Source organism: Rhinatrema bivittatum, chromosome 8 (genome assembly GCF_901001135.1).
Source record: "Rhinatrema bivittatum chromosome 8, aRhiBiv1.1, whole genome shotgun sequence".
In the NCBI taxonomy this organism is placed as follows: Eukaryota; Metazoa; Chordata; class Amphibia; order Gymnophiona; family Rhinatrematidae; genus Rhinatrema; species Rhinatrema bivittatum.
In genome coordinates, this window is record NC_042622.1 from 120,251,710 (window position 1) to 120,540,067 (window position 288,358).

At 43.7% G+C, this 288,358-nt stretch overlaps 1 protein-coding gene across 1 annotated transcript; it reads left to right on the top strand.

Moving 5' to 3' along the window:
* Positions 1 to 10,370: 10,370 nt before the first annotated feature.
* PTGS1 (prostaglandin-endoperoxide synthase 1) lies at positions 10,371 to 195,159 on the top strand. Its single transcript, XM_029613756.1, has 11 exons — positions 10,371 to 10,502; positions 10,596 to 10,664; positions 77,284 to 77,400; positions 77,602 to 77,742; positions 116,033 to 116,176; positions 137,522 to 137,703; positions 146,346 to 146,429; positions 150,204 to 150,450; positions 152,690 to 152,976; positions 192,441 to 192,588; positions 194,586 to 195,159. The coding sequence occupies exons 1-11, from the start codon at positions 10,466 to 10,468 to the stop codon at positions 194,942 to 194,944; spliced, it is 1,815 nt and encodes a 604-aa protein (XP_029469616.1). The 5' UTR covers positions 10,371 to 10,465; the 3' UTR covers positions 194,945 to 195,159.
* Positions 195,160 to 288,358: the final 93,199 nt, after the last annotated feature.

Sequence of the window (288,358 nt, forward strand, 5' to 3'; positions counted from 1 at the left end):
GAAGACCTTGTGAGACTGTAAAATTGGGCATCCAAACGGCAGATGAAATTTAATGTGGATAAGTGCAAGGTGATGCATATAGGGAAAAATAACCCATGCTATAGTTACACAATGTTAGGTTCCATATTAGGAGCTACCACCCAAGAAAGAGATCTAGGCGACATAGTGGATAAAACATTGAAATCGTTGGTTCAGTGTGCTGCAGCAGTCAAAAAAGCAAACAGAATGTTGGGAATTATTAGAAAGGGAGTGGTGAATAAAATGGAAAATGACATAATGCCTCTGTATCTCTCCATGGTGAGACCGCATCTTGAATACTGAGTACAATTCTGGTCGCCACATCTCAAAAGGATATAGTTGCGATGGAGAAGGTACAGAGAAGTACAACCAAAATGATAAAGGGGATGGAACAGCTCCCCTATGAGGAAAGACTAAAGAGGTTAGGACTGTTCAGCTTGGAGAAGAGATGGCTGAGAGGGGATATGATAGAGGTGTTTAAAATCATCAGAGGTCTAGAACAGGTAAATTTGAATCAGTTATTTACTCTTTTGGATAATAGAAGGACTAGGGGGCACTCCATGAAATTAGCATGTGGCACATTTAAAACTAATCGGAGAAAGTTCTTTTTCACTTAACGCACAATTAAATTCTGGAATTTGTTGCCAGGGGATGTGGTTAGTGCAGTTTGTGTAGCTGGATTTAAAAAAAGGATTGGATAAGTTCTTGGAGGAGAAGTCCATTCTCTGCTATTAATCAAGTTGACTTAGAAAATAGCCACTGCTATTACTAGCATCAGTAGCATGGGATAGACTTAATTTCTGGGTATTTGCCAGGTTCTTATGGCCTGGATTGGCCACCGTTGGAAATAGGATGCTGGGCTTGATGGACCCTTGGTCTGACCCAGTATGACATGTTCTTATTTCTTATGTTCTTATGACAAACACTGAGGACCAGGACAAGACAGGACAGCAGGCAGGGCAAAGACAGAAAGAGAAAGGGAGGCAAGGAAACAAGACAGGGCAGACAAGGCAACAAGGCAAGGCAGACAAAGAAGCAAAACGCACTGCAAGGTTGCAGGAGAACCTGTTGCTAAAGCATCGGTGAACAGGTTGGCTGAGGTTTAAATGTCCAGGCACTTATGATGTCATCTTCCAGTGCTGAGCTGTGTTTCCCACTGTGAAGCCTATAGTGATGCTAAGTACACCTGTGGGAGTGGCGGCATCCATACCATAAAGGTTAAAGCATGAAGCCGGGGGAGGGAGCCAGTGGCATCCTGCAGTTAGTGCGGCCAGTCGTGCGGTCATCCTGTGGCCGGTCAGTCCTTACACTCAATGTAATATTATAGCTCTGTCTTTTCCTAGGTAGAATTTTTGCTGTTGAATTCTGGGAGTTAGTACTATTGTAATATGGTGGGGTTGACACACAGTCTCTGAGTATCATTTTTGAAGGGTTTTCTGTTACTTCACAAAGTATCTTGCAGTGGAAGGGGTTTGTGTTGCTGTTACTGAGGTGATACCAGAATTTGAAAATTCTGTTTTTTATGGTGAGTTGTAAAAGGGAAACATCCAAGGTCTGTTGCAGGGTAAATTTCTATGGATGCAAAGCATGTTACAGAACGGGAGGTGCAGGGTTCCTTCATGCATAGACTCCAGACTTCATTCTCATATCTGTATTGAAGAAATGGTTTCATGAGAAGATCAAATGTGATCGGGCTATGCCAGTCGCTAACATTATCCTTATGTGATTTTGCTATCTAGGGGGAGTGGAAGGGGTTTTGATATTTTGTATTCCTCCCATTGTTTTAACCCCACTTTTTGGGATATAAAGACCCATGTAGCATGCCCAGTGCTTCAGTGGGTTGGAGAGAGGAAGTGAGATAGAGGAAGAGTGAGGAGTTTGAAACCTTCCCTGGGTTTCAATAGAGAGCGGACTGGAGAGCTAAAGATTTCCACAAGATCTGAAAGCCAAGGGGGTTGGAGAGCTGGAGATTCCCCCAGAGATTTAACAGAAGGCAATTCAAGCATTTGGTGAAGAGGTTATTATGTTTGAAGGCTCACAGGACTGCCCCATGAGCTGCCACACTCGCCCCCTCTGCTGACCGACACTGCCGGAGGCCTCCTGTGGTGGCAGAACAATGCCACCACAGGAGGCCTCCTGTGGTGGCAGAACAATGCCACCGCCGCTGCTGACGCTGCCAGGCCAGCGCCTTCCCTTAGGCACCTCCTGTGATGACAAACCCTACGGGCTATTTAAGCAAGGGCCCTGCATCATTTCACCTCAGCAACAGGTCACCTGCCTTGCGATACGTGTTGCTTGTGTGCTCTTGGCTCCTGCCTTGTGCAGTCTTGCTTTCCAGCTTGCCTTGTCCTGTTCACCTTGCCCAGTGTCTTCAGTGTGTCTTCATCCAGCCTTGGCTTGACTCTCCAGATATTGACCTCCAGCTTGGACCTGACCATGATTGCCTACTGCCTGGACCTGACCCCTTTGCCTGGACCCAACCACTCTGGCTAGCCTCCTTCCTCAACCTTGGCTTGTTTGCGAGACTGCTAGTTTATTGCCTGCCTTACCCCTGGTGTGCCTGTGGACTCTAGTACTCTTCACTGTCCTAAGGACTCGCCTAGGTCCTGCCGGCCACCAGAGGTCAAAGGCTCCTCAACCTGGGGGGGAGGCAGCTGTATAGGTGAAACTCCAGACTGGCCTGCTACTTGGCTGTTCTCCAGCTGCCGGTCTAAGCTTCAGGCGCTGGCGAACAAGGGCTCACATACCCGCTACACTTCACGGAGGTTTTGAGGAAGAAATCTGAGAACACTTTTTGGATTTTGACTGACCAGTGCCTGAGGGAAGGGTATACCCCCAGTATCCCAAAAGGACTGGAATCAGAGATCTTTTTGCCCATTTGCCAGTTAACAGATTACTCCTGGGGGAATTCTGCACAGAACAATTAAAATTCTGCACACAAAAACTTAAAATTCTGCAAATTTTATATTGGTCTAAATAACACAATTTACATGACAGTCTTTAAGTAGTTACATTTAAATGAATACAGAAACAAGTTATTACTTAAAGATGCAGAATTTTAAATATTTTGAGCAGAATTTCCATAGAAATTCACTGTAAGAGTGTCCCTTCCACTCACTCTCCCTACTCCCCTGGCCACTTTGCCCTCTCAGGTCCCCATCTCCTCTACCTGCCAGTATCTCTCCTCTCCACCTCTAGGCTCAACCCCTTCCTCTCTATTGCCACTCCCAGAGTTTGATCCCATTCTCAGTACTGCCCTCACACAGGCTTCCTCTGTCTTTCCCTCTCTCTAGTGCACATACACACACCCTCATTCAGGCTCCCTCACTCTCTCGCACACACACATCCCCTCATAGAAGGCCCTCTCTCTTGCATACACACCCGCACAAGCTCCCTTTCTCTCTCACACATACATCCTCTCACACAGGCTACCTATGTCTCTTTCTCACGCACCCCTTCACACAGGCTCTGTCTCACATATACACAATCCTTTCACACAGGCTAGCACCCCTCACATACACATGATCCCCTTTTTAATCACACCTGCTCACAATCTCTCACACACATACACACTCCTTCACAATCTCCTCATATAGGCTCCCTCTCTCTGGCACCCACACTCAAGCACCCCCCCACTCTCTATCACACCCCCCCCTGCTTACCATCCCTAGTCTCTCTCACACCCCTGCTCTCTTTCTCTCACCCCCTCCCCCTGCTCTTTCTCTCTCTCTGACACCCCCTGCCCTCCTCTCTCTCCCCTTCCCTTCCCTTCCTCTCCTCCACACTCCCTCCTCTCCCCTCTCTCACACACCCTCATGCTCACCCCCTGTTTTCACCCCCCTGAGCTCTCTCACCCCTCCCCCTGCTCTCGCTCACATCCCTCCCCCTACTCTCCCTTAGGGGTGTGCATTCGGATTGACCGCATTAGTAAAACGCAACTCATATTTTTTTTTTACTTAAAAATTGATTCAACATAAACGATCGGATTTCCCACATATCGAACATATCTATGTTCGATATGTGGGAAATCGCGATTGTTGAGCCAAAATAAAAATATAAACCCCCTCACCCTCCTTAATCCCCCCCCCCCGACTTACCACAACTCCCTGGTGATGGAGCGAGGAGTGAGGACGCCATTTCTGCAATCCTTGGCGAGAAGCATGTGACGTCGGCGGCACGTCGAGTGACGCCGGCGTCACGTGATTCCCGGCTCGTTCGCGCCGGACGGCTCGTTCGGCCCAAAAGAACTTTTGGCCAGCTTGGGGGGGTCAGGAGGCCCCCCCAAGCTGGCCAAAAGTTCTTTTTGGGCCGAACGAGCCGTCCGGCGCGAACGAGCCGGGAATCACGTGGCGCCGCGTCACTCAGACGCGACGTCACATGATTCCCGGCAAGTTCGCGCCGGACGGCTCGTTCGGCCCAAAAGAACTTTTGGCCAGCTTGAGGGGGTCAGGAGGCCCCCCCAAGCTGGCCAAAAGTTCTTTTTGGGCCGAACGAGCCGTCCGGCGCGAACTCGCCGGGAATCACGTGACGCCGGCGTCACTCGACGTGCCGCCGACGTCACATGCTTCTCGCCAAGGATTGCAGAAATGACGTCCTCCACTCCTCGCTCGATCACCAGGGAGTTGTGGTAAGTCTGGGGGGGGGGATTAAGGAGGGTGAGGGGGTTTAATTTTTTTTTTGCACATATGTACATATACCCAACTCATTGGATTTTTTTTATGTCCATATTGGCCGCAAGTGGGACCCCCTTTCGGACATAAAAAATATGAACATAAAATTTTGCTCTGCACATCCCTACTCTCCCTCACCCTCCCTCCCCCTCCTCTCTCACACACACACACACACACACACACACCTCTCTACACACATTCACTCTCACCGGGGCCTTCTTATACGGTGTGAGCGGAATACAAGTCTCTTGGGTTATTTGCTCAAAAGGTATTTCCTTCTCTTTATCCAATCTGTAGTCCTGTGGGAATTCTGCACTACTACGGAGCACAGAATTTGCGCAGAATTCCCCCGTGCAGAATTGCCAAAGGGCACGCCGTGTCTTTCATCTTTGCCATGAACGGTGCACGCACTGTTCACTGCCCGCTGGGGGTCTCCTCTTCCATTTTCTGCGCAGAATTTGGCAATTCTGCATGGGGGGAATTCTGCGCAAATTCTGCGCTCCGTAGTAGTGCAGAATTCCCACAGGACTACAGATTGGATAAAGAGAAGGAAATGCCTTTTGAGCCAATAACCCAAGAGACTTGTATTTTTTAAGAGTTTGGATTACAGTTGAATTGTTGACTTTTTGCAACCTTGTTTAGCATTTTTGCTTGGGGATATTTTTCTTCTTTCAGCCCAGTTCAAGCCAGAACTGGGATTATACTTTAGTTATCTCACATTAACAGATGAGGATATTTTCAGTCAAGATGAAAGTGCAATAAGAGGAAGAGAAGTGAGCAGAAGGATGGACACAGAAACTACTTACTTTTTATTGATCACTTATTTTTGTAATCTTGACCTAGATCCCCTTCTTTAAGTTACAGTATAGATCCTTAATTTTATTTGAACACCAGCATTAGACTCCAAAGTTATCTTTGAGTGATCCCTGTGTAGACTTAATAAGGCAATGAATGGACCTTTTTGTGATTCCTGTTTTCTCCCTATTGTGTTGATTTTGGCTTCTCTACTCTTATTCTTCACTATTTGGCACCTCCTGGAACTATTTGATCTAGAGTGTGACGTGGTCACTGAGATTGTGATTGACAATGCTGGGGGCCAAGAAAAGAAATCTTCCACCCCGTCCAGACCTGAACCCAGACCCGTAGCACCCCTAGTTGAGGATAAAGCACCAAAATGGGGGACCTACTACACATATAATTTTAATTGTAGTTTTACTGGGAAGATGAAACTGACTGGATTTTTTTTTTAAATTGCACAGAAGCCCCTTGGGAGTTTTTCGTATTTTGCCTTTTATAGTCAATTTAAAGACAGGGGACCGTGCTGTGGGGATGGGTGTGATTTGTGGAAATGACACTTTAGCATGCCCCCTTCCATAGTTAGCTTGCTCCCCCTCCCATTGCCACCCCCCCCAAATAATTATGCTTCTAACAAGCCAGATTTTCAGGAGACCCATAATGAATATGCACGAGATAGATGTGCATCATCCCTCATGCATATTCACTAGGGGAATCCTGAAAACAGAATCTGCTGGTGGCCCTAGAGGGCTGGGAGTGAATACAATTGGTCTACATAATTTCTTAGTTGGCTGGGTGGAAAGACCACAGATCTGTCGAGTTCATTCTCCTTCTGAGTGTCTAATGTGTCTGTCTGGATGGTAATGCAAGGGAAGCCCAAAAAATACTGTGCATATTTAACCAGAATATCAAATATGATTAAAAAAATAAATATAATAAAAGTGTGCACACTTGTACAGTGCAATTTCTCTTTGAAAATTGATGAAAAATATGCACATTAAAAGCACCCCATGTTCTTTGCACCTGGTATGTTGTTCTGGCAGAGAAGAGGGGGTAAATTAACATGCGTACTTTTGAAAATGTCAAATAAGAACATAAGAAATTGCCATGCTGGGTCAGACCAAGGGTCCATCAAGCTCAGTATCCTGTTTCCAACAGAGGCCAAACCAAGCCACAAGAACCTGGCAACTACCCAAACACTAAGAAGATCCCATGCTACTGATGCAATTAATAGCAGTGACCATTCCCTAAGTAAACTTGATTAATAGCAGTTAATGGACTTCTCCTCCAAGAACTTATCCAAACCTTTTTTGAACCCAGCTACACTAACTGCTCTAATTTTCAAAAGCCCCGGCAGTGCGCCTAAAGCCCCGGGTCACGTGTAAGTCCCGGGGCTTGAAAAAATGGGTGGGGCGGTCCAGGGCGGGGGCGTGGCCAGAGGCCTCTGCGGGGACGCTGGGCCGGGAGATCGCGCATCGGCAGTTGGCCAGCGCGCGCAAGTTAGGCAGGCATAACTTCTATAACAAAGGTACGGGGGTGGGGGGGTTCTTTAGGGATTGGGGGTGGGACAGGTAGGGGAAGGGGGGAAGGAAATTTCCCTCCGAGGCCTCTCTGATTTTGGAGCGGCCTCGGAGGGAACGGGGAAAGCCAGCTGGTCTCCCTGAGGCTCGGCACATGCAAGTTGCACTAGTGTGCACCCCCTTGTGCACGCCGACCCCTGATTTTATAACATGCGCGCGACTGCATATTTTCTCTCATGCATATTCTTGTGGCTATCCTGATAACCCTCTGGCTGGTGGGCCCCCAGGACAGGATTGGGGACCACTGCTTTAGAACACCAACTGTGGCTGTATGTCAGTCCTTTTTACAAGGTGCCAGGCTGGGGACTGAGAGCATCTGCAGGTTGCTCTGAGACGGTTTCCCAAGCAGGACAACACAGGAGAGCTAGCCCCATCTACTGATGGGTCTGGTCCATCCTTTTCAGTGAGAGAATCCACTCCCCAGGTCCATTATAACATCTGTTTCGCCCAAACCATTAAGAACTCAAATACCCCTGAAATTGGGACATACCCCCTAACCTGGGGGATACAAGTGTTTCATAGATGTGTATAGAATAACTTTTAAATCCGCATCACAAAAAAATGAGGTAGAAGGGAATGGTGTATCTAGTGTTCATCATTCACAGTATCTGATGCAGCATGCTTATCGCCTATTTTAGCTAAAGTATCATAAAAGTGCTGGCTCTGATGGAAGGAGCTGCAAAGATAATGGGCTTTTTCTTTTTAAAAGCACTGGTGGTAATGTTGCTTAACACAAATAAACTGCTAATGATGAGATCATATTTCCCGAACCACACACATACGCAGATTGAAACATTTACCATGTCGTAGGAGGCAGCGTTGATGTAACAGATGTGACATTTTTAATAGGGCTGGAACCCTCTTACCCCCCCCCCCCCCGAAAACTGAAAAGAGCAAAGGAAGTGCATGCAAAGAGTCGGGAAAACTTGGGGACCCAAGCTCCAGTTCCACCAGGCCCCCTTAACATCCTTTGGGATTGTAAACTCTTTATGCCAGGCACCTTGCAAAATGATTTATCTTGTTTAGCACTGCGTCCAACATTGTGTCTGTCTAATTCAACTACTTTTGGGGGAATATTCTGAAGGATCTACATTCGGGAGTTAGGAGACTAGTCCCAACATTTGGAAAATTTTGTCCCACTGAGCCGCTGATAGTGTAGCCTTTTTTCACTGGTGCATGCATTGTGTTTAGCTGCACAAAATGTAGATATTCCAGGGATGGGGAAGGGGAGAGGGGTAATGTGTGTGGCTTGGTCAGGGATTTGGGGGGAGATAAAAATTAGCTAGCTATATCCATGCATGGCTATAGTAGACTTAAGTCTAGCCAGCAATTTTATAGTCAGCTAAATTTAGGTCACATTGGAACCGCAACCAGCTAGCTACATTGTTTATTTAAATTAGGGCCCACGCTAATAAGGAGGTGCTAGGGTCTTCACATACGGCTTCACATACGGGTCTTCTAAACTATTTGTATATAAGTTGTAATCCCCCAGTTCTTTGTTAACTTTCTCCAAGTTCATCCCCCCTGTTCTATGTAAGACATTATAAGCTATGTGTTATATTGTCATTGTAATTGTTGAAATGTGAACCGAAGTGATTAGTAACATTGTTACTTGAACTGCGGTATATAAAACTGTTAAATAAAATAAATAAAATAAATTGTGGTTGCAAGGTTGTCTAAATCTATCTAGCTGTCTTGTTATTGAGCAGTGTTCTGAAAACTGAACTCTTAAGTCACTTTATGTTTCTTTGTTGGTGTTAGTGCTTGATGTGTTTGCTGGTTGTTAGAGTCTGGAAAACAGACAATAAGGAATTTTAATTTTGAACAGAGACATTTTGTTTTGGACCTACGGATGGGAACGTAAGCTAACTAAACCTTGTAAAAAATGTACCGTTAGTCCTATAAAAAAGGAGCACTTTATTTATTTAAAATGTTTATAGTCTGCTTATAATAATAAAATCATGCTAAGTGGATTACTTTATATTATTTTTAGCTTGTTAACCTTTATTTCTGTGTATTCTGGTGGAGGAGCATGGCAGCCACCCTATTTTATGTTAATAGTACTCTGGGGCAGGGGTGGGTGTGTAGGTGTGGGGGAGTAACAAGCTGGTTAAGATTCATTCCCAATGTACAGTAGAAAGAGGTTTCTCTAAGTCACAGCTGACCTGTCTCAATAGAACTCAGTTCCAGTCATAAGCTAGAAAAAGATCCCAACCCACCCCATGAGTTGGTTCACCAAGGTCCCAGGCCACCACTGACTTGGGTCAAATGCTCATTTCTGATCTGACTTATCAAACCAGGACATGGACAATTTGATATTAGTGCATTTGATGGTTTCCTGACATCCAATTGTTTTTCGATTGCTGTTTATTCCTGTGATTCCTGCAGCGATTAGGGCAACGATTCCGCTGGTGAATAATCTGAAAATGTGTGCATATCGCAGAAAATATGTGCAGGTACTCACAAACTAAAATTTTAAAATTTCTTACATCCTTAGACTGAACTGACTCCACAGACACATGTCAGATGTAATGCATATATAACATCCTGAAAACACTGAAAATGTACTAATTTCAGACGGCATAATTTTACCACCTTACAGAAACCCGTAACACTTTTGAACAATATTGTGGAGTGACCTATTGAAATACAAGATATAAAAACTGTTGAGAAAACAAATTCTGGCACTCCTATGCTCTCTGTGGAAACATTGCACTTCTTTCATTTTTCTTAGGCAGGGAAGGTTTCTTGCAGAATAGGAAAAGATCTATTTCTCCTTCTTTTCTTTTCTCTTTGTGCTAGCAAGTGATGCATTTGAACATTAGTGTTAATTAGACCAATGGAGTTGTTGTCTAACAGGCTTATGGATCTCACTAGTTGCCCAGTTTAATAAATAAAAGTTACATTGCCTTTAAGTCCATTGTGCTAGATTGGCTGCTATTCCCTCCTTCACCCAGGAAGGAAGAGCTCACCTTCCTTTCTCCCTTGGGGGGGCAGGAGGTCTATGACACAAAGCAGATGACTAAATTCTTTCACCGTAGCCAGGAGGGGTAGGTAGGGAAGATAAGACAGAGGGGCGAGCTGACTATCGGTGCATTCCTCCAGACTCTTGCATGTCTATACTAGTAGCATAAATAGCACCAGGTAGGCTTGATTACATGCCTGAGAGGAGGTGGCTCGTGGTTTTTTTTTTTTTTTGTTTTGTTTAATTTTTCCCACTGAGAAGGTAACGCTTAGAAGGCACAAACCTACTGACTGCTCATATAGCAGTGAAGAGTTAGAGAAGCAGGGGGAGGGGACAGTGGGAAGGAGGAGGAGCAGACGTGCGCTTTCTTGAAGCCTGACTGCTGCTGACAGCCCGGAGTGAGAGAGGGCAGAGAAGTACCAGGTGCACTTTTCTGAATGCCTGGCCCGGAGCTCAGCTCTTTCATGATGACCGGTAAGCGGATTCTCTGCAAGGCTGCCTCTCAGCCTGGCTTGTCTAGTGTCTCTCCCCTTACCTTCCAAGTGACCCTTATTCAATGCATTTCAGGGGCATCTTCCTCTCTTCTGGTGCTGCTGCTGCTGAACACGTTACTCCTAGCGGAAAGTTCTGCTGCAGGTAAACTTATTTTATTCCAGCTCGCTTGTCTGCATTTCCAGTACAGGTTGGTTGCATCCTGCGCGAAGGTATGCTCTGCATTCAGTTTCATCAGGAAGTCTCTGCACTATTGCCCCAGTTTATTCTGTCCTTTGGGCTTCGATGGCAGGTGATCCTTTTTGGAGATGGGTCCCTTTTCAGATCATGAGGAGCACGGTCTGGGTATTTCTGGATGTAGTCCAATTGTTGCTGTTGCTTTTTTTTTTTTTTTTTAAAGCGATTCATTTAGGAAAATAAGTTCCAATGGAACTGAGGCTTGCGTTATTGTTATTAACTTTATTAAATACAGAGTAAAATTAAAAAGAAAAGAAATTGAGGCGGGATGGCAAACCAAAAGCTTGCCTGAAAAGTCCCAGAATCGCACCCTGTCCTCGGGGCTGCTTTACTTGCAAACCATCTCCGCTTCTCTCACTTGGCATCCGTTTCGTTTTAACAGCATTGCATTCTTGAGTAAGCTCCAGCGGTGTGTGAATCTGTATTCCTACAGAGGTTTGCATTTATAGTTTCCTCCCATCTAGAAATCACCTCTCTTTATTTCTAATGGAAGGAAACTGTAAATGGAAAGGTTCCATAAAACCCGATCTAGAGGCATTTCCTAAGCCTTGCGTAACTTCTGTTTTTTTTTTTTTTTTGCCTGCAACTAAGCTCTGGCTGTACAACAGTAGCTTGCTTAGTGGATTGCTTGGTAAAAGATTAGAATATAACTTTAATGTGGACTTCCATCTTCTGGTGCAGAATGGGATACTGTATCTCACTGGTGTGGTAAAGTACAGAGAAAGTCCTAAGAGCTGCGTTTTCTCACCAGCAGCTCACTTTATCTAGACCAATCAAATAAAAGATCCGTTGCCTTTAGCTCATCTACAGACCGATGCAATACCCGGTGCTCAGACTAGTGCACAGGTTAACCACGGTTGGATGCGCGTTTTGGACACGCGTCCATAACCCCTGGTACAATAAGGGGTTCAGTGCATCCAAAATGCGTGTCCAAACCAGGGCATAGCTAATAGGGCTCATCACATGTAAATGCCATGTTAATGAGGCTATTAGCTAGTACCCCCAATGTAAAAAATAACTGTGCGCCCGACGCTCACATTTTCATCTTCAAAAATTAACACCAGCCCCGGAGCTGGCGTTAAATTTTGAGGAGCCCCAAAAGTTGAACAGAAAAACAGAAAACAGCTTTTCTGTGGTTCCTCAGAGGAACCACAGAATGTAGCAACGTGAAAGCAGCAAAAAAAAAAAAAAAGTCTTGATGGGGACCAGGTTTTGAGCATCCGTTTTCCTAATCCGTAGCTGTGCACGGTTTTCTAATCCCATGCACAGCCACTTCTCCTGGGTGCCTGATGCTGAGGAGATGCTAGGGATGCACAATTTCCCCTAGCACCTCCTTTTTAACGCAGCGGCTCCTTATCCTACTGCATTGCGTACCTGGGAGAGGTGGATGGGTGAGCATTAGGAAAGCGGACGTTCAATCATGAGCGCTTGTTTTTTCTTGTGCGGATATTGCATTGGCCTGCTAGTTACCAGTTGGCATAGTGGGAATGAAAGGAGGTGTGTCTGTCAAATAAAACCACCCCTGCAGTACCTGAGGATACAGAGCGTCTCTCTCTCTCTCTCCTGAGCAGTGATTCTTGGTTTAGCCTTTGGGATCACCCTGTCTCTCTGCTCTAGTTTTCAGAATATGCATGAAATATATTTATGCATGTCAGTCTTCGCAAATATTGATTCATATGCATATTCATTACAGATGGCCTAAAAACCTGACGGGTTAGGGTGTTCTGGAGGACTGGGTTGAGAAGTTCTACTCCAAAGCACTGTCCTTCATGTGCGGATAACTGCATACAATCCTGTATTCTCAATGCATGCGATAGATCAAATCTATCACGCGCATATTAATTGTGGATATCCTGAAAACCTGACTGGTCCTGAGGACTGGGTTGAAAAGCATTGGTCTAGAGCCATCCAGCTAGAGAGAGGACGCATCCAAATCCTGGGCTCTGTGCTGGGCTTCCATGGTGCCGTATCTACGGGTGTAATAAGAATTATGAGTAATGCAGTGAGCAGATGTGAAATGAAGTTACAGAGCTGCCAAACACATGGGCAATGCCAAGGTCTTGTTTTTATATGATGCCTTTTGTCCCCTCGAGAGGCCTTCCATTTTTTATTGCACATCGTGTATGGCTTTGGGCAAGTTCAGTATTTGCATTTCTCATTTTATGATGTTTCCCATCTATTGCACACGTTTTCTACCTGATAAAGCAGAATTTATCAGATCATGGTATGACAGTGTCACCTGTAAGGCTCAATGTGTTTATGACCCAAACAGCAGTGGCAAGATTGCATCAGGCATCCAAGCAGGCCTTGGGGTAACCTGCACAGAGCAGCGGTTACGACCCTAATGGCAGCGTTCATAGTTAAAACCAAAACTGCAATGTGCATGGGGAGGCTGGACAGATTGGACAATGGTTTCATTTGTCTTGGTAGCTGTGTGAATTATTAGAAAACTTAGTAATAAGATACAGAAAGGGACTGCAACTTTGGTCTTCAGGTAGGTGACAAGGCCTGAAATGGTAGAGGCTAATTCTGCACATGCTTGGGACTGATATGGAAAGGAATTAAAAGTTCAGGTAAAAGATATGGTTGGCGGAGAGGGGAGGGCTGGGGGGAGGAGGTAGAGAGCTTCTGTTGAGTTGAGTATTGGAATTTATTTGCATATCGACTCAAAGTGGAAGAATCTAGGCAGACTGGATTGGCCACATTGGAATTTTTCTGCCGTTTTTTTACTATGTTATGTTATATAATGAAATATGGGGCTCTTCATAGGCCTTGTCCATTCTAACAATCTACTGTCATTATACTAGCTTAGGAACTGGGACCATGAATGACCACAGCGGATGTTTCATGGGCCTCAGTGTCAAACTATCATATTTGGCAATGGCTTGTGAAGCCCCCATCCTGTTCTGGTTCTGGGCACAAGGGGAGGACCACAGATCATACAAGGCCACATGACCATCTCAGGATTCTTGCACAGGGTGAAAAACCCCCACAGTTTCAAGGCCCTTAGGGGTTTGTCTCTCAGGGGCTCTTCTGCACACCAGTCAGTCACACCAAATATTACTTTTCACTCACAGCTTTTTGTTCAAGATTAAGTCTTTACTCAAACTGGTGGCAAAACACAAGTAAAAAAATCAGCACACACAGGATAGTGCGCCAGTACTGTAACGAAATTCCACAGCACAAAAGTCACTCTCTTTCCACCTCTCCTTCAAACAGGTCAGCTCTTTTGGGAAGTTACCCTCCTCCACCCTGGGCCCTCCCAGTACCTGTTTGGTAGACATAACCTGTTTCCCTGTTATCCTTTTCTCTTCCTTTCACTCTCCTGTGACTCTTGGGCTGATTTTTAGCAGAATAAAGTGTTGACTCTGGTGAACTTTCCCAGGCAGGTTACCCTTTCTCCTGGCACCTCTGGTCCACCAGATTCTGCTAGAACTTCTTCTCTTTCTCTCTCCTCTGAACTCCTGGGAGCTTCCAGCATGCACCTCTTTCCCTCCACACCACTTCTCTGGGACCTCTCTGGGGAGACAGGTCCTATGGAGACCCTCAATGGAAAAGGGCTTCTAGACACCATTAAGGACTCCAAATCCTCCAATCAGCTTCAAAACTCTCCTCCTACTCACATGTGAGCAGTGGTCTTTATACCACTCCTTTACTCTTCCTAATGTGGAGTGGTCCTCCACAACACAAAACCCTCCTCTATATTTACAGAACTGACACCGACAAAGCCAAGCATGAATTCTATGGAAGAAAAATTCACCAGCACCAGCACAACCCCAGAGCACTATTTGAATTCGTCGCCAAACTGACACAACCCAGCCACCTCACCCCTTCTTCAGACAACAATGCAAAGAGCTGCGATGAACTCGCCCGTTTCTTCTCTGAGAAAATCACCAATCTCATTTCTCCCATCCCTCACACAAAAGAAAAATCAACATCTCCATCCTGCGAAGCATCAACTACCTGGACCAACTTTGAGCCCATTGCCTCAACCGAAGTAAATAAGTTCATCCAGAAAATCAATCCAGCCTCACACCCCATCGACACAATCCCAGTCAAGACTCTCAAACTCATCCCCGACACCATCGCCAAACCCATCGCAGACATAATCAATACTTCGCTTGAACAAGGCATCTTCCCAGAAGCACTGAAATGCGCCATAATTAAACCCATCCTCAAAAAGCCACATCTCAACCCATCTGACCCCTCCAACTACAGACCAATCTCCAATCTCTCCTTCATATCCAAGATCATCGAGAAACATGTGAACCTCCAACTATCCGTATACCTAGAAAATCAAAACATCCTGTACCACAACCAACACGAATTCAGAAAATCCCTAAGCACCGAGACCCTCCTCCTATCGCTCACAGACACAGCACTAAGAGGAATCGATGCCGGTGACTCTTATCTCCTCATCCTCCTGGACATCTCTGCCGCCTTTGACACTGTAAACCATGACTTACTCATAAAGCGACTGGTGGAGATCGGCCTAAGAGAAAACACCCTCAACTGGTTTCAATCATACCTATCCAACCAATCCTACAAAGTCCACCTCAACAACTCCGAATCAGACCAATACCCACTCCCCCACGGAGTTCCACAAGGATCGTTCCTTTCATCAACCCTGTTTAATATATACATGCTCCCACTCTGTAAGCTCCTCTCCAGCCTGAACCTCACCTTCTACATCTACGCAGATGATGTCCAGATTCTCCTCCCCATCAAAGAAAGTTTAACCAACACCATCACTCTCTGGCACACACTCGCCACCCAAATAAAGACTCTCCTCTCGCAGATATCTCTCACCCTCAACGACAAAAAAACTGAAATACTATACTTATCAAACAAATCCTCCACCAAAACCAACAAAGACCTCTCCTCTCCCCTACTAAACACCTCCATCGCCAATGAGGTCAGAGATCTCGGCATCACCCTCGACTCAGACCTCAATATGAAAAGACACATCAGCATGACAATCAAAGAGGGCTTCTACAAGCTACAAGTCCTCAAAAAGCTCAAACCACTTCTTTTCCACTATGATTACCGCTCCGTGCTACAATCCCTCATACTATAGAAGTTGGACTATTGTAACTCCCTCCTCCTTGGACTTCCTGCCTCCACCTTAAAACCACTCCAGCTGCTTCAGAACGCAGCAGCCAGATCTCTCACAAACAGCAACCGTTCCTCACACATCACCCCCATACTAAAAGAACTCCACTGGCTCCCCATATCACACCGATCACAATACAAAATCCTCACCATACTTCACAAAACCATCAACAACCTTAAAATCAAATGGTCCAACAACCCTCCCCAACCACACCACAGCCAGAAAAACCTACGATCTCAGAACACAGGCCTACTTATCATTCCCCACATAAAACTAGCACACCTCACCTCTACCAGATAACGCACCTTCTCTGTAGCTGCTCTCACCCTCTGGAACAAGCTCCCTTCTCAACTCAGACTAGAACCCTCCATTCACACATTTAAAAAGAAATTGAAAACATGGCTATTCTTCAATGCCTACCATGACACAACCTAACCCTCCCCCTCCTCCTTCTCTCCTCCCTGCAACCCTATCTCAGCCTCACAGACCCGCCATTTCATTCATTTTACCTCCGGCATCCAATATCCCTTTCAAATGCTTCTCGCCCCACATGTACTCCCCACAACGCCTACACCACCCTTTTTAAAACTCGCTATCTAAACTTACATTACTTAATATGTATTAGTACCAGTCAAAGTTATTGTTAAACAATTTTCTTAAATGACCTTTGTTTATGTTTCTCAATCTCAGTTAATGTTAAAATGTAAAATAGTATGATACCCGTCATACTGTTCCAGTTGTTGTAAAGTGAACCGATGTGATGCACTCCAATGAATGTCGGTATATAAAAGCAAATAAATAAATAAATAAATAAATAAACACGCTGAAACTAATCTGTCATCACCAACAGGCAGAGTCTGGTGAGACGTCTGAGGGCACTCAGACCAACTGAAGCCACATTCTACATGCTTGTAAAGGGCAGGGACACTTCCCTCAAGCTAAAAGGGCTGCCCCTTTACACTTGATTTTGGGATCATATCTATAGGGAGAGATCTGATGTAGAGAGGCAGCAGGATCTGGCACACCCAACCCAACGCCCTCTTCCTGCTACAGTCCCATGCAATAGGGCTATTTTTAGGCCTATTCAGTATGACTGCTGCATGAGCAATAGTCAATGGGTAAAGCACGCTACCCGCCAATTTTAATGCCTTTTAGCACATCAACCCCTTAGAGAGGGACAGAAGGTGATATCTTAATTGCTTATTGGAGGCTAGGAGCTTCTATGAGGGAGACCTTAGAAAAATTGTTACATTTATGGCACAAAAATTAAGATGCCCCCCCCTTGAAGAGGGACAGTTAATGCTATATGCAGAAGCTGTACCTTGATCAAGATCAAAGTACCTGACAAAAATACAAAGCTCCCTTAAGTCTGAGAAGATGATGTATGGATACCATGAGATGTTACAGAACTATTCACATCATAGACATTGAGCACATTGGTTACCATGGGCAACCAGCTGAAAGTGGACCTCTGCGGTCATGAGACTTGCATATAGTCAGTGGGATGCTGGCACAGGACTATTTCCTGCACCTACAGAAAGATCTGCCAGTGGTAAATGATTAGTTCCACATCTAAGTTAAAAAAAAAGTCTGGGATAATTTGTTATATGGTGATTTATTTGCCCATTAAAATAATTTTCTCATGTGTATCAAAGTATATCATTGTCCTTATAGCTACCCAGCCATGACACATGCACCATAATACAGAGCCTCGTGTGCTGGCAACCATTCCTTCCCCGCATCCTTTAAAGTATCCCAGCTTACTAAAAGCTAATTTTTCTCAAAGTCAAAACATATGGTCCTTACTAAACCTGTCTGTGCTATATAGCAAATCCTTCAATGGGATTTCTTCGGTCTATTTTGCAGAGCTGTGGTATTAACTACATCACTGTAAGAAAGCCTTTACTGCTATTTCCTTTCCTGCAAGGAAACAAAGACTGAGATTAAAAATCATTGTCATCAAGAACATGCTGTAAGAATTTTACTGAACGTTCTCTGTGGGTTATGATTTATTTATTTATTTATTTAAAACCTTTTCTATACCATCGTCAAGATAAGTACCATCTCAATGGTTTACAGTAAGGCACATAAATTATTGTTGATAAATGTATGGAATCGTGTGGTCTAAACCAGGTGCCATAAAGGTTCGGTTACATAAAATTACAATAAATTCTATTTGGTGAATGTGATAAATCTTGTCCTTTTATACCTGTAACATTTTTATATACAAGTATAGTTTTATAACTGTATCTATCCATTAGTGGTGAGATAAAATAAAAAAATACGCACAAATGGGTTAAGTGCTGTGTGTGGCTGTTCTACTGTCCGCACCCTACGCCTTTTCTATTCTCCATTCTTTTTGTGATAAGCTTGTTTAAAGAGCCAGGTTTTTAAACTTTTAAAAAAGGTTTTGATGTCTCTTTGTAGTCTGATCTCTAGAGGCATGGTGTTCCATAGTATTGGACCTGCTAATGATAGTGCCCTTTCTCTCACTTGGGTTAGTCTAGCTGTTTTGACGGAAGGGATAGTTAGGAGTGCTTTGTTGGCTGATCTCAGGTTTCTATGAGGGTCATGTACACGTAGTGCTGTGTTCAGCCATTCTGCTTTTTCGTTGTGTATTAATTTGTGTATAGTGCATAGTGTTTTGTACTGTATTCTGTGCTCAATGGGTAACCAGTGTAATTCAGCTAGGGTTTCGGTAAGAGCATAAGACTTGCCATACTGGGTCAGACCAAATGTCCATCAAGCCCAGTATCCTGTTTACAACAGTGACCAATCCAGGTCACAGGTACCTGGCAGGATCCCAAGGGGTAGATAGATTCCAAGCTTCTTATCTCAGGGATAAGCAGTGGATTTCTGCAACTCTACCTTAATACTGGTTAATGGATTTTTTCTCCAGGACCTTGTCCAAACCTTTATTAAATGCTGTTACACTAATAGCTTTCACCACATCCTCTGGCAATGAATTCCAGAGCTTAATGATGCGTTGAGTAAAAAACTAATTTTTTATTAGTTTTAAATGTATTACCTAATAACTTCTTTGTGTGTTCCCTGGGTTTGTACTTTTTGAAAGAGTAAACAACTGATTAAGGTTTACTCGTTCCATTCCACTCATCTTTTTATAGACCTCTATCATATCTCCCCTCAGCTGTCTCTTCTCTAAGCTGAAGATTCCTAACTTCTTTAGCTTTTCTTCATAGGAGAATTATTCCATCCCCTTTATCATTTCGTCGCTGTTCTCTATACCTTCTGCTATTGGACAAAAATAATTATTCAAAGATAATGATTTACATACGCGTAGATTTTCAGGGGTTTAAGCGCGAGGCTGGGCCTTGCGTGCGCCGGGCAAATTTTCAAAGAGGCCCAGCCACGCGCATAAACCCTGGTACATGCACAAATGCTGGGCCTCATCAAAGGGCCGGGCTGGGTCAGCCCCATGATCGCTGTCCGAAAGACTCTCACGCCAGCAGCCGGCCGGCACACGCAACTTACTTCAGGTCCCCAGGCTGAAGTAAGTTATAAAACAAACAACAAAAAAAAAAAGATAGGTAGGGTTGACGGGGTGGGGAGGAGAGGGGAAGAGGGAGGGAGTTTAGGTAGGGGGGGTAGGAAAGTTCCCTGGGGAAGGCCCGAATGCATCGCTGCGCGGAGTTTGCATTAATTTTCCCCCTTGTGTGCGCCGCCCGCACATATGCGTGCGGATTATAAAATCCGGCGCATCCATATGTGTGCACTGGGAAGCATGCAGACATGGATGTTCTTGAGCACATTATAAAATCTACCCCATAATTCTTGTGCAAGCTTTATGTTAATCAAGTAAAAGTATCACAAACTGTTTCCTCCAGGTGTAAAAGAGTGTCAAGAATTCTGCACTTTGAAAGTTCACTCAGAGAGGGTAAATGGCAGGGACAAATCCAGCTTTTTCTGCACCCATAGGCAGATATACAGAATTACACCCCCACCCCCCTCCCCTTTCACTTACCAGTATCTATGACACAGCAAAGGCACAGCTGACCTTACAGCAAAGCACTCCTCTCCTTTCCTACCCAGTATCCCTCTCATTCTCTTCCCTCACCCCATGCCCAGCAATCCTTCCTTTTCTCTTTCCCTCCCTTCCTTCTCCTCTTCCCCCTTTCACTCTGTGCCCTGAATCCTCCTATTTCTCCCCCCACTCCTTGCCCTGCATCCTCCTGACCAATTGTCCTAGGTCTTCCTCTTTCTCCCTCCCTTCATCTTGCATCCCTCCTTTCACGCTCACCCATCTCCTGCTGAGAAACAGGAGTCCCCTCTCCCTCTCCCACCCCTGCCCAGCAGCAGGGAATCCCCTCTCTTCCGCCACTCTGCTCAGCCCCCTCTCTCTTTTTGCATCCCCTCAATATACTGCATAGCAGCAGTCTCTTATCTGGCTCCCCTCTTTACTACAGCAAAGGCAGCCCCCTCCCCGCTCCCTCTTACTGCCTTTCCTCCCTCCTATACTCCTCGGGCTGCAATGCTGTACAATACATCATTTTTCAGTGTCAGCAGCAATAGTTGAAGAAACACAGGGCCAGTCAGGCAATCCCCACCTTTCTCCTGCACAAGATTATTCATTATAGTGTCCTGAAAGCGTGAGTGGCTGGGGGTCCCCCAGAACAGATTTGGGAACCTCTTCCCTAAGTCCTTCAGCCTTGCACACACCGGTAGCCCCTGTCACATGGAAGGGGATAAAGGCCACCGGCGCCATTTTAGTTAGTGGCAGCTGATGGCCAGGGAGCAGCAGATCGCTCCCGTGCCCTCACCACTGGACCACCAGGGGTTTTCATGAGTCTTGGGGGGAGGGGGTCAGGAGGATGGAGGGGTTATTTTATTTAAATGTGGAGGGGTGCAGGTGATGGGGGAGCGGCGGCATGTGGTCCCCACCCCTGGAGGTAGAAGTTGGGGGGGGGGGGGGTGGCGCAAGGCAGAAGGTGCCTAGGGTGCCTAATCCCCTTGCACCTGCCCTGTCTCCCTGGCATGCATTAGATGTGTGGTGGGATGGGACACTAATGCAGGTCCCGAGGCTCCCACCAAACATTAACATGGCAGGGAAATGAGAAAAAAACATGGCCTAAAAGGGAGGTTGAGCTGGCGTCATTACTGACCCCTTTTTCAACCTGAGGCTGCTGGTTGACTTGGCCCCGACTTCCTGAAATGAAAAATAAAGTTGACAGTAAGCATGTGGCAGCAGCATCGCCCCCCCCCCCCCCCCCCCCCCCATCCTTGATAGTCATAGCCCCTCTCCCTAGACCTCCTGATAGCCAAGATTAACATGGATGGGCTGTAGGCTCGTTTTCGGGAGCTTTTTTCCCCCATTAATTTCGATGCATGGATTGCTCGATTTGCTTAATTTGTGAGAAAAAATGAATCAAGCAATAAAAAAAAAAAGAAAAGAAAAGAAAAAAATCAAAAACAGGGGCTCCCACCCACCTAGAAAAATGCAAGAGCCAGGATCCCCCCGGGCCCTCACTTACCCAATCCAGAGAAGATCTGCTGGTGAGGCCCAGGCTGATGCCTTGGCCGAACCCAGGCCCTATGCTGGGACCTGGCCTGGAGGCCGTGTCTCGATGATGGGGCCTTGGACTATGCTGGAGCCCAGGTCTGATACCATGACCCGACCTGGAGGACAAGTCCTAATGCCTGGGCCTTGGCCAGATGCCGCAACCCAGCCTAGAAGGCGGGTCCCAACGCTGGGGCCTTGGCCTAGGCTGGAACACAGACCTAAGCCTGATGCCGCGACCCGGCCTGAAGATTGGGTTCCAGTGCTGGGGCCTTGGTCTAATGCCATGCAATTGCCATACATAAAATGACTCCGTCCAGTGGGGTGAATGTGCCAGATTTAATGAACTTCAGCACAACCCCAGCAGACAGCAATAGAGGGGAGTTGAGCGAGGCATGGGCCTGACCCGAGGCAGGGGCCTAGGCATCAGGATCTGGCCTCTGGCCGGGTTGCAGCATCAGACCTGGGTCCGAGCTGGGTTGCAGCATTGGGCCTAGGTCTGGGCTGAGGCCCCGGCATCAGGACCAGGCCTCCGAGCTGACTCACGGTCTCAGGCTAGGCTTAGGCCCCAGTATTGAGACCCGACCTGTGGGCTGGGTTATGGCATCAGGCCTGCGTCCATGCTGAGGCTCCAGTATTGGGATCTGACCTCCAGGTTGGGTCGCTTCATCAGGCCTGGATCTGGGCTGCAGCCTAGGGCAAGGCCCAGGCACAAGGACCTGCCCTCCATGCCGGGTTGCAACATGAGACCTGGCACTGGGCTCTGGCCTAGGCCCAGACTTTGGGACCCAAGACCCAGCCTTGCCATTGGATCAGGTAAGAGACTTTGGCATCATGCTTGGGCCTAGGCCGTAGCCCCTACTTGGAGCATTGGCCCTAAGATGAGGCTCCAGCTTCGGGCCTAGGCCAAGGTTCCAGTGTCTTGCTAGGGTGTAGGCTACAGCCCCTACTTTGGACCTTGGTCTATGTTTTAGGTGAGGCCCCAGCTTTGGGCCTAGACTTATGCCCGATGCATTAATTTCAAACAAATGCAACGAATAAGGTTCGTTTCATTCGGGAGGCTCCCGATTCATTTTAGGGCCCCCGAATGAAATGAATTGCCCTTATTCATCATGTTTTCAAATTAATTTGAAACAAATGCACACCCCTAGTATAGAGGACGAGACACAACCAGATGGACATTCCCATTTCTAAGCTAAGTCTCTTGCCCAGAGAACAGCAGGGAAACTGTGGTTATTTTCTTGAGAATTTGGGGAATATGTTTAGGAAGTTGCAGGTTGTTAGACTTTGAATCAATGTATTAGAAACCACTGCAGAATGCTAGCTTTTATATAGCACAACTCCTGACAAAGCTAGAAAGTGAGAGCTCTAAAAGCAAAAGAGATAACATAAGGAGAGGATTGTTTGCGCTACTTTAAGTTTAAAGTTATTGGCTAGAACATAGTTTGGGAGAGATAAGCTCAATATTAGGAGGCAGCCGGAAGGCTGAGCAATATACACCCAGACATATTAGGCTGAAGCTACTTTAAGTGGTGCTGGGATAGTTTCCATGTGTGGTAATTGGTGCATTTGTTGTTAGAAACCCTTAATGTTTGGAATTCTGAAATCATAAGAACATAAGAACATGCCATACTGGGTCAGATCAAGGGTCCATCAAGCCCAGCATCCTATTTCCAACAGTGGCCAATCCAGGCCATAAGAACCTGGCAAGTACCCCAAAACTAAGTCTATTCCATGTTACCGTTTCTAGTAATAGCAGTGGCTATTTTCTAAGTCAACTTAATTAATAGCAGGTAATGGACTTCTCCTCCAAGAACCTATCCAATCCTTTTATAAACACAGCTATACTAACTGCACTAACCACATCCTCTGGCAACAAATTCCAGAGTTTAATTGTGTGTTGAGTGAAAAAGAACTTTTTCCGATTAGTTTTAAATGTGCCACATTCTAACTTCATGGAGTATCCCCTAGTCTTTCTATTATCCGAAAGAGTAAATAACTGATTCACATTTACCCATTCTAGACCTCTCATGATTTTAAACACCTCTATCATATCCCCCCTTAGCCGTCTCTTCTCCAAGCTGAAAAGTCCTAATTTCTTTAGTCTTTCTTCATAGGGGAGCTGTTCCATTCCCCTTATCATTTTGGTCACCCTTCTCTGTACCTTCTCCATCGCAATTATATCTTTTTTGAGATGCAGCGACCAGAATTATACACAGTATTAAAGGTGCGGTCTCACCATGGAGCGATACAGAGGCATTATGACATTTTCCGTTTTATTCACCATTCCCGTTCTAATAATTCCCAACATTCTGTTTGCTTTTTTGACTGCCGCAGCACACTGAACCGTCGATTTCAATGTGTTATCCACTATGACGCCTAGATCTCTTTCTTGGGTAGTAGCACCTAATATGGAACCTAACGTTGTGTAACTATAGCATGGGTTATTTTTCCCTATATGCATCACCTTGCACTTATCCACATTAAATTTCATCTGCCATTTTGATGCCCAATTTTCCAGTCTCACAAGGTCTTCCTGCAATTTATCACAATCTGCTTGTGATTTAACTACTCTGAAGAATTTTGTATCATCTGTAAATTTGATTATCTCACTCATCGTATTTCTTTCCAGATCATTTATAAATATATTGAAAAGTAAGAGTCCCAATACAGATCCCTGAGGCAGTCCACTGCCCACTCACTTCCACTGAGAAAATTGTCCATTTAATCCTACTCTCTGTTTCCTGTCTTTTAGGCAGTTTGTAATCCACGAAAGGACATCGCCACCTATCCCATGACTTTTTACTTTTCCTAGAAGCCTCTCATGAGGAACTTTGTCAAACGCCTTCTGAAAATCCAAGTACACTACATCTACCGGTTCACCTTTATCTACATGTTTATTAACTCCTTCAAAAAAGTGAAGCAGATTTGTGAGGCAAGACTTGCCTTGGGTAAAGCCATGCTGACTTTGTTCCATTAAACCATGTCTTTCTATATGTTCTGTGATTTTGATGTTTAGAACACTTTCCACTATTTTTCCTGGCACTGAAGTCAGGCTAACTGGTCTGTAGTTTCCCGGATCGCCCCTGGAGCCATTTTTAAATATTGGGGTTACATTAGCTATCCTCCAGTCTTCAGGTACAATGGATGATTTAATGATAGGTTACAAATTTTTACTAATAGGTCTGAAATTTCATTTTTGAGTTCCTTCAGAACTCTGGGGTGTATACCATCCGGTCCAGGTGATTTACTACTGTTCAGTTTGTCAATCAGGTCTATCACATCTTCTAGGTTCACCGTGATTTGATTCAGTCCATCTGAATCATTACCCATGAAAACCTTCTCCAGTACGGGTACCTTCCCAACATCCTCTTCAGTAAACACAGAAGCAAAGAAATCATTTAATCTTTCCGCGATGGCCTTATCTTCTCTAAGTGCCCCTTTAACCCCTCGATCATCTAACAGTCCAACTGACTCCCTCACAGGCTTTCTCCTTTGGATATATTGAAAAAAGGTTTTACTGTGAGTTTTTGCCTCTACGGCCAACTTCTTTTCAAATTCTCTCTTAGCCTGTCTTATCAATGTCTTACATTTAACTTGCCAACGCTTATGCTTTATCCTATTTTCTTCTGTTGGATCCTTCTTCCAATTTTTGAAGATCTTTTGGCTAAAATAGCTTCTTTCACTTCCCCTTTTAACCATATAGTGAAAGGTTAGTACTTTGGAACTATGCTTGATCAGTTCTGTCCTTAAATGCTTTTGGGGAAAGTTTTGGTGTTTAGAAAAAAACCTAACATTTAAGTTTGAAATATTCCCAGTCATTAATTGTTGGTAACTTGTGCTGCAAGCTGTAAGGGTTACTCTAGCCATGAAAAGGATTCCATGCCAGGATTACTTGGAAACTCTGGCATGGAATCCTTTTCATCTATGTATACCAGCCCAGGATTAGTAAGACTAGGAGTTGTATTTTTCTCCTTATGTGTGAAACTGGTTGGAAACTCAGAGGCTGAACTGTATTAAGCCTTGCTAAATACCTGTTTCAAACTGTTACTGCTTTGGTGGGATGTTAGCTGTTAATGAATAAAAAGAATTTAGGGAATTGAATTGTGGCTTGTTTTAGAGTCACTATCAAAGAGTGGAACGTGCAAGGGTTTTGGGGAAACAGATGCAGAACATCACAAGAGTTGCCACAAAGAGATGGGAGTCCAGTGCCAGATTTTTGTTTTGAGTTAAAAGGGGGAGGGGAGATCCCCATATGGTTGTCAAAGACCATGAGCAGAAACTATTAGAATTCACTCTTTTGCATAGAGCCTTGCTTACTGATTGAGATTGGTGGGGCTAAACTCATGCCACTAAGGCAGGGCTTCCCAAAACTGTCATGGGGACCCCACAGCCAGTCGAGTTTTTCAGGATATCCACAATGAATATGCATGAGATACATTTGCATACCTTGGAGATTCAGTATATGCAAATTTATCTCATGCATATTCATTGTGGGTATCCTGAAAACCCGACTGGCTGTGGGGTCCCCAGGTCAGGTTTGGGAAACCCTGCACTAAGGATTACCCACTTGCTAGGGATAAGACCCATTTTCCTTACTGTGAGAGGTTTTAAAGCTTATGAGCAGTGAAGCTTCTGGCAATAGAAAATCAACTGATGTACAGAGAACACTCCACCACCTTAAAGTCCTAAAGACCCATATCTTGAAACTGCTCACTCTAACTGTAGAAATCTGCCCCACAGAAACCCTGAGACTGTGTCCAATGTCACACTACTCTGAGCTGTTCCACTGCTCCCTTACAGCAGAACATCCCTTCTACGCAGAGAGAAAGGCAGTGTGCTGTAATGAGGCTGCTGTCATGTGTGCAGGTCTGGAAAACAGGACACATTTGGAATGTTTTTTCCTTTTTTTTCACTGATGGTCAGAATGGAAAAATTGGAAATTTTAGAAGAATTTAGAAATTTTGCATCACAGTTCTTGACTCTTGGTCTCATTCTTTATCAGACACTATTTTTTGTTTGCACTACCACAGAGGGAAGGGGGGCAAAAGAAACTCTATTGGCTATCTGTCATTTTATTTCATAAGAACATAAGAACATGCCATACTGGGTCAGACCAAGGGTCCATCAAGCCCAGCATCCTGTTTCCAACAGTGGCCAATCCAGGCTATAAGTATCTGGCAAGTACCCAAAAACTAAGTCTATCCCATGCTACTGATGCTATAGCAGAGACTATTTTCTAAGTCAACTTGATTAATAGCAGGTAATGGACTTCTCCAAGAATTTATCTAAACCTTTTTTAAACCCAGCTACACTAACTGCACTAACCATATCCCCTGGCAACAAATTCCAGAGTTTAATTGTGCGTTGAGTGAAAAAGAACTTTCTCCGATTAGTTTTAAATGCGCTACATGCTAACCTTCCCTGATGTTTGTACTAGTGTGACTTTCTGTGACCTTAAGCATTTTTACAAGGAAAATGCTGGTAGGGGGATTGCATTGGAAGCAACTGAAATGCATTAGCCACCAGACACTGGAGACTCTTGGTATGCCTCTTCCCTGATCCATGACTATTTTCTCTTCTATCATACAGCTGTAAGCATCTAATAACCCTGTACCACAGTGCAGTGATAGGGGAGTTAGAAATAAATTCTTAAAATAAATAGATAAAAAACAAGCTGTTCCATTTCATGTAATTTGAAAACAATAGGAAAGAAATTCAAACAAAATTTCATTTTAATGTCCTTAGCATTTCATTTTATAAGAGAGGAGACAGGCTCAGGCTGCTGATGGAGTCCAAGTAAGAAAAATATTTACTTTAGTTTAAATGTAAAAATCCAAGCCAGTATTGTGAAAATCAGAAACAGCATAAAAAATGTAAGAGTAAAAAAAACCAAAACAAACAAGTTTCCTTGTCTATTTTGTTCCTCTTGTTCTTCTTCCTTCTGCACCACCATCCATTCTTACCAATCCCTCCCCTTGAAGGAGCATCCAATGGGCAAAAATATAGAAAAACCTCCAAGATCAACATAGTTCTCAAGAGCCAAACAAACGTCAGATCTCAACCAAACCCAGCAAACCCTCCTGGAATGGTCAAAAATCCCAATCTTCTCTTCGCCCTTACTTTTAGCTTGGGCAGAAGATCAATGACCTAGCCCTTCTGAATAGCGGGGGGATGTCTTTCCTTCCAGAATGTTAAAAAAAAATCCAGCAAAATTCTGCAGTAAAATCCTTTTCTCTTCCTTCTGATCAGAAATCTTCAGGGTTGGGGCTATGACCATCAGTAAAACTCCTACTCCTTCCTACAACTCCTCTCCACTACTCACGCACACTGAGCATGCTCCAGAGGTATAAATATGCCCCAGAAGCCTCCCAAAAAAAGGTGGAGCCAAAGCTAGGGAAGGATTTCAAAAAGACCAAAACTACTCCCACTGCCCATAATGGAAATTTGGGGGACATCTTTAGTGAGAGTCAAGGCCGGGTCACATTTATAAAGTACGTGTTTATGCTGTTCCGAAAATACATGAATGTGTCCTTGGACTCACCAGTTGCCAATACCTCCTTCAGCTCACCCAGTCCTTCTTTAGTTCACCGAGACCCTCTAGCACTTCACTCTGAACCTCCATGAGCCCTTTCAGACTGCCCTTCCAGAAACATCAGACAAAAGACCAGTCTCATTGCAATTCTTCACAGAAAGGTTGATGATGTATGGAATGCCCTTCTGGAAGAGGTGATGGTGATGGAATTCAAAAGGACATGGGATAAACACAGATTATCCCTAGTGGTTAAAGGTTAGAAGCTCCAGGTGTAACATTTCTTCATGGGGTAATCTGCATTGAGCGGCAGTTATTACCCTAAACTGGAGGTTCCCAAACCTATTCTGGAGGATCTCAACTAGGGATGTGAATCGTTTTAGGACGATTAAAATTATCGTCCGATAATTTTAATATCGTCTTAAACCGTTATGGAACACAATACAATACAGATTCTAACGATTTATCGTTATAAATCGTTAGAATCGTGAGCCGGCACACTAAAACCCCCTAAAACCCACCCCCGACCCTTTAAATTAAATCCCCCACCCTCCCGAACCCCCCCCAAATAACTTAAATAACCTGCGGGTCCAGCGGCGGTCCGGAACGGCAGCGGTCCGGAACGGGCTCCTGCTCCTGCATCTTGTCGTCTTCGGCCGGCGCCATTTTCCAAAATGGCGCCGAAAAATGGCGGCGGCCATAGACGAAAAAGATTGGACGGCAGGAGGTCCTTCCGGACCCCCGCTGGACTTTTGGCAAGTCTCGTGGGGGTCAGGAGGCCCCCCACAAGCTGGCCAAAAGTTCCTGGAGGTCCAGTGGGGGTCAGGGAGCGATTTCCCGCCGCGAATCGTTTTCGTACGGAAAATGGCGCCGGCAGGAGATCGACTGCAGGAGGTCGTTCAGCGAGGGTTCCGGCGCCTCGCTGAACGACCTCCTGCAGTCGATCTCCTGCCGGCGCCATTTTCCGTACGAAAACGATTCGCGGCGGGAAATCGCTCCCTGACCCCCGCTGGACCTCCAGGAACTTTTGGCCAGCTTGTGGGGGGCCTCCTGACCCTCACGAGACTTGCCAAAAGTCCAGCGGGGGTCCGGAAGGACCTCCTGCCGTCCAATCTTTTTCGTCTATGGCCGCCGCCATTTTTCGGCGCCATTTTGGAAAATGGCGCCGGCCGAAGACGACAAGATGCAGGAGCAGGAGCCCGTTCCGGACCGCTGCCGTTCTGGACCGCCGCTGGACCCGCAGGTTATTTAAGTTATTTGGGGGGGGGTTCGGGAGGGTGGGGGATTTAATTTAAAGGGTCGGGGGTGGGTTTTAGGGGGTTTTAATGTGCCGGTTTTTCGATTTTTCGATTTTTCGATTTTTTAACGATTTTTCACGATTTTTCACGATATTTTACCCCCCCAAACGGCAACAATACGATTCCCTCCCCCTCCCAGCCGAAATCGATCGTTAAGACGATCGAGGACACGATTCACATCCCTAATCTCAACCAGTCAGGTTTCATGATATCCACAGTGAATATGCATGAGATAAAATTTGCATGTATATCATGCAAATAGCATGAAAACCTGACTGACTGGGAGGTCCTCCAGGACAGTTTTGGGAACCAGTGCCCTAAATAATTTGCTGGGCAGATTGAATGGATCATTTGGGTCTTTTTCTGCCATCATTTACTAAGTAACTATGAAAATTCACTCAGAGAAAGGAAGTGCTCATTAAGGGGTAGATTTTAAAAGGAGCACGCACGTGTTCATGTGTGAACGGTTCCCAGCGTGCACACAAGGATGCGCCGATTTTATAAAATTCATGTGCCAGCGCACATGTTATAAAATCCATTGGCCATGTGCACATGTGCGCTGGATTTTAAAATTTGCACGTGCATGTGTGAGCGGCGCATGCAGAGGGGGTGAATTTTAGTAAATTACACACGGCGACGCAGTTCTTTCCCCGTCCGTTCCAATTAACGAGATCCAATTAAGAAGCAGACTGGGAGGGAACTTCCCTACCCCCCTGCCTAACCTTCCTTCCCTTCCCCCTCTTCACCCCGACCCCCTAACCCCTACCTAGCTACCCAAAATTTTTTTTATTTTTCTACTTACTGCTCCTCCCAAGCAGAAGTAGTTTCCGTGCGCCGGCCAGCTAATGGCTGCTGTCCCGGCTGGCCTCCATCCCGCCCCACCCAGACCCTGCCCCTGGCCCGTCCTTTTTCGTGGTCTGGCACTTGTGTGCATATCAGGACTTATGCGCATGGTCGTGCCCTTGTGAAAATGTGCGCAGCGCCTACAGAGCCTGGCCCAGCGCGTAAGTCCCAATTTTTACGTGTGCGGCCCTTTGAAAATTCACCCTTAACTGTAATAGAAAAACAAATTTTAATTGAAATGACTGAAAAAAGAGAAAATGAAACAAAATATTTTTTATCTGCGCCTCCCTTTATCAAGCAGCAGAACATAAAGCCCACTTTTGTCATCCCCTTGCTTTTCACCTTCTCAGCTTTGCCCAACTAGAATCTAAACACCCACAGGCACATTAGGTGGGAGAGGCCAACATTCACCTCATACTGACTGGTCACAGGTCATTTTCCTTCTGCAACTGCTTGCAGGGTTATTCGGATCCACTGGATGGACCTGAACCCTATTCTTCATAAAACCTGTTCAGGGTCTTTACCCTATCAATACAATTTTTCCATGTGACTTCATTTTACTGCATCCTGGAACACAGCTGCCATGCCAGTAATAAAAGGCTAGCGAGCAAGTCACTGGTGAATTTATTTTTTAGGATATTCTAATATCACCCATAATTTGTTTGCTTATCTTTAGTTCTCTGTATCATGGGAGCAATTTTCAAAGCCATTTACATTGTAAATAATGTAGAAGCTAGACCACTTACTGGTAGGATATTGCTCCTTTTCCAAGTTAATTTTTGATGTTTTTTCCTTTTGCGCAGGTGAACATAGAAGTTCCCATACTTGCAGACTTTGCATCTAGGCAGGAAGTTTGAAAATTTCCCCCTTAAGCCCAGAGCTCTAGTCCTGGAGGAAACTGATTCTTTCGGTGAATGCGATACCTTTCAATAGATCAACAAAAGAATAATCCCAAGATTTTGAACAACATGAGCTTTTAAGACCACATAGGCCCCTTCTTCTGATGTACTATTATTTGAACTAGTTCAGTGATGACATTACATTGAAACATGTAAGGATGTGCATTCGTTTTGAAACCACATGAAAAGCGCAACAAAGCAGGCAGTTAATTCATGTAATGAACACCCCCCCCCAAATAATGCCAATAAAATTCATATTTGTTTTCTTTTTCATTTTAGTTTGTGCTAGCATGAAAAATGAAATGAATTAAATGAAAAATAAAACAAAAAACAAACAAATAAAATCCTATAAGGGACCCCCCCACCAAGATGAAACAGGAAAAAAAGCAGCATGTGCCCCTCTACTAACATAGTAATACAGTACATAATGACAGATAAAAACCAATTGGCCTGTCCAGTTGTTCTGGTTTTCCCTGCTAAGGATGTATCCCAGCTGCCAACTGTAGAACTTGCAGGATATCATAGGATATCACTGCTTATTAAAGTCTGTGTTTCCTGACTTTCCATCCCAGGTAGATGAGCATAGAAGTTCCAATATGTAATCCAATGCTTAGACACCTCATATTTTGCCAATATCAGGGGATACACGTGATACTAGCAAGTTATTACATGATCTCAACTGTATCCATTAAGGAGGCAATTTTTAAATTCTCCTTTATTGTTTTCAGTCCTGGGCTTGAAGCACATTTTGAAAGGGAAACTCCCTGCAGACTTTCCCTTTGAAAATGTGAGACCAGCTAGTACCACAGGTAATTCAGTACCCATGGATTCTCTATCTGCATGAAATCCTCACTTATCTGCCAGTTCTGCCCTTGCTCCAGTCCCTTTGCTGCCTGGGTAAATATACCCATGCTGAGAAAGAGCAGGGGTACTTTTACCTGCAGAGGTGATAGTCCTTGTCCAGGGGCCTATGGACTATGGCTCTCTCCAGAGCATTCTGACAGGCCATTGCAATAAGACACATGCAAAAAACAGGCACTCATATTGAGTGCCGGTTTTCCTAATGTGCACGCATCTACATCCCCTGGGGCAGATTTTCAAAGGGGTATGCACGTACCCCCCGAAAACCTGCCCCAAGCTCCCCCTGTGCGCGCCGAGCCTATGTTGAATAGGCTCAATGGGCTGGCCCCAACCAACTTGATGGTGTTTTTACAAGAAAAGATGAAGGGGATCTCTGCTTACCTCCAAAATAATGTTGCTTTATAAGTCCCATGCCTCTTCCCATTTTTTGCACAATTGTCTATGTACAAAAAAACCACACATTCCTATATTACCCTTAAGGATGCTAGCTGGCTCCTGTCCTAGCTTCCTTCCATAAGCTGAATGGGGCTGTCCTGCTGTTTTTAGGGGGAAGCAGAACTAGAAGATCATAGATGCCATGTGATACAGCCAGGTCAACCTATTGGGGGAATAATGGAGCCGGCATTCACTTTGCTGAAAATGATTTTCAAAGGAACAGCTGAGGATTGTGCAACAGACAAACTTGCAGGCCACAGACCCTTCAAGACCAAAATTTTAAAAGTCATTTTTGTAAGAAACCCTTTCTGGATGAGGAAAGGAATACTTTAATGAGGCTATGCTGGAATGAGTAATCACTTTGCCCACTTGTAAGCTACCTTGTATACTGGTGGGGATGAATAAAGGTAAACTATAGTAATAGAGCTATTAATAATTTGTTTAATGATGTATGTTCTAAGATGGAATAATGTCTCTGATTAGGCAAATAAATGTAAAGGGGCAAATTGTCAAAGGCACGGGAGCCTATAGACTGAAATTTGCACTAAACACTTTTTACCATGTGCATTGTTAAAAATTATTGGGGTAATTTCATAATAGCCCGCAACAATTTTAAATCAGATCTGCACATAATTTACACTCGTTTTCAAAGAGAAATTACATGCATGGGGAGGGAGGTAATTTTCAAAAGGATTTATGCTTGTAAAAGTAGCATATATCGTAGCAATTTTCAAAAGCCCACTTACATGCATAAAGTACATTTCCATGCATAAAAGCCAGTTTTAAGCACGTCAGTCCTTTGAAAATTACCTCCATACTTTCCCTTTGAAAATCAGCCCACTAAAACTTATGTCACACCTACTAATTTGTGTACAGAATATTTAGGAACAAAATATATGCACCTACCTTCAAAAATTGCAAAAGCATGCCTGGAATTGCAAACCCCCTCCCCAGTTCTTTCCCCTTTAACACTTCTGCTCACTGCAGTTAAGGTTATGCGCTTACAGGCTATATACACTTTAACTTATCTGCATATCAGGCAGGCAGAGTATGCACAAACAAATACCCTCAGTCATATGCACAAGGAATTCGCTCAATAACATTCAAAAGTATAGCCTCTCAGCACTTTAGTCTCCTGATCACTGCTATAGCAGGTGGAAGCTACACAAACTAGTGCCCACACCATAAACTGAGCAAGCTTATTCCTGGTTTCCTCATTGCTCCTCCTGATTGGGGTGGCCCTGTCTACACGTGTTAGTGTTAATTACTCTCTCCAAATATTTGGAATTAAAGATGTTATACTTTATTTTGTTAGCTTATCACTACAAATATTGCTTAGGTTAACAATTGTAGTTTGTTCAGGAGCCTTTATTATACATACAGAGTTGCCAACCGGCTCCGGATGTTCAGGTCGGGTGATCCAGTCCTGGTTTTACTCCCCCTGCATACAAGTACCTATAGCCTTGCTTTTCTTAGGGAATGCAATAGGGAAATCAGAATAAGTCCCAGCATGCAACTGGGTAAAACCAGGACTGGATCACCTGTCCTGAAAATCTGGAGAGGGTTGGCCCACCTTATGTACAAATAGTTATGGAACCTAAGGAGTTCTGTAGCTAACTACAGTGTGGATAAGGTAGACATCCTTGCGCTTTATGCTTCCTGTGCTATGTGGTGTTTGCTGTTTCTTGTTTGGAAGCAACTTGAACTCAGGAGCTAAACGGTAAACAGATTTTATTCTGGATGGGTCTCCTGGAATCAAGACCTTTTAAGAAGTGGTAAAGGAGAGCGATAATGTTGGTATAGGGTTTATTTAAAACCACACATTGGGGAAATAGGTGGGTTTGGATATATTCATCAGGCCTGGCGATAAGAGGAGTGCAATTGACTTCTTTCAAAGTGGAACTTAAAGAGCTGTTCAGGGGGGAAAGTATGGTTGGTTTTACTGATTTAGATTTCAAAAAGTCTTTTGACATCAGGATACACAGAAAATGAAGTCACAAGACTGCTATTTACACATAGGTAGCTGAATGGGGTGGTGGTGGTGAAAAGGGGGAGGGGTTGAGTGATAGCATTCAGTAATCATGAACTTAGCTTCTCAGCAAAATTATTAGTCTTACTGAAGAAAGACCTCAGTCCTTTGAATTCAGTATTCTTCAGAGCACTCAGAAATGGGTAATTAATATTCTACATTTGCAGTGATCCAGACATGTGGATTTAGTAAACATTGATGTGGTCAGGCAAGTAAAAGGAATTCTTTCCCAAATCCAAGAAGGCAAAAGCCGGCCCCTGAATCTGGCAGGTCATTGTTTCTCAGGGAGATGTGAATTGAAGCCGGAAAATAAAACATGTTGCAAGTTATTTGCACATCTGTGAGCTTGGCCTAGCTCTGGAGGCCTGTTCTCTGTAAATGTTGGTTAACTGGAGTATCTATGGTGCAAACAGAGAAAAATTGTACAGAAATTTAGAAAGCTCAGCTTAGTCTTTCTAAAGCCTCATTTTTTCTGTTTGCTTCCTTGGCGCGAGAACAGGAAAACAAACCTTGGTTTCAATTTTCTCTTATCACTATAAGAGATCCAGTATCAGAGGGGTGCCAAGGGTCTCTGGTGCTCAGAGGCCAAAGCATTTCTGTTGCCTCTGCTGTGTCTGCCTCCCCCCGCCCCCCCGCCTCCTCCTTGTAGAAATGCTTAAGGTCACAGAGAGTCCCACTAATACAAACACCAGAGGAAGAAATGAACGTTGTGAACAGCCTATGCGGCAAAAGCTTTCCCATCTGCAGAAAGGCCGTCAATAGCATTTCCTTTGCTCCTTCCTTCTGTGGTATTGCAAGCAGACAAAAACAGCCTCTGATATAGAGTGAGACCAAGAGTCATGGACTGGGATGTAAAATTTCTAAAGTTTTCCAAAATTTCCAGTTTTTCCACATCTGACCATCAGGGCAATAAAAAGGAAAAACCATCTCAAATGTGTCCTGTTTTCCAGACTTGCACACATCACAGCAGCCTCATGACAGCACCTTGCCTGCCTCTCTATTCGAGGGGATGTATTGATATAGGGGAGCAGTGAAGCCACACAGTAGAACTGCTCAGGGTAACGACAGGTTTCTCAGAAGAGATGAGGATGATATTCGGCATGGATAAATATGCTAAAGCAACTTTCTGACAAGGAAAATTAAGCAATACTGAAAACCTGAAGACTCTAACATAAAAACGTGAGCAGGAAGGCTTATACAGATATCTAGGAATGGATGAAGGTACCCAAAATCAGCACAAGTTACCAAGAGAAAAGACCACTAAAGAATATAATAGGAGAATGAAACCGATTTTTAAAAGCATCTTAAACATGAAATAAGTAGTTAGAGCTGCGGTCTATGACTCAGGGAAGCCAGGGTTCAAATCCTGTTGCTGCTCCTTGTGACCTTGGACATGTTACTTCACCCTTCATTGCTACAAGTACAGATTTTTAGATTGTGAGACCTCTGGGGACAGAAAAATATCTACAGTACCTGAATGTAAGCTGTTTTGAAATGCCTGAAAGGCAGAATATAAATAAATAAATAGATAAAATATTTTAGAAATCAACTAGCAATTCCCACACTCTCCTATAGTTTTGGGAATAATAGACTGGTCCGATAAGATCTTAAACACTTGCATGTAAAAACAAGAAAACGTCTCCATGCCCATCAAGAAATCTTTAAGGATTAGACGGTAACTTTCAAAGCGACGCGCTGGCGCACATATGTGCGCGTTCGTCGGCCCATGCCCAGGGACGCTGCTGTTTTATAACATATCTGCGTATATGTGCGCATGTTATAAAATAACCTGACCAGAAGCACGTGTGCTCAATTTTAAGTGGATGCGCACATATGTCGCTTCTACTACATAAGTGGAGGAATTTTAAAAAGCACGCATGTCAACGCCATTGCCAGTGTTCCCAGTTTGTCAAGTTAAGGGATAGGACTTCCAACCCCCCCTAGTTTATTAGCCTCCCTTCCCCCCTGTTAGCCCCAACCTTTAAAACCCTGCTGATCAGTCTAAATTATTTTACTTTATAATTTACACGACATCCAGAGCGGAAGTAAAATTACACGGCAGTGCAACACACTTGGTTGACTAAAATCCTCCATTCATTCATAGGAAAAAAAAATGGGATAAATAACGTAGGTGATAACATTACAAGCCTCCTTGCACCGCAGGGTTGCCATCTTCCAATAATATATACAAGATGACATAATTTATCAAGGACGTTTGCAATTTAATAAATTAAGGGGGGTCATTCATCAAATTGCGTTATGACCCTAACACCCACAATAAATATCGCATCGCAAAATCTATATACAAATTTATTCAAGTGGGAGGAGTTTGGGCAGAGTAATTGGAAATGAGGGCTGTTTAACGCTGCATGCGATAACAAAATGCCTGCGATAGCTGTGTGTTATGGCCGAAACGGGATTTATCACAAATCGCGTTTGGTGAGGGGAGAGCAAGAAAGAGAGGGCTAGATTTTAAAAGCCCTGCGCACATAAATCCTGCTGGATTTACGCGCGCAGGGCACTCGCGTGCTGGCGCGCCTATTTTGCATAGGCCATCGGCGCGCGCAAAGCACCGGGACACGCATAAGTCCCGGGGCTTCATAAAAGGGGTGGGAGGGAGCGTGGCCGGGTCGTGGCCGGGGTGAGGGGGTGGTCCAGGGTGGGTCCGGGGGCATGGCAACGGTTCGGGGCGGGCCGGGAGGGCGGTCCAGAGTCCCCTGGCACTGCGGCCTGTGCTGGGGGATGCCGAGGCAGCGCGCGCAAGTTACGCCTGCTTCAAGCAGGCGTAACTTGCACAACAAAGGTGGGGGGGATTTAGGTAGGGCTGGGGGATGGGGTAGATAGGGGAAGGGAGGGGAAGGTGAGGGGACGTGGAAGGAAAGTTCCCTCCGAGGCCGCTCCGATTTCGGAGCGGCCTTGGAGGGAACGGAGGCAGGCTGCGTGGCTCGGCGCGTGCAGGTTGCCGATTTTGAGCAGCCTTGCGCGTGCCGACCCCGCGCGTATCTTATAAAATCCGGCGTACTTTAGTTCGCGCCGGTTACTCGCCGGTTGCACGAACAAAAGTACGCGCACGAGTAGTTATTTAAGATCTACCTCAGAGAGCACGCCTCTGTGGAGGCCCACTGATTTTTGAACTCTTTATATCACTGTAAGAGGGGGCATTTTGAACTCAGGGTGAGGTTTGTGGGGTGAGTTGAGGTTTAGGTTCAATTTTACATGTACAATCACACGTACGAACAGCACAGTTACCATCAGTGAAGATTTAATGTGATGTATGACTGGGCACGTTAAACTGCCTTTCAAAACCCAACTCACCCCGAGTTACTAGTGCCCCCTCTTACAGTTAACTTTTTGTTGAACCTTTACAGAGGCTGTCTCTCTTTCTTTCTCTTTCTCTCTCTCTCTCTCGCATTACCAGGAAAATTACCCTAAATCATGCCCATTTTTTTTTTAATTGCTGGTGTTAATTTTGCAATATTTATCGCAAAATGATGAATCTAGGCCTAATTTTGTAAAAGTTAAAAAAAAAAATTTTTTTTCAAAAAAATTCCTTGAAATGGCAAATCAACATCAGAGTTTGAACAGATTTGCAAAGTCCGCAGCTCTTAGAATTGGTGTGAATTCCTGTGAATTGGTAAATTCATTGCAAATCTGCATCAGAGCTACTGAATTTTCCCCAGATCCATTGGGAACAATTGTGACAAACTTTCCCAGTGAATCTGGGGAAAAAAATTGAACATTTTGTAGAACTCAAACCAGGCCTGGAATTCCTCAGGGTTCCACTTGGACCTTCAATTTTCTTCCCGTCTCTAGGTATTTCAGCACTTATGGTATCCTAATTGTAACACACAAGATGACAGCAGACAAAGACCAATCAACTCATCTAGACATAGATGACTATCATAACAGCACAAAATAAGGATGTACGAAAAGGTTTAGGAAAGGCTTTGTTGAAAGAAATTAGATTTTAGCAGAAATTTAAAGGAGGCTAGACAGGAGGCATTCAAATAGCCCTGTTCACTAACAATGTGGTGTGCATTATTTGGAACAGGCCCCATTAGTCATAATAGGGCGCATTCACTAATAATGCTCACAGTGAATCATTAGCATGCACCGCAAGCTAGTGAATAGGGCTTCTAATGTTGGAAAGAAAGTTATTCTGAACAAAAGAGGCAAGAAATGAGAAGTCTTGAAAATGGTAAGATGCCTGTCTGGTGCAAGGAAGAAGAAAGTTAAGAAGTGCAGAAGGAGAGAGGTGGAATAATGTGAGATAAGAAATGAAAGGTATGGTGGGGCTGAGTCACCGAAGCATTCAAAGGTAGTTAAGAGACATTTGTTGAAGGTTTATATAGATGTTTTATAACAAGTAGAGGTTCCCACAAACAAGGCCGGTGCTAGCTGTTTTGCTGCCCTATGTGAACAATTAGTGTACCCCCTCCCTCCCCTGTTCATTCAATCTCTGTCCCAGGCCTGCCAATAAAAGCCCAGCTTCCTCCAGCGATCTAATCTTTACAAACTGATACCACCCTACTCCCCAGGTCTTCACTCCCTCCCCCAGAACCTATGACCTTTGCAAGGGTATTAGGTGCCCTAGGCGACCCTTATAGCCCTGCAGAACACCCCACAGCTCTCTCCACACACACACATAAGAATAATGCATTTATGACAGATTTTACATGAAAATGAACAAAGTATCATCTTCTGAAGTAAAATTATCACTTATATTATATTTACATGCATTGCTGTGGTGCCAACCAGAAAACTCTGTAAAAGAGACACTTGGATCCCATATAATATTACACCCATTGTAATGTCTGTAGGGTGTGGGCTTGACCCTCAGAAAGCCATCAGTAAACTGATTTACAATTACAATATAATAAACATCCCATAACAAAACAGCACTAACTGCTAGCAGTCAAATAGTAACAATCCTACCTATGAAAATAGGTAGGGCCTGCAAATATACCAGGCCCTAAAACGCTGATACGCCTCCTATTAGGAAAACAGAAGGAACCAGGCTGCTATAGGTCCCTACGCAGTAACTATTCACTAGCAGAATATCTCACTTCATTTACACATGCAGAATGCAGACAGACCATCACCAAATACAGTATAGAGTAACCATAAAATATAAATAGAAACATGCAGGCAAAACTGAACTAGAAACCACAACAAGCCAGACTCCCTAGGCAGTGCGACAATGGAAAAACAGAACATCACCATTCCTCAAACAAACAATAAAAACAAGAAATGTAATAAATATATTAATCATAATAGTAAAAACATACTAATAAAAAATTTCAAAATAGCTGATGAATAGAAAATCCAATAATTAAAAACGAATACAATTTTTTTGAAATTTCCCAAACACAAAATATTTCTAACACCCCAAAATTAAAACTAATATGGATAAAAAAAAAATCACTCTTTCCATACTGTGGGAGCTTTTGATTTCTGGTCACCATGAGATTGTTATGAATTAGTGAGAGTGGGGTATACAGAATTTCCCTCCTTTCTCTCTATATATACATATATTATTTATTTTTCTTTTTTCAATTTGGTTTAATTTTTATTATTTCAGTTGCTTTTAATTGTCCTGCATGTATGGTTGTTTTATTTTGAATATGATCTGTACGTATATTTTTTTCGGTTTTTTAATCATTGTAATCCGCTTAGCATGTTATTTCGATATAAGTGGAATGTAAATACTTTAAATAAATAAATAAGACACATATAATCTATATAACATACACAACATGCTCTCTCTCTCTTATAAACACACACACACACACACACACACACACACACACACAAACATACTCCCTCTCTCACACACATGCTCCATAACATATACACATGCTCCCTCACTAACACACACACACACACACACACTCGCGCCTTCTCTCACACACATGCTGACACACACACTTGGGCCTCTCTAGCTCCAGCAGCCCTGGGCCCTCCTCTTCACTTTGACTATAGGAGGATTGAGAACTGGCCGCTGGTGGGATGAGGAATGTTGGGCAGCCTGCAGCTGGCCTCTTCGATTCGTCATGCTGGCCGCCAGTAAAATGAGGCTCTCTGGATGGCCAGCAGCCTCCTCTTAACTGACGCCACAGTGAGTTGGGATCTCCTGGGTGGCCCCAAGGCCTCCGCTGAACCGGCCATCAGTGAGTTGGGGTTTGCCGCAGCTCCGTAGCCCCCTTTTAACTTTGGCCACAGTGGCCCCCAGGCTGCCGCCTCTTCTGAGCTGCCACCCTGTGCAAGTGCATAGCTTGTACAGTCAGTTGTACCAGCCCTGTTCACAAAGAACTGGCTTGGAAGTTCTTTCAGGTCAGGCAAGTGGTGTCGCAGATAACTTTTTTTTTTCTTTCTGCTTCATTTTTCTGGTCTCCGATTGCATTTCTTGGCACCAGATGTTAGCAATATGCATGGTTTTTTTTGGCTCTTCTCCTCCCCTTTAATTTTCTTGCAGCAGAAGCACCAAACATAGGCTGCCAGGACATCCAGGCCGCTTGTGTTATGAGCGCGCGCGGGCGCGGTCGTCTCGAGCTGGTGGTGAGCCCTTGGGCCACGGCGAAAGCTAGGGAGGAGCCCCAGCCACACCGTGGGAGGTGAGCTGGGCAGGCATGGTGAGCCAGGCAGGTACAGAAGCAGGCACCGAGTCTGACCCTCAGCCGGACCTGCACTCCCATGGCAACCAACACTGGAAGTTGATTGATGAACGGTCCTCCAACTGTTCCCGGCCCTTTCGGACCTGCCGCTGGGTACGGCAATGGGCAGCAGGCCGGACAGAGGCGAGGGCAGACAGAGTCCTTTACATAGAAGACGTCAGACGGGGGCTGAAGCAGACATCTAAGACAGGCTGAAGCAAGACGTTGAAGAGGAGGGCTGGAAGGAAACATGGCACTGTCCAACAGGGCGCCCTACTCAGCCCACCCGTGGGACTGAGTCGCGGACCACCCCGTCCCAGACACGCCCTACATAGCCCAGGAAGGCTGGTCGCGGACCACACTGAGGAAAGGAGGGTGCAGGGAAGACAAAGCGGAAGATCCAGGCGAACAGGAACTCCGATGCTGGGATACTGACATCCGAAGCCCTTTCAGCTGGCAGGCAGGGAAGCTCAAGAGCCCGTGGGACGAATCCCTCCTGTTGGCCACTCCAGGGCCCAACAGGACAGAAGGCTCAGGAACCAGACAGGACGTAGGGCAGAAGCGAGCGGAACTGGATCAGGACATCAGGAACACATCAGGTAGTGGATATCCAGACCAAGACAGGACAAGGAGCCATCAATACATGGAGGACCTGGATCAGCAAGGTTACAGACGACTGTAGAGCCCGATCTGGAGGCCAGTTGCAAAAGAAAAGGAAGTCCTTATATACTGGAGGTAGAAGGCAACTCCCTGGGAGGAGCTTGACAGGACCGCCCACCGCTGGCCCTATAAATAAGGAGGAGAGCTGCGGGCCGGCCCCTAGGAGAAGGGCATCGCCAAACAGGAAGTCCAAACGCTGGCAAGCAAGCCATAGGCACAGCTAGGCCTCTCAGGCCCTGGAGCGTCCCGGATGGAACACAGGCGAGGCCCTGGCTTCGGAGCAGCCTCCGGAGGAAGGTGAGAGACCACCTGTAGCGCAGCAACAGGGGGGATCGCAACAGCTTGCATGGTACCATATATAATACTATTTAAATCGTCCTTTGAATTACTTTCAGTGGACCTGCTCAGGAATTCTTTTTTGGTTGTTCCTGACAGCAGAAGGCTGCAGCAAACAAATCAATGAACTATAGAGTAGGATTTTTAAGAAGCTGTAATTGTAGAGTGCTATGGATTTCTGTTTTACTTAAAAGTGATGTGTGTGTGTATGTGAGTCTCTCTCTTTTTTTTTCTCTCTCTCTCTATAAACAAGTTCACAATCTTTTCTGAACGTATGATTACTAAACATTATTTTGCAAAGTGAAAGATGGGGTGTGAAAATAATATGCTATTAAGGACTCTGTTCGGCTACCAGCTTTTGACTTTTCTGTGGGTCTCTTCATTTATGTTCCTCCTGAAGAAGCCGCTTGGCGAAACATTGCTTTATGGGGGACCAAACTATGTTGTAGTTATCTGCAACTCATATACTGGCCGATACAGTAAAATGCGGGGAAGAGCCGGCGCTCCGAGGCAAGCGCCCACTCTCCCGACGCGCGCCCAGGCCACTCTCCGGGGCGCACGATTTTGTATTCAAATGAGGGCCCGTGATAATAAGGAGGCGCTAGGCACTAGCGCGTCCCAAGCGTCTCCTTTTTGGCAGAAGCGGCGGCTGTCAGGGGGTTGGATTGCAGACGCTTAATTTTACCGGAGTCGGTTGTTGAACCCGCTGACAGCCACAGATTCGGAAAACGGACGCCGGCAAAATTGAGCGTCCTTCTTCCAACCCGGAAGCCGCGGGCTGATGTTTTTATTTTTTTATTTTTGGGCATCCGACTTAATATTGCTATGATATTAAGTCGGAGGGTGTACAGAAAAGCAGTTTTTTCTGCTTTTCTGTACACTTTCCTGGTGCTGGCCGAAATTAACTTCTGCCTTTGGGCAGGCGTTAATTTCTGAGGGTAAAATGTGCGGCTTGGCTGCACATTTTGCTTTCTGTATGGCGCGGGAATAACTAATAGGCTCATCAACATGCATTTGCATGTTGTGGGCGCTATTAGTTTTTGGGGGGTTGGACATGCGTTTTCCTCATGCTATTACACCGTACTGTATAAGGGGTAATAATAGCCCGTTGAAAATACGCGTCCAGACGGGGGCTAACAGTGCGCTCGGCCGAGCGCACCATTCTGTATTGGCCTCATACATAATTGTGCTAGAGTAATTCAATTTATATACTAGTGTTGGTTACACTTATATAAACTTCCGGATCCTCCATAAATCTCTCACAATCATTCATAAAAATATCCACCATCAAACCCCGCTTGATCTGTCTCATCCTCTCAGACTGCACTCGACAGCCAGGCCTTTAAGGGATGCTTACAAGGGATCTTTACACGTTCCTACAATCAAATTAGTGCACCACGCAAACATCAGAGACCGGTCATTCTCTACTGCAGGCCCCTCCATGTGGAACGCCATGCCTCCGGACCTCAGACTGGAGACTTGTCTAACAACTTTTAAAAAGAAACTAAAGACATGGCTGTTCAGCCAAGCCTTCCCCACTACAAACTCCATTCCCTGATCTAGAATTGTACACCACACATCTCTGTAAACAAAATTTTCCAAATTCTCATGCATAATATCCATTAAAGAGAGGTTGGCTCCTAGCCCCCTCCACTGTATATAGTATTTATTCTATTTTATTGCACTTTATATATTTATTGCTCCGTTCACCCCTTCTTTATTTTCCTACTCCAAGTTAAGGCTTCCTTGTTATAATGTAACTGTATGCTCTGTATCTCTTGTTGATTGGTTAATTGTATATTCTACTTAGTTCATTGTAAACCGAATTGATTTGATTTGTATCAAGAAATTCGGTATATAAAAGCCTTAATAAATAAATAAATAAAATATATCCTAATGATTTTCTCAATGCTTATGAACTAATGTTGGTTTTGACACCGTGACTTCCCAATGAAAATGGTGTTTTGGATCCATATTGGAACTATTCCTTTTTCCTCATATACTTTTTGATGTGAAAATGATTTGCATGTTTGCATTTTTTTTTTTAGTGCAGTTTGCTAATTCTGATATCTTGTGTGGCTGGTGTAGAGGAAAGAGAATGTACTATCTTCTGTTTCTTGATTTCCAGACGATATACTTATCATATAAAGTAAGTCGATACTTAATGGAAATGATACTCAGAAAAACGTCTTATCTTGCCTAAAAAATATCAGATCTCCTGGGAAGTTCTTTCACAAAAATGTTGCAATCAGCAAATGATATGCAATTTTCTCTGCTTTTGCATAATAAAAACACAGTAACATAGGAGGCTGTAACTAAACTGCCTGCATTGGTACAAACTCAGCAGATAAGTTTTTACCTACAGGGTTTGCTCTAATAATCACAACAAAAACTACATGCATATTTTTTGCTTTGCTTTTTGCTGCGAGAAATGATACCTGCAAAGAGATGCTCTTGCTTTTTTCTGCGGCCAAAAACAATGTTGCAGCTTTGATTATATTGCTGCCTCCCCCACCCTAACCCTGGCCCCTCGTAATGCCTCCGTTGTATGTGGGTAAAAAATACGCTGCTTTACCTGCTGAAATGGCTTTGATTGTTGCCCTCTCAGTAACATAGTAAACGATGGCAGAGGAAGAGAAATTGGCCCATCCAGTCTGCCTGGTTGAGATTCTCTCTCTCTCTCTGGTTTTCCCATCTCTTTGGATCCTCCTTTATCAGGTCAGTACCTCTAACGAGTGTCTCCAGGACACTTTAAAAGAACATCTGAAACTCATGTTTGTTAGGGAAAACAAATAAAATAAATGCCATTTTTGCAAAATGCTTATTGGTAAAGCTTTCATCATCTTTTCAGTCTTAGAGTAGACAGAAGTCACCCTTTCTGTTACTGTCCTGTCTTACTTCAATGGTGCGTTATTTTGCAACACAAATATTGCCTTTAGTTCCTTGTTTTTTGTCTTCATTACATGCCACATATGTTCTTATAGTACTAAGTACTGTTAGGACAAGCAGTAATGTGATGTATTTGGTACACAGGGGAGGGCATTGTATACTAAAAGGCAAATTTTAAAAACCCTATGCACATCAAAGCCAGGAGATATGCACAGAAGTCAGGCAAGTGCTACGTGCATATCTCCCAGTAGGCGCGCACAATTTATTTTTGCAATAAAGGGGCGGGGCATGGTTATGGTCGGGGCAGGGCAAGGGCGTTCCTAGATTTCTCAATGAGTATTTACGCGCACAAGCATGTGCTGGGAGTCCCCTGCTACGTAACTTTGCTTCTGCTATGGATGGCGTGTAAGTTCTGAAAGAAAAAAAATAAATAAATAAAGAGGTTAGCAGTGTTTTAAGGGCTGGGCACGAAGTGGAGAAACTGGTAATCGAGTCGGTTCACGTCTACTAAAATCCTCCCCCACTTACGCGGTAGAGGTGGCGTTTGCCACGGTCATGCACGCAGCCATGTAGAATAAAATACAACAATAAAATTTAGAGAAACTAGCACAAGAATACATAATAAAAACCATTTTAAAAAATGAGACTACAGCGCCATTAGGTCCGTCCCTGCATCTCCAGTCAGTGCTCAAGGTTTCCTCCTCAGTGAGATTAGGCAAGCATAAATTGAAAAGGCGGCATGCAAACCTTCCCTGTAACTTTAGCGTGCTAAGGTGTTTGTAACACCCTTTCTTTAGGGCTTTCCCTGAAGACAGTCAAGTACAGCAGAGCACTAATGCTCTCATTGCAGTCCCTGAATAAGGATTCCTTCATTAAGGGACAGCAGAGCTGTTAGGCTCAAGGGGATCAGTTCTCATAAGTACATTTTCAAAGGAGTTATATGAGTAAAATTAGCATATACGGGCTTAAGTAGCTTGTATTCATGTGCATGCTGTTTTATAAACATCAAAAGTACATGCATATATTCATTTTGTCGCAAATTTTCTTGTAGAAAAAAGAGGCAGTTTGGGGGCGTGACCAAGAGATATGCGAGGAAGATGCTGTTTTATAAGAGAGATTCATGAAAGTGGATTGAAGGAGTAGACTAATGATTAGTGTTGTGTTTTGCGGCCGTGGCGCCCCACGACCGCGTCCCCCTACCTGATTCACAGCACCATGGGAGCCCTGGAGGAGGGCTCCGACCCGGGGCCCCGCTGCCCGTTGCAGGGGAAGCCGTCCTGCTTCCTCTCAGTGGCATCTCTCCTCCACGGAGGAAATCCAAGATGGCCGCCACCAAGCTTCAGCACTAGGCCACGCCCCCTCCACAGAATTAAAGGGACCCATCCCTTTAATGATCTCACCTGTTCTCTATCAGCCAGGGAAGAGGAAGTATAAAAGGCAGCTTCCTCTGCTCATCCAGTGACTTGGCAACGTCTCCTGTGAGCTTTGTCCAGTCTGCTTGCTTCAGTGAGTTCTTCGAGCTTGGCTTCTGCTTTGTCTTCCTGGTTCCTGACTTCTGATTGGCTTACGGTGATTTTCTGGTTCCTGACTTCGGATTGGCAAGCGGCGATTCTCTGGTGCACGACTTCGGACTGGTGAGCGACGACCCTCTGGCACTCGACCTAGGACTCCTCCAAGACTCCGTCACCAAAGGCCCACCTAAGTCCCAGCGGCCCGGGTCCCTACGGGCTCCTCCTGGGGGGACCGCGGGCTTCCAGGGTGAAGCTCCAGTTGGCTTTTGCACCGTTGCTCTGACCTTCCTAGGTCCACCTAAGTCCCAGAGGTCGGGACCCTATGGGCTCCTCCCGGGGGGACTGCAGACCACCAGTGGTGAAGACACAGCGCCTCTTCTCGTCTCTTCATCGCCTCCATATTCGCCTCAGCCTCCAGTGCCAAGGGTCAGCTGGTCCCGCCTCTTGTTCTGCCTCGCCACCCGGCGTGAGAGCGTACGGGACTTCCGCAAGGTATTCCATCCTCACGTCGGCCCAAGGGTCCACAAACCTGAGCATAACAATTAGACTAGTGGGCTGAGAACCAGGGAAAGCAGCCCAAATGTCTCCGCACCAAAGAGTTTTTAACGCCCCCCCCAGTCTTGTTAAACCCCCCCCCCCACACCCACACCAAGGCTGCCTATCCAGCTGGAATTGATGCCCAAAATAAACAAAAAATTACAGTTAAAATCGTGTGGCAACGCCTGCCCCCTACTCAAACTCCTCCACCATTTTCTGGAAATAACCCCACTGCCCCCAACAAAGCCCCCCTGATAAAGAGACCCCCAATGTCTCCACAACCTCTCCCCTGGATCCCCCTTTCCAAAAAAAATCTGTCGTGGTCTAAGGTAGGCCCCATTCCCATCCTCCACCACCTCCCTTACCATAAAAAAAACCTGGTGCTTTAGTGTCCCCCCCATCCCTCAGGCTGCCAACCCCACCCCCACCCCCATCCCTGTAAGATTTCACATTGGTGGGCTAGTGGGGGCCCGGAGTGTCCCCTAGCTTCAGGCCTGGTCAATGCCATTTTTCAAAATGGCGCAGATTAGTCTTTGCCCCTACCATGTGACACTGGTTGGTAAAGACCCTGCCACATGGTAGGGGTAAAGGCTGGTCAGCACCATTTTGAAAAATGGCATTGAATGGGCCCAGAGCCCATCCTCGCTCCAGGTGCTCACTAGCACACTAACATGAAATTTAACAGGTAGGGTGGAGGTCTGAGGAGAGGGGGTGGGAGCCTGGGGGAGCCGTGGACAACCAAGTACTTTTTTTATGGCAAGGGAGGGGTTGGGGGAGGTGGATGGGGATGGGACCTATCCTAGACTACCAGGGATTATTTTTGGAATGTGGGGTCTGGGGAAGGGGGGTTGTGGGGGCACAGAGGGGGGTCTTACTAATTGGGAGAGTGGCTTTCTTGGGGGCAGGGGGTATTTCAAGTAGGGGGCAGAGCATCGCAGTGTGATTTTCATTAATGTTTGGTTTATTTTGGGGGTTGGGGCTGCCTGGACAGGCAGCCTAGGGAAGTGTGAAGGGGTGGGGGTGGGAGGGGGGTCTAACAAGATCCCAGGGGAAGGTATCGTTTTTTTGGAGGCTTATACCTTTAACAGGTATCCTGGGGACAAATAACTACACCTCCTAGAAATGCGATAAAATAACATGGCTGAATTTTTTTCAAAGATAGCTGCATTATTTTATTACCATAAAATTGCCTATGTATTAACTGCTTTGCATGCTTTAGGACATTTTAAGCATGCAAATCTGCTAAATTATATAGGTGGAGGAAATGTTTGGGAATATCGCACGATACCACATGATAGTGTTGTGATAACGCAATGTCGTTTGATAAACAGCGTTTAATGTACGTAAAACACTTTATCACATGTTATTGCCTTATTGTGGCTTAATAAATCTAATTGTAAGATTGTAAACCCTCTGGGGATAGGGAAAGTCCTACAGTACTCAAATATAATCTGCTCTGAAGTGCTGAAAGGCAGATTTAAAATAAATAAATTAGGCAACTTATTCATGCAATTTTACACTTGCTAGTTAACTAGTGCAATTGATAGCAGACTTGTCTGTTTACTGTTTTTGGGCGGGAGATCTGGGTGAACTGGGGGAGTTCAGGGTAAAGTACTAGGAGAGTCTTGATGAACTGGAAAGAGATTGGATGAAATGGCAGAGGTATCGGTAAACTAATGATTTCAAGCTTGTGTGCATACTGGGCCGGATTTTAAAAAGGTTACGTGCGTAAATCCGGAGGATTTACATGCGTAACCGGCCTTACGCACTCCTGGCCTATTTTAAAAAGGCCCGGCAAATCGCATAAAGCCCCGGGACGCGTGTAATTCCCGGGGCTTTACTAAAGGGGCGGTCTGGGTGCGGGGCGGGGATGGGGCCAGAGGTCTCTGACAGAGCGGCCATTGCCGCTGTGTGGGAGGATCGCGTGCTGGCAAGCTGCTGGCGCACGCAACTTGCGCATGCCCAGAGGCAGGTGCAAAAGGTAAGACAAGAGTCGGTGGGGGTTAGAGTAGGGCTAGGGGGGGAAAGGTTAGGGGAAGGGGTGGAAAGGTTAGGTTAGGGGGAGGGAACAGAGGAAGGCAGCGTGGCTCGGTGCGCGCAATGGGGGTAATTTTCAAAAGGAGTTACATGCGTAAATGTATCTACTATTGTAGCAATTTTCAAAAGCCATTTACTCAAGTAAAGTGCACTTATGTGAGTAAATCCTATAGACAAGTCAATGGCATAAATTGTAGCAATTTTCAAAAACCCACTTACTCAAGTAAAGTGAATTTACTCCAGTAAACCTGGTTTTTACTCGAGTAAATGCTTTTTAAAATCAGGCCCAATGTGCACAATTGTGCACCCCCTTGTGCACGCCGACCTTGGATTTTATAATATGCGAGCGCCTGTGCACATGTTATAAAATTGGGCTTACATGTGCACACGCTGGGTAGCATGCGTACATGTAGGCCGCGTGCACTTCTTTTAAAATCTACCCCATTTTATTTTAAAATCTATCTACTTCCATATATAAATCAGGGTTTTGCATGTTATTTTTTTTTGTGTGTATAATGTACATGGGTATGTTTATAAAACAGAGAAAGCACGTGTTTTCATCGCATTGCAAAATATTTGCTTGTTCTAAAATGTGTGTGTATGTTACAGGGTGGTTATACATGTATATTTTCTAATTTGCGCAGACTGATATGTGCAGATTATAAAATGCTATAATAGATCTCAATGTGCTCTTATATGTGCATTAATGGGGTTTCGTGGAATTGTTTAAAAGTTATCCTTCCAGTCTCTCCATACACCAAATGTTTTGCTCCAAAACAAAAATAAGACTTCACTGAAGGCAAAAATGGAATTCAGTGATACAAAATGGAAAAAAAACAAAGAAGTACAGATACAATCCCTTAAGCTTCTTAGGTAAAATTTGAAGGAAATCGAGACCTCCTCTTCTTCCCAAAGGGCTCTGTTTTACTTGGAAACCTGTCTCATATGTCAAAAATTTGAACAATAGAAATACCTGGTTTATTTATTTATTTATTTATTCAAAATGTATAAACCACCTATCAACATTACTAAGTGGTTTCCATAAAAACATACATAAAATTTTTATCAGAACATCCAATACAACAAATAAAACATGAATTAGACAATAAAACAGTAAAAAGCACAGTAAATGACATTGTTAATGGAACAAAATTAAATGATGACATAAAAAGAAAAAACAAAATATAAACAGAATAAAACCTGTTGTTCTAGTCCCCAGCCAAATTATCAAGCCAAAACTTGCTGAAACAAAAATGCTTTTACCACCTTTCTGAATTTTGGTAGCATACTTTCAGCTTTGAGACATGGAAATAAAGAAGTCCACATTGTTGGACCTTGTACATAGAACAACCGCTCCCATGATTTGTCCAAACAATTACTTTAAGAGATGGGATCTACAACAGCATTTAGGAAGCCGATCTTAATGATCTGGTTGGCTGATATTGCTTCATTACTGAAGTAACACTGTGTGGCACAAGACCATTGATTCCTTTAAAAATTAACATGATTACTTTGAATTTTACTTGCCATATTACTGGTAATCAATGACATTTTTTCAAAATGGGAGTTATGTACTTGTGAGCTGGTGTGCTTACAATGATTCTCGCAACTGAATTTTGAACATATTGTAATGCCCGCATAGTATTTTGAGGTAGGCCTAAGTACAATGCATTGCAATAATCAACCTACAACATAACCAATAAATGTACTACTGTTTTCAAATCTGTTTCATTCAACAAAGGACCCAAATGCCTTAGCATTTGTAGTTTAAATTAGGAGCTACTTATCACTTGTTTAATTTGTGGACGAAGGGAAAGGTTTGTATCCATGATACGTAGATTTTGTATCTCATTTGAGATAGCAATTCTATTTTCATTACCTGTCAGAGAGTTTGGAATACTAGATATATAAATAATTTCTGTCTTAGTCATGTTAATGACCAGTCCATTATTAGTCAGGCAGGGTTTTAATTTGGAAAGGCAAAATGAGATTTTATTTAGGACATCCTCATATTATCCTTTATGGTAGGGATGTGCATTTAAGGCCTGATTTTAAAAAGCATTTACTCAAATAAATTCACTTTACTGGAGTAAGTGGACTTTTGAAAATTGCTACAATAGATGCCATTGAATTGTCCATAGGATTTATCCATGTAAATGCACTTTACTCAAATAAATGGCTTTTGAAAATTGCTACAATAGTAGTTGCATTTATGTGCGTAACTACTTTTGAAAATTACCCCCTCATTTTGTTTTGTTTTGCTACTTTATGCGCATTAAGGGGTAGATTTTTAAAAAATGCACGTTCGCGTACTTTTGTTGGCGCACCAGTCGCAAACAAAAGTACGCTGGATTTTAGTAGATACGCGCGTAGCCGCTAAAATCCAGGATCGGCGCGCGCAAGGCTGCTAATTTTGGGCAGCTGGTGTGTGCCGAGCCGCGCAGCCTGCCTCTGTTCCCTCCGAGGCCGCTCCGAAATCGGAGCGGCCTCGGAGGGAACTCTCTTTTGCCCTCCCCTCACCTTCCCCTCCCTTCCTCTACCTAACCCACCCCCCCGGCCCTATCTAAACCCCCCCCTACCTTTGTCCACGGATTTACACCTCCCGGAGGGAAACGTAAATCCACGCGCGCCAGCAGGCTGCTGGCGCGCCGAGACGCAACCCGAGGGCGGTTCCGGAGGGCGCGGCCACGCCCCCCGGGCCCGCCCCCGAAACGGCGCGTCCCGCCCCCAAAATGCCGCGTCGATCGGCCCCGCCCCGACACGCCCCCGACAAAAAACCCCGGGACTTACGCGAGTCCCGGGGCTCTGCGCGCGCCGGCAGGCCTATGGAAAATAGGCGCGCCGGCGCGCAAGGCCCTGCTCGCGTAAATCTGGGCGGATTTATGCGAGCAGGGCTTTTAAAATCTGCCCCTAAATTTGTTCATGTAAAAATCTTATTTAGAGGGGTAATTTTCAAAAGGAGTTAAATGCATAAATGTAACTACTATTGTAGCAATTTTCAAAAGCTATTTATTTGACTAAAGTGCACTTATACGAGCAAATCCTATGGACAATTCAATGGCAGATATTGTAGTAATTTTCAAAAGCCCACTTACTCAAGTAAAGTGCATTTACATGTGTAAAACACAGTTTTACTCAAGTAAATGCTTTTTAAAATCAGGCCCTAGGTGCATAAAATAGATTTTATGCACATATACAAATTTGTGCATACATAAACACATTTTATGCAGAAACAAAATGAAATTAAAAAAAAAGAAAAAAGAGAAAATTAAATTAAACAGTTTTTCCCATGCATACCTCTACTGGTCAGTGATGTCCACCTTCTGGAGAAACATTCCTTCTAGAGCACTGATGATAACTGCTAGGGATGTGCAATCATATTTCCCAAATTAGGCAATTTCAACGAAAATCCTAATTCGGAATGTTTCTGGAAAACCAAAAAATGATTGAATTTTTTCTGAAATTTCAGAAAAAAATTTATTTTCGGATTAGTGCGCGCTAACTCCCGATAGTGCACACCAATGGGGAGTTAGCGCCACTAACTCCTGTTAGTGCGCACTACCGCGAAAATTGGGGTCCCCGACAAAAAAAACCCCAACCCGCGGGAAAAACAAAATTCCTGCGGGGTGCCCCGAAACAAAGCCCGACACAATAAAGCAACCCGAAGCACATCTCTAATAACTGCATTCCTCCTGGAACCTACTCCAACTGACTGGGAGGGTAATTTTCATAGGGCTTTGTGAGGCTCTGTTGCCAGCTTCACCTCCAGCCTGCAGGTGGTATTGTGAGCTGATTAGACCTTCTATCTAATCCTCCTAGCTCTGTGCCACTCACTTCCCCATAGTGGCCATCTTGTTTCCTGAATAAGCTTTTTGTCAGTCATTTGGCAGAGCTTGGTCCTACTTCCTGGTCTTTCTACTCTAGCTTTGTCCTTGTTATCTGAATCCACATGACTTCTTTGTCTTTTGGATTCAGATAACAGATAATGCCTTCAGCATTCTTGCTTATCCTCTTTCGTGTTCCTGGTTTACTGGGGCGCTTCAGCCTCCCACTCTGTTCCAGGCTTCTAGCTCCTTGTTTATATTGGGGGCTACCCACTTTCCTCATGCCTTGCTGACCACCAGCATCTGAGGGCTCAGTCCGAAGGTAAGGTAGTTGACAAAGGCAGAAAACATTCAGCTTCTCTATTTTCATTGTCATCTACCTGATTGTCCTTTTCCAGATGTTAGGCCGCTTGTCCCTGGGGAAATGCACAGACAACTGATGTCACAGACATCTGCTGTGAGGATCCATTGCCAAATTCACCTCCAGCCAGTAGGTGGACTGTCTCTTTAGTCTTCCCAGCTTTTTGCCCTTCACTTCCTACCCAGCAGCCATCTTGTTTCTTGCCTGGTCGTGTATTTATACACAAGCTTTTTTTCAGTTAAGTTGCCAGAGCTTCATGGTTCTGCTGTGGTTACCTGCCCTCAGAAAACTGTATTGCTTCCTGCCTTGCCTTCTTGACCTCTTTCATGTTCCTAGCTTCCTGGTGTGTGCCAGTCTTTTGTTCTGTTCCTGTCTTCTAGCTCCATGCCTTGAATTGGGGGCTACCCCAATACCTTTGCCTTGATGGCCACCAGCACTTGTGGGCTGAACCCTAGGGAAGGTAGTTGGTGCAGGCAGAAGATGCTTAACTTCTCAGTCCTCAATGTTATCTAGATAGATTTGCCTCTCCAGAAGTCCCATATTTCTGGGGCAATCCACCAACAACTGCTGTTATATCAGGCTTTGGCCAATATGGACCTCACTGAGCTAGCCGTGAGTTTGGCAGCCCAGTATAAACTCCTTGGAGACTGAACAAATACTTGGCAAGACTTCAGGAGCAAGCCAATGAGCTTGCCTGGAACCTACAATCTGGGGCCTTATGACTGTGATCACAGAAAATGAATCCCCACCATATCTCTTCCAGTTGTGAAGCATTCACTTAAAGATCCCTGGATAGAGACCCCCCTGTGCTTTGCTAGAGATCCAAAATCCTATCAAGAGTTTTTGAAACAGCATTATATAGTCTTTATTCTGTGGGCTTCCCATTTTCCTGATTACAAGTCAAGAGTGGCATACATAATTTCTCTGCTAATTGGGGAGGCTGTGTCCTGGGCTTCCCCATTCTGGGAAAAACTGGACTCCTTGATTCAACTATGATGCTTTAGTCTCAGCATTTAAATACATTTTGATAACCCAGGCTGCTTGATTTCAGCCTCCTCTCTGCATGAAACAAGGGGCCTGTACTGTTGGCCTTTATGCTCTGGAATTCCATACATATTAGAGATGGGCTGAAATAATGAGGCCCTTGTTGTGGCCTTCAGGAATGGATTAGTGGATCAGATCAAGGACAAGCTGACCTATCTGGAGTTGTCTTTGGAATTGGATGACTTGATTGTCTTGTGTCTGCACCTGGTTGCCCATATCTGAGAATGAAAATTAGAACTCCAGCCTTCCAATATAAGCCCTATACCCCATGCAGTCCTTTGAGCCAGCCTTACTTCACCAGCCAAGGAGCTTCTCGATACAATTAATCTAATAACCATGAGGCTTCAGCTTCTTAAGATATCATCATCTTTTCACATCTCCTTGTTGAAGCTGGCTACACCAGATCGCTTTAATAGGCAAGGAATGCGTGTGAATCTGGATCTGGTTGCTGGCCAGCCTGGATTCAAGATTGAGGAAATTCTGGATTCCAGGGTGTCTAGTAAGCAAGCACAGTACCTGGTCCATTGGAAGGGGTATGACCCTGAAGAAAGATCTTGCATTGATGCATCTGCCCTCCAATTGTTTTGTCTTCTGAAGAAATTTATGGCAAAGAAACACAAGAGGCCATCTGGAAGAGGTACGTGAAAAAGGGGATACTGTGAGGCTCCATTGCTGAATCACCCTCTAGACTTCAGATGACACTTGAACTATCTATTCAATCCTCCTAGCTCTGTGCACTTTATTTTCCCTAGAAAACAAACCGGTAACCGATCCAAGGTGGCTGTCAGCAATGAACACAAGTGGATGGATTGGTGTAAAACAGGATTTTATTGAAGTTTGCCCGACTGGCTGAGTTTCGCTCAAAGAGCTGCCTCAGGGGCTCGTATAAACAAATAAAATGACACACATACATATAAAATTGAAACAACAAATAAAATGTGCGTATGCATATGTAATTATATAAACAATAATAAATAATAAAACGCACGATAAAACAATCAAAATTAAATAAATCTTACTATCAATGCGTAGGTGCTAGGCTTTAATATCAATAAACGTACCCTCTGTCAAAAGAGTATAATATATTGTATCCATACTACCATCATATATAATCATACATATGTGTGTACTGATTACATTGGACATACACTTGAAATGAAACTGTAAACGCAAATAGTGGATTTTAGGCATGACTACATTTAGATTTGTATTACATATATCATATACACTTGTGGATATCCATACATACACAAGCAGGCTGGGATCAATCCCCTTTTTTTAGATTTACAGAGGTTATTATCAGATACAGTCCAGAGTTTCCATACTTAATCAGAATCATTTTGGTTACAAACGTTTTTTATAACTCATCACTTTTTTTATTTGTGTCTTTCTTTTTCTCCCTTCCCCCCTCTTCCCCCCTTCCCCTCCCCCTCCTCCCTTCCCCCCTTTTCCTTTCCCTTCCCCCTCCCCCCGTTTTTCGCTTACCCCTTCTTTCTTCATTTCTTCTCGTTTTCTTCCCTTTTCCCCTCCCCCCACACCCCCTTCTCCCTTTTTTCCTCCCCTCTTCTTCCCCCTTTCTTCACCCCTATCCCCCCTTCTCCCTTCTTCTCCTTCTTCCCCCTCCCCTCCTTTTTTCCCTCTCTACCCCCCTCCCCTTTTTATCTCTCCTTCTCTCCTTCCTTCCCTTTTCTCCTTTCCTTCCCCCCTTCCTTTTTTCCCCCTTTTTATTCAATAAGAATTACATATACTATAAAAAATATATAACGTTGTCTCATTCTTTTTAATACAACTATCGACAAGATAGATAAATAAATAATAAAACTTTTTCATTGAGATAACACTTTTTATTAAGTTGCATCTTATAAATTAAATATATACAATTCTAAGCGCAGTAGCTTATGGTCCCTTATGCATATGTATTTTGCATCGTATCGTGAGATCTGGAGCATGAAATTGGGGTATAAAACGACTTGTTAGGTTGCCTGATTCACCTTTGCGTTAACCAATGTTGAGCGGCGAGTGGGTGAGTGCTTCTCTTTGGACCAAATTTCTTAATATATACTTTTATTGGCATATTCATTTAAGAAAACGAGTACAGATAGACAGAATTATGTTGTGACTGCTCCGTTATGAGTACACATAGCCAAAGTTCCTTAGAACGTAGTTTCTTGTTAGACGCCGACATTTGGCGGCAAAATTTGCTATGCCGGCAAATAAGTGAAACAAGTATTTTGCTGTTTTAAAAGATTACCCACTCAAATTATTTATATTCCGTTATAACTTTACAATATAATACATTATATTCTCAATTATTAAGATTGCTCCAAAATATACGGTTATATGAAAGATATATAATAACTATATATTTCATGTACACTGCATTAATTTAGGCGCTAGAATTATTCATATTAGAAAAGAGATACATTTTATTTCTATTATAGCCAATTATTTGATATATGCTCGCACATTATGTAACTGTATTGTTATAAACATGTTCTTATTATTATATTTTTTTGAAGGAATGCAATACCCATACTTTTGAAGCCTTGCTTTTAAAAGTATTCGATCTGAATACCTTTTTAAAAAAATCTGCTGTGTAACTCTTCTTTGACTCTGCTACGTGATATTTTTTGAGATGTTTTAAGCCAATTCGAGTGGCTTGTAAGGTATCTAATTTATTTTCACTTATATTTTAAAATCAGTGATCCTAGATCCATCCACACACTGTGTTCATTGATATTTCGTACCTCTCCCGGCACACCTTTTTCATAATTCAGTATACAATTTTATTATTTCATTATTACATTTTTTGTTTTTGTTTATAATTTTATTTTTCACTTTTTCGTCCTCTGTATGTTTTATGTTTTATTTTTATTTTTTTGTTTTCCATTCATTATTTTCAACATTGTCTATATATGCACACTATGGGGTAGATTTTCAAATAGCGCGATTTGGCATACTTTTGTTGGCGCATCAGGCGCCAACAAAAGTACGCTGGATTTTAGTAGATATGCGCGTAGCCGCTAAAATCCGGGATCGGCGTGCGCAAGGCTATTGATTCCGTATAGCCGGCGCACGCAGAGCTGCGCAGCCTACCTCCGTTCCCTCCGAGGCCGCTCCGAAATCAGAACGGCCTCGGAGGGAACTTTCTTTTGCCCTCCCCTCACCTTCCCCTCCCTTCCCCTACCTAACCCGCCCGCCCGGCCCTGTCTAAACCCCCCCTTACCTTTGTCGGGGGATTTACGCCTCCCTGAGGGAGACGTAAATCCCCGCGCGCCAGCAGGCCGCTAGCGCGCCGGGACGCGACCTGGGGGCGGGTCCGGAGGGCGCGGCCACACCCCCGGTCCACCCTGGGCCTTAACTACGCCCCTGGGCCTGCCCCCGAAACGTTCCCGACACGCCCCGAAAATGCCGCGCGGATCGGGCCTGCCCTCCGACACGCCCCCGACACGCCCCCTCTGAAAACCCCGGGACTTACGCGTGCCGGTAGGCCTATGTAAAATAGGCGCACCGGCGCGCAGGGCCCTGCTCGCCTAAATCCGCCCGGATTTAGGCGGATTAAGGCGAGCAGAGCTCTTAAAATCCGCCCCTATTTGCGTTTACAGTTTCATTTCAAGTGTATGTCCAATGTAATCAGTACACACATATGTATGATTATATATGATGGTAGTATGGATACAATATATTATACTGTTTTGACAGAGGGTACATTTATTGATATTAAAGCCTATCATATACGCATTGATAGTAAGATTTATGTAATTTTGATTGTTTTATCGTGCGTTTTATTATTTAAGAACATAAGAACATAAGAAAATGCCATACTGGATCAGACCAAGGGTCCATCAAGCCCAGCATCCTGTTTCCAACAGTGGCAAATCCAGGCCATAAGAACCTGGCAAGTACCCAAAAACGAAGTCTATTCCATGTAACCATTGCTAATGGCAATGGCTATTCTCTAATGGGCGGATTTTAAAAGCCTTGCTCGCGTAAATCCGGGCGGATTTACGCGAACAGGGCCTTGCGCGCCAGTGCGCCTATTTTCCATAGGCCGCCGGCACGCGCAGAGCCCCGGGACGCGTGTAGGTCCCAGGGTTTTTGGAAGGGGGCGTGTCGGGGGCGGGACCCGATGACGCTGCATTTCAGGGATGGGGCGCGGCATTTCGGGGGCGGGCCGGGGCGTGGCGCCGGCCCGGGGCATGGTCCAGGCCCCCGGACCAGCCCCCGGGTCGGAGGACGGCGCCCCAGTAGTCCGCTGGCGCGCGAAGATTTACGTCTGCTTCTCGCAGGCGTAAATCTACGGACAAAGGTAAGGGGGAGGGTTAGATAGGGCCGGGGGGGGGGGTGCAGTTTCAAATGATCAGCATTTGCAAAACATTAGACTTCCAATATATACATAAGAGCCTTCAAAAATCAGAGTGCAGAAGTATTTGACTTCCCAAACATTTCTCTTTTTCTTTAAAAAAAACGAGTGGCCTTATGATTTTGAATTTCCAAACATGAGAATACTTCTAAATTTGGATACACTAAAGTTTTTTCAGCTTCCAAGATTGGACCGAACCCCTTGTAAAGGACATCTGATTTTTATGCTCAGATGTCACTTAGATATCGTATAGACAAAAAGTTGTTGGTTGAGAACTGATCCCTGGATCCATTTTCCATATTCTCCATTCCACTTGATGCAAAAACACTGTAGAGTTTCTTTATATTTTTTTATTATGTTGATACTTGTAGCTTATAGTTAATTTTGTGATGTGAACTGCTTTGATTTTGTGAAAGAAACCGGCGGTATATCCTATTAAACATAGTGCAGAGTTGATTTGGGTTGGAGGAAATTACATCATCGGGATGAATGGCTGTTTGAGGCTGGGTTCCTCTGCTAGGCTACTCAATCTAAGCTTGATCCTGGGCATCTGCGATTAATTAACAGCGGTTTTGGCTTGATAAAGCATCGTGGACCTTAATGATGTTGCTGAGAAAAAAAATCAATTGACATACACAAATTTTCTTATTCAAAATCATCTGTAGATCATGAGGCCTCAGTGGTGGTAATGGCGGCCGGAGACGGCCCTTGGGAGGAGGTGGGACCTGAGCCCATGCAAGGGCAGACCAGTTCAGATTTACCCAACCGGGAAGAATTTCGTGGCTGGTTTCGGGACTTGAGAGAAGATATTAAAACTCACCAAAAGGAAATAGCCCTAATAACTGAGCTGAAAGAGAAATTTCAGACCTGGGGTGCAGAATTGACGAATCGGATGTTCATATTGATACACACGTGGAGGAACTGTGGCGCCTCAGGAAGGAGCAGGAAGCCGCGAAGGCGGAGAGCGAGCGGTTTGCTGAAATATTAGAAGATATGGAAAACTGCTCACATAGGTGCAACTTGCGGTTCTGCAACATACCTGAAACTCTGGAATTTATGAACTGTGCCGAGATGGTGATAAAACTATGTCAAGAATTATTTTTACCCCAAAATGGCTCCAATGGAAATTCTTCTCCCAAAATGTAGATTGAGAGGGTGCACCGCTTGCTAGGCTCCAGAGTTGCTAATAAACCTCACGACATAATTACATGCTTCCATTCATATGCAACCAAACAGCAGAATTTATTAAATGCCCTCAAAAAGATTATGTGGAGCTAGGAGAGCCACGATCTTTCAGTATTTGCAGATATTTCCTCCATCATGTTAAAGAAAAGACAGGAGCTACGGGAGATAATAATGGGCTTATTGCATAATGCTATACTGACCCAGGGGGGAGATATGTTATCCTGATTGTCACATTGGGGAGGGGGCAGGATTTATACTCTTTCATAAGAATGCCCCATACTCTCACCAGGAGTCTTTTTTTGTTACTCTTGGTGAGGTTTTGATGGACAAAACGGAAGGGATAATGATTATTGGGGGGGGGATTTTAATATTACGTTAAATCCGGTCCTAGATAATTCCATCTGCCGCAGCAGTGCCCTTCGCACAGCAAGAGATGCTTTAAAAACTATGATTTCACAGGGGAACTTAATAGACATGTTTTTGTCCAGGTATCCTAAATCACGGAATTTTACATTCTTTTCTCAAACACATCAGTCATATTGCTGCTTGGAGTTCTTTTTGATTGACAAAAGTGCTATCTGTTATGAATTCGGGCCACGGTCAGCCACTAACAGCTTCCCTCTCACCTCGCGGTGGGTCCTCCCGCCAGTGGCCTGCTCCATTCCGTGGTCGGCCGCATTGGGGCTTTCTCTTGGCATCCTCACCACGAAGAGGACGCCGGCTGCTCTCCCTGCCTGGCTCCGCTCCTTAGACGCATGCGCGCGTCTCTCTCCAGGATTTAAAGGGGCCGTGGTGGGAAACCTCGGCCCGGCCACTAAAGACTCATCATCAGCTGGGGACTATATAAGGAAGTCCCAGCTCACCTCTGCTTTGCCTTGCAATGGGTTTCGCTCTCTGGAGTTGTCTAGTTGCTGTTCCTGCTTGTTCCTGTTCCAGCATGTTCCTGATCCCTGGTCCTGCTTGTTCCTGCTCCAGTTTGTTCCTGATTCCCGCTCCTTTCCAGCCTGATCCTGTCTCCAGTTCCGTCTTTGCCTAGTCCTGTTCTTGCTCCCCTTGGCTCATCTTCCTGGCTCCTGACTTCGGTATGTCCTCTGGTAATCTGCTTCGCTGCCTGTCTCGACCCCTGGCTTGTCTCTGGTTTTTGCTGTCTCCCGCATGCCCTGATTGTTGGTCCATCTCCACGTTTTGCTCCGTTGCTGGTTGCCTTGACTTGGACAACCCTTTGGACTCTCTCTCCAGGAGACCCCACCTAAGTCTAAGTGGCCCGGGTTCCCAAGGGCTCGTCCCGGGGGGACCTCGGGCTTCCAGTGGTGAAGTTCCTGCTGGTCTCCTGGCTTCAGTCTGTTTCCAGGCTCACGACTTCTGGAGTTCTCCTCAGACTCTTGTCCCCAAGTGACCACTCCTAAGTCCAAGCGGCTCGGATCCCCAAGGGCTCCTCCTGGGGGGATCTCGAGCTTCCAGTGGTGAAGTTCCTGTTGGTCACCTGGGTTTGATCCGCCTCCCGGCTTCTACTTCCACTGTGGGCCTTCCCTCAGTGCAGCTTCATCATCTTCTAGCAGGCTCAAGGGCCCACGTTCATAAAACTATCAATAGGATCTTTCAGACAGGTATAGAATCAATGACCTGGTCAGACCATGCTTTGGTATGGTTTACCATGACTTTGCTAAATTATGATCAGGGCCAGCGATAGTGGCATCTGAATGACTCCCTACTAGAGGATTCAGAGTTTGTCCTTAAGTTAGAGAGTGTTATACATGATTATCTGGAACTTAATAGCTCTGATATTTCCCCGCCAGTGCTTTGGGACTGTTTGAAGGCTGTGGTATGAGGTCATCTAATTTCTAGAGCTACCTTCATTAAACACAAAAATCTAAAGGAGCAAGAGCAACTTTTACGTAAGATAAGCCATTTAGAACTGGAGCATAAATGCTCCCTCTCTGCCTCTGTCTATCAAAAATTGTTATCTCTGCGGCAGCAATTCGATAGGCTAGATACAGAAGTTATCACCCACTCTTTATTGCTAACACGGCAAAAATACTTTGAGGGGGGCAATAAGGTGGGCAAACTGCTTGCATAAAAGCTATGCAAATGGATAGTGCAGAATAATGTGGTTAAAATTAAGGATCCAGACGGAAATATATTAAGTGATAATAAGGATATTAGACAGAGGTTTCTACAGTTCTATTCAGTTCCATATAGAGTAGATTCAGACATTAGTTTAAAAGATATCTATAATTATTTAGGTCAGATAGTTTTGCCAGAACTGATGGAATCACAGAGGGAAATGTTAGATAAAGAGATCATGGAAACAAAGGTGGCAGTTGCTATAAAATCCTTTAAATTGGGGAAATTTCCTGGACTGGATGGCTTTACAACTTATTTCTATCAAAGAATTAGCAGTGTCTTGATCCCATGTTTAACTCCTTATATTCTCAGTGCCCTTTATCAACTAATTCAAATATAGTGGGGATAACTATCTTAGCAAAACCGGGTCGTGATCCAACAGTATGCGGCTCTTATCGGCCTATATCCCTACTTAATTTGGATTTAAAAATCTTAGCGTAGATTTTGGCTACTTATTTAAATTGTTTCATAGCCAAACTCATTCATCCTGACCAAGCAGGCTTCATACCAGGATGAATGGTGGCTGATAATGCCCATAAGATTGTTGATATCATGTGATTAGTGACATCACGGAAAATTCCCTCCTTATTCCTAACGCTAGATGCAGAAAAAGCCTTTGATTTAGTCCATTGGACCTTTCTTTTTCAAGTCCTGAATAAGATGCAGTTTGGGTTGTTTTTTTTTTTTTAAATGTTGGATCAAACAACTATATACTAAACCCAAAGCTTGTATAAAGGTTAATGGAGGCTATTCAGAAATGTTTGAAGTTTGTAGAGGTATGAGACAGGGCTGTCCTTAATCGCCCCTTCTATTTTCCATATTCTTGGAACCTTTTGCTGCCAGGATTTGAGCAAATGGGGCAATCAATGGCATCACCCTGGGAGATTTCTCATTAAAACTCTCGTTATTTGCGGATGATGTCCTATTTACTTTAACCAACCCGCTAGAATCGCTACCAGCCACAGTGAAAGAGCTGGAAACTTTCAGCTCAATCGCAGGGTTTCGAATCAACTGGGATAAATCCAAAATTCTAAATATTACTGTGTCAAGTGATGACGTATGGAAACTACAGCGAACCTTACCGTTCAAATGGGCCCATACCAAATTTAAATATTTAGGGGTGCATATCTGTAGCCGGGAAGATTTATTTAGTATTAACTATATGCTTTTAATGGTGAAAATTTATAAGGAGATGGAAGAATGGAATAGATACCATATTTCTTGGCTAGGAAGAATTGCAGCTATTAAGATGAATGTGCTGCCACGAATTACCTATTTTTTCCATATGTTACCGATATGAGTGCCTACTGAAATTTTGAAGAAGTAGCAAATAAAACGAATGAGATTTATTTGGGGGAATAAACATCCTTGAGTTGCCAGGCAGGTTTTATTTCTGCCCAAATTTTGGGGCGGCCTGGGAGTACCTAACCTGGCTTGGTATCTAGCAGCAGCGAATTTAAGGGTCAAAGTAGATTGGCATCACACTGAGAATGTTAAATCCTGGGTAGTCTTGACATGGGCTTTGGTGGTGTCATTACTTCTCCCTATACTAATATGGCAACCAAAATGGTCTAGGGAATTACCCGATTTTCTATCTCCCTCACTATCGCTGGCTATTTCACTGTGGGACAAGTGGCATCTTTCCTTAGTGGGCATTAGGGAGTATCATTATAGCACCTCATTATGCCATGATGCTCAATTCATACCAGGGATGACTAATCCTGCTTTCAGACAGAGGTGGAATTGTGGGACCTCAGGTTGGGAACATGTATGGAACCATTCAGGGCTTCTCAGTTTTCCATCTTTGCAAACTAAATACAACCAATCAGAATGGTTTTGCCCTATTTACAATTGCACCATTTTGCAATGCAGGCTAGGCTCCAGGATCACTTGTCACAAGGTGTTTCATATTTGGAATCACTTTATAGACATGCTGGCCAAGTTAGGGGGATTCTCGCAAAAATATATACATACCTAAACAGGCTAAACCAGCATTTATTTTTAACTATTTATGCAATGTTGAATTTTATCGCCTTTTGTTGTTGCTCTCCCAGTTTTCCGTTAACCTCTTTCTGTCTGTTCTCCTCTAGTTTTCCCTCCCTACCCCAGTTTTCCCCCTCCTGTTCGATGTAATTTCTATCTTTTGTTTGATGTAAACCGATATGATGTTTCACACGAATATCGGTATAGAAAAACTGTTAAATAAAATAAAATAAATCTATTAAAGGATGGGAGCGTGATTTGAAGGAGGAATATACGACTGATCAATGGCTGGCTATTTTTTTTTTTACTCCATGAGCAAGAAACTGATTTCTGCACAGCTTATTGAAAATGGCTATAAAGCATTATACCGTTGGCATATGACTCCACAGAGTCTTAGTAAGATAAACCCTGCTTATGATGAAGTGTGTTGAAAGGGCTGTAACAGCAAGGGCTCTTATTTTGTTCATCTCTGGTGGGAATGTCCATATCTAAGAACCTTTTGGGAGGAGATGGTGACGTGAATAGAGCAATTGCTTCAGAGTAAAATTATATTGAAAGCTGAGAATGCATTGTTAAATGTTCCTATTGCCCAGAGAGGGAAATATGAACAACTTTAGGTAAGATATGTCTGTGTTGCTGCTAAATGTGATATCGCCTTGAGATGGAAGGAAGTTAAGGTTCACCACATCATAGAAACTCAACACAGAGTTGAGCAGTTTTATATTCTAAATAGAATATCTGCTGTTCAGCATAAATGTTTACAAAGGTTTGATTGAGTTTGGTCTCCGTATGAAAGATGGAAGTGATTCATGACAAAGATTAACTAATATACATGCATGGGTGATAGCATTTAAAAGCATCAAATAAGTCTTGATTTCATGTACTTTTTTGTGCTTTCTTGTTTTTACAGAGTCTTCGCTGTTTAAGCATAAGGGAAGAGGAGGGTGAGGGGCTGGAGAATGGGGTTAAGGATGTTAACTCAGGGGTAGATTTTTTAAAAAAGCGCGTTCGCGTACTTTTGTTCGCGCACCAGGCGCAAACAAAAGTACGCTGGATTTTATAAGATATGTGCGTAGCCGCGCGTATCTTATAAAATCCTGGATCGGCGCGCGCAAGGCTGCCGATTTTGGGCAGCCGGCGCGCGCTGAGCTGTGCAGCCTGTCTCCGTTCCCTCCGAGGCCGCTCTGAAATCGGAGCGGCCTCGGAGGGAACTTTCTTTCGCCCTCCCCTCACCTTCCCCTCCCTTCCCCTACCTAACCCACCCCCCCGGCCCTATCTAACCCCCCCCCCTACCTTTCTCCACGGATTTACGCCTCCCGGAGGGAGACGTAAATCCACGCGCGCCAGCGGGCTGCTGGCGTGCTGAGACCCGACCCAGGGGCAGTTCTGGAGGGTGCGGCCACGCCCCCGGAACGCCCCGGGCCGAAACCACGCCCACGGGTCGCCCCCGAAACGCCGTTTCCCACCCCCAAAACGCCGCGTTGTTCAGCCCCGCCCCAGACACGCCCCCGACACGCCCCCGACACGCCCCCGACACGCCCCCAAAAAACCCTGGGACTTACGCGCGTCCCGGGGCTCTGCGCGCGCCAGCGGCCTATGCAAAATAGGCGTGCCGGCGCGCGAGGCCCTGCTCGCGTAAATCCGGGCGGATTTACGCGAGCAGGGCTTTTAAAATCCGCCCGTATATATTTTTGTTTGGTTTGATGTATCCTGTTAAAGTTCTATTTAAAGGTCAATAAAATACAAGTTCAAAAAAAACAAAAACAACAGTGGTGAGTTCTAATAGCTGTACTGGCCTTAGAGAAAACAGGATTCTTTGTAGGTTTCTTATTTATCCACATTTTATATCATTTTAACAGTACAAGCTCAAAGTAGCATAACCTACATATTATTTAAAGAGGCTGTTTTATAGAAGCTTTATTATTATGCCACTTTAAAATTCAATATCAAGAAAAGTACTGTTACTATAGCTATATTTACCAGGAAATATATTTTTAATTGATTTATCCATTATAAAATACTGTGATGTGTGGCCAATCAGACTGAGCATATTTTGTTAATTTCAGTTCTCTGTTTTTTGGTGCATGGGCATCACAAAAAAAAAAAAATTGATTATCTTTTGAAGAGATTTTGATTTCTTTACAATAGAAATACATTCATGATTTTTCCAAGCTTTTTAGTTTAGCTTGGCAGCATATAGTTAACAATTAGTCACTCTGAAGGAAAACAACAATCATCTGCAAATCTGCATTATCCTAAAACATTAAACAAGCTTAAGCAATGAAAACATTGCTGGCTCTGACCTTGTACCTCAGTAAATATACAAGAAAATTAAGAGAGATGGAACTGAAACATTTTATAAGCAAAGCATTTCATTGCAAGTGTTTACAACAAGGATGAGCAAAGAAGTTTAAGATAGTCCAATTCTTATTTGTAGAAAACAGCAATATAGTGCTATTTGGTAGGGTTGTGCAAAGAGCCTTTATAATTTGGTGGGACCCGAATTTCGGGTTAGTGTGCACTAAGGGGTAGATTTTTAAAAACGGCGCGTTCGCGTACTTTTGTTCGCGCTCCAGTCGCAAACAAAAGTACGCTGGATTTTAGTAGATACGCACGTAGCCGCGTGTATCTGCTAAAATCCAGGATCGGCGCGCACAAGGCTGCCGATTTTGGGCAGCCGGTGCGCGCCGAGCCGGCAGCCTGCCTCCGTTCCCTCCGAGGCCGCTCCGAAATCGGAGCGGCCTTGGAGGGAACTCTCTTTCGCCCTCCCCTCACCTTCCCCTCCCTTCCTCTACCTAACCCACCCCCCTGGCCCTATCTAAACCCCTCCCCTACCTTTGTCCGCGGATTTACGCCTCCCGGAGGGAGAAGTAAATCCGCGTGTGCCAGCGGGCCGCTGGCGCGCCGAGACGCAACCCGGGGGTGGTTCCGGAGGGCGCGGCCACGCCCCCGGACCGCCCCGGGCTGAAACCACGCCCCCGGGCCCGCCCCTGAAACGCCGCTTCCCGCCCCCAAAACGCCGCGTCGATCAGCCCCGGCCCCTGACACGCCCCGACACGCCCCCGACAAAAAACCCCGGGACTTACGCGAGTCCTGGGGCTCTGCGTGCGCCGGCAGGCCTATGGAAAATAGGCGCGCCGGCGTGCAAGGCCCTGCTCGCGTAAATCCGCCCGGATTTACGCGAGCAGGGCTTTTAAAATCCGCCCCTAACATTCTAACATTAGTGCGCCCTAACGGGAGTTAGTGCGCATTAACCTGAAACCGAATTTTTCTCAAAATTTCAGGAAAAATTTGTTCAGTTTTCGGGGTTCCAGACCAGACAAAAATTCGTCCTGAATGATAGCACAGCCCTAATATTTAGTGCATGCTAGTGAAAAATAGTGCATTAAAAAACAAAATGAAACAAAAAATACAAAAATCAAAACAAAATGAAAAATCCCACCAATGAAATGAAAATGAATGAAATGAAATCAATTCCTACACAACCTTAGTGCTATGATCCAAAGTATTATGGGCAGGTTAGACAATTAAAGGTGAATTTTAAAAGCCTGGAGTGTGCCAAAAATCGGGAGATGTGCACACAAGTCAGGCTTGCGTATGACCTCCAAATTTTAAGCCTTCCAGATGCATGCATATGTCCTGCTGCGCACACATCTCACTTGATTTCAAAACAGGAGGTGTGGTATGGGCTTGGTCTGGGCGGGGCATTGGCCTTTTGGGGTGTGGCCAAAAGATGCCTGTGTAAATTCTTATGAGCCTGGGTGAGCATTTAGGTCCAGTGCTGCATAACTTTATTTCTGCTATGGAGGAGGTGTAACTTAAAAAAAATAAAAGAAATTAGCTATTTCTGCCAGGTTTAAAGGGTCTGGGGTAACTATGGGGCGTACAGGCTGTCAAACCAGGGGGATTTTAAGGACCTATGAGGAAGAAGTGCAAAACTAAGACAAGAGCTCACCCTACCGAGATTCTTACCACAGTGGAAGGTTCATTGGACATTTGAATATTGTCCTCAAATTGCTGAGAATGGCCTGGTTTAGGGGAGAAATTGTGAGAGGGTGGAATGGCATCCCCAGCGAATAATAGTATCTCCCTCAGCTCTCAGGTGCCGTGTGCGATCCTCTGCCTGTGCCAGAAAGGTTCATGTATCTGCGGGAACAGGATCTGGCACCACAGCCCAAGGTTTGTGAGCTTGTTAGGGTGGGAGATATGCTCCCAGACAATGCCCTGAAGCAGCAGATTGAAGATCCAGAGTTGCTGCCAGTGACATGCACTCTCTCTGATGAATCAACCACAGTTACAGAGTGAGCAGGAAGAACAGGTGGCTGTGGAAGTTCCATCAAAGTTAGGATTCTGACCCTGGTTCTACCACCGAGGTCAGGGAGGCTCAAACCCCCTAGCAGACGTCAGTTACACTGGAGGGCCAAGCTGCATCTTTATCAAGAGTGGAGGGAATGCTGGTAGGTTCTGTGAACCAGCTATGTACTTTTTAATTCCAGGCAGCTTCTAAGTTTCAAGAACAAGAGACTTAAGTTGGGCTTGCACATCGCCCAGCTAAGTGTATTTTCCTCAAAGTAATCCTCTTTGTCTGGTCTGGAATGGAGGAATAGCCTAGTGTTTAAAGCAGCAGGCTACAAACCAGGGAAACCGAATTCAAATCCCACTGCCTCTCCTTGTGAGCTTGGGCAAGTCAATTTACCCTCTCTTGCCTCAGGTACAAACAGATTATGAGCCCTCTGTGGACAGAGAAATACCTACAGTACCTGAATATAAACTGCCTTGAAGTGCCCAAAAGTGGAATATAAATGTAATAAATAAATAAATGGTCTTAAGACTGGACTGGTTAAAGAAAAACATTTCTTAGAGGTAGAATCTCTGGTTGCGAAACTTTCCTAAATTGAAATTGATTTCACCATATGAAATGTTTAAGAAATATTTCCTTGAGATACTGAAAATGCCATCTCAGCAAATACCACCTGTGAATAAATTGTATTTTCTTCTAGTGTCCAAATGTGTTCCAGCGCTTAAGGAAGGGGGAAGTTGAACTATTGGTTTCAGTGGAGAGTTTGGATATTACTGGCATGCTTGAAACATTACAGGTGGAAGTCCTTTGATTGTAGTGTTTGCCTTGGAAATGGATCATGATTTGGTCTTCAAGCTCTACTTTAATAATTGTTCTACATTGTTCTACGGACAAAAAGTGAATGTGTTTCCTGACTTGTCTAAGATAACATAAGAGACGAGGAAGAAGTTTAGTTGCTTAAGAACCAGGTTTTAGGGCTTGGTGCTACTTTTTTTTTCTAAAATTTCCTTGCAATTGTGTTATTTCCTGTCAAGGTAATAATATTTATTTTATGACATCTCACAATTAGTAAATTAAGGTAAAAGTATAGTTTATAGGTCTTCAATTGCTCTATGTTTATTATTTATAGCATGGATATTATTTTGTCTCAGGTTTATTTATATATTTAGGAGAGAATTCCCTTAAAATTTTATTTTCCTAAATGGTGATCCAATTGGGTTCTTGCTAAATAGGGGACTAGTATTTCCCTATTTCAACATATATAAACAACATATATAAACATATATAAACAGTTCCAAATTGTTAAATGTTATTCTGTTACTATGGGCCTCATTTTCTAAAGTATCGCAGGCCTGCGATACTTTAGGAAATGAGGGGTGGGGGCCGAAACAGGGGGCGGGCCTGCGCTAGCCGGCAGCGATCGCACCGTCGCGGTGCAATCGCTGCTGTTTTCGCACCCAATAGCGCCACCATAGAAGGTGTAGCTATTGGGCGCGAACTCGGACGCGAAAAGGGCCTTACCTTTTCGTCGTCCATGGTGTTTTCGTGGAGTCGGCCCCGGTGATGCCCCGACTCCTCCTCTTCCGGGGCCGACTCCGCCCCCATTTTGGTATCGCATGCGATAAGGGACATTTTGTGTGTGAAACGTCCCTTATCACATGCGATCCGTTTAGAAAATGAGGCCCTATGTAAAGAATAATAAGACATCGTTGTCATATTATTCCATGAGTTACTCTGTATACCAATGTGATATGCCATATCGAATGTCGGTATATAAAAATAAATAAATAAATAAATAAATAGTATCATGGTAGCCTAGAATATTTTTCCTTGGTTGTTTTTGTTTGTTTGTCTTGTTCATTATTCTGGTGAGGCTATTTGTGATTTTTCTTCAATGCATGTATTTATTTATTCATTCAATCAGCATTGATATACTGCTTATCAAAATTTCTAGGTGGTTTCCATGTTTATAGCCATAAAATCGGTATTAAAACGTAACAAAAAATTAAAAAGCATACATGTCAAACATTATAATTAAAGCTTTGCAGAATACAATTCAAAATATGATATTATCGTAATTCAAAAATGTCTATCAATAAAATAAAAAAACACCCAACTTTCTGTCCATCCTTAGGTCCTACTTTTATATTTGGTACCTAATTTGCAGTCACAGACAGATATTGCTTGTCTATTTTGGAGTAAGTTTTCAGTAGGCACCTGGAGAGGTTCGTGCTTACTTTTAAACACATATAAAACAATACAATTGTCAAATGTAAAATGCCCACATGCCTTGTTTTGAAAATTAGGTTGTTACATGCACCCTTACATGTTTGAAAATGATTGCATAAGTTAGGCCAGTTAACAACCAAAAATCCACTTTCCCAGATAAAGCTGACTGACATTGTACAGGTTCCCCCCCTCATTGGTGAAGGGGGCAGGTTGCATTTTGTTTGGGTTTTTATTTTAATGTATGCTATGCTTACAATAGCTTGCACTAAGGGCCTCATTTTCCATTATCGCATTGGTAACAACATTAGTTGTTGCCCAGGTAGAGTGTCCATCAAGCTAGGTGGAGAGAACGTTGCCCAAACCACTTCTTGGAGTGAGCGTCCTCACTCCGACGGCCAGCAAATCTGCACTAGAGCCCACTGTTCTGTCCGTAGGTCTCATGTGGAATGCGAAAGTGGCCCCCAACCCCCGACGCTCATACCTAATCCCCACCCCGAGTTAGTAGGTGGCCCTCCCATAGGGGTTAAAATATCTGTCTAGGGCATAGGCACTATAGTAAGTCTCTCTCTCTCTCTCTCTCTCTCTCTCTCTCTCTCTCTCTCTCTCTCTCTCTCTCTCTCTCTCTCTCTCTCTCTCTCTCTCTCTCTCTCTCTCTCTCTCTCCCCTTTGCAAATGAGGCCCTAAAACCATCACAAATAGGACAAAAAGAATACTCTTCCCCCCCCTGTATTTTACCCCATCTGTGGTCAAAAAATGGGTAGGAACAATCCCCAGTCACTGGTGCCAGAATCTAAATTGGCACTGGCTAACCTGCAGCCAGCAACAGTTTGAAATATGGCATTGGCAGGGCAGGAGTGACTGAGGATCAGTCCTACCCCTTTTTTGACCACAGATGGGGTATGATGATCGGGCGGGAGGGTTGCGGGGGGCTCTGACTGACTTTCCTTTGGGATTTCATGGTGGTGGCAGGGTTGACCTTTTTGAAACAAAAGAAAAAAATGAACATTTCATTTATTTTTCTTTTATTTCATTTTAAAAATGAAAGAAAATGAAGGCACATCCCTAATGACTTAGGAAGGTTAATTCTAATTTTAGCCTCATAGAAGGTACCTAAGTCTTTAAAAATATACTTAGAATAAATAAAACATTCAGCCCGTTAATATCATATGGGTAACATATTCTATAGTACTGCTCATGAAATGGTTGAGAACAATTAAGCATTGTGATTTATTTCAGCATTGTGTGACTATGTGTCAACCTAATATCATGCACAATCAGTATATCATCAGGCACTAACCAATGGCAAGGTGGGTCTAACAGTGATGGATAACATTACAATGTGCATGGAAAGAGCTGGTTTACCATATGATATTCAATGGATTAATCTTTAATATTTTTAAAATTTTCAGACAATCCTGAATGTTTTTTTTTTTAATCTACACATTACAAAATATTGTGGGGTGTGAATTTAAGGAATTTCTGTCCACATCTTGGTGCATTATTCAAACCGCTCTGTCTTTGGCCTTGTGCCGCACAATGCAGCCAGAACATGCATCATAATCTTATAATGTACACCCAGCTGTAATGTGTCATGGTCGATGTTCATTACACACCTCTTGCCAGAATTGGCACCTTCAGGGCATGTACTGTATCTGCTTTGGCTTGTTTTCGCTTTCTTTCCCTATTAGCTGCATCAGAGATTAAAGAAGGATTGGACATGGTTTTGGTGACTATGAATTCAATTTTTAACATGGCACTGAGATGCCGCTCGTACTGATCTTCAATTTCAAAATAAACACTGCGAAATCCTAAGGAAATTTTATGGGAACCAAAATTTAAATGTGGAAAATGGGGCAATTGTTTCGCTTATTTTAAGTATTCAGTTGAATAGAATGGATTCAGAAGCTTCTGGTACATTATAGTAATTTTTAGGGATTTATTTTATTTATTTATTTATTTAAATTCTTTTACTATACCGATACTCAAGACGCGGTCTTATCGTACCAGTTTACAATAGAACAGGGGAAACCAATTAACAACTATGTAGAAGGTAAAAGTTACATCAAACAGGGAGCGAAAAACTTGGGAGCTGGAGGACAGGAAAGATATTTTAAAACTATGGAGAGATATTTTAAAACGATATCAACTGAAGATTGCTAAAATAGTCATTGAAAAACCAAGAAAACCAAAGACAGCGATACAAAATCAGCTAGATTAAACTCGGCTATGGGTTAATCTTGGGTAATTATTCACAATTATTCATAAATCTTGTGGACGGGGGAAGCATGAGGGTAAGCGGGGGGGGGGGGGGTAGGAGGGCTGGGATGGGGGTAGGGGGAGAAGGGAGGCAGTCAAGGGTGAGAGACAATGTGTTTGATAAAGTGTTCCTTCAACCGTAAGCTTGAGTGAACAGCCAGGTTTTCAGTTTCTTTCTGAGGGAGAGATGGCAATGTTCCTGGCGTATATCCGGGGGAAGCGAATTCCAATGGAGCGGGCCCGCTGTTGAAAGTGCTCGCTTATGAATGGAGTTGTGGACCGAGGATTTGTTAGGGGGGGCCTTGAGAGAACCTTTGTAGGTGGATCTGATCAGTCTTGCGGAAGTATGTAGTTTGAGAGGGATGGAGAGTTGGAGTGTGGATTGCTGGTATACAGATTTGTGGATGATGGTGAGAGTCTTGAATAGTATTCTGTAATGGATGGGTAGCCAATGAAGGATTTTTAGGATAGGTGTGATGTGGTCCTTACGACATGTGTTTGTAAGGATCCTGGCTGCCGCATTTTGCAGCATCTGTAGAGGTTTAGTAGAGGAGGCGGGAAGACAGAGTAGTAGAGCGTTGCAATAGTCAATCTTTGAAAACAGTATGGCTTGCAGCACTGAACGGAAATCCTGGAAATGTAAGAGTGGTCTTAGCTTCTTCAGGACCTGTAGCTTGAAGAAGCATTCTTTAGTAGTAGTGTTAATGAACTTTTTGAAATTCATTCTAGAGTCCAGGGTGGCCCCAAGGTCTCTAACCTGGCTAGCTAGCGGAATAATTGTATTATTGGCGGAGGGGTTGTCATCGTTAGGGGAGATAATCCTGTCATTTTGAAAAGACAGGGAAACCACAACACTATATTTAATAAACCCACTGGGCAAGGAAAAGCCAAATATAAAAAAATGATCTCACTCACAGGCATTCTATGTTTTAAGCAACTGTCTTATTAAATAGAGAAGACCTCATATGACAAGCATCGGGACTGCTCAAATTGGTCTCATGACTTATTTCCTTTCGTACTTGCTTAAGTTGTTATAATCATTGGTCTGTGATGGAGTCTGTCAACACTTAGCTCCTGCATATGATATTATTTTTAAGAATTTTGTTATGCAATTTAAAAATAACTCTTAAAACAAGAACCAATACATAACTCTGGTCCTCTGGGAGTGAACTGAATTCAAGCTGCTAGATCTCTAATAGTAATGTTCGTTGGGGATATCCCAATCTTTGTGCTTCCCCTGAATAAGGAATTATCCTTTAGCAACATCAAACTCGACACTACAGTGTTTCAAAATGTTCAGTTTTCTTTAGAGGTAACTTTAAAACAAAATTCAAATGAAGATTACAAAAAATGTATAACGAGCACTGCTCTTGTCCCATGTCACCATCTAGAGTGAAATAATGACAGTGGTTATGCTCTGTGTCATTTCCCATCTGAAACAACACAAAAGGCCACCAAATGCTGTTTTATTTTATTTCTGTCATTTTGGCATGCTCAAAAACTATTTAGCATGTGCTAAAACAGAAACAAAAGAAAACAAAAAAATAAGTAAATAAATAAATAGAAAACAAAACAAAAAAAAACCTAAAGGTTTTCTTCCCATACACACCCTTAGTAATTTTGTATTTACCATATGGAATATGAAGTTGCCCTGTGTGATATTGTATTGACCTGACGTCTAAGAAAGCAAGGATGGTCCAAAGAAACAAACATTGAATGAAGAACGTTAAAATATAATGAACCACTTTGAAAATGCTTATGTCCACCGGGTCCCACAGAGAACTTAAGGATGCCGTGACCAGCGCTTAACAACCGGAAGTCTTCATTCGATGTCAGTGCTGTTGTGAGTTTGACAGATTTTAAGGAGGATTGAATATTGGCAACCACCGGTCTAACAATGAAGTTGTGTTTAGTCTGAGAAAAACTTTACTAAGGAGACAGCCTTTAAAATTGTATTGACCATCATAGCCCCTGAAGCAGCTCGACATAGGAGCGAAACTCGGCCTGAGTCGGGCTTTTTATGACGTTTTGTGCTAATAAAGAATCCTTGATGTTTTACCGATCTTCTGCTTCTGGTCGCGACTAAGAAAGCAAGGGACAAGCATAAAGGACCACTGCCCAAGTTCATCACACTGGAGGCTGAATCAGCCAAAAAGAGAACTTACATGTGTGCCTGAGAGAAAGGGAGTGTTGTGATCTTCCTGCACACAGTGCCCTATCCCTGATACCGGGAGTGTTGTGATCTTCCTGCACGCAGTGCCCTATCCCTGATACTGGGAGTGTTGTGATCTTCCTGCATGCAGTGCCCTATCCCTGATACTGGGAGTGTTGTGATCTTCCTGCACGCAGTGCCCTATCCCAGTTACCGGGGATGTTGTGATCTTCCTGCACGTAGTGCCCTATCCCGGTTACCGGGGGTGTTGTGATCTTCCTGCACGCAGTGCCCTATCCCTGATACCGGGGGTGTTGTGATCTTCCTGCACGCAGTGCCCTATCCCTGATACCGGGGGTGTTGTGATCTTCCTGCACACAGTGCTCTATCCCTGATACCAGGGGTGTTGTGATCTTCCTGCACTCAGTGCCATATCCTTGATACCGGGAGTGTTGTGATCTTCCTGCACACAGTGCCCTATACCTGATACCGGGAGTGTTGTGATCTTCCTGCATGCAGTGCCCTATCCCTGATGCCAGGGGTGTTGTGATATTCCTGCACTCAGTGCCCTATCCCTGATACCAGGAGTGTTGTGATCTTCCTGCATGCAGTGCCGTATCCCTGATACCGGGAGTGTTGTGACCTTCCTGCACGCAGTGCCCTATCCCTGATACCGGGAGTGTTGTGATCTTCCTGCATGCAGTGCCGTATCCCTGATACTGGGAATGTTGTGATCTTACTGCATGCAGTGCCCTATCCCTGATACCGGACGTGTTGTGATCTTCTTGCACGCAGTGCCCTATCCCGGTTACCGGGGGTGTTGTGATCTTCCTGCACACATCCTGGTATCAGGGATAGGGCACTGTATGCAGGAAGATCACAACACGCCGGTATCAGGGATAGGACACTGCGTGCAGGAAGATCACAACATCCCCGGTAACCGGGATAGGGCACTGTGTGCAGGAAGATCACAACACCCCCGGTAACCGGGATAGGGCACTGAGTGCAGGAAGATCGCAACACCCCCGGTATCAGGGATAGGGCACTGCGTGCAGGAAGATCACAACACTCCCGGTATCAGGGATAGGGCACAAGTTCTAGTCACATTGACTGATCACATTACTTTTTTTGTCAAGCTACCGACCGTTTCCATTTCCCATCCCCCATATATTGTCAGTGGGAACCTTGGTAACATGAAAAAATAAGAGGGCAGCCAATAGGAATACATATTCATTCCTAAACTGACTTTAACTGACCTGAAAAGTGTCAAATTGTATCATTTTCTGACAAAAAAAAAAACGATTTTTCACGATAAATCGGGGGAATTTCTATTGTATCGCACTCTTTACCGATTAATGACGATTTAAACCTTATCGGAAAGATAATCTAAATAGTTGAAAAATGATTCACATCCCTAGTAAATAGACCTTAGAATGCTGCGGCCAGAGCACTCACAAACAGCAAGAAATCAGACCACATTACACCCATCCTCAAAGACCTACACTGGCTTCGAATCCCTCAGCGAATACAGTACAAAACTCTAACCATCATCCATAAAATCATCCACAACAACCAAACCAATTGGCTGCCCACCCCCCTTCTCCTCCATACTCCCACACAGAATCTTCTCTCCTCAAACTCTCGCCTCTTACAAACTCCGCCCCCTAAAGCCACTCATTGGATATCAACAAAGGTTCGGACATTTTCCTATGCCAGCCCCATCCTATGGAACAAACTCCCCACAGAACTAAGAACAGATCCATCCACCCAATCTTTCAAGAAAAATCTTAAAACATGGTTATTCCGCAAAGTCTTTCCAACATCACACATGATCCAACCCGAAACTAAACCCTAACTATGCACTCAGAGCAACCCCCCTCCCCTCCACCACAGCAATATTTTCACCCCTATTACACCAATGCTAACTGCTCTCATTATATTACTATTTATGTTGTCTATTTATGCTGTCTACTTACACTGACTATTTAACTATTTATGCTATTTATCTATGCTACCCATCCCTATTACCCTCCCTGTTACAAAATATACATAATGATTATTGTTACCCTGTTACTCTGATATTTACTACTATTTATGCAATATATTCCGTTTGCTATACCATTACTATTTATGCTATCCTTTGGCTCTGTTATACTACAATTATTTATGCTATTTTTATGGCACTGTCTTTTTTACCCATGTTGCTACTATAACTTCCAATGACACTTCTCTAATCATCTACTGTACTTGCCATATCTATCTATTTCTAATCATCTACTGTACTTGCCATAAATTATTTGTAAACCGATGTGATATGTAAATCGAACACCGGTATATAAAAACAAACACAAACAAACAAATAAATAAATAAATAAATAGGCCTATTTATAGAGGCCCCATAGAAATGGCAGATAGGGACCATAGGGACCACGTAGTCTGCCCAATTTTCATCCTGTTGCATGCCATACATCCCAGTTAATCTCAGGCTCTCTTTCACTTCTTAGTGGCTAGGGACCCTCCATGGTTATCTCATCTTTTCTTTCTTTATGTATTGTAGTGGACCCTTGCTGCTATTTCCCATGTCAGCATCGAGGAGTATGTGTACGATTCGGCATGGACAGATATGAATGTGATTGCACTCGAACTGGTTATTATGGCCCCAACTGCACTATCCGTGAGTAGTACTGTAGGATGTATTTTCTTCTTTTTCCACTTGAAGACGCTTTAGAATCATATACAGATATTAATTTTCTTCTGTTTCTATTTTGCAGTATTATTGCATTTCTGAGTAAGCAGATTTTTTTTTTTAGTGTAGATTTTATTTTATTTTGCAGGGACTGAATGAAATCTAATGAAAGGTCTTTGTTTGTTGCAGCTGAATTTTGGACGCGATTTCGGGAAACATTGCGGCCTACTCCTGGTTTCTATCACTACATTTTGACTCACTTCAAGTGGTTGTGGGACATCATTAACAACACTTTTCTCAGAGATATGCTCATGAAAATTGTGTTGACAGGTACAAATACTCATAAAATTGTTTCTTAAATCTGAGCTAACATAGGTGGAGGGCATCTTGCTGGAGGCAGTTGGAAGGAGAGGTGGAATGGTAGCAATGACCTCTTGAGGTCTCACTCCACACTGTTTTTCCATGATTTTGAATACCGTGTTGGGGTTGAGATAATTCTAAATCTATGGCCATACACCAAGTGTTACTTGATTGGAGAAAGGTTGATTTGGTCAATCTAAAATATACAACCATTTTTCAGTCTAGGGACAAAAGTGAAACAGCAAATGGGAAACAAAGAAGAAAGTGAAAACTGTGCTTATGCATAGATGTTCTTGCACTTTTCAACTTTGACCCTGTTGAAAATAACCTCATATTTCTCGGATGGAGGTAATTTTCAATAGAGTACATGCCAGGTTCATGGTCTATCTTCCAATCCTCCAAATTTGAACCTGACTGGTAAATTGCTGTGGAAGTTATTGTGCCTACAGATTGCCACTTTCAACCTGGTTGGAAAAACACTAAAAATGGCACAGGCATGGCCGGCGCCATCTTTAAAAATGGCGCCGGCCATCCAGTGCTCCTACCATGTGACAGGGGCCGGCCAATGGCACGGATACCCTGTCACATGGTAAGGGCAAAGGGCCATCGGCGCCATTTTTATTAGTGGCAGCCGATGGCCCGAGAGCGGGAGATCGCTCCCGGCGCCCCCACTGGACCACCAGGTAATTTTAAAACGTTTTTGGGGGGGGTCGGGAGGGTGGGGGAGGCTAAGGGGTCAGTTTTAAAGGGTCGGGGTGGGTTTTTTTTTATTGGGCCATCGGCGCCATTTTTATTAGTGGCAGCCGATGGCCCAAGAGCGGGCGATCGGTCCCGGGGCTTCCACTGGACCACTAGGTGATTTTAAAACATTTTGGGGGGGTTTGGAAGGGTGGGGGAAGATAAGGGATTAGTTTTAAAGGGTCGGGGTGGGTTTAGGGGTTGTTTTGGTGTGCCGGTTTTCCCGCCCTCCCCCCAAATAACTCCCATTAGTGGACACAAACCCGATTAACGATTTTTCACGATAAATCAGGGGAATTTCTATTGTATCGCACTCTTTAACGATTTTTGACGATTTAAAAAATATTGGACGATATTTTAAATCATCAAAAAACGATTCACATCCCTAATAGTTACTCAAAACAGCAACCACTTCTGGCCAAGGAAGCAGAATGCAGCTTTATCCGTGGCTAATAAGTAACCACCAAGTTAATGTTGACGTCTCCCTCCAAGGGACCAATAGCACTGCAGGTCTGTGAGACTGAAGTGAAAACCTGGAACTAAATTAACAGTTTATTTTTAGTTTCGTTTTTATTTAACAGGATAGAGAAATGGTTGGGGGGTGGGGGGTGAAAGCATAGTCTCTTCTCAGAAGAATGTCACAAGGCATGGCATTAGATTTTCATTGTTTGTTTCCCTAAATTATTCCTAAATTTTTACTTGTTTTGTACATGCAGTCGTTTCTTCAGGTCACCATAGGGCCTCCTTCTGTGACTTATGCTTTGTAAAAAGGTTTTCATCATCGATAAATCCAGGAACAGAAATATTACAAAAGATAAGATTGAGCAATTCATACTCCACTGCCAGCAGTATGCTAAACTGGTCTAGTCACAGCAAAGAATCAGACTCTAAACGTAGGCAATAATTACTTTTCTTGTTCTTAGATACATGCAATTTTAAGAACTGGCTCTGAAAAAGTGAGAGGAAATGGAGGCATTTATTTTTTTTATCTTTTAAAGAAATCAATATTCTAGCAATTTGAGCACACTCCTATATTTAGAGCATAACTTACAGCGAAGGAAGCATGCAGTGAACAGAGATTTTCCAACTTGTCTCGATTTTTTGGAAAGGATGATCCAGTCCTGGTTTGGTTTTATCCCACTTCCTGTATGGATTTGTACATCTGCTGTTCCTATTGATTTCCCTAAAAAAAGCAAAATTGACCCCTAGGATTTTCAGTGATTTTAACCTATTTTTGCAGTTTTATGATGTCTGGCTTTGGCATTTTCAGATTGTTACTTCCTTGTTAATGCTTTGCCACAGACTGAGGGGCATAGGTGACTGCATAAGTTGATGATGCACCTATAAATTTGCTGCTGCCATGTGACTCAAAGGAAAGTTAGTTCTTACCTGTTAATTTTCATTCCTATAGTACCACAGATCAGTCCAGACCGTGGGTTGAGCCTCCTTTCCAGCAGATGGAGACAGACCAAAACTGAAAGGGTATCCTATATCATGACAGAGCCTACCCTGCAGCCCTTCAGTAAAGCCATTGTCATAGCAGATAAGAATAAAGATAACCAGTAAAAGATCAAGCAAGTAACAAGCAAACTTATGCAAGAAATGAGAACTCACAAAACCTAACAATTGCAAACATTGAATGGACTCTGTACATGATCACTCTTGCATATCCATTGTCATCAAAACAGATGCTTCCGGTACCTTTAAGGATAATCACAGATGAAAAACATTCAGTAACCTGCAAAAAGAGCTTCGAGTGGACGGCAGAAAATACAGGGAAGGGTGTCTGGACTGATCCGTGGTACTACAGGAATGAAAATTAACAGTTAAGAACTAATTTTCCTTTCCCTCTACGTACCCGGATCAGTCCAGACCGTGTGATGTACCAAAGCTTCACTGCAGAGGGTGGGACCGAGACAATCCCACTCAAAGCACCTGCTGACCGAAGGAACCAAACACTGGCGCCTGTACAACAAGGCGGAAATGTCGAGCAAAGGTATGCAGGGATTTCCACGTAGCAGCCCTGCGTATTTCCCATGGAGAGACCGATTGACTCTCCGCCCAAGAAGTAGCCTGAGAATGCAAAGAATGAGCTTTTAGGCCCTCCTGAACTGCCCGGCCTTGGCAGATATAGGCCAACGAAATCGCCTCCTTCAACCACCGAGCGATAGTAGTCTTAGAAGCCTGGCTGCCCCTATTTGGACCACTCCACAGGACAAAAAGATGATCTGAGACCCGCAGTAAAACGCGTTTTATATCAAGGCGGTGAAGATCGCCCCCAACTGTACTCACGATATCCTCCGGAGAGAACGCGGGAAGCTCCACAGACTGATTGACATGAAAAGGAGAAACAATCTTCGGCAAGAAGGAGGGTACAGTCTTGAGAGAAACTCCAGAATCAGAAAACAGCAAGAAGGGCTCCTGACAGGACAACGCTTGAATCTCCGACACCCATCTGGCAGAGCAGATAGAAACCGGGAAAACTGTCTTGAGCGTCAGGTTCTTAAGGGTAGCCCAACAGAGAGGTTCGAAAGGAGCCTCACAGAGAGCCCGAAGGACTAAATTAAGATTCCATGAAGGACAAGTGGACTGGATGGGCGGCTTCAAATGCTTGGCGCCATTAAGGAAATGGACAACATCCGGGTGAGACGCTACTGCGTGACCATCAACGTTATCTAAGAGAAAGCCAAAAGCGGACACTTGGATGTGCAATGAGCTGAATGAGAGACCCTTGGAGAGGCCCTTCTAGAGGAAGGAAATAATCACCGAAACCGGAGCTAAACGAGCCGAAACACCCGATTCTGCACATATATTTTCAAAAACTTTCCAAACACGGACATAAGAACATAAGAAAATGCCATACTGGGTCAGACCAAGGGTCCATCAAGCCCAGCATCCTGTTTCCAACAGTGCCCAATCCAGGCCATAAGAACCTGGCAAGTACCCAAAATCTAAGTCCATACCATGTTACCATTGCTAATGGCAGTGGCTATTCTCTAAGTGAACTTAATAGCAGGTAATGGACTTCTCCTCCAAGAACTTATCCAATCCTTTTTTAAACACAGCTATACTAACTGCACTAAGCCAGAGAAGTAGATGGTAGGGATGTGAATCGTTTTAGGACGATTAAAATTATTGTCCGATAATTTTAATATCGTCTTAAACCGTTATGGAACACAATACAATAGAGATTCTAACGATTTATCGTTATAAATCATTAGAATCGTGAGCCGGCACACTAAAACCCCCTAAAACCCACCCCCGACCCTTTAAATTAAATCCCCCACCCTCCCGAACCCCCCCCAAATGACTTAAATAACCTGCGGGTCCAGCGGCGGTCCGGAACGGCAGCGGTCCGGAACGGGCTCCTGCTACTGAATCTTGTTGTCTTCGGCCGGCGCCATTTTCCAAAATGGCGCCGAAAAATGGCGGCGGCCATAGACGAACACGATTGGACGGCAGGAGGTCCTTCCGGACCCCCGCTGGACTTTTGGCAAGTCTTGTGGGGGTCAGGAGCCCCCCCCCAAGCTGGCCAAAAGTTCCTGGAGGTCCAGCGGGGGTCAGGGAGCGATTTCCCGCCGCGAATCGTTTTCGTACGGAAAATGGCGCCGGCAGGAGATCGACTGCAGGAGGTCGTTCAGCGAGGGTTCCGGCGCCTCGCTGAACGACCTCCTGCAGTCGATCTCCTGCCGGCGCCATTTTCCGTACGAAAACGATTCGCGGCAGGAAATCGCTCCCTGACCCCCGCTGGACCTCCAGGAACTTTTGGCCAGCTTGTGGGGGGCCTCCTGACCCCCACAAGACTTGCCAAAAGTCCAGCGGGGGTCCGGAAGGACCTCCTGCCGTCCAATCGTGTTCGTCTATGGCCGCCGCCATTTTTCGGCGCCATTTTGGAAAATGGCGCCGGCCGAAGACAACAAGATTCAGTAGCAGGAGCCCGTTCCGGACCGCTGCCGTTCCGGACCGCCGCTGGACCCGCAGGTTATTTAAGTCATTTGGGGGGGGGGTTCGGGAGGGTGGGGGATTTAATTTAAAGGGTCGGGGGTGGGTTTTAGGGGGTTTTAATGTGCCAGTTTTGCGATTTTACGTTTTTTCGATTTTTTACGATTTTTCACGATTTTTCACGATATTTTACCCCCCCAAACGGCAACAATACGATTCCCTCCCCCTCCCAGCCGAAATCGATCGTTAAGACGATTGAGGATACGATTCACATCTCTAGTAGATGGCTTACGAGCTCGAAGAAGGGTGGAGATAACTTCCTCTTTATATCCCTTTTTTCTCAGTCTTCTCCATTCAAAAGCCAGGCCGCTAGACAGATGCGATCCGCCTGGTCGAAAATTATGGGACCCTGCCGAAGTAGGCGAGGGAAATGGCTGAGACGAAGAGGACCGTCCGTTGCCAGGTTTACCAGATCTGCGAACCACGGTGTGTGGGGCCATTCAGGTGCCATGAGTATGACCGGTCCCCTGTGAAGTTCTATTCTTCGGAGAACTTTCCTACTAGAGGCCATGGAGGAAACATGTACAGAAGGATGTCGTGGGGCCAGGGAAGGACAAGAGCATCCACTCCCTCCGAACAGTGATCCCTCCAGCGGCTGAAGAACCTGGGAGCTTTGGCATTGCTCAAGGTTGCCATCAGGTCCAAGTGAGGAGGACCCCACCTGCTGATGATCAGAGCTATCGCTCTGTCCGATAACTCCCACTCGCCAGGATCGAGACGCTGATGACTCAAGAAATCGGCTTGCACATTCTCCTTGCCCGCTATATGGGAGGCTGCTAGGCGCTCCAGATGACGCTCTGCCCAGGCAAAGATTCGGCTGGCTTCTAGGGCCACCAGGCGACTCCGGGTGCCTCCCTGTCGATTGATATAATCCACCGTGGTGGAGTTGTCCAAGAGAACTCGCACCGCCTTGCGGCGAATCAGAGGGAGAAAAAACGTGAGAGCCAGACGGACCACTCGGGCCTCCAGGCGATTGATGTGCCAGCGGGATTGGGCTGGAGATCAATTTCCCTGCATGGCCTGTGACTCGCAGACTGCTCCCCACCCAGAGAGACTGGCATCTGTCATGACTACAATCCACTGCGTAGTCTGAAGGGACATGCCCCTTAGGAGGTGCGTTAGCAAGAGCCACCATTGTATGTCAGCGATGGTAGAGTCTGAGAGTGGGAGAACCGTCCGGAACTGCTCTGACACTGGCTTCCAGTGGGATAGTAAAGCTTTCTGTAATAGTTGCATATGCGCAAAAGCCCAGGGGACCAGGTTGATAGTGGAAGCCATGGTTCCCAGGACCTGAAGGTAGTCCCATGCCATGGGAAGCGGAAGCGAGAGAAGGCTGCGTACTTGGTCCTTAAGCTTGAGCGCCTGAGCGTCTGGTAGGAACTCCCTGCTGACCCGAGTATCGAAGCACGCCCCCAGAAATTCCAAGACCTGGGGGGGCTGCAAATTGCTTTTGGGAAAATTGACTATCCACCCAAGAGAGGTGAGGAGGGCAAGGACCCGGTCGACTGCCGGCCCGCAGAGAGTCTCCAACTTGGCCCGCACAAGCCAGTCGTCCAGGTAAGGATGGACCAGGACACCTTCTTGTCGGAGTGCAGCCGCCACAACCACCATGACCTTGTGAAAGTGCATGGCGCGGTGGTTAGGCTGAAGGGCAGAGCCCTGAACTGAAAATGCTGGCCCAGAATGTTGAATTCGAACAGCCGCTATGACCTCCCTCAGGGTCTCTATCCGAAAATGTGGTACCCTGAGGGCCCGGTTGACTCATTTGAGGTCCAAGATCAGACAGAAGGAACTGTCCTTTTTCGGCACAATGAAGTAGATGGAATACTGGCCGGCACCTTATTCCTCCACCGGGACTGGAACTATAGCTCCCAGCTCCTGGAGCCTGGCAAGAGTCTGGCATACGGAAGCCCGCTTTCGGTGTCCGTAAGGAGAGGCTATGTACAGATCCGGCAGGTCTCGAGCAAACTCTAAAGCGTAACTTTTCTCTATTCTGTCGAGGACCCACTGGTCCGATGTAATTTTTGCCCATTCCTCTAAGAACAAGGAGAGACAACCACCTAAGTTTGGAATGGAGGAATGGGCCGGTCGGATCTCATTGAGAGGCGGGCCTTGCGGTGGAATGCTGTGGGTTACCATCTCGGAAGGCACGGCATCCTCGAAAGGAATGAGACCTGGACTGGGATCTGGAGGAATTTCCTCAAGAGAAAGCACCTCGTGCCCAATTATTATACCTTCGCTGGCCCCTGAAGCAGGAACGTGTAGGGAAAAAAGACCTTGACTGTTTCGGGCGGTCCTCCGGCAGCTTATGGACCTTGTTCTCACCCAAGGACTTAATAAGCTGTTCTAGCTCCTCGCCAAAAAGCAACTTACCCTTGAAAGGAAGTGTGCCCAACTGAGACTAGGAGGAAGAATCTGCCGACTAATTGCGCAGCCAGAGGAGACGTCTGGCCGACACCGCAGAACCATCACTTTGGCCTGAACACAGAGTAAATCGTAAAGAGCATCCACCCCATACACTACAGTGCCTTCCAACCGTTCAGCCTGCTCCGCCTCTGCAGACGGGAGGTCTTGGATGCTGAGCAATTGTTGAACCCACCTAAGGCTTGCCCGCTGCATGAGACTGCTGCATATCGTCGCTCAAACTCCTAAGGCCAGGACTTCGAAAATACGCTTCAGATAGAATTCAAGCTTGTGGTTCTGCACGTCCTTCAACGCTGTGGCTCCCACTACTGGAATAGAGGTGTGCTTGGTTACTGCAGACACAGAAGAATCCACCTTAGGGATTTTAAGTATCTCTAGGCAATCCTCAGGGAGGGGATAGAGCTTGTCCATAGCTCTCCCTACTTGGATCCCCGTTTCAGGAGCTTCCCATTCTCAGAGGAGCAGCAGCTTGTGCATAGGATGGAAGGGGAAAGTATGTGGAGGAGCCCTGAGTCCCACCAGGACCGTGTCCACGTGAGCTGACATCGCGGCCGTGACGGTATCTTCTGGAGGGATCTCAATCCCCAGCTCCTGAAGTATGAAGGGAATGAGTGGTTCCAGCTCTTCCCTCTGAAATAAGCAGTGCACTTGTGGATCATCCCCCTCCAGAGGGGGGCAGGTCCCGCCAAATCTGCATCCGGATCCTGATCTGGTGTCACCGGTGGAGCAGGAGGATCCGGGGGTGGGGGGACCCCCGGTACCACGTGAACCCGGACAGACTCCTGTGCATCCGGCGCAGCTGGAACAAGCGGAGAGGGCATGCGGGGGATCTTAGTGGGGGGAGGACCTGGCAGGACTTCCTCCTCCTCCTATAGACTGGCCAAATAAGATTTGTGCATTAAAAGCACAAATTCCGAAGAAAAACGTGGCCTGGATTTCCTGGGGGGGGAGGGGAGGAGGGGGTCAGGGTCCTCATCCTGGGTCTGCGCGGGGCTCAAATCAGGAGGAGAAAATGAAATCGGGAGCTGCAGAAATCCCCAAGATGTCCGCCGTTCCTGCGGTTTGCCGACTCGGGAATGGCCTGGCCACGGGATCAGAGGACTTCCCCGGGTCTTAGATTTTGTCACTGCCGGGGAGGGACCTTCCCCACCCAGCAGGCACCACGAGCAGAGGCCTTCGCGGGAGAGCCGCAAAGCAGGCTCCCCGCAGGCCAGGCACTGATTAGAATGCGGCATGACTGCAAAGAAAAAAAGCCGCGAGGAGAGCTAAAAGTAGCTGAGCTGTCCGGTGCTGAGGAACAGGTGCAGGAGAACGAACCCTGCTCGCTCCTAGCCTAAATATCAAACGCTGCCAAAACAGTCAGCACTGAAGCTGAAAGTGCCCCAAAATCAGTATTCCTTATTATTAATATTATTATTATTATTATTTTTTAAATGCAGGGGAATGAGCTTCCCTGCTGGCCCAGCCAGGGAATTAAGCGTCCCGGGAGATAGTGAGGCAGAAAGCAGCTAGATAGGGGGAGTGTCTGGACCACCAGTATCACCCCAAAAAGGTACACCGGAGAAAGAGCCTAGGCCGCTTAACAAACAAGGGGTGAAAACCCCCCTAGGCCCCCAAGAGCAAGGAGACAGGCACTGTCTCCTGAGTGAAAAACAGTGGGTTTTTTTTTTTTTATAACAACTTAACAATTTTGAAATACTTGCTTGATCTGACAGGGATAAGGAAAAAGAGCCTAACAGGGCAAAGGCTAAGAAGATAAGCCAGGGAACCGCAGGGTGAGCTGTCACATCTGCTGGAGACAGACAAATACTGAAGGGCTGCAGGGTAGGCTCTGTCCTGATATAGGATATCCTATCAGCTTTGGTCTGTCTCCATCTGCTGGACAGGAGGCTCAACCCATGGTCTGGACTGATCCGGGTACGTACAGAGAACAACAAATTAAGTGCACCTAATTATTTAGATCAGAGGGATAATACGTTTCACAGTTTATGTCCCTCTGTGCACTAATGTGCATTAACATTCTTATAGCAATGAAGTTATAGAGAAAATAAATGGCACCAGGGCAGGATGGGAAAAAGGCTAGTGTGCTAGCTCTGTATTATGAGGTCATAGTGTTAGCCTTTTTGGCAATTCCACCCATACAAAAAAGGCCATCTAGATGTCGATTGCTCTCGGGCATTCGCAACACAAGAACAAGCCTGCACAGACCCCTGCTGCTCCACCAATGCAACAACAAGGCTATCCAGAGCTCCTAGCACTGGAAGCCTTCAGGTCCCCTCAAGATCTCCCTGACCCATTATATTATATATAAGGAGAAGAGTTGCTTACCTCCTGTTGCCTTACTCAGTACTGTCAAAAGCATGCCAGCTCCCTGCCAACTCATAATTTGCCCACATTCATGTCAAAGTGTGAAGCTGGGATGATCTGACACCATTTTTGACAGTAATGGGCAAGACAGCAGGAGATAATCACCCTTCCTACTGCCAGGGAGGAGAGGGGAGTGATTCAGGAAGGCCTGGACATTGGGAAGGTTTGAAGGATGGATGGCATTGTTACAGACATCTCAAGTTTGGATTGTGAATTTCAGCGAGATGAGCAGGGCAGAGTTGGGAAGAGAAGCCAAAGGCATGATGTATGAACATAACACCACTCCAGGCCAAAAATGGCAAAAAACATTTAAAAATGAATTTGCTAAACACTGCAGGGCATAGAGTTAACATAAGGAAGCACTGCCACCCATCTAGTTTCAGTTATTACACCTAGAATCAGACCTTTGCTGGGCTAAGTGGTATTCTGGCAGTCATCCATCTCACTCGTCCGTTCTGATATACCTGCCAATAACTTTAAAAACTAAGTTAAAAGGTAAATATAAAACAAACTAAAACTACCCGAAATCACATAATTGAAACAATTTTTTTTTAAGTTTGTCACCTCACCCCAAGTCAACCAAACAGTTTGACCAATTCTGGTTTCAGCCCCCATTGCATGCATTGAGATATAATTCTGATTTTCTTAGGAAAGTCATTTTGAAAATCAGAACTGCCATTCTACCCATGCAATGGGGGTAACTTGATCAGCCTGTTTTATTGATGTGTGTGGGGGGCGGGGGGGGGGGAGTTGGCAACCCTATCTCATCTGCCTGTCTCTCTTTACCTCCTAGTTGGACAGCGTAGCCTGTACATCTTCTCCCAGTCCTAGTTTGCTTTTGCCTCCCTCCTTCTTCCCTCATGATCTACTCAGCTTTTTAAATTGCAAGCTTTTTTTTTTACATGGACTTATCAATCCTGAATACTTCCATCATTGTAAGGAACTACTACATACATTCAGTAGTGCTATAAAAATGATAGTTATTATTAATCGATCCCTCTCTCTCACCTTACCCTCTGCTTAGTTTCTTAGATTGTAAGCTGTTTTGGACAGAGAAACTCTCCCTTCAGCCATTGCCCCATCATCTCTCCTTCTCTGTCCCCCATGCTCTTCCCACATTGCCTAGCATCTCCCTCTTTCTACCCTACTCAGCATTCCCCTTCTCTCATTTCCCTCACCCCCAAACTGGCTGATCTTTAATACTTGCTAGTCCTGAGTCTACATACCAGCGGTGGTTCTTAGATTGGCCGAGTGCTCCCTTAGTCCCTCACTCAGCACAGATGAACACAGGGTCCTCCAGCAGCAGTGGTATCAGCAGACACTTCCGGAGCTCCCAGCATCTGCATGTGGCATTGACTTCCGCTTCCCTCCCACACACACCTGCGTGTGACCTTGAGATTCTGTTTGGGGGGGGGGGGGGTGAAGAGGTGGCCGCACTCTCTCCCTCTCTCTCTCTCTCACACACACACACGCACACACACACACACACACAAACACACACACACACACAGAGCACTCTCTCACCAAATCCAACAACAGTGTACTATCCCCAAGCCTGACTCCAGCATTATTCCCCGTTCCTGATACCATGCTTCTCCCTATCACTGGGCATCTCGCTCAGGTGAGAACAGCCCTCTGCTTCCTGCTCCAGCTCCTCTCCTTCCAGGCAGTGTGCAGAGAATGGGAGGGGAAGGGATGATATTGAAGTTCGTAGAGACGAATTCACATAACTTTATTGGCATGTCATATATGTTGTGCTTCCTGGCCGCGTACGCTCTGCGGATGGGCCTGCTCACCTCTCCTGGCTATCCATGAGCTCAGGTCTCTCTTCCACTGCCGGTCCCGACCGTCCCCGTCTGTCCCCGTCACTCTCCTCGGCCCGCTCCGACTCCAGCAACATCGCAAGCCTCACAGCGGAGCTCCCGCTGGGGCTCCGCGTCCAGTGTCTCCTCGGCCCTGCCTCTAGGCATGTGTGCGGCCGACCTCCTTCAATTTAAAAGGCCAAGTGCGTGAAACCCGGCCGGGTTGCTCAATGATGACATCATCCCTGCCTAGTATATAAGCGAGGCCCTGTCTCCCAGGACCTCGCCTTGGCAATCGGGTCTATTACTTGGTGATAGCAAGTTTGCCTTCCTGCGTATCCTGTGTCTCCTGTTCCAGTCTCTCTGTTCCAGCATCTCCTGTGTCTCCAGTTCCAGCGTCTCCTGTCTCTCCAGTCCCAGTATCTCCTGCGTCTTCCATTCCAGCGTCTCCTGTGTCTCTAGTCCCAGTATCTCCTGTGTCTTCCATTCCAGTGTCTCCTGTGTCTCCAGTCCCAGTATCTCCTGTGTCTCCGTTCCAGTGTCTCCTGCTCCTTCATCTCTCCATCCCTGGTAGTACCCTTCGGACTGATCTCACAGTACTGACCTTTGCTTGTTCTTGACTACTCTTTGATCGCTGCCTGCCCTGACCTCTGCCTGGAACACTGACTACTCTCGTCTGCCGCCTGGAACCCGATCTCCAGCTTGACCTGGCTACGTCCAGACTGACCTCTGCTACTGACCCTGCCTGGCTGACCGTCCATACCAAGACTCTGGCCTTAATCCTCGCTTTACACTCAGACACTCTATTCTGGTCTCCTGTGACCTCTGGTCTTCCTTGTCTGAGCACCGATTGCTCATCCTTATTCGTGGTGGGCATGTCTCTGAACTTTCTCTCTAGGAGACCCTGCAAGGCCCACCTAAGACCAGGTGGCCCGGGTAACCAAGGGCTCAACCTGAGGGAACCCTGTGTTGCTATTGGTGAAGCTCCAGCTAGCCTCTGTCTCCTCCTGTACTCCGTCTCCTGGTGGCAGGTACTCTCCAGGTCCGACCAGAGGGCTGTACCAATCCTGCACCAGACCAAGGGTCCACTCCCAGTGCAACAATATATAAATATATATAGTGGCTAAAACAAAGGAAAAACAATTACAGAATAGTGATAAAAACTAGAGATGTGAATCGGAACCAGAATCGGTTTGGTTCCGGTTCCGATTCAAATCGTGCATTTTTTTTCGTCCGGCCCGATCGGTTTTTTTTTTATCAGCTGCGCCCGATCCGATAAACAAAAAACCCACCCCGACCCTTTAAAACCGCTCCCTTAGCCTCCACCACCCTCCCGACCCCCCCCCCCCCAAAAACATTTTAAAATTACCTGGTGGTCCAGTGGGCCCCGGGAGCGATCTCCCGCTCTCGGGCCGTCGGCTGCCACTAATAAAAATGGCGTGGGCCATCCAGTGGACGGCCGACACCATCTTTAAAAATGGCAAGGGCCATCAAGTGGACGGCCGGTGCCATCTTTAAAAATGGCGCCGGCTGTCCAGTGCTCCTACCATGTGACAGGGGCCGGCCAATGGCACGGTTACCCTGTCACATGGTAAGGGCAAAGGGCCATCGGCGCCATTTTTATTAGTGGCAGCCGACGGCCCGAGAGTGGGAGATCGCTCCCGGGGCCTACTGGACCACCAGGTAATTTTAAAATGTTTTGGGGGGGGGGGGGGTCGGGAGGGTGGTGGAGGCTAAGGGAGTGGTTTTAAAGGGTCGGGGTGGATTTTTAGGTTGTGTCCTAACTCCCGTTAGTGTGCACTAACCTGATTAATGATTTTTTCACTATAAATCAGTAGAATTTCTATTGTATCGCACTCTTTAACGATTACTGACGATTTAAAAAATATCAGATGATATTTTAAATCATCAAAAAACGATTCAAATCCCTAATAATAACAGTAAGAATAAAATTACAGAGAGGACAAGAACAAGTCTCAGGTTCTGTACTGGTTTGTATCACATAAAAATATAACAAGTGCAATGCTGAATCAGACCAAGGTCCATCAAACCCAGCAATCTGTCTCTTATCAGTGGCCAATCCCAAAATGATTCAGTTTCTTGCTGCTACTTCCTAGCGACACTTGGTGGGTTTCCCAAAGTCACCTGGTTAATCAAACTGTTTATGGATATTTCTTCCAGGGTCCCTGGTCAGATCAAGGCTCTGGGAGGATACAAGTGGTTGCAGGATACAACATACTTTGCTGCTATAGCTCCTGTTTGTTCCTCTTCTTTTTCCCAGAACAGAGCAGAGTCACCTCTGCTCCCTAATCCTGCCCCTACTGATGTTCCTCCCCTTCCCAATCAGCCTGCAGAGGGGCAGGCATCCTGAGATTTCCCAGGTGCCTCTAGAGGTGACCAACATTCCCAATACCCAAGAACCATGGTCACAGGTCAGGAGGGGAAGGGAATAGCTGTGGGAAAATGTCAAGGGCAGAAGCCGAGAGCTCGCCAACTTCTCCTCCCAAAGTCTTCCCTCCTCTCCCCTGCCCCTGCTCAGCTGCAATTCAAAGAGCCTCATTTTCTCCAGCCCTGAACTGCATACAGATCTTTGATTGGTGGTGCATAGCATACATTGTTTTTAAGTTGCTGGTGCCTGTTTATCACTGTGCACTAAGGACCCTATGCCCAACAAGGTGCTAGAAGTCCTTTTGCTCATTCAAAGGTTTTTCCTATTAGGTATAAAATTAGAGAAGCCCTTTTATATAAGTGGCCTGTGCATTAGATTTCTATACATTGGAGACCTAGGTATGCAAATCTATTTCATGCATATTAATTGTGGCAGTCCTGAAAATCTGACAGGCTAGGTGTGCCTCCAGGAGAGAGTTGGAAAACTGTTTTAACAACAAATGTTCACGCAGCAGCTTGTTGCCATTAGAGAATACATCACAAACATTTCTAAAAGTTGCAAGAATCTGCAGTGATGATAGATAGATAATGACATTGCAAACACTGGTTATATCAGAGGACTCATAGGAGATCCTGCAAGTAAGATGTAGTTATTGAGAAACATCCTGAAAGAATGATAAACATTTATCAACAGATAAACTATTATAACAAACTCCCAACTACTGGGGAAGGGGTCGGTGAGAGGTAGCTGCACACATGGTAGCTTGAGCAATTTTCTAATGCCATTGCGGAGGGACATGATTAAGGGACATGCCATACATTAAAATGCATTGAATTGGATGTTTGTTTTGTAGGAAAAAGAAATAAAGTTATTGTTTTAACCAAGACAAGAGACTCCTCTTCCAAATGCAGTACTATCGGCCACCATAGGTAAGACTGGAGATAAAACTGAGAGGAGGAGTCTGGGAACTACGGGCTGGTTAGTCTGACTTCAGTTGTGAGCAAATTAATGGAATTGCTACTAAAATGAGAATAGTGTAGTTTCTGGCATGGTTTTATCAGAGGTAGGTATTGTCAGACATATCTAATCAATTGGACTGGGTGACCGAAGAGTTGGAGCAGAGTAAAGCACTCACTTGGTTTTCAGTAAGGGCTTTGACACAGTTCCAGATCGGCTACTTATAAACAAACTGAGCATCCTAGGTATGGACCCTAAAATGACTGACTGGGTTAGAAACTGCTTGAGTGGGAGGCGGCAAAGAATTGTTGTAAAAGGAGTTTATTCTGAGGAAAGAGGGTTACCAATGATATGTTCAGGGACAGATCGGCCCGGGGGATTTTTTTCAAAACCAGCCCTGACTTTCCCTGCAGCACGTGTCAACAGCTCCCAAAAGCACGTCAAGTTAACTCTGGAACCTGGCAGAACTGAGTCAAAATAAACTTCATCTTTCCTAAATAACTAAGAAGTTGAGCACATTCTAGACCAGGGGTGAATAGAGCTGCAGCCCTCATTCCATCCATGCAAATTGGTTGGGCCCCCTACACATTTGCTTATCTCTCTTATAGAGATATATCCTGAACCAATTGCAAGTAATGATACTGCCAGCCAGTGTCAAACACACAGACATACACTCAGTCACAAACAGATTCTTAGATTGCAGAAAATGTATTGGCACATACACATTGACTCAAAGACATACACTTTCTCTAAGTCACAGACACAGACACAGCCACTGCAGAGAGTGTGTGTCTATTAGGGATGTGAATCGTTTTTGAACGATTAAAATTATCATCAGATAATTTTAAAATCGTCCAAAATCGTTAGAGTGCACGATACAATACAAATGCCCCCGATTTATCGTCAGGGGCATTTGTATTGTATCGTTAAATAGGGCGCGAGAAAACCGGCACACCAAAAAAACCCTAAAACCCACCCCGAACCTTTAAAAGAAATCCCCCACCCTCCCGAACCCCCCCAAAATGTTTTAAATTACCTGGGGTCCAGTGGGGGCGTCCCGATGCGATCTCCCTCTCTCTCGGGCCACGGCTGCGTTGAGAAATGGCACCGGTGGCCCTTTGCCCTTATCATGTGACAGGGCAAAGGTAGCGCCGGCGCCATTTTGGTTCCTGGCTCCCGACGTCACGCGTGCAGGAGATCGCCCCCGGACCCCCGCTGGACCCCCAGGGACTTTTGGCCAGCTTGGGGGGGGCCTCCTGACCCCCACAAGACTTGCCAAAAGTCCAGCGGGGGTCCGGGAGCGACCTCCTGCACGCGGGCCGTATTGCCAATCTTCAAAATGGTGCCGGCGCTACCTTTGCCCTGTCACATTTTAAGGGCAAAGGGCCACCGGCGCCATTTCTCAACGCAGCCGTGGCCCGAGAGCGGGAGATCGCGTCGGAACCCCCCCACTGGACCCCAGGTAATTTAAATCATTTTGGGGAGGTTCGGGAGGGTGGGGGATTTCTTTTAAAGGTTCGGGGTGGGTTTTAGGGTTTTTTTGGTGTGCCGGTTTTCCCGCCCTCCCCCGATTTACGATTTTTAACGATTAAAAAAAAACAAAAAAAAAACACGACGATAAGATTTCCCTCCCCCCCCAGCCAAAATCGATCGTTAAGACGATCGATCACACGATTCACACCTCTAGTGTCTATGTCTGTGTCAGAGAAAAAGATACCACACACCTACTCTCTCTCACAGAGAAAATTTGTATGGGTGTGGATTTCTCTCTCAATCTCTCTGACACAGACAAACAAACATGCTCTTTGACATGTTACTGTTATGCTGCCGCTTATGTGCTCACACAGTGATTGCCCCCATCTCAGCAACGTTCTTGCTTGCTGCCAGCCCTTCCCCATTCTGTAGCTGCCCCCTCCCTTTCCCAATCTCATTCTCTAGGAGACTCCCTGGTTCCACAGCCAGCTGCTTCTCTCAGAGCTCAGTGCAGTCACCTCAGACAGAAGCCTCCCCAGCACTGCACAGGTTCTTTCTCCTGGCTTGCCCCCTTCCTTCTTGAGTCTATAGCTTGTTTTCACTTCACAACCCTCCCACCACTCTAATGCATTCCCATTGATTGCAGGCTACATAGTCTGCTGCTTTTATGGGTCCTCAGGCTCTGCTCTGCCTACCGACTCCAGGGGAGGGGAGGACTAGAAGTGACCAATACTGTTCCCTGGGCTTATAAAAAAAGAAAATTAAGCGCTGGCCAAGATTGAGGAGAGCCACTAACCCAAAGTAGCACAGGTCCAGATGGAATCCTGCTTTTTCTTATGGAGCCAGGGCTGGTGCAAGGCTATTAGGTGTCATAGGTGAGCCTTGCAGCCTTGCACACACTCCTGGCCCCACCCTTCCCACAAATAATTAAAAAATATGCATTTATAGTAACATATTTTACATGAAAGAACATTCAGTGTTCTAAGGTAAAAATATCTCTTACAACATGTATATTATTTAGAGATGTGAATCGGAACTGGTATCAGTTCGGATTCCGGTTCCGATTCACATCGTGAAATTTTTATCTTGCAGTCTGATCGGGTTTTTTTTATCGGCTGTGCCCGAGCCGATAACCAAAAAATACAGCCGACTCAATGAGTTTGTTAGTATCCCCCCACCCTCCGTACCCCCCTCCCCAAATTTTTAAATACCTGGTGGTCCAGCGGGGTCCCGGGAGCATTCTCCTGCGCTCGGGCCGTCGGCTGCCAGTAAACAAAATGGTGCCGATGGCCCTTTGCCCTTAGCATGTGACAGGGTATCCGTGCCATTGGCCGGTCCCTGTCACAAGGAGCAATGGACGGCCGGCGCCATCTTTAAAAATGGTGTGGGCCATCCAGTGCACCTACCATGTGACAGGGGCCGACCAATGGCACCGATAGCCCCTGTCACATGGTAAGAGCAAAGGGCCATCGGCACCATTTTGATTAGTGGCAGCAGACAGCCCGAGCCCAGGAGAATGCTCCCATGACCCCCGCTGGACCACCAGGTATTTAAAAATGTTTTGGGGGGGGTCCAGAGGGTGGGGGGATACTAACAAATTCATTTTAAAGGGTCAGGTTGTGTTTTTAGGTTGTGTCCTTTCTTCCCGCCCCTCCCCCCCCCATAACAATAAGAAAACCCACTATATTAATCGTGGGGTTTCCTATCGCTATCGAGGACCCCCCCGATATCTGACGATATTGAAAATATTGGACAATATTTTCAATCGTCAGATAAACGATCCACATCCCTAATATTATTTACATGCACTGCTAGGGTACCAATCAGAAAACTTTGCAAAAAAGACACCTGCAGTCATATGGTAATAGGACCATTGTAAAGCATGTCAGCCTTCAGAAAGCTTTAAGTAAACTGAATTACAATATAGTACATCTCTCATATGAAAACAACGCTAACTGCTAGCACTCAAACAGTAACAACCCTACCTATGAAAAGGTAACACTGCAAATATTATACCAGGCCTTAAAACACCAATACATCTGATATTAGGAAAACAACAGAACAAGCCAAGCTGTTATAGATCCCTATATAGAAACTACATGCCAGCAGAATACCTCACATGAGTCATATATGCAGAACACACAGATTCACCAAATACAGAATAAAGAGACAATAAATTATATCTAGAAACATGGAGAAAAAAACTGAATTTGAAATCATAACACATACATGTTCATTCTTACAGAAACTCTCTTATATTCTCTGTCACATGCATGCTGACTGGCTCACAAACTCTGGCTCATTCACATATTTACTGATTCGCTCTTGATCATGCACATGTTCACTGGCACACATGTTCTCTCTCACTCGCATGCATGCTCACTGGCTCACTCACTCTTGCTCATACATATGCTCACTCTCACTCATACATATGCTCTGGAAAGCACAGCAAATCTGACTGCACTATGCAGTTCAATAATGGAAAAACAAACATTACTATTCCTCATAAAACATTAAGCAATAAAGTCAAGAGCTATAAAACATCATTCATAATATTAAAATCATACTAATAAAAAGAATAAATATGTCAAGCAGGCAGCTGCCAATGAACATCCAATAATTAAATGACTCAAATTTTTTCTATTTCCCAAACACCAAATATTTCAAATAGCAGACACATGAAATAACATCCCAAAATTAAAAATAATAGCATTAAAAATCTCCAGCTCTCTATACTTGTGATCTTTTGATTTCCAGCCACCCACAAATTGTTGTGGATTGGGGGATGGGGGCCTCACAATCTTTAACCTCTCTTCCCCCTCACACACACACACACACACACACACACACTCAGGTTCTCTCTCTCACATATATGCTGTCACAGACAAAGGATCTCACGCTCTCACAGACTCATGCAGGCTCTCTCGCTCTCTCAAAAATATGCAGGCTGTCTTTCTTTCCTGCACAACCAGGTTCTCACACATACATACAGGTTCTGTTGCTCTGACACACTACATGCAGGCTCTCTCTCTCACACACACATACACCTTTCAGGCCTCTGCCATGGGCCACAGATCTCTCTTCTCGCCACAGCAGGATGGGCTCTGCTGCGGCCCGCAGATCTCTCTCCATGACACAGCCCACAGATCTCTCTCTACGCCATGGCCCCGCAGATTTCTCTTCAGGCACAGCAGAATGAGCTCTGCCACAGCAACACAGGCCTCACTTCCAGTGCGGCTTCATCAGCTCTGCTGTGACTTGTAGACCTCTCTTCAGGCCACAGCAGCCCTTCTCATGTTCTTTGGTAGGCAGCTTTATTAAAAAAAAACCCCAAAAAAACAAACAAACAAAAAAATCCCCATGTGATGGGAGCGCCCAGCCCACTGAGGGAAACCCAATCTCCTGATAGTCCAATCCACCTCTGGGTATGCCACAAGGATGCTCCTTGGTCCACTTCTGTTCAACATTTTTGTAAGTGATATAGCAGAAAGGCTATTGGGAAAGGTCTGCGTTTTTGAAGATAATCCCAAAATATGTAACACGATAAACACCCTTGAAAGTGTGGAAAACATGGAGGAGGAATCTAGTGAACACTGAAGTCTAGAGCCTAGCAGCTAAGATTTAATGCTAAAAAATGTAAGGTCATGCATTTGTGTTGCAAAATCCCTAGGGAGCAGTATAGTCTGGAGCAGGGGTTCTCAACCTTTTTCCCATCATGACACACCTGACGGACAACGCTCACATGTGTGACTCACTGCTCATTACAGTCTGCGGCGGGGGGGGGGGGAAGGCCCTGTATTACATTTATTGTTAAGAATAACACAAGGGAAAAATAAGGGTACTGTCTCTGAACATAAATTAGATAAATAGTAAACCTTCAGCAGAACAGCACCAACTTCCAGCATTCAAACAGTAACCACTAGAGATGTGCATAGCTGTTCTTTTGTACCCATTTTGATTTCGGATTGGAGGTGATCCATTTCGGTCCACACCTGGATCGGAATTTTTTTTTCATCAAAATTTCATTTAAAAACAAAACACCCCAAGACCCACCCCAGCCCTTCAAATTTCATTAAATATAAAGCCCCTCCCTTCCAACTTCCCCCCAAGACTCACCCAAAGTCCCTGGTGGTCCAGCAGGGAGCCCTGGAGCGATCTCCTGCTCCCAGGCTATAGACTGCCAGTAATCAGAATGGCACTGGTTGCCCTTTGTCCTTACCATGTGGCAGGGGTTACCGGTATATACGCTTTCCAAAATGCAACAAAATAGGAAATATCGTCTTTATCTCCTATTTCGTTGCAAACGACTGCACATCTCTAGTAACCACCTTACTTATGAAAAGGCAACACTGAAAATATGACACCAGGCCTTAAAACTCCAGTACTTCTATTAGGAAAATAGAACAAGCCAGGCTGCTATAGAGCCCTACCTAGAAACTACATGCAGTAATCACATGTGCAGACCCTCACCTAACAAAGAATAAAGAGAGCATAAAGCATAAACAGAAACATGCAGACGAAAACTGAACTGGAAACCGCAACAAACCAGAGTCTCTGTATGAAGTGCAACAAAGGAAAGATAGAAGTCACCAGTCCTCATAAAGCAAGAAATATAAAATCAAATGCAATAAAACTACACTAATAAAAAGAACAGATTATTTTAAAACAGATGATGAATGGAATATCCAATAATTTAAAACTCATATCAAAAATTGTCTTTTGTGCCTAAAATATATGCGCATACATTTTTAAAATAAGGAAGAAATGTACACATGTTCAGTGCATTGGTATATGGGGTTTCAATGCATTGCATATATTCAAATAATGAAAGGAACTGGAAAAAAAAAGGAAAATAAATTTCAAAGAAAACTAAGGGGCTAGGTCCCCCCACCTCGCTGAAACTTCCCCTCCAGGCCTTTCCTTATCCCCTTCCACCCTCTCGGCTGCCTTTTACCTCTTCTGTTGGGTTTTCAAAGTCAAATGGTAGATCAGGTGTGGTAGATCAGGATGTGGTAGATCAGGAATGACCGGGGATCACTCCAGCCCCATCTGGACTGGGAAATGAGGTTTCAATCTTTTAATTTTGGTGGGGCTGAGAATTTTGCAGCAGTAGGCTGGGCCAGTGTGAGTGCCTGATATTTTTAAAACAAAATGAAAACCTCAACTGTTATAGGAGGTTCTCACACAAAGGGGGTAATTTTCAAAGGAGTTACGCGCATAAATGTAACTACTATTGTAGCAATTTTCAAAAGCCATTTACTCACGTAAAGTGCACTTATGCGAATAAATCCTATGGACGATTCAATGGCATATATTGTAGCAATTTTCAAAAGCCCACTTACTCGAGTAAAGTGCATTTACATGCGTAAAACCCAGATTTACGCATGTAAATGCTTTTTAAAATCCGCCCCAAAGTGAATTTCTCATTTGGGTGGGTGTCTGACCCACTGAGGACAATTTTCAGAGGGATCTAACTGAATAATTGCTCTAGCCATGTGTGGTTGAAAATTGTCCCCTTTTGAGCAGATAAATAGGTAGCTTTGTTTACCTGAGGAGAAAACGGGAGTTACAAGAGGAGGGGATAAGTTGGTGGAAGGAAAATATTGCACAGATTTTCTAGTGTGCAAGGTAATTTGTGAAAATAACCTACGTCCTACATAGCTCTATTATGATGATAAAATGTATATTATGGGATATATGTGTAACCCCTATACCTCTGGGGTCACCTTCCCAGCCTCGGGGAGCATTGGGGTCCCTATCCCGAGGTGAGGGATCAAGTCTCCGGGGCAGAATAACCTGCAGGGCCAGTACCAGGCTGAGAGCACTCCACACAAACAAACCAATCTCCAGACACGTTATGCTTCAAAATAAAAATAGTTTACTGCAGAATCTTCAGAATAAAACATAATAATAGACTTCTGTATCTGTGGAAAAATAAGCAAAATCACAGTTCCAGAAAATGTTCAACTCCTTTCCCTTTATTTCCCTTCCTTTGGTGACAGTTACTTCTTCTACTAACACAGTGTCTCTTTCTACTTTGTTTTGTTTTTCCTCACTCGGTTTCTTCCCAAGCTTAGCTTGGATCTCTTTTCTTTGCCATCATTAAGTAAAACAGTTACTCACTCAGTCCTGATCAGCTCGAGGAGAGATTCCCTCTGTGCAGCAGACAGGAATCCACTGAGCCCCCCAACAAGTCACCGCTGGCAGCTTGTCCTCCTGATCCAGATAGATGACTTGTCGCAGTTAAGCACAGGTTCTTTCTTTAGATCTTTCTAAACTGTATTGCAAACTTTTTATTTTCTTCTCTTCAGGCCTCTTGATCTTTCAGGAGAAAATCTCTGCCTCACTCCTGCTACTCTCTTCTGAAACTCTGGGAGAGGATCACAGCTCCAACCTATCTCTGCCCTTCCAACTCTGGAGCAGCCCCGGACCCAGAAGAGTCAGGGTTCATATTTCTTCTCCACTTTGACCAAGCTCCTAGGACTGTACTCCATTGTCAGTCATGTAGGGCATGTAACACCCTGATTCCTGATTCAAGTGTTCCTTGGTGTAGGGATACCAATAGTGACAGAGGCAAGAAACTTGGCGTTATTATGGATTCAACTATTTCATTAAAACCCCATATATCAAAAGTAGTGAAAGGGGCCTATTTTAAAATACACATGTTGCGAAGACTACAACCTTTTCTAAGTGAGTCTGATTAAGAACAGTACTTCACTCTCTAGCACAGTCATCATTAGATTATTATAATGCTTTATACCTCGGCCTCCCACAAAAATCTTAAAAGGCTTTGCAATCTGTACAGAATTCAGCTGCTAGGAAAGTGACTGGGATTCTGATTCATGAGCATATATATCACCTGTTTTGAAGAATTTATATTGGCTTCCTATCACATGGAGGATCTCCTTTAAAATTCCAATGTTAGTCATTCAGGGGGTTAAATGGCCTCATTTCTTCTAGCTTTAATGCGACTTTCAAGCTTTATTGTCCAGAACGAACTTTCAGATCTTCGAGTCAGATTCTTTTGATTGTGTTTGGATGAATCTCACGAAAGACTTTTCTATGTTCAGGGTCCTGAACTATGGAATTCTCTTCCACAAATTTTAAAGGAAGAACCCTCATTTCCGAGTAGTACATAACCGGTTAAATAATTTTCTTTCCATCAAATGGCACTTGTGGCTGAGAAGCTGTATGACTTAGGATCTTTGTATAAGTTATGGCATTATGAAAGCAAAGGGTGATAATGGATAGATAGTGACATTATATAAGACATTGGTGTAAAAGATGTACCTATCAGTCTGTATGATTTGTCTTGTTTTATGTACAATGGAATTTGTGAATGTTTTATTGTTAACTGCTTTGAAATCATGATTTGCAGTAAATACATTTAAAATAAATAAATAAACAAACAAACACACACCCACTGACCATTAGATGACCTAGAGCCCTGGAACATTCTTCCTTCAGCTCCATTGTAACCTTTTGCACTCTGCAGATGTGCAAAAGGTTAAAATGGAGCTGTTTTCAACTTTGCAGATTTTCAATCAGGGCAAAAACCTCTTCTTAACTACACACCTCTGAATTAATATAATATCCTATGCACTCTGTGGCATAGGGGCCACATATGTGTTGTACAAGCACTTTGCAGCGTTTGTTAAAAATTAAGGAAAATGTTATAAATATAATTGTATGGGGTTCTAGGAAATTAGAATCTATCTTAAAGCACCTCCTCCTGCAGCATGAAAGAATATCCCTGAAGTTTTTAAGTGAAAGTGAAAATCATTATGAGCGTAATTTAGAAAGCATCATTGCTACCTCTGGTGGCTCCCATCCTTCACAGGTTTGTGCCAGGGTCCATGGCAATTCATAAAGAGAAATATCCTTAATAGGCATGTACAGGCACAAGATTTTCATTTCGGTTCATTTAATTTTTTTGTTTGGTTCTAGAAAATAAATCATTAACCCCCCCCCCCCTCAAAAAAAAACCCAAAACAGGCCTCCCTAAGGCCTTCTGGTACCCTCTTGCCCTGAAGAAAGACATTCAGAGCCTCCACAGCCCTCTCTAACTCCCTCCTGCCCTCCGAAAGAAAACTCAGGGCCTGGGTCTACCCGAATGGGCTTAGCCTATCTCAGTTGGGAACTCCCAGGGCTCCTTCAACCTTTCGCTCACCTCCCGGAAAAATAGCTTAGACCTGGGTGGTGGCCCGCCCACTTTTATCCCTTCATGGGGGTCACCCTGGGATCCAAAGTGAAGAAGTGATGCCCATTTGCTCCTGCTCCAGTCACAGTACAATTTAAGATGGTGCTGGCTGTACTGAGGCCAGCTTCGACATGATGTTACATGGCCTTTTAGTGGCACTGGATTCACCTGCAGCTGACACTGAAGTGACATCAGTTTGGTGCCGGTCCCTTAGAGCAGCCATGCCAATGTCATTTTCAATTGTATCACTGGTACAAGAGTGAGTGGGTATCATTCTGGCCCTTTGAGCCCCAGAGAAACCCCTACAGATGGATAAGTGGGGGCGGGAGACCTCCTTAGTCCCAGCAAATCTTCTTTTTTGGAGGTGTGGGGGGTGGGGACAGGGAGGATCATGGAGGACATTGCTGTCTGTCTTTCTTGCTGGCAGGAGAGTGCTAGAAGGCCTTGTTGAGACCATATTTTAAAATAAATATTGCTGCGGGTTCATGCCACTGGCCATTCTCCTATTCGCAATCCAGCTGGAATTTTCTGGTTACATAAGAAACTGAACCACTGGTTAAGCTTCTGGGGGGTGCTTTTCCATGGTCCTGCTCCCCTACTCCTCCTTGCAGCTTCCCCAGTTCCACCCTCAGGGCTTCGCAGGCCAGGAACTCCAGTCTCTAATGCCTGTACTTTACCCCATTCCTTTCAGGGTGTCACAGCTACGAGTTCAAATCCTCTCATCCCAGTTGGTGACCTAGGCTTAAGAAGACATAGCCCATTAGCCCCAGGTTATTTCAGTAGTTTAAAGAATCTATGGCTTCACTTTATCAAACCACATCAGTCTCAAACACATACAATAAAAAAACTCGCACCTTAATCCTCCTGCACACTTCTCACAGTCGCTTCCTGCACAACCTAAACTTGACTGCACTCTACTGCCACCTCCCACCATAGTCTGCAGCTGGGGGTTTGTGCTTCCCCTTTCACTATGGCTGCAACTATATCCTCCCCATGGCAGTGTTCACTTAAAACTCCTGACTTGCATTCTCCATGAGTGTGTCCTCTTCTGGAGGGGGTCTCCACCAATTGTCTCCCAAGTCCATCGGCTCTAGCTCATCCTCAGTGCTCCTCAACAGTTCTACCTCCATCTATCTCCTCTGTTTCTTCATCTGGTTCTAGTAGAGCTCCTTCCTGTTCCTGAGCCAATTCTCCTTTAGACAAGCTCTCATCCTTCTCCAACCATGCCTGGGAAGTTCCTCCCCCTACAGACCTCCTGTGCCGTTTGGGAGTTGGAGTCCATCTCCTATTCTGATTTCTTTTATATACTGGATCGCATTCCCAGGTTTTCCTTAAAGCCCATCTTCTTGTATTCACTAACGGGCCGATTCAGTAAAGTTCGCGGGAGAACGGACGAACGCCCGCTCTCCCGGCACGCGCACAGGCCACTTGCCTGTGTGCGCGATTCTGTATTTAAATTAGATGGTGTGGTAGAAATGGGCAAAAGGAGGCGCTAGGGACACTAGCGCGTCCCTAGCGCCTCCTTTTGACCCGGAGCGGCAGCTGTCAGAGGGTTTGACAGCCAACGCTCAATTTTGCTGGCATCGGTTCTCGAGCCCACTGACAGCCACTGGCTCAGAAACCGGACGCCGGCAAAATTGAGCGTCCGGTTTTTCGTCCCGACAGCCGCCAGCCCATTTAAAATTTGTTTTTTCTTTTTTTTTTACTTTTATTTATTCTTTGGGACCTCCGACTTAATATCCTTATTTCCTTAATATCCTTATTATCTTAATATCCTTATTTTATTTATTCTTTGGGACCTCCGACTTAATCCTTATTATCTTATCCTTATTTGGGACCTCCGACTTATCCTTATTATCTTAATATCCTTATTTTATTTATTCTTTGGGACCTCCGACTTAATATCCTTATTTCCTTCCTCTCCCAGTTCTACAACCTTGTTTTATTGTAACTTTTGCTTCCGTTGCACTTGTTAAAAGAACAGTTTTTGCACCCCCTGTTATATGTAAACCGGCATGATATGATCTTATCATGAATGCCGGTATAGAAAAACCTTAAATAAAATAAATAAATAAAAATATTGCCATGATATTAAGTTGGAGGGTGCACAGAAAAGCAGTTTTTATTGCTTTTCTGTGCGCTTTCCCAGTGCCGGCAGAAACTAGCGCCTACCTTTGGGTAGGCGCTAATTTCTGAAAATAAAATGTGCGACTTGGCTGCACATTTTACTTTCTGTATCACGCGGGCATACCTAATAGGGCCCTCAACATGCATTTGCATGTTGAGGGCCCTATTAGGTTCCGCAGGTTGGATACGCGATTTCCGCCCCTTACTGAATAAGGGGTAAGGGAAAATGCGCATCCAAGGGCAGGTTAACAGTGCGCTCTGTCGGAGCGCACTGTACTGTATCGGCCTGTAAGAGAATATAATGCCCATCACAAAATGAATACCTGAAAACTGTTGGGTCTTTTTTCTTTGAGAGGCCATTTTTGTTTTTTTCCATTTGGAACAAACTAAAAATGACCTCATGTGTTGTATTTTTTGTATTTGTTTTTAATGAATAAGCATCCCTAATCCTTAATGCTGCAGTACGTTGGGTGGGCTCAGCTAGCCTAATTTATCTGGTTTACTCAAAGATTAATTCTGAACATAACTGTAAAAAACAAAAATCTGGATTGTTTTTGATAGATGCTTTTTCCCACACAGGCATTTTTTTCTACCTACGTAAGTATCTAAAGCTGCTGGCAGACTGTAGGTCCTCCCTGCTAATACAGGTATCCTGCCTCTTTTGCACATGTGCTTAAAATTAATCAGCTAGCACAGCTGCCAGGAGGAAAAGTATTTCAGTTGGGACATATTCAAAGGGAGGGTGGATCTTTATTTATTGCTAAAGCTGGAGCTGTAACTTTACCCATGATGATAACAGTAGAATGAAAGTTTTGGGATTAATCAGGTAGTGGCTTTTTCCCTACCGAAATGTTTCTGAACTTTTTCAGCCATCCCACAAAATATTCATGGGTTCAAGAAACTTAGAGTAAGTAAGTAAATAATCCCCAGACCAGCGACACCATATCAGAGTTCCATCAGATTCATGGAGGTCCGCAGGAAGCACATTTGATATGGAGCCCTACGACTCAGCAAATATGTATCAAATTTTCCACAGAAATGCTGGGGAATTATCCATGCATTTCCCCAGTGAATATGAGGAAAATCTGAAAGTCCATCTGACTTGAATCAAGCTGAACGTCACCTGTTTTCAGTTTAACCTCGAATTTTCTACATATTTGTACTCCCACCCTCCTTTTAAGGTCGCTGAATGACGCTGCAGTGCTGTAGACTTAGGTGCAATATCAGAAAATATTTCTACATGGAAAGAGTGATGGATGCATGGAATGAACTCCCTGGGGAGGCAATGGAGCAAAAAATGGATTCCTAGTGATGAGGAGGTGAATGGGTGGCCAGAGATCAGCAGGTGTCTTGGAGCGCCTCTGGGAGTTAGGTGAGGTGTGCTAGATAGACCTAATGAGCCTTGTCTGATGTCATTCTTGCAGTCCCTCTGGCTACATGCATATTTTCCATCAAGGGAGAGGGGCCTCACATAGAACAGTGGTTCTCAACCAGTATGTTGGGACACCCGGGTGTGTCACTAAGAGTTGGAAGATGTCACCAAATTTTGAAAAAGAAAGTTTACGTTTTCTATAACAGCCACATGTGCCTGCTGGCTGAGGAGAATGTAGAGTAGGGAGCCAGGTATTTGAAATTCCAATCACTGCTCTCTGTTGCTGTTTTTCTCCCGCCCTTTAATCACGGTCAATACCAGCCCAAGCTGCAAATGTGGTGGTTCTGCTGTTTCATATCCCCTCCCTGATACCGGGGGTGTTGTGATCTTCCTGCACTGAGCAGGGATACGGCACTGCGTGCAGGAAGATCACAACACTCCCGGTATCAGGGTTAGGGCACTGCGTGCAGGAAGATCACAACACTCCCAGTATCAGGGATATGGCACTGAATGCAGGAAGATCACAACACCCCTGGTATCAGGGATAGGGCACTGTGTGCAGGAAGATCACAACACCCCTGGTATCAGGGTTAGGGCACTGTGTGCAGGAAGATCACAACACTCCCAGTATCAGGGATATGGCACTGAGTGCAGGAGGATCACAACACTCCCGGTATCAGGGTTAGGGCACTGTGTGCAGGAAGATCACAACACCCCTGGTATCAGGGTTAGGGCACTGTGTGCAGGAAGATCACAACACTCCCAGTATCAGGGATATGGCACTGAGTGCAGGAAGATCACAACACCCCTGGTATCAGGGATAGGGCACTGTGTGCAGGAAGATCACAACACCCCTGGTATCAGGGATATGGCACTGAGTGCAGGAAAATCACAACACCCCTGGTATCAGGGATAGGGCACTGTGTGCAGGAAGATCACAACACCCCTGGTATCAGGATAGGGCACTGCGTGCAGGAAGATCACAACACTCCCAGTATCAGGGATACGGCACTGCATGCAGGAAGATCACAACACTCCTGGTATCAGGGATAGGGCACAAGTTCTAGTCACATTGACTGATCACATTACTTTTTTTGTCAAGCTACCAACTGTTTCCATTTCCCATCCCCCATATATTGTCAGTGGGAACCTTGGTAACATGAATAAATAAGAGGGCAGCCAATAGGAATACATATTCATTCCTAAACTGACCTTAACTGACCTGAAAAGTGTCAAATTGTATCATTTTCTGTTAGTGCGCACTAACAATGGTTAGTGCGCACTAACTTCCTGTTAGCGCGCACTAACTCCTGTTAGTGTGCACTAATCGGAAAAACTGATTTTTTTAACTAAAAAATCGTGCCAAACACGATTTTCTTCTCCTGCCAGACGATTTCGATCGTTAAGACGATCGGGCACACGATTCACATCCCTAGTATTTTGTGCACAGTTCAGAGTGTAACTGCTTGGGGGCCCCATATGCAACAGACAAGGTAGACTGCTTGTCTTGCAGGTGGTGTAAGGTTAAGACTGAGACAGTGGCTTGTGGAAAACAGTTTCCAGTCTCAAGTAGTTACTGGGAAACAAATGAGGGGTAAGGCTGAGTTACTGTAGATGATTTTTTTCTTCTCAGTGACTGAAAAAGGGAAAATTCAGTGTCTGTTTAATGCACCACTCTAGAGAAGTAATCTGGGCTGCTCTGTTCACTGCAGTTTGCCTGCAGCCCTGTTGCAAACTTTCTCCGTGTTCTTGTATTTTTGGAAACCAAGCAGGAAGGGGAGGAGTGCGCTTTTTCCCACTCTGAATGCTGCTTCTGCAGGCAGGATAGCCATCTGTTTCCAGCTTTAATTTTCTCTCAGCAGACTTGATAATGTCCCATTTCTATCTCTTTCTGGTCAGTGCTGTTACCGGCGTGGAGCTTCTGCAGATGAACTCCTGGAGCTGACACAGGTTCTGCCTCTCTGTCCCACTGGAACAGATCCTTTCGTCCTGCTCTCTCTCTAAGCTCATGAAAACGCCTTCTCCCCACCCTGCAGGAACAGCTCTGGCTTCTGGCCAAAAAATCATCCTGGAGCCAGTCATAGTGTCAGTTTTTGGGGTAGGTGAGCCAGGTGGTTGCCTGGAGCGATGTCAGCTGAGGAGGCACACTGAGCACCATGGCAACTGAAGAGAGGCCCATCCTGCCATGGCTGAAGAAAGGACCGGGAAGGAGGTGGCGTTATCCATTAGGGGGGGGGGGGGGGGAAGTTGCTTTTCGCCCAGGGCACTATTTGCCCTGTATCTGGCCCTGGCCAGCCCATCCTCTCCTATTGGTCCTGAAATATCAGACCTGCTCTGATTGGGCAGAACTTATGTGTGTAGTTCTGAAAGGTGGATCATTTTTTTCCATCTGCATTATATCACAACCAATCTCTGTATCTGAATTTTAATGTCCTGAAAGAAAAGCAATTTAAACAATGACACATATACATTTATTTATTTATTTATTATTTAAAAGTATTTATATACCGCTTTTTAAAATAAAATTTTATCAAAACGGTTTACAACAAGTTAAAATAAAATGAAATAAAATATAAATAAAATAATTAAAAAGTACATAAATTTAGCTAAATAGCTAGATAATTGCTAGCTTAAAACAAAATTATTAACTAAAAAATAAAATAATAATAATAATAATGATGTGCCATGGATAAACAGAATAGGGAAAGTAAAAGGTGTAGAAGGGGGAGGAGAAGTGATAAGTTGTCGGATTCACATATCCTAAGAAGAAAGCAGGTAGAATGATTAAGTGGAAAGTTGAGGTAATATGTGTCAGGTGGGTGGAATTGAAGAGATGAGAACTTCATTTTTGATGGGGGGATGCTTAGACGGAGTATTAAATGCATGTTGAAAAAAGTATGTTTTTAAAGCTTTTTTGAAATGATGAGGATTTGATATTAAACGGAGAGGGTTGGGTAAAGAATTCCAAAGAGATGGTCCTGCTACTGAAAATGCTGTCTTTCTGGTAATGTCTAATCTGGCCTGTCGTGGTGATGGAATGTCTAGGAGATTTTGAGTAAGTGATCTTAGATATCGGGTAGGTTTGTAAATGCGGAGTAAGGTGCATAGCCAGGTGGAAGAAGAATTATAGATTAAGCTGTGAATGATTGAGAGTACTTTGTATTTTATCCTGTATTTTATGGGTAGCCAAAGAAGAGATTGTAAGATAGGGGTTATATGATTGCGAACGGAAGTACCGGATAATAAGCGAGCTGCATTGTTTTGAACTAATTGTAATGGGTGAATTGATGAGTCGGATAGACCTAGATAGAGTGCATTACAATAGTCTAAACCAGAGAAAATAAGAGATTGAAGGACAGTTCTGAAGTCACGATAGAAAAGAAGAGGACGAAGACGTTTCAGAAGTTGCAGTTTGTAAAATGATTTCTTTGTTAGAGAGGAAATTTGTTGTTTCATGGATAAGTCTGTATTTATGGTTACACCTAGATTTATGGCATGACATGGTTATTGGGATAGTTGAACCGTTGAAAGTAAAATGAGATGGCGGACCTATAGAGGTATCTGTGATGGATGTTAAGTGTACTAATTCGGTTTTTGATGGATTGAGTTTTAAACGATTATGGGATAGCCAAGAGTTAATGGTGGATACATACCTGGGAACTTTTGAGTTGTGGTCACCCTGAGATAGTTGTTGATTAGCAGAGGGTAGGGGGGAGAGGGAAGGAATGGAATAATATGCATCAGCTTTCTCTCTTCCACCGCCCCCCACCCAACTAATCCACACCTTCTTTTTCTCCCACCCATTACCATCACCTTTCCCCCCTCCTGAAATGACCCAGCATACTTTCTCTTTGTCTCTCTCTGACCCCAGCACTTTCTTCGCTCCCTGCCCCTAATATGACTCAGCTCTATGACTTATAGAAATGTGAATCGTTTCCGGAATCATGTTCGTGGAACCGCCGGAAATCTTCGTTTCCCGTGGTTTTGACAGCTTTTTTTTTTGGCTGTCCCAAGCCGAAAAAAAACAACCCACCCTGATCCTTTAAATCTAATTATTTAGAATCCTCCACCCTCCCGACTCACCCAAAACTTTCCTAAAGTACCTGGTGGTCCAGCGGAGGTCCCGGGAGCGATCTCCCGTTCTTGGGCCATCAGCTGCCAGTAAAAAAAATGGCACCGATGGCCCTTTGCCCTTACCATGTGACAAGGGCTATCGGTGCCTTTGGCTGGCCCCTGTCACATGATAGGTGCAATGGACAGCTGGCACCATCTTAAAAAATGGCGTGGGCCATCCATTGCTCCTACCATGTGATAGGGGCCGGCCAATGGCACTGATAGCCCCTGTCACATGGTAAGTGCAAAGGGCCATCGGCACCATTTTGATTAGTGGCAGCCGACGGCCCGGGAGCAAGAGATCGCTCCTAGGACCCCCGCTGGACCACCAGGTACTTTAGGAAAGTTTTGGGGGGATCGGGAGGGTGGGGGATTCTAAATAATTAGATTTAAAGGGTTGGGGTGGGTTTGGGGCTTTTTTTCTGTGTGCCCTTTCTGCCCCCCCCCCCCCCCAAAATGATAAGAGAACCGCATGAAAATTTTGTGGGGTTTTCCTATCGCTTTCGGGGACCCCCCCGATACTTGACAGATTAGAAAATATCATTCGATATTTTCATCCGTCAGAAAAACGATTCACATCCATAATGACTTATGCAGACTGACTCTATACTTAGCTGAGTGAGTCCCAAGTCCTGGAATCACAGCTGCAGACTGAGTTTTATGTGTATTGCAGCCCCTCTCCAGTTTCTCCCCACATGCTGCTTGCAGTGTCTTCTCCAGGCTCGCCCCACCTCTCCTATTCTCTGCAAGCTTACTGACAGGCTGATACAATAAGGAGCGGTAGGAAGAGCTGTGTTAGTGCCGGGTGCACCCGCGTTTGCCGCACGCACAGTCCGGCTCACCTACCGCTTGATACTGTATTTAAATAGCTTGCAAATGCAAGCCGCGTCCAAGAAGCGTCCGTGAAGCGTTAGGCCCACGCAACCCATTTTACTGTATAGGCGCTTTATACAGCGCCTATACAGTATCCTGGGTGCGCTGGTACCTGTCATTTCAAATGTCATTTCAAATGACATTTGAAATGACAGGCACCAGGAAGTGGATTCCAACTTTAAGCAAAGAAAACCTAAAAACCTAAAATCCCCTCCTCCCCGAAGCGACTCGACATGTAAAACCCAAAACCCAAAAACCTAAAACCCCCTCCTCCCAAAACGACTCGACATGTAAAATATGTGAATAAGTGTAACCAACTTACTTTTGGTTTCTTTTTCAGCCCTTTCAGCCTTCTCTGCCATCCTCCGGAGGGGGAAGCCGGCGGGGGCTGCTGGCGGCGAAAGCGGCTTTTCAGCGGCCCCTGCCGGCGAAGACGGACGAACGCACGCCCGTAGTGCACGGGCGCTCAAGCCAATGAAAGCACATGGACAGGTGTGCGTGATGTACGCCATGACGTCACACACGCGCGTTCATGTGCTTTCATTGGCTTGAGTGCCCGTCAACTTGGGCGCTCTAGCCAGCGAAGCGCATGATGTCACGGTATACGCTTTGCTGGCTAGAGCGAGCGAAGCGTACGCCGTGACGTCATGCGCTTCGCTGGCTAGAGCGCCCAAATTGATGGGTGCTCAAGCCAATGAAAGCACATGGACGGGCGTGCATGACGTACGCCGTGACGTCACACACGCGTGTTCATGACTTCATGTGCTTCGCTGGCTCTAGCCAGCGAAGCGTACGCCGTGATGTCATGCGCTTCGCTGGCTAGAGCGCCCAAGTTGATGGGCGCTCAAGCCAATGAAAGCACATGAACGCGTGTGCGTGACGTCACGGCATACGTCATGCATGCCCGTGCACTACGGGCGTGCATTCGTCCGTCTTTGCCGGCAGGGGCCGCTGAAAAGCTGCTTTCGCCGTCGGCTGCCCCCGCCGGCTGCCCCCTCCAGAGGACGGCAGTGAAGGCTGAAAGGGCTGAAAAAGAAACAAAAAGTAAGTTGGTTACACTTATTCACATATTTTACATGTCGAGTCGCTTCAGGAGGAGGGGGTTTTAGGTTTTACATATTTTACATGTCCAGTCACTTCGGGAGGAGGGGATTTTAGGTTTTTAGGTTTTCTTTTGGGGGAAAGTTTGCCATCTACCCTTACCCCTGCCTCTAACACAGGGGTAGGGGTAGGTGGAAAATTAGCAGGTTAAACGCGCGGCTAAACTGCAGGTTAAAAAGGCGATAGTCGGGGCGCACGTTACTGAATGGGGGGGAATACCTAATCCGATGGTTTACATCTCATATACATGCCGCGGGCGGAAGGGGTTACTCGTTGATTTAAAGAGGCGGTAAAAATGGGTTAAAGGGGATAGTGAATCGGGGGTTGGACTAACGTGGCCAAATTGTGAGTAGAAGGTGGGTTAGAAGCAGGGTAACCGCGGCCGCACTTTACTGTATTGACCTGTGAGGAAGGGGAGTGGCTGATCTGTATACAGAGAGGCCCTGAGGTTTCTAGTGTTTCCCCTGAGACCCTGCAACTGATGCAAATTCCCTGAGTCTCAGGGTGAAATCCTAAGAGTTCCCAGGTATGGTCACAATGTGCTATTGCTTTTCTTCATTTTCATTCTTTAGCTACAAGGGATCCTCGGTGTTTAGCCCATGCCCTTTTGAAGTCAGTTACTATTCTTGTTTTCACTACCTCTTCAGGTAGGGAATTCCTTGCATTCACTACCCTTTTCTGTGAAGAAATAATGAGGACCATCTTCAAAAGCCATAGTTATCTAAATGGCTTACATGGCTATATTTAGCCCTCGTTATTCGTTGAGAATTTAGCTGCATAAGAAGGGGGCATATCGAGGGCGGGCAGAAGTCATTCTCGGGAGGAGCAGAGTTAGCTGGTTAATTTATGTGGCTAACTCTGATTGGGCCATAGGACTGGCCTAAAGATATGAGGTTAAACATTACTGGCTATCTTTTAGATAGCCGGGTGTATTCAGCGGGGCGAATGGACTTCAAGGTAGACAAAACAAAGGGCAGATAATAGAAGCATGATCTAATAATAACGCTGTCAGGTTGAGGACTTCCCTGCAGCTTATGAATCAATTCTAACTTAGATTATTTTCAGGGATTTATTCAAAGTCATTTAAGCAGAACCAAAACAGCAAGTTTACATACATTTCTGCAGGGTAAGATTATAGCGCATAGGGATAATACAAACATAGTTCAAGATTTAGTCTGGGTCAGTTATTTCAATTATATCAATCTTCTACATACTTGACATATTTAGATGATACCTAACAATACCTACAGCAAGACTTCCATAATACTCTTCTAGTAACTGAAACACAGGTACTTAGATACATAGGTATGAGCGCTCACGAGGCTCTCTGGGTTCAGCTCATCTTAGCCCTCAGTTTGCCAGAACACTGTGGTTTTCCCAGTAATCTCCTTTGAATCCCTGATTTCTGTGGGTAAAGTACAAAATTACAGGACAGATACACGATAGGCGTTCCAGAGGGTGAAGCCTGTGCAGTGTTAGGACTTATTTGCCTACTTTTTGATTTTTGAAAGTATGTGCGTAAATTCTGTTGGCGAAACTGTGAACACCAAATAGCAGGTGTAATTGTGTGCACGTTGTTTGGCTGGGATAATTTTGAAAGTGGACTTATGGGTGTAAATCCACTTTTACATTTGGTGTAACTTATGCATTTCACCAATTGTTTGCTGGCTAACTTATGCATGATGCTACAAAATTATCCCCTTAATGCTCATCTACCGAGGCTGGTACAGAACCAATGAGGAATACAACAAAAACTGGCTTGGATACACAGTCAAGCTTCAATGGCTGGCGACTGGGATATATCCATGCAGTGTGATACAACTGGGCAGGTTGATCTTTTTCTGGTCATCACTTACTATGGTGATGGTACAACTGGGCAAGGTGGTCATCACCTACTATGTTACACTTGTGTTATTAGTAAAGATAAAGAACTCACTGTACAGATTTATCTGTTTATTAATTAAAACATATTACTTGCTAATTTACAAGAATGACTAAGAGGCGGGTAGCATCTTATAGACTAACCAATTTATTGAGGCATGAGCTTTTGAGGACAGAGTCCACTTCATCGGATGCAAGAATATACAAGAAGTACTCTGAGAGAGTTAAAGCACAAATTAATATACAATAAAAAATAAAATACATTAGAAAATCTTAAGCAAATACAATTAAAAAATAAACAGTAAATAAAAAATTATTAATTTAACACCCACAATGAAAGCAAATAAAACAAAACACAGATGTACATGGATTAATCAGATTTTCCTATGGTTTAATTGGAGTTCTTTGCTATTTAGCATTTCAAACAAACACCATAAAATGTTCAAATGTAGTAATAAATCTCTTAAACCAAGGAGTGCCAGCTACTGTAAAATTCCAGATGGAGTTATAAAAGGATCCTTTATCGGCATGTGGGACAAAACATGTATTTTGAATTTTCCACAATCTGACAGGGAGAAAGTGATTAATTGGATTCTTTTGTACTTTATTGATGAGTGTGGTAGCAGCATTTTAAGGTTAGGTTTGCTTGCATGCCAGGGCATAATAAATTTGTAGCACATATGACTTCAAGTGAAACATTGCTGCAGGCTTGTCAGCTAGTGACTCTTTTGCTTGGACTGTCATGAAGATGGCTCATGCTGTCTTTTTTTCAAGCAGCAGTCTCCCATTTCCACAAAAGAATGCTTTCCCTTTTTTTCTCTTGGTCTGGTAGTGCCTTCTTTCTCCTCCTCCTTCCAGCTCAGTTGGAACCTGGGCAGGGCTCATACTACCACCAGTCTTCCTCTGCAGCTGCTTTATTCCTGATTCCTTATTCCTCATGGTTACCGTAATTAGAAAAAAAAAACCAAATGACTGTGGAAAATGTTTTCACTGTAATCACTCCTTAGGACTTCTAGCAAATAATTAGTGGGGGGGGGGGGGGTGTTTTCAAATGAGTGAAAAGTAAATAACAAACCGCTGGCCGTACTTTCCATTCCATTCACAGACCAGCCCTGACCTAACCTTCCCTTCTATGAGTTTGACATGCATTTCAATTGGAGTTCCAAAATGGTAAGCCAAATGCATTTGAAACTCCCAAGGAATATACTTTAAACTGTTTGTGTGAAAAGGTGAAGGAGTTACTTTGCTGATTTCCTTGTATGCTTTAAAAGCCAATTTCCAACCTGCGCTGTAGTGGAAACCCTCCATCAAAACAGAGCTCATATGATAAGCATTGGGATGGAGGAAGGGCGAGAATCCTGGCCTTGCAGAAGCAGCAGGGCAAATAGAAACATTGAATTATTCATACTAACTTACAGGTCTTTTTTTTTGTTACTTTACTGGTTGATTAAATATTGTATAAAATGTTTGAATGTAACTCCATTAATAAAGCTAATTATATAAAAAAAGAAGCAACAGGGCAGAGAGACTTGGATGATATATGAAAGGTGATAACTGCAGGAAACAGGGAGCGACTTAATCCCAGTGTGACTGCTTTGAAAACAATCCTTAAATTGCAAGAGACAAAAACAAATTCTTGTTAATGACATTGCATCCAAATTGCGGGAGAAGCACAGCAGTGAAAGGGGGGAATCAGAATAAAAAAAATAATAGGCAGGAAAACAATTTTAAAAATGATGGAACAGAGGAGAAAACAAGAAAAGACGTGAAGAGAAAGAAGCAGGATGAAACATGAAAAATAGAGAACAGTGCCAGTGGAGGCCAATTTTTTTGCCAAATAATTTTTCCAGCTGTGCACAATGAGGGCTAAACTTATAATACTTTAGGGACCATTTGCTTGTCCTAAATCAGCCATTTCTGGATAAGTGAAATTATAGCCAGCTGGAAGTACGGTACGTGTGTTCTTTCAAAACGTGTACTTTTGGCTGCATAGAAAAAGAGGCAGAGGGAAAGAGACGGGCATTTCTGGGGCATGATTAAATGTCCATGTGTACATAAAAGAAAAGCTAGAAATGTATGCATGTTGTGGAAATACACGAGTAGTGTGTAGTGGGTTTTTGTGTGGTGGAAATACCACTAACATGCCTAACGTTCACTATTATTTTAGAATGTGTAAGGGCATGCATGTGCTTTTAGTTACGTTCATGCACAGTGTGCGTTGACACCTTGATTTTGAAAATCAGCTTGTTGTGTGTGGGCTTAAAAGTAGGCGCACAAACACTTTTGCCATTTGGTGACCAATGGAAAATTTACATCAGGGCATCATACTCTTAAATTCAAAAGTACATCTTGGCTTCCCAATCTCATAACTCTGTTCCTCAGATGATCGGTTGCTGTATTTATAACTGATATTTTTTTTCCTCCCCATTGTTTTATGATAGTACGAGCCAACTTGATCCCCAGCCCACCGACATATAACTCTGAATATGAATACATCAGTTGGGAAGCCTATTCTAATCTAAGCTATTACACTCGAATTCTTCCTCCTGTGCCAGCGGACTGTCCAACGCCTATGGGAGTCAAAGGTAATCAAATAACATGCAGTAAGAGTTTTCCGTTCAGAACGGGCCTGCATTTCTCACTGGCCTACAGTTCAGAGCAGTTTCTGGCCTCCTGAGGGTTTTATTCACAATTCTAAAACCCAGTAACAAGGAGTTAGAAGCAGTACATTGTTTATAGCTACTGAGAGAGAGAATGCCAAAACAAACAAACAAATCTTCTAGAAAATTATATGTATGTAAAGTGAACATTAGTATCCCAGAATGTTTGTTTTTTATGGTTATTAAAAGCATCGATGCCTCCTACCTATTTCAGAATTGCATTTTGCCATTTGTAAGAGGTTTAGGTCAGGGCTTAATATGTAGACAAAAAGGACAAGAAACCATGGAGAGCAAGGGTGCTGTGGAGAGGGGGTGAGAACGCCAGGGCAGGGTGTGAATTCTTTGCCTCTCCAAAACACAGACACACTCTTCTTCCTCCTTATCTCAGTGATCTTTCATGCACAGCCCCCACCTGTGCTCAAAACCCAGCCATTCTTTGCCCATCAGTGCTCAGTAAGCACTGGTGGATGAAAGATAACTGGGGATTGAACACTGATGGGGCTGTGGATGGAGGGTCACCTAAGGTAAGGAGGAGGGTTGGGAGAATGGGCCCCTTTCTATCTACCTCTCTGCCCTAATGGACCTGGTTCTCCATCTCAAGCCCTCCCCCAACCCTCATGATTCCTCCAGTGGTTTTCATCTCCTCCTAGTGGTCTTAGAGCCTCCAAGTCTTAGCCTCAATCACTGGTGGTCCTTGAATGCCCTCAAACCCTCCCCTGATGGTCACTAATTTGCCCCTCCCCAGAAAATTATCCTCTCCAGTACCTCTCCTCTCCATCCTTGACCAGTAAGGCTCAGGCTTTTTCTTTGACTTGGAATCAGCTGGCTATCCTCTGCCTTGGGGGATAGGAGCAGACTGGCATGGATCACTCACTTTCCTCAACCTTTCAGACAGGATGGTGGAGGGTCTGGAATTCAAAAGTGCATCATGTTCTTTGCCTCTTCAGAGAAGGAAGTAAGGGAGTAGCATCACATGCTCTCCTTACTTACTCTCTTCTCACTCCTCACTTCCTCCCCAAACATACATCCTCCTATCCCATTGTCTCCCCTCATTCACTTTTTCCCTGCCCTCTCCAATCACCTCATTTACAAACAGGCCGATACAGTACAGTGCTCCAATGGAGCGCACTGTTAGCCGGCATTTGGACGCACGTTTTGGATGCGCTAGCTTTACCCCTTATTCAGTAAGGGGTAATAGCGTGACCAAAACACGCGTCCAACCCCCCCGACCCTAATAGTGCCCGCAACATGCAAATGCATGTTGATGGCCCTATTAGGTATTCCCGCGAGATTCAGAAAGCAAAATGTGCAGCGAAGCCGCACATTTTGCTTTCAGAAATTAGCGCCTACCCAAAGGTAAGCACTAGTTTCTGCCGGCACCGGGAAAGTGCACAGAAAAGCAGTAAAAACTGCTTTTCTGTGCACCCTCCGACTTAATATCATGGCGATATTAAGTCGGAGGTCCCGAAAGTTTAAAAAAGTAAAAAAAAAAAAAAAAAATTTAAATGGGCCTGCGGCTGGCGGGTTGAAAACCGGATGCTCAGTTTTGACGGCGTCCGGTTTCCGAACCCGTGGCTGTCAGCGGGCTCAAGAACCGACGCCGGCAAAATTGAGCGTTGGCTATCAAACCCGCTGACAGCCGCCGCTTCCATCAAAAAAGAGGCGCTAGGGACGCGCTAGTGTCCCTAGCGCCTCTTTTTACCACCGGCCCTAATTAAAATAAATTAAAATACTGAATTGCGCGCACAGGCCACTCTCCTGTGCGCGCACCGGGAGAGCGTGCGCTCGCCCGCTTTCCCGCAATTTTACTGTATCGGCCCGAATGTGCCTTTCCGACTTTTATCTAACTTGCATCTCACAGTCCCTCCGATTTCCTCACTCACACCCTACAACAACTTTGATCTCCTTGCAAAGTCTCTCCTGCTCACATAATCCACAACCCTTCCAATCTACTCATTTATTCTTTTGTCCTCCACATCCCTCCTTCATTTGCTTTCCCTTCCCTTTGATCTTCTTACTCGCTCTTGCTCTTCTCCCACATATTCTCACTATCTCATTCTCTTGACCTTCTCCACACCCTCACTCTTCTTCCCTCTGATTCCTTCATTCACTTCCCTCCCCTAACATCCCCTCACTCACTCTCTTGCCCCTTCACCCTCTCCTAGTGTGGTCACCAGTGACAGGGCCAAAGGCCTGCCAGTGCCATTTTGAAAGATGGTGTTGATTAGCCTGAAGTCTAGGAAGTGCTCCAGACCCACTAGACCCTAGGGATGTCCACTAGACTACCAAGGATGTTGTCTAAGATATAAGGGTCTTGGGGGTAAGGGGGTCCACTAAACTACCAGTGACATCTTCTAAGGAAGGGTGACTAGAGGATGGGGAGAAAGGAGGGGTAAGATAGCTCCTATGAGGGGGTTAACAGAGTGGAGGCTTGGATTCCAGAGGGGCAAGATGTATTTGAAAGAGGAGGGGTTTGGGTATAGGGGGGTGGATCATTGCTGAGCGATTGTAAACATAGGGAGGTCGATATTCAAATGCTATATAACTAGATAAGTAGAACTCATCAGGCTATCCAGCAGATGCTGAATATCTGGTTATTTTCAGCTGCCACTAGATAGCCAGACATGTTGAAAGTAGGCAACAGGCAGAACAGGGTGGTACTACTTAGCTTCATAAGTCATCACTTAGACCCTGGGGGGGGGGGGGGCATTTTATATGGATAGTGTGGGGGTTTGTTGTGGGCCATCATGAGCCATCATTAAATTTAATACAGGAGCATCAGGACATGCTTTAACATCCCAGTGCTCCCACTGAAAAGTTATCTACAACACTTGAGCTGTAGCTAACTTCAGCAAATAATAACCAGGCATTATTTTTTTGCAAGCTGCATTAATTGGATTTGCATTAAATTTGCCATGAATGAGCTGCCTTGCATGCATTTGAAAATTATATGCATGCAAAGCAACTCATTACAATAGGGACTTATTTTTTGGGAAAATATTTATTTATTATTTATTTAACACCTTTTCTATACCGGCATTAGTGGGTACATCACACCGGTTTGCAATGTAACAAAATGGTTGAAAATATTGCATGATAATGCCACGACATGGGTATATTGCACGATAAACAGCAATTTCACATGATAAGTCTCCTTTTCATGTGCTGTACCCTTATCGCAGTATAGTAAATATTGCCCTCAGTATAAAATTTAAAGGTCGATTTAAAAAGCCCTATGCGCACCAAAGCCGGGAGATCCACGCGTCTAGGGCCGGCGTGCGCTGCGTGAATTTTAAAAAGCGCGTGAGTACGCGCATATCTCCCAGCACATGTACAAATAAAAATGTTTTTAAAAGGAGTAGTAACTGAGCATGGCCTGGGTGGAGCATGGGCGGGATATGGGCACTCCAGGAAGTTACCTTGAAATGTGCATGTATTTACATGCACAAGCACGCGCCGGGGTCCCCTAAGCATAACTTTACTTCTGCTATGGATGGTGGTTAAGTATTAAAATAAAATAACTAGGTGAGTCAACGGGGTTTTAAGGGTTGGGGTTAAAAGGGTAAAAGGGAGGCTAAATAATAGGGGCTTAGGAAATCTGATACGTTAACAGGGAAAACTGGGAGCGAATTGGGAAAATGAGATATTGCATCGGTGTGCGTTGTTTTTTTTTTGTTTTTTTTAATGTTTAAACATTTTTATTAACTTTGTCTGAAAACATAACAGCAACACATTATTGTCTGGGTGCGGTTTGTTCTGCCGCCGCCCCCAGCATTACTGACAGCAGTCAGAACAATAACAACCAGAACCCCCATACGCCCACCCCCCCACCCTCCAACCCCCGTCGATCCAGTCCAATAGATTCCTTCACGGGAGTCCTGACCAACACAAATCAAGTCCAGGTCCAGCAGTGAAAGTGAAGCAATAGGAAACTCCAGCAGGTCATGTCAACCGACATCAGTCATTAAGAATTCGGCTCCGAGCCCGGTGTGGGAGCGATTGGATATATGGTTCCCAAACGGCCAAGAATCTCTTACGCAGTTGTGGAGGACCCTTTGAAGAAAGAGATTCCATATACATCATATTAAACAATAGGTTTCTCCACACCCAAAAGGAGGGTGGATCTACCTCTCGCCATTGTCCAAGAATGACCTTCTTCCCCACCAGGCTCGCCTTTTGTATAAAAAGGCGAGTGCCCAATTCACGGAGCCGCAGCTCCGGGATAGAACCAAACAACAGCCACCGGGACTCTATGGGGATAGAAACCCCCAATATCCCCGCTATATATTTAGCAATACGGGACCAGAACCGCAAAACCGCAGGACAAGACCAGAAAACATGGGTCAGCGTACCTGTACAGCCCGGGCATCGAAGACAGCACGCTGAAATCGCAATATGCTGTTGAAATGCTCGCTGTGGTGAAATGTACGCCCGTCCTAAAAATTTAAACAGCAGTTCACGATAAGCACTGTTGCTCGTGATCTGAGAGATCCCACGATAGCAGGTTCGTAACACAGTGGCTGTCATCCGGAACTCCCCGTCCGCAGTCCAACGGGCTGCCAGGATCTCAAAAAAATCAAAACTGTCAAGCCTAGTTAAACCTTTATAATACATAGAAAGGGAAGGGACTTTAGTCTGAGAAAGGTGCAAAAACTCCTCCACCTGCTGAAAGACCCGTAGTTGCAGAAAAGCCTGCGGTAAAGATTTAATATAATGATCTAATTGCATATAGGGAAAGACGTCTTTACTCGCCATGCCGTATAATTCCCGGAATTCCGGCCAGGTGAGTCGTCGCCCCTCAGAATGATATAGGTGCCCCAAGTAGGTGACCCCCAGCCCATACCATCTCCTGAAAGCTCTCGATTGAGTGCCCGGAGAAAAATCAGGATTTCCCACAACAGTTAATAGATAGGCACACATTCGGGGTAAATGTAATTTTTTAGTAAGTGTCTCCCACGTTTGTCTAAGAGGCGCAACCAAAACAGAGTTCGTGAACACATAAGGTAAACTACGCCGCTCCAACTGCAGCGCACAAGGGAGGGCAATAGGGAAAGTACTCGCCCTATCTGCCTCCAATGACGTGAAAACCGTCTCATCTAACAGCCAGTCCCGGAGAATACGTGCGTTAATCTCCCCCCACTTACACGGTAGAGCCGACATTTGCGCGCATATGCACATAGCCATATAAAATTGTACGTCATGTACAGCTGATTTTATATCATACACGCATTTATGCGCATATGTTATAAGATGGCCGAATCTCTGGCCGTGAGCCGGCATACATGGGACCATGTATGCCCGCATGGCTGTTTGAAAGTCACCACTCCATTTTTGACCTTCAAAGCTCATCGCAGACAATTCACGTGCTATTTTCTAGATCCATTTGGTGCTCTTTGGTGACTCACAATAAAAATACTAATAACAGAAAGTGTTGTTTTATTGTGAGAGAATAAATTCAACCCATAACTGGTTCCCTGCTGTTGGAGGCAGACAAGGAATAGAATAAACTTGACATACTCAACAACCAATGATCCCATTGGTAAGAGATGTATTGAAAGATCTATGAGAGATGCAGAATACTTATAGGAGAAAAAGAAACCAAGATTGGTCAGGCTTGACTTTGAATGGTGAGTTGTACATAGATGAGAGAGTCAGAGGGGCACCTAGAAAAGATTAAGGAGACACATGAAAAGAGAGAATACCAGCCATAATGAGGAGAAAAAAGACATCAGGCTGAAGTTATACTTTTAAACCAGGCTTAATGGAGGAGAAAGAGTCAAAGATTTGATTGTGCAATATAGCACACAAAGGCTCAATATAAAATTGAGGCATGGCAAGATGACAACTGGATCAGAGAGATGCAGAGTGTCTAGCTAAAGAGAAAGTATGGAGTAGCTCAATGTTGCTGCTTTTTAACTCAAGAACATTTGCCAGATGTTTAACATGTTTGCTTACAGATCAGAAAAAATATTTATATTTCTTTGATAGATTATTACCATATCCTGACTTGTTTTCCTGGGTAATTGCCAGGTTCTTGTGGCCTGGTTTGGCCTCTGTTGGAAATAGGATGCTGGGCTTGATGGACCCTTGGTCTGACCCAGCATGGCAATTTCTTATGCTTTTATGTTCTTATGTAAACTACTTATGTTATTATAGACTTGTGCTTTTTTTTCTTACAGAAGAAAATTGACTAGCATATTGACTAGTTTAATTATCTAATTTCCTTTAGCGTTCTTTTAAGGGGCATAATGGAAAATGTTACAGAACAGAATGTACTTTTAGGTTCTAGAAGTTTCCAGCACATATCTAATATTTTCTTTCTGGACCGGATGGTATACAGACCAGAGTTCTGAAGGAACTAAAAAATGAAATTTCAGGCCTATTAGTAAACATTTGTAACTTATCATTAAAATCATCCATTGTACCTGAAGACTGGAGGATAGCAAATGTAACCCCAATATTTAAAAAAGGGCTCCAGGCGCGATCCGGGAAACTACAGACCGGTTAGCCTGACTTCAGTGCCAGGAAAAATAGTGGAAAGTGTTCTAAACATCAAAATCACAGAACATATAGAAAGACATGGTTTAATGGAACAAAGTCAGCATGGCTTTACCCAGGGCAAATCTTGCCTCACAAATCTGCTTCACTTTTTTGAAGGAGTTAATAAACATGTGGATAAAGGTGAACCGGTAGATATAGTATACTTGGATTTTCAGAAGGCGTTTGACAAAGTTCCTCATGAGAGGCTTCTAGGAAAAGTAAAAAGTCATGGGATATGTGGCGATGTCCTTTCGTGGATTGCAAACTGGCTAAAAGACAGGAAACAGAGAGTAGGATTAAATGGGCAATTTTCTCAGTGGAAGGGAGTGGACAGTGGAGTGCCTCAGGGATCTGTATTGGAACTCTTACTGTTCAATATATTTATAAATGATCTGGAAAGAAATACGACGAGTGAGATAATCAAATTTGCAGATGACACAAAATTGTTCAGAGTAGTTAAATCACAAGCAGATTGTGATAAATTGCAGGAAGACCTTGTGAGACTGGAAAATTGGGCATCCAAATGGCAGATGAAATTTAATGTGGATAAGTGCAAGGTGATGCATATAGGGAAAAATAACCCATGCTATAATTACACAATGTTGGGTTCCATTTTAGGTGCTACAACCCAAGAAAGAGATCTAGGTGTCATAGTGGATAACACATTGAAATCGTCGGTTCAGTGTGCTGCGGCAGTCAAAAAAGCAAACAGAATGTTGGCAATTATTAGAAAGGGAATGGTGAATAAAAAGGAAAATGTCATAATGCCTCTGTATCGCTGCATGGTGAGACCGCACCTTGAATACTGTGTACAATTCTGGTCGCCACATCTCAAAAAAGATATAATTGCGATGGAGAAGGTACAGAGAAGGGCTACCAAAATGATAAGGGGAATGGAACAACTCCCCTATGAGGAAATACTAAAGAGGTTAGGACTTTTCAACTTGGAGAAGAGACGACTGAGGGGGGATATGACAGAGATATTTAAAATCATGAGAGGTCTAGAATGGGTAGATGTGAATCGGTTATTTACTCTTTCGAATAGTAGAAAGACTAGGCGGCACTCCATGAAGTTAGCATGGGGCACATTTAAAACTAATCGGAGAAAGTTCTTTTTTACTTAATGCACAATTAAACTCTGGAATTTGTTTCCAGAGGATGTGGTTAGTGCAGTTAGTATAGCTGTGTTTAAAAAAGGATTGGATAAGTTCTTGGAGGAGAAGTCCATTACCTGCTATTAAGTTTACTTAGGGAATGCCACTGCCATTAGCAATGGTAACATGGAATAGACTTAGTTTTTGGGTACTTGCCAAGTTCTTATGGCCTGGATTGGCCACTGTTGGAAACAGGATGCTGGGCTTGATGGAACCTTGGTCTGACCCAGTATGGCATTTTCTTATGTTCTTATGTTCTTTGAAGAATGAAAAAAAAGCCATGCTAAGTAAAGAACAATTCTTTCTTTTAAGTGTGGCATTACTGCAATCCAAGCTCTAAATTCTCAGCACCAGCAACCTATGGGCTATAGGAAATTGCCATGTAGGGATATGTATGGGAAAAGATTTTTCATGAAACAAGTTGTTTTACGGCTGTAATGCAAATTGTACTGCCATAAAACAAAATGATGCCAGTCTGAGAGTTGCTGGTGCCATTTTCTGACTGGGAACTGGTGGGGCAGGAGTGACTGGGGATTGCTCATGCCCCTTTTTTTCATCTGAGAGTTTGGAGACCCCAACGAATGGGTATAGGGGCTATGGGGATGAGGTTTCTTTTTTGGTTGGCAAATATTTGATAATACTACACAATATTTGCCGAACCAAAAGTATCCAAAAGCTTTTGGATGAGTCAATGTTTCAGTTTGGTTGCAACAAATCAAATAAAAAATCAACTTACTCATTGTGTACTGTTTACCTACTTAGGTAAAACTTATCCACATTCCTATTGCCATGTTAAAAATGTATTAGGCATGATTGACCATAATTTGAAAATACTTTGACTGTGTAGCCATGGTCAAGTTAGCAAAGTCAAGACTTTGTCAACCATGGTCAATCATGTCTAATATACTTTAAATATTGTGACATACCTTGCATAATCCTGAGGATACAGATCAGCTACTTATTAGATTAACAGGTTTATTGTACATGAAGGATTTCATCAGGAAACAAATTGCTGAAGTTATACTGGAATATAGCCAAGACTGGGATTAAAATTCCTACAGTTGAGCTCTTTAGTATCAACAGAATAAGAAGCACATAACAGAAGAAGAAGATGATGATAGTGTGCAGACAAGGACCATTTGGTCCACATAGTGTGCTTTCAAAAATCTTATTTAATATATGGTCCTCTCTCTCTCTCTCCTTCCACCACTAAGATCCTGTGGTGTCTATCCCATGCATTCTTGAATTCTGCCACTGTTCTGGCATATATAACTGACTCTGAAAGTCTGTTCAAAACCTTCTCAGTTTTAATGTCTCTCCAGAAAGATGGCACCCTCATGAAAACAATGCTCCCTCGCACCATACTGGGATATTGGTATACAGGCCTGGCACCACAGGGTGTGCAAACCGTGCAATTGCACAGGGTGGCACATCTATTGGGGCGGCGTCAGGAGCAGAGAAAGGCCCATGTTGCTGCTGATGAACCCGATCCCACCAGCAGCAGAAGAAGTAGAAACTCATGGTGATGCTGATGGGATCAGGTCCACCAGTGGCAGAAAAAGTAGGAGGCAGTTTCGTACCGAGGGGGGAGCAGGGGGGCATTGATGGTCGACAGGGAGGCCAATGCGGCTGCTAGTGGATCTCATCCCACCAGCGGCTGAACAAGGAAGTGTGTTACTTTTATGCTGTGTGCCGGCCGTGCACAGCAGGAAGATCGGCGGGGCCGTGTTGAGCTCATCCCACCATAGCCCAAAGAAAAATTAATGTCTAGGTGCTCCTTCTCCTTCCTGCCTGCACAGCCCTGGAAGATAAATGTTGCTGGAGCCGTGTGGGCAGGAAGGAGGAGGAGCATCAGCCGCATGAAGAAGAGGAGCAGAGTTTGTGGCAGGGCCACCACGGATCCCACCTCATGGCTGCCCAAGAAAAGAAGGCCCGGTAGCAGGGCTGCCATTAATCCTACCTTGCAGCAGCCCGAAAAGATCAGGGCTGCCGTGGAGCCCATCTTGCGGTGACCTGCGAAGAGGAGGCCAAGAGTTGAGAGAGGACTGAGGCCTTATAGAGTGTGTGTGTGTGTGTGTGTGTGTGTGTATGAAAGTGAGTTGAGAGATTGTGTGTGAGAGAGAGTGAGTTGAGAGACTGTATGTGTAGGAGTGAGAGCCTGTATGATCGGAGAGACAGAATATGAGAGCCTCTGTGTGTGTGTGTGAAGCAGCATGTGAAAGTGAGAAAGCCTATGTATGTGTGTGTGAGTGAGACAGCATGTGAAAGAGAGAGACAGTGTGTATTTATGTATGAGAGAGAGAGAGCATTTGAGCGTGAGAACTATATGTGTGAGTCAGTATGTGAGTGAGAGCCTGTGCCTGTGTGTGTGTGTAAGAGAGAGAGACAGCATGTGAAAATGAGACAGCATGTAGGAATGAGAGCCTGAGTGTGTGTTTAAGGGAAGAAGAGAAGAAGACAGATGGATAGAGAAGAAACAGAAAAAAAAGAGATCCTGTAAAAGGAATTGGCAAAAGAACAAGAAAGGGAAGGTGAAAAAAAGCCTGTGATCAACCGATTAGAAAATTAATCACAGACAGCAAAGGTAAAAAAAAATCAGTTCTGAATTTTTAGTGATTGGCACATGTAATCTTTGGGAATGTGCAAGAGTAGCACTTTCTCTATGCCGGTATCACGATGTACGAGATCAGCATGGAGGAACTGGAAGCCCTGCAAATCTTTAATACCAGAAGACAGCAGAATGGCTTCAGTGCCAGTAGCAGCGATCGGCACCTCCCCAGTAGCCATGCAGTAGCAGTGACAGCGGCAGCAGAGGAACGAGAGAGGCTCTGAGGTTGCTGGGAAAAGAAAGAGAGGGGGATCTTCTTTAGTGTGTGCATGTGTATGAATGGGAGTCTGCCTGGGGATGTATGTGTGTGAATGCATGGGTGCCTGCCTGAGGGTGTGTCTGTGTATGAGAATGAATGGGTGCCTTCCTGGGGTCTGTATAAGAATGGGTGCCTGCCTGGGGGTCTCTGTGTGTGTGAGAATGAATGTGTGCATGCCTGGGGGGTGGGGGGGAGAGTGATGTGAGAATGTCTGGGAACTTTCCTGGGTGTGTGTGTATGTGAGGGAGCCAGTGAGTGAGAACGTGTTTGTATATGAGAGAATCTGGGGGAGTAAGAGCTTGTGTGGGGGGTGGGGGGAGAGAGGTTGTGGGTGTGTATGTGTGGGTGTGTATATGACAGTGATTTCCCAGGTATGGACAGCAGGAGCATTTACATTTTATCCTTATTAGTTTTAATTATTGAGTGTTACTTGTTATATGTTCTATTTGTTTTTCTATTGTTACACACAAAGTCTGGCTTCTTGGGGTTTCCATTTCCGTTTTTGTCTGCATGTTGCTGGTTCTAATTTGTGATCCTTTATTCTGTATTTGGTGAGGGTCTGTATCTGCTCCGTGCGTATGACCAAGATGAGAGATTCTGCCAAGGTGTAATGTCTGTGTTGGGATCTATAGCAATCGGTTTGTTTTGCTTCCCCAGTAGGTGGTGTACTGGTATTCTGGGACCCAGTGAAATATTTACCTGTGCTTTTTCACAGGTAGAGTTCTTGTTATTTGAGCCCTTGGTGTTTCTACTGTTATGTTATGATAAGTTTGCTGTATAGATTTTGAGTGTCTTTTTTGCAGGGTTTTGTGTTGGTTCATAACATGTCTGGAAGTGGAAGGTGTTTGGGCTGCTATTACTTTGAGATGACACCAGAATGTGAAAATATTTCTTTGTATGATGAGCTTTAAGGGAAACATCCAAGCTCCATTGTTGGGGGAATTTCTGTGAATGCATAGAACTGAAGGTACAGGATTTATATTGACTTTTTTCCCCTTCCTGTATACATTCCAGACATCACTTTCATAGCCATATAGAATTAGATGAATGAGGCTATCAAGTAATTTTAATAGTAGTTTTACTAGAAGTGTGAAACTAGCCAGCTTTTTAAAATTATGCAGTAGATCCTTTGGGCTTTCTTTTTAAGACATTTTTATAGCCAATGTTAAAGCAGGCAGCCATGCTATGGAGGTGGGTGTGATATGAGGAAATGTCATTTTGTGTCCCCCCCACCTAAATTCTTCTGGCTAGAGATGCCATTGATTTTCTGTGACCTTAAACATTAGTACAAGAAGGATGGGAAGCACGCTGGCGAGGCACCCAAATGCATTGGCCTCCAGGCACCGGAGAACCTCGGTACATAAGAACATAGAAACATAACAACATAAGAAATTGCCATACTGGGTCAGACTAATGATTCATCAAGCCCAGCATCCTGTTTCCAGTAGTGGCCAATCCAGGCTACAAATACCTGGCAAGTACCCAAACACTAAGTAGATCCCATGCTACTTATGCCAGTAATAACAGTGGCTATTCTCTGAGTCAACTTGATTAATAGCAGTTAATAGACTTCTCCTCCATGAACTTACCCAAACCTTTTTTAAAACCAGCTACACTAACTGCACTAACCACATCTTCTGGCAACAAATTCCAGAGCTTAATTGTGTATTTAGTGAAAAAGTATTTTCTCTGATTAGTTTTAAATGTGCTACTTGCTAACTTCATGGAGTGCCCCCTAGTCTTTCTATTATCCAAAAGAGGAAATAACCGATTCACATTTACCCATTCTAGACCTCTCATGATTTCAAAGACCTCTATCATATCCCCCCTTAGCCATCTCTTCTCCAGTCTGAACAGCCCTAACCTCTTTAACCTTTTCTCATAGGGGAGCTGTTCCATCCCCTTTATCATTTTGGTCGCCCTTCTCTGTACCTTCTCCATCGGAACTATATCTTTTTTGAGATGCGGCAATCAGAATTGTACACAGTACACCATTGAGCGATACAGAGGCATTATGACATTTTCCGCTTGATTCACCATTCCCTTCCTAATAATTCATAACATTTTGTTTGCTTTTTTGACTGCTGCAGCACACTGAGCTGACAATTTCAATGTATTATCCACTATGAAGACTAGATCTTTTGTAGCTCCTAACATGGAACCTAACATTGTGTAACTACAGCACGGATTATTTTTCCCTATATGCATTACTTTGCACTTGTCCACATTAAATTTCATCTGCCATTTGGATGCCCAATCTTCCAGTCTCACAAGGTCCTCCTGCAATTTATCACAATCCACTTGTGATTTAACTACTCTGAATAATTTTGTATTATCTGCAAATATATTGAAAAGCACCGGTCCAAGTATAGATCCCTGAGGGACTCCACTGTTTACTCGTCTCCACTGAGAAAATTGACCATTTAATCCTACTCTCTGTTTCCTGCCTTTTAACCAGTTTGTAATCCACAAAAAGACACACATCCTATCCCATGACGTTTTAGTTTCCTTAGAAGCCTCTCATGGGGGACTTTGTCAAACACCGTCTGAAAATCTAAATACACTTGTTATGATTTGTCTCGTGGACCCTTGGCCCGAGGTGGAGGTTGATACTACCTGAGGGGTGGAGCCCCACAGGTCCTCACCATCGGGAGGTTAGGTCAGCAGCAGCAGGGGATACGACTGTAGTTCAGTAGAGTGAGAATGTCCTGCGTCACTGCCACATGATCGCAGGTACCTGCACTGAGAATTTCTGTGAGGTGTCCCGAGGAGTGGGGCAAAGAGGTAAAGTTCAGAGGAGTCACAGTACTGAGGCAGGACAGGAGCCACAAGTGCCAGAGCAGGAACCTCCAAGACAAAGGAGCGCTAGGCAGGCCCTGAGGAGCGGGGAGTGTGGAGACAGGCTCTTCTGGAGTAGTGATGCAGAGACTGTCCTGAGGGGTGGGACAGTGTAGCAACAGAGTCACTGGTGTGATGACATAGGGGCTACCTCGAGGAGCGGGGAAGCATAGAGTAAAGTCTCTGATGTAGTGACGTAGGGCAGGCTGCCCCAAGGTGCGGGGAAGTGTAGAGTAAAGTCTCTGATGTAGTGACGTAGGCTGCCCTGAGGAGCGGGGAAGGGTAGAGTAAAGTCACTGGTGAAAAGGTGTTGAGACTGCCCCGAAGAGCGGGGAAGTGTAGAATCAAGTCTCCGATAAGGTGACGTAAAGGCTGCCCCGCGGAGCACGGAAGCGTAGAGTCCAAGTCTCCGGTGTGGTAAGGTAGAGACTGCCCCGAGGAGTGGGGAAATGTAGAGATGGGGGTCTCTTGAGACAACCCCGAGGAGCGGAGAAGTGAGCAGGCAGGAACTCTGAAGAGGAGTGCAGGAGCTACCCCGAGGAGCGGGGAAGCCTGGATACCAGGTCTCTCAAAGAAAGCGCAAGCAGGCCCCTGAGGAGCGGGTACCCGAGTCAGAGTCCAGATCAGCAGGCAGAGATCCAAGGCAGGAACCACGGGTCTGGAGAAGCAGGAGCAAGCACCAGTGAGGCGAAGGAACTTGATGCCAAGTCATTTAGCGTAGGCCAAGGGAGGTGCTTATGAATCCCAAACTTGTGCTGTTATCAGTCAATGATGCCCCTGAGGTTCCTTTAATGTGAGGCCTGGTGGCGTGAGTGCGCACGCCTAGGAAGGCCCAGAATCAGTGTGTAGGTCGGCAGCATCCCAGCCGCCATGAGGAATCTCGAGAACCAGGAGGTATGTGGCAATAGCAGCTAGCCACAACCGCGAGTTCACCCGGAGAGGAGAGCAGTGCAATACATGACATCAGTTGGATCGGCTGCGGCCACCCGCGGCCAACGGTCATAATAACACTACATCTACTGCCTCACCTTTATCCGCATATTTATTAACCCCTTCAAAAAAATGAAGCAGATTTGTGAGGCAAGACTTGTCTTGGGTAAATCCATGCTGACCGTGTTCCATTAAAGCATGTCTTTCTATATGCTCTGTGATTTTGATCTTTAGAAAAGTTTCCACTATTTTGCACAGCACTGAAATCAGGCTCACTGGTCTATAGTTTCCTGGATGCACTTTTAAATATTGGGGTTACATTGGCTACCCTCCAATCTTCAGGTACAATGGATGATTTTAATGATAGGTTACAAATTTTAACTAATAGATCTGAAATTTCATTTTTTAGTTCCTTCAGAACCCTGGGGTGCATATCATCTGGTCCAGGTGATTTGCTATTCTTTAGCTTGTCAATCTGGCCTACTATATCTTCCAGGTTCTCAGTGATTTGGTTCAGTTCATCTGACATCACCCTTGAAAACCATCTCTGAAACTGGTATCTTCTTAACATCCTCATTAGTAAACAGAGAAGCAAAGAATTAATTTAGTCTTTCTGCAATGGCCTTATCGTCCCTAAGAGCCCTTTAACCCCTCGGTCATCCAATAGTTCAACTGACTCCCTCACAGGTTTCTTGCTTCGGATATATTTTAAAGAGTGTTTATTATGAGTTTTTGCCTTTACGACCAACTTCATTTCAAATTCTTTCTTAGCCTACCATATCAATGTTTTACACTTAACCTGACAATGCTTATGCTTTTTCCTATTTTCTTCAGATGGATCCTTCTTCCAGTTTTTGAAGGATTTTTTTTGGCTAAAATAGCCTCTTTCACCTCAATTTTTAACCATGCCAGTAATCATTCTGTCTTCCTTCCCCTTTCTTAATGCATGGAATGCATCTGGATTGCACTTATAAGATTGTATTTTTAAACAATGTCCATGCCTGTTGTACACTTTTAGCCTTTGCAGCTGCACATTTCAGTTTTTTTCTAACTAATTTTGTCATCTTATCAAAGTTTCCCAAAGCTTCTCAGTTCTAAAACTGTAGATTTACATATTGTACCCCTTCCAGTCATTAGGTCAGATTTGATCATGTTATGATCATTATTGCCAAGTGGACCCATCAGCCTTACCTCTCTCATCAAATCCTGCATTCCACTAAGTATTAAATCTAAAATAGCTCCCTCTCTCGTTGGTTCCTGAACCAATTGCTCCATGAAACAGTTGTGTATTCCATCCAGAAATGTTATGTCTCTAGCATGTCCTGATGTTACATTTACCCAGTCAATATTGGGATAATTGAAATCTCCCATTATTACTGCATTGCCAAAATGCTGCGTGTGCATGTTATAAAATTGGGTGTAGATTTATGCGTGCTAGGTTGCGCGCACAAATCTACGCCCGCGCGTAGGTTACAAAATCTGGCCCATAGATTCTACTGAGCATTTAGTCTCTTGTATGATCTTTATCCTGTTGGACTCTACACCCTCCTGGACATAAAGTGCTACACACCCACCAAGTTGATCCTCCCTATCATTGCGGTATAATTTGTACCCTAATATAGCACTGTCCTATTGGTTATCCTCCTTCCACCAGGTCTCTGAGATGCCAATTACGTCTATCTCATCATTCACTGTTATACATTCTAACTCTCCCATCTTACTTCTTAGACTTCTGGCATTGGCATACAGACATTTCAAAGTGCATTTTTTGTTTGTATTAACAACCTGCTTTTCAGTTGATATGAATAATTTGAAATTCTTTAGCTCAGATGATACTATACTTATAGGCACATGGGCTAGTTTTGCTTTTATTGGAACCTCTCTGTTGGGATACCCTAACTCTCCTAATACATTAGTATCCTTCAAAGATAAATTCCTCTGAACCATGTTCACCAATGGCAGGAGGTCCGTGGTGCCGTCGGTGGACTCAATCCCACTGGCAGCAGAAGAAGCAGGAGGTCCGTGGTGCTGCCAGTGGACCTGATTCCACTGGCAGAGGAAGAAGTGGAGGCCCGTGGTGCTGCTGGTGGGAGCATGTCCTCTGGTGGCAGAAGAAGCAGGAGGCCACAGCAGAAGAGGAAGTCCGTCCAGCAACTCCTTCTCATGGGTTGGCCCCGCAGTATTCAAGATTCGTGGTGCTAGCATTTCTTGTATTCTCATCTTGTGATGAAAGAAGTGCTAGCACCACAAATGTTGAATTTTCTCAGGGCCATGAAGAGGAACTGCAGAACAGCTGCTCTCCACAAAGAAGGAAAGGGCTGGCATCAGCAGCAGCAGAGGAGGAATGACCCATGGGCCATGACTGCCTGGTCTGCATGTGTGTGTATGTGGATGGGAGGCTGCCTGGGATGGGAGAGGGTGAGTGTGTGTGTGCATGCACATGCATGCATGGGAGCCTTCCTGGGATGGGCAGAGAGTTTTTGAGTAAGAATGGGAGCCTGCATGGGATTTCGGTGGATGTGAATGGCAGCCTGCCTGGGGTATGTGGGTATAAATGGAGCTTGTCTGATGTGTGTGTGTGTGCATGTGACAGAGAATGGGAGCCTGCCTTGAAAGAGAGAGAGGGGGGGAGAGAGAGAGAGAGAGAATGGGAGCTGCTTTGGTTGTGTTTGTGTATGTGTGAGAGAGAGGGAGAATGGGTGCTACAGGTGGATTACAACCTGCCAGCAGCTAAAATGAAGATGAGGGCCTGATGCTGTTGGTAGATCCCAACCAAAGAAGATCTGGAGATGCCTGGGGGTTTGTCTGAGAGGGAGCGTATGTGTGTATGAGCTTGTGAGTGTGTGTGTGTGTATGTGTGTATATATATATATATATATATATATATATATATACAGAATAGAGCAACTATAAAGTAGAAATACAAATGCACAGACAAAAACTGAACTGGAATTCACAAGAAGCCAGATACTCTCTGCAGCGCAACAATGAATAAACAGAACCATCACTATTCCTCAGACATCAAACAATAAAATCAAGAAATAAAATAATTACATAATCATAATACTAAAAACATACTAATAATATTTCAAAAAAAGCTGAAGAATAATAATTAAAAACTTATTTACAAGTTTTTTTTAAATATCCCAAACTCCAATAAAATATTTCATAACAGCAGACAACACATCAAATAACACCTGAAAAATTAAAAAATAAATAAATATATATATATATATATATATATATGAAAGAGAGAAGAAAGTTTGTGTATCCCTCTCCCACTAATCCATGACAATCTCAGGGTGACTGGAAATCAAAGTTCCCAGGTATGGAAATTGTGAATTTTTAAAATCCTTTTTAATTTTATTTTTCAGGTGTTATTTGATGTGTTGTCTGCTGTTATGAAATATTTTATTGGAGTTTGGGATATTAAAAAAAACAACTTGTAAATAAGTTTTTAATTCTTCTTCTTCTGCTTTTTTTGAAATACTGTTAGTATGTTTTTAGTATTATGATTATGTAATTATTTTATTTCTTGATTTTATTGTTTGATGTCTGAGGAATAGTGATGGTTCTGTTTTTTCATTGTTGCGCTGCAGAGAGTATCTGGCTTCTTGTGACTTCCAGTTCAGTTTTTGTCTGTGCATTTGTATTTCTACTTTATAGTTGCTCTATTCTGTATTTGGTGAGGGTCGGTGAGGGTCTGTATATGTTCTTTATGTGTGACTGAGGTGAGGCTTTCTCCTAATAAGAAGTGTATTAGTGTTTAGGGCTTTCGGAAGGTCAAGCCCACATGCAACCCACATCACAATAGGCCTAATACCATAGGGGTTCCAAGTGTCTTTTTTGCAGGGATTTCTGGTTAGCATCACAGCAGTGCATGTAAATATAATGCAAGTAATATTTTTATCTCAAAATACTGTACTTTTATATTTTTCATGTAAAATATAAATGCATAACTCTTAATTGTGTGTGTAGAATGGGGCGAGAGGGCATTGTGCAAGGCTATAAAATTCATCTAGGGCACCTAATAGCCTTGCACCAGCCATGGGTTCAGGGTGGGGAAATGATGTCAGTTTTAATAGTTTGTATCACTGAAGGGAGCTGGGCATTTTTTTGGTGGGCCTAGGACAGAGAATGAATGAACTGCGGTGGGGGGGGGGGGGCGGCACAGAAATTGTTTGTAAAGGGCAGCAAAAAAGCTAGCACTGGCTGTGTTGGAATAGTACTGGATCAGGAAGAAAAGGCCAGCAAATGTACAATTTGCAGCATCCAGTTTTCCTGGGAGATGTCCTTTTGGGATATTAGTCAGGTTGAACATTTATTAGCTTCTCATGATACCAGGGTACAAGTTAGTTTAGCAGCAGTTGCGAGATTTTGATTGAAGGGATGGAGCAAAACTGAAAATAAGATGCATTGGGAAAATTGTATGAAAGTGTCTATGGCATAGCTTATCTACAGTATTGCTTGCAGCTCTATGATGCTGTCTTCTTGCTAACACCAGTGCATTTCATGGAAGATGACTACAGTAGGGTTCTCATTTATAAACTCCACTCTCAAGAAATTTGGAAACCAGTTTCAATCCATTTTTTAAACAGCAACATGACTTGTTCTCAAGGTCATTTATAACTTGTTTGAAATTAAATGAGGAATGGGCTGGACTTCCCCAAATATCCTTCTTGCTATACGAACTGGGGAGCAGTACCTTCCTTTCCACAAACACAAAAACAGAGTGCAGGAGTAGCCCAGTGGTTAGTGCAGCTGGCTGCAAACTAGGAAAACCAGCATTCAAATCTTGCGGATGCTCTTTGTGACCTTAGGCAAGTCATTTTACCCTCTGTTGCCTTAGGTATAAACTTAGGGCCTGATTTACTAAGCGTTTTTTTCCATAAACAGAATGGGAAATAGCCGTAGTAAATCATGTCCTTAGATTATAAACCCTCAGGGAACAGGGAAATGCCTATTGTACCTAAATGTAATATGATGTGAGTTACAAATTAATCCCCTAGAGCCAGGGGCGGATTCCCAATGACGACCGGCCCAGGAGATACCACGTGGTCTGCCGAGCGCGGCTCTGTCTCAGCCGCGCTCTGCAGACCACGTGACTAGAGCGACCGGCCCACTGGGGGATGCCCGATTCCACCCCTGCTAAGAGCAGTGCTTCACTGCTTCTCAAGTCAGTCTTTGGGCCTCACCTAGGCAGGCTGGTTTTCTAGTTATCCTCTAGGAACATGCATGCTTATGAATAAGGGATAATGTCAGCTGGGCAAGTCAGTCTCATGCACAGTAATTATGACTACCCTGTAAACCTGACTACCTAGGCGTACCCTGAGGACTGGCTTGCAAGGTATTGCCGGACAAATCAGCAACAAACCATTTTATACTTTGTGGGTAAGTTAGTATCACCTCTTCCTTACATCATTTAGTATACCTGTGCCTGTAAGGCATGTAAATCTGGCCTACTATTTTTGTTACCTAGTATGACCTAATAAAGCTATGAACATCCATGCAAGTAATCTGAGGTTTAACCATTACAGTCTCCATACATGCACATATAATATAACACTATATGCTGGCCACTAGCAGCCACCCTCCAGGCATAACCTGACCTTGACACCCCCGCCCCCCGTGCCCCCTTATGCAGTAGCTTAGAAAATAAAAGTAAACACAGTTAACTTACACCGCGATGGTAGGAGGCCCGCTTGTTGAACGCTAGCTGCAGCTCCCTCCGTGCCCTTCTCATTTGGCGGAAATTAACTGTGCCAGCCTGCCACAGGGAATAGGTGCTGCTCATCAGCCACCACCATGGACACCAGATGGGCAACGTCTCTGGTGGTGAAATTGGGCTGCCTGGATCTGGCTGGCATTTTGCTCAAAGTGATCGCAGGAACAGGAAGTCCCGCCTTTGCCCTTTTGTGCATGCGCGCAAACATATGCACACTATTGAGCAGTGTGCGTGTTGATGTGTGCATTGACACGTGCAGTTTGAGCAGTTTGAGCACAAGCAATGCACATATTTTGCATTGCTTTTGCACATATGTGAGAACATTACAAAATATGTTGCCTTTGGTGCGCGCCGCAACATATGTATGTTTCAGTGCACACACACATGGCCCTTTTAAAATCTACCTTATAGAGAATATGCATGAGAGAGATTTGCAGACAATGGAAGTTATGCATCTGATGCATATTCATTGTGGATATCTTGAAAACCTGACTGGTTAAGTGTGCTCCGAGGATTGGGTTGGGAAGCATTGCCTTAGAACTCACTGAAAAGTACCTCACATTTGATTGGACACATGGCAACATACAGAAAGGTGGCTGAATTAGCACAGTATTAGTACCATTGCCAAAGGTCCAACTCCTCTCTCTGTCCATTCACTCACCATTTATGAGTACTCATTCCCCATACCTAGCTCACGCATGCAGGAATTAAGGCAGTGAAAGAGCTGCTAGGTGAGATATTTTTATCTTAGTTCTACGTAGAGAATTTCAATTTGTATTTCTATTTGGGTGTGAAAAGGAGAAGCTGAAAAGAGGAGACGATTAATGCATTCTGAGTGTGCATGTGTGTGTGTGTGTGTGTGTGAGGGGGGTGGGTGGGGGTGTGGGGGAGGGGCAGGAATATGCGGCTAAAAGCCCAGGTATGACGAAAACCACAAATAGTTCAGCCAATGAAAAGCAACAAGATGCCTTGTAGAGAAGGGGTTCTCAAGCCTGTCCTCAAACACACCTAGCCAGTCAGAATTTCAGGATATCCACAATGAACATGCATGAGATGGATTGTATGCAGTAGAGGCAGTGCATTCAAATCTACCTCATGCATATTCATTGTGGATATCCTGAAAACCCGACTGGCTAAGTATGTCCTGAGGCCTGAGTTGAGAACCATTGCTGTAGAGTACTTTTATATTATTCCTTGTTCTTCTTGTTCTTTGCAGGAAATAAACAACTTCCTGATCCCCAGATCATTGCAGAAAAGTTTTTGCTAAGAAAACAATTCATTCCTGATCCTCAGGGCACAAATCTTATGTTTGCATTCTTCGCTCAACATTTTACCCATCAGTTTTTTAAGACATATGGAAGAATGGGCCGTGGATTTACTAAAGGGCTGGGTCACGGGGTAAGTCAATATGGTACCTGTTTATTTGTTTCTAGGGGTGCTCTGTAGGGTTTCTGATAAGGATGGACCTAAACAGTTCAGATGAAATCCAAAAGCCCATCTGCAATGGTTTATGGGGAAGGGCTGGCTCAGGGTGGAGAAGATAAGGTCAGATTATCAGAATTGAGCAGACCATGAACTGATTCAGTTGTGGTTTGGATAAACCAGATTTATTTTCAGCTCCTCTTGACTCTATCTTTTTCCAGTTTGGATTTTTGGCCAAGACTGGATGCGGATACTTGCAAATGTATATAGATTTGAATGGAAATATTTCAAATAGATTTTTGTCCATGCACAGACTTCACACAAAATTCTGTTGCAACATCATTATTCACACAAGGGATCCACTCTAGCAATAGATTATTAACAACATTTCTGTTATTACATAACTAAACTATAGTGTTCAAATTAGGAACACACATATACAATTCCAATATCTGACTTCAGGATATAATTATAGGTAAATTATACTTGGATGCAGTTCCAGCGCTGCTCTCTACATTGAAAGTGGGGTGGAGGGGAAATAGAACTAGAGAGTACTAGAAGCCAAGCGTAACAAGTATGAGAGAGAGAGAGAAAAAAAAATAAGTACATAGCTTGCTGGGCAGACTGGATGGGCCGTTTGGTCTTCTTCTGCCGTCATTTCTATGTTTCTATGTTTCTATACTTAGCGAGCAAAGAGGCATCTAAGATAAACCAGATCCTATTCTTTCTGCTTTCTCTAGAGTTTCTTTGCTCTTTCCATCTGTGATCAGTCTTCTGAAGATAGTTCTTTTTTGTATTTTGTGTTCATATTAATATATCCTTCCTCTCTGTGGAGAAGGGTTGCTATGTGATTTTTGGAATGCCACACTGTAACAAGGAATATAATGTTCAGTAGTTCAACCAGAGGCTGTGCTAATAAAGTTAATAGCCAAGGTTATAGGGCACTGGAGGGCACCCTGGGAATTAATAGAGTTCACTTTTCCTGTTCAGGCTATGTGGTCAAGTCCTTCTGAAATAGGGCCTATTTATATCTAGATAATCTGAACATAACTGTCTATAATGTGACATGGTATCAAAGGTTTGAACCTCAGGTGACTCTGATAGCCTCAGAGGCAGCTTTTAGCCCACAGTGAGCTCCTCAGTGAATGAAGATGGTGAATCTTGATTTTCCTGCAGGCCTTAACTTTGCAGATCTGGCAACCTGGGCTGACTGGTGCCAGAGGTCTGCCAGGCACAGGATGGCAATAAAACAGACATGGAAGATAAGGTGGTGCAAGTGTGTATACCCCTTGGGGCCTGAAGCTGAATTAGCATATCTTCAAGTTATTTGTCTTGCAGACTGAAGGAGACAGGAACAGGTATGAGAAGATTCTGGAAAAGTTAGAAGAGTACTTTGTCCCCAAGTGAAATTTAATTTATCAGCAGACAAGGTTCCCTCTCATAAATTATCAGTGATGTTAGCTTGAGGGGGAGCAGTAGAAGCTTTCATTAGGCAGCTGACAGAGCACTGTGACTTTTGAGTTGCTAAAGAGAACATAATATGGGCCAGGCTCCTGCCTGGAATTCAAGACAAAGGTATGTCACTGAAGCCACAAATGAAGAAAGACCTGTTACTATCCAGAACTTGTTAAAGCACAAAACCAGGCTTCAAGAATACAGCACATAGAGGAGAAGTTATGTGGCAAAAATAAGCCTCAGCAGGAATCAAAGCCAGAGGAATTCCAAGCACATACAGAGCAGTAGATATGCAGATATAGTCGTCTGCGTCTGCATAAGTTAGCCAGATAAAACCTATCTGGCTAACTTACATGGGATATTCAGCAGAATGGCTATGCTGTTAAATATCCCTGAATGCAGTGCTACTTAGCTGGATGTTATAAAGGGCTAAGTTGGACCTCCTATATGGCAGGTTAACTTAGCTGGATAACTCTGAATATCGGCATTTATCCAATCCAGTTAACTGAATAAAAAGCTTCCCCCGATCCACCCATTACCCACTCACTGACTATCTGCCCAACCTTGAGGCCAGATAAGTGACTTATATGACTTAAGTAGAGGCAGCTGAATGTAGCCGAATATTCAGCAGCCACTATTTAGCTAACAGGGTCATTTATCAAATTGCTATAAGGCGTTTTCACATGTGTTAAGCCCCTTTAACACATGTGAAAATGCCTTTAACGCCTGCAAAAGCACCATATTGCATGGTGTGATGCAAATCAGAAAAAAGGGAGGAGTTTGGGGTGTGCTTTGTGACTGAGAGGGCTGGGTTCACAATTTTCAAAGCTGTATTGCATGGCTTTAATGTGGATTTTAACTACACTGTTTTCATTTATGTAAAGATGTGTGATAGGGCTTTATTGTGCTGTGATGTTTTGGTAAATGCTGTTTTTAAGCTCCTAGAGAGACAGCCTAGTGAGAGAGAGACATTAGCCATAATATCCTTCCACTAGATAGGTATTTATATCTCTATGGGAGGCCCACCTAATAACTCGAGGTGAGGTTTAGGTATTAGTGTAGGGGTTAGGGGCCACTTTGACATTCAAAGTGAGATGTACGAACAGAACAGTGCTCTCTTGTGAAGATTTGATGACCTACGGCGTGAGGAAACTCACCCAAAGATGAGATTTGTGCAATGTTCTCTCAATGTTCTCTCTCCCAGGTAGAGAGTGCATCATGCTAGGTTCAGAGAACATTGCACAAATCTCATCTTTCGGTGAGTTTCCTCTCTGGGGAAACATGGTCCCCCCAGTGGTTGTATGTAGGAAATACCACAATTCTGGCACTTATCGCAAAGTGTGAAAAAGCTATAACAATTTATTATTTTATTTTATTTATTTATTATTTTTATATACCGACATTCGATCTCAATTGAGGTTTTGTGAAGAAATTAGCATCAGATCAGGAGCCAGCATGGTACAAGACTATGTAAATTTTGGGTACTCCAGTGAAATTCAGATTGGATTCTGGAACAGACACCCCTTTCATAATTACAAATACTTATGAACACCTTTGTAAGAAACTTCCTCTGAAGCCAGTCAACAATACTGAACAATACTCAAAAGGCGCTGTTAGAAGTAGCTGGCATCTGTCAATTACAGATAACCCTTAGGGATGTGAATCGTTTTTTGACGATTTAAAACAATCGTCAGATATATTTTAAATGATCAAAAATCATTAGAGCCGCGATACAATAACAATTCCCCCGATTTATCGTCAAAAAATCGTAAATCGGGGGAGGGTGGGAAAACCAGCACACTAAAACCCACCCCGACCCTTTAAAATAAATCCCCCACCCTCCCGAAGCCCCCCCAAATGTTTTAAATTACCTGGGGTCCAGTGGGGGGGGGGGGGGGGGGGGTGTCCCGGTGCGATCTCCCGCTCTCGGACCATGGCTGCGTTAAAAGAAATGGTGCCGGTGGCCCTTTGCCCTTACCATATGACAGGGCAAAGGTAGCGCCGGCGCCATTTTGGTTCCTGTCACCCGACCTCATGAGTGCAGGAGATCGCTCCCGGACTCCCGCTGGACCCCCAGGGACTTTTGGCCAGCTTGGGGGGGCCTCCTGACCCCCACAACTTGCCAAAAGTCCAGCGGGGGTCCGGGAGCGACCTCCTGCACGCGGGCCGTATTGCCAATATTCAAAATGGCGCCGGCGCTACTTTTGCTGGACTTTTGGCAAGTCTTGTGGGGGTCAGGAGGCCCCCCCAAGCTGGCCAAAAGTCCCTGGGGGTCCAGCGGGAGTCCGGGAGCGATCTCCTGCACTCGTGAGGTCGGGTGACAGGAACCAAAATGGCGCCGGCGCTACCTTTGCCCTGTCATATGGTAAGAGCAAAGGGCCACCGGCGCCATTTCTTTTAACGCAGCCGTGGCCCGAGAGCGGGAGATCGAGCCGGGCCCCCCCCCCCACTGGACCCCAGGTAATTTAAAACATTTTGGGGGGCTTCGGGAGGGTGGGGGATTTATTTTAAAGGGTCGGGGTGGGTTTTAGGGTGCCGGTTTTCCCGCCCTCCCTCGATTTACGATTTTTTACGATTTAAAAAAACCAAAAACCATGACGATCAGATTTCCCTCCCCCCCCCAGCCAAAATCGATCGTTAAGACGATCGATCACCCGATTCACATCCCTACCCAGTATTGTGCTTTTTTTGGTTGCAGCGCCCACTGTATGGAACAACATCAGAATACTGAGGTTTATCCATGTTTAAAAACTTTTAAAGCTCAGTTGAAAACTTTCCTTTTCCAGGAAGCATTTTTGTAACTAACAGACTCTGCCCTTCCCGACCTTATTTTACATTTTAACCTGTTTTATTCTGTTAAATTTGTATCTGCTTGTTTCCACATGTTTTATTAGACTACGTCTTTTTAGTCTGTATTTTTATTTTATTATGAATTTCCTTTATATCAGCAACTTAGAAAATTAATAAGAGGATCATAAATAAAGATACCATACCATACCCAAGTGATGTAGTACCTACATGATGTCGGTTCACAGCACATACTCACCTCAACTCTTGTGATGGTCTTTGGGGATATTCCTTTTAATTAGTAGTGTGTGGATTCTGCAGGTGAAAATCTACTTTGTAGAGGATAGATTTGGCAATGGGATTTATTCACTGAATTGAACCAATTAGTGTCTTTGGTGAAATGAGACTCTTAATGGAGGATCCAGTCAATATTGTCTTAAAACAAGAAACAAAATCATACAGCATAACAACCCTCCCCCCCCCCCCCACATATCATATCCCAATTTTGCTAATTCTAGAGTTCAAGGTGAAGCTAAAACATATGGAAATGACTGATATGATTGAAATAATAAGTGAACCAACTGAGTGGTGTGGACCTGTGGTTCCAGTGAAACAGGAAGGATAACTTTCAAAGAACTCAGCATGGCCCCGAATATATATATATATGGCCATGCAGAGATCTACTACAGTATTTTCTAACCTTGCGCATATCAGGTTCGCACAGATTATAAAATACTCATATATCTACCTCCAAAATTCTAGAGTATGTTCGGTTACACACAAATACCTGCAGTGCATTGTCCAATGCAACTATATTTTTTTTGAGATGTGGGAACCAGAACTGCATACAGTATTCCAGGTACTGCCTTATCTTGGAACAATACAGAGGCATTATGACATTCTCTAATTTATTTTCCATTCCTTTCCTAATAATTCCTAACATTTGGTTTGCTTTTTTGACTGCTGCCACAAACTGAGCCGAGGATTTCAAAGTTATTAACCACTTTGATACTCAGATCCTTTTCCTGGATGGTAACTCCTAATATGGAACCTAACATCATGTAACTACAGTATGGGTTGCTTTTCCCCATGTGCATCAATTTGCATATGTCCACATTAAATTTCATCTGCCATTTGAATGCCCAGTCTTCCATTCTCACAATGTCCTTCTACAATTTCTCATAATCCACTTATAATTTAACAACTCGGAATATTTTTATGTCATCTGTAGTTTTGATCACCTCATTTAGGGGCAGATTTTTAGAGGAGCGCATGCGGGGTACATTTGTGCGTGCTATCCGATGCTCACAAATGCACACCCGATTTTATAACATGCGCGTGCTGCCGCATGCATGTTATAAAATCTGGGGTCGGCGCACACAAGGGGGTGCACATTTGTGCACCTTGTGCGTGCCGAGCCCTAGGGGAGGCCCAATGGCTTTCCCCGTTCCCTCCGAGACTGCTTTGAAATCTGATCGGCCTCGGAGGGAACTTTCCTTTCCCTCCCCCCCACCTTCCCCTAGCTAACCCACCCCCAGCCCTACCTAAATCCCCCCCACCTTTGTTGTCTAAGTTACGCCTGCCCGAGGCAGGTGTCCATGATGGCTGTGTCTCATTAAACCATGTCTTATATTTTCTGTGATATTTTTCTTTAGAATAGTTTCCACGATTTTTCTCGGCACTGAAATCAGGCTCACCGCTCTATAGTTTTCCCAGAGTTGTATGCTAGGACTACTCATTGGAAAGGAAGGACTGACTTCCAAACCCAAAAAGAGTGGAAGCAATTACAAACATGGAAAAGCCTCAAAATTCTCAAGAGCTGAAATATTGATTTGGGATGGTGATTTGGGATGGTGAACTTCTTGGGGTGAAACATATTTCTTCAACTGCTCAACTCTTAAATGCACTCCTGAAACACAAGAATGCATGGATATGGGACCAGCCTCAGCAAGCAGCTTTCAAACCTCTAAACTAGATATTATCTGAATCTCCCATTTTGGCCTTCATTAACCTTAACCTTGCAACAGTGGTGAGCACTTATGCAAACAACTATGGCATAAGAGAGTCCTATTGCAGGAACAAAATTTTCAAGCCATATCATTCTGTTCTTATACTCTTATAGTGACATAATTTCTTTGCGGAAATAGTTAAAAAAAATGCTTGGTAAGTGTTCGTGCTTCTAATAGATTCTATCAGTATCTTTGTGGTTTGGAATCCTATAGATTAGTGACTAGGCATGTGCATTGACTTTGTTTCATTTTGTTATTTTATGTGCATACATTTATTTTTTATGTATGTAAAATTGTGTAACAAAACAAAATGAAATTAAATGCAAGAAAAATAACAAAAATTAATGAAAACAAATACAATTTTTCCTTTACATATTGGGCCTGATATTCAGCACTGTCTGGGTAAATAAGTTAGCCGGATATGATATATTCGTCTAAGTTACAAAGTATATTCAGGGGCATGGCTGACCTAACTTATCCAATGAACTGGCTAAGTAGTGCCACCCACCGCTCACCAACAAATTGGCCAGCTAAAAGATATCCAGATAAGTGACTTATCCAGCTATCTAGTGGCCACTGATTTTCAGCAGACCGCTAGATAATCAGATGAGTCCTACTTATCCGGCTATCCATCACTAAATGCGCTTTCAATATCGGACCATCCTTATTAGTGACTGACCATAAGCATCTAGTTAGCCTCATCAACAGCAAAGACCTGGACAACACATTCTTAAAATGTCAATGGTTACTGATTTGCGAGATGGTGTTCACCCTAGTGGTGGAACACATGGCTAAGAAGGATTTGTCACCTGCAGATATGCATTTTGGATGATACTCTGAGACTCTGACCCACAAGAACTAGACTTGAAAGTTTCAGCCTATTTGCAGGAAATAGAAGTCCAAACACCAATAAGGAGCCTGATAATGACAGCCTTGGTCACAGCAATACAGACTGATGAATTGTAGTTGTCCAAAAGTATATATAGAAGAAAAAGTATATATATATAAAGAGAGTATATGAGGGAGGCTTCTTGCCTCCCTCATATACTCTCTTGTATATTGTACTCTATCTTCGTTCCCCCTTTCTTATTTCCTACTCCCAGTTAAGGCATCCTTGTTATAATGTAACTTTATACCCCTTCAAATTGTCTCTTGTTGATTATAGTTGGTTATAGTTGATTATAGTTCGATGTAAACCGAGTTGATTTGATTTGTATCAAGAAAGTTGGTATATAAAAGCCTTTAATAAATAAATAAATAAATAAATATAGAAGAGTTGGCCAGACCACATTTGATTTGCATTCTGGAGATGAACAACTGGAGCAGAATAATCCCATTTTGTCCCAGTTGTTCATCTCTAGACTACAAATCAAATTCATCTCCAGACTATTTCTTTGCCTCTGGGGTTGTTCAGAAATGTTTATGTTTTTTAGTTTGTGATAGTGTTTACAATAGAAAAGGGGGAAGATATGACGTGGAGTATAATGTTCAATAGCCAAGCATGCATAATGTTCATCTGGAAGCTATGTTAATAAAGTTGTCAGAAAAGGTTATAGGGCTCCAGAGGGTGCTCTGGGACATGATCAAACAAGCTCACTGTTCCTATGCAGTCAAGTGTTTCTGGGACAGGGGCCTACTTATACCTAAATAACCTATATATATAACCATCTATATTGTGACTCAGTTACTATAAATGTCTACTGAGTTTTTGTTTTGGCTTATCCTTTCATTCTTTAGTTTGGGTTGCTATGGTTCACCAATCAAGCTGGTCTTAGCTGACAGGTGTCTGCTATTTGTGAGGTGGTTTCTGGTCACAATCTGGCTTAGCCTAATTTTATGAAGCTTGCAGTTTAGCTGTATGTTTTAGTCCCAGCCACCAGGGACCTGTTCTCTTTCGACAACCACCGTGGGAGCCTGTATATATGTACTTTTAGCTGGGCAGAGTAGGGCAATTTTTACAGACCGATATCCCCAGGCAAATACTTATTTGCCCACATAAATGGCTTTGAAAATTGTCTTCTGTAAAGCTAATGTATTTCATATGGCATGCTTATTGCAATGAACTTGATAGTGTCTTTATGAGAATCTTAATGGAGGACAGCCTAAAAACTTCCATGAAGGGGATTTTATTCATTATGCTAGGAGAGGTGAGGGGGACCAAAGCGAGACTTTTTTTCAGCTTAGGATGCGATTATTTTTATTCACTAAAGTTTTGTGCTGAAAGTGAATGAAGGACCTAGATGATGTAGAAAAAGTGTGGTCCTGGAGTACTGCTGATGGAAAATCAAGAAGGAGGTGTTATGGGAACCATCCATTTCTAAAAACAAACCATTTCCCATCATACGATTCTCTATTTTTCTTATGCAGGTAGACCTCAGTCACGTATATGGGGACACCCTGGACCGCCAGCATGCACTAAGGCTTTTTAAAGATGGCAAACTTAAATATCAGGTAGGTATCTTATTCCTTATAGAGTGCATGGCCATTATTGAATTTTATAGAAGTTGAAAATGAAGGCTTCTCATTATATTGCTGTGATTCTGTATTAACTAGAGAAGAAATTCAGATTTATTAATTAATTAATTAATTTATTTATATATATTAATTTATTTACAAATGTGTATACTCCCATAATAGGATTGATCAGTGTGGCCCACAATAAAACAACCATAAAATTAAACACAAAGCATGACATACATAAATATAAAACAGTTCATAAAAACTATTTCATTTACAGGATTTTAATATAATGTTGGCGATAAAAGAAGTTCCTCAAGGTTTCCCTAAAACATAGGTAATCTGCACTGTTTTGGAGATCAGATGGCAGAGCCAGTGGCATACTAAGGGGGGGTGCGGGGGTATGGTCCACCCTGGGTGACAGCTGGGAGGTTGGCAGCTGCGAGCGGAGCCCATCCCATTCGCATTAGAAGAAGAGGGAGGACTCTGGGCCACAAGTGGTGGGAGCACTGGGTGGCCACCTAGAGTGCCACAGGTCTGGAGCCGGCATCTGCATAGCCTTTTCTTCCTGGAAGAGGAAGTAGAGGGTCCGCGCGGGTGGAAAGAAGGAAAGGTCATGCAGTCGCGGCCTGAAGCAGGAGGAAGAGCAACAGTGCTGCCCCCACCCTCCCCACCGCTGATGCAGGAAGTAGAGCCACACCAGCCCCTGTGTCACCTCAAGAAAAATGTGCAGGGGTGTGTGAAAGTATGTGCAAGAGAGAGAGCCTGTGTGAGGGAGAAGGGAACCGGAGATCACTGGGCAGGCGAGGAGGGATGGAGAAGTGAATGGGGGAAGTTGGGATGGAAAAGTGAATCTGGGGGGGGTGCCAAATACTTTAGGTATGCCACTGGGCAGAGCATTCCATAACTCTCAGCCCGCAATAGAAAAAGCTATGGATCTTGATTTCTGTAAATGACATTCATGGCCTGAGGGGACTGAAAGCAAATTTAATTCAGAAGATCTCACGGGCCCAATAGGCAAATAATACAAAGAGGATAACTTTAAAACAAATGTGAGCAAGCCCATATTTGTAAGCATATGAAGGCAAATTTTAAAAGCCCTGTGTGTGGCAAAGCTAAGAGATACGTGCAAATTGGTGCGTGCCGAGCAGATAAGAGGTCCGTGTGCGTGCAGATCTCCCGCTACGCGTACAAGTACAGAAAAGGGTGGGGCTTAGGTGTGGGCTTTTGGGGAAAGACCAAGAGATGTGCGCGTAAATACACACGCAGGTGCGCACCAGGGGCCCCTGCCGCGTAACTTTACTATTGATATGGATGGCATGCAAGTAATACAATAAAAGAAATCTTTTGAGATTAACAGGGCGGTTTGGAAGACCTATCCCCCAACTGGGCGTACTGGGAATGAACTGGTGAAACTGGCAATGGTATGGATGCGTACCGCTTTTAAAATCACCCCACTTACACAGTGGAAGTGGGATTTGCATGCACATGCATGCATCCACTTAAAATTGTGCGTACATGTGTGCGCTTTCAGTCTGTTTTATAACATGCATGTGTTCATATATGTGTGTATGTTATAAAATGGCCGCATCTCTGGATGTTAGCCGGCAAACACATGCATATGTGTGCCCGCATGGCTGTTTCAAAGTTACTGTCATGGGCTTGCACACACTTGCATGCAAATTTTATATCAAGTGCACACATAAGAGCAATCGATATAAAAGAGGCGGAACTTTAGCGCAAACATGTAGGTTTCATGTGTACATATGCGTGGTTTTCCATTCACGCACAACATCTGTGCATGTATCATACATGTGAATGCTTCCATGATGCACAGCTTCCATTTCTTCCAGGGCGGGCTTATTCGATGATGCCACAGCCCGCTTGACAGATAAACTCCACCACCAGAGACATCATCCACCTGGTGTCCCTGGTGGTGGAACATGAAAGGGTGCTGTTTCAGATCCTGGGAGTGCACAGGAGCCTGCACCAGAATAAGGAGGCCTGGCAACTCATCCAAAGCCTGTTTAACTGGGACACGTCCTATCCATGGTGAGACCGTACCTTGAATACTGTGTACAATTCTGGTCGCCACATCTAAAAAAAGATATAGTTGCGATAGAGAAGGTACAGAGAAGGGCGACCAAAATGATAAAGGAAATGGAACAGCTCCCCTACGAGGAAAGACAAAAGAGGTTAGGACTTTTCAGCTTGGAGAAGAGGCGGCTGAGGGGGGATATGATAGAGGTGTTTAAAATCATGAGAGGTCTAGAACGGGTAGATGTGAATCGGTTATTTACTCTTTCGGATAATAGAAAGACTAGGGGACACTCCATGAAGTGGCACATTTAAAACTAATTGGAGAAAGTTCTTTTTCACTCAACGCACAATTAAATTCTGGAATTTGTTGCCAGTGCAGTTAGTGTAGCTGTGTTTAAAAAAGGGATTGGATAAGTTCTTGTAGGAGAAGTCTATTACCTGCTATTAATTAAGTTGACTTAGAAAATAGCCACTGCTATTACTAGCAACAGTAACATGGAACAGACTTAGTTTTTGGGTAGTTGCCAGGTTCTTATGTCCTGGATTGGCCACTGTTGGAAACAGGATGCTGGGCTTGATGGACCCTGCATCTGACCCAGTAAGGCATGTTCTTATGTTCTTAGGGGAGCTGATGGAATGCAGGCAACAGTTTGTGACTACTGAAGCATCAAAAGAGTCATGGACTGAGGCTTCACAATGGAAGGCTTCATGGAAGAAATGTTTTGAGGTGGGCAGAGAGGGGGGTTGGTAAACAGAGATTAGGGAGCAAGAGTTCATACTTGTGCACATTTTGGGAATAGTGACTTATGCATTTTAAAAGAGTCAGCAAAGGTTAGAGTTTCACTTTTGGTTTCTAACAGGGGTGTCCCAGAATAGGACATAAAAACTAGTGGTGTGCATTCGTTTGCTACGAAATAGGAAATAAAGACGATATTTCCTATTTTGTTGCATTTTGGGAAGTGAACAAAACGATAGGAAAACCCACTAAATTTCATGTGGTTTTCCTATTGGTTTTTTTTTTTGGGGGGGGCAGGGGAAGGGCACATTTATAAAAAAAACCAAAACCCCCAAACCCACTCCAGCCCTTCAATTTTAATTAACTACAACCCCCCAACCCTCCTGACCCCCCCAAGACATGCCGAAAGTCCCTAGTGGTCCAGCGGGGGTCCCAGAAGCGATCTCCTGCTCTCGGGCCGTCGGCTGCCACTGGCCGGCCTCTGTCACATGGTAGGAGCAATGGATGGCCTGCGCCATTAAGATGGCGCTGGCCATCCATTGCTCCTACCATGTGACAGGGGCCAACCAAAGGCACTGGTAGCCCCTGTCACATGGTAAGGGCAAAGGGCCCTTTTTGATTACTGGAAGCCGACGGCCTGAGAGTGGGAGATCGCTCCTGGGACTCCTGCTGGACCACCAGGGTCTTTCAGCAAGTCTTGGGGGGGTCGGGAGGGTTGGGGGGTTGTAGTTAATTAAATTTGAAGGATTGGGGTGGGTTTTTTGTTTTTCTGAAATTGGACGAAAAAAGTTTTCCGATCCGGGGAGTAGACCGAAATGGCCCACCCCAGACCCAAAAATGAAACCATAACAAAAAAAAAAAATGTATGCACACCCCTAATAAATATCAAGTCCAAATGTATTATTTACTCAAGTTATAATGACTATTCCTCTGCTGGAAGTCCTTTTGTAGAATCTAGAAGTCATGGAGTTATTTTACCCTGTTTGCTCTAGGTAGTGAATGGAGAAGTATATCCCCCAACTGTCCTTCAGAGTCCGATACATATGAACTATCCCAAAAACATCCCAAGTGAGAAGCGCTTTGCTGTTGGACAAGAGGTTTTTGGTCTTCTCCCAGGACTGATGATGTATGCTACTCTTTGGCTTCGAGAACACAACCGAGTCTGTGATGTGCTCAAGCAGGAGCATCCAACTTGGAATGATGAACAACTATTTCAAACTACAAGACTTATTCTTATTGGTAAAGAGAGTTATATTTTCTTGAAACTGCTACAGAAATCCCACTGATCAAGTATATAAGAACTAAACCCTGTGGGAGATCAGGATGAAATATCTGGCTGACTGGAATATGATACTGGTTTATGCTCCAGCGATGCCTACATTTAAAAAGTATCTTGTCATTTTATTTATTTACCTCTTGTCATTTTATTTATTTACCTTTTGCTTCTATTGACTGTTTTCTGAATCCAAAAATCTTTGTAAATACTATGTACTCTGAACAGCCATGGTTCTTGGTATGTTTACAGTGCAATTGAACTAATAACAGTTTACGTAGTGACAATATTTATGAGACCAATCACAAGGCATGCTGTGTTACTGTACATTTACGCTTCAGGACAATTGCAGATGAAGATGATTTCGAAAGTCCTATCCTTCTTTCCAACATTGATGGCGCAGCCACATATTTTTTTGCTGGTACTCAGAATGCATCTTCCATTAAGAATGAGGGATGTGTCCTTTTGTTAATGTCAAACTCAAACCAGGTGGATTTCTAACCTGGTTTGAGTTAGAAGTAAAATAGAGATTTCACTGAGTTCTTTTGGGAAATCTGTTGAATTTTGCCTCTCCAGATCATCTTGGGGAAATCTGCCACAGATCCAAGGAAATTGGAATTTCATGGCAGATTTCCTGCAGGTCCACTGTGGTCACTAAGTTCAAAAAGAATCAAATTAATTCAACAAGCTTTAGATAATATAATAGGTTTGTCAATTTGTTTTGCAAGTATATTTGCTTTTGTTCCAGACTTGCATAAGTCTGGAACAGAGTACAGCTACTGCTATCATTTAACTTGCATAGCATACTACAGGATTAATTGTGACAATAGTGAAAAAATGGCAAAGCTAACTGCAACAAACTCTTTCTTTTAGTTTTAAATCATTGGCTTTAATTACCCATGCAAAAGCTGCTTTTAAAAGACCAGTGCCACCTTTCCTACCTGGGATCATGAGGCTTGAGTTTTGGCCTACCCTAATACTGGAAACCACCTAGAAATGTTGATAGGCGGTCCACAAATGTTTAATAAATAAATACATTTAGAATGAACACAGTCACTCTTATCCTATGCTGAATTTAACTTTACTTACATATGTGTGATTTTGATCCTTGAGGTAGAGTTTAGTTGAGTAGATATGAAAGAAAATGAATCTTGTGTGTAGTGTTGTGAAAGAAGTGTGACATGGGTATTGTGAGTGATGCTGTATTCTTCTTTTGTGCAAGTAGATAATAATGGATACCCCTTCTTGCAGGCCGGTGCAAGGATATTAGGTGCCCTAGGCGAACCTTCTCCTTGAACCCCCCCTCCCCCCCCATCGCACTGCCTCCCTTGTCGTGCCGGTAGTCAGGTCGGGTGTAGATGGACGGGTTGCTCATCGATCGGCAGCAAAACAGAAGAGACAACCGCTGCCACAGTGGTGGTAGTGGCAGCTCAGCAGCTTCTGGCAGAATATTTCACCTCCCTAAAACTATAGTTTCTATAGCTTGCTTACTGCTAGCTGGATCAAGGGGAGTCATTCCCAGGGACGTGTTTTGTGTGTGATTAGAAAATAGTGGGCATACATGACAGTTTCAAATGTGCATGTACTTTTGCCAGCTCAAATTCACCTGCACAATAAGCAGATGCAAAATCCGTAGGCATGCTGTACCCCTGGGCAATTTCCAAAGGGTAAGTATGTATATACTTTCCCTTTGAAAATTTGTGCAAAGCACCCACAAACTTTGCACCTGGATGGGCTGTTTTGAAAATTGCCCCAATAAATGAAAAATTTCTATTTTTTATTTTTCCTTTCCCCTTCACTGATTCCTATGAATAATAAAGTGGTGTGGCCAAGCATTTTAACTCCTTGTGGACATTATAATCAGAGCTTAAGATTCCTCTACACAATTCCAGATATTGGTGACATCATAAGAGTCAGTCAGAGCAGGTCTGATTTAAAATTCCATGTAATGTTTTCCTGAGATATGTAGGATTTGATTATATTTTTTCACTAAAGTCAATGAACATCTTTCTGTTGGGAATTTTTCTAAGTCTTGAATTTAGGTTAATAGAGCCCTATTCTTTACCTTTAAAAATTAAGATGATATTATGGTGACTTCCAAAAATATGAAGGCACTTGCCACATTTATATAGAACTTGGAATTTTTGACTGCTAAAATGAAATGGAACCTTTTAACACGATAACTGATTTTTTTTTCTTGGGCAGGAGAGACCATAAAGATTGTCATTGAAGATTATGTTCAGCATCTTAGTGGATACTTTTTGAAGCTGAAGTTTGACCCAGAGATGCTCTTTGGAATTCAGTTTCAGTACAGTAATCGGATTGCGGTGGAATTTAACCAACTATATCACTGGCATGCATTAATGCCTGATACCTTTGACATTCAAGACCAGAAATTCAGTTATGAGAGTTTTATCTATAACTCATCTATGTTATTGGATTATGGAGTAGAAACTTTGGTCGAGTCTTTTACAAATCAACATGCAGGACAGGTAATGCATAAAAATATATATTTTGTTTACAAAGATATCTTAAAATTTTGATTTGAGCATTTGAATTTAATTAATTTTCAGTGGCTAAAGGATGATCAAAAGGAATCACCACAGTCTTCTTTGGGGTTAGAAGAATTCAGAATTGTATTTTTGTCTTTGAAGCATCACAGATATATTTTGGAAATAAGAAGCTCCATTTTAGGTCCTAATGTTACATATTAGTAATTATTTGGAAGGGAATGGTGAATAAAACTGAGAATATCATAATGCTTCAGTCTAGATTTATAATGAGATTGAACCTTGAGCTTGTATTCAATTCTGGTTGTCTCATCTCTAGATAATGGAACTAGAAAAAGTACAGAGAAGGGCTTAGCATAAATGATAAGGAACTAAACAGGTTTAGACTTTCTTCAAAAGGGAGCCATACCAAACCCCTATCATATTGCCTTTCAACTTGGAGAAGGGGGATGTGATAGAGGTTAGGGAAGTGCATGTGAATCATCGTTTGTTTTTTAAATTAATGTTTGGTTTGATTTTTCTTTCGTTTCCTTTTGTCTAACTGAAACCAAACTAAACTAAAAATGTTGGGGGAAAAAAGAAAAAAACAAAAGGGTGGGGTTTCCCCTCTTCCTGCCACAACTCCCTCCCCAGTGTCGCCAAAATACAAAAGATAACCCCTCCCATGGCCTTTCCCCTCTACTCCCACCCTCTCCATACCCATCCCATCCATGGGGGTCAAATAAGTCAAAATGGGGCAGGAGCATTCCCAGTCACTCTTACCCCACTGGGTCTTGTTCTCAGAATGGCTTCTGCCAGTCTTAAATTCATCAGCATTTTCTTTTATGGCCCCATTTCGACTTATTTAACCCCACAGATGGGTTAAGATGGGTAAGGGAAAGGTCCTGACAGGGGCTTAATGTTTGTATTGTGATGGTGCTGAGGGAGTTTGGGTGATGACAGCAAGGTGTGCATTCTGAAATGAAGGGAAAAAGCCAATGAATTTCATTGGGGTTGTCTATACATTTTCATTTTGAAATGATGTGAAATGAAAAGGAGCATTTCATTGTGATTTTCATGTCATTACAAAATAAATGCACACTCCTGATAGAGGTTTATAAAATCATGAGTGGTGTGGTCAGGTTAATAGGGAATGGTTATTTACCCTCTCACATAGTACTAGAATTAGAGGACACTCTATGAAACTTACTGATAGCAAATTTAAATCTAAATTCAGATTTTTTTTTAAGTCAACACAGAAATTATGGAATTTGTAATCAGAATATATGGTCAAAGTTAATAGCATGAATGGGTTTAAAAAAGGTTTGGAAAAGTTTCTGGAGAAGAAGTCTATTAACATTTAATAGCTAGGCAGGCACAGGGATTGCAAGCTCTTGCACCTGGGAATGAGCAACAGGAAAGGGATCTTCTGGGTACTCCAAAGTCACCTGGACTAGCCACTCTTGGAGATCGGATGCTGGACTCGATGGACCATTGGTCTGACCCAGTAAGAAGACCAGAGGTTCATTAAGTCTAACCTCTTTTTGATAATCTAATAGTTCTCTCTATAAATTAATCCAAGGGGGAAAAGAAAAAGCACTGTGTAGCTATATCTAATTCTGCAGGAATAAAAAATGTTGCTCCTTGACCTTCCAAATAGTAGGGATGTGCAGAGGGACGCCATACGTTGCATTCGTGATTCGGATTCTTTGGGGAGCAGATATGTTGCATTTGGCCGTATGACGCCCCGATGCGTTAATGCGGCGATTTCTATTTGTGTTCCAGCTAAAATTAAAATTAACTACAACCCCCCACCCTCCTGACCCCCCCAAGACTTACCAAAACTCCCTGGTGGTCCAGCGGGGAGTCCAGGAGCCGTCCCCTGCACTCTCACACCCTCGGTGCCGGTTTCATCATGGCACCGATAGCCTTTGTCACAGGGGCTACCGGTGCCATTGGTCAGCCCCTGTCACATGGTCATCGGCACCATCTTGTGCTCCTACCATGTGACAGGGGCTGACCAATGGCACCGGTAGCCCCTGTGACATAGTATGGGCAAAGGCTATCGGCGCCATTTTGAGTACTGGCATCGGACGGCCGGAGTGCAGGAGGTCACTCCCGGACCCCCGTTGGACCCCCAGGGACTTTTGGCCAGCTTGGGGGGGGGCCTCCTGACCCCCACAAGACTTGCCAAAAGTCCAGCGAGGGTCTGGGAACGACCTCCTGCATGCCAGCCATCCGATGCCAGTACTCAAAATGGCACCGATCGCCTTTGCCCTCACTATGTCACAGGTACCGACGGTAGGCCCCTGTGACATAGTGAGGGCAAAGGCGATCTGCTGCCAGCATTCAAAATGGCACCGACCGTCGGTACCTGTGACATAGTGAGGGCAAAGGCGATCGGTGCCATTTTGAGTACTGGTATCGGCCGGCCGGCATGCAGGAGGTTGCTCCCGGACCCCTGCTGGACTTTTGGCAAATCTTGTGGGGGTCAGGAGGCCCCCCAAGCTGGACAAAAGTCCCTGGGGGTCCAACGGGGGTCCCAGAGCGACCTCCTGCACTCCGGCCATCCGATGCCAGTACTCAAAATGGTGCCGATAGCCTTTGCCCATATTTTGTCACAGGGGCTACCGGTGCCATTGGTCAGCCCCTGTCACATGGTAGGAGCACAAGATGGCGCTGATGGCCATGTGACAGGGGCTGACCAATGGCCCCTGTGACAAAGGCTATTGGCGCCATGATGAAACCGGCACCGAGGGTGTGAGTGCAGGGGATGGCTCCCAGACCCCCCGCTGGACCACCAGGAAGTTTTGGTAAGTCTTGGGGGGGAGGGGGGGGGTGGTTCAGGAGGGTGGGGGGTTTGTTTAAATTTTTATTTAGGTAGCCGTATAATTCGGCGAAGATTCGTGTATTCGTGGGGAATCGCAATATGTTTCGCTTCCCCACGAATACTACGAATAGTGCAATATACATTGCGGATCGCCAATATGGCGAAAACGAATGCACACCCCTACCAAATAGTGATAGTTTCAGAACTGATGGAAAGGACCAGTGGAAGCACAAGGTGGATTAGGCAGCCGCCTAAGGTGCCACCGGTCTGGGGGCAGTGACGGCATAACTTCTCCTTTTCCTGCCCACGCAGACCAGAAAAGGAAGTGGTGGGTCCCCGTGGGTGGGAAGAAGAAGAGACCATGCAGGAGAAAGAATAGCACATCCTCCAGGCTGTTGCAGGAAGATGTAGCATTGGTCCCATGTTCATGCGGCATTCGAGCACAGGAGGAGCACAGCAGCAAAAGTGCCCCCGCACACAGGTGCAATCCCCAGGCCTTCATAGGCAGAGCCATCATTGGCCCAGGATCAAGCACAGGAGGAACAGCAACAGCATCCCCTCCCCACTGCATAAAACTGAGCAGCATCAGCCCCCGCAGCCTTAAAAAAAATGAAGAATCCGTCTGCCATGGGTGCTGAAAAAGGAAGCTGCCTCTGACTTATACTTCTACTGGGGAAGGGGGAGGAAGTGAAGATTTGTGTCTTTCTGTCTGTGAGGGCATGTGTGTGTCTGTAACTGTGAGAGCATGACTGTATGAGAGCATGTCTGTGTGGGTGAGAGAGCATGTCTGTATGTATCTATGAGAGCACATGTGTGTGTGTGTCTGTGAGAGCATGTCTGTGCATGTCTGTGTGTGAAAGAGCATGCCTGTCTGTGTATGTGAGAGCATGTGTTTGTGCATGTGTGTGTGTGAGCATGTCTGAGAAAGCATGTCTGTGCATGTGTGAATCTGTGAGAGCATGTCTGTATGTGTGAAAGAGCATGTCTGTGTGTGTGTGTTGCTGTGTCTAATAGAGTATGCCTCTGTCTGTGTGTGTGTGAGCATGTTCTATGATTAAGCATGTGTGTATATATATATATATGAGAGAGAGAGAAAGAGTTTGTGAGGAACAACCCCTCACCTCTCCCCTGCTAATCCACGACAATCTCAGGGCATCTGGAAATCAAAAGATCCCAGGTATGAACAGCCCAGGATATTTTACCCTTTTTAAGTATTGGATGATGTTTAAAATCTGTTATTGGTCTTTGGAAAATGTATATGAATTTTAAATTATTAATGTTATTCTATTTGTCAGCTGTTTTGAAATATTCTTTTTATTAGTATGGTTTTACTTCTATTGATGATTTATATTTCCTGATGTTATTGTTTGGTGTTTTCTGAGGAATTGTAATATTTCTGTTTTTCCATTGTTGCACTGCACACTGCATAATAGTCTGGCCTGTTGTGGTTAACAGTTCAGTTTTTGTCTGCATGTTTGTATTAATATTTTATTGTTACTTTATTCTGCATTTTTGTGAGGGTTTGTTTGTATTTTGCATGTGTGACTGAGTTGATGTATTTTGCTAGTGTGCAGTTTGGTTTTTTCTATTTTCCTAATAGGAGGTGTATTGGTGTTTTAGGGCCTGGTGTAATAATTGCAGTTTTGCCTTTCATAAGTAGGGTTGTTAGTGTTTAAGTACTTGGCTGCAGTTATTGGAGTTTTGATATGGGAGATTTACTATATTAAAATTGTAATTCAGTTTACTTGTGGCTTTCTGAGGGCCAAGCCCATACCCAACATATAATACACTTATTACCAATTCCAAGAACTTTTTAACTTTTTTGCTGGGTTTTACAGCATTGCATGTAAATATAATATACATGTTATAAGTACTTTTACCTCAAAAGATTATAGTTAAATGTTCTTGTTCATGTAAAATCTATGATTATAAATGCATAATTTTGAATTGTGTGTGGAGAAGGTGTGACCGGGGGTGTGTGTGTGTGGGGGGGGGGGGGGGGTGCGGCAGGCTGTAAGTTTTACCTAGCACTTTGCACTGGCCCTGCTGATGAATCTACTTCAAATAAATTTTTTAAATGACATAGGAATTTTTCCAAACTGCTTCTTTTTTGAAACAAATATTTCCCCAGCTCCACTAGATTTCCCAGCAAATCTGGGACAAAATCTGAAAATTACATCGAAGTTCAACCTGGCTGCATTGGCCTGATTCAAGTTCAGTTTCAGAATCTTCATACATTTCTAGTTGCAGCTGTGATTACTCTCCCACTAGCAAAATGTTTCCTAATTTCACCACTCTTGGAGGTCTATTTATTAACCATGATTCATGTTAATGTGTGTTATTTAAAGTGGCTCCTAGTATTTCTAATGGGCCTATTTACCAATAGCACGTATCATGGATTATTAAATAGACCCCACTGAAAAAAAAAAAGTAAATACCTTCCTTTTAAGAAAGTGAAATCTAGTACCCTTTATCCTTACAGGGCGACCTCTTGACTCAACAGTTTGGGGCAGATTTTCAAAAGGTTACGTGCATAAACCCAGAGGATGGTGAATAAATTCAATGTGTTCTAGGATTCCTTGGGCAACCTCTTTTTCAGACCCAAGTCTTGTGCTCCTCCACAGTGGGGTTTTATTGTAGCTAATGCTGCCCTTGGAGGGACTGAGACCTGGAAGCAGTGGCTAATCGGCATTGCTGCTAGTGGAGCCTGCAGGGTTTTGAGGAAGCAGTGAATATGGGCTAGCAGCAGTGTTTGGCCTATCCTCCTCAGTCACCTATGCCATGGAGAGTGGGAAGCATCTCTTGCTGCTGGTGGTGGTGGTGGTGGCACAAGTGGTGGTTGAAGCCCAGTGGATGGTGGTGGAGGAATAGGTGAAGCGGCCCATGGGGCAGGTGGGACTCCGACTGGGGGAAGTGACATCCAGGGTGGTGCTATTGCAAAAATTGGCTGTGGCCATATCCAGGGTGGCTGTATCTATCATGTAACATAGAGCTGGTAGGGACTGTGGCTGGCAGGTGAGCATCTTTGGCAGCATCTCCCTCCACAAAGCATTGGGGTCTCCATCTGCTCACAAATGCCTTGTAGCTCATGGTGCGCACACTGCATCTCCTGCCACATAATCTGCATCTCTTCTTGTACCACATCCTTAAGTCCCTGAAGGTCATGAGTTAGGCCACACACATTTTTTCCACCACTCAGTCCATTATATGCCTCTCTCCAGGCATGGCCTGCCCCTCCTCTTCCCTAGGTGAGTCTATGTTCTCCTCAGCCGAGATATTCTCCTTTGCACTATCTGCATGCTGCCAGAGCTTGGGTGTTCATGTCAGAGTCATAGTACGCTGGGTATCTGTCTCCTCCTCCTTCTTCTCCAGGTGCCCACACTGTGTGCCTGGCTGCTCTTCTGTTGCTTCCTCTTCCTCATCATCCAGGTCTCTATGCTCTCAGCACCTGAGAGCGCTGCCTTGTCCTTGGAGGTCACTAGGTCCCTTGCCATTAGGTTCATCACCTAGCTGCTTCCCTGAAAAAAGAAGAGTGTACATGCTGTAAATATACATGCTATGTGGCTTTATAGCTTCACTCTCCCTCAACCATTATTTCTGCCTAAGTGAACAGCTCCATGGTCCCTGCTCTACCTATTCAAGCAACACCAACAAACTCTATAGAAAGCATTTCCATGGCACCTAAAACTACCCTTGCTACATTTGTAAAGTACCAGCAGAGTGATACGCCGGTTGGTCGCAGATGGCTGCGACCTCTCATACTCACCTCTTTTTTCCCTGCACCATCAATCCTAAGATGAATGGTGGCCTCCACCAACTACCGCCAACTTCCCCAGCGTTCTCGTGATGGCGTGGGCGCTGCCGACTGCTATTTTGTTTCTGGAATCACCTAAGGCACGCGCACGCGTGCAAGGGCCTCCTTTGTACCCATCATGGTGGAACCTCGGGGGCGTCCCCTCTGAATGATATCAACTTGCTGCTGTACTTAAGCTGACCAGCCCCGTGCTTCTACGAGTTAGCAAGGAGTTCTCTCATTGCTGAATCCATTCCATTCTTGGATCTCCAGTTCCAGTGTCCTCTCCTCATGTTTGGATGCTCTGGGTACCTGCTCCACAGGGGCCCTTCTGTGTTCCTGGCTATCTGCTCCTCAGAGGGCCTTCCTGCCTTGGACTACTCCTGACCCACTTCTCGGGACTCTCTCTGGAACTTCCTCTTATGAGTACCTTCTACAAGTCTTCTACAATACCAGCCTTACTGAAGTTCCCTACGGAGTACCCTGTGCCTTGGGCCACTACCGTTCCTCTTCAGTAGATTTTGCTCCAGCATATCCTGAGCTACAGGGTATTGCCACATCTGCTATAAGATCCCTTCTGGGTTCCTGCACCTCAGACTATATCAACATCTTCATCTTCAGTACAGACTTCCTCGGCGTACCCCGCGCTGCGGGCAACTACTGGATCTGCACTTCTGAGGTAATCTACACGCATCTGAAGGAATCTCCTGGTGTACCCCACACTGCGGGCCACTACCGGATCTTCTCATCAGTGGTATCACCCTGGGTATACCCTATTGCTCAAGAACTGTGTTTATTTGCATTTCCCGCTTCACGGGCAATAGTGACCATAACATGATCAAATTTGAATTAATGACTGGAAGAGGGACAGTAAGCAAATCCACGGATCTTGTGCTAAACTTTCAAAAGAGAAACTTTGATAAAATGAGAAATTTTTTTAGAAGAAAACTGAAAGGAGCAGCTACAAAGGTAAAAGGTGTGCAAGAGGCGTTAAAAAATATCACCGTAGAAGCACAATCCAGATGTATTCCACACATTAAAAAAGATGGAAAGAAGGCAAAACGATTACCAGCATGGTTAAAAGGGGAGGTGAAAGAAGCTATTTTAGCCAAAAGATCTTCATTCAAAAATTGGAAGAAGGATCCAACAGAAGAAAATAGGATAATGCATAAACGTTGGCAAGTTAAATGTAAGACATTGATAAGACAGGCTAAGAGAGAATTTGAGAAGAAGTTGGCCGTAGAAGCAAAAACTCACAGTAAAAACTTTTTAAAATGTATCCGAAGCAGAAAGCCTGTGAGGGAGTCAGTTGGACCGTTAGATGATCGAGGGGTTAAAGGGGCACTTAGAGAAGATAAGGCCATCGTGGAAAGATTAAATGATTTCTTTGCTTCTGTGTTTACTGAAGAGGATGTTGGGGAGGTACCCATACCGGAGAAGGTTTTCATGGGTAATAATTCAGATGGACTGAACCAAATCACGGTGAACCTAGAAGATGTGGTAGGCCTGATTGACAAACTGAAGAGTAGTAAATCACCTGGACCGGATGGTATACACCCCAGAATTTTGAAGGAACTGAAAAATGATATTTCAGACCTATTAGTAAAAATTTGTAACCTGTCATTAAAATCATCCATTGTACCTGAAGACTGGAGGATAGCTAATGTAACCCCAATATTTAAAAAGGGCTCCAGGGGCAATCCAGGAAACTACAGACCAGTTAGCCTGACTTCAGTGCCAGGAAAAATAGTGGAAAGTGTTCTAAACATCAAAATCACAGAACATATAGAAAGACATGGTTTAATGGAACAAAGTCAGCATGGCTTTACCCAAGGCAAGTCTTGCCTCACAAATCTGCTTCACTTTTTTGAAGGAGTTAATAAAGATGTGGATAAAGGTGAACGGGTAGATGTAGTGTACTTGGATTTTCAGAAGGCGTTTGACAAAGTTCCTCATGAGAGACTTCTAGGAAAAGTAAAAAGTCATGGGATAGGTGGCAATGTCCTTTCGTAGATTGCAAACTGGCTAAAAGACAGGAAACAGAGCGTAAGATTAAATGGACAATTTTCTCAGGGGAAGGGAGTGGGTAGTGGAGTGCCTCAGGGATATGAATTGGGACCCTTATTTTTCAATATATTTATAAATTATCTGGAAAGAAATTCGACAAGTGAGGCAATCAGATTTGCAGATGATACAAAATTGTTCAGAGTAGTTAAATCACAAGCAGATTGTGATAAATTGGAGGGAGCACTGGATGGCCGGCACCATCTCTAAAAATGGCGCGGGCCATCCAGTGCTCCTACCATGTGACAGGGGCCGGCCAATGGCACGGATACCCTGTCACATGGTAAGGGCAAAGGGCCATCGGCGCCATTTTGATTAGTGGCAGCCGACGGCCCGGGAGCGGGAGATCACTCCTGGGACCCCCACTGGACCACCAGGTACCTGTAAAATGTTTTTGGGGGAGTCGGGAGGGTGGGGAAAGCAAAGGGATTAGCTTTAAAAGGTCGGGGTGGGTTTAGGGGTTATTTGTGTGTGCCGTTTTTCCCGCCCTCCCCCAAAATGATAAGAGAACCCCCACAATCAATATCGTGGGGTTTTCCTATCTGACAATTTTGAAAATATCGACAATATTTTCAATCGTCCGAAGCCCGATTCACATCCCTACGCAGCATAGTTTTCCTTGTACATACAAATTCCCTGTTTGTGGCTTGGCTAAATTTACATTCTGTACCCCTTAGGGGAAGGAAGTGGTAAATATAGACTTATAACTCTGATTTGTGGTCTTCCTTACTGGTTGGTCTTTCATGGATGCATGGTATAGACAGCAGAACCCAATAAAATTGCAAATTAATGGGTAGAAAGGAGGAGGAAAACAATTAGTGGACTAACCTACATGGCAAGCAGCATGCAGGCCTATGTGTAGGTCCGAGAGTTTTGGCTGTAGAATGTCCTTAAAGGGATGTTACTGCTGTAGGAAATAAACCATAGTATGCAGCAAATAACACAGACACACACCTATATTGATATTTGAAAATATAAACTTTTATAAAATAGGTAAATAATTTGTAAAACTTTTAAAACTAAGTGATGATATCTTAAAACTAATTGCAGATCTGCCTACATGGAAAGAAATGTGGCATACGCTTAAGAAGACGTGCACAGGTGTCTATAGTTTCCATATTTATAACTTTCCAAAGACTGTTAAGGCTGTAGCTAATGGATGGGAAGCTTCCAAACTGCAATAAGGCAGGAACACAGATCAAAGAGTAAATGTCAATAATGATGATAGCAGACAAATGTTTATTGAAGCTAACAAACAACCCAAATGAACCTAGCAAGAGCGAGTATTTCTTGGAGTCAGGTGCCTCATACCGATATGTGTAAATTGAAAATGCATTTACTTATTCAGACAAATGCTACAAAGCAGAGATTTGCCAAGCAGATGGCAGATCAGTTGCAGCCCTTGGAAAGGGAAAAATCCAGCTAAGATGTTTGATGAGGAAGAAGTTAGAACTGTTAAGTTTATGGATCTTTATTGGACTCCTGAACTAAATGGGAAATCTAAGTCTTTGTTGCAAGATGGAAAGAAGCTATGAGATCCATCTCAAGAACAATGAATGCATAGTAGAGAGAAATGGAGAAATTTTGGTAAAATCAAAAAAGACCAGTGCAGATTTGCATGAATAGTTGCATCCTACTGAGATGTGCAGTGCAATTAAGATTTGTTTATACGGCAATAAAGGGATTAATTTATGGCACAGGCACTGTGGGTATGCTAATTATGAATACCTCAACAAGATCAAGAGCTTGTAGATGGGCTTTACCTTTGCAACTGCAAAGATGATAAGAACATGCCCTGTGACTGTTGTATAAGAGTCAAGGCAAAAAGAAGTTCTTTTCCTAGGTTGCAAATAAAGGAAAGTAAACAAGCAGATCTGGTTTGTGCAGATAATTGTAGCAACCCCCTCCCCCCCTCCCGACAGTGAAAACAAAGGGTAGCAAGAGCTATTTTCTTATTTTTGTGGACAGCTAAAGTATACAAACTCTTATTAACAAATGAAAGTGAGGTTTTTGAAAAGTTTAAAAAATACTGTGCCTATGTTGAACATTTTTAAAGAAAAATTAAGAGTTTTAGAGCTGACAATGGAGAGGAATTCTACAGCAAGAAAATGGAAGAATTTCTAAGAGAAAAAAGGCATAAAGCATGAAAAGTCTATATGCTTTAGTCCTGAGCAGAATGATCAAGCAGAAATAAATAATCAGAGCTTGCTAAACATGACTAGATGCCTTCTATTGGATAAAAAGTTATTTGATGACTCCTAGGATGAAGTAATCAGGATTGCCACCTATTTACAGAATCGCCTGCCAACCAAGGGAGCAGATAAAATACCTTATGAGCTGAAGAATGGGCACAAGCCTAATTTTTAGACTTAGATTTTGGGTACTTGCCAAGTTCTTATGGCCTGGATTGGCCACTTGGAAACAGGATGCTGGGCTTGATAGACCCTTGGTCTGACCTAGTATGGCATGTTCTTATGTTCTTATCTCTTCTGAGGGTGTATGGCTGCAAAGCTTTTGTGCATATTCCCAAAGAGAAGAGAAACAAACTGCAGTATAGGAGTGAATTGAGAATCATGTTGGGATTTACAGAAGGAACTTAAGGTTATAGAATCCTGGATCTTAAAACAAAAGAAGCAAAAATGTGCAGGGTGGCATATTTTAATGAAAAAAGAAAGGATGAACCAGGATTAATCACTAAGTCTTGGATCTGAATTAACAAAAGCAAAATCCACCAGCTGCAAGAAGGGGCTACTGAGCAAGAAGCTGATGATACTGATATGCAAGCAGAGGAAAGCGCAGCTGCCAGTGATAATGATCTTGTAATTCTGCATGAATGGTCTTTGGCTTGCTGGAGGACAGAGCGGTTTGGAATCTGACTATTCTTCTACAGAGTTGTATTATTTACAAGCAAATTACCAAACAAAACCTGCTTATCTCATCAATGCTGGAAACAGAAGTGTAGGAGTTCACAGACAATTTGTTTTGGCATAGTTTTACTTTTCTCTTACTCTCGTCTGGGGCCCACTCTCCTCTCTGGAGCCTGCCTTCTTATCCCTCTTCCCAGGGGAAACACCCTGCAACCAGGGCCTGTCTTCAGATAGATCAGGCTAAATGCCTGGTCCTGGACTTTTAAGGAAGGTTTAACATACATTCCTTTATAGTTTCTCCCCCTCAGCTTGTCAGGTCGAGCATCTGCCTCTACCCAAGTTAACTCCTGGGAAATGAATCACTATTCCTACTTCCTTTCCCACCCTGAACTGGGACTGGCCATTTCTTTTCCTAGTGGAGGGCAGGATTGGTATGGGGGCCTCCAGGCCAGAGAATACCTTTTCCTCCATCATTTGTACCTGCCTCCAGCCAAACGCAAGGGAACTACTTTCAAGTGTGGCTTGCTTAACTTCTCCAGGGTTATCCTCCCCCCACCTTTTTTGGGGACTCATTTATGGGTTCCTGGAATACCTATGGTTCCCTTTTATCCATATTATCATGCAAAGCTGAGACAGTAAAGTCCTTGGTATGCTTTTTCCCTCTTGTCTTCAGGAGAATTCTGTCCATGTCAGTCTCTAAGCACTGGGAACTCAAGATTTCTTCTCCGGTGCTGCCTCCATGGTCTGGATATCTTCGCCTCTATGCTATATAAGTTCACATTGTCTTGTGGAGAGGGTTTGAGAGGAGGTGTCTTCATGCAGTCTGGGCTGGCCCGACTGGCCATAAGCTGGCCTCACAGGATCTCAGTGAGACTCTGTGGGACCAGATTATGGCCAGCTATTTGGGGATAGTCATACCCCAAAACAATGGGATATGGAAGCTCGGCATGTATTTCCACTTCTGTATTGGCTTGCCCTGGCATAGTCAGTAGAACCTGTCTGTTTGGGTACTGTTGTTGATGACCATGTATGCAGGTGAGTAATTGAGCTAGCTCTTCTGGATAAGAGCCTTCCGCACCCTAAATCTACCAGAACTTGGGTAGGGATCTTATCCAGGAGTGGAGGAGTAGCCTAGTGTCACTTCCCCTTTCATTGCCTCAGGTACAAACTTAGATTGTGAGCCCTCTGGGACAGGGATACCTGAATGTAATCTGCTTTGAAGTGGCTGAAAAGTGGAATATAAATCAAATAAATAAAATAAACTGGAACCACAAAGTCCCTAAGTCCCAAACAAAGAATATGAAGTTGCAGCTGTGGAGCTTCACTAGATTGCATGCCCATACTCCTTCTTCAAGCCATGGACAACTTTTGACAATGTGGTCTTTCCCTCCATAGTAGAAGAATGCCTGCATGGACTATTCTGCTTTAACTTCAATGCTTCTTATAAAGGGTTCTTCATTCTCTTCTTTATCATGGCGCTAAACTCATCTTCATGTCCATTCTCTGCAGATAGCGAGGAAAAGGAAAAAATACCTGCACCATTGCTACTCTTTTGTGCTTCTACCTCAGGTACTCCTTTTCCCTTCAGATTCAGCAGTCATCCCCCCTCTGGTAGTTTCCCTTGCCAGTGTGAACCTTAACATTTAGTATTGGTTGGGTCCCTTCATAGCAACAGTCTCTGGACAAATGATCTTTCTTCCCAGAGTTAAAACAAGCTGGTGGGCCTGGGGTCTGGCCAGAGCTGTCCTGCTCTGAGGACCCTTGTTGGGAGCTTGCACTTTCACTACCGTGCCAGGGACCTTGTGGGCGTTGCCTTTCCAGCTTTTGTAACTGAGCCTGATGTAAGGTGTCTGCCACTTCCAAAGCTGTTTTCAGAGTGAGCCCTGGATGCTGATACCCAGTTTTGCATAGGTCAGTTCAGCCTATCCAGGAACTGCTCCAGGAGGACATGATTGACTATTTTGAGGCCTGTTTTTGCCTCTGGCTGTAGCCACTTCCATCTGGTGAAAAAGGCTTTGCAGACTTCCCCACGCCGGAACTGTTGCTGATTTGTCTTTGTAGCATAACCTGCCCTTTCCAGGATGGCGGTTTTATCTTCAAAATAGGTGGCTCATCCATCTGGGTTGGCAGCCTGAAAAGTTGCTTGACTTCTGCCTGTAAGTAGATTCACCAAGCAGGTGGTCCAGGTGGCTTCTGGCCATCCAGCCATTCAGGTGGTTCTCTTAAAATGTTTTTAAGGTCGTCCCCTTCCTTCATTTTAAACAACACTGGATGCAAGGGAGTTCTCCAAGTTGTGATGGCTTGCACTGCTTGGGCTAGCTGGTTAAACTGTTCATGTAGGACTTGAACCACTCTTCAGCGAGGGTCTGTACTAGTCGTTCCATATTAATTAATAAGCCTTGGAACCTCAAGGACTTTTTTTGCTGCAGGCCCTTACTTATTCAAAAGAAAACAAAATCTCAGCCTTTCCGGTTCTCATTGACTTTTTCCTGTCTGTCCAGGCGGGACAACCCCTTTGGGCTGCTGTATTTTACCTCACAGCAGTGGCTGCAACCAGGCCCAAAGGAAATTTTAATACAGTCCATTGCTGTGTGCAAACAATTAGAGCAGACAGATTCAGAAGAAGAAAAAACATATTTTTGTCGTTTCTTTGCTGTTAATACGGGTCCTTTCTTTGCTGTTAATATGGGTCCAACATCAAACTTCACTTAATGAGAGTCAAAAAATCAACACATACAAAACATACATATATAAACCCTTTTATTAGCATGGCTTCATAGAAAGATACAAACCCTAAAAAAAATGCCAGTCACTCCACATTCATATCTTAAAAGCACTAAGCATCGAAAAAATTTTTGTAAAATACAAAAACATGAAAGTATATATTAAATAATATGAAAAAGGGAAGGTCCCACAAAACAAACCGGAAGGTGGTCTGACAAAGCCAGAAGGCAAAGATAAAGCAAGACAGACCTAGGCCTTAGGCAGGGATTATTTATTCACACAATTATCTTGATAAAAGAGTCCAACTCTGGCCAAGTTTCGCTCAAGGCTGCTTCAGGGGCTTTTGGGGAGATAATGTTATATGTGATTTTCCAAAATGTAATTATAGAAGATTGTGCTGAATGGAATCACGACAGATTAAACTTCAACCGTACGTTGTGTACATCAGTATTTCAGTTCAAATACTAAGATTGTGCAGATTAGCAATCTACTCCACCATTGTATGGAAGATTACAATGATGGATTTGCAGCATTGGCATGTGGGGGATCCCAATGTGTTGGCGGCATTTGTGTAGTAGTTACGTGCCATGTGTGGTGAAGCATTTTGATTGGCCACTTTTTTTATGCTGGATGTCAATCAGCTCTGTAATTGTTTTGAGTTAGTTGATAGAAGGGAGGAGGTATACTTTGTGTACGCCAGTGCCACATAGCAGATTTTTGGTTCTGTTATTATCTTCCTTCCAGCTTGTTGCAAGCTTCCAAGTTCTCTCCCCTTGTTGATTGTAATTTTTGACTTATTCCTACTTATTGTTATCTTTCATTTACGTGAATTTGTTACTCTTGTTGTTTTTCCCTTTGTTAAACTGTAAACCGATCCGATATGGTAATTTACTATGAAGGTCGGTATAAAAAACTGTTAAATAAATAAATAAATAAATAATGTGTTATTGTTATATTGTTATATTGTTTCATTGTATTTCCCGCCTGAGTTCTTTGTAAACCGGCATGATGTGCTTCACGAATGTCGGTAAATAAAAGTTAATAAATAAATAAATAAATAAATAAATAGCATGTCATGTGCGACGACGACTCTTGATTGATTGTATGAGCCCAATACATAAGTCAGCTTGGTACATTCTGAAAGAGAGACGTTATACACGGTGGTTTCAGGTCTGAGAACTTTTGGTGTTGTATTTTTTGCTTTGAATATTTATGTTTGTTGTTTTGAACGTGGTTAAAAATATATTTTTTTGCGTGTTTTTTGACAGTTTCATAGAAGGCTACAGTATAAGTGCCTATTTGATGTTATTTGTGTTCACCGGTGGGATTACATCTCCTCGCTCAAGGAGTCATTGGGTAATTACTTTTTTAATAGTATCTGTTATACATAGGAAGCTTGATATTTAAGATCTGACAGGGGTTTGTTTTGGTATTATAGGTATATTTGTTTCCCCTGAGGAAGCCCAAACAGGCGAAATGAGGGTCCCTTGCAGGGAACGGGAACGTGAACAGAAATTCGGGTGAAGATAAGCCTTCAAAATTACTTGAGCACAAATTTAGAGGAAGAACTAATTTTGAGTTGTTATAAAAGAAGGTTCTTATTTAGAAGATGAGGATAACATCTCTATGAAGAAATAATTACTGCTATATTTTGAAACAACGAGAATGATCGTCATTGTGACTTCATTTAGGAGGAGAAGGATTTATTAAGATCTTTTTTGTGGTCACAGAATTTAAAAAAAGCTATGGTGTTAAATTTGTAATTTACAATAGTTTTTGCAAAGGATGGTACTTTTGATGTATGTTATTTAATATATACTTTGATGTTTTTGTATTTTACAAAAAATGCTTTCATGTTTAGTGCTTTTAAGATATGAATGTGGAGTGACTGGGATTTTTTTAGAGTTTGTATCTTTCTATGATGCTGTGGTAATAAAAGGGTTTATCTATGTATGTTATGTATGTAGTGATTTTTTTGACTCTAATTAAGTGAAGTTTGATGTTGACTTAGATTTTGAGAGTCAGGTGTAGTTCCACCTGCATCTATTTCGATTTACCTATTTACTTAGAGCACAGAGGTTAAACCTCAGGCTTCAACACTTCCAACCCCATTCTGCCTTGCACTCAGCTGATCCGGCCTCCTCCTGTGTTTTCAGCACAGCTCCCGGGCCTTCTTCTTCAGGTCCTCAATCTATACAGAGAAAGAGTAAAACAAAATTTAGAGTGCACTGTTGCTGCTTGCATGATCTCCATACTGGTATGTTTGTTTCTCTGTTTTCAACTGGACTCTGGAGTTAGTAGCATAGCTCTTTGCACTCCCTTGGGGTGAATTTTAAAAGCCCGGTGCGCACCAAAGCTGGTATGCACACAAAATCTTTTTCCCAAAAAAGGGGCGGGGCATTGGCATAGTCTGGTCAGGGCAGGTTCCCCACTGCAAAACTTTACTTCTGCTATGGATGGCGAGTTAATCCAGGAACAAAAAAAAAATAGGCTAATCAGCAGGGTTTTAAGGTTAGGGGCTAATAGGATAAAAGGGAGGCTAATTAACTAGAGGGGTTAGGAAGTCCTATCCTTTACCTGGGCTAACTGGGAATGAACAGAGGAAACTGGTAATTGCGTCAGTGCATGTTATCTAGTAAAATCCCCCCACATACGCAGTAGAAGCAGCATTTGTGCGCACGCCTGTTTCAAAGTTACCATCCCTTTGCATTAGAAGTGGTTTCCTGCCAACAGGTTAGAAAGAACATCAGAGCAGGGACATTCCCTGAAGTACCATGGTTCCCATTTTTATGAAGGAGCTAGCTGGCCAGTCCAGCCAGTTGGAATACCCCATTCAGATAAGGATCATTTATAGGGGATAACTCTGTGACTACAAATTCATTAACAACACCACTAAAGAAGGCTTTTATAAACTACAGGTCCTAAAACAGTTAAGACCTCTCCTACACTTCCATGACTACCGCTCTGTCCTTCAAACCATACTATTCTCAAAGAATGATTATTGCAATGCACTTCTGCTTGGTCTCCCTGCCTCTTCTACCAAACCTCTTCAGATGCTGCAAAACGCTGCAGCCAGGATCCTCACAAACGCTCACCGTATGGACCACATCACACCAATTCTAAAAATACTACACTGGCTTCCCATCCACTACAGAATACTCTTCAAGACACTGACCATCATCCACAAAACCATATATCAACAATCCTCTCTCCAACTTACCATACCCCTCGAACTCCACTCCTCATCAAGGCCAACCAGATCTGCATACAGAGGCTCCCTCCAGGTTCCCCCTAGCAAATCCGCTATACACAACTTCATTGAAAAACGAGCGCTATCAACCACTGGACCGCATCACTGGAATTCTCTCCCGCCAGATCTACGCCAGGAACATTGTCATCTCACCTTCAGAAAAAAATTGAAAACATGGCTGTTCACCCAAGCATATCACTGAAGAAGCCTTATGGTAACCCGCACAGACCACCACTCCTCGGTTGCGTCCTCTTTCCGCCTCACAAAGAAACTGTTATGCTAGAACTGCTCACTCAACTTGTCATATCGACACCGCTATGTTATCTGTATATATTTTATTTTTTACCATGTAAGCAATTGCTCGCCACTTACCTGCTTTGCTCTTCAGTTAGAAATTGTTTAATCTATCACTTTTCTTCTAACGGCCTTGTTCTACTTTCCCTGTTTTAATGTAACTTTCTCTTTCTGTGTTAACTGGTTTCCCCCCTAGTTTATTGTAAACCGGTATGATAAGACCTGGTCTTGAGCATCGGTATATTTAAAGAAGTTAAAATAATAATAACTACAGAGAGCACATAGCTTTGGGGAGTAACTGGAACAATAGGAGAGGGTCACATATCTCCCTTCTGGTAGGACAGTGGTTTATTCTGCTATAGGGGCTACCATTAAATGTATTACATGTCCCAGAAGAAGTTCTGTCTTATAAACAGACATTTACTGTACTTTTGACTAGGGATGTGAATCGTTTTTCAACGATTAAAATTATCGTCCGATAATGTTTATATCGTCTTAAATCGTTATAGAACACGATACAATAGAAATTCTAACGATTTATCGTTAAAAATCGTTAAATCGTGTTAGTGCGCACTAACTCTCCGTTAGTGCGCACTAACTCGATTTAGTGCGCACTAACTGAAAATGATACAAATAAACACTTTCCAGGTCACTGAAGGTCAGTTAGGAATGAATATGTGTTCCTATTGGCTGGCTGCCCTCTTATCTATTGATATTACCAAGGTTACCACTGAGGTGATGGTTGGGGGGATGGGAAATGGAACTGGAAACTAACGAACACCAACAGAAAATGAAACAAAGTGTTCACACTTCCCAGGTCAGTAAAGGTCACTTAGGAATGAATATGTATGTATGTATTCCTATTGGCTGGCTGTGCTCTTATCTATTGATGTTACCAATATGGTTGGGGGGATGTGAAATGGAAACAGTTGGAAGCTTGACAAAAAAAGTAATGTAATGATCAGCACTCACGTGACTAGAACTTGTTTGTTTATTATTTTTGTTAGCAGGCACCTGAAATGCTAGTGCATGTTGAATTTGCCAATCACTGTGCATTTTAGAAAGGTGGTCCTGGCTGGAACTGTACACAGTTCAAATATATGTAATTGATTGTTGGTAAGTGTATTTTTTAAGTAGCCACACTGGCACCAGTATGTTTACTTTTCCTCCTACTTAACTCACTAGCTCAGCTTTGTAAGAAGGGCTTCTCTGCTTGTGTGTTGTTTTTGTTTGGTGTGAGGAGAGCAGAAACATCAGATCTTTATTCAATCTACTACAGTCATCTCTTACAGTGCCCTATCCCTATTAATACCAGGAGTGTTGTGATCTTCCTGCACACAGTGCCCTAACCCTGATACCAGTCTGAGACAGCTCCCTCCCTGCATTACTAGTGAGAGGCTGGCTTCACAGACAGGGGGGAGCTGCCTGACCCTCACTCCTGACTTCCCCCATGTCCCAGCTAGTGAATGGTGTGTGGGTGAGGGGGGGGGGGAGGATGGTGAAGTCTGAGACAGCTCCCTCCCTGCATTACTAGTGAGAGGCTGGCTTCACAGACAGGGGGGAGCTGCCTGACCCTCACTCCTGACTTCCCCCATGTCCCAGCTAGTGAATGGTGTGTGGGTGAGGGGGGGGGGGGGAGGATGGTGAAGTCTGAGACAGCTCCCTCCCTGCATTACTAGTGAGAGGCTGGCTTCGCAGACAGGGGGGAGCTGCCTGACCCTCACTCCTGACTTCCCCCATGTCCCAGCTAGTGAATGGTGTGTGGGTGAGGGGGGGGGGGGGAGGATGGTGAAGTCTGAGACAGCTCCCTCCCTGCATTACTAGTGAGAGGCTGGCTTCACAGACAGGGGGGAGCTGCCTGACCCTCACTCCTGACTTCCCCCATGTCCCAGCTAGTGAATGGTGTGTGGGTGAGGGGGGGGGAGGATGGTGAAGTCTGAGACAGCTCCCTCCCTGCATTACTAGTGAGAGGCTGGCTTCGCAGACAGGGGGGAGCTGCCTGACCCTCACTCCTGACTTCCCCCATGTCCCAGCTAGTGAATGGTGTGTGGGTGAGGGGGGGGGGGAGGATGGTGAAGTCTGAGACAGCTCCCTCCCTGCATTACTAGTGAGAGGCTGGCTTCACAGACAGGGGGGAGCTGCCTGTCCCTCACTCCTGACTTCCCCCATGTCCCAGCTAGTGAATGGTGTGTGGGTGAGGGGGGGGGGGTGGATGGTGAAGTCTGAGACAGCTCCCTCCCTGCATTACTAGTGAGAGGCTGGCTTCACAGACAGGGGGGAGCTGCCTGACCCTCACTCCTGACTTCCCCCATGTCCCAGCTAGTGAATGGTGTGTGGGTGAGGGGGGGGGGGAGGATGGTGAAGTCTGAGACAGCTCCCTCCCTGCATTACTAGTGAGAGGCTGGCTTCGCAGACAGGGGGGAGCTGCCTGACCCTCACTCCTGACTTCCCCCATGTCCCAGCTAGTGAATGGTGTGTGGGTGAGGGGGGGGGGGAGGATGGTGAAGTCTGAGACAGCTCCCTCCCTGCATTACTAGTGAGAGGCTGGCTTCACAGACAGGGGGGAGCTGCCTGTCCCTCACTCCTGACTTCCCCCATGTCCCAGCTAGTGAATGGTGTGTGGGTGAGGGGGGGGGGGGGGTGGATGGTGAAGTCTGAGACAGCTCCCTCCCTGCATTACTAGTGAGAGGCTGGCTTCACAGACAGGGGGGAGCTGCCTGACCCTCACTCCTCCGGGGTATTGTGATCTTCCTGCACACAGTGCCCTATCCCTGATACCAGGGGTGTTGTGATCTTCCTGCATGCAGTGCCCTATCCCTATTAATACCAGGAGTGTTGTGATCTTCCTGCATGCAGTGCCCTATCCCTATTAATACCAGGAGTGTTGTGATCTTCCTGCACGCAGTGCCCTATCCCTGATATCGGGATGTGTGCAAGAAGATCACAACACCCCCGGTATCAGGAATAGGGCACTGTGTGCAGGAAGATCACAACACCCCCAGTATCAGGAATAGGGCACTGTGTGCAGGAAGATCACAACACCCCTGGTATTAGGGATAGGGCACTGTGTGCAGGAAGATCACAACACTCCTGGTATTAATAGGGATAGGGCACTGTGTGCAGGAAGATCACAATACCCCTGGTATCAGGGTTAGGGCACAAGTTCTAGTCACATTGACTGATCACATTACTTGTTTTGTCAAGCTACCAACTGTTTCCATTTCCCATCCCCCATATACTGTCAGTAGGAAACTTGGTAACATGAATAAATAAGAGGGCAGCCAATAGGAATACATATTCATTCCTAAACTGACCTTAACTGACCTGAAAAGTGTCAAATTGTATCATTTTCAGTTAGTGCGCACTAACTCCCAGTTAGTGCGCACTAACTCCCGTTAGTGCGCACTAACTCGAGTTAGTGCGCACTAATCGGAAAAAACGATTTTTAACGATTTTTTAACTAAAAAATCGTGCCTAAGACGATTTTCTTGCCCTGCCACACGATTTCTATCGTTAAGACGATATGGAAAACGATTCACATCCCTACTTTTGACTATTGGTTAAATTCATCCCTTGTTATCCTTACCATCAATTTCACTCTTGCATTAGATACATTTTGCTACACTTGTATGTTTATCATGCCATTATATAATTCTGTTTCAGTATCCATACATACATATTGCCTCTTTCCCTACCTGTATGTCACATTGGGACCCCCTAGTAACCCTCCTGCACATCCCCACTCCCACATCCCAGTGCTCCCCAGCAACCCCCCAAACATCCTAATTAACCCCTACCCCTACTACCCACTATCTACTTATCCCTCTTGGGTACTTGCTCCGCAATTACTGCTTATTCCCTTTGCAGGCTTTCCAGGCCTGCTTTATTGTTCTTAAATTTCTTCTTTGTGCTCTTATGAGGAATAGAAGATGTTCATCTCTACCCTCTAAGGACATCACCTGGAGGTGAGATATGTCTGCTGTGCTGATAGTGACATCACAGAATGAGTCTGCCCTAGAAGAATTGGAAGTTGTGCATTGCAGAAAAACTTGTGCATGTATGATGCATGCACAAATGTATACATGATATAAATGTACAAATGTACTTGCAACATTCATGTGCAATGTACATGTACTGCTTACACATATTTTATATTTTGCATGAATTTATGCACACTTGTTATAAAATGTATGCATATGTGCGTGCGAGCCCATAGGGGCTTGCGCACATTTATTTGAATGTTATCTTCCTCGTGAGTGACTGTGCAGTATAATTCTAAATAATTTACTTGCGTGAGACACTTATGACATTCTGCTCTGGAGCATTTATTCTGTTTATTTAAGACTTTTCCACTGCCTTCTGACTGAATAAGCAGCATTTTGTTTCTGACTTCTGTACAATGGCCGGAATTATGGACCACTTCCTTCCAAGGGTGTTGTCTACTTATCTGTTCCTCAGTGTTGCCTTAGACCCTGCCTGCATTAAAACCAATTTCAGGATCTCATGCTGCTTTAAAAAAAAAATCCTGTCCATGCAACAATTTAAATGTAACCTTTTTAAAACATTTTTTAATTATTCTGTGTTCATCTTGATAAGAGACAGATATTGTGCTTTATAAAGAGAGCAGTGAATATTCAGGTTCTGTATTTGTCAAGTGTTTAAGAGGGTGATGCATTAAAAGCTCAGAAGGACATTGTATGTGGAGATGACAGTGATGGTCTTAAAATGAGGCCTTATTGAAAGGTCTATTGAAACTCCCATTTGCCTGCAGATCAAATTTTCTTAGAAAAATCAAAGCTATTTATCATATGCTGGAAAACTATTATGTAAGGTCCTTCGCTTATTCGATAAATTTTATCTGAGCAAATTGTTGCCAGATCAAAATTTATCCAGAAAAGAAGTGGGAGTTGGAGGCATTTCAGGGAATGGTGAAACTTTATTTGAAGAGTGCTGATATTCTGTGCTGTCCAGCTAAAGATATCTGAACAAGTCCAGTTGGGTGGGAAGGACAGGCAACTGGTTATCCGTGTATATTCTGAATATCCTAGTAAAGTTACCTGGTTAACCTCGCCACTCACTGTGCTGCTGAATAGCTGCCTCACGGTTACCGGCTGTCTCCATTTTTTCAGGTCTGACTAATCCAGTCCTGATTTTACTCTGTCATGCATGCATTTGGTCTTTTGCTGGTCTTAAGGAAGTAAAAACTACAGGTCTATGTATGTGAAAGGGTAAACACAGGACTTAATCGGTCTGTCCTGAAAAGATGGCGCTATGTCATAACCCAACCATTTCATAGGTAGGATTTGGCAAACCTCCAGCCCAGGTAGACGAACCCAGATTCAGATCTGTGAATATTAAATTTGAATTTACACAGTCAGAGTCATCTGTGGTCCATTTCCAGTCTGATTGTGATTTTTATTTTTCAAAATCCAGGTTTACTTGGCTCGGTTCAAAGTTGTAGTGATCAAATTTGCAGACACAAAATTATTCCGAGTTGTTAAATCAGAAGTGGATTAAAAGTAATTGCAGGAGGACCTTATGAGATAGGAAGACTTGGCAGCTAAATGGCAGATGAAATTTAAAATATGGGCAAGTACAAAGTGCTGTGCGTAGGGAAAAGTCATCAAAACAGTAGTTACACAATATTAGGTTCCATAACAGGAGCCACCACCCAGGAAAAAGATCTAAGCATCACTGTGGACAATGCTTTGAACTCCTTGGCTTAAGGAGTGGTGGAAGTAAAAAAAAAAAAAAAGCAAACCAAATGTTAGGAATTATTAAGAAAGCAATGGAGAATAAAATGAAAAATATCATAATATATTTGTGTTGCTCTGTGGTGTGAGCACATCTAGTGTGCAATTCTAGTCATGTGGCTGAAGTCTGGTGCCCAGACCTTGCCCCAGTCATGTCATGGGGGCAAAGTCTAGTTGGTGTCATTTTGAAAAATCCTGATGACCAGGCCCGGGGCTAGGGGGTGCCCCGGACCCCAATGCAGGATTGCTTTGGCTCTTTTAAGATTAGAGGGTGTGGGAGGGGGGTGAAGGGGTATAGAGGTTGCACTTGAAACTAATGATTTATTTTTACACTTGGGGGATGGGGGGAGGAACATAAGAAATTGCCATACTGGGTCAGACCAAGGGTCCATCAAGCCCAGCATCCTGTTTCCAACAGAGGCCAAACCAGGCCACAAGAACCTGCCAAGTACCCAAAAACTAAGTCTATTCCATGTAACCATTGCTAATGGCAGTGGCTATTCTCTAAGTGAACTTAATAGCAGGTAATGGACTTCTCCTCCAAGAACGTACCCAATCCTTTTTTAAACACAGCTATACTAACTGCACTAACCACATCCTCAGGAAGGAAGTTTGGGGGTCCCTATACACTATAAATTTGGTATTACCATTTGGGGGGTGGGCAGAAAGGGGGGCAATGTCACCATATATTTATAAGGAAATGGGGGTGGGGTAAATACATATTATTCAGACAGGATTGGGGGAGGGCACCATTGTCGCACGAATAAAACATTAATTCTTTTCTTGGCATATTGGAGCCACCTCAAGTGGCAGCCCTGGGATGACCAGGGGGTCAGCTTTGACCCCCCCTCACACCTTTTTCATTTTTTGAGCCATGTTTATTAAAGTTTTGCATGGCCCTTTAAATCTAATGTAGGAGCCTTGGGTCTGAGACTCCCGTGTTAGGTTACTGATTCCTCCAGAGGCATTATTAATTTATAGCGAGTGACAACTTTCTAAGTCGGCAGCAAATAACTTAGCCATATTTGAGAGGGGGGGGGGTCAGGAAACATTTCTCCTGCATGTCACTCCTCAAGGAACATCGGGGCACGCTTCCATCAGCTCCCACACTGAAAGAGACTTCTGCTATGTGCCTGTTCAACTGCTGCCGGCTTAGCAGTCATTGGGCTGAAGCCTGCTCCCTGCTGACATCAGCCACAAGGGGGATCAAGAGCTGGTGGTCAATGCCAGAGGTGCCGTGTGCCGGAGGGGCACGTGCTCTGTCACTCGCATGAAGGAGCACAACAAAGGAGTTTCTTTGTGTGCTACTTCATGTGCACCGAGAAGTGTCGAGGAGCAATTCATTCCTGCCTTGGAGATCTTTATTAAAAAAAATCCCCTCTACAATCCCAGTCATCATGCATCAAGGCAGATATGGCGATCTTGTTGGAACCCTTTGTCACAAAAACTCTTGGTATCCATCTTGTTTGATTATAATTCCTACCATTATTAACATTGCTGAATGTAACTTATTTAATGTTTCTCTTATTCTGATTAACGCACATGGCATTAAAAACATTTTTCATATTATTTTTATTTAATCTCTGAGAGAAAGCCTGATTTTTTTTTTTTTTTTGCATAACTGAAACTTGGTTATTAAACTCTGATTGGATTATTTTGAATCAAATCTTCCCCCAAGGCTACCATGGAATATTACAGCACAGAAAGAAAGGTTGCGGGAAGGGGGTGGCCTCATGAAAATCTACAAAGATCTTTAGAATATGGCAAGGGAGGACCTTGGTGGTGACTTGTCTTATGAATGTCTACTTCTTTATTTAGATAATTTAAGCCTATGCCTTGCTTATTGTCCACCACCCTTACTTCAGTTAAGCTTATCCCCTTTTTTAACATTTGATGACATCCAAAGCTAATTTAAATATGATTCTAGTTTTCATAAATAACTCAGTATCTAGACAATGTATTACTAACCTTAAATTTCAGAATGTATTATGGTCAGATCATTTCCTTATTAGTTTCACAATGCCTGCTACTGTTACAAAACACTCCAAGAGATCACCTGAAGAATATATAATCAATAGGGGACATATTGATAGTATATGAATTTGCTGAGCAGGTGAACACCAAATTGGAATCTTTCAATCCTGATAATATTGAGTTATGTATCTCACTATGGGAATCAGGTGTATAATTTATTGTTGAAAAACTAGCCCCCCCCCCCCCTACAAATTTATCATAAACATTGTATGATTGTACCGACTGTTCTCTCTGGCTTACTTTAGATATCAAGGCCCATAAAAAGTTACTATGTCAAAGCGAGTGCAGGTAGCGCAAAAATCAGACATCTGAGTTGCTTCAGAAATTTCTCAATAGCTATAGATCTATAATTAATGAGTCTTAGAAGTCATATTTTAGTAAACAAATTAGAGAAGTAGGCTACAATCACACGGAACTGTTTAGAATAGCCAAATTAACTAACACCCCTGCCATTGGCCAGAAAGAATTTTCTAATACCTTTAGTAGTGAAGATTTCTTAAATCACTTCAAAAATAAAGTAGAGAAACTTGCAGACACTTTCACAACAATGCCTGACTGGTATTCCAGGTAGGGATATGAATTGGGCTTCGGACAATAAACAAAACCAAGATCTGGCCTGATGAAAAAAAAACACATGTGAATCGGAACCGGAATCCAAACCGATTCCGGTTCCGATTCACATCTCTAATTCCAGGCTCTCTTTTACCGCATCTTCATGCTAGGCCTGTTTTGAATCTGTTACAGAAAGTGAGATAATACAAGTCTTTTCCAAGTTAAAAACATCATATTGTCCCATAAATATCTGTAATGTGCCTGTTCTAAAAACAGTTGGAGAAGTTCTGACACCATCACTTCAGATTCTTGTTAATTTGTCGCTATCACAAGGTCAAATTCCATCTTATCTAAAGAAAACTTCAGTAAGGCCCCTACTTAAAAAAACCTGGTCTTGACCCACTGGATCTCACTAATTACAGGTTGAACTCTTCATTGTCATTTTCAGCTAAGCTGCTTGAAACTATTGTGCTCAGACCACTCAGTGATTTCACAGAGGATAAACAGATTCTGAACCCACATCAATATGGGTTCAGAAAATCATTAAGTTCTGAACTACACATCATCTCTCTTCTTGATTCTCTTAGAAGATGTTTAGACAGAGGAAACAGTTATGTCTTGATTTCGTTAGATATTTCATCAGTTTTTGATACTGTCAATCATTATTTATTTATTTATTTATTTTTGGTTTTTATATACCGGAAGTTCCTGTATACAATACATATCACTCCGGTTCACATTTAACAGAGATAACTATCGCCGGGGAGGCGGTTTACATGGAACATATCGAATATAATGAACGGATAATAATCAAAGTACAATCTATTATGCAACAACTAAGATCAACTAAGAAAACAACTTGGAACATATAACTGACGCAATATGAACATTACAATATTGCTGTAAGACAAGGCTGGATGTTTGTTCTTCTTGCTTTTAGCTCTCTGGGAAAGCTTGATGGAAAAGCCAAGTCTTGAGTTTCACTTTGAAAGTAGTATGGCACGGTTCAAGGCGGAGGTCCGGTGGTAGTGAGTTCCAGAGAGACGGGCCCGCTGTGGATAGAGCGCGTTTCCTCAGGGTAGATTTTGCAGGTTGGGTGATCATTCTGTTCTGGTATGCCCTTCTGGTTGGTTTGTTAGAAGAGTGTAGTTGAAGCTGTTATCTTATTGCGCGGGTTGAAAGAATGTAGCATCATTGGGACAGTACTAGCATAGAAACAGAAATGACAACAGAAAAGGACCAATGGTCTACCTAATCTGCCCAGCAAGCCTCCCATGGTAGTCTCTGCTGCACCTTGCAGGTTACCCCCAAGTATCAGTCAGGGCTGCTTGATATGCTTTGCTTATGGACGGCTGTAGAAGCAGTCCTGTGTTTTTTCTTTAATGTCTGTGCATCAGTACCCCAGACTGTAAAAAGGTCATGGCTCGTGTTGGTTGTTTCTGAATCTAAATTCTTCTTTCCCTCACCCCTTCCCTTCGAAGCAGAGAGCGATGTTGTAGTTGCTTCAAAAGCATCAAGGCTTATTGGTTAAGGGTAATAATCCCATGCCTTCTGTTAAGGGTAGTAACTGCCACTCTGTGCAGGCAGGCCCGGTGCCACCGGGTGTGCAAACCATGCAATTACACTGGGCGGCATACCCGGTGGTGCGGCATTGGGAGCAGGGAGAGGCCTGTGTTGCTACCGGTGGACCCATTCCCACCGGCATCAGAAGAAGTAGAGGACTGTGGTGCTGCTGGTGACATTGGGTCCACCGGCAGCAGAAGAAAATGTCATGCCTAGGTGCTCCTCCTCTTTCCTGACCTGCGGTCTCGGAACAAAAAAAGTTGTCGGATCCACACAGGTAGGAAGGAGGAGGAGCATCATGACAGCTTTTGTGTCAGGGCCGCCACATTACACGGTGGCCTGAGAAAAGGATGCCTGACAGCAGGGCCACTGCAGATCCCACCTTGCAGTGGCCTGAGAAGAGGAGGCCCGGCAGCAGAGCTGCTGAGGATCCCACCTTGCAGCAGCCCGAGAAGATCAGGGCTGCTGCGGAGCCCACCCTGCAGTGACCCACGAAGTGGAGGCCCAGAGGTGAGAGAGAGGCTGAGGCCCTGTAGAATGTGTGTGTGTGTGTGTGTGAGTGAGTTGAGACATTGAGTGTGTGTGAGAGAGAAAGTTGAGAGTGTGTGTGGGAGTGAGGGCCTATATAATCGGAGAACCAGCATGTAAAACCTCTGTGTGTGTATGAGAGACAGTATGTGAGAGTAAGAGCCTGTGTTTGTATGACAGCATGTGAGAGTGATAGAGCCTGTGTGTGAGAATGAGACAGCATTTGAAACAGAGAGCATTTTAGAGTGAGAGCTGTGTGTGCGTGTGTGTGTGACTGCATGTGAGTGTGAGAGCCTGAGCCTATGTATGTGAGAGAGAGAGAGACAGAGACAGAGACAGAAGAATAAAAAGAGACCCTGTAAAAGGAAATGACAAAAGACCAAGAACCAACCAATTAGAAAACTAAGATTAGACAGCAAAGGTAAAAAAAAATAATAATAATTTTTGAATTTTTAGTGATTGGGAGCCTGCCCTGGAGGGGTGGAGATATGTGTGTGTATGCATGCACATGCATGCATGGGAGCCTTCCTGGGATGGGCAGGGAATATGTGATTGAGATGGGAGCCTGCATGGGATTTGGATGAATGTGAATGGGAGCCTGCCTGGGGTGTGTGGGTGTAAATGGGAGCTTGTCTAGGTGTGTGTGTGTGTGTGTGTGTGTATGTGTGAGAGAGACAGAATGGGAGCCTGCTGGAGTTGTGTGTATGAGAGAGATAATGGAAGCTGCTTGGGTTTTGTATGGGTGTGTGTGTGTGAGAGAGAGAGGGAGATTGGGTGCTGCAGGAGTATTCCAACCTGCCAGCAGCTGAAATGAAAATGAGGGCCTGATGCTGCTGGTAGATCCCAACCAAAGAAGAGCTGGAGACACCTGTGGGTTTGCCTGAGAGGGAGCGTATGTGTGTATCAGCTTGTGTGTAAGTATATATATATATATATAAGGAAGAGAGGAGAAAGTTCATGCATCACTCTCCAACTAATTCATGACAATCTCAGGGTGACTGGAAATCAAATTTCCCAGCTATGGAGAGTGTGAATTTTTAAAATCCTTTTTAGTTTTATTTTTCAGATTTATTTGATATGTCTGTTGTTTTGAAATATTTTATTGGTGTTTGGGACATTTAAAAAAATGTGTATTTGAGTTTTTAATTATTTAATCTTTTATTCATCAGCTTTTTAAAAAAATATTATTAGTATGTTTTTAGTATTATGATTATGTAATTATTTTATTTCTTGATTTTATTGTTTGATGTTTCAGGAATGGTGATGGTTCTTTTTTTCATTGTTGCACTGCAGAGAGTGTCTGCTTTCTTGTGGCTTCCAGTTCAGTTTTTGTCTATGCATTTGTATTTCTACTTTATGGTTGCTCTATTCTGTATTTGGTGAGGGTCTGTTTATGTTTCTGCATGTGTGATTGAGGTAAGACATTCTCTTAATAGGTAATATATTAGTGTGATAGGGCATTGGGAAGATCAAATCCACATCCAACACACATTGCAATAAGCCTAATACCATATAAGTTCCAAGGGTCTTTTTTGCAGGGATTTCTGGTTGGCATCACAGCAATGCATGTAAATATAATGTAAGCGATATTTACCTCAGAATACTGTACTTTGATATTTTTCATGTAACATATAAATGCATAACTCTTAACAGTGTGTGGAATGGGGTGGGGTGGGGGGAGGGGGACCTGATAGCTTTGCACCAGCCATGGGTTGGGGCGGGGGGGGGGGGGGGAGGGTGTCAGTTTTTAAAATTTGTAGCACTGTAGGGAGCTGGTTGTTTTTTTGGTGGGCCCAGGACAGAGAATGAATGAACGGCAGTGGGGGGAGGGGGGGGGGGGGGAGCGCAACAAGTAATTGTTCACACAGGGCAGCAGAAAAGCTAGCACCGGCCCTGTGTGCAGGTTACCCCCATGCTTATCAGTTTCCCAGATCATAAAAGTCAGGGTCCTCTTTGGTTGCTGTCTGAATCCAATTTCCCTTTTCCCCTGCTGTTGAAGCAGAGAGTAATGATGGAGTTGAATCAAAAGTATCAAGGCTTATTAATTAAGGGCAGTAACTGCTGCACCAACAAGTTACCCCCATGCACACTTTCTTTGTTTCCTTTAGGACTTGGCTGTAGAAGCAGTCCTGTGCTTTCTCCCTTATGTCTGAGTATCAGTATCCCAGGCCATGGAAGATGGGGATCTTGCTTGTCATCTGAATCCAATTCTTCTTTTCCCCCTGCTCTTTAACCGGGGAGCAATGTTGCAGTTGCTTTAAAAGCATCAAAGCACATAGGTTAAGAGACGTAATCTCCATGCCTTCTGCTAAGGGTAGTAACCGCCGTATCAGCAAGTTACCCTTCGCAAGCTTATTAGGGATGTGAATCAGGCTTCGGACGATTGAAAATATCAGACGATATTTTCAAAATCGTCAGAAATCGGGGGCTCCCCCGAAATGAGAGGAAAACCCCACGATATTGTTCGTGGGGGTTCTCTTATTGTTTTGGGGGAGGGTGGGAAAAACGGCACACAAAAATAACCCCTAAACCCACCCCGACCCTTTAAAACTAACTCCTTAGCTTCCCCCACCCTCCCGACCCTCCCCAAAAAACTTTTTACAGGTACCTGGTGGTCCAGTGGGGGTCCCGGGTGCGATCTCCCGTTCCCGGGCCGTCAGTTGCCACTAATCAAAATGGCGCCAATGGCCCTTTGCCCTTACCATGTGACAGGGTATCCGTGCCATTGGCCGGCCCCTGTCACATGGTAGGAGCACTGGATGGCCGGCGCCATCTTTAAAAATGGCGCAGGCCAGCCAGTGCTCCTACCATGTGACAGGGGCCAGCCAATGGCACGGATACCCTGTCACAAGGTAAGGGCAAAGGGCCATTGGCGCCATTTTGATTAGTGGCAGCCGACAGCTCGGGAACGGGAGATCGCTCCCAGGACCCCTACTGGACCACCAGGTACCTGTAAAATGTTTTTGGGGGGTTGGGAGGGTGGGGGAAGCTAAGGGGTTAGTTTAAAAGGGTTGGGGTGGATTTTTTGTTTATCGGCTCGGATGCAGCCGATAAACAAAACCTCGATCAGGCCGGACGAAAAAAAAACCACAATGTGAATCCGAACCGGAATCCGAACCGATTCCGGTTCTGATTCACATCTCTAAAGCTTATCTCATTTCCATTCTCTAACTTTTAGAGATCCACAGTGTTTATCCCATGCCCCTTTGAATTCTTTGACTGTTTTCTTCTTCACCATCTCATCTGAAAGGACATTCCAGGCCTCCACCATCCTCTCCATGAAAAAATATTTCCTGACGTTGGTTCTAAGTCGTCCTCCCTGGAGTTTAATTTCGTGACCCCTAGTTCTATTATCTTTTCAACAGAAAATGTTCAAAGTCCATATATCATTGAATCCTTTTAGGTATCTGAAGGTTTGTATCATATCTCCCCTGCATCTCCTCTCTTCCAGCGTATACATATTCAGATCCTTCAGCCTCTCTTCATAGGTCTTCCAATGCAGACCCCACACCATTTTCGTCGCCTTTCTCTGGACTGCCTCCATCCTGTCTCTGTCTCTTTTGAGATACGTCTCCAGAACTGAACACAATACTCCAGGTGAGGCCTCATCAAGGACCTATACAAGGGCATTATCACCTCCTTTGTCTTACTGGTTGTTATTCTCTCTATGCAGCCCAGCAGTCTCCTGGCTTTAGCTTTTACCTTGTCACATTGCTTTGCCATCTTCAGATCCCCAGACACTACCCCAAGATCAAGTCAAATCTTTCCTTTCGTCTGCATAGTAAAGCATTTGTCAGATCTGGTTTCTTTAAACTTAAGAGTTTTGTGCGAACTGAAACATCTTTTGGATAAACCTGATTTCTGGACAGTAGTCCAAGCCTTGCTATTACATTTGTTAAATGCAGTTTCATGCCTTAACTCAGGTAGCAGCCAGAGAGATCACATTTCCCCAGTTCTGTTTGACCTGCATTGACTTCCCATTGGTCAATGTCATCAGTACAAAATTAGCAAAATAGTTTTTAAGTTAATCAATTCTAGTGTTTATGGTTCAGTGCACTGCTATCATGTATATATTATCCCACACGTGCCTTGAGATCTTCCCAGCGAGGCTTGCTAGATATGCTATCAATACAGCAAACCCACCTTATAGACACCGGAGACTGTGCCTTTTCCATAGCAGCCCCTATCCTATAGAACTCTTTACCAGAAACCTTGTGTCCCGTCTCTTGGATTGCAGTAAGTTTTTTAAAACAATGCTGGAAAATCATTGTTTTAAACAGTCTTATTTATGATGTTGAACATCACATTCCCTTCCAATTACTAGCAAGCCTGGATACTTTTTCCCAGCTTTGGCTTCATTTTTCAACATTTTCTATATTTATTTATTTATTTATTTATTTATTTAAACACTTTTATATACCGACAACCGTTTGCACATTGTGTCGGTTTACATATAACTTAAAACCAGGGTATATATAGGCATAGCCTTTACATAGAACAAAGAACAATTAAAATACAGTAATAAAACAAAAAGCTAAATAAATTGGAGGAGGGAGTCAAACAGGGAGCAACATAGAATGGGATGGGGTGGGAACAACAATGAGGGGGTGGGGTTATATACAGGGATTCATAACTAAATACAATGTTGTTTCAGGCAATATTAAAATCATCTAGTGGCTACTATGGATTCCTTTTATTATTTTATTGTGTTGTATTGTTTTATTATTTTATTATGGTGTTTGATCTTGTATTTATTATTTTCTTAATTTTATGTATGTATTTTGTACATCGCTTAGGGCATTAAGCATTGGCGATTAACACATTTTAAATAAAGATAAAGGTAAAAATTAACATCAGATTGTCTATTAATGAGCTGCTTTGATGGATTTGCAAAATTCATGCATGAAAATCACATGCAAAGCAGCTCATTGTAATAGGGGAGGGAATCTGGGCAGGGCTATGCAAAATTGATTATCTCGCATGATATATACTGGTTAACATGTGTTGGAGCCCTACCATTGCTTGATGTGAAGTGGGACCACCACCACTCTTCTCCAATCTTGTGGCACCACTCCCGTTTCCAGAGATCTATTGAAAAGATCTTTCAGCGGACCAGCCAGCACATCACTGAGCTCCCTCAGTATCTTTGGATGCACTTCATCTGGCCCCAGCCTGTTGATAATTCATGGTTTGATTTTAATGCAGAGAGAAAGCACACAACACTGTCATACTTGCAATTTTTTTTCCATTTGTTTACAATGGGAACAAAACCTTGTAAACTGGACCAATATAAAATGAAGGGCACAGAGCAGGCATAGATCAAGAAGGCTCAGATTGTGTTAAAAAGGATATTCACTCCAAGGGAGCAAAAGAGAGTGAAGGAAGAGCATGTAACAAGGAAATGTTATAGAATTCCTGAGATGATAAACAAATTTAAGTGCTGCTTAATCCGTCAGGTAGTAAAGAAATCCCTTCTGTAAACAGATGAAATCCTAGACTATTAATACAGTCTCCAACAAGAGCACTTCAGCAGAACAAGATATATTAAATATTTGACTTTATCTCCCATGAATGTTTTCTTTCTTTTCTATTTTTTTAATTTCTTGGCAGTGGCATGAGAAAAGCTTGGAACTTTTTATTTTTCATTTGTATATATCGAGGAATATTTTCAAAGGAATTTATCTGGCTAAATAAGTAGTTACACAACTTAACTGCCCTGGTTGAAAACTGTAGCCCATCCCTCCCCTCCCCCCGCCACTTACAGCAGGTAAAAGTACACTTGGGCTTCAAAACTTGCAGATTTTAGCAAAATTAAAAAGATGCATGCCTTAGGAGCTTGTTAAAGTCAGGGGAGGAAAACAACATACCTAGATTTTGTTCTCGAAACTAAGCACACAGGGCCGGATTTTAAGACGTGTGCACATGTTATAAAATCCGGGGTCGGCGTGTGCAAGGGGGTGCACACTTGTGCACCTTGCATGCGCCGAGCCCTAGGGGAGCCCCGATGGCTTTCCCTGTTTCCTCCAAAGTTGCTCTGAAATCGGAGTGGCCTCAGAGGGAACTTTCCTTCCTCCCACCCCCATCTTCCCTCCCTTCCCCTATCTAATGCGCTCCCAGCCCTACCTACCTATATTCTTGCTGAAGAGTAGAAAAATCCTGAAATCCAGTGTCATCCCAAAATTGCCCAAGGAGAAACAAACCTTTGTGTCTCCAAACACGTATGTAAGGGGACAATGTACACTCACCAAGAGCAGGATTTTATACACTGACAAGAGCAGCCCCCAACTTATAAGTTGGCCGGAGGGGAAGCAATGAAACCCCAGCAAAGGGTTACAGGAGCGATTAAAGAAAAGGGATACACAGAGACGCCCAAAAACTTTTGAACCTGTCTCCAAACACTGACAGTGTGCGTAGTTATAGGCCATCTTCTACCCATCATATGGCTTAAAGGAGAGGAGGCCGGTAAAAATAACAATTCTGCCTGTTCTTGTTCCATTGGGAACCAACTGGTATCCACATTTTTGAACCAAGTTTTCAAACATACCAAACGTTTCGCCCAGTAGTAGATATGCATGTTAGGTAGGGCAAGATCTCCCTTTGGCTAAACCTACCTAAACTAACTCAATCAGACCTGAGCCTGTTTGTGTTGCCAGAGATATATTTAGACCTCTGGCTGTTCAAATCCACACAATCGTGTGCTATATTGCAAGGCACATGCTGAAATAAATAAACGGGGCATGACATTCATTTTAAGGAGATTACATCTACCCATCCAGGACATAGGGAGATCTTCCCATTTAACTAAGTCAAATTTTATTGTGGAAACATTCCATTTTGAAAATTTGCACATGTACTTGGAATTAACAGTTCACTATCTTCACTATTTCACCCAGTCCTTCTCCAGTTCATCTAGACCCTGTAGCACTTCACTCTGAATCTTCCCCATTCATACAGACTGCTCACCTAAAACCTGCAAACAGGTCCAATTTCACTTGCATGAGTCAATTAGCAAGTACAAAGTGTACAAACAAGTTAGGTAATGTATATGCATATATCTCTTAAAAAATGTACTGCTGAATCCTTCCCTGCAACATCTCAGCTTGCCTTGTTTTTTTTCCCTGGAAAATGTACACATGAAATAAAAAATATGCACATACTCTCGATGTTTATAAAATGGTCTACGTAATAAATATTCCTAAACCTCCCAAATCAACGATGTTAAATAAATATGACCATCATATTAGGCATCATCAATGGATTGCTTTCACAAGTCTTCATTTTCTGCCTTACATATAATCATAGGCCACTTTTGAACATCAAGAATACTTTTTATAATTTTTTCTTTTGCAAATAAAACATTCACTCATCTTAATATAAATACTTGATGTCTGGAAATCAAATCTGTAGTATTCATATCTGCCCAAAAGTGTTACGACATGGGTCTGTGTTTCGGACACTGATGTCCTTTTTCAGGGGATGATCACTTATTTATTTATTTATTTATTTCGAGGCTTTTTTATACCGAAGTATAGCGGGATGCCTTCACTCCGGTTTACAGGATAAACAACTTATACATAGTGGTGACCAATTGGTAACATACAAATATGAATATAACATCTTATATAACTTAAATAACTTGGTAAACAGGTTGGTGACAACAGTCACTGGGGCACTCTAGCAGGGAGCTGAGATAGGGTGGGGGGGGCTAGGGGGAATCAGCTGAGGCGGGCTGGATAGAGGGCTGTGTAGCAAAAATTGAAGAACAAGAGACAAGGAGGAGAGGGCGGGAGGGGGGGTGAAGGAGGATGGGATTCACATTGTGTGAATGTCTAAAAAGACATTCACACAATGTTACCAAAGATAATTAATCATACATATTGCTGAAACAAATACAAAGAGTATAATATCCTCCAGCATTCTGGCATGGTGTAATATCACATCCTGGAAAACGCCATGCCAGAACGCTGGAGGATATCAATGTATATAAAAATAAATACTCTTTTTTATGTTTTTGACGATTCAAATACTATATACCCGACAAAGATGCCAAAAAATCATGCTTAGTAAAGCTTAATTATATATTTCATTACAGAAATCCCAATGCCATCAAACACTCTTGTTTTTTCATAAACGACCTTCATACGGGGCTCTACTCTTTAAGGGAAGTACCCACATCGGCGAATAAGTTAATATTTACAAAAGAAACATAAGTGACACAAAATTGAAGTTTACTATAATTTTGAAAAAGAAAAAAAGGATAAAATATGTTATATGACTGATGATTAAAGATGGCTCTATAAGCAGTATAGCAAAAGGGCAGTAATGCTCAAGAATACTGTTGAGCGGTGTGAAGGTCGTTTATGAAAAAACATGAAAAAACGAGTGTTTGATGGCATTGGGATTTCTGTAATGAAATATATAATTAAGCTTTACTAAGCACGATTTTTTGACGTCTTTGTTGAGGATATCAATGTATACCATCAAGGCACATGCTCACCCATATAGTGCATATATGTTGGGTTTGCAATTGGGATGTAAGCAATGCTCCCTCAAATGTTTGAGAGACAATGGGGTGGATTTTAAAAGGGTTACGCGCATAATATACGCGCGTAACCCCAAAAACCTGCTCCTGCGCGTGCCGAGCCTATTTACCATAGGCCCAGCGACGCGCGCAAGCCCCGGGACGAGTGTAAGTCTTGGGGCTTGAAAATATGGGCGGGGCATGGGTGTGTCCGTCCGCGGCATGGATGTGGCCAGAGGCCTTTCCACTGCTGCTGGGCCCGGGGATTGCACGCCGGCACTTGGCCGGCGCACGCAATCTACGCCTGCCCAGAGGCAGGCGTAAATAAAAAAATAAAGATGGGGGGGATTTAGGTAGGGCTGGGGGGCGGGTTAGATAGAGGAATGGAGTGGAAGGTGGGGGGGGGGGCGCGAAAGCAAAGTTCCCTCCGAGGTCGCTCTGATTCCGGAGCACTCGGCGCGTGCAAGGTGCACAAGTGTGCACCCCCTTGCGCGTGCCAACCCCGGATTTTATAACATGCGTGCGGCTGTGCACGCATGTTATAAAATCGGGCGTAGATTTATGCACGCCAGGTTGTGTGCACAAATCTACGCCAGCGAGTAGGTACGAATATCTGGCCCAATGTGTGCAAAAATTGTTCTTTTGTGCAATTTTAATATAAGCAGAGTTCAAATTTGTGCTCTGTGAGCCAGTATAATACAAATAATATTAAGATTTCTTGTGCACTGTGTTTTGCTGTGTGATCAGGGTTCATGACCAGAGTGTGTGCCACACAGGCACACAGCTTAGAAAGAATACTGGATTTAGACAACTGGGTAGCAAAAAGCAGTACCTTATCCACAGGTTTGGTCCAACTGATAATAGGAGGATGAGGTCTCAACCTTGGTCATTTTCCATTTTCAGTTTATATCTTTTCTTTTAGTAATGTTTTTGTTTTGTTTCTACATTTTACTATTAATGAAAACTATTTAGGGTTCACCAGATTCTTTTAGTATATTAAGACATTTTTAACACATGCTAAAATTTAAAAATGAAACAAAACAAAAACTTATTTTTTAGGTTGTTTTGGGTTGGAAACCACATAAAATGAAACAAATGTCATTGTTGTTTTCAATGTCATAATGACTACATATCCCTAGTAACTTAGTATTGGGTAGTAGAGATGTGAATCGTGTGATCCATCATCTTAACGATCGATTTCGGCTGGGAGGGGGAGGGAATCGGATTGTTGCCTTTTGGGTTTTTTAAAAATCGTGAAAATCGAAAACCGGCACACTAAAACATCCCTAAAACCCACCCCGACCCTTTAAAATAAATCCCCCACCCTCCCGAACCCCCCCCCCCCAAATGCCTTAAATTACCTGGGGTCCAGTGGGGGGGGAGGGCGGGGAAACCGGCACACTAAAACAACCCTAAAACCCACCCCGACCCTTTAAAATAAATCCCCCATCCTCCCGAACCCCCCCAAAATGCCTTAAATTACCTGGGGTCCAGAGGAAGGGTCCTGGTGTGATCTTTTACTCTCGGACCTCCGGTGCTTGTAGAAATGGCGCCGGTGCTACCTTTGCCTTGTCATATGACAGTTCAAAGGTAGCGCTGGTGCCATTTTGTTTTTTGTCCCCCGAGGTCAGGAGCGTAGGAGATCGCTCCCGGACCCCTGCTGGACCCCCAGGGACTTTTGGCCAGCTTGGAGGGGCCTCCTGACCCCCACAAGACTTGCCAAAAGTCCAGCAGGGGTCCGGAATGACCTCCTGCAGTCGAATTGTGTTGTCTATGGCCGGCGCCATTTTGCGCAAAATGGCGGCGCAAAATGGCGCCGGCCATAGACAACGTGTTGTGGGGGTCAGGAGGCCCCCCCAAGCTGGCCAAAAGTCCATGGGGGTCCAGCAGGGGTCCGGGAGCGATCTCCTGCCGCGAATCGTTTTTCCGTACGGAAAAACCAAAGGTAGCGCCGGCGCCATTTCTACAAGCACCGGAGGTCCGAGAGTGGAAGATCACAGCGGGACCCTTCCTCTGGACCCCAGGTAATTTAAGGCATTTTGGGGGGGTTCGGGAGGGTGGGGGATTTATTTTAAAGGGTCGGGGTGTGTTTTAGTGCTTTTTTAGTGTGCCGGATTTTTCGCCCTCTCCCTTCCCCCGATTTACGATTTTTTGACGATAAATCGGGGGAATTGTTATTGTATCGCGGCTCTAATGATTTTTGACGATTTAAAATATATCGGACGATATTTTAAATCGTCAAAAAACGATTCACATCCCTATTGGGTAGTCAGCCATGAAAGCAGGGGAAAGCGGGTCTGAAAGAAACATGAACAGGCAAGGGTCCAGACAAGAATACAGGATCAGGTGAGAATCCAGTTAGGCCAGAGCTAGCCAGGCACAGTCACAGGAACAAAGTTCAGAAAATCTATTTTGTTAGCTGACAACCACACTTGCAAGTGAATTTATAGAGTTCAATAGGCTGACACCAGAATAAACAGAGGGTCTGAAGATCATTGTGAAAGAATATCTAACTTGACAATGTGACTCAGCAAGCAGGTGCTTTGTTAGCAGATCCTTGGGTTGATAGTTCAAAATTATCCTGGTCTGATAATGTAATCAGACCACAAATAAGTAATAACCATGAATTGTTAACACTGGATGCTTCTACACTGTGTGTATCGTAACAAATATTCTGGTACATTTCTTTTAAAGATTGGTGGCGTAAAGAACATACATTCTTATATTTTAAAAGTGGCTGTTGGAGTTATTGAGGAATCACGGCTGCTTCGATTACAGCCTTTCAATGAATACAGGAAGAGGTTTGGTTTGAAGCCCTATGGATCATTCCAGGAGCTCACTGGTAAGAACTGTGCAGCTTGGTAACTTTTACAACATTTGGTACCAGTGATGCAAGCTTTAAAGTTTTGCAAAGAATTCAATGTAGAGACTGTCTAATGCTCAGGTGGTCAACTCTTCGAGGGCTGGCTTTCAGGATATCCACAATGAATATGTATGAGATAGATTTGCATATATTGGAGGCACTGCATGCAAATCTATCTCATGCATATTCGTTATGGATATCTTGAAAACCTGGAATACAGTGCTGAAAACCTATATTCTCTGGCACCAACATTGCCATGGTATCACTACTAATGATTTTCAGCAGCAGCATAATATTTTTAATACTGGCAAACATGGGCTGTGCTGTCATAGCAAGTATCAACACTGTGATATATCCACAGTTTGAAGAACCAAAGACATTGAGAGGACAATTTTCAGAAGTTTTAAAGTGTGTAACTAACCAGTTACCTGGGTGGAGTAGGGGGCAAAAAATGACCCTTCCTCCTCTGCGGCACAAAGGGGAGCCATGGGTTAGCTGGCACCATTTTGAATTTTGGTGGAGACAAGGCAGGATATATTGGGGATTCCTCCTGCCCTGGATACTCAAAGGCCACTCTATAGGGTGAAAGGAAGTGGATTTGGGGGACTCTGAACCTCTCTTGAAGACCTGGGAGAGGAGGAGGAATGTCAGGGCTCAAAGCCATTAAAATCTTGGGGGGAAGTGTCTGCCTCAGTAGTGGGGGCTGACCTGGGGAGATGAGTTTGCTTTCAAGGGGGTTCCATGGGAGGGTCTTGGTGGGAGGTGAGAAGTGGGGGCTTAAAATTCAGGGCTATTACTGCCCCATTAAGGATGGAGGGCCAGGGGAGCCTGAGAGCCTGGGAAGTGAGTGTGCTGATGCTCTTGGGGAAAGTTAACTAGATTTTGAGGTGCAGTTAACTTTCTGAGGCTTAATGCAGATTGGGAGGTTTCTTGCGAGCCACATAAAAGCATTTTAATATTAATAAGCTGCTTTGCATGCATATGCATGTGACACAACTTGTTTATTATTGCCATGCTTTGCCAGAAATCTTCCATGTTATCAGTTAATTGGAAATGTGTATTACCGATAACATGTTAACATGCTTTTAATGTGAGTTAGGTGTAAAATTCAGCACTTAATGCTTAATGCACTTTAGTAAATAGGGCCCCAAATTTGCAGAAAAAAAATCAGATCTACATTATGTGGGGGTAATTTTGTAATGGCCCGCATTGCTGCAAGTCAGTTACCGATGAATTCTGCACCAGCTGTCAAAGCAAAAGCATGTGCCTACTTTCATTTTGAAAATGATCCCAAGAAAAAATACCTGAACATATTTACACCTCCTAATTTCTGTGGGTGGTTTTTCTGGAAAAAAATAAAAAATACGCCCATAGAGATCTTTATTCAAAGGATTTATCCAGATAGCTTTTTGAGTCACTCAGGCAAAAACCTTTAATTGAATATTCCTCTCCCTTACTGGCTAAATTATTTTACTCACCAAGATCTCTACCTGGGTCAAATTTCACTGGATGAAAAGAGGGAGGCGTTCTGGGGGGGCATGGCCTAAATGTAGCCAGGTAGCACCAATATTCAGCGCTATCGGGATACATTTAGGTGGGGAACGGACAGTCCTAAATCACCCAAGGAGAGGAAGACTCGCTTACTAAGGAAAGCCCCACTCTATACCCTGGCCAAAGTTACCCAAGCAGCTTCCCACTCACGGCCCTGCTCAGTGTGGACCTCATACATTTTAGAACTCAAAAGCACGTGTTTAAGTGCAAGTTCCTCTCTGACCCCTCTCCGGGAATGCCTCTTCACCCTCGGGGCAAAGTTACATGTGTAGCGGCGCTACAGGCACAATTTTACCCGCACGCAATTGTTTTACCCGCGAAAATGGCTTGCAACATTACCCCCCCCCCACACCATATGTACTGTGCAAGTACACCATGAATATTAAAACTTGTGTCAAAACATCTGAATATTCCTTTTATTACAGGAGAGGAGGAGATGGCAGCGGAACTGGAAGAGCTGTATGGAGACTTTGAAGCCATGGAATTTTATCCTGGCCTGATGATTGAAAAAGCTCAACCAAATAGCATTTTTGGAGAGAGCATAGTAGAAATGGGAGCACCGTTTTCCCTTAAAGGACTTCTAAGCAACCCCATTTGCTCGCCAATATACTGGAAGCCGAGTACATTCGGTGGAAAAACTGGCTTTGATATAGTTAACACAGCCTCTCTTCAGAAACTCGTGTGTCTTAATGTGAAAAAGTGCCCTCCTAATGTGGCATTTCATGTCCCAGACTTTAATCTAGGAAAGAGTCATCTTAGAAGAAAGCCATCTACAGAGCTCTAGTTTTAATATACAAAATTAAATCTTTTTTATTAGGGATGAGCAGATCAGTTCTGTTCACATCCGAACCCCTTCCAAATTGAGGTGGGTGCAGAGGTGTTCAGATAATCTCCACCCTGAGCCTATTCGATGGGTGGACAATAAATTGAATACATAAATATATAAATTGGGCAGGGCCAAAAATGGATTCAAATAAATCTGAGAGGTGCATGACTTGATTTTGATTTGCTCCCTGACTCAGCTTGGATCTTTCAGTCCGCTATGGATGCAAATATTCACAAGCATGTGTATAGCGCAGACAGCGCAAACACTGAGGGTACACCAGGAGGGCACATTTTCAAAATCACTTCTGCGGTACTTAGCCAGGTAAACTGGCCTCACTGAGAACTGCCCTCCTCGATGATAGTGAAAGTATGCACGGAGTTCACTACCCAACCTACTTTAGCCTGCATTAACAAGGGGATATGCTTTTGGTTGTGTTAAGGTTGGATAAAAACAGCATGCATAAAATACGTTTCTCTCGGCTGCCCACAGAATAGAGCAGGTGTGAACTATACATGAATTTTCAAAAGAAAGTACCTGCATGGTTTCCCTTTTGAAAAAAAAAAAAATTGCCTGCATAGTTTGCAACAATGTGGGCTGTTTGAAAACTGTTCCTGTGTTGTATACACCTGCTCTCAGCATTGTAGAATGGGGGTCCCAGGTGTATGGGCCTAGGTTGTATGAGAGAGTTCAGCTGGTACTCTGGTAAGTAGTAGGGGTGTGCATTCGTTTTGAACGCATATGTAAAACACAACTTTTTTTTTTTTAACTTAAAAAAGTGATGAGGCGCAACGATTGCGATTTCCAACTTATTCAACATAGCTATGTTGAATACGTCGAACCTAAATAAACACTTAAACCCCCCACCCTCCTTAATCCCCCCCCCCAAGACTTACCAAAACTCCCTGGTGGTCAGCCTGGTGGTCAGCCCCCCCAGCTTGGGGGGGCTGACCAAAAGTTCCGGTTGGGTCCAGCGGGGGTCCCGGAGCGGAGGCGCGGTGAATCACGTGACGTCCGCGTCACTCCGACGTGACGCCGACGTCACGTGCTCCTCGCAAAGGAATACAGGAATGGCTTCCTGACTCCCCGCTGGACCACCAGGGAGTTTTGGTAAGTCTTGGGGGGGTCAGGAGGGTGGGGGGGTTTAAATTTTTATTTAGGGAACCGGTGAACGTTTGGACATAGCCTCAACTTATGGAATTCTCCATATGTCCATATTGACCGAAATTGACCCTCACCTTCAACTTATGGACTTATCAACATAAACTTTTTGTCTGCACATCCCTAGTAAGTAGCTCTTATATGATCCAGTGGGTGAGAGTTTAGAACACCATTATTATTATTATTATTATTATTATTACTACAAAGATTTATTTCTTGCTCTCCTTTCAGGAACAGGATTACAGAATATGTTATATGCAGAGTGATACACAATATATGGATACAGTATAAATACATAACACATGCAGAATACATAAAATACATAACAATGATAGATAATTCAGGCAGAAGCTAGAGACAGATAAAAAATATTTTTCTGAAAAATCAGTTTGACAGACATATATTTACTAGAGTGTGTCCAGTTATCCAGTCCTAGACAGACTTTGAATTATACATGTTTTCTGTTATAAAGCTTTAGGGTGATGTTGAAATGTGAGTAGCACCAGAGGAGGAGAACAGTTGAAGGCATTATTGTATTAGACTGTATAAAGCAGGTTTGAAGGACCCTCTCCTTTTTCATGGTTGGAAGTGGAAGCCATCTTTGAAGGGGTTAACTGTGAAGATCTGTGCGTTCTATTCTGTGGAGGTTGTAAAGCTCCCAGGACACTGGGCATTCACAATAATACTGTTGTAGCTTCTCCAGCCAAGCTGGCTCTATGGGGAGAATTTCAAGGTCACAGTTCAAAAGCAGCTGCAGTTTCTCCCTCTCTCATCTGGCTCAGTATTGCAGAGGAAAAACAATGCCCAGCAAACACAGTTCAAAACAGCTGCTGTTCATACCTAATGCTTTTCCAGACAGTTTCAGAATGGCATCACTCCTTTCTCTGTCAACTCTCAACAGTTAGATTGAGGGTAGCTGTCTTCTTTTTGCTAAGGCTGCTTCTCAAGCATCTGCACTTTTATCCTCTGCACATCCTTTAACTGCCTCACCTGTGCTCCAAGTGAGGTGGGACTTTCCACTCACTCAACTCCCAGAGAATCCCACCTCCAGGATTCCTTAGAATTCTGGGAATTGTAGTTCTCTATTATAAATCCTGTCCTAGAAGCCTTTCACCTCTTGTTATACCATCTTTTGGCCTGCAGATAATCACCTCTCCCTCTCTTTGGGGCAGTTGATGGGATGTATATACCATCACATGAGTACAGCCATCTAAGGTAAGCTTGCAGGACATAGAAACCTGAGACCTCAGCTCCCTCTCTGCATCATCCTGTAACATCTTCTCTCCTCCTGCCATAACCTGCATGGCTATGGCCACTGGCCTTGATGGACCCAGCCCAATCTTCTCCTCTTTCACCATCTTGGATGTGGTCCTTCTATCACTGCCCCTCCAATTGTTTCTTCCTGCACCCTCTTCTTCACTCTTAGCATTCCTGACATTGATAGACACAAATTATAAAACACCACCACATAAATAAAAATTAAAACAAAATTAATTCAGACAAAAGACAAAGAGTAAGAAGATGACCAATACACTTAATAAAACTGTCTCCTTGCCTAGCAAAAAACTGACTATGCCTTCTCTTTCTCAGTCTCTTTCTCCTTACAAGTCCCTACTGGTTTTCTACTCATCCAATAACAGACCAATCAGAAAATAAATCAGTGTCAAATTGAATAGAGTTGAATAGCTTGAGTCAATGTGCAAGTACATTGGTGAATGTACATTTACAAATGTGCATTCCTACAAGATTGCCGTCAACCTGACTAAATACAGATTAAAGCAAAAATTAGGATGAAATTAAAACACAAATGAAAAGAACCAAGCCTAGATTTAAACCAGTTCTGAGGAGGTTTGCCTAGCTCTAATTTTCACTGCATAGAAAAATGAAAGTTTGAGAAAATTGTTTTTTATATTTGCAAATTAGTAACTTGGAATGCAATAGACTAGTGAGCCTGTGCAAAATATTTGGTAACTGGAGAATGTGTATTATGAAATTTAGGACCTAACATGAAATTTTGTTTGCAAGCAATTTAATTGGTTGAATGCCCTTTGCACCTTATAATATAGGTGATAGGAGGAAAGTGTCTGTTAACAATATAAGGCACCACTGACTAGATTGTTTAATTTCAAGGTCAAAATCTTCACCACTGCCAGAGGTTCAAATGGACATCTGCATGGCATGGGTTTTCCTCCTGGGTATGTTGAAAACTAAGGAGCTACTTTTGATGCTAGACCTCTCTACCTGAAGAGGCAGCTCTTGTAGATTTTAATGTAACTAAACCTCATTTTAGTAATATTTTACTTTCTTACATCTGTAAGGAAAACTTCAAAAAGGAAGGTAGTATATGATTCCCCAAAACCATTACTCTTTCTTAAAAAATTGAGATCTTGGTTTTTAGACTTTCAGAGAACTGAGACCACGACAGTGATTGGATGCATGGTAGAGTACTACTACTTAACATTTCCCTAGAGCTACTTGATGTACCCAAGAGACAGTTCCTGCTCAATAGAGCTTACAATCTACTCAATACATTAACCTGATTACCTCTTAAGGGCATGCAGGGGTACAATTTTAGTTTTGTTTTTGCTTTACTGTTTTGTTTTGCTTTGTTTCTGTGCTTTAGCTGTCAGTTATTGAAGGTGCTTTAGTGGGCACACACAGAAAATGAGGAGACAGCTAGGAGGCTGTTTACTAAAATGTGTTAAACATGTACGGTGACACATGGAGCAGGAACTGCCTTTTATATGTATCTTTACAGAGCTGCATCTCTCTAGTAGTGCTATAGAAATGATAAGCACTTGCAGTAGTAGAGTTTCTCTTAAAAATTTGGTTTGCAGTGTTTTCTGATACCAGGAGTGCAATACAAGTGAACTCCATATGGGCAGAAGATATGCTTAAAAGAAAGCATTTGACTTTCTGCAAGAGTGCCATCTGCTTGATGAGAAGTATGGATATATTTTTAAAATGTCAAATAAAGCAGTCCAAGGGAGAGGGTAATGAACAAGAAATGCATCAACAAACGTCCTCTCACCTAATTTTCTGCGTGTTATCTATGGAAAGGAAATACTTCAATTCTATGAAGCATGTTTATTCAGAGAAAGACCTTCATTACTGTGCATGTCTAGCAGCTTTTAAAGCACCCCTGTGCATGCCCAGATACATAATCATAGGTCCTCAACTTACCCATTTGCTTGTTTTCTATATTTTAAGTTGCAAATAAAACTTTCAAATGAATAAATGTTCTTCGCTTCTACCTGATGCATGTCTCAACAAAATAAATTATGGCCATGCAAAAAAAAAAAAAAAAAAATCTTTTTTATAAATAAGGTAGTTTTAAAGGGCTGTCTTAGCTAGTTGTGTAATAAACTCGATAAGAATACTCTGTGGCCTGGATCTACTTTGTAGAATGGTGAAGACTATTGATAAAGCTGCATTCTAAGGAATATTGGTGCATAACAATTATATATCCATGGTGACCAGCAGGGAGCCTTCCTGTATATGAACAGTTTGGTGCATAGAAGACAAGATTTCAATGGTAGGCCAATAGTATCAACTAAGGAGTCATTGTTGGAACCTATTGCTTCATTTATAGATCTAGTCTTAACACCTGCAGTATGAGAGACCAAGTCTTATGCACAAGATTCTATTGATTTGTTGGCTTCTATGCACCAAATTGGTCATATACAGGAAGGGTCCCTGCTGGTCACCATGGGATAGATAATGGGCCAGATATTCATATCTACGCCCGATTTTATAACATGTGCGCACAACCGCATGCGCGCAGCCAAGTGCCGGTGCGCGATCCCCGGGCCTCCTGACCGCCCTGCACCGCCCATGCCCCGCCCATTTTTTCGAGCTCCGGGACTTACACATGCTCCGGGGCTTGCGCACGTCGCCGGGCCTATGCAAAATAGGCTTGGTGCGTGCAGGAGCGGGTTTTCGGGGTTACGCGCTTAACCCTTTTAAAATCCGCCCCTTTATCTGCAATTTGAAAATATACAAAAAAAAAAAAGCAAATGGACAAATTGAGGAACTATGATTATGAATCTGGGCATGCATGGGAGTGCTATTTGAAAGCTGCTAGACATGTAGTTATAGCCTGCAGTTACAAAATCTTCTATGAATATACATATGTCATATGCATGAAGTGTTTCCATAGATAATATGCAGATAATTAAGTGAGAGGAGGTTTGTTGGCTCATTTATTTTATATTTTTAAAGTAAAGGGATTAATGTTTTTTTAATCAGCAAAATATCAGCTGTTCTTCGCGTACGGTGCAGTCATTTTCACTGGCTTAGAGCTCCTATGGTTGTCTCAGAACCCAGCGACTTGTTACCAAACTGAATACTTCAGCTCTCTGACTGATAACTGCGCCACTCTATTTCCTAAATGCTGCTGGTGATAAACATAGCACTGTCTGTCCCAGTAGAACTTTCTTCTTAATTTTAAATTTGGCATCTCCGTGGAATACTGCTTTTGTTTCTCAAAATGCACCATGTTTTCCAGGTGTTCACAAAAAGCTTCTGGGTTCTGTGGAAAACAAGATGATATTGTTAGAATAGTGTCTTGACTTGAAAGGCAGCCCTAGCCCTTGCCAATCTGACTTTTTTTTTTAGGATGCATTTCACTCTTTCAATTACAGTTATCTTGACATTCAGTTTCTTTATTTATAACATGATACAAGTGGCCCTACTTCTATTCAGATACATAAACCACTGAGAGGGTCGTTTCCAACAGTTTTTTATGTACAGAAGTGACCTTTTATAAAACTGGTTACCCAAGATATGGGTAAACTTGTGCATGTACGTCAAGTTTGTGCATACATTTACCCAGATTGTGGTATTCCTGAAAATGGAGTCGGGGAGGGCTTTGGACCTACATGCATGCTTTTGGATTTTTAAAAACATTTCATGGAAAATTTGTGAGATAATTTAGCAAGTATAAATGTGCATGGATTGGTGGGTCATTTTCAAACCAGGCCTAGGTGCACAAGTCCACTTTGAAAATTGGTGTAACTTATGTTTAATTATCCCTTAAGAGGGAGATTTTCGAAGGCATTTACCTAGTTAAATAAGTCTGACTGAAAATTGCTCTTCTCAAATGTGGCTAAAAGTAAACACAGCTTCTATTACACATGTACTTTTAACCAGTGAAAAAACAAGAGAAATTCCTGAGGAGCGTATTTATGTCAGGATTGAAAAATAGCACACATACATTCAATTTTCAACTATAAGCCTGCTATTTTGCTTTCTCCCATCCTTGCCTTCCACACAAGAATGCAGACACTTTTATTGCACATGCTTTGCATGTTGCAGATTACCGAATGGGGAGCCTTAAAATACACTAAACATACTTTTAATGCATTTTAGATACCTGCATATTCACTAAATTGCAGCAGTTGAGAATGTGGCTGAGAATGCATAGATATTACCAGCAGGGCTTACAAATGAATCCTGTTGGAGGGAGTTGCAGGGGAAAGGGGGATTTTATTTTGAAAAGAGGTACTTTGTACTGAGAGAGGGAATATTTCGGTGTCAGGAGGGCTTTAATTCAGGGTTGCAAGATGCTTTAAACAGCCACTGGGTTGGGGGTCGGGGGGAAGGTAACACAATATCATATGACCCTGTTGAATGAGCAGAAACCATGTTTTACTCATTGCTCTTATTATCTTAGAGCCTATTTTGAGAAAAGGTTGGAGATCCGTTTGCACCAGTTTAATTTTACAGGGCTAAAAGAACTTATATATAGAATATTAACAAGATACCTATTGCTCATCGATCCAAGTTTCCATTCAAACAAAACACTTTTGTTATGCCATACCACAGTGCAGTGAAGGATCTTGTTGGCTGTGCTCTGGTGTCCTCGTTTGCAAACTAGAGCCGACATGGTGAAATGAGGCAATAGTATTGGTAGCTGGTATTGCCGCAGAGGATGTTTCTGGAATGCCTGAGTACAGATGGATATCTACAGCAACGGTTGTGATTCTTGAATTGTTCCTAACTCCATAAGAGATGCTTTCTGGCACCCCTACAGAAGAGGAAACCAGCTGGCCCTGACTGAGGTCAATACTTCTTTCTGGTGATGGAGTACTTTGGATAGTCCTTTCAGGCCCCTGAATGTTTAAAGTGCTACAAACTTTACCCGGAGTCAAACTGTGCTGGGATTTGTTGCTGTCCCCCTCCTGATTTTGGCTGGATTTAATATTGTTTTGTTCAGTTGCTATCACTGAGGGTGATGCTTCAGGCATACTAGACAGGTTGTTCTTCAAAATGCTATTACTATTTTCTTCAACCTTTAATTCCTCCTGTTAGATCAGATATAAATTGAAGAATATTAAGCAACAATATGACCTTCACAGCTGATACATGCAAGATGCTAGATGAAGAAACTATCTGAGTGGCAGATGGGGGCTGTCTTTGCAATGATGCCTTAGTAATGTTGAAAGAACTTGTATGAAAAAAATACAAAACCACAAAAACTGTCCTGGAACTGAAATCAGTCACAGAGAAGGCACAGAATCAAACAAATCTCAAAAAGGCAATCATCGTGAACACCAATGCACTAGGAGTTAATAAAGTCAAGAACTGGGGTGTCAGTAAACTGAGTGCAAGTGTAAGACCTCCCTTAAAAAACAAACAATGCTTAAAAAATACTAACGTGACTATTCTTGTTTCACAGCACCCTTTGTGGGCCGGGGGTGGATGATTGAGTTGACTGGGTAATCTCCCTTTTTAAGGGAGGTCTTACACTTGCATCTGGCATGCTGACACCCCAATTGGTGACTTTATTAACTCCTAGTGCATTGGTGTTCACTTTGATTGCCTTTTTGAGATTTGTTTGATACTGTGCCTTCTCTGTGGGTGAAAGGACTTGTATAACATCATCAAAATGAATTAAAAATTATCCTTATCATAATACAATTAAAACATTTTTATACATCTTTAATTCATCAGTTTGGTCTTCCACCTCATGCCAGTTTTTGTTGAGGTTGCAATATCAAGGCAAAATGTATTTTGATGCAGCTTCTACCTGGAGTCAAAGGAGATGGTACTGCACAAAATTATTTTTTGAAAAAGGAAGTAAAATAAATAGAACACATGTGAAATCATTGCTGTGGTTGAAATGGTTTAAGGTCCAACATACTGCCAAAACTTGAATATCACAGAAGATGGTGAAGTCAACATGAATCTTACCCAGTCTTCACTTGATTTACATCTGGCTGGTGATGTCTGCTCAGTACTGTCCTCAATAGTGATTATATATTCTTTATGCCCATCAGCCATAACCCCTTCATGAGTTGTCAGATTGGAGAGCTGGGGACTACTTACTGAATGTGTTTCATATGGGTTCTGCAGAATAACATCAACAGAACTTTCATCTTCAAATGCTCTAGAAAATAAAATGATTTGGTATAGAATTGATGATAACTGTGAAAAGATGACAAAAGGGTCCCATTTATCAGGTCAAGCAATGAACATACCTTTACAATAAATAAGTAGTATTAATAGTATATTGAGTGCTGCACAACTCGTAGGACAGACCATCACACAGGAGTTGAGCAAGATAACTAATCAAGCTGGTTAATCAGATCTTGATAAAATCCTGTAATGCAAAATCTAAAATTTAAATGATTGCAAGATTAAGCTTCATGTGGAGATACGTGGATTCTCAATTACTTTCTGTTATCCATGCCAGTGTCCAATAGTCCCTTTCAAGTGTACTCTTTCCTCTATGAACATTGAAGTGTAAGCTATCAATTGCCCTTTTGAACACCAGGCTTCCTTTATCTTCATAAAGATGACTGCTGGCATTCATAGTCAATTAAGTGATATATACCACTGTTTCAGAATGTGGTGACAGAGTAAACGGTGAAGAAGGATTAAAACCCAAAACCTGTTCTGCATTTTCTCAATGCTAGTAAAGTCTGCTGACCTCATTGTGTACTCCCCTTATTTTCTTCAAAAGTATTAAAACCCTTTATATATTTTTATTTTATTTTTATTCAATTTACATATAACACAAGAATCTCTTGTTACAGAAAAGGCATTGTATATAAGGTAAATACATTACCAATGAACAATTGGAGAAAGACAACATTGCATCTATACATACCCTTAAATATTAAAGGAAATAGGGGAAATCAAGAAAGAGAAAAGCGTGGAAAAAACCATGTAAAAGAAAAAAAAAGGGATATGAGGAAGCAATCATCACTACATATCAATAAGCTGATTCATCCAAGAGTATCCTCTAGGTATGGGAGTCTGAAAAAACCTGAAGTTGTGATGGTTCAAAGAAAAAATAATTGGCATTAAGATGTTTAATCAAACACTCACAGGGATATCATAAAATAAAATGTCTGATCTCATAGACAAAAACCTTTTCCTGCAATCTTCAGTCGACCTAGTTATATCAGGATAAAACCACAATTTCTGACCATAAAATGTAAGTAATCTATTATAAAGATAATATCTAAACTCGATATTTCTATCAGGCAAAAAGGCAAAGGACATCAACAGAGTAGCTCTATTAGTGATTTCTAGCTCTTGTGATGATTCAAGAATATTAGTCAAATCAAGAGTTTAAATCTTGAGACTGATTTCCACCGGTGACTTCTTGGACTTGTGGCAAAAAATATGCCTTACTAATAACAGGCATAGAAGCTGCAGGTATCTTAAGGACAGAGAACAAGTAATTCTTAAACAATTCTGTAGGTGATATCAATTTACTAAAGAGGAAATTTAAAACTCTCAAGTTCAAGCTTCTCAGAGAATTTTCAATATTTTCAAACTTTTTAGTGTAGATCAAATCGGATTGAACCAAACCACTTTGAATTTTTTTCTACTGAGGCAATATGGGATTCCAGAATTTCCATTTTCTCACTCTGAGATTGAACCTGTTTTCCATAGCCAAAATCCGGTGATTAGTGTCCAAAGAAATCTTGGTTAATGAAGAAATAGAAGTCTCAAGAGAGAGCAGAGCATTCCAAAGGACATCCAATGTTAATTCAGAAGGTTTTGATTGCAGAGATTTCACAGCCAGAGATCCTTGCACCACATACCCTAGACTCAATGCAGAAACCTGCCCCAAGATCTCAATAGGGACCGGCGTCGAGGCCCCTGCCAGAGGGCTAACCACACAGGACAGCACCACAAGAAGGGGGACTCTTCTCTCCAGTAGAAACACAGTCCTCTGCAGCGGAGGATAGTCCAGGGCCTCCGACTTCCTCCTCGACTATCCCCTCCGATACAGGCATTGCCGAACTCACCCCCGGTGAAGCCAGCAGAGACCCTGGATGTTCCGTCGGCCCCCAATGGAGAGGAGAAGGTGTATTCAGTGCTCCGGGACTCAAAGAGATCTCCTCGGCCAGTGGGTTTGGCATCCGCTGTGCAGCTCCACCTGCAGCGGTACTCGCTCCCAGAAAGGAGACCGTTGTTGGCATAAGAAATTAGAGATGTGCATTCATTTTAAAAGAAGTAGATAATGGCAACGAAATTGTCTATTTTGTCTCTTTTCAGAAGTGCCATGAAAGAAAAAAAAAGATATTTCATAAAAATTAGTATTTCGTGTTAATGCGCACTAACCAGATGTTAGTGTTAGTGCACACTAACTGAAAATGCTAGCAATCAGTTAAAAAGTATCAATTGGGGGAGCAGTTTGTTAGCTAGAGTTATGGTTAGCATTCCCATAGTTACTTGTTGTGTTGGCAAGGTTGCAAGGTGGTATTTGTGGGGGGATGGCCAGTGCCTGGTAACATACATAAGCAAACAATTGATATAATAAATATTTAATACCATCAAGTTTCTAGTCAGCAAATGCAAAAGCATGTATTGCAAATGCATATTTTGAATTTGCCAATCCCTTTGTATTTTAGGAAAGGGGCTCTGGCATTTTTCTACATGCATACTTTTAATTCCCCTGGTGTCTGTGTGTTTGGGTGGGGGTGGGGTTGTAACAGGTGAGAGGAGAAGTGAATGGGGTGAATGTATGGGGTAGTGGGTGGGAGAGAGTCTGGTTGGGGTGGTGACTGGTGAGAGAGAGGCAGCCTTGTATGTGGGGGTGACTGGTGAAAGGGGGAGTGATTTCAGGTGGCTATAAGGGTGACAGGTAGGAGAGAGACTGATTGGAGTTGTGAGGGAGTGAATCGGGTGACTATGGGGTAACAGATATGAGAGAGAATGGTTGGGGTGGAGACTGGTGAGAGAGAGGCAGCCTGGTGAGTGTGTGGGGGTGACTGGTGAGGGGAGTGACTGAGGTGGCTACATGGGGTGACAGGTGGGAGAGAGACTGATTGGAGTGAGTGGTGAGAGAGGGTGAATGGGGTGACTGTATGGAATGACAGATAGGAGCGAGATTGGTTGGGGATGTGACTGGTGAGAGAGAGGCAGCCTGGTATGTGGGATGTGACTGGTGAGAGGGAGAGTGACTGGGGTGACTGTATGGTGTGTCAGGTGGGGGAGAGAGATTGGTGGAGGGAGTGACTGGTAAGAGAGAGGCAGCCTGGTATGTGGGGGGTGACTAGCAAGAGAGGGAGTAACTGGGGTGACAGGTGAGAGAGAAACTTCTTGGGGTGGTGACTGGTGAGAGAAAGACAGCCTGTTGTGTATGGAGTGGGACTAGTGAGAGGAGGGGTGACTGTATGGGGTGACATGTGGGAAAGAGAGGCAGGCTGGTATATGTGTGTGGGGGGGGGTGAGTGGGGTGACAGGGTACCCCCTGTATGGGGTGACAGGGTACCCCCCCCACACACCAGATTGCCTCTCTCCATTCACCACCCCAACAAGACTCTCTCCCACCTGTCACCCTATACATTCACCCAAGTCACTTCCCCTCTCACCAGTCACCCCTCCTCCCACCCAAACACACAGACTCACACCAGGGGAATTCAAAGTATGCCTATCCCAAAATGCCAGGGCCCCTTTCCTAAAAAAGAAAAAGATTGGTGAATTCTAAATAAGCATCTGCGTTACATGCTTTTGCTGACTAGAACTTGATGCTATAAAATTACATCACTTGTTTGTTTACACTTGTTACCCCTACAAACACCACCTTGCAATCATAGCAACACAAACAAGTACCGGTAACTAAGGAGGCAGCCAATGGAATGCAGAACCATACCACTAGTTGACAAATACCTCTCAAATTGACACTACTGATTGATAACATTTTCAGTTAGTGCGCACTGAGTCCCGATAGTGCGCACTAAAGTAGGAAAACACGAAATAAATACCTCCCGAATCATTTTAAAAATGAAATCTAACAGACCCAAAACAAAAATGACATGAAACAAAAATCATTGCACATTTCTATAAGAAATCTCTCATCCATGGCTGATGTAAGTCCAGTAAGGGAGAATTAGAAGAAATCTCCCTTACCTTAGCTTTTCACTTTGTGTGTGGCATGAAGATTGAGGAAAACAAAAGTAAAAAGAAGGGTCAAGGAATGACAGCGTTCTCGCACAGCTTCCTCATGCGGCAGCCATCTTGATTCCCCATTGCTTCCCTTTATGTATTTGTAACATTTCAAGGAGTAAAATCTAGTGTTTTATAAATGTTATTGAAAATAAGGATTCATAACAAGTTGCAGGTAATTTGGTATAACCATTTTTTTTTTTATTTAGGGCCAGATGTACTAAGCATTTTCCCCACAGAAAGAAAAATGGGAAAAAGCTTTTAGTACATCTGGTCATAATAAAAAGGTGGATTTTTATTTCTACATGAATAGATATTCTTACAGGATGAACACAATACTTCATTACAGTCGGTTTCAAACTAAATTATGATTCAACATACCTGTTTTCGTAAGTTCCATGAAAGGCCATGCTTCCCCTCTGTCTCCTTGGTTGTAGAGATTTTCCGGGTGCTACAAGACAATGAAGTCAATCTCCCCTGATATATTGTCGTAGCTCATCCATTCAGATGTGAATACAAAACATAAGTTGGTCAATCTGCTCTCTTTTTTTATTTCACTTGGCATTTCCTCCTGGTCCTTTATGCTTTCAGCTCAGTCAGAACAAGGACTGGCACCATGAACCTTTGCTTGCAGCTACCTGGGATTTTCTGCTATTTTATATCCCTCTTGCCTTACTTTAGACCAGTCATTGCAGCAACAGTCCTCAGCTGTACAAGAGGATTCCTTGAAATCAAGGGCTCTAAATCTGACCACTAGGTGTTGCTGTTCTGCAACTTTTTTTATTTGATTTATATTCTGCCTTTCAGACCCTTCATGATTGGGATTTCTTCCCTCTCCCCAGGAGGCTGGGAATACCTCCTCCGCAGCATCCCCAGCTCTGGCCAACACGGAAAGTGGAAGACCTGAGCTAGGACTAAAACCCTCTTCCCTGTGCATGGAGCCACTGAGCTGGCACAACCTGCACTTGGTGAAGAACATTTTGAAAGCCATTCCATAGGCAAAGCCTAAAAGGTAATATAGAAAAAAAATGTAATAAATAAATAACAATGCAATTACAAAAAATACACGCCCTACCTGTCCGTGTAGAAAACATGTTTTGAATTATTTTAATTCATATGATTTTTATCTACTTACTTATCTTTCTGATATACGAAATAACCAGAAGTCCATTATACAGCCCACTATTATAAACAAAAGGTGTGAAAAGTGGTGTGAAAAAAAAGTGGTAAAAAAGGGGAAAAACCTCAGACAGTGCACCCTACTGAATGTCAAATGAAGACAGTTTCCAATGGGCAGATCAATGCATACACAATGTAAGCTGACACAATTAGATGTATGATTCAGTACATATGCACGGTTGTCATGTGGATTTACAAAACACATACCACCTGATTTTAAAAGGCCCATGTGCGAAAAAATGGGGGTTACGTGAGTGACTGGACCTTGGGCAAGCTGCGTGCATTTTAGAATGGGCCCGGCCACGTGCGTAACCCCTGTTATGTGCCGAGGTGCCGGGCCCTGCAAAAGGGGTGGCCTGGGGGGCATGGTCTGGGCAGGGAGTGGCAGGGCGGGGGGTGGGACAGGACAGCACCATTAGCCGCTGTCCTGGGAAAGCACGTGCCTGCAGCCAGCTGGCATGCGGAGGTTACTTCTGCTCCCAGAGAACAGTAAGTATTAAAATAAAAAAATTAGGGATAGATAGGGTTAGGTTAGGGGTCAGGGAGGAGAGGGGAAGAGTTAGGAAGGATAGGGTTAAGGATAGGAAAGTTCCCTCCCAGTCCGCACCTTAATTGCAGTGGAATGGGAGAGGCCTGATTGTGTCACTGCATGTATTTTGCTAAAAGCCCCCCTGTGCGCATGAGTCACAGGCCACCCCACATGCACGCGCAGATTTTAAAATCCAGCACGCATGTGCACACAGCCATCGGATTTTATAACGGATGGAAACTTGTGAAATGTAGATTCATATGTCTATCAATGGGTTTACGATATACTGAGGTGTGATATACTGAAGTGCGAAAAGCATCCCCAACCTTATAAATCAGAAAATCTAAAAAAGCCAACTGTTCAGTTCTTTGTTGGGCTGTAAACTTGTTATTGGCATGTCGGGTGTTTAACCAATTCAGAAATATAAAACATTTATCCATCGTATCGCTCCAGATAAAAAATATATCATCAATAAAACGTTTCCAAATCTTTATTGCAGAGAAGTAAGGAGAACTATAAACCCATTTCTCTTCAAATTCAGCCGTAGATAAATTGGCAACCAATGGCATTTTAATTTCATTAGAAGGCAGTTTTACAATTGTTGGGACTGACGATTCCGGATTTCTAAAATCAGTCAACAGTTTGATTGGTCCAAAGGATTTTTGGAACTCTCTGATTGGCTAAAAGACTAGTCTATCAAGTCTTTATAACAGACTTTTTTTTCAGATTTGTTTTAGTGGCTGGAAATGAAGAAAATGAATGGAAAGCCCTGAAGCAACAGCTCAAGCCGTGTCAGGGTTGTTGGTTTGTTTTCCAGACGTATACACAAGCCCTTATATAAAGATAAATACAGTGTTAAAATGAACTATATTTCTAGTCCATTCTGAAAATAAAAGGAAGTTTTTTGAATTTTAAAGGTGAAAATAACGGTGGTGTTTAACCAAAGAAAAGTAGGACACAAAAGGCTGGGTTTTAAAAGGGTTATTCGCGCCGGGCCTATTTTCAAAAGGCCCAGCGACACACGTAAAACCCCGAGACGCATGTAAGTCCTGGGACTTTACTAAAGGAGCAGGGTGGGGGTGGGGCGGGGCCGGGGTCAGAGTCTCCAGGCACAGTGGCGATTTGCCTACCCAGAAGCAGGCGCAAAAGGTAAATTAAAAATTTTTGGGGGGCTTAGAGTAGGGTTAGGGAATAGAAATGTTAGGGGAAGGGGTGGGTAGGTCAGATTAGGGGGAGGGGAACGGGGGAAGGCAGCGTGGCTCAGCGCGCGCAAGGTGCATAATTGTGCACCCCCTTGTGTGCGCTGACCCCTAATTTGATAATATGTGCGCGCAAGTTATAAAATCTGGCATACATGTGCGCGTGCCAGGTAGTGCACGCACATGTATGCCGCGCGTGCTTTTAAAATCTACCCCCAACGTTTTTTTTCCAGTGATGGCAACCTAAAGTGGCTTTTTGCATCATTGGAAATTGACTTTTTCTGACATTCAATAAGGTGCGCTGTCTGAGGTTTTCCCCCTTTTTTATACAACACTTTTCTCACCTTTTGTTTATAATAGTTTATAATAGTGGGCTGTATAATGGACTTCTGGCTATTTCATATATCAGTAAGATAAGTAAATAGATACAAATCAAATGAATTAAAATAATTTAAAAAAAAAAGTGTTCTGCACGGACAGCTGGGGGATAATTTTTTGTAATTGTGTATGTGGGATGCACCTTTGAGCCTTTTTGTATGGATATATTTATATAAATAAATAACACACATTACTTTACCTGCAGTGAGAAAAGTCATTCCCCAGGGTGGGGATGAGGAGAAGCTTGCACTTATATGCACACTTTGGAATTTTCAAAAGGATGAATGTATTTTTCCTCTGGAAAACTACTCTTACAAAATAGCAACATTTTCCCAAGATAATTTTGAAAATGAAACTATGCAGATATTTTCACTTTGAAGCTAAGTCCGCAGATAAAAAGTACATACAGACTTTGCCTCTATATGGGCAGTTAGAAAATTACCCCTTAGTTTAATTTCACACTATGTTTAATATTCAATAGCACAAAACTGTTACGCGTCCGCAGCCGTCCCGCGCGCGGACCTGCTCCCCTTCATGGTGCCACAACGGGTCCCGGGACGACCTCCCTCGGGGTAGTTGCCAGTCTTGCCAGGAGCCCGCGTCCCGCGGCAGCGGCGGTTGCCGGGCCTTCCACTGTGCGCCGGACCTCACGCTGAGGTTCGGTGTCTTCGGCCATCTTGGCCACGCCCGTATGCGTGAGAGCACGGACTGCCCGAACTCATGTATGTGCCCCACGAACGCCGGTATATTAAAAGCTGTTAAATAAATAAATAAATAATAAATAAATAAATGTAGGGCCAAGGGTGGGTCCTAGCTCTGCGGCGCGTCCTGATTGAGCCCCCCGATATAAGGAAGTTCCTGTCTCTGCTTCCTTGCCTTGGCAATCGGATCGGTTTGTTCTCAGATTGCCTCTGCGCTTGTACTTGTTTCTGCTTGTCCTAGTCTCGTTCCAGGATCCTTCTGTTCCAATTCTGTTCCTGACTCTTTCCTGCATCCTAGTTCCTGTTCCTGTTTGTTCCTGTGTTCATCTTTCTGTTTACCCAGGTAGTACCCTCGGACTGTCTTACTGGTACTGACCTCTGCTTGTTCCTGACCTGCCTGCTTGCCTGCTGCCTGCCTCAAAGCCCACAGCCTGTTCCTGACCTGCCTGCTTGCCTGCCACCTGCCTCAAAGACCACAGCCTGTAACTGACCTGCCTGCCTGCTTGCCTGAAGACCTCGGCCTGCCTCTGACCTCGTCTGACCTCCATTACCTGACCTCCGTTACCTGACCTCTGCTTTGCTGACCATTCCTCGGACTGACTTCTGGACATTGACCTTTGCCTGCCTGACCTCGTCTCCAGGTTCTGGCTCTGTTCATCGCCTTGTCATCACCAACTCTGTTCTGGTTCTCCTTGTTCCAACCAGCAACCATCTCTGAACCCGATCGCGCTCCCCCTGTCTCCGTGGGCACGCCAGACCTTCATTCTCCTAGGAGACCCTGCGAGGCCCACCTAAGTCCAAGCGGCCTGGATCCCTATGGGCTCCTCCCGGGGGGGGACCTCGGGCTTCCAGTGGTGAAGCTCTTCCTAAGCTCTGTCTTCTCCAGTGCTCCGCCCCCTGGGGGCAGTTACCTGCTGTTCCCTTTCAGGAAACGTGCCACCTCTGCCTCAGGACAAGGGTCCACCCCCGAGCGCAACAAAAACATTGGATAAGTGAATGCTGGAAGTCCAAACAAGATCCAGAAGATAAATTCGTCAAGCTTAAAGTGAGAATTTTTTCTTGGGAATGTTCAAAATTTGACTTGCTTCAGAAAAGACAGGATGTATATGCATAGCATTAAAAGTTATAGATATAGGGATGGATTTTAAAAGCTTTGCTCATGCTAAAATGTGCATATATGAGTGTATGTTGGCCACATGTGAGCAATGTGGATTTTAAAAGTTGCTAATTAAACATGCGTATATATGTGTGTGTGTGTGTGTGTGTGTGTGAACAAAATAAAGAAGGTAGAAAAGGGACAGGACATGGGCATTCCTGGGCAGGGCAGGGCCAACAGTTACACGCATAACTTTGTATTTTAAAACCGGAGAACACAGAGTGCAGCAGATTGTTAGCCACATATGTTTATCGTTGCTCCTGATAAGGAGCAAGTCTGCAGAAATTGTATTTTAGGCCTACATGGCAGGGTGAGGAGTGAGGGTCAACAGGCGGGCATGCAAGATGAAGAACCAGAAGGGTCTGGATTACCTCAACTCGTAGACTAATTGGAAAAATTGGGAATGTCCCTCACGTGAGCATGTTTAAAATTCACTTAGCTACACACATTAAAGTTGGCAAAGTCCTAAGGAAGAGACGCAAAGTATGCTTGCATGAGTAATGGCTTAAATTATGAGCATACATATGTGTGGTAGGCATATTTTAAATCATGCTTGTTCAAATTTGTGCATAAGAACATAAGAACATAAGAAAATGCTATACTGGGTCAGACCAAGGGTCCATCAAGCCCAGCATCCTGTTTCCAACAGTGGCCAATCCAGGCCATAAGAACCTGGCAAGTACCCAAAAACTAAGTCTATTCCATGTTACCATTGCTAATGGCAGTGGCTATTCTCTAAGTGAACTTAATAGCAGGTAATGGACTTCTCCTCCAAGAACTTATCCAATCCTTTTTTAAACACAGCTATACTAACTGCACTAACCACATCCTCTGGCAACAAATTCCAGAGTTTAATTGTGCATTGAGTAAAAAAGAACTTTCTCCGATTAGTTTTAAATGTGCCCCATGCTAACTTCATGGAGTGCCCCCTAGTATTTCTACTATCCGAAAGAGTAAATAACCGATTCACATCTACCCGTTCTAGACCTCTCATGATTTAGAATTCCAGCATATGTCCACTCATGCACCTCTATGTGCAGGAGTGCAGGAGGTCGTTCAGCGGCGGTCCGGAACCCCCGCTGAACGACCTCCTGCAGTCGATCTCCTGCCGGCGCCATTTTCCGTACGAAAACGATTCGCGGCAAGAAATCGCTCCCGGAACCCCGCTGGACTCCCAGGAAACTTTTGGCCAGCTTGGGGGGGCCTCCTGACCCCCACAAGACTTGCCAAAAGTCCAGCGGGGGTCTGGAACGACCTCCTCCGTCGAATTGTTTTTGTCTATGGCCGCCGCCATTTTGCGGCGGCCATTTTGAAAAATGGCGCCGGCTGAAGACAACACGATTCTATTGAGGGGGCCGTTCCGGACCACTGCCGTTCTGGACCTCCGCCAGATCCCCAGGTAATTTAAAGCATTGGGGGGGGGGGGGGTTCAGGAGGGTGGGGGATTTAATTTAAAGGGTCGGGGGTGGGTTTTAGGGGGTTTTAGTGTGCCGGTTTTCCTGCCCTCCCCCTTCCCCCGTTTTACGATTTTTTAACGATAAATCGTGGGAATTGGTATTGTATCGTGGCCCTAACAATTTTTTGACGATTTAAAATATATCGGACGATATTTTAAATCGTCAAAAAACGATTCACATCCCTAATGGTTATTTACCTTTTCAAATTGTACTAGGACTAGGGGATACTCTATGAAACTAGCAAATAACAGATTTAAAAAAACCCCCCAAAAACATTGGAGAAAGTATTTTTGTTGCGCTCGGGGGTGGACCCTTGTAGTGAGGCAGTGGAGAACTGCCTCCTGGTTGGGACCAGGAAGCAACTGCCCCCAGGGGGCGGATCACTGGAGGAGACAGAGGCTAAGCAGAGCTTCACAACTGGAAGCTTCACCACTGGAGGCCTGTGGTCCCCCCGGGAGGAGCCCATAGGGATCCCGGCCGCTTGGACTTAGGTTGGCCTCGCAGGGTATCCTGAGAAGGTGGAAGTCCAGCGTGCCCTTGGGCAGAAGGGGAGCGTGGTCAGGGTTGAAGCAGGAGGTCCGATGTAACAAGGAGGACCAGAAGAGCATGGATGATGACAAGGCGAGGAACAGAGCCAGAATTTAGGGACATGGTCAGACAGGCAGAGATCAAAGTCCAGGAGTTAGTCCAAGGAGTGGTCAGCGAGCAGAAGTCAGGTACCGGAGATCAGACGAGGTCACAGGCAGGCCCAGGTGAGAAGGCAGGCAGCCGACAGGCAGGTCGATGAACAGACTGGAATAAGAGGCAGGCAGTAGGCAGGTGAGTCGAGGAACGGACTGAGGTCAGAGGCAGGCAGCAGGCAGGCGAGTCGAGGGATGGACTGGAGTCAGGAGGCAGGCAGCAGACAGGCAGGCAGGTTGAGGAACAGACTGGAGTCAGAAGGCAGGCAACAGACAGGCGAGCAGGTCAAGGAACAAGCCGAGGTCAGTACCAGTATGACAGTCCGGGGTACTACCTGGGTAGATGAACAGATAAACAGGAACAGGAGGACGCTGGAGTACTAGGAAGCAGGAACAAGGCAGGAACAGAGCTGGAACATAAGGATCCTGGAACAAGACTTGGGACAAGACAGGAGCAAGCAACAAATGCAGTGACAATCTAGCACAAACGCCGACCCGATTGCCAAGGCAAGGAAATTCAAGCAATGACTTCCTTATAATGGGGAATCAATCAGGATGCGCCTGATTGACCGCCCTTGGCCCTACAAGAGGCTGGGCGGTCCGCACGCATGCAGGGGCGTGGCCGACACAGCCGAGGATGCCGAGCTCCGGCATGAGGCCTGGTGTGCAGTGGAAGGCCCGACGACCGCCGCTGCGGGATGCCGGGACCTGGAAGCACTAGCAGCAGATTCTAGGGAGGCCAACCCAGGACCTGCCATGGAACCATGAAGGTGAGCAGGCCCGTGCGCAGGCCAGGCGTGGACGGGATGCATAACAATTTTTCACTCAATGCACAATTAAGCTGTGGAACTTGTTGCTAGAGAGTGTGGTCAAGGCATCTTGCATTACTGGGTTTAAAGGGGGTTTGTACAAGTTTCTGAAGATAAAGTCCATAATTAAGAGTTGACAAAGACAGAATATGAAATGTTTATAAATAAATAAATTATTATTATTATTATTGTCCAGGTGGACTCAGGGAAACTCACTGTTTATCCCTGGAAATGAGCAACAAGGAATGAATATTAGAGATGTGAATCGTGTCCTCGATCGTCTTAACGATCGATTTCGGCTGGGAGGGGGAGGGAATCGTATCGTCGCCGTTTGGGTGTTTAGAGTATCGTGAAAATCGTTAAAATCGTGAACCGGCACACTAAAACCCCCTAAAACCCACCCCGACCCTTTAAATTAAATCCCCCACCCTCCCGAACCCCCCCCAAATGCCTTAAATTACCTGGGGGTCCAGCGGTGGTCCGTAGCTAAATCGGGGGAAGGGGGAGGGCAGGAAAACCGGCACACTAAACACCCTAAAACCCACCCCTGACCCTTTAAATTAAATCCCCCACCCTCCCGAACCCCCCCCAAATGCCTTAAATTACCTGGGGGTCCAGCGGCGGTCCGTAGCTAAATCGGGGGAAGGGGGAGGGCAGGAAAACCGGCACACTAAAACACCCTAAAACCCACCCCGACCCTTTAAATTAAATCCCTCACCCTCCCTCACCCCCCCCACAATGCCTTAAATTACCTGGGGGTCCAGCGGCGGTCCGGAACGGTCTCCTGCAATTGAATCGTGTTGTCTTCAGCCGGCGCCATTCTGCGCCGCCATTTTGCAAAATGGTGGCGCAGAATGGCGGGAGGGTGGGGGATTTAATTTAAAGGGTCGGGGGTGGGTTTTAGGGTGTTTTAGTGTGCCGGTTTTCCTGCCCTCCCCCTTCCCCCGATTTACGATTTTTTGACGATAAATCGGGGGAATTGGTATTGTATCGTGGCCCTAACGATTTTTGACGATTTAAAATATATCGGACGATATTTTAAATCGTCAAAAAACGATTCACATCCCTAATGAATATATTCTTTGGGATTTATTGGGTATATTCTGAGAACCTAAAATGGCCACTTTGGAGACAAGATGCTGGGCTAGATGATGGACTTTTGGTCTGGCCCAGCATAGGATATTTTATGTTCTTGTTGCTATGGAGGATTGCCATGTCATTAACATATGAAAATTTCATGACCAAGATTTTTGGAAAATCATCAGTATAAAATTTGAAAAGTGTAGGAGTCAAGTTGATCTTTATGGAATATCATTTTTAAGGATCCTGATCCAACTGGTCTGTCCGTTAACTAGAACACAAAAGCAGTGATTGGTGATTTCCTCGACTTATCATATGGCAATACTGAGAGTTATAATGCAACTTTAGGAGTTTTAGACAGTATTGTATGCTGAGAAATGGTCAATAAACACAATACCACACTTTTAGTTGGCATCAGAGGCTGCCTTGATGTAGTGTGTTGAAGCCAAGACTTGATCACCTGTTTTCTGAAACCAGTCTGCTCTTAGGAAATGCCTTCTTAATTTGTGGTTCTACCCTACAAATGTCCTCCATGGAATTTTCCTTTCCTAAAGGTAAGAAAAGAATCCTGACAGTTTTATTTCCCTAATTACTATAATTATGTAGGCAATTATCTTTCTTATATGCTAGTCCCTAGGATCTAGCTACTCTGCAGGAGAAGAGGAGAGGGATAGGATAGTTAGCATCTATAAAGTCACAGAACAAGAAGCTATTTCTAGGAGTATGGATCATTGGATAACAAGTTAGGGATCACAGGGTCTAGCTACCTAATTCTAAAAGTTAAGTGGCTAGATTGGATCTTTTGAAAATTGACTGGGACTGAGAATTACATTGATCTGAAAATCTACCATCCTATCTTTTTTTCTGTCAGTTTCTTTTAACTCATTAGCTTGCATGGAGTTTAAAAGAAACTTATAGGAAAGAGATAGGATAGTAACTCTTTGTATCATTGTAAAGCTCAGCCCTGTTCAGGAATACATCAGGAGATGGTGCAAGTTGGCAACATTCTGACCCTTTTAAATTGTAAATATATTGTATATAGTTATAAATAAATGATATGTTTTCACTTAAAATTGTGTGTGATTTATTTCTAAGGAAAATCTTATAGGCTTTTGTGGGGTTATACAATCATGTACCACCACATCTATCAAGATATCTAAAATGGGAATTTAAAATGGCAAAAGTCCTTTCAATGGCTGATCTGATGAACTTCATTATGATGTTCCAATGCAAAAGCTAGCGGATAATACATGGAAGTCATTAGCCAGTTCTTGAGGGTATAACTATGATCACATTTGGGGGAGAAAACAGAATAGATAAGTGCTAGCAAGGGAAGCTAGGTCATCACATATGCGGAGCAATGAAGTCACTTAAGTGGGAATAATTAGGCTAACATGCAAATAGGGCAGTAAAAGTTGTGAGCATTGTAAACTAGTGAATTGGAAGCATGCACTTACGTAGAAGTAATCCTCTACTAATATGACCACTCTCAAACAGGTAATATAGGGCTAATTGTGTAAGAATGCGTTCTAAATTCTGCAGCACGGGTGGTCGCCGGGATCCCTACCTCATATCATATAAAACCATACTTAATAAAATATCATTGGTTGCCCATTGCTTGGAGAATTAAGTTTAAGGTGGCGCTCTTGGTACTTAAGGGTATAAAAGGGCTGGTTTCTACTGGCTTTAACTCTATGTTAAAGCTCTATCAGCCTTTGAGGGCCCTAAGATCTAGCTCCCAATTACTATTGGATGTGTCTTCTATCAAGTTGGTAAGATTAGATGTGTTACATGATAGGCTTTTTTATGTGCAAAGTCCTTTAATTTGGAATTGGTTGCCAGAGTGCCTGAAGGCAGAAACTTGTTTATTAAAATTTCGGAAAATGGTAAAAGCCTTCTTTTTTCTGTAAAATAGCACAGAATGCATTGACTTGAGATATTATGCTGTTGATTATTCTTGAAGAAGCAGGAACTTATTTGCTATTTTTATAAGAATATTTTTTGGTCGATATCTTTTGACCAAGTAGGGAAATGATATGTTACTTTTTATGTTTGTTTTTACTTATGTGAATAACACCTTTGTTTTATGTATTATGATTATGGAGATTAATTTTTGTACACTGTTTAGAATTGTAGATAGGCAGTTAATAAATATTTTAAATAAATAATAAATAAATAAGAATTAAAAAACTGTGGCATGAGTCAGGATATTTAGCTGTCACATGAACAATAAGACCCTTGGAAGTGCACAACACCTGCATATTGAAGGAGCTGTAGCTCCTCTAAGTAGCAGTTTTTCGCCTGATTGCAATGTGAATGAAATCAATAGTTTACCCCCCCCCCAAAAAAAAAAAACCCAACCTGGATGGATATTAACTAAGTTATAAAAATTAGGATTGTGCAATCATTTGTAAATGAAATGAAAAATGTAATGAAACATCTAGTTTCATTTGCAAACAAAACAAAAAAAAAATCCCACCAAAATTTAGATATTTTTCATTTCTTTGGTTTTGGGAAATAGCATACACTATTTGCAAATAATGTGCACTATTTCCTGAAATAACAAAATGTTTCTCCAATAAAAAGAAATTCATCTGAAACGCGCCCCAAAAGAAAAAAATGTTGGCCTGCACACTCCTAATAAAAGTCTCTCATGGGTTGCTGTTGGTACTGTATTTCTTGAATACTAGAATATGAGTTCTGAGAAAAGTTGGAATAAACTGTTCAATACAGTGAACAGTGACTGGGCTGTAGGGAGTGCCCAGGAGCCTCTTTTTGTATTTAGTTTTTTTCAGTACTGGGAACTTTCCTGAAAACTCTGCTGCAGAAGCTGGCCTGGATAAGAACATCACCTGACTGGACCTCGTGTGGAAGGAAGATGAAGAATGTCCATTGGACTGTGTGCTTAAGAAGGCAGAGCAGGGGCATCCTTGGCCCTGTGTGCACAGGGATCTTCTGGCAGCTATTGATCCACAAAGAAGGAGAGGTCACCGAGGCCTCCACAGCCTCCATTTCACGGTGGCCGAAGAAGAGGTCCATTGGGCCACTGGTGTACCCCCAACCCGCCAGTGGACAAAATCAAGAAGAAACTATGGGTCACACAGCGCATATCAACCCATTGATGGCCAAAGCCAAAATCAAGAAGAGGTCATGTGGTGGCCTAAGTGAGAAAGAGGCCATGGGACCTCTTCCCCTTCCTCCTCAGCTTCCATTAGATGGAGATGCCTGGGTGAAAGGGCGTATGAGTATGTGTTTGGGAGAGAGGAGGTTATGTGTATGTGAGTGAGAGCATGTGTGTATGAGAAAGAGGGAGGGTTTGTATGAGCATATGTACATAAGTGAGAGGAAGCACATGTGTATGAGAGGGAGAGTGCATATGTGTGAGAGAGCCTGTGCATATGAAAGTATGCATATGTGTGAGAACCTGTGCATTTGAAAGAGAAGGGGCTTGTGTGTGTGTGTGAGAGAGCCTATGCATATGAGAGAGAGGGAGCATGCATTTGTGTGAGAGCCTGTGTGTATGAGAGAGAGGGAATATGTGTGTGTGTGTGTGTGTGTGTGTGAGAACCTGTGTGTATGAAAAAAATGGAGTTTGTATGTGTCTGAGAGCAAGCACCTAGAAAAGAAAGGGAGTTAGGCACTAGATGCCTAGTGGTGGGCCAAATGATGACCTGCTGGTGGACTTCCCACATCTGGCCAACAGGAAGAAGATTAGGACTACTGGGGGAAGAGTGAGTCATATGGCAGATTGTGACTGAGAGCAAAGGGAAGGAGTATAAGTGAGGGAAAGGGGATGAGAGGGAGAGATGGAAAAAGTGTTGTGTCCATCGGTACCTGACGCCCTCTCTCCGCCCTCTCTCTGCCCTCCTTACCTCTCTGGCGCCTCCCTCGCCGACTGTGGGAAGATTGGCTGCTGCGGCGTTCTTCTGCCGCAAGTCTTCGGGTGTTCCCGGACTGGCTCGATGCTGCTATCCGTCATGTTCCTGGAGGCCTAGGGGCGTGCACATGGCACGGCCCCGACTGAAGTACCGGCTATGGCGCGAACCTCGGGGGCGTCCCCCGAAGATGACGTCACCCGCAACAGATATTTAAGGTCTCAGTATTTGCTAACACATCGAGTTAGCAAGGGTTTCGCTACCTAAGCTACTCTGCCTCCTCGGACTTACCAGAGGTACCCACTCCGTGGGGGCCTCGCTCTCTCCTTTGTTTTTCAGGTGACAGTCTGGAACCGGTACTCGCTCCTCGAGGGCTCTTGTTCCCAGACTTGCTTCATATACTCTTCTGCCTGGAAGTCATCACTACCAACTATATCAGCTACATCAGTGAGTTACCATCGTTCTCTCTGAGCTTTCCGTGGAACCAGGTACTCGCTCCTCGAGGGCCTATACATTCCAGCGCCTGGGCTTTATTGGGACATTGTGTGAGTGTTACCATCTGCATACCCTGCCTACTCACTATATCTCAGTTTCTCTACAGCTCAGCCTCCAGGGATCGCTGCTAAAGTATCTGAGGGACTACAGCCCAGCCGGGCTTTCCAGCTCACTACTGCCACCTCTGGTAGTTCAATATATTGTTTAATAAAAGAACTAGTGTGTGTCTGTCTCCAAACTCTGAGCCTGACCGGTGGTCCCTCTCGGGTTCTTCCCCCGGGGGCGTGGTCATCTGCCACCGGCCCAAGGATCCACCCACAACTATAACAGAGACTGCTAACTCCCTAGCAGATTCTGATAGATTGCTAACTCCCTAGCAGATTCTGAACAAAGAGGGAGGGAATGGGGTGAGGGTGGTGAATGAATGAGAGGGGAGGGAGGGGAAAAATGACTGAAAGAGAAGGGGTGAGTGAGAAAGATATATTTATTTATTTATTTATTTATTTATCTATTTATTTATTTATTTAAAAACTTTTCTATACCGTCGCTAAGTTATATACCATCTCAACGGTTTACAAATAGGCACATAGACTAAGGTAAGTAAATGTAGGATATCGTACATTCTAACAGGTGCCAATAAAGTTCGGTTACAATTTCATAAATAAAATCATTATTTGAGTAATGTTGGTCAAGTCCAGGTATATTATTGAGTTACTATCGCTTTGAAATATTACTTCTGAAATGTAGGATTGAGTAAATTTATTCTCATCTGCATTACCCTGTACTTTCATTCATGAGAGTGAGGGAAAGGGGTTTGACTGATTGAGAGGGATGGGGAAGGGGTGAGTGATTGAGAGGTGAGTGAAAGGGAAGGAAAGGGGATGGGAAATGAAGTAGAAGATAAGAGTGAGAAAGAGAGGGTAGAAGGGTGTGTGTGTGTATAAGAGAGAGAGGAAAATGTTTATGTTTTCCCTCATCTCCTACCACCCATCCCATCCCCATCCCCACCCTTACCTCCCCTCCACTAATCCAGGACAATCTCAGGGTGACTGGAAATCAAATGATCCCAGATATGGTGACGAGTGGAATATTTTTTTATCCTTATTAGTTTTAATTATTGGGTGTTATTTGATATGTTTGCTGTTTTGAAATATTTCAATTGATTTTTGGAAATTGTTTTAAAGTTGGTTTTATCTTTATTATTTATTAGATGTTTATATTTGTCATTTGTTATGAAATATTGCTTTTTATTATTGTAGTTTACTAATATGATGGATTTTCTTGGTTTTGTTTTATGAGGAATGATGATGTTTCTGATTTTGCATTATTGCATTGCATATGAGTCTGGGTGGGATGTCTGGGAGGGGCTGGGGACTGGGAGGTCTTGGCACAGAGAAGGGAGAAGGGCCTGGTAAGCAATACTGCTGGGGCTGGGAGGGTAGGAGATGCTATTTCTTCTGTTTCTCTGATATGGAAAGTGAGAAGAATTAGATTTTCTCTGTGTCATTTTTCGGAAATGTGCATGTGCTTATTTCTATTTTTTTTTTTTTTTTTACAGTACAGAGAAAATGTAATTGTTTTCATTTCTCTGATGTTATACTGCATGCAGGGGTTTCCAGTTCAGCTTTTGTCTCCATGTTTCTGTTTTTAATTTGTGTTCGAGTATTCTGTATTTGGTGAGGGGACAGGTAGTATGCTGTATTGAGGCTGCAGAGGTGAGCAGAACAGCAGAACAGGACACATTTTCTTTTTTTCTCCTGATGGTAAAGAAGTGGAAAAATATGGAAGAATTTATCCATTTTACATCATAGACCTTGACTCTTGGTCTCATTCTTTATCAGAGCTGTTTTTGTTTGCTTGCAGCACCACAGAGGAAAGGAGCAAAGGAACCTCTATTGGCGGCCTGCCTGCAGACAGGGAAGCTTTTTCCCCATAAGCTGATCACTTTCTTTTATGGGGTTTGTATTAATGTGAATTTTCTTGCCCTAAAGCATTTCTAAAAGGAGGATTGGAGGGGGGGGGGGGGGACATGGGGGAGGCAACACAAATGCTTTGGCCCCGAGGTGCCGGAGATCCTCGGTACGCCTCTGCCTTGACTGCTTGGCTAATCCCTGCGGTGTCATCTGCAGTAGTCTGGTAGCTGCCTGTAGCTACGAAGGTTAAGTTTGTGGTGACTTTTAAATCCATGGGCAATGCATGACTGCTCTGTGCTGGATTCTCTAAATTTCTTTTTAACTCCTGGCGGAGATGTATAATAGTTTGATTGTCAAATCTATTTCTAATTAGCGCTTGCTCATCAGATAATCCCCCAAACGTTATCCTGGGCCTAAGAACTGTTTTGGAGCACATCTCTGCTTCTTCTTCTGCTCCTCCCGTGCACATGTCTCAAAATCCACCAATTCATTGTGGAGAACACAAAAATCAGCGAAAACAACCCCACCAGTCAAATTCCCCCCAAAATGTGCTTGTACTTTCTCGATTAAATGTTGGTGCAAATGGACTCGCACAGGTGAGATGAAGAACTCGTAAGACTCTTTTTGCACGTGTGCAGACAGCCCGTGAATGGACTCTGTGCAATTTAAAAGTCTGTAATAACTGCCTGGAAGTGCGTGTCCTAACCTCTGTTGTATCCATGTACACTCCAGCTAAGCCTTTGAAAATTGCCCACTTAAGATTTTGCCTGCATAGAAGTTTTCTGTGGACTTTTATCTCCCTTGCTGAAGCTTTAAGAAATTAAATCCTTAGGCAAAAGATGTGCCATTTCAATATTGTTCCAGCACAATGACTTGCAGGATTTTTGCACTTTTTTTATTGTCCTTCTTTGGCCAGTAATTGACATATGGCCTGAGCTGGCCAATTAAAGTGACTTGGGTAAGTTGCAGTCGACCACATCTCACCACTACAAACCTGAAAGCACTTTGCACTTCCTATCACACCAATGCTGTGTCATTAGCTTTTATCTAAAGATTTACTAGTGACCAACCTTCACATTTCCTTCATTTAATTTTTCCTTTAATCTGGGTTTTAGCACATACATCCTGATTTTCACAGGGAAACCTGTGAAGTTCCCTTTGAAAATAAACTGGCAGCGTCACTGGCACAATGTATCTACAGGCCTACAATCCCTCAGGGCAGTAGACAAATTGCTCCATTTATATCTGATACTCACTGTCACATTTGTCTTCCATGTCTTCTGATTTCTGAATGAATGAGTACACCCCCATAGAAATAAAAATCAGGAGAAGTGAAATGGAAACGCCAACGACCACTGGGATGTCATGTTTTTCCAGGACCGGGAACAGAGACACCAGATCCTGAAACTTCTGCCTATGATGAGACACAAAGCACATCAAGTTATTGAATGAACTAGAATTTCACAGTCCTGGGAAAAAGCCTGTCTCTTACAAATACCCAGAGATGCAGTGCTGCTAAACCATGAAGCTTCTGTTGCTAATTTAGAGGGTAATTTTCAGAGCCATTAATTCAGGTAAATTGCCCTGTCTGAATGATGTCCTTCTTCAGTCTGGCTAAACACAGGCACGGGGTTCCCCAGCATGTGTTTTCTTAGTTGGACTGAGGGGAAGGGTTCCCCGGGCACGTGTTTAGGGTGCTGCTGGCAAACCACGTGTGTAGGTTAGATTTTCTACCCATGTTGTTTTCCAGCCACAAATCTTCTCACAGAGAAAGTCTACCAACCCTCTGTACTCATGGGCAATTTTCAAAGGGAAAGTATGCTTGAACTTTCACTTTGAAAATTAGGTACCAACTTTGGTACTCATGGACTTTGCAACTAGACAGGCTGTATGAAAATTTCCCCCTTATCTAGTACTATACTGTATTAGAATGTACACATCATATGCAATATTTCTTTTTTTAAATTTGAAATTCTTATTGAGTCATAAAATGCAAAATAGAACATTGTTTTTGTACGTTGAATGAAGTGTACACATGATGAACCCATGTACAAGACAAGTAGAAGACTACCACTGGAATACATTTTCAGAGGGGATTTCACAAGTAAAACTAGCATATACACATGTATGGAGCATGTACTCACGTCTATGCTGTTTTCTAAACATTGAAAGAATGCATGTTTTTCTCATTTCATGCCTACATTTTACTGGGCAAAAAAGGGACGAGGTAGGGGTGGGGTTCAGAAGTATGTATGATAGTTGCTATTTGTAAGAGATATACACTCATATATGACCAAACGTATTCACACACTTTTACACATGCTAAGGAGTATCACTATGGAGTGATAAGGGATGGTAAGTGTCCCTCCCCCCCAAAAAAAATCACTTGCCACCCTTACAGAGAAATGGCTGGCAACTCTAAGCCAGTCGGGCTTCAGCTTAAACACTGGTGCCTCCTTCCTCTTGCAGCCCTGCAATGAAACATCCCCTGTTTGAACCCCATGGCTCTGTATCTACAGAGGCCTGCAAGGTTCGAACATCTGCTGTTAGAACTGTCTCGCTCTGTGCATTCTACCAGCAGATGTTTGAACCATGCCTTGCTCCATACATACAGAGCCAGGGATGTTTCACTGAAGGACTGCAGGAGGAAGCTGCACCACTGCTTAAGTTGTAGCCCGGCTGGCACAGAGGTGCCAGTTGGAGCAAAGGGACACATACATTAATAGAAGAAGGAGTGTAGAGCAAGGAAAGAATGAGACTGAGGGGAAAAGCAGGAGAAACAAGAGGCACGAAATGGTGGTGGTGGTGTCGTGGGGAGGAACAGAAGAATGGGACTCAGGCACTGGGAATAGTGCAGAGTAATAATGGGAAGCAAGGACTGGGGGAAAGTACAGGAGACAGAGACCGAGGAGAAGATGAGAGGAATAATGGGATAGAACATGAGAAGAATGGGCTTTGAGGAGAGCAGGGCAAGAACAGGGACTCAGAGAAAACAGGATTTGGGTATTAGGGGTAAGGGGAAGAGCTGGGACTCGACATAGATGTGGGTTCAGAGAAGGAACTTGTGAATGGTGGACCGTAGGCACCTGAGCCAGGGAGTGTGGGGGCAACAGGGATTTGGTAATTGGAAGGGTACAAGTGAGAGGTGTTAAATTGGATGGGGAAGAGTATGAGTGAGGGTGTGAGTGTGGTAAGAGAAGGAGGCTGAAGGGGGAGGGGGGAGGAATTGAAAGGTGGAGTGAATGGCCTGGAGTACTAGAAAAAGGCAATGGAAAGGGATTGGGGTGCTTTAGAGGAGTATGAGAGGAGATGGATAGATCTGTGAAGGGAGTGAGAGAGGACTGGAATAGGGTTATTTTATTTATTTATTTAACACTTTTCTATACCGACCTTCATGGTAGGGACCATATCAGGTCGGTTTACATCAAAAAGGGGGAACTGTAACGAAACCGTAGGTAACAGGAAGAACAAAGTTACATTCAACAAGGGAGGTAAAACTTGGAAGCAAAGACTGCTGGAAAGAAAAGATTAAGGAACGAAGTGCTTAGGATAATAATAACAGCTGTTTTAAGAGTCAGGGTAGGCTCTTATATCGAGCTTGGGGATAGTAAGGGGATCCATTGTGGAAGTAGTGGAGGAGTAGCTTAGTGGTTAGAGCAGTGAGCTATTACCCAGAGAGGCCAGTGTTCAAAAACCACTGTTGCACCTTATGACCTTGGGCAAGTCACTTTATCCTCCATTACCTCAGGTATATAATTAGATTATAAGCCCTGTGGGGATAGACAAATACCTACACAGTACCTGAATATATATCACTTTGAAGTACCAAAAAGCAGACTTTAGTGAAAGAGGGATTACAAACTGGTTAAATAGTTTTCTCAGTGGAAAAAGGTAAACAATGGAGTGCCTCAGTGATCTGTACTGGGACAGGTGGTTTTTAATATATTTATAAATGATCTGGAAAGGGATATGACCAGTGAGGTGATCAAATTTGCAAATGACACAAAATTATTCAAAGTAGTTGAATCACATGCGGATTGTGATAAATTGCAGGTGGACCTGGAAGACTAGGTGAGACTGGAAGATTGGGCATCCAAATGCAGATGAAATTGAATGTGGATAAGGGCAAGGTGATGCATATAGGGAAAAATAACCCATGCTATAGTTACACGATGTTAGGTTCCACATTAGGAGTTACCATCCAGGGCAAAAATCTAGATGTCATAGTGGATAATACATTGAAATTGTGGGCTCAGTGTGCTGCGGCAGCCAAAAAAGCAAACAGATTGTTAGGAATTATTAGGAAGGGAATGGTGAATAAAACAGAGAATGTCATAATGCCTCTGTATCGCTCCATGGTGAGACCACACCTTGATTACTGTGTGCAATTCTAGCTGCCACATCTCAAAAAATACATTTATTTGCATTGGAGAAGGGCAACTGTCACAGCAATTCCGGTCCATGGTCCATGCACTCCCAACTACACTGTTTCCAAGGTCCAGCCTCTGAGAGAGCTTTCCTGATCCCTTGAAAACTCAAATAGAAGTTCTTTGTAATTTATCTTCACAAGTCTCCAGGCAGAGTTTGAACCCTCCTGACCTGGCTAGAAGGCCAATGCCCTCCCCAGTGAGCCAGCAACTCACCCTGCAAAGGCTGGCTTCAAAAGTTCATCTTAAGTCTCTAACCTTTGCTTTCTTTCCTCTAGGTCATTCAAGAGTAACCAAATAAGAAGAAGTCCAAAGTTCAAAGGTCTGGCCCAATGGGCCTAACTGCCACCTCCCACAGTATCTCTCAGGATATTTTCCTTGTCCCTTCAGATACAACCATCCGCTGGCAGTCTCTCAAACAATATCCTTAAGTAGGCACATCCAGATAGTAAAATATTCTTTAGCTCCCGGCTCACCTTCCTGGAAGTCACACCAGCCGTCCATCTTCCATCTAAGCAGGAGCACCAAAGTTCCAGTCTTGCAAAGCAACAGTTAGTAGGGATGCAAATCGTGCTTCTGACAATTGAAAATATCGTACGATATTTTCAAAATTGTCAGAAATCGGGGGCTCCCTGAAACCGATAGGAAAACCCCACAAAATTGTTCGTGGGGTTCTCTTATCATTTTGGGGGAGGGCGGGAAAAATGGCACACCAAAACAATCCCTAAACAAACCCCGACCCTTTAAAACTGATCCCTTAGCTTTGCCCACCCTCCCAAAACATTTTACAAGTACCTGGTGGTCCAGTGGGAGTCCCGGGAGCGATCTCCCGCTCTCAGGCCGTCGGCTGCCACTAATCAAAATGGCGCCGATGGCCCTTTGCCCTTACCATGTGACAGGGTATCTGTGCCGTTGGCCGGCCCCTGTCGCATGGTAGGAGCACTGGATGGCCCACACCATTTTTATAGATGGCGCCGGCCGTCCATTACTCTAACAGTTAGCATGGTCCTTCTCCTTCAGTCCCCAGCAGGAGACTGAAACTGCTGGGTTAGGGAGTCTCTTTTATACTCTGTAAACTCCTCCTACTCTGCCAGCTGATTGGCTCCAGGGAAGTCCCACCCTTAACCTCCCACACCTGTGGTTCTTCTGTCTTTGTAACATCCGGGGGAAGGAACCAGGGGACATCCCTAGCTTGGTGTTGCTGTGTTTTCCTCCCCCCCTCCTCTCCTGGATCTTTGGTTCCAGGTGTTTTAACTGACCTCTCAGGTTTGGGACCTCTCAGGTTTGGGACATAGACCCGTCAAAGCAATCAAAATGATAAAAGGCATGGAATGGCTCCCTTATGAGGAAAGGCTGAAGAGGTTAGGGCTGTTCAGCTTGGAGAAGAGGCAACTGAAGGGGGGATATGATAAAGGTCTAAAAAATGATGAGAGGACTAGAACAGGTAAATGTGAATCAGTTATTTACTCTCAGGTAATAAAAGTTAGCAAGAAGCAAATTTAAAACAAATTGGAGAAAGTTCTTTTTCACTCAATGTACAATTAAGCTCTGGAATTTGCACCTGGTGCGCAAACAAAAGTACGCGAACGCGCTTTTTAAAAAAAATCTACCCCTAAGTAAACTTCATTAATAGCCATTAATGGACTTCTCCTCCAAGAACTTATCCAAACCTTTTTTGAACCCAGCTACACTAACTGCATTAACCACATCCTCTGGCAACAAATTCCAGAGCTTTATTATGCGTTGAGTGAAAAAGAATTTTCTCCAATTAGTCTTAAATGTGCTACTTGCTAACTTCATGGAATGCCCCCTAGTCCTTCTATTATTCGAAAGTGTAAATAACCGATTCACATCTACTCATTCAAGACCTCTCATGATCTTAAAGACCTCGATCATATCCCCCCTCAGCCATCTCTTCTCCAAGCTGAACAGCCCTAACTTCTTCAGCCTTTCCTCATAGGGGAGCTGTTCTACCCTCTTTATCATTTTGATTGCTCTTCTTTGTATCTTCTCCATCGCAACTATATCTTTTTTGAGATGCGGCGACCAGAATTGTATACAGAATTCAAGGTGTGGTCTCACCATGGAGCGATATAGAGGCATTATGACATTTTCCGTTTTATTAACTATTCCCTTCCTAATAATTCCTAACATTCTGTTTGCTTTTTTGACTGCTGCAGCACACTGAGCTGACGATGATTGAAGTCAGCATGGAAAGCAATAAGGCTATCATAATTGTTGAATAGTCATTGCTTATGGACAGAATGTAAGATCTAAGCTGTGTACTAAGGGGGAAATTTTCAGTAGTCTGCCTAGGTGCAAGGACCTGATAGGCAATTTCAAAGAATAATATGCACAATATTTTTGAAAATGTAATTATCTGGGTACCTGATGACAATAGTACCAGAAGACTTTGCACCTCCTTTTCTGCTGGCCAAGGAAAAGGAGAAAAGGTATGCACAGATTTGAAAATCCCATTCTGCATGCATTCTTTACTTTTCTGATCTTTATCCTAGTAACACCCCTTTTTAATGCAGCTAAAGGTCGTGTTTTGAACTCCGTGCATACTTTTCTTACTGTTCTGAGGACAGCAATTTTCAAAGAGGTCAATGAACCTGAGTACATCGCTATTTATCTGAGTAAATGGTTTTGAAAATTGTCCTGTGTGAAACTTTTGGGCGGGGAGGAAGGTTGCAGTTTGCTGATTTGCTCACCACACTCATATTCCTCTGTTAGAACTAAGGATATACATTTGTTTGAATCAAATGCTAAAAACACGATTAATGTGTGTCATTTTTGGTTTGTTCTGAATGAAACAAATCAAAAATGATCTGTCATGAAAATATATTTTCCCCCGAGGCCTTGGATATCCCTGCTGAAGCTTTCCTGGGTCCCTCCGAATCCCATAAAGAAACGACTAAAGTCAGGGCTGGGGATCTCCCCTGCCCCCAATTACCCCTTCCACTGAGAGGGGATCTATTTATTTATTTATTTATTTATTTATTTATTTATTTAAATGCTTTAAAAATATACCGACATTCATAGGACATATCATGCCGGTTCACAATCAACATTGGAAAGGCGGAAGAGGAAATTACAAATAACAGGGAGGGGGGAGGTGGAGCAGGAAAGAAAAGGATCATGCAGAAAGTGGCAGGAACAATGCCCATAGCTTCTACCCCATAGAGAGTCCTTTTAAGAATGGTGCCCGCTGCTTGGGAGATGGCACCAAAGTGATCTGTCTCAGGTGCAGCTGGAGCCATTGTTTTATGGCTGTTTAGATTTTTTATTTTGTTTAGGGGGGGTTTTAATTTTTCCTGCTTCAGGAAACAAACCAAATCAAAAGAAAATTATATGAAGTGAAAAATGAAAAAAAAAACAAAAAACAAAAAACCCTGAAACAATAAAATGAGCCAAAACAAAATTACTGGGTCTGCACATCTCTACTTAGAACTACTTTAATATATCTATTTATGGCCCTAATTAAATGTGTTTTTTATTCCAAAAGGATGGAAAAATATAAATGAAATTATCTTTGGATGAAAGAAGATCAAGAGTAGAAGTGGAAAAAAATAGTGACAAAAGGCAAGCAGGTGGATCCTTTGATCTCTATAGCCAAGAATGTTGATATGAAAATGCTCAGCAATTATCTTAAAGGGCATTATAAATGGAAAAGTTTGGAAACAGTATGATCATTGACAAATGATGCACAAAGAAGACTGAAGTTGAAGATTTCTATAAACATGTAATGACTAAGGTCTAGATTAATTTTACTGATTAGTCATAAAATAAAACTGCAAAATTTTGGATACTTTGCACAAAGAACTCATGCAATTTCCCACTATTCTGCAGAGAAAGTGTCTTAGCTAGAAGTCTAAATTGGAACCCAGCTGTGGAAATGGAATAGTTAGATGCTTAATAGATTTTCAAGGGTAGAAGTTAAGCTTTTAACCGCATTTATTTTATTTATTTATTTATTTCAGATTTTTATATACCGGCATTCGAGACAGCAGTCACATCATGCTGGTTCACATAAAACAGGGGTGCATAGTAAACATAACTATAACAATGGTGCTGAAAAGGCAGTTACATATAACAGGGTGATAAGAACTTGGCTAAGAAGGAAGAGAAAGGACAGGTTATTAATTCACACAGGTAAACGATAGAAGATATGGTTAACCGTGGTATAGGTGGAGGTTAGGGGTGACGTGGAGGTGTTAGATCAATTGGCGTCCGGGAAAGCTTGTATGAATATCCAGGTCTTTAGTCTTTTTTTGAAGGTTGAGATGCATGGTTCTGTTCTGAGATTTGAGGGGATGGAGTTCCATAACGGTGGGGTGACTGTAGAGAAAGCCCGGTCTCTTAGTGTGCAGTGTCTGGTGGATTTGGACGGTGGTACCTGTAGCGATCCCTTGTATGCATCTCTTGTCGGTCTTGACGAGTTGTGTAGTCAGAGAGGGATCTGTAGGTCAATGGGAGCCAGTTGGTGGATGTTTTTGTATGTGGTAAGAATGGCCTTGTATATTATTCTGAAGTGTATAGGTAGCCAATGGAGGCTCTTTAGAATGGGGGTTATGTGGTCCCTTCTCCTGGTATTTGTCAGAATTCGTGCAGCTGCATTTTGCACCATCTGAAGCGGTTTGGTGTATGAAGCGGGAAGGCCAAGTAGGATGGTGTTACAATAGTCTAATTTTGAAAAAATGATTGCTTGTAGAATGGTTCTGAAATCTTGGGCATGGAAAAGAGGTCTAATTCTTTTCAGCACTTGTAGTTGGTAGAAACAGTCTTTGGTGGTTTTGTTGATAGTGGCTTTGAAATTCAGGCGATTATCAATTAGGACTCCTAGGTCTCTCACTTGTGTGATTGTTGGCGTGGCTTGTTGTGCAGAGGTGATGGTGCTGTTTTCTGAGGCGATGAGCAGGAGTTCAGTTTTGCCGGAATTTATTACCAGGTTTAGGCTGGTGAGGAGGAGTTTAATTTTTTGAAGGCATGTATCCCAGTAAGCCAGAGTTTTTGCGAAGGAATCCTTAATGGGTATCAGGACCTGGATATCGTCCGCGTAAAGGAAGTGTTTGAGGTTGAGGTTGAGGTCGGTGAGAAGTTGGCATAACGGTATAAGGTAAATGTTAAATAAAGTAGGAGACAGGGAGGACCCCTGTGGGACTCCTACTGACGACGGGTGTTGAGAGGATTCTTTGTTCTGTATCTTGACCTTGTATCCTCTATTGCTGAGAAATGATATGAACCAAGATAGTGCTGTGCCTGAGATACCTATGGAGGCTAACTGGTTAATGAGTAAGGAATGATTGATGGTGTCAAAGGCTGAAGAAAGGTCCAGTAGGATCAGTAAGAAGGCTTGACCTTTATCGAGGCCCAGGATGAGGTGATCTGTTAAGGAAATGAGGAGGGACTCCGTGCTTAGTGTTTTGCGGAAACCGTATTGTGATGGGAATAGGAGGTTGTTTTCTTCAATGTAGTTTGAGAGTCGGGTGTTCACCAATTTCTCCATAATCTTGGCTATGAAGGGGAGGTTGGCGATCGGACGGTAGTTGTTTGGGTCATTAGGATCTAGATTAGGTTTCTTGAGTAGTGGTTTGAGAGAGGCCAATTTTAGGTCATCTGGGTAAGATCCTTGTGTTATTGAGCAATTTATGATGTCTGACAGGGATTTGGAGATGGAGTCAGGAATTGATAGAAGCAATTTCGAGGGGATGTGGTCCGAAGGGTGAGAAGATGGTTTCATTTTCCGTAGAATACCTTGGATCTCAATGGAAGAAGTGAGTTCCAGTTCTTCTAAGCGGGTATTTTTGAAGGCGGTCTGAGGTGGTGTTGAAGTAGATGCGGTGTTAGGGGGCAGTTGAGTTCGAAGTTTGCTGATTTTATTGTTGAAAAATAGCGCTAGTTCTTCCGCTTTAGATTTGGCTTGGTTGAGAGCGATTTCTGATGGGTTTATTTGAGTGAGGTTAGAGACGTAGCTAAAGAGGGCTTTAGCGTCGAAGATTAGGTGGTGGATCTTGGATGCGTAGTAGTTCCTCTTGGATCTTAATGTATTGGATTTGTATTGGTGAAGAGTTAATTTATAGGTAGATAGAGTGATGGTGCATGGGTTTTTGCACCATTTAGCCTCATTTTGTCTTAGCAGTAGTTTAAGCTTTCTTAGCTCTAGGGTAAACCATGGTTGTCTTTTGGAAGAGTTGGGGTGAGGTTTTTTTGTTGTTAGAGGGCATAGCTTGTTGGCTATCGATTCCGTGATGTTGTTCCAAGATCGAAGCGCTGAGTTCGGATTGGTGAAGTCTACTTGGGTGAGATATGATGATAAGTGATTGCTAAGATCTTCTGTGGTGCATGTTTTCCTGTAAGTGAAGCAATGTGAGGGTATGCGAGATGGACTGGTATCTTTTATTGAGAATGAGGAAGTTATGAGGGAGTGATCTGACCATGGTACCTTCGTGCAGGTGGGGTGCTGGACCAGTTTGATTGCTGTATTGACGAAGATAAGGTCTAACGTGTGTCCGGCTTTGTGTGTGGGTTCGTTAACTAGTTGAGTGAAACCTAAAGCGGAGTATGCTGTGAGTAAGGCTTCGCAGTTGGGTGATAATATGGAGTTGTCGACGTGCAGGTTGAAGTCACCTAAGATTATAGCTGGGGCATCTAGATTGATAAGGGAAGTAGTTAGTTCCACCAGGGGAGAGGCGTCTGTTTCCAGTAAGCCTGGAGGAGCGTAGAGAAGTAAAATTTGGAGTTTGTCTGACGAGAAGAAGCCAAATTCGAGTTTCGAGTCGGTATTGGAGGAGTGTTGAGTGAATCTGAGGTCCTTTTTTGTAGCTAGGAGGATTCCTCATGTAGGGAGCCACCTCATGTAGGGAGCCACCTCATGTAGGGAGCCACCCATTTGTGCCTGCCATTTGAGGGCTCTGCGTGGAGAGACTCCTGGAAATTTTGAGGCATATAGTGGTGGGCGAAAGAAATGTTTTAAATGATCATTGCTTGTAATAATTATGTTTGTCCACTGGATGGCAGTTCTTAATAAGTGACCACTGGCTAATGTGAATGTGTTTGGGGAAAACATATGTGTCTGTTCCTTTAAGGTTTGAGGGGGTTTCCTGTTAAATCCCAAGTTTGAAGCAGGAGATATAAAAGAAGGGAGATTTGGAGGGTTTTTGCCTTTTTGTCCCCTGGCCTCCCTCATGTAGGGTGTGAAGTAGGGACCTTCAGGATTGCAACCATGCTGGAGTACCCAGTATGGGCTGGGAGATCCAGGGATCCTCCAAGTGGAGTGGGATCCTGCAGAGGCTTTCTTTGTCAAGGGGAGAGGCCTGAGGCCAAGACAAGTTGGAGGAGATGTCCACTCACCTTCAGGGTGACCAGAAGACAAGGAGTACCAGAGTGGCAAGGAGTGGAGTTCTTCCCTTCCAAGGAAAAAGAAGAGAAGAGCAAAAGGAGTCAAAAGGAGAAGTGCAGGAGCAGGGTGAGTTAACCCAGTAGGGAACTGTCCTGGAGTATTCCTTACGGGTGAGGTCCAGGGAACCTAGCACAGAGGGAGAAGGAGAGGTGTCCTCCTCCCTCAGAGGAGTTTGTGGATAGGCCAGTGGACAGAGTGGGGAATGGTGTTGTCCTCCTCCCGAGGATTTATCCAAAAAGGGGCAGAGGAGGCTGATCTGAGAGGAAAGGAACCGTGTTCAAGAGAGTGGAAGTGGTACTGCAGTATTGTCTCCAGAAGTCCTTTCTAGTGCTGTGCCCAGGGAAAACCATCCTGGAAAGATGGCATTGGGGAGGTTGGTATAAAGGGTCAAGGACCTTTGTGGGGTGTGAACAATGCCCTGAGAATATGATGGTGCATTGTACTGTCATGGAATTTGGTGCTAATGTATTTGTGTGCCCATTGGATGAGAGTTTTGATATGGGTATTCCTAAAGGGGAAAAAAATCATCCTTCCCATATGGCTGAGTGAGAGCAAAAGCAGTGAAGAGGATAACATAGTGACACCTTGAGGTCAGCAGAAATTGTGATCATTTTCTGTAAGGAATCCCATGACTTTTTCTGACTTGTTCAGTATCTTGTGTATCACCTGCTCATTCATGCAAATAGATCTTAGTTGGCCGGATATCCAAAAAATAAAGTTGCAAGTTGGTTTTTTTTTTTTTTTTTTTTTTTAAATTAATACAGTGTGTCGGTGTCCATATTTTAGTCTGCATGATTTAAATTTTACAAGCCCAATGCGAGCATTAACTACGGGATCCGCAAATATGCCAGGCTTGTGCATGCCGAGCGGATTTTAAAAGCTGAATGGATATGCACATAAAAGCCATAGCGCACACATCTCGGAAGTTTTCAAAAAGGAGTGTGGCATGGGCATTTCAGAGCATGAGGCTGAGTTGTGCGCGTATATACTTATACAATCTGGCACGCACCAATGCCCCCTGCGGTGTAACTTTACTTCTGCTATGGATACCGTGTAAATTCTAAAATAAAGATAGTCAGATTGACAACATTTTAAGGGTCGGGGATAACTGGGGGGGAATGAAGGCTATTAAACCAGGAGAGGTTTGGAATACCTATCTCTTAACGTGGCCAACTGGGGACGAATTTGTAAACTGGAAATGGCATTGGTCTGCGCCCCTTTTAAAATCCCCTGATTTATGCGGTAGATGCGATACTTGCACGCACATGCGAGCGCCCACTTAAAATTTGGCAGAGGTCAGAGCTGGAGTAAACTTTCCAGTGCTACTGGGCTGGCACTTAAAATCACTAGAAAAGGGGAAAAAAGTTTTAAAACAAGTTTAAAAATGTGCGTATATAAGTACAGACTTATCTGGGTAAGTGGTGGCAGCTGCCGCCACTTACCCGGACAGATCAGTACTTATCTGGCCAAGCAGTGGGTGCTGCCACTCACCTGGATAAGTCTGTTCTTATCCAGCTAAGTAGCAGCTGCCGCCACTTACCCAGTAAGTACTGACTTATCCGTCCTTCTGGCAGAGGGTAACAGCTGCCAGATAGCTGGATAAGTCAGCACTTGTCTATCTGGCGCAGGGCACTGCAGAGTAACGATATGATTTGTGTGAACATTTATTAAAATGCAGTTTTTCTTACCGAAAGGGTGGAAACCTTGGGGATACTTCTTGGTGTAATCAGGTGGCATGAGAGCACAGCAAAAGAACTGTACCAGAAAAATTGAAAGCCTGTACCAGAAATTCATGAAAGCCTGCAGTAAGCACATTAACAGGCCATTATAATATCAGGCGCTAAGGTCAGTGCGTCACTCGAACATGTGGTTGAACGCGCATTTTGGACACGCTAGACTTATACCCGATGCAATATCGGGATTAGCGCATCCAAAATGCGCGTCCAAACCAGCACCTGGCTAATAGTGCTCATCACATGTAAATGCATGTTGATGAGGCTATTAGCTAGTACATCCACACGCTGGATGCACATGTTTTTAAGCTCGAAAAGTAACACCAACCCCGAAGCTGATGTTAAGTTTTGAGGCATGCCAAGCCATGCACAGAAAAGCAGAAAATGCTGTTTTTCTGGGGTTCCTTCAGCTTAATATTGTTGCGACACTAAGCAGGAAGAACCTCAGAAGCAGCAAAAAAAAAAAAAAAAGATCTTTAAAGTGGTCAGGTTAGGAAAAGAGAAGCTCAGTTTAAGAGCGTTCATTTTCCTAACCCACGCCCAGCCACTTTTCCTGGATGCTTGATGTCATGGACGCACTAGGGAGGAACAATTTAATTTATCCCCAGAGCGTCCTTGTTAGTGCGGCGGCTCGTTTTCCTATTGCATCGAGTGCCCAGGAGAGATGATTGTGTGCGTGTTAAAAAAAGCGAGTCCAATTTGGAAACGTGTTTTTAGCATGTCGGTATTGCATCGGCCTGCAAAAGCGCATCTTCACTCCAGGGTATGCATTTGAACTCGAACATTTTAAAATTTTAGCACATTTTTTAACTCCCGATGCATTAGCATATCATTAGTTTATTGCATCAAGAGTTAAAAAAAATAATAATCTGGGAATTAAAAATGTGTGCTAACAACCAGCGCACATTTTCTTAGCGCCCAGATTATTGCATCAGCCTGATGGACTGTACAAATTAATCATCCAGAAAAGTAGGAGGTAGAGAGGAATGGCCCAAACTGCCATTGGATGCACTGAGTTAATTTCTAGGGATGTGCAGAGGAACGGCATACGTTGCATTCGGTATTCGTATTCGTTGGGGGTCAGATACGTTGCATTCGGCAAGCGGGGCCCCCGATACGTTCATGCTTTCATTCTTATTCGTTTTCCGGCTAAAATTGAATTAACTACAACCCCCACCCTCTTGACCCCCCCCCCCCCCAAGACTTACCAAAACTCCCTGGTGGTCCAGCGGGAGGTCCGGGAGCCATCTCTTGCACTCATGCCGTCGGCTGCCGGTATTCAAAATCCGCCAATAGCCTTTGACCTTACTATGTCACAGGGGCTACCGGTGCCATTGGTCGGCCCCTGTGACATAGTGAGGGCAAAGGCTATCGGCGTCATTTTGATTACTGGCAGCCGACGGCCCGAGTGTAGGAGATCGCTCCTGGACCCCCGCTGGACCACCAGGGACTTTTGGCAAGTCTTGGGGGACCCTCCTGACCCCCACAAGATGGCGCCAGCCATCCATTGCTCCTACCATGTGATAGGGGCTGACCAATGGCACCGGTAGTCCCTGTGACATAGTAAGGTCAAAGGCTATCGGCGCCGTTTTCAATACCGGCAGCCGACGGCGTGAGTGCAGGAGATGGCTCCTGGACCCCCCGCTGGACCACCAGGGAGTTTTGGTAAGTCTTGGGGGATCAGGAGGGTGGGCGGTTTGTTTAAATTCTTTCCTTTAGATGGCCGAATAATTCAGTGAAGATTTGTTGTATTTGTGGGGAATTGTGATACATTTCGCTTCCCCACGAATAAAATGAATATGGCCCTATACGTTGTGGATTACCAATACGTTGGAAATGAATGCACACCCCTATTAATTTTCAATCTGTTGGACATCATAAGGACTGTGTAACCCTTTGTTGGGGACAGCTTAAGCTTGTGGCCCAGGAGGTGGTGTGTTTCTAGCTCCTTCTTTCTTAATAACTTTAATGCTGTTCCTGGGACAAACAAGCAGGACAAGTTACCAAGTGTTCCAAATAAAATTTACTGATTCTTGAAAATTAAAACAAAGTCTAATGTATCCAAATGGTTGATATTACAGTTGTCTGGTTTATACTGGTAGTTGTGAAACTTCCTTTAGGTATGGGTCCTTTCTCTCAGAGTTCTGGGGTTAAATTTACCCTTCTGTTCTATTAGCTAAAACTGCCAGGGGCCAGGGAAAACCTACTTGTGGGGAATTCCCATTCGACCGGGAAAACTCCCACCTAGGTCCAGATGTTACTTCCCAATCACCCAGCCCGTGTCCTGGTCCCTTTGAGCAGAGATCCTGTGGAGGGTCTCCATGATCTTGGCCTTTCTTTCACGAAGTTCACTGGTCAGTAACTTCGCTGAAGGAAAGATTTGTGGTGGATGGGAAAATGGCTGTCCTAGTCCTGCTTCCCAGTGAGGAGGGGCGGATCAAAAAATGTTCCCACAATGTAAAAGGGATACTCTACTCTTCAAAAATGTCTCTGTGGTCTGATGTTATGCTTTCACTGGTGCTTGCCTCTCCTTGGGAGTAGAGGAATGGCTCACAGGTCTTCAGCCCTTGCTCCTGGGATTGCAGTATGTCCCTCTCCAGGGAAGCCAAAGTATTCCCCTGAATGAAAATCCAAAAAAGGAATCCGACGAAAATCTCTCTCTCTTCCAAATTTAGGCAGGGCCTCTCAGACAGGGAATGTGTTGATGGGAATCTCCTGGGAGAAAAACCTTCAGTTGGGCAGAGGGTCCATATTGAAAAAGGAACAAAAAAAGCTCTGGCCTCTCTACAAGCTAACTTAAAATGACCACACTGTTCTTACTGATTACTTCACTAAAAACAATGAGACAACCAATCAGAGCCCCATTGGTGATAGCCCAATGGGGGGCATTAACTGGGGGATGGGGTGGATGGGAGAGGGCGAGGAAGATAAAGGATTAGATGTCAGCACAGGCTTGGATTTACACATAGGCACACTAGACCTGCGCCTAGGGCAGAAAATTCTGGGAATGGCAAATTTCCTAACTCCACTGATTACCTCACTAAATACAATGAAAGAACCAAGCAATGAAAATCCCACTAAGTAAGGAGCACAACTGCTTAACTTTGAAAACTCCCTCCCCCAGAATTTTAGAAAGGCTGAGACTAGTGTAGTTCCCATCTCTCTTCCCCATCCAAACAAGTTAATGCTTACCTTTCTGTAATATATGCACTCTGTACTGAGGCTTGAGTGACGTTCGCTTGCTGACTTTTTATTGTCAGCTTGTCAGGGTCTGTAGCATTTGAAGAAATGTGAGGATTTGTTTTTCTTAGGCTGCTAACTGGGTTGTCCTTGTCCTCATCTAGAGTTGGTACCTCTATAACCACTGATGCTGGAGAATCCCTTGAAGTGATAGTTATTTCATAGTCCAGGGTGGGGCTGGTTGTGGAAACACTTATGGTGGGCAAGTCCGATGCCCTGAAAAGTGCCCTTGTAAAAGTACTAATATTATGACCTTGTAGGTGGAAAAAAAAAAGAACAAAAAACATTCATTATTGTAAAGCAGTTAATGTAAATTCAAGCATTTGTTATAGCCTTTGCCTCATCAGTAAATCTAGCTCATTAAAACTCCAGACTGGGAAAATTGTAGCTCCCGAGATTGGATTACCTGTGAGTGCCATGTACACTAGTGCCCAACTTTCCTGCCTTTTGTTCTCTCCTCAGAGCTTGTATGTTTGTAAAAGACTGAAAACTTCAAGTTGAAAAAAACAAATATCTAATTTGGAATAGAACATACTTTTCTAGTTAGAACTTGTGTGATAACAAAATAAGCATCCTTGTTTTCCATTGTGTGACCGCTGATAAATTGTTTAATCAAGATGGGAAATAATATAACCAAGGGGTAAGTATACCTATCAAAACATATAGTCTAATACACAATTGTTATTATTTGCTTCTGTATGGGGTGGTGGTTATTATTTGAGCCAGGCTCTCATTACCATATTTGTTCTAGATGGTTCCATTTTGAAAGTGTAGGGGCTGGGGAGTTGATTATCTTACACTTCTTAAAAATCAAAATCAGGCAGGCCTGTGTAACTGAAAAGGGTGTGAAAAATTTGGAACATGACTAAAATGACCCTCCCCCTCCCTCGACCCACACTGGCTAATGTCAAATTCTATGACAGTGATAGGGAGCTGGGTTGGGAAGTTAAAGTTATGCTTACAACACTTTCTTCACTCCCTCTAGGGCAGTGGTAAGTGGAACACTGATAAAAACAAAGCGCGATAAAGGATACTCCCTGATAAAACAGTTGAAAAACAAATTTAAGGGAGTATTTTATCATTCAGAACATAATTAAGCTATGGAACTTGCTGCCAGAAAAGATGGTTAAGACTAGTAATATAAATGAGATTAAAAATGGTTTTGACAAGGGTCTAGAGAACAAGCCCATAAATAATTACTAGCCAGATGGACTCTGGTTTTCTCCAATTCTAAATTCCTGTGGAAAGCAACATGAAACAAACTATAATATTGGGATTTGACAGGTACTTCCAGGTGACCCATACTGGCCACTCTCAGAGACAAGATGCTGGGTTCAATGGACCATTGGAATGACCATCATGGCATTTCTTATGTTATTAACTTAGCAATACTTCAGGCCATGGGGTTGGCCATGGGGTTGATACTAGTAGTCTACTAGGGATATGCATTCATTTGAAATGAATGGGTAACATGCAACAAATGAGTCAATTTATGTTTCATTTGAGGACTCATGAAATGAAAGGAGGGTGTTCATGAATTGAAATGAAAATTTGTGTCTTATTCATTTATATTTCTTATTCAAATCTGTGGCCCATTCAAGTCTATGGCTGCACTGAGTAAACAGCATGTGCAGATGGGGACTAACATAACTATAGCAACCAACTCTTACCTGTGTGACATAGCAGCCTCCTGGGAGCTGAGGCAGGACAAGTTGACAAGGAGACCGGATGGAGGGCAAATCACAAAGAAGCATCTTTTTAACTAGCCTATAGCTGTTATCTGGATCAAGTGGTCCTCTCACTGAAAATCTGAGTATGTGCAAGAAACTTGTTTGCTCTCTTCTGTTTTGCAGAGATGAGTCGTGCATTCTGAAGTTCTCTTATAAAGGAAGAAAAGCTTTCAAAAAAGAAGGCATTGCCATTGGAAAAGGGATTTTTTCTGATTTTCTATGCTGTCACAGTGAGAGACCACAGGTCTCTCACTGTGACAGAAAGAGAGAGGCAGTGGTGCTGATTTCTAAGTTCACTTGGGGCAGGGTAGGAGTGGAATGGAGATTGAAGCAGTGCCAGTGCCTGTGAAGACACATTTTTGTTAAGTGGCAGAAAGACTGAAGTGAAGAGAAGCACAGCCTTGTCAACCTTCTTGGTTCTATTTCTCACAATTTATTTGTGTGTGCAAAAGGAGTCAGTCAACAGTACACATACACATAATTAACTCTGACGCGAACCAGTTGATGGTGTCAGTTTACAAAGAAAAAAGAAAGAAGAGGACACCATCATCGGAGCTGTGAGGCCTGGGTTCTGGGCCTGGGCCTGAACCTAGGCTGAGGCCCCGGCATCAGGACCTGGTCTCTGGGCTGGGCCACAACATTGAGTTTGGACCCATGCTCCAGCATAGACTGAGGCCCAGGCATCAGAACCTGGCATTTGGGCCCCAGGTTTGAGCCTAGGTTTGGCCAAAGCCACAGCATCAGGACCTGGCCTCTGGGCTGAACCATGGCACTGGGCCTGAACACAGGCCCTCAAGGCCCAGGCACTGGGACCCAGTCTCTGGGCTGGGACCTGGCATTGGGCCTGGGTCTGGATCAAGGCCTTGGTGTCAGGATCTGACTTTCAGGCTGAGCTGTGGCATCGAGCCTGGGCACGAGCCCTCAAGGCCCAGGCATCGGGCCTCTGTCCAGATTGAAGCCCCGTCATCAGGATCTGGCCTCAGGATCTGGCCTAGGCTGAGGCCAGCCATAAGGACCCGGCCTCCGGGCCAGGGCCCAGCATTAGGCCTGGGTACAATTCAAGACCCCGGCATCAGGATCTGGTCTCCAGGCCAGGCCATGGCATTGGACTCTGTCCTAGGCCGAGGCCCAGGTGTTGGGACCCAGCCTCCATGCTGGACTTTGGCATTGAGCCTGGGTCTGGGCCAAGGCCCCAGTGATGGGATATGGCTTCCAAGCCAGGCTGCAATGTTGGGCCTGAGACTGGGTCCTGGACTAGGCTGAGGCTCAGAAGTCAGGACCTGGACTCTAGGCTGGGACTCAGTATCAGGCCATGGTCAAATTTGAGGCCCCAGCATTGGAACCCGGCCTCTGGACCAGACCGTGTGGTTGGGCCTGGGCATGGGCTCTGGCCTAGGCTGAGGCTCATGCATCAGAACTCAGTCTCTGGCCTGAGCCCTGGCTTTAGGTCTGGGTCTGGGCCGAGGCACTGGCTTCATAACCCATCCTCTAGGCTAGATCATGGCATCGGGCCTGGGCGCGGGCTCCGGCCTAGGCCGAGGCATTGGCCTTCGCTTAGGTTGAGGCCAAGGTCACGGTATCCCACTGTGTAAGCCTTGGCCTACATAAGGCTGAGGCTTCGGCCTAGGCCGAGGCCTTGCTGGTGAATCCCTACCAGACCAGGTAAGTGATTCATTTTTTTCACACAAATGAAATGAACGAAACCTTCCACGAACTTCAATTTGTAGAGAAAAAATACCAAAAAAAAGAACCAAAAAATGAAAACCATTTTTTTTATCCCTGCATACTTGTAACACTCATTCAGTACTAGTGGTACTGAGAGTGCTGGTACAGTATCAATAAATTCTATTGTGATATCAGTTCCCTCAGTAGGCACTTTAAATTCTATCATGCCACTCTGAGGAAAGAGCAGAGTAGGGAATGGCAGGCTGCAGAGTCAACCCAGCCTATAAGAAGTACAAACAGTACTAGTAGTAGCCCTGAGAAAAAAGGCAGTCCTGCCCCTACACTTAAAAAATACTTTTTTAGCTGCATAAAGTCAGGAGTGGAAGCCAGCTCAAACCAGAATAAATTGAAATTGGGAGAGAATGTTGTACCACCATGAGATGGATTTATATACAATGGAGACAGTGCATACAAATCTATCTCATGCATATTTACAATGGATATCCTGAATACCAGGCCTATTTGTGGCTCTCAAGGACCAGAGTTGGCCACTCCTGCGCTAGCTGTTCTAGGCTGGATTACACCTTAAACAGTGAGTCCATTAAGAGCTAGCTGCTATTTGTAATGAGTAACCTAGGCTATAAGGGAATCTAGTAATCTGATTGGTGCCAAATGAAATCTGTATCAACCATACAATTCTGTGCAGCAAAGCCCTGGATTTGTTGGAATCAATGGGACTACTCATGCTTGCTGCCACCTGGCACTTTGCCTTCATGTGGCAAAAAGTCAAATTTGCCTTGAGGAGGAGAGCATCTCATACTATGGTAAGGATTATAAGAACTGCTGAGGTGGTTGGTATCCCCCTAAAATGATTCTCAGTTTAGGAAATCATGTGATTCCTTTGCATTAAATTGTAAAGAAGAAAATGACTACTAGCTAGGCTCACTGACTTCTTTTACTGCAATGTTGAACAGCTGGTAGGCTACATGGAGTTCAAGGTTTTACATCCTCCAGGATAAAACGCATAATTAGGACTGGTATAATGGTATAACTAAGCAATGGGACATGATGGGACATACGTTTGTTCTGTAATAGAAACCATGTCATAAGGGCATACTGGTGTCTTTGTGCATGAAATGACACATTAGTAGGAGACCTCCTTTTACAACACCTACCAGTCGATAAATATAAGTAAGTTTGATTATGTGACTTTTGTTTGAGGGATGGCTCTCCCTAATGATTATTATTTTCAACATCAATATACAACATGTACAGTTTCTGTAATAATTGAAATAAAAAGCCAACACAAAACAGGATGAAAAATTACCTATGACTTCTAAATACACTTTTTGAGATGTGACAGAGAGCAAGATCAGAGGAGGTGAAGCTTTACAATAATAGACTCCTTCATCTGTTTCTTGAAGTCTGAAACAGAAGCAATAAATGAGCATTACAGAAATTAATTCTGTTATAAGAGAACTCATAAATTTGTCATCGTTCAAACAAAACTGAACTGGGAGGCATAGTGTTTATTTTATTTTATTTTTGGTGGGTCGAACATAGAATATGGTTATAGAGAAATTCTGAAATGAACTCGCCATGTCGTCTTTGGGTAAATTATTTCCGTTTGTCTCAGTTTACTCCATAATATTTTAATTTAATTTACAAATTTATATTCCACATTCTATGAATTGTACTTCAACAAAGCAGATTACACATTATCTGATTAAAATAAAACAAAATAATTACATAATAAACATAATAAAACAAAATAATCACAATAGAAGCATACAAAATTTACATCCTAGATATTTTCTAAAATACAATAGCAAACAGTAGCTTAACACAGTTGACAATAATCAATTGTAAAATCACATAGAATCATGACCCAATCTAATCAATACCCACTTTCCCCCATTCCAATCACTCACTACTACTTTTATGCTACCACTATTTTATTACTTCTACTAATACTATTTCTGATGCCACTATTATATTACTATTACTACTCCACTATTACCTACTACTACTACTATCACTATACTACTACTATTACCACGACTATTATTATTATTATCATGACTACTCCACTATTACTGTTACTACAACCACTATACTATGAGTATTTTACTATTACCATCACTGCTATTATTGCTATTACTACCAGTACTACTATCACTATATTGTGACTAAAACTAATAACTTTTTTCCTTTCACCTTCTCTTCTTTGGAAGATGTCAAAGTCCAGGCATTAGGAATGTACTTCCATTTCACCCATCCCATGAGACTAAATGAATGTTTCCAAAGTGCTATAATCCTAATACTATTATTATGTTTGGATGAAAGGTGCTATATAAAGCACATTCTTTTAGAGGCCAGTATTCAGTAAGCTGGCTAGTGGATAAATTATCTGACTAAAGATAACTTGTTCCTGACACTCATGTAGCTGGGTAACTATAAAACCTAACAAGTTATGTCTGAATGTATCAGGTTAAGTTATAAACAGGTCAATCCAGTAAAGTGCGGCCGCGTTTACCCACTTTCCGGCCGCGTTTACTCACTTTCCAGCCGCGTTAGCCCTTCCTGCGATCCACAATCCCCTTTAACCTACTCTTACCGCGTCCTTAAATCCCCGGGTAACCCCTTCTGCACGCAGCATGTATATTACATGTAAACGATCGAATTAGCTATTCCCTACCATCCAGTAATGCGCGCCCTAACTATCGCTTTTTTACCCTGCCGTTTTGTCCTCGCTGATGTCCGTCTCCGGAGGGGGGCTGCAAAAAAAGTAAGTCGCTTCGTCGCTTTACACTGCCAGTCCTCTCTCCCCTCCTCCCGGAGCAAGGCTGCTTTTCGCACCTTGCTTCGGGAGGAGGGGAGAGGGGACTGTCAATCCTGAGTGTAGGATTGCCAGTCCTCTCTCCCCTCTCTCTTGCTACTTTTTTTTTTTTTTCGCTTTTTCGCTTTTTTTTTTTTTTCTCCTCGATTTTTTCCGCTTTCATTGCTTGCTTCGGGAGGAGGGGAGAGAGGGCTGACAATCCCGAGCATCGGAGAACTGTCCACTTCCTGGTACCTGTCACTTCAAATGTCATTTGAAATGACATTTGAAATGACAGATACCAGCGTGTCCGTGAAGCGTTAGGCCCGCGCACCCAGGTTACTGTATAGGCGCTGTATAGCGCTCTATACAGTATTTATTTTATTTTATTTATTTAAACATTTTTATATACCGGCATTAGTTGTGGACATCATGTCGGTTTACAATAAACAGGTTAAGCTTGGAAATTACATTTTAACAGGGAAGTCAAACTGGGAGAGGGAATAGTGAAAGATAGCTGAGAAAGGATAGGATAGCAAAACATGGTTCCTCAAGATGAGGAAAGGGAGTATAACAAAATATAGTTCCTCAATATGAGGAAAGTAGTAGAAGTATTGTGGTCTACTTTGGCATGGAGGGATAGCTTTTTATTCTGGGTAGGCTTGGTTGAATAACCATGCTTTTAATTTCTTTTTGAAGTTGAAGTAAAATGGGTTGCGCGGGCCTAACGCTTCACGGATGCTTCTTAGACGCAGCTTGCATTTGCAAGCTATTTACATACAGGATCGAGCGGTAGGTGAGCTGGACTGTGCGTGCGGCAACCGCGGGTGCGCCGGGCACTAACGCAGCTCTTCCTACCACTCGTTACTGGATTGACCTGAAAGTTATCTATCCTTGTGTAGCCAAATAACTTGCCACTTAACTAGATATATTGAATAGATATCTGATTAATTGGCACTGTTTTCATAAAGAAAAAGGTAAATTGCAAGCCTGTGGCCCAATTCAACCCCTCCCCCACAAATATTTTTTAACAAATGGTCCTGCTGGATTGAGCACTCCCACCCTCAAACCCCTTCAAAAAGACATAAAATGTTTTGGGCTCCGCAGTTCAGCCTTCCCCTCTCTGATTCCTGATAAAATAACCCTAAGTGCCTCTCCATTCCTTCCCCCCCACCCCAAACTATTGTTCCCAATCACCTGGTACTTTAAAAAATGGAGTCCTTGTGCTGGGATCATCATGCTTGAGCAATCCCAACCACTATTGAGTATGGCAATTCTGACACCAGGCATACATTTTTCAAGTTACTGGGTGGGAGGGATAGGGTTGGGGTGGGGGATGGGGATGGGGATGAAAAGAGAGTCATTGGGGAGGGGAGGACAAACTGTGGACCCCAAAACATTTTATGTCCTTTTGGAGGGGTTTGGGGGTAGGGGTGCTTAGCCCAACAAGGCCAAGTGTTAAATATTGGAGAGGGAGAAATGGGTCACAATTTACCTTTTTTTTGAAATCAAAACAGTGGAGGAGTAGCCTAGTGGTTAGAGCAGTACGCTGCAAGCCAAGTTCAAATCCTAATGCCACTCCTTGTGACCTTGGGCAAGTCACTTCACCCTCTATTGCCTCAGGTATAAACTTAGGCCTAAATTCATCAAAGGGCTATAATTATAGCAGAAATAGTGCATGGATACAAAAATGGGCATGGTTAGGCTAATATTCTGTGTATCGCAGCGCAGAGGAAATGATCATGTTGCATCAGCACGTCACACGACAATTTACTTGGCATCTGCTGATTAGTGCATGGCGCATTATTTTTTTAGTTTATATATATCCCGGCTTCCTGTAGCCACCTCTTTGAGGATGTGTCAAGCGTTGGAGAGAGGAGAGGGAGAGGAGAGTTGGTGAGTGGATTAGTGGGCGTAGGAGCTTATACATTGCGATTTTCTGAGTGCGTTGTCTTGTCTTCTGTACTCATCTGTTACCCTTTACCTTGGTCTTTTGTCTTCTTTGATGGAGTGATATTTAGCGAACAGGAATTATACAGATCCACATGCCAGGCCAGTAAGGGTGTGAGGGGGGAGCAGTCAGTCTGTGGAGGTTTGATCACCACTAACTGTAAAAGTGACAAACAATACATGAGGCTCATGGAACCATGCACCCCCCCAATAAACAGGATAATTAGGCCTACTCCAAGTACTAGGTGGAAGAGCATCAGGGTTCGGGGGTGGATGGGGTGGAAGGGGTAATCTACAGCAGATATCTACTCATCCAGAAATGTGACACATCATATCTGAGGTCTGATGCTGTCAAGTTTCACATCCCCCCACCCACCTCTCAACACAAGGAATAAGCACTGTGGAAATAGGTGGAATTGTCTTTGAGAAAGCATGAGGCCATTTTCTCACCCAGCGATACAAATGTTTCTTTGAGGCACCCTTTGTAAATAGTGGAAGCACAGGATCACTTGTGTCGAAAGACAGCCTGTACAAAATGGATGCACAGACACTGATGTCTCTGGCTGCCTGGTCCCTATGTGCTGAGGAAATCAAAGTGCAAAGTACGCACAGAAGATTAGGTGTACCTGCCAGACATCTGTAAGAACCATACTTTGTCATAGGTATTGACATGGGCCCCTCAAGCCCTCAGAGGGCAGGAAATGCATGTCTTGAAAGACACCAACAAGGAAAGTGCCTAAGCCATCATGCCAACCACATGACACCTCTAAGATCTGTTGCCTCATACATTCAGCACAGTGATAGGTTTTCCAATGAGGCAGGTTGTAGGCCCCTGAGATCATCAGCTGACAACAGCTTCTCTAGTCTTTATGCTATACACAGAGCTGATGATTGAGAGTCTATCAGCACCAGGGATGTGCATTCGTTTTGAACGAATGTGCAATCTGCAACATATAGGTCCCTATTCGTTGCATTCGTGGGGTTCCAAAATGTATGGCGAACCCCCACGAATGCAATGTATCACCAATGAATAAAACCCCCACCCTCCTGACCCCCCCCCCAAGACTTGCCAAAAGTCCCTGGTGGTCCAGCGGGGGTCCTGGAGCAATCTCCTGCACTCGGGCTGTCGGCTGCCAGTATTCAAAATGGCGCCAATAGCCTTTGCCCTTACTATGTCACAGGGGCTACCGGTGCCATTGGTCGGCCTGTGTCACATGGTAGGAGCACAAGATGGCGCCAGCCGTCCATTGCTCCTACCATGTGACAGGGATTTTTGGCAAGTCTTGGGGGGTCAGGAGGGTGGGGGGTTGTAGTTAATTAAATTTAAAGGGTTGGAATGGTTTTTTTTAAACTTTAATGGGAAACGAATACCATATGTAACTAATGGATGAATCGGGATCCCCTGAAAACGGATGTAACGGATTTGGGTCCCGACAAATACGAATACCGAATCGAATGTATCCATCCCTGCTGCACATCCCTAATCAGCACACCTGTCCTGCTCACCACTAACTGTAAAAGTAACAAACAACACATGAGGCACAGCTTATAGGTCAGCAACTCTTCCAGCTTGGCCACAAGTCCTGCCAGCCATATGGATCAGCAAGGACCTGCAACCATAAAACACCTGAAAGGTGATGACTGACCTTGGAAATGGACCATTCTGCAAGCTATTCACCTCAGGAGTCCTCAGCCTATGTACTTTAAGAGTGGCCACAGATAGCATAAGGATGTTAACTGATACTAGTTTTTGCAACAAGCAAAGTATATTTTCTAGGTATATACATACATATAGCAGCACCACATGACTAGCCCTGAGCTCGACCAGCCAAGTGTGCGATACAATAGAAATTCCCCCGATTTATCGTGAAAAATCGTAAATTGGGGGAGGGCGGGAATACCGGCACACCAAAACAACCCCTAAACCCACCCCGGCCCTTTAAAACGAAACCCTTACCTTCCCCTACCCTCCCGAACCCCCCCAAAACCTTTTACGAGTACCTGGTGGTCTAGTGGAAGCCCCGGGACCGATCTCCCGCTCTCGGGCCATCGGCGCCATTTTGATGCCACTAATAAAAATGGCGCCGATGGCCTGATAAAAAAAAACAACCACCAACCCTTTAAAAATCAACCCCTTAGCTTCCCCCACTCTCCCGACCCCCCCAAAAACATTTTAAAATTACCTGGTGGTCCAGTGGGGTGCGGGGAGCAATCTCCTGCTCTTAGGCCATCGACTGCCACTAATAAAAATGGCGCCGATGGCCTTTTGCCCTTACCATGTGACAGGGTATCCGTGCCATTGGCCGGCCCCTGTCACATGGTAGGAGCACTGGATGGCCAGCGTCGATTTTTAAGGGTCAGGGTGGGTTTTTTTGTTTATCAGCTCGAGTGCAGCCGATAAACAAAAACCCAATCGGGCCGGACGATAAAAATTTTAAGATTTGAATCGGAACCGGAACCAATCAGATTCAGGTTCTGATTCACATCTCTACCATGTGATAGCAAGAATTATGCTATCACACAATGTGATATTGCCCCTCGTTTAACTAAGAGCCAAGAATAACAGATAAGTATGAGAAAAAAAAGTATGAAGCTTGCTGGGCAGACTGGATGGGCCGTTTGGCCTTCTTCTGTTGTCATTTCTATGTTTCTATGTTAAACTCCTCCTGATCCCACCCCTTCAAAAAATTTGCATTCGCGCTGTGCGTTATTGTTCATAATACATGCGTTATTGCCATAACACATTTTGATGAATGACCCTATTAGCTGGATACAACTGAAAATTGGCTAGGTTAGCCAGATAACATTCCCCTGCCCCTGAACACTTTTTTTTTATCCACCTAGATTTTAACCGGATAATGACTTGTGGATAAAGGTGAACCAGTAGATGTAGTATACTTGGATTTTCAGAAGGCGTTTGACAAAGACCCTTATGAGAGGCTTCTAGGAAAAGTAAAAAATCATGGGATAGGTGGCGATGTCCTTTCGAGGATTGCAAACTGGCTAAAAGACAGGAAACAGAGAGTAGGATTAAATGGACAATTTTCTCAGTGGAAGGGAGTGGACAGTGGAGTGCCTCAGGTATCTGTATTGGGACCCTTACTTTTCAATATATTTATAAATGATTGGAAAGAAATACGAAGAGTGAGATAATCAAATTTGCAGATGACACAAAATTGTTCAGAGTAGTTAAATCACAAGCAGATTGTGATAAATTGCAGGAAGACCTTGTGAGACTAGAAAATTGGGCATCCAAATGGCAGATGAAATTTAATGTGGATAAGTGCAAGGTGATGCATATAGGGAAAAATAACCCATGCTATAATTACACAATGTTGGGTTCCATATTAGGTGCTACAACCCAAGAAAGAGATCTAGGCGTCATAGTGGATAACAAATTGAAATCGTCGGTTCAGTGTGCTGCGGCAGTCAAAAAAGCAAACAGAATGTTGGGAATTATTAGAAAGGGAATGGTGAATAAAACGGAAAATGTCATAATGCCTCTGTATCGCTCCATGGTGAGGCCGCACCTTGAATACTGTGTACAATTCTGGTCGCCGCATCTCAAAAAAGATATAATTGCAATGGAGAAGGTACAGAGAAGGGCTGCCAAAATGATAAGGGGAATGGAACAGCTCCCCTATGAGGAAAGACTTTTCCTCATAGGGGAGCTGTTCCATTGGAGAAGACACGGCTGAAGGGGGATATGATAGGGGACTTTTCCTCATAGGGGAGCTGTTCCATTGGAGAAGACACGGCTGAAGGGGGATATGATAGAGATGTTTAAAATTATGAGAGGTCTAGAACGGGTAGATGTGAATCAGTTATTTACTCTTTCGGATAATAGAAAGACTAGGGGGCACTCCATGAAGTTAGCATGGGGCACATTTAAAACTAATCGGAGAAAGTTCTTTTTTACTCAATGCACAATTAAACTCTGGAATTTGTTGCCAGAGGATGTGGTTAGTGCAGTTAGTATAGCTGTGTTTAAAAAAGGATTGGATAAGTTCTTGGAGGAGAAGTCCATTACCTGCTATTAAGTTCATTTAGAGAATAACCACTGCCATTAGCAATGGTAACATGGAATAGACTTAGTTTTTGGGTACTTGCCAGGTTCTTATGGCCTGGATTGGCCACTGTTGGAAACAGGATGCTGGGCTTGATGGACCCTTGGTCTGACCCAGTATGGCATTTTCTTATGTTCTTATGACTTATCTGGCAAACATCTGGCTGGATAAATGTCTCAAACTTGTGAGTTATCCAGCTAAATGGCTTGGAATATTGATGTATTACTTTTAATTTTATTTCAGCTGCTTGGCTGCAAGGAATAGAGTTCTAGTAGCCATAATGGTCCTGGAGAAAACAAGACCCTTCTTTACCAGCTGTGGAAACCTTTGATTGAAGCAATGATAGGAATTATCCAGAAGTGTTATTGCGCATTTTATTTTGAGAGCACATAGGTCCCTTCTTCTGATGACACCTAAAGAAGGAACCTAGATAATCCTGCAAGATTGTATCTCCAAATATAGACTACTGAAACTCATCAGCAACTCATTTTACAACATTGATCCATGTGCCAAGAACAAGTCTACAAATGATTGAATTCCCTCTTAAAATTGTCATTGCATTCATGAAGAATATTAGTGGATCTTGAAATGCAGGCTGTACTGAAGCACTTAGACATGATATTGACAGATCATACTTTAACCATATGTACTGTACCTGTGAAATGCAAGGTCACCACATTCTTTAATTTCAAAATGGGGACCTTTCTCCAAAACTGTGTTGTCTTTAAACCACGTGACCTTGGCCTGGGGTCTGCTTATTAATAGGCGACAAGGCAAGATTGTGGACTCACCAACTCTAGCACTGATATTGGAAGGCTGTTTCAGCAAATCACACTCCACATCTGTTAAAGAAAGTGGCCAGTTAACATCTCTACATGACAACATCAAAAGCCAGAGAAATCAACAGCAATGACACAGGAAATATATGGAGATACCAGCAGGAAAATCAAACAAGAACGTACATGGACTAGAGCTTAACTTGTGATTAATTTGCCAGCAGAAGTGCAATTTAAAAGTGAATTGGGATATAAAAGCTACTGAAAATTAAAGAGTAGATTATTGTGGTTGCTATGTTAGTCCACTTGAATGTATAGAAATAAGGGTCAACAAACAAGTCATAGGCAACATCTTCTTATTGGGTTAACTCAATCTGTCTGTGACTACCTTGTGAGAGTTAAGCTCCTTTCATCTGGTCATCTCTCAAACGTTAGTAACACATGCATTGAGTTAGTCCAAGAAAAAGATATTTCCTTCAACTTGTTCATTGGCACTTATTTCTGAAAATTAAAGAGTAGGGGCGTGCATGCAGGAAATTTTCATTTTGTTTCTTTTGGGGGAGGGGTTTTTTATTTTGTTCTAGTTTCATAATAATATTTTCATTTTGCTTTGTGTTGTTTTAGTGTATGCTTGTTCTAAGATAGCATGCACCACACAAATAAAAACTATCCCCTTACAGATTTTGCACTATCCCCCCCAACTGCTCCAGCCCTCCCCCCCCCTGAACAGGCCTCCCCCACCCTTATCCCATCACAGGTCCACAGGGGGCAGGAGCTATGTTTCAACATGGCGCCGAACAACCTTACTTTTTGCTCCTACTTCTACTTGTCCTAAGTTTCGAGGAGTGTTACTAGATAAAGCCAGATTTGAATCCAGGTGTCCTGGAATACACCATCTCCCCTTCTTTTTGCTTGAGCTGATGTTTTCATGCTGTTTTCTTGATGGGCTCTTTCCATTCTTATAATCTGAAGGTGTGTATGATTTATGCCTCTTTATGAAGGCATCCATCATGTGAGATGTCCAATTTACAAAATCAAAATACAAATAAGAAAACTACATCAGATTAGAAAATGTTTAGCCATGTCATGTGTATTTGGAGAAGGGCTTCCACTTTAAGAATTAGGACTGTTTCTCTCCATTTTAAGACAGACAGCAGCTTAAAACTGCTGGTTGCCTGGAAACGTTGTTATAACGCGGATTTTTTTAAAAGGCTTTTATCACAGGCTGGAAGGATTACTGTGAAGTTGCCGCTTTGAACTCTTTTTCCCATCCCCCATCTATTTCTGCTAAAGCAATCATAATGCCTGTTTATGGAGTCATGACAATGAATGGGACACAGGTGTCTGTTTAAAGTTAGCAGTAACTTTACAGTGCTGCACCAATAAAAATCTAATAGGGTTTTGTTTTTTTTGCAAGGTTTCATGCAAGCATTTAACTCCCAGCCTGCATATTCCAAAGATATTCACTTATTGTGCAATTGATACAGGGAGAAGGTGTATGTACAGCTGGTATAACAATTTTTCTAAGAACAACATTTTTATAGTAAATACTGAAAGATTGGCAGTAAACTGCTCTTTGAAAACACATAAAACTACTCTGTGAATTTTAAAATCCAGGCTGAGTTTTCCTTTGGAAATCCACTATTGTGGCAATTTCAAAATGATATCACCATGCATGCTTTTCTTTCTCTGACTTTACCCTGCCCTGTTTTCCCTGTTGGTAAAAGAACATGTTATGAAACTTTCACCTACAATAATGGGAGATGGGAGGAATTTGCAAGAGCTATTTCTATGCAAGTAATCATGGGTTTTACCTGCATGGAAACTTTTGAAAATTATCCTCCCACTCTCTATTTTTCCTTTCAGTCAAACTGCTTAGAAGGCCAAAATAAAAATGTATGGATTTTACATTGTTAGAGATTTTTTTTAATGTTATTTTTTTTCAATGAAAATTGATGTATATACTATTGTTGTCTAAAATGCTTTCTTTTGGTATGCTAAGGAGATATTTTTGTGTTGCAGACCAAATACTAACAGGCCGATACAGTAAAAGTCGCAGGAGAGCAGGCATCTCCCTTTCCGCGCACAGGCCACTCTCCTGTGCACGCGATTCAGTATTCAATGAAGGCCCGCGGTAAAAAGAGGCGCTAGGGACACTAGTGCGTCCCTAGCGCCTCTTTTTTGACAGGAGCAGCGGCTGTCAGCGAGTTTGACAGCTGACCTCAATTTTGCTGGCGTCGGTTCTCAAACCTGCTGACAGCCATGGGTTCGGAAACTGGATGCCAGCAAAATTGAGCGTCCGGTTTTCAACCTGCGAGCTGATTTAAAATTTTTTTTTTATTTAAAATTATTTTTTACTTTTGGGACCTCTGACTTAATATCGCCATGATATTAAGTTGGAGGGTGTACAGAAAAGCAGTTTTTACTGCTTTTCTGTACACTTTCCTGGTGCCGGCAGAAATTAACGCCTGCCTTTGGGTAGGCGCTAATTTCTGAAAGTAAAATGTGCGGCTTGGCTGCACATTTTACTTACTGAATCGCGCGGGAATAACTAATAGGGCCATCAACATGCATTTGCATGTTGCGGGCGCTATTAGTTTCGGGGGAGTTACTGAATAAGGGGTAAAGCTAGCGCGTCGAAAACGCACGTCCAAACGTGGGTTAACAGTGCACTCCGCCGGAGCATGTAGTACATGTGCCTGGCTACGTGTAATGTTTCCTGGTACATTCCTGGTACATTATTTATTTCCAATGCAAATTCCCTGTTTTGATTTTATTAAAACTTTTAGGGCAAGATTCCAAACTTTTATTTAGGTGCACATTTTCTATGCATTCTGATCTTCACAGTTATGCAACTTATCACAAAATGGATACCTTGTCCTGCTTTCTTGCTTATCCAGAAACCACTGTTAAGCAGAATGAGGACACAAATGGAAGAGCAACACTATTTCACTGTGGGGAACCTTTGGTCCCCCACTAGCTGGACCTAGATCCCTGCCTGATAGGTAAGAGATAGGAGGGACAGACCATTCCTTACAGCACCTTCCCCTGAGGATGCCTGCAATGGTTCAGTCTAGAAAGTGTGTGTGTGTGTGTGTGTGTGTGGGGGGGGGGGGGGGGGATTCTTATGGGCTAATTTTTAAAGCCCAGCGGGTGCCGAAATGGGGAGATACGCATGTGGCCGGGCCGCATGCATTTTCAAATGCTCGTGGCCGCACGCCTATCTCACCGGCATGCGCACAACAAAGTTTTTTTTTAAAAAGGGGTGGGCGGGTAGTGGAATTTCTAACATGCGCACGTCGGCGCGTGCATGTTAGAAAATTGGCAAATCCATGTGTGTGCGCATGTTATAACATCTACCTTTTAGTGAGTGGTGGTCAGTTTAGTTTGGGTTTTGTTGAGAGAGGAGCTAGTTATTGCTCCTGCGCTGTTTTTGGTTGGAAGACTGCCCAGTTCCAGTGCCCCCCTTGCCTGGTAGGGGCAGTCCTGTCCTGAGTGAGAAAGGACTTCAGGAAGAAGATTTTCTAAATTTGTTTGTGCCTGGGTGAATCCTGTTCCTGCTGATGAGGCAACCCCCATAACTACTGGGCAGGAGGGAGAAGACCTGGTTATTCCTTTCTATCTAGAGAGAGGATTACAGTGACTCCTCACCCAGTGATGAAGTTTGGATTTTTGAAAGTTGTGTTTTAGTGAGGAGGTTTTATGTACCGCCCCTCCTCATTGTGTGGCTGGGCTGTAAAAGCCCTGCTGGGATTCAGAAAAAGACCTTTTCCCCTAAGAGGTTAACTACAGAAAGAGTTCAGAGCAGAGAATTTTCATGATCAAATTGGAGATACCAACCGGATCTCCACCCCGGGGAAAACAGGATACAAGCTGGGAACATCTGCGACTCTGTTGGACTGCAGGTATGAGACTTCTTTTGGGATTTAGGGGACTCTTCTCAATAGGTTTCCTTTCCTAGCTGGGACCCTTACCTCACAGACAAGAAAAGGGGGTGAGCTGCTCCCAGAGAGTAGGCCTAAGGACTCCTGCACAGCGTGAAGAAGAGAGAGTTCCCTATGTATGACCCACATTCAACCCAGACGGTGTAGTAAGACAAGTAACCCATCAACTGGATATTTATTCAATTTCTGCAAATCCAAATCAATTGTCTTTTGAACATCAACATCGTGTCCTGCCTGTTTCTACAGTTCTAACATCACCAAAGAGGACAGTAACACATCTCAGAGAGGATCCACAATCACCTCCTGGGCCTAAAAGGTTAAGCCCATAGAAAGAATCCACTCCTTGGGACTTGTTAAAACTGGGGAAGTGGCAAAAAGGAGATAGACCCAAGAGAAATTCTTTTGTGTGCCCTTGAACTACCATAAAATCCGAAAAAGGTTATATCACCCTTTAGGTCAGCTCTTGGTGTACCATGTGCCACATTCTGACTTGACTAGAATATGACTTACCAAGTTCTGTGTTGCACAGGCTGCTCCATATACAATAGCTCTGTATTATGCTAGAGAGAAGCACAGACCAGGCCATAATGTATCCTGTGTGCCTGCCTGAGGCAAAGGTGTGGCTGCTTATACAACACCTGGTTCTTTTCTATCCAAGCAAGCTCCTATAAGAAGACATACATTTCAATTGCAAGGAAAGGAATGGAAAAAACGTTAATATTCTTTAAAGCCAAACTGAATGGGGGCAATTCTCACACAATCTGAGCAGTTGAAAACTCCATGGGCAGTTTTAACGCGTGTCCTTCATCCAGAGCCATTTGCATTGTTTCTCTTTGAAAATTAGCAAGTGCAAAGTATGTGCACTTCAAGTATCTGTGTACCTTGTACCTGCTAAGCAGGTGGCAGGGTGGGGACTAAGGCAATTAGCCCACATGCATTTGAAAATTGAGTGTAGCACAGCTGTTTTCCTCCCTTGGCCTAAACACACTCAAAAGAATGCCTCTTTCAATGCAGCTAAAGCTACAGGTGCTATGGAAGTCACACAGGATTTTAGTCGCATTTGAGAAGGGCACTTTTCAGTTGGGCCATTTTACCAGGAAAACGGATAAATGTACGTAAATACCTTTTAAATATTTCCTAAAAAAGAATTGATAATTATCACTGCAAAAAAAGAAACTGTACATAATGCTTCTAAAAAAAATGACATATTACAGAATTATGAAAATAACAAATGATCATCATCTGAAAACATCGCAAAAATCAATATAGGAACAGAATATGATGTGGATAATTGCTGCAAAAACAATCAGGTCTGCCCATTGTCCTTTGCTGTTGCAAGCAGAACTTCCAGCTCCATATTATATGCACAAGGATCCGCTTGTGCTTATTTCATGCTTTCTTGAATTCCATTGCTGGTAATGCCTCCACTCAGGGGTGGATTGGCCTATCAGGGCTTCAGGCTGTAGCATCATGTGCTGTAAGCTTCTTGCAGCCAAAGAAGAAGAGTCAATGCTCTGGAAGTAGCAGCAGGATGGTGAATATGAGGGCCAAGTGGGCTGCAGGATCAGGAACATGTATGGTAGGAGAAGCAGGAGGGCGGGGGCCTAGCTAGCTGAAGTGGCCACGATAGCAAGAAGATCAGGAGAGGAGGAGGGCTGACCGTAAGGTTTGCAAACTGAGACTGCTGGGGTAGGAGGAAGGGTGTGTTAAATTGCTGTGGTTGGGGAGTGGGAAGGGTAAAAGCTAGAATGAGACTGCAAAAGGAAAAATGAGAGCAAGATGGAGGAGAAGAATGTGGGAGGGGTGAGTGTGATGGTGTGCAGATAGAGAGACTGCTGGGGAGGAAGACGGGGTGGGGGAGAGTGAGACTGCTGGGGAGGGAGCTGGGATTCGGTGGGGGAGAGCAAGTGCTGTGGAGGGAGATGGGATGGGGTGGGGAGAGTGAGACTGCTGGGAAGGAAGATGGGATGTGGGAAGAGTGATTGCTAGGTAGAGCCAGTGGAAAGATAAGGTAGCAGCTACAGTCCTGGAGATGGTTTGGGGCCTGGAGGAGGGAGAGGTTGTAGGGTCAGCTCATACACTGAGAGTAGAAAGCATCAGTTTTGGCCTGTGGAGTTGGAAGGAGCAGGAGTTAGCAGCAACAGCATAGGCCTATGTGCCAACAGGAGGAGCAGGAGGCAAATCAGCATTGGCCCTATGGCTCAAAGAAAGAGAGGAATCCCGAGGGCCATGGGGGCTGAAGGCGGAAGGTGTGTTGCAGGCTGCTGCTGTCCCTTGTTTGTGCTTCCAGAGGGAGTGCCTAGTGACTATGAGTGTGTGTGTGTGTATGAAGAAAGGTTGTATGTAGAAACCTCTTCTCCCCCTGCTAATTCATGACAGTCTCAGGGCATCTGGAAATCAAAATTTGCCAGGTATGGAGATGGATTATTTAATTCTTATTAATTTTAATTATTAGGTTTTATTTTATGTGTCTGTTCGTTTGAAAAATTTCTTAAATATATGCCTTTTTAATTTTAGAATATTATTTAAAATTGTCAACTGTTTTGAAATATTTATTCTTTTAGTTAGTATGGCTTTACTATTATTGATCATTTATATTTCTTAATGTTATTGTTTGATGTTTTATAGTGATGTTTCTGTTTTTCCATTGTTACTCTATATATGGGGTCTGGCTTGCAGCTTCCAGTTCAGTTTTTGCCTCAAAAACTTTATTTATTCTTCATGGTCTCTTTATTCTATATTTGGCAAGGTTCTGTCTGTGTTTTGCATGTGTGACCAAGGTCAGGTATTCTGCTAGCATGTAGCTTCTGTGTAGGGATCTACAGCAGCCCGAGTTATTCTGTTATCCTAATAGGAGATGTGTTGGTGTTTTAGGGCCTGATGTAATATTTGCAGTGTTGCCTTTTCATTGAGAGGATTGTTACTGTTTGAGACTGGCAGTTAGTGATGTTTTAGTGGTGCACACCATCATGTTGCCTGTGTCAAGTCCTCCTCCTTTGGGTCTTTATGCCTGAAATGCATGACACTAAATTACGTTATATCTTAGTTGCCAAACTTTTGTCTATGTCTCAACTTTCTTAAAACACTCCTCATATTCTCCACAACAATTGAAGTGTCCACCCTACTGCAGATTAGAGATGTAATTCTGCTGAACCTTTCCTTTCGGCCTTCGTTATTGGCCCGCTGTGGGAAATTTTGTTTTCCCACAGTTTGGGATGATTTTATTTCATCTGACCCTGAACCGAAGCACGAAATCTGCCCCTTGGCCCTTCAAATGTAAAAAAAACAAACAAAAAAACCCCCAAACCCACCCCAACCCTTCAAATTTAATTAATTGCAACCCCCCATCCTCCTGACCCCCCAAGACTTGCCCAACCACGCCCCAAGACTTACTGAAAGTCCCGGTGGTTCAGCGGGGTCCCAGGAGCGATCTCCCCCTCTCGGGCCATCAGCTATCACTAATCAAAATGGCCCCGATGGCCCTTTCCCCTTACCGTGGGACAGGGCTATCGGTGCCATTGGCCAGCCTCTGTTACATGGTAGGAGCAATGGACGGCCTAAAATGGCACCCAAGATGGCGCCGGCCATCCATTGCTCCTACCATGTGACAGAGGCCAGCCAATGGCACCGAGAGCCCCTGTCACATGGCAAGGGCAAAGGGCCATCAGCACCATTTTTATTAGTGGCAGTCGATGGCCCGAGAGGAGGAGATCACTCCCAGGACCCCGCTGGACCACCAGGGACTTTCAGTAAGTCTTGGGGGGGTTGAGAGGGCAAGTCTTGGGGAGTCAGGAGGGTGGGGGGGGAGTTGTAATTAATTAAATTTGAATGTTTGGGGTGCATTTGGGTTTTTATTTTAATGTGCCCTTTCTGCCCCCCCCCCCCCGATATACGATAAGAAAACCACATGGAATTCGTGGCATTTTCTTATCATTTTGTTGCCCCCTGAATCACGACAAAATAGGAAATATCGTCTCTATTTCCTATTCTGTCGTAAAATGAATGCATATCCCTACTGCAGATCTTGGTGTCATCTGAAAAAAAAGAAAGCTTTCCTACCCATTGATCTGCAATATCACTAATGAAAATATTGAGCAGGACAGATTCCTGTGGCCCTTTACTGATTACCTATCTTTTCTTGGAATGAACTCCATTTACCAACCCTCTTTATAGCCCATCACTAAAACCAGTTACTGACCCTGTAACCTATCACTGTAATTTATTGCCTATTACTAAACCAGATAACCTTATAAACTTTATTAAATATATCCAAAGCAGGAAGCCTGTGAGGGAGTCGGTTGGACCGTTAAATAATTGAGGGGTTAAAAGGGCACTTAGGGAAGATAAGGCTATTGTGAAATGAATTCTTTGCTTTGGTGTTTACTGAAGAAGATATTGGGGAGATAACCATGCCGGAAACTATATCCAATAGTGATGATTCAGAAGAACTGAAACAAATCATAGTAAATCTGGAAGATGTAATAAGGCAGACTGAAGATTAGCAAATTTCCTGGACCAGTTGGTATATACCCAATAATTCTGAAATAATTAAAAAATGATCTATTCATAATAATTTGTAACCTATTATTAAAATCATCCATTGTACCCAAACATTAGAGGGTGGCCAGCGTAACCCCAATCTTTAGAAAGGGTTCTAGGGGTGATCCAGGAAACTAGAGACTGATGAGTCTGACTTCAGTGCCGGGGACAAATCATGGAAACAATTCAAAAGAACAAAACCCCGTGAGAGACTCTTAGGAAAATTTAAAAAAATCACAGAATAGGAGGTAATACCTGATTGTTAATTGCAAACTGGTTAAAAGACAGGAAACAGCGGGTAGGACTAAATGATCAGTTTTCTTACTGGGGAAGGATAAACAGTGGAGTGCCTCAGGGATCCGCATTGAGCCTGGTGCTTTTTAATATACTTATAAATGATCTGGAAAGGGGAACAACAACATAACATTATTTTAAGTTGTTAAATCACAAGCGGATTGTGAAAAATTGCAGGAGGACCTTGGAAGACTGAGCATTCAAATGGCAGATGAAATTTAATGTGGACAAGTGCAAAGTGGAAGTAGGGCAGTGGGCAAAACTAAAAGAAGATATCATGAAGGTTACTAATCTTTTTGTTAGGAATGTAAATAAAGGGAAGAGGAAAAAGAAACCATGATGGTTTTCTAAAGTAGTATCTGAAAAGGTAAGGGAGAAAAGGTTAGCATTCATAAACTACAATAGATCACAGAATGAGGAAGACAGGAGACAGGAGACAATATCTGGAAAGATTAAGAGAAGCTGGGAAAGTAGTCAGGAATGTGAAAATTCAAATAGATAAAAAATAGCAAATATGGTAAAACAGGGGGACAAGAGTTTTTTTTTTTAATATATATTAGTTATAGAAGGAAGTGCAAAATGGCATTATAAGACTCAAAAGTGAAAGGGAGCAATATGTAGAGGATGATGAGGAAAAAGTAAAATTGCTTCACAAATATTTCTGTTTGGTGTTCACTGTGGAAGGGCCTAGGGTGGGATCACATAAAACAAACATAAATAAACTTGGAAGTGAGGTAAATCTCAATCAATTTTCAGAGCAGTGTGTTTATGAGGAGCTAACTAAACTGAAAGTAGATAAGGTGATGGGGCTGGATGGGATATATCCGAAGGTACTAAGAGAATTTAGAGGTGTCATGGCAGCGCCACTGGCTGACCTTTTCAATGTTTCCTTAGAGTCTGGAGTAGTTCTGGAGGACTGGAAAAGGGCGGATGTAGTTCCTATTCATAAAAGTGGAAGTAAGGAGGAGTCTGGGTAGTCCAGGCCAGTTAGTCTGACTTCTGTGGTGAGCAAACTTATGAAATTGCTGCTAAAACAGAGGATAGTGCAATTTTTGGAATCCAATGGATTACAAGATCCAAGCCATCATGGGTTTACCAGAGGTAAATCTTATCAGATGAATCTGATCAATTTCTTTGGTTGGGTGACTATAGAGTTGGATGAAGGAAGAGCACTAGATGTAGTGGATTTCAGCAAGGCCTTTGACATGGTTCCTCACAGAAGACTTACAGCTGGATTTACGCGTGTAGGGAGGTTAAGCACGACGAGCCTATTTTGTATAGGCCCGGTGATGCGTGCAAGCCCTGGGACGTGCGTATGTCCCGGGACTTGAAAAAATGGGCGGGGCATGGTGGGGGTGTGGCCAGAGGCCTCTGAAGGGCTGCTAGGCCTGGGGATTGCACACCAGAGGCAGGCGCAACTTGCATAATAAAGGTTGGGGGTTTTTTAGATAGGGCTGGGGGGCGGTTAGGTAGGGGAAGGGAGGGGAAGATGGGGGGGGGGGGGGGCGGAAGTAAAGTTCCCTCCAAGGCTGCTCCACATGTTATAAAATCGGGCGTAGATTTGTGCGCGCCGGGTTGCAGGCACAAATCTACACCCGTGCGTAGGTATTAAAATCTGGCCCAAATTGTGCACCCTTCTTATGGATCCTAGAGTTACTGTCTGGGTTAGAAAATGACTGAGTGGGAGGCAACAAAGGAGTTTTCGCCTCACAGATCGGTTGTTACTAGTGGTGTGCCTCAGGGATCAGTTCTTGGACTCATTCTTTTCACATTTTTGTGAGCGACATAACGGAAGGGTTATTGGGAAAGGTTTGTCTTTTTGCCGATGTTACCAAAATCTGTAACAGAATAGAGAGCTAGAAAAAAGTGGAAAACATGAGAAGAGATCTAGCAAAGCTTGAGGAATGGTCTAAGGTCTGGAAGCTACTATTTAATGCTAAAATGTGCAGAGTAATGCATTTAGAATGAAAAAATCCAAGGGAAAGTTACAGCATTGGAGGTGAAATTTTTCTAGGCACAAATGAAGAGTGGGATTTGGGGGTAATTGTATCTGATGATCTTAAGGGGCCAAACAGGTAGATAAAGTGATGGTGAAAGCCAGTAAAATGCTTGACAGCATATGGAAAGGAATAGTCAGCAGAAAAAGGGAGGTGATATTACACCTGTATAGGTCCCTGGTGAGATCTCACTTGGAATACTGTGTATATTTCTGGAGTCCAGAGCTTCAAAAGGATATAAACAGGATGGAATCGATCCAGAGGGTGGCCTCTAAAATGGCCAGTAGTCTTCATTCTAAAGCATATGGGGATAGATTTAAAGATCTAAACATGAATACCCTAGAGGAAAGGCGAGATAGAGGAGATATTATGAGATGAGAGGGTGGTGGATGCATAGACCAGGCCTCCCAGTGGAGGTAGTAGAGACAGAAATAGTATCCAACTTCAAGAAAGCATGGGATAAATACAGGTGATCTCTAAGGAAGTGATGAGAATTATAATGTTTTAAATTAATTGGATGGATGCGCAGACTGGATGGGCCATATAGTCTTTTTCTGCCATCATGTTTCTATGATGCACATGGGGAAAAACAACCCAAACTATAGTTATATGATGCTAGGTAGGCAGCGGTCAAAAAAGCAAACAGAATGTTAGCAATTATTAGGAAAGGAATGGAGAATAAAACAGCAAATGTCATAATACCTCTTTATTGCTCCATGGGGTACTGGGTGCAGTTCTGATCGCCACATATCAAAAAAGATATAGTTGCTCTGGGGAACGTACAGAGAAGAGCTACCAAAATGATAAAGGGGATCGAACAGCTCGCCTGTAAGGAAAAGTTAAAGAGGTTAGGGCTATTCAGCTTGGAGATGATAAATCTGAGGAGGGATATGAAAGAGGTCTATGAAATCATGAGTGGAATAGAACAGGTAAATGTAAATTGGTTATTTACCTTTTCAAAAAATACAAAGACTAGGGGCATTCCATGAAGTTAGTAAGTAGCAAATTCGGAACAAATTGGAGAAAATTCTATTTCAAATAATACACAATTAAGCTCTGGTATTCATTGCTGGTGGATGTGGCTAACCAATTATGTCCCAGTGTCTTATTTAGCTTCTTAAAAAATTTGGGACATAATGGGTTAATGCAGTTCATGTAGCTGGGTTTAAAAAAGGTTAGGACAACTTCCAGGAAGAGAAGATCTTAAACTGTTTATAGGGAGTAGTTGTCACTGATGTGATCCCTTTGACTGTGGCATGGTTGATGGATGCAGCCTAGCAGGTAGACTCAATAAGCCAATGCTGCCAGCAGGTGGACATGCTGTCACAAAGACTAGGTCTAGAGCTTCACCTATATCAGCCCTGTTCTCAGCAGGTTGAGATTTGGGGTTCCAGGGGCTGGCAGGGCTTAGGTGAAGGTCTTGCAAGGAGCAGTCAGGTGATGTCAAGTAGTGGGCCAAGATCAGGGCAGGCAGCGAGCAAATGGCATCGAGGTCCAGGCAGAGACTGGGGTAGGCAGAGATCAGGCAATGTCAAGATCCAGGCCTAGGTCGGGGCAGGTGGAGATCAGGCAGTATCGAGGTTCAGGCAGAAGACAGGCAGGCTGCAATCCAGAAGTGTAGTCAGTGTTCAAAGCTATGGTCAAAACCAAAAGACAGGGAATTTATTTATTTATTTCAAAACGTTTTTATACCGATAGTCGAGGGGACATCATATCGGTTTATATCATAACTAAAAGAGAGGAGAATACAATGAACAGGAGGGGGGTGAGGGGGCTCAGATATGAACAAGTAAACAGCAATGAAATTGATAGGAACATCAAGGGGCTGTTCAGGCGAGCTGTTAAAATAACATGATAGGGTGGCAACTGTGCCCATAACTTTGTACAAGGTTCGGTAAGTACTAGTAAGGAGGTGGGGGGGGGGGGGGGTCAAAGATTATGGGGGGGCGGGAGAGTAAGCTTGTTTAAAAGCCAGGTTTTAACATTGGCCCTAAATTTAGATGCACAGGTCTCGAGCTGGAAGTTGGGGGGGTAAAGAATTCCAGAGGGTGGGACCGGCAATGGAGAGGGCCCGGTCCCTTGTAGAGGTGAGGTGTGCCTTTTTTAGGGAAGGCACATGGAGGGTCCCATTGTTGGAGGATCTGGTGGCATGGTTAGATCATCTTGGGCGGAAGGGCTCATCAAGCCAATATGAGTTGTGGGAGAGTATGGCTTTGTGGATTACAGTCAGGGTTTTATAGATGATGCGTGATGGGATTGGAAGCCAACGCAGATTTTTCAGAAGGGGGGTAATGTGGTCATATTTACAGGTGTTAGAGATAGTTCTTGCTACAGCATTCTGTAGCATTTGGAGAGGTTTTATGGAGGAGTAGGGGAGACCTAGGAGGAGGGCGTTGCAGTAGTCCATTTTTGTTGAGAGCGTGGCTTGTATGACAGTACGGAAATCAGCGGCGTGAAGCAAGGGTTTTAGTTTTTTCATCACATTAAGTTTGAAAAAACTTTCCTTTAGGATCAGATTGATGTGTTTTTTAGATTCAGTTGTTGGTCAATCTGTCTGAACCCTGAGGTTTCTTGCGCAGGGCTGTGTGAGGAAGGCGTTATAGTCAGGGTTGTTTGTAAGTGCGGGTTTGGGGGGAGAGTGTTGAGAGATGAGGAGGAGTTCTGTTTTTGAGGTGTTTAAGGTGAGGTGCAGGTCGGTGAGGAGTGCATTGATGGAGGCAAGGCAGCTTTTCCAGAAGTCAAGGGCGTTGGTCAGGGAGTCCTGGATGGGTATGATGATTTGCACGTCGTCTGCATATAGGTAGAATTTGAGGCCGAGATCTGATAGGAGTTGGCAGAGGGGAGTAAGATATATATTGAAAAGGGTGGAGGAGAGTGAGGAGCCCTGGGGAACTCCTTGAGAAAGAGCATAGTGGGTAGATTCGACATTGCCTATTTTAACAGAGTATTTTCTATTAGTAAGATAGGATGTAAACCATTGGAGTGCGGTGCCAGAGAGGCCGATGCTGGCTAAGCAGGAAAGGAGGCGATTATGGCTTATAGTATCAAAGGCGGCAGAGATATCCAAGAGAGCCAGGATGTAGGAGTGTCCTTGGTCCATGCCTCTGAGGAGGAAATCAGAGAGGGAAAGCAGGAGGGTTTCAGTGTTGAGGTGTTTGCAGAAGCCGAATTGGGAGGAGTGCAGTATCTTGTTGTCTTCCAGGTAGTCTGTTAGTTGGGTATTAACCACTTTCTCCATGATTTTTGATATGAAGGGTAGATTGGAGATGGGGTGAAAGTTGGCTGGGTCCTTCGGGTCTAAGGAGGGGTTTTTTTTAGCAGGGGTTTGACGGCTGCATGTTTAAGAGGGTCAGGGACTATGTCAGAGGAGAGGGAGCAGATGCTAATGTCAGCCAAAGGTTTAGCAATGGTGTCAGGTATCATAAGTAGGGCTTTTGTTGGGACAGTGTCAGAGGGGTGGGTGGCCGGTTTGATCTTTTTGAGGATCGAGGCTATTTCAATGGCGGAAGTGAGGTCAAGGGAGTTGAGGGTGGTAGTAGTTAGGTGTGGGCTCACAGGAGGGAGGATGGTTTCAGGGGTAAATCTGAGGAGTATGTTAGCTATTTTGTTGTGAAAGTAGAGTGCCAGTTCTTCGCATTTACTACTTGCTTCATTGTCGGGGATGACGGGGGGGGGGGGGGGTTGGCTTGGTGAGACTGGTGACGTAGGAGAAGTGGGCTTTAGGGTTATAGATGTAATCATGAATTTTCTTGGCGTAGAAATCGCGTTTGGCATTGAGGGTGAAGGTTCTATAGCAGTGAAGAGCAGATTTGAAGGCAGAGGTTTTTTGGGGTGACGGGTCGTTACGCCATGCTCTCTCCTTTTGTCTTAGGTTGTTTTTCATATGTTTGAGGTCAGTAGTGTACCAAGGCTTCTGATTTTTGGCAGACGGGTTCAAATCAGGTGTGGTGATGGGGCATAGTTTGTTTGATATTGTGTGATATTGGTCCAGGACTTGATTGCGGCATCTGGATCAGTGCAGTTAAAGTTGGGCAAGGAGTCAGTGAGAGCTGCAATGAGCTCTTCACTAGGGCAGGCTTTTCTGAAAGTAATAGAAGTATTGGAGGTGGGAATGAGACAGATGGGCAAGACAAAGACAGGGCACTGGGGACCAAGACATGGCAGAAACACACAAGGCAAGGCACAGCAAGGCACGAAGAGGCAAAACAAGGCAAGGCAGGGAAACAACAGGTAAGGCAAGCACAGAGACAGCGAATAGCAACATGCACTACAAGAGCAGGAGGACCTGTTGCTGGGGCATCTGCTGAAGCACAACTGGGGTTTAAATACCCAGCCTCATGATGTCATTGCTGGGTGCCGGCATTGGAGGTTCCCACCGCAGGGCCTTTAAGAGGTAGTATGCTGTGCATGTGCGAGCCTAGGCAGACCCAGGGGAGGAGCGGCATGGCAGCATTCTGGCTACATTGGTAGTGTCCTGGGCTGTGGTAAGTGAGGACGGTTGCAGGGTCATCCCACGGCTGGACATGCGATAACAGCATGAGTTCTATTTATTGTTTGGGATCTTGCCTGCTACTTGTTACCTGGATTGGCCACTGTTAGAAACAGGATACTGGGGGGGGACAAGATGGCGGCGTAAGCTAGCTCGGAGGAATGCTCTCTCTGCAATTTACGATTTCCTGTTTAAGATGCCAGCTAAAAGAAAGGGTATAGTGCGCTCTTACCCCACCGAAACCGCTATGCCCTCTACACAGAGACTGATTACGTCCTTATGAACTACTCCAACCTTGGAGAAGGAGGGTGATATCCTCATTGTGGAAAACCTTGAGGGAGCGAGGGAGTCACCAGGGAAGGTAACTTTAAGCTCCCCATACCTTCAACCTCCTCAGGTCCTGAGATTGTCTGGTTCCTCTCCCTTTCCCTTGGCGCTGATAGATGACATCGGTCGAGTGACTGTGGAAGGTGGGGGCTCGAGAGAGGATTTGCCCGGTCAAGGAACCGCATTCCCGCAAGCAGAGGATCTAAACAGCTTGGGAATTGGGGCCTGCCTCCTGACCTTGATGCCGGATGGAGAACCTGGAATACGGGAAGGAGCATTGAGAATGCCCGGGACAGCTACAGAGGAAGAAGACCCTGCCCATTTGGAAGATACGGGTGAGTCTTTTCAGATTCCATCTAGACCTGGGGTTCCAACGCTTGAAGCGTTATGGGACTTAATGGTCGGTTTGGGCCAGTGGCACCAGGAACAAGGGACAGAAATGAACCGTTTAAAGTCTAAAATTGAAACACTGGAGGAAAAAGTGGAGAAACAAACATCTGAGTTTAAGGAACAAATCGAGAAAGTTGAATCTTCAATGATTAAAAATTCAGATTGTGCAGCAAAACTTATAAAGGACTTTAATAATACTAGCAGGAGGTTGGAATATTTAGAAAATTATAATAGGAGATTAAATCTGCGCCAATTAAACTTCCCCAAAGTCCTAGGACAAGATTCGCTTACAATGAAAACAATATATGACAGAAATTCTGCAGTTTGAAGATCAAAAAATTCCTGTTGTGAATAAGTTGGTATTTTTGCCTGTATCATCAAATGTGAGAAATATTCAAAATCAGCCAGAGGCTTTTGTGAATTTAACTCAATTTTTGGAAAGTTCGGTAGAGTAAGTTTATGAACAAGGAACCCTGTTAGTAACCTTTTTTTAATGAGTCTGATTTGAGTCCAATAATGCAGAGATATTTTAAAAATATCTCAGCTAGTTTCTTTTCTCAGCAAGTCAGAATATACCCTGACTTTACTCGAGTTACTCAGGAGAGACGGTGTAAATTTCTTGCTCTAAAGCCTCAAGTAATATCTCTTGGATATAATTTTTCATTAACATATCCATGTAAATGCTTAATTAGAGTGCATGATGAATCCTTCATTTTTTTCATACCAGAGCAATTGAAGTCTTTTATTATTAATGCTAGGAATATAACTACCCAATCCTTAGTTAAAATCTAATCTCTGAAGGTATATAGTAATAAATAATAAGGTACGGATACGTAAAGCCTGTTTCTTTATATATTAAGTTTCTTTGTTAACTCCCGATGATTCTGTCCCCCTCCTATATCTTTATTACCTTTATTGTGGGGGGCATGAGTAAATGGTTAAACTAAGGATTTGTGTTAAAATATTTGGAGTATTCCTTGAATGATTATAATTGGTGATCATTATTGTTGATAATTATGTATTAAGGTATATACTTATACATCTCTGATTTTTCTGTAAGAGTTATTACTTAAATGCAGATGAAAATGAATAAAAAGAAAATTAAAAAAAAAAAAGAAACAGGATACTGGACTTATGGACCCTCGGTCTGACCCAGTATGGCAATTCTTATGTAACTTCCCAGTGCACACTCGTAACTTAGGAGCTATTATTGATAATCACCTCTCATTCAAACCATTCATCAAATCCATCATAAAGGATTGCTATTTTAAACTCCAAACGATAAAGAAACTCAGACCCCTACTACACTTCAATGATTTCCGTACAGTCCTCCAAGCCATTATTTTATCGAAGATCGACTATTGTAATGCGCTCTTACTTGGCATTCCTGCATCACACACTAAGCCTCTTCAACTCCTACAAAATGCCACCGCTCGGATTTTGTCAAACACGAAGAAAAGAGATCACATCACCCCCACACTTATTGATTTGCACTGGCTCCCTATACAGTCACGAATTCTTTACAAAACACTCTCGATCATACACAAGAGTCTAGTCAACTCTAACCTCAACTGGATTAACCCCCCCCTCTCACCCCGTACATCCAAGAGACCTACCCGCCCAGCACTCCAAGGTGCACTCCACGCCCAATCTATCAAATCTTTTAAACTCTCCTCTACTATTAACAGAGTCTTCTCCCTTGCCGCCCCCACCTTATGGAACTCACTGCCCCATGATATTCGCATAGAGACTTATACCCCCATTTTTATTTATTTATTTATTTATTTAAAGGATTTATATACCGGAAGTTCCTGTATAATATACATATCACCCCGGTTTACAAGGAACAGTAACTATCGCTTCATTTAGCGGTTTACATTGAACATAATTTTCATAAAATTATGTTCTTAAAAATTATGTTCATAAAAATTATGATTATGTTCATAAAAATTATGTTCATAAAATAATTTTCATAAAATTGAACATAATTTTCAAAAAGAAACTTAAAACCTGGCTATTTCGGCAAGCCTACTCCATCTCACCCCCTATTACATAAACCACCCTGTGAAATGTTAGACTGATTTCCTGGTATGAACGCCTTTATGTCTGCTGATTTTGTACTTTGCACTATCATGTATATAGTTATAGTTATAATTATTATTCTATTCCATAGCATCTACTCATTGATGCTTGTTATATCTTAGGGCTCCTCCCAAAGACTATTTATATGTTGCCGAGTTCAATATGTTATCTGTTATATGTAAGGGCAATGCCCAAAGTTTTGTTTCACTGTGAACCGATACGATGTGCGAACGGATATCGGTATATAAGAAATGTTAAATAAATAAATAAATAAATAAATAAATAAATAAATAAATAATGAGTCTTCTGTGGGAAACACTGTCAAAGCTCTATGCTGCCATGCTTTTGAACTGTAGAATTTTAATTTGCATTGACCCCAGAGGAGACATTAGAGTGTCGAAATACGGATTATGTCGGGAATATTTAAAGGGAACATTTAAAAAGGAGTTTTTGAATGGAAGCACAAGTCATGGGGGACTTTAATCGGTGGCTCAAAATATGGTATTTGTTTTAAAGCATTTTTTGTCATGCATATGTTGTGGCTGAACTGAAGTATAAAATAGGACTTAAATTGGTAAATGATTTAACTAAGTGCTTCTGTATGGTTTTGCCTGATGCCCATTAAGGGCAAAAGGCGATGGATTACTTTGTTTAGCAAAAGCAAGTAATTAATACAAAGCAGTTTATTTTTTTAGGAGTTTATTAATTTTGGTGTTGTGATTTATAACACCTGTTTTGTTTTTTTTAAAACCCAGCGTATATCATGACTAGTGCTCTCCCTGATCTAATTTGCTGGCCATATTTGTCTAACATGGCCTCTCTCTGGTAAACACTACGCTGCCTTTGATCCTGTAATTTGTTGTAGAAAATCTATTCCAAAGATCCTTTCCTTTAGAAGTGATTCCATTAACCTCCTAGTATCAAGATAAAATTAACTATTGTTACTAATCTCCTCCAACTTTTGTTAAAAGCTCAATGTCTGCCTTTCTCTAGTCCTCTGAAACCAGCCCTGTATCCAAATAATGGTTAAACAGATCTGTAAGTGGAGTTGTCAGTAACAAAACGTCCTCAATATTCTAGGATGTATCCCATTTGGCCTCACTGCATTGTTGACTTTCAGTTTTGCTAGTTCCAAGTAAACTCTCTCTTCTGTAAATTAATTGGTTTCTGTTTCTCTTTTACTGGTATTTTGCAGCCCTTCCCCAATCTATACTTTAGTATTCAGCACAAACAATATATTCAGCATTTCTACTATTCCTCTGTCTTCTCTACATTTTCTCTTCATTTTTCAGCATTACAATTCCACCTCTGCTCTTTTCCCTTTCAATATCACCTTTAAAGAATAATTCCTTACCACCATGCTTTACTGACTTAGCTACTTTTTTCTCCTTTGTTTTCGTACAAATGCAGAAGGCCCAAAATTTTTATTTCTCCTAATTATCATTGGAGTTAGTCACTGATTTCCCTTGAATTTTTTTCTCATACGTCAACAAAATATATATGGAAAGGGGTATCATTAGGTCTGGGCACATGGGGCATGTACTCCTGGGCTCTTTCTTCATCAGTGCCCTGAGTCTTCAGCAACTATTGGGTTGTAAAAAGTCCAAGTACCATGAATCCCAACAGTAGCCCAAGAAAAGACACGGCAGGGCCATTGCAGATCCCAACTATGGTAGCTGAAAAAGAGGTCTGGCAGGGCCACTGTGGACCCCATCCCATAGCAACCCAAGAGAAGGCTTGGTGGGGCTGCTATGGATCCCATTCCACAGTGACCCATGAAAAAGCCTGCAAGACCATCATGAACCCCATTCTGCAATGGCTCAAGAATAGAGTGGGACTGTCATGGAACCCATCCTGCGGTGGCTCAAGAAGAAGCCCGGCATGCCCATCATGGACTCCATTCCATGTTGGCTCAAGAAGAGATTGGCAGGGTTGAGGTGGAGGCCCTGAATTAGAGCTTGAGAGTGAGTGTGAGAAAGAGAGGGAGTGTGTGAGTGTGTGTGTGTGAGAGGGAGAGAGGGGGAGTATGTGAGTGTGTTTGTGTGTGTGTGTATGTGTGTATGTGAGATATAGAGGAAGTATGTGTGAGAACATGTGTGTGTTTGTGTGTGTGTGTGTCTATGAGTGAGAGTGTGTGTGAGAGCATTTGTGTGTGTGTGTGTGTGTGACAGAGGAAGTGAATGTGAGAGCATGAGAGTTCTTGAAAGAGAGAGAGGGATTGTGTGTGTGTGAGAGAGATGGTGTATATGACAGCAAGAGTGTGTGTGAGAGCATGTGTGAGTGAATGAAAAAGAGGGAGTGAGTGTGAAAGCAAGTGTGAATGTGTGAGAGAAAGGGAGTATGTGTGTTAGAGCTTGTCTGGGTGAGAGAGAAACAAAGCATGTAGGACAGAGTGTGTGTCTGTGTGAGAGGGAGGGACTGTTTGTGAGACCATGTGTGTGTGTGTGAGACAGAGAGAGAGAGAGAGGGTGTATGTGTGAGATATGTGTGTGTGTGTGTGAGACAGGGAGAGAGACAGTGTGGGTGCAAAAGCATATATATATATTTGTGTGAAGGAGAGAGGATGTGAGTTTGAGAGAATGTGTGTATATGTGTGTGACAAGGAGTGTGTATGCAAGCAAATGTGTATGTACTGTAGGTATGCAAGTGAGGGAGAGGCAGTGTGTGTGTGTGATTGTGGGAGAGAAGGAGTGTGTGTGAGAGAGAAGGAGTATGAGAGAATGTGTTTGTGAGATAGAGAAAGAGTGTGTATGAGAGTATGAGTGTACATCTGTGAGGGAGAGAAGTTGTGAAAGTGATAGCATGTGTGAGAGAGAGATTGATTGTGTATATGAGATCATGTAATATGAGTATGTATGTGTGACAGAGAGGTTAATGTTTGTGTAGGGACACTCCCCAAATAATCCACAACAATCTCAGGGTGACAGTAAATCAGAAGTTGTCAGGTATGGTGAGCAGGGGATTTGTTTACCTTAGTTTTAATTATTAAATATTATTTGATTTGTCTGTTCTTTTGAAATATTTTATTAATTTTTGGGAACTATTTAAAATGTACATATTAGTTTTTAATTATTGGATGTTATTCTTTTTGTCAGCTGTTTTGAAATATGTATTGTTTATTATAATGGTTTTATTATTATGATTGATGTTATATTATTTGATTTTATTGTCTGATGTTATATTGGAGAATTGGATTCAGACAGCAACCAAGGGCCCCAACTTTTAGCTTGGGGAACAAATAAACATGGGGGTAACTTGCTGATGCAGTTTTTTTTTTTTGCTGATGTGACTTTTACTAATCACTACCCCTGATACTTTTGATGCAGCTCCATCATTGCTCTCTGCTTCCACGGCAAGAGTTAAGGGAAATTGGATTCAAACAGCATCCGAGGGCCCTGACTTTTATGATCTGGACAACTGATAAGCATGAGGGTAACCTGCACAGTGCATCAGATACTGGCATAAGCATAAGCTTGCTGGGCAGACTGGGTGAATCATTGGGTCCTTTACTGCTGTCATTTCTATATTTCTGTTTTATGAGGAATGGTAATGAATCTGTGTTTCCATTGTTGCACTGCTTACAGAGTCTGGCTTGTTGCAGTTTTCAGTTGAGTTTTTGTCTGTATGTTTCTATTTTTACTTTATGGTCTCTGTATTCTGTATTTGATGTGGGTCTGTCTATGTTCTGCAAATGTGAGTGAGTTGATATTCTGCTAGTGTGAAATTTCTGTGTGGGAATCTGCAGCAGCCTGATTTGTTCTGTTTTCATAATAGGAGGTGATTTGGTGTTTTAGGGCCTTGAGTCTGGCAATTAGAATATTATGGAATGGCAGGTTTATTATATGAATGAAAAATGCACATAGAGAGAACATCTATAATATCTAATTCTTTACTTACAAAATTTTTTATGTCTTTAAATAAGTTTAATGCACAGATACAAAGAGAAATAATATTCAAACTGTTTTAGATCTTAACCATTACTGAAATCAATCCCAAACCTTTTAAAACATGTCACACCTTACATACCCATTTACTCAGACTATCTTATATCCATACACCATATACACTAATCATATTAAACAATAGCCTATACAAATTTCTGATGAATAAAATCAGCAGAACAAGGTCCTGCTAAACATCATAATATAAAATATTTATGATATATCCTTTGAACCAATTCCCATATAGGGAAAAATAACCCTTGCTATAGTTACACGATGTTAGGTTCCATATTAGGAGCTACCACCCAGGAAAAAGATCTAGGCATCATAGTGGATAATACTTTAAAATCGTCAGCTCAGTGTGCTGCAGCAGTCAAAAAAGCAAATAGAATGTTAGGAATTATTAGGAAGGGAATGGTTAATAGAACGGAAAATGTCATAATGCCTCTGTATCGCTCCATGGTGAGACTGCACCTTAAATACTGTGTACAATTCTGGTTGCCGCATCTCAAAAAAGATATAGTTGCGATGGAGAAGGTACAGAGAAGGGCAACCAAAATGATAAAGGGGATGGAACAGCTCCCCTATGAGGAAAGGCTGAAGAGGTTAGGGCTGTTCAGCTTGGAGAAGAGATGGATGAGGGGGGATATGATAGAGGTCTTTAAGATCATGAGAGGTCTTGAACGAGTAGATGTGACTCAGTTATTTACACTTTCGAATAATAGAAGGACTAGGGGGCATTCCATGAAGTTATCAAGTAGCACATTTAAGACTAATCGGAGAAAATTCTTTTTCACTCAACGCACAATAAAGCTCTGGAATTTGTTGCCAGAGGATGTGGTTAGTGCAGTTAGTGTAGCTGGGTTCAAAAAAGGTTTGGATAAGTTCTTGGAGGAGAAGTCCATTAATGGCTATTAATCAATTATACTTACGGGTGGATTTTAAAAGCCCTACTCACGTAAATCCACCCAGATTTACACGAGCAGGGCCTTGTGCGCCGGCGCGCGTATTTTCCATAGGCCGCCGGCGCGCGCAGAACCCCGGGACTCGCGTAAGTCCTGGGGTTTCTGCAAAGGGGCGTGTCGGGGAGTGTCGGGGGCGTCGCCGAGTGACACCGCGTTTGGGGGGCGGGCCCGGGGCGTGGCGCCAGCCCGGGGGCATTCCGGGGGTGTGGCCGCGCCCTCCAGAACCGCCCCCGGGTCGGGTCTCGGCGCGCCAGCAGCCCGCTGGCACGCGTGGATTTACGTCTCCCTCCAGGAGGCGTAAATCCATGGATAAAGGTGTGTGGAGGGGTTTTAGATAGGGCCGGGGGGGTGGGTTAGGTAGAGGAAGGGAGGGGAAGGTGAGGGGAGGGCGAAAGAGAGTTCCCTCCGAGGCCGCTCCGATTTCGGAGCGGCCTCGGAGGGAACGGAGGCAGGCTGCGCGGCTCGGCGCACACCGGCTGCCCAAAATCGGCAGCCTTGTGCGCGCCGATCCAGGATTTTAGAAGATACGCGCGGCTACGCGCGTATCTTATAAAATCCAGCGTATTTTTGTTTGCGCCTGCTGCGCAAATAAAAGTACACGATCGCGCAGTTTTTAAAAATCTACCCCTATGGGAATAGCCACTGCTATTAATTGCATCAGTAGCATGGGTTCTTCTTAGTGTTTGGGTAACTGCCAGGCTCTTGTGGCCTGGTTTTGGCCTCTGTTGGAAACAGGATGCTGGGCTTGATGGACCCTTGGTCTGACCCAGCATGGCAATTTCTTATGTTCTTATGTTCTTGTGGCCTAAATGTTCAATATGAAGTGGCCCGATGATAAAATTGCCACTTGTTCAAAGGCTTCTCAATGCAGCTTCTAAACAGGGCCGATGTATCAATCACTGCTACCATGAAAACTTCTCTATAATTCCCTTATTCAAAAAACGTCTTGTAACAATTCCAGGATAAGACCAATGTAAAATTCGCTGCTGATTTAAAGATTTTTAAATCACTCCTGATTTCTATATCACTCCCAACAAAGAATTCTTTGTTTCACCCCACGTATCGGGGGCTTCCTCAGGGGAAATTGACCAGAAAAGAACATGCCTCACAGCGGCACCATGCATATTCTATTTGAAATATTATTCAACAAAAGAGTACTTCTGAAAGCTTCTTTCGGGAACCAATGCCTATATCCAGTGGTGGCCATAAAACTTGAAGGCTCTGAACGTCATTCATATGTAAGAGAGGATATTTTGTATCATTCATTGCATTGATTACCTATTGGTTAGGTTTATTATAGGTTCAGAGCACATTTTTGTAGGGTTTTGAATTATTACACAATGTTCCTGGAAGTGGATGGAGTTTTTGTTGCTTTTATTGAGGTAACATCTGAATTTGAATATTATTTTTCCATGGTGAGTGGTAAGGGGAAATGTTCTTGCCCTGCTCTACACCCTTGGGGGTGTTTCTGTGAATGCAGGATTTTATAGAACTTGATGCAGGATTTATATTGGTATTCTGTCCTTATATAGACCCCAGCCTTCACTCCCATATAGAATTTGTATTGATTGATGCTGTCAGATAATTTTAGTGCTAGTTTGATTAGATGGTTGAAACTGGCCAGGGGTTTCTTTGTCATTTAGTAGGTCCTTCTGTCTAGAGATGCCACTGACATGCATGCCCAGCACACTGAGAAAATGGTGCTAAATGTTTATAGCACAGTCCCCTACCTTAAGAGTAGGGGCGTCCCTCTCCCAAGCCACATGTAGCTATTTCATATGCAAAATGTGGCTTTTCTCCTCCTGTCCCTCAGGTCACCTGGGATGCATTGCAAGGATGGGCTGGAGCAGGGAGAACATCATAACTGAGCAGAGAAGAGACAGTTATCTTCCTGATTTAGCCCCTCTCCCCCTACCTGCTGCCTGGAGCTGGAAAAGTTGAATGCTAGAAGGAAGGAGGTAAAGAGGGGTGAATGCCATCATCTTCTTCCCTTCTCCTTGAAATCAGCAGTAGATATTAGAGATGTGAATCGTGTCCTCGATCGTCTTAACGATCGATTTCGGCTGGGAGGGGGAGGGAATCGTATTGTTGCCGTTTGGGGGGGGTAAAATATCGTGATAAATCGTTAAAATCGTTAAAACCCGCTAAAATCGTTAAAACCCGCTAAAACCCACCCCTGACCCTTTAAATTAAATCCCCCACCCTCCCGAACCCCCCCCCCAAATAACTTAAATTACCTGGTGGTCCAGCGGCGGTCCGGAACGGCAGCGGTCCGGAACAGGCTCCTGCTATTGAATCTTGTTGTCTTCAGCCGGCGCCATTTTCCAAAATGGCGGCGAAAAATGGCGGCGGCCATAGACCAACAGGATTCGACGGTGACTTGGAGCGTGAAGACTCAGACAAGAAGCTTGAGATGTGAAGACTCAGACGAGAAGCTTGAGCACGAAGACTCAGGATCAAGGTTTTAGGAACAAGTACTGGTTTGAGGCTGCAATGCAGCGCGCCCTACACAGCCCACAGCCTATGGACTGGTCGTGGACCAAGCTTGAGTGCTGAGCAGACTCCAGATGAATACATGGTAGTTGAAGCCAGAACATGGCGAAGATTCAGTAGAAGCCTGTACCAAGGTATGCCCGACACAGCCGCCCGAAGTTGGTCGTGGACCATGCTGGAATGGCACAGGTTCAATTAGAGTCTCAGGCATGGGTGGTGCAGCCACCAGAACATCCGAGGGCCAAGACAAATTCCAGGGTAAGGGACCAAGACGAGACTTGGCTTCGAGCAAAGGGAAGAGGGCCAAGGCGAGACTTGGCTTAAGGCATGAAATATGGGACCAAGACAAGACTTGGCTTCAAGGTGAAGATGAACCTCCGGAGACTAGTTCTACAAGATGAGAAGGCTGGCCCATGCCACGAGGTGACGAGACATGACATGACACGCCAGAGAAGGTAGTCATGAGGAACCAAGGGTCCAGGAAGCAGAAGCAGAGACAAGGCATCAGGAAGGAACCCAACTGACTGAGGCTCCAATGTCCGAGAACAGGAACTGAATGAAATGGATTTACCCTCAGAATGGACATCTGGAGGACTCGAGGAGCTGGAACATCACAGGAAGACCACGAGACATTAGGAAAACCATGAAACATCAGGAAGAGACCAGAAACACGAAGAACGATGAGGGATTCCCACGAAGAACAGGACATAGCAGCAGGAGTGAAGATGAGAAGTCCTTAAGACGAACTAATTCCTTGTGAAGGCAACTAAGGACTGGAAGGTGGGCCCTAATAAAGGGCTGAAGATCAGGAAACGCCCTGGGAAGAGTCCAGTTGGGGCCAGGAGGCTGGCCCTTTAAATCCCTGAAGGAGGTGCGGCCGCGCCCTAGGAGACAGGAAGCAGGAAGTATGCAGAACCATGGCCAGCAGTCATGCTGCAGGAGAAGTGCAGGGAGAAGCCAGGCCTCTACACAGGCCCCGATGTTAGCAGCAGCTTCTGCTGCTGCTGGAAGCACAAGGGCGGCTCCAGCCGCCAGGAAAGCCTGGGGACTGCGGCCTCCAAGCCATGAAGCTGAAGAGAGAGTCGGCGGCACTCCCTGCCGCAAGAGGATACACGGCTCCTGCACTGCGGAAGTAAGTGCAGAATCATAACACAGAGGGCTAAGTAGCAATGTTGAAACTTAGCTGGATAAGTTACCCATCTAGGTCTAAATTTAGATGGATTAGACTTATCTGGCTAAGTAGTGCCAAATACATGGATATTCAGCTGTACAGCCGCACTAAATATCCAGGTTAAGTTAGCCAGATAAGTCTATCCGGCTACTTATCTGGCTAACTCAGATAACCAGCTATGTTTTGAATATTTAAAAAAGGCTCCAGGGGCGATCCGGGTAATTATAAACCAGTGAGCCTGACTTCAGTGCCGGGAAAAATAGTGGAAACTATTCTCAAGATCAAAATTGTAGAGCATATAGAAAGACATGATTTAATGGGACACAGTCAACATGGATTTACCCAAGGGAAGTCTTGCCTAACAAATCTGCTTCATTTTTTTGAAGGGGTTAATAAACATGTGGATAAAGGTGAACCGGTAGATGTAGTGTATTTGGATTTTCAGAAGGCGTTTGACAAAGTCCCTCATGAGAGGCTTCTACGAAAACTAAAAAGTCATGGGATAGGAGGCGATGTCCTTTCGTGGATTACAAACTGGTTAAAAGACAGGAAACAGAGAGTAGGATTAAATGGTCAATATTCTCAGTGGAAAAGGGTAAACAGTGGAGTACCTCAGGGATCTGTATTGAGACCGGTGCTTTTCAATATATATATAAATGATCTGGAAAGGAATACGACGAGTGAAGTTATCAAATTTGCGGATGATACAAAATTATTCAGAGTAGTTAAATCACAGGCAGACTGTGATACATTACAGGAGGACCTTGCAAGACTGGAAGATTGGGCATCCAAATGGCAGATGAAATTTAATGTGGACAACTGCAAGGTGTTGCACATAGGGAAAAATAACCCTTGCTGTAGTTACACGATGTTAGGTTCCATGTTAGGAGCTACCACCCAGGAAAAAGATCTAGGCATCATAGTGGATAATACTTTAAAATCGTCGGCTCAGTGTGCTGCAGCAGTCAAAAAAGCAAATAGAATGTTGGGAATTATTAGGAAGGGAATGGTTAATAGAACGGAAAATGTCATAATGCCTCTGTATCGCTCCATGGTGAGACCGCACCTTGAATACTGTGTACAATTCTGGTCGCCGCATCTCAAAAAAGATATAGTTGCGATGGAGAAGGTACAGAGAAGGGCAACCAAAATGATAAAGGGGATGGAACAGCTCCCCTATGAGGAAAGGCTGAAGAGGTTAGGGCTGTTCAGCTTGGAGAAGAGACGGCTGAGGGGGGATATGATAGAGGTCTTTAAGATCATGAGAGGTCTTGAACGAGTAGATGTGACTTGGTTATTTACACTTTCGAATAATAGAAGGACTAGGGGGCATTCCATGAAGTTAGCAAGTAACATATTTAAGACTAATCGGAGAAAATTCTTTTTCACTCAACGCACAATAAAGCTCTGGAATTTGTTGCCAGAGAAGGTAGTTAGTGCAGTTAGTGTAGCTGGGTTCAAAAAAGGTTTGGATAAGTTCTTGGAGGAGGAGTCCATTAATGGCTATTAATCAAGTTTACTTAGGGAATAGCCACTGCTATTAATTGCATCAGTAGCATGGGTTCTTCTAAGTGTTTGGGTAATTGCCAGGTTCTTGTGGCCTGGTTTTTGGCCTCTGTTGGAAACAGGATGCTGGGCTTGATGGACCCTTGGTCTGTCCCAGCATGGCAATTTCTTATGTTCTTATGTTCTTATCTACCGCACCATACATATGGTTTGCCTATCAAAAATCTCTTTAATACCATTTTATATATAACAGTGGATATTTGTGGAAACTGGATAATGAGGCAGATGTAGACTTTTCTTGTTCATCAACAGTGGTTCCTTTTCATTACCAACCGGCATGTAGCCAACACATTTGTTTATTATAAAGAGGATTTGTTGTTATGGAATTTGACTGCTACTGCAAATACTGCACAATTATTACTTTTGAGGACTCTTTGGTTACTAGGACACAGAGAGTTAAGCCAATTTTTTGTTTGTATAACATTTGGCGATTTGAAATCAAACTATATATGGTTTCTTAAGCCTCTTGAAAGTTATTCTTCACATTATTAAATATCCCAGTGTAGTTTTTTTTTTAAAACTTTCTATGCGTATATTAAAAAAATGGAAATAAATAGAAGGAGAGGAATTAAGACAGAGAAAATAGATTAGGAGATGAGCATCCTGGAACTGAAGACGTTTGGTACAGTCTTTGGAAAGAACAAAAAAAGGGCTGCTTGAAGGTTATGAGAGACAGCAACTGTTGAGTGGGATGACACAGTAATGATAATAGGACCATAAACATAGCAACGTAATGAATGACAGCAGATTAGGACCCAAAGAGTCACTCCAGTTTGCCCAGCAAAGTGTTTAGGGTTGAAATTGCTGCTCCATTTAAATTACCCCCTGCTGAAATGCTACACCTAAAGTTACCACCAGTAACCCTGTTTCTTCATTTTCATCCTCTAGCCATTACGTATCTTCTGTATTTATCCCATGCCCTCAATGTACAACTGAATTTTATAGTGAAGCAAATAATGGTACAGCAGTCATAAATGAATAGATATATTCCAAAAGTCAGAAGTAAGCTCTTAAACACTGATATTCACAGAGTTCACAAAGATAGGTTTATCCTCCGACATGTACATGTTTCGCAGTGCCGGTGCAAGGGTCTGCAGCTGCCCCTAGGCAATAGTGACATAAAAGTGTCACGTGATATCTCTCTCTCTCCTCTAAAGCTTCATTCACACACCGCAAAAGTTCCAAGCTCCATACCTCTCCACCCTCGTTCGCTGCTTTCAAAAATGCTGCCCTCATATCCGACTATGATGCCTCACCCACTTCTGGCACCCAGGTGGCTGCCTAGTCTGCCTAATGCTCCCGCAGGCCCTGTAAACCGGAGGGACAGGTCACTGCTGTTGTCAGCAAACAGAGCATATACATCAGTCTGTGTACAGTGTCAGCTGAATTTTATTACATTTAAGAACTTCACATAAAACTCATCTCTGACTGTAGTGCGTTTTACAGTATCACTATGCGAGAGTCCAGACTGGGCTTCTGACGGTCTTGGTGGAGACCCCAGTTCTTATAAAAGAGGAGTGAGGGACCTCCAGTCCTTGAGGGACACACACCAATTGGATTTTCAGGATATGCCTAATGAACATGCATGCAATACATTTGCATACATAATGTCTCAATTGTTTGCAATGCTATTCATTAGGCATATCCTGAAACCCTACCCATGTGCAGCCCTTAAGGACTGGAGTTTTCCCTAGCCCTGTTTGTAAATGTTTTTATAAAAAATAAAAAAGTAACTAACTTTCAGGATTTTCTTTATCATATCAAAGGTAAATGAAAAAACAATGCAGATACAAGTGATCCAGAAATCCTACAGTCCACTGACTGTTACAAGACAAAACACCACTTCAATATTTAACTTTTAAACTTACAAACAAAATAAAGAGGATCTGCTTTCCTGAGGGTCAGGTTAGATTTACAGGGGTTATCTGTGGTAAATTTAGGTGTAACATTTCAGTATGGGGGTAATCTGCATGGAGCAACAGGTCCTCTATTCTAGGTTTAACAAAGAGTTCCTTCCTAAATCAAACTACCAAAATTGAATAAGCATCGGAAAGATACTCCGAGTATCTTTGCATATCATTTATCCATGAAATGAAATGCTGCCAACCTCCAGGGAACCCCTCCTCCCCATCAATCTCATGAGTTAGCCGAATCACATCATTTTCAAAAGGTATCTAGCATGTCCCCAGCAGAAAAAAAGGTTCTTTCTTGAGGCCTAATCATTCAACCTTACACATGGATTAAGTTTTTGAATCTCTTCCATCCTGCTCTGTTGCCTGCATTGCTTTTTATATAAAACTCAACACTAAAAGTTATTTGTTTATTGTAAATGAATAGAAATTTGCACAAGAAGTAACCATTTTCATATTTATGAAAGACCTCTTATGAGATGACTCATGCAACAGATGACTGAGGGAGAATGATGATTTAGTACAAGATCAATTATCTTCAGTTTACTATTGAGAGCAAGAGTGTAGGAGTTTATGAGGAGAATTTGTAAACCGTTTGATACCAATTTCTATGCAAATGATAAAATGGTTTAAATTACAAAAGGAACATTTTCCAGCAGTATAGCTGGGTTTAAAAAATGATTTGGACAAGTTTCTGGTCTAGTCCATTAACAAATATGAGCCACATAGTCTTGGGCAACACAAGTTGCCAGGAGCTGGGAGACTAGAAGTGAGTAAGAAGGAATGGATCTCCCTATTAGGATCTGTAGAGTAATTCTTTAACATGTCAGGACTAGTCTTTATTGGAGGCAAGATGCTGGGTTTGATGGACCATTGGATTGACCCAGTATGGCATTTTATATGTTCTTATATTTAATGTTTTGGGTTTGATTTTCAACAAGCCGCTTAGCAGCAACTTAGTTTTGTTACAGCTGGCTAAGTCAAGGCAAAGTTTCAGACTTGTCCTAGTTGGCTATAATATAACTGATCAGATTTAAGCCTGCTATCTTTGTGCACTTACATACAGGCCGATTCAGAAAAATGCGCGGGAGAGCTGGTGAGCGCCCGCTCTCCCGGTGTGCACACAGGCCACTCTCCTGGGCGCGAGATTCAGGAGGGTGGCCTATGCAAATTAGGGCCAGTGGTAAAAGGAGGCGCTAGGGACACTAGCGCGTCCCTAGCGCCTCCTTTTTTACAGGAGCGGCGGCTGTCAGTGGGTTTGACAGCCGGCGCTCAATTTTGCCAGCGTCGGTTCTCAAACCCGCTGACAGCCACGGGTTCGGAAAATGGAAGCCGGCATAATTGAGCATCTGTCTTCCGACCCACGGGCCGCAGGCTGATTTTTAATTTTCTTTTTTTTAAATTTTTACTTTTTTTAAATTTTGGGGCCTCCGACTTAATATCACCATATTAAGTCAGAGGATGAACAGAAAAGCAGTTTTTACTGCTTTTCTGTGCATTTCCCCGGCGCCGGCAGAAATTAACGCCAGTCTTTGGGCAGGCGTTAATTTCTGAAAGTAAATGTGCGGCTTAGCTGCACATTTTACTTTCTGTATCGCGTGGGAATAACTAATAGGGCCATCAACATACATTTGCATGTTGCGGGCGCTATTAGTTTCGGGGGGGTTGGATGCGCGTTTTTGGCACGCTATTACCCCTTACTGATACTGAATAAGGGGTAAAGCTAGCACGTCGAAAACGCGCGTCCAAATGCTGTATTGACCTGATAGCTGGATAAACTTAGCTGACTAGCACTGAAAATTCATGCTAGCCAGTGAAGTTCCTTCTTGGCCCGCTGACCAAACCACACTCTTGGGAAAGCGTACATTTTAAACACTTTAGCAGGAGTAAATTTTTAGAAGGTTGAGTCTAGACTCCTACGCCCTCAATTTGCTTTGCTCGTTCTACATCAGTGAATAGCCTAAATAATATTTTAGCCAGTCACTGAACTGCTACTAGTCTTCTTTGCTAGCACTAATATAGAATTTTTCTAAACACACACACAGGGCTGCATTAACCTTGTGGACACCCGTAGACCATAGAAGCAGCCTGGGTGGGGTGAAGTGTACTTCCAGGATGCTCTGTAGTGGAAAGAGTCCCTCTTCTTCCTCCTTTTGTGGCCCTCTCTCAAGCAGCAGCATTCTATTGGACCCACCCCACTGAAGTCACAACGGCATACCAGAGGTGATTCCACAGTATTCCAGTGTTGCTAGCCTGCTCCTGTATCTTTAAGGGAGCAGAAGCAATGGGATGCTGCTACTAAGGCTGAATGATGCTTAAGAGAGGGTTGCCCCGTGAAGGAGGAAGTGCCCCTTTTACCACATCTTTCCTAGGCATGGGTCTCCCCGGCCTAATAGGAAATCCGAGCAAGTGCACACATGGGGAGCACAATTTTCAAAGTGTTTTACCCACATTAACTGGTTGCCCGAAAACTGCCCTCCCTCAGTGCGACTAGAAGTCCATGCATTGTTCCACAATCTGCCCATTTTTGCTGCATTGAGAGGAAGGAAGCATTCCCAGAGATATGTTTAAGTCCAGAAAGGAACTACAAAAGTCTAGGTGTAGGTGGAATTCTACCGACAAAAGTGTAGGTGGAATTTTCCAAACGTCACACAAACGTTTCTAGCAAAAATGTACTTGCAGAGAATGCAGATCCAAGTGACTATGGGCATTTTGTACCTGTGGCAAGTTTCAAAGCAAAAATACAGTTGTGTTTTCACTTTGAAAATTGAGCAAAGCCTGCAGGGAAAAAGTATGCACTGTCTTTGTCACAATGCATGCAGTTTGAATATTGCCCCAAGAAGACTTATTGGCTACAGACAAAAAATAAAAAATATACACTTTGTGACATTTTGAAAATAAAGCTTTAGGTGTCTGAACACTAATGCAATGCCATACTTCTACAGAAAAGGTTGAAAGATCAGAGTAGGGCTGTCGTTGGGGGACACAGCGCTCTGGACGAGGGTAACCATCAGCATCCCCTTGGCATTTACATAAATTGCCTGTGTGACTCCTGTGGCTGTCCTCATATTGGGGCAGATTGGGCTACTAATGGCCAGCCTTGGGAGCTTGTGTGCACATCCAGGGATGGAAGTGGGCGGTGGGGAGGGGAAAGAGAGAGAGCCAGGCAGTACACAGCTCTCTCCGTTTTCTGGAACCCATCCTGCTTGCCCATAGCTAAGGCCCTAGCTCAGAATTTGTTTCCATCACTAAGATATTCTACTTTCTCATAAGATAAAATACTGAAGAAGGCACTAATAGGTGCGACATGCAATTTATGATAATACATTCAGAAAGCAAGCACACATTTTGCTCTGATCATTAAATAAATAGGCACGGACCATATAATTACATTTCTTTGTCACAAAGGATTTGATTATCCTAGTTCTGCAGATGATTTATAATACTGTTTAATCTATGTGTCCATATATCCACATCTTTATGTAGTTTTTGGTCATTTTGATTAGCAATGTTTTATATTTTTTTTGTAATGCTTCCTGTTACAATGTGTGTACACCTGATGACTGATTTGTTAGTCATACCTCCCTCTTTAGCACGATGTTCCTTTTGCATCTGTCAGATATGATAGATTCTTATTTCTAAGCTATTCAGACTTGTACGGGGTTTTCAGTTTTGTAATTTCTGCCAAGAACACCATTCCTGAAGAACATTCAGCATAAAGCACAGTGATAGCTCAGATAAAGTGTACCCATTCTCAATAAATCTAGTGGCCGATTTGGCATCAGAACATCATAGTTTCAGAAACACAAATGCTGGAGGAAGATGTTCTACAAAAAAATACCTTCAATGTATTTATCTTTATGTTGTCCCATCTGCTTTGTCCATGCTACGGTCCTTTGTGTGGCGTTGCAGGATGACGGTGAGAAGTGCAGCCCCAGTCAGGGTTTAATAGAGAAAATAATGGGTAGGACTGTGGGCTGCAAGCTCGTTGCTTACATCCACAGGTTCAGAGAGCTCATGTCCAATCCCAACAAACATCTTTAAAAGAGCCAGAACACAAGAGGAGAAAAGAGGGGGAGGAGGGAAGGGCACACAGGGAATTAACCATTTCCAGACTTTCGTTGTGCAGGTTCACAATAAACAGTACAATTCCTTTATTTTTAAGCTTACTGTTCCCTTAGTGGATTTTTTTTTCTTTATCAATATCAAACAACCTTTGTTTACATTCACTGATTAATGTGAGGTAGGGTTGCTTTTCCTGATTCAACTCAAGTCATATAAAGGTCAATATTCAGTGTGCAGCAGCTAGTTAAGTTATCCAGCTAATTTAACAGGGATATTCAGCGGCACAGCCGTGCCACTGTATATCCCCAGCTATAATAAAGTTAGCCGGTTATATCAAACTGGCTAACTTTAAGTGGCTAACTCTGGCCTACCCCAAAATGCCTCCCATCTGCCCCAGAATGCTTCCGACTTATGCTCCTAAATTCTAGGCCACATCTCAATGTGCTGAATATTCCCAGCTATCCATTTAGATGGATAATCTCAATTTCAGTGCAGGGAAACATCATGGAGACTATTCTAAAGAACAAAATCACAGAACATATAGACAAACATGGTTTAATGGGACACAGCCAGCATGGATTTACACAAGGGAAATCTTGCCTCATCATTTTGCTTCATCATTTTGAAGGGGTTTCTAAACATGTGGATAATGGTGAGCCTGTGGATGTAGTGTGTTTGGATTTTCAGAAGGCGTCTGACAGTCCCCCATGAGAGAATCCTGAGAAAATGAAAAAGTTATGGGATAGGAGGTAATGTCCTATTGTGGACTGCAAACTAGTTAGAAGATAGGAAACAGAGGGTAAGACTGAATGGTCAGTTTTCTCAGTAGAGAAGGGTAAATAGTAGAGTGCCTCAGGGATCTGTACTGGGACCGGCACTTTTTAATATATTTATAAATGATCTGGAAAGGGAAACATGAGTGAGGTGATCAAATTTGCATATGACACAAAATTATTTTGAGTTGTTAAATGACAAGCGGATTGTGAAAAATTGCAGGAAGACCTTGTGAGACTGGAAGGCTGGGCATTTAAATGGCAGATGAAATTTAATGTGGACAAGTGCAAAGTGATACACATGGGGAAAAGTACCTCACACTGTAGTTACATGATCTTAGGTTCTATATTAGGAGCTACAATCTAGGAAAAGGATTTAGGCATCATAGTGGACAAAACCTTGAAATCTTCAGGTCAGTATGCAGAGGCATCAAAAAAGCAACAGATTAGGAATTATTAGAGAAGGAATAGAGAATAATATGGAGATTGTCATAATATCTCTGTATAGTTCCATGGTGAGGCCACACCTGGAGTACTGTGTGCCATTCTGGCCACTTCATCTCAAAAAAGATATAGTTGCATTGGAAAAGGTAAAGAGAA

Excerpts from the sequence above, each read along its gene's own strand:
- PTGS1 (XM_029613756.1), top strand. The coding sequence starts at position 10,466 with ATGCCTGGCCCGGAGCTCAGCTCTTTCATGATGACCG. Across the intron at positions 10,503-10,595 it reads CAGCTCTTTCATGATGACCG|GGGCATCTTCCTCTCTTCTG; the intron begins GTAAGCGGATTC and ends AATGCATTTCAG. Across the intron at positions 10,665-77,283 it reads AGCGGAAAGTTCTGCTGCAG|TGGACCCTTGCTGCTATTTC; the intron begins GTAAACTTATTT and ends TATGTATTGTAG.